The sequence below is a fragment of the Silurus meridionalis genome, chromosome 22 (assembly GCF_014805685.1).
Source record: "Silurus meridionalis isolate SWU-2019-XX chromosome 22, ASM1480568v1, whole genome shotgun sequence".
Classification (NCBI taxonomy): Eukaryota; Metazoa; Chordata; class Actinopteri; order Siluriformes; family Siluridae; genus Silurus; species Silurus meridionalis.
The window spans coordinates 15,837,640-16,076,339 of NC_060905.1; the positions used below are offsets into that span (position 1 = coordinate 15,837,640).

The window sequence follows — 238,700 nt, forward strand, 5'->3', positions numbered from 1 at the left end:
GAGTTTGAAGTTATCATCATCTACAGTGCATAATATCATCCAAAGATTCAGAGAATCTGGAACAATCTCTGTGCATAAGGGTCAAAGCCGGAAAAACATACTGGATGCCCGTGCTACTGTAATGGAAATCACAACATGGGCTCAGGAATACTTCCAGAAAACATTGTCGGTGAACACAATCCACTGTGCCGTTGCAGGCTAAAACTCTATAGGTCAAAAAAGAAGCCAAATTTAAACATGATCCAGAAGCGCAGGCATTTTCTCTTGGCCAAGGCTCATTTAAGATGGACTGTGGCAAAGTGGAAAACTGTTCTGTGGTCAGATGAATCAAAATTTGAAGTTCTTTTTTGAAATCTGGGATGCCGTCATCCGGACTAAAGAGGATAAGGACAATCCAAGTTGTTATCAGCGCTCAGTTTAGAAGCCTGCATCTCTGATGGTATGGGGTTGCATGAGTGCATGTGGCATGGGCAGCTTACACATCAGGAAAGGCACCATCAATGCTGAAAGGTATATTCAAGTTGTAGAACAACATATGCTCCCATCCAGACGTCGTCTCTTTCAAGGAAGACCTTGCATTTTCCAACATGACAATGCCAGACCACATACTGCATCAATTACAACATCATGGCTGCGTAGAAGAAGGATCCAGGTACTGAAATGGGCAGCCTGCAGTCCAGATCTTTCACTCATAGAAAACATTTGGCGCATCATAAAGAAGAAGATGCGACAAAGAAGACCTAAGACAGTTGAGCAACTAGAAGCCTGTATTAGACAAGAATGGGACAACATTCCTATTCCTAAACTTGAGCAGCTTGTCTCCTCAGTTCCCAGAAGATTGCAGACTGTTATAAAAAGAAGAGGGACGCCACAGTGTTAAACATGGCCTTGTCCCAACTTTTTTGAGATGTGTTGATGCCATGAAATTTAAAATCAACTTTTTTTATTTGATATGTCATTTATGTTGTATTCTGAATAAAATATTAAAATTTGAAACTTCCACATCATTGCATTCTGTTTTTATTCACAATTTGTTCAGTGTCCCAACTTCTTTGGAATCTCGTTTGTAGAATAAATCAAATTAATGATTTTTTTTTTTATTATATTGATTAAACTGAGTAATTAATTAAATTGCCACAAATCAGATTTTCTCCTTTTAAGATAAATTCTTGCTGGAGATTAGGGCTGCAACAACTAATCGATCAAATCGATAATAATCGATAATGAAATTAGTTGTCAACGAATGCCGTTATTGATTAGTTGGGCTGCTCAAATTACGGTTTAGCGTGATGGTAAGATAACACAGCCGCTTGGGAAAATGGTGTACACTACAGGGGGAGGGTACAGGGTCAACCGGCAGGAACAAGTGTGCGTCCCAAGTCATCCTAAGCATTGGAGTATATTCTATTAAACACAACAAAGGAAACTGTACCTGGAAGTTATGTAAAGTGGAGTTTGTGTGGGATGGAGGTACCACAGTGATGCACAAACACATGAAAATAAAACACACTGGTGTCACGGATGAAGGTGAAACATCAGCACGGTGAGCAGAAACTGTTTAATCCTCATCATGTAAAAATGGTGTAGTGTAATAGTGATATTGTGTACACCGTTTGTTTGATAACTTCAGGAAAATCGCACTGGATCTGTTCTGTCGTGACCCACGAACATCAGGTCACGCAATCAGCTCGGTCGTGACATGGTGATGGATTCAATTAAAACGGTGCGAATAAACACTAAATATAAAAGCAGCAAATAACAGCAGCAGTTAACAAACACATTTAAATTTGTGGTTTTCAGAGAATGTTTATGCATTTGTACACCAGTGCATATTTCTTTTTTCTTTCTTTTAAAGGCTGTTATCTTGCTGCATTTCTCTGTTCCATTCTCTTTTTATAACTCTTGTCTACATCAACAGTAATTTCTGTTTTAAAATGTGATTTACTGTGGCTTTACTACGTTCAAATGCTTGTTTTCAACGTTTGTATATTTAATTAATGCATATAGCAATATCAGTGTATTTTTCTTTGAACAAAAATTGTCAAAATGTTATTTTATAGAGATTTTTTAAGCATGGTTGTCAACTTGCAATGTGCAAAATACAATTGTTGATTTACACAAATTACACCTTGCATACTTAAATGCTGTTTAAAAGGAACCAAATTTAGCTGACAAAATATTCATTGTTCTCAACATGGAGAACTCTGAAAGAGAAGTTAGTCATGTGAACACAAAACTACACAGTTGTAGTCAGTGTTGGGCAACGTTAAAAGTAACGCATTACAATATTGAGTTACTCCCTAAAAAAGTAACTAATTACGTTACTTAGTTACTTTTTATGGAAAGTAATGCGTTATATTACTTTTGCGTTACTTGTATCTCTTTCACGCCTTACAGGTGTAACAGGTGTAATATAAATAATTGTCATTAAGAAATCAGTTATATTAGGGCAAAAGACATGTCTTAAACATTTAAAATGCTTAATAACTTCTTAGAGAACAATAAGATGATCGACTAAATTTTGACAAGGCTGAACACTTTACAGTCGCACTTCTGTACACTGCTTTTCAATCTGCCTTCGCCATCAGGAATGTAACTGTCGTTCGTGTATATAAGGGTAAGGATGTGGGCTGCACACCGGTGATGTGGAGGGAGAACATACCTGTCATCTCGTAAAACTTCGTGCAATTCCGTAAATATGACCTCGTCCTCGTCTACATCATTCTCTGCTTCATCATCAGCTTGAAACATTCTGAACGCTTTTACAAAGTTCGCGCTATTATTAGTGACCGCGGCAGTTTATATTCCCACAAAGAGCAAATGAGCTGTGAATTTGCTCTCTATCTCCGCTGTGATGCATCGTACATGTGTCTTCCACGGAGAACTTTTATTCTGAGCAGTCCATAGATCTGCAGTGGTGGAAAGGCGGCAAAAGTTTTCTATATTTCTGTCTCCATTTCCATATATTCAATATTATATACACACACACACACACACACACACACATCTGTAGTGCTGTGCTTTGCATGCAGATGTTTTTTTTTTTTTTTTTTTTAAGTGGTATTTTTTGCAGTTGACAAGAGCTTTTCACCAACACATAATCTACACTTAACCATTATTTCTTTCTCATTTTCCTCGACTATTTCAAAATAATACGAATACTTCCATCACAGTAATGTAATTCTCTGGTTTGCCAGCTCCGCTTCTGACCAGCTTCTGTTCCCACGGCTCGCACGTATGAGTGCGGGATTCTACGTGACTACGTTCATTTTAATTCAGTATTTATTTTTTAATGCAAAATAATTTAACTGAAAAGTAACTTTGTAACTAGTAACTAGTAACTTTGTTCTGTTTATACTCACTTCTGGGGTATAGTTTTTAGTTTGTATAGTTTCTACAGTCTTCTTGTACAGTACTGTATAATCAAGTATACAGAAGGTTTACTGGTCGGTGCTATATTGTTTTTTCTGTCTTGTCTTGTGTCGTTTGTCTGCACTGTCTGTCTGCACTGTTTGCACTAGGTTGCACTCGATGCACTTTATGTAGCTTGTGTTGTAGCTCTATGCTGTTTTGTTTGCTGTTGTTTAGTGTAGCACCAGGGTTCCGGAGGAACGTTGTCTCGTTTTTACTGTGTACTGTGTACCACTGTGTATAGTAAAAATGACAATACATTTTCTGGGGTTGAGCTCGTTAAACATTTTCTTGATCTCTCATCGTCTTCCAGGAAGGTTCTTCTGCTCTTGAAGCCCACCTACCACTTAAAACACCTCAAACAACTCGGTGGTAACGTACATGGTCAGAATAGCACCAGTTGCACAGCTCTGGTGTGTACAGGACGATATCTTTTGACTTATGAAGTTCAGTGCTCCCTCTGACTGTGGTGCAGCCTTGTGCTCTCATCTGCTGCCATGTTAGGAAAATTTAATGATAACACCTCGTACACATATATTGATCTAAATTTGATGTCTGCAAGCTTGTGCTCTCATCTGCGTGTTAGGAAAATTTTATGATAACACCTCGTACACATATATTGATCTAAATTTGATGTCTGCAAGCACAGTTATAACAACCAGCTTCGTTTTTCTGATTATTTCAGACATTCCGTGTAAATGTACATTTATAGCAAATAGTTTTAGTGAAATCCTGGGCTCCTATCAGAGGCATTGAGTGCTGAAAGTTATACAGACTTTAGTTGTAGCACAGCAAGAACGAGTAACAGCACTATACGTATTGATTCGCCGGAGACAACGTGCTCGTGAATAGGAACACATTATTCTGTTAGATGAGAACTGGAAATATAAAGAAGCCGCTGGAAAATTTACTCTGCCCAACCCATGACTATGGAACAATTCTTTCTGTAGCATACAATCACTGAGCCTGAATACTCAATTTATATTCCAAACCCATTCAGACTTGCAGGAATTTTTTTGTGAAAATTTTTCTTTAAAGCACCTACTCATTTTATATGTAAGACAAGTACAAGATTTCTCTTCCATTGCATCTGTATTCCAGAGGCTCCTTGTTAATGCACAACTCCAACCACCCGGATTTTGATGTGCTGCCATTTAAAGAGGAAAGGAGGGGGAAAACGGAAGCTTAAGCTCGGTGAAAATGAAATGTATTTTCAGGGTTTTTTTTTTTCTTTCTTCCAGCTGTGATTTAGAACCTACACTGTCTTAATTGTCATATCAGTTCTTCCTGCTTTCTTTGCAAGGGATGTTAAAATCAGCTTTTATGTGTGGAAATTTTTTTCAGAGCTTCATTTAATAGGTTTTCGCTTTCGAAATGTCAAACTTGTTTGTGAGGAGAGCCTATGACACACTGCAACTCGGTAACCAAAGCTCAGGAAATAAACTGGGAACCCCAGTGGTGTGAGGTGACAATGTTACGACATCCATACCTGTGTATATACAGTTTGGTGGTATCTTTCCTCTCTGGTTTATTCTGAAAGCTGATTGGGTAATAGTGACTAGAGGTAGACTGATCTCGACTGATCAGATTGGACCGTACTTGCCGATAACCGATTCATCAATGGATACTTTTTAAAACAGGTTCTCTATGCAACAAATTAAAAAAACCCATAACACTCCATGTAAAATAAAACTGAACTTTAGTACCAAAAGTAAAAATATAAAAATAACAGTACTGAATCATAAAAATGTGAGGAAAATAAAAGACGCATTCAAACTAACACAAAAAATAGCATTCCAAATAAATTAAAACGGTTACATCCAAAATAAATAGAAAGAAGACACCTCAACAAACCTGGTGTAAGTGATTTTCCTCTATATGATAACCCACCCAATGGCACAACGATGGAATCCACTGGCGTGGGTGAAGGTATGCTGCGTGGTAGTCTTTCTCACGCTGCTGTAAAAGATTACTAAAATGGATTGCAATTTGTTACATGAATCAAATTTTTTACCTTAAATCTGACTTCAATTTGTAATAAAAATTTAAATTCTTCTTCTTCTTTCGGCTGCTCCCATTAGGGGTCGCCACAGCGGATCATCCGTTTCCATACCACCCTGTCCTCTACATCTGCCTCTTTCACACCAACTACCTGCATGTCTTCCCTCACCACATCCATGAACCTCCTCCTTGGCCTTCCTCTTTTCCTCCTACCTGGTGGCTCCATCCTCAGCATTCTTCTACCAATATAATTCATATCCCTCCTCTGCACATGTCCAAACCATCTCAATCTCGCCTCCCTCACCTTGTCACCAAAACATCCTACATGCTGTCCCTCTAATAAACTTATTTCTAATCTTGTCCATCCTCGTCACTCCCAACGAAAACCTTAACATCTTCAGCTCTGCTACCGCCAGCTCCACCTCCTGTCTTCCACTCAATGCCACTGTCTCTAATCCATACAACATCGCAGGTCTCACCACAGTCCTATAAACTTTTCCTTTCATTCTTGCAGATACCCTACTATAACAAATCACTCCTGTCACTCTTCTCCACCCACTCCACCCTGCCTGCACTCTTTTCTTTACTTCTCTAACACACTCTCCATTACTTTGCACTGTTGACCCCAGGTACCTGAACTCCTCCACCTTCTCCACCTCTTCTCCCTGCAACCGCACCCCTCCACTGCACTCCCTCTCATTCACACACACGCACTCTGTCTTACTCCTACTGACTTTCATTCCCCTTCTCTCCAGCGCATATCTCCACCTCTCCAGGCTCATCTTAACCTGCTCACTACTCTCACCACAAATCACAATATCATCCGCAAACATCATAGTCCAGGGAGACTCCTGTCTGACCTCGTCCGTCAACCTGTCCATCACCACTGCAAACAGGAAAGGGCTCAGGGCCGATCCTTGATGTAGTCCAACCCTCACCCTGAACCAGTCTGTCGTTCCTACTGCACACTTCACTGCTGTCACACTGTCCTCAAACATGTCCTGCACCACCCTTACATACTTCTCTGACACACCAGACTTCCTCATACAATACCACAGCTCCTCTCTTGGCACCCTGTCATACGCTTTCTCTAAATCCACAAATACACAATGCAATTCCTTCTGTCCTTCTCTATAATTCTCCATCAACATCCTCAAAGCAAATAAGGCATCTGTGGTGCTCTTCCTCGGCATGAAACCATACTGTTGCTCACAGATGGTCACCTTCTCTCAGCCTGGCTTCCACTACTCTTTCCCATAACTTCATGGTGTGACTGATCAACTTAATTCCCCTGTAGTTACTGCAGGTCTGCACATCTCCCTTATGCTTAAAGATCGGTACCAGCACACTCCTCCTCCATTCCTCAGGCATCTTCTCACCTTCCAGAATCCTGTTAAACAATCTGGTTAAAAACTCCACTGCCATCTCTCCTAAACATCTCCATGGTTCTACAGGTATGTCATCTGGTCCAACCGTCTTTCCACTCTTCATCCTCTTAATCGCTGCTCTCACTTCCTCCTTACTAATCCTATCTACATCCTGCTTCACCAACTCCACATCATCCAACCTTCTCTCTCTGATTTTCCTCATTCATCAGCTGCTCAAAATACTCCCTCCACCTTCTCAACACACTCTCCTCACTAGTCAACACACTTCCATCTCCATCCTTTTTTGCTCTAACTTGCAGCACATCCTTCCCAGCTCGGTCCTCTGCCTGGCCAATCGGTACAAATCCTTTTCTCCTTCCTTAGTGTCCAACCTCTCATACAGCTCCTCATATGCCTTTTCCTTGGCTTTCGCCACATCCTTCTTCACCTGCTGCCGCATCTCCTTGTACTCCTGCCTACTTTTCTCATCACTCTGTCTATCCCACTTCTGTTTTGCCAACCTCTTTCTCCTTATGCTCTCCTGCACTTCCTCATTCCACCACCACATCTCCTTGTCTTCCTTTCTATTTCCAGATGTCACACCAAGTATTTTTCTAGCTGCCTCCCTCATCACTCCTGCAGTAGTTTCCCAATCACCCAACACCTCCTCACCACCACCGAGCCCCTGTCTGACCTCTTCCCTGAACCTCACACTACACTCTTCCTCCTTCAGTTTCCACCATCTTATTCTTCTTTTAATCCTCACTCCTCTTCTTCTTCGCCTCCAAAACCATCCTACAGACCACCATCCGATGCTGTCTAGCTACACTGTCCCCTGCTAACACCTTACAGTCTCCAATCTCCTTCAGGTTGCATCTCCTGCATAGAACATAGTCCACCTGTGTGCACCTTCCTCCACTCTTATACATCACCCTATGATCCTCCTTCTTCTTAAAATAAGTGTTCACCACTGCCTTTCCATCCTTTTAGCAAAATCTACCACCATCTGCCCTTCCACATTCCTCTCCATCCACCACTTCATCTAATTTACTCCAGAATCTTTCCTTCTCCTACATCTCACAGCCAACTTGTGGAGCATAGACACTGATGACATTAATCATCCCTTCAACTTCCAGCTTCACGTTCATCACCCTATCAGAAACTCTCTTCACCTCCACTACACTCTTACTGTACTCTTCTTTCAGAATCACCCCTACACCATTTCTCTTTCCATCCACACCATGATAGAACAGTTTGAACCCACCTCGAATGTTCCTGCTCTTACTCCCTTTCCACTTGGTCTCCTGAACACACAACATATCTACCTTTCCCCTCTCCATCATATCAGCTATCTCTCTCCCTTTACCCGTCATAGTAGCAACATTTAAAGTACCAACCCGAACCTCCAATCTCCTACACTGCTCCTTTCCCTGCTGTCTCTGTAGACGTTTTACTCCTCTCCTTCTCCTCCTTTGGCCAACAGTAGCCCAATTTCCACCGGTACCCTGTCGGCTAACGATACCTGTGGCCGTCGTTGTTAACCCGGGCCTCGACCGATCCGGTATGAAATTCTCATTTGTGATCCGCATATTTGATTTGGCACATGTTTTTACGCTGGATGCCCTTCCTAACACAACCCTCCCCATTTACCCGGGCTTGGGACTGGCACTAAGAGTGCACTGGATTGTGCCTCCCTAATGGCTGGGTTAATAAAAATTTTAATTAAATATATTTAATTAAAGCTGATCCCCTTATTGGTTGTATTTCTTCTTTCATTTTAATAGATTGTTCTAAGTGTGCCGTCTTTTCAAATAATCGTTCATTATGGACCTGGAGTCGTTTAGAGCCTTGTACTTGGCTAACGATACATGTTTAAAGACACAAACTTGTCAGTCTGAATCTTGGCCAGAGGATCTGTAAATTTCATATTCTTTAAGTAGTCATTCAGTGCTTGCTCTTGCATAAGGAATAGTTAAAATAAGTCACTTTGTCATAACTTGGTAAGTCAGTGATAGTCAGAAATCAGGAGGTCCCAGACATTGTGCTCTATGCTCCATCCATTAATGAGCCTTCTGTATGTACTACCCTAGTCATAGATTTACGGTAACACCAGACTACATCAACTAGATATAAATGATTTTAGAGTCAATCAATAATTTTACATTTATTTGCCAGGCAATAATTAATAAACAAATGTCAAATCTACCACAAATAATGAAGTTACACAACATGATCAGCATAAAACCAAATAGTTTAGCAATGCAGTTTACAAAAGAATTGTTAAAAAAAAGTCACTGTACCTGGCAATAGGGACACATAGAGACTGTGTGGGAAGTTCTGACTACAGAATCAAAGTAGGAGGTGGTGGTCAGGAGGTGACCTTAAAACCAGGAACCTGATAAAGATCTTCTCCGGGACAACTTTTACATCAAAAGGACAGAATTTAGCATTTTTATTTTTGGTCTGTTGTGACTGAGATCATATTTCCAAGACCTTTAAATTTATATAAAATATGTGAAGGTAAGTCACCTTTACATGACTCAAACATATCCGCAGGAGGGAAAAGGGGGGGCTCAAGGTTGGGTGAGAGGGCATCTGAACAAATGGCTTTCTCTCCTCAGATTAAAGAGATCCGGTATGAATTTTTGTTCCAGCAATCAACTATCGGTGCTGATGTATTGGCAAAACCACTAAATTGGTTGACCTCTGATAGTGATCATGTTCATTCAGCAGAATATATTTCCAGTGTCTGGATCCACAATAAACAGGTAAATATGTCCACAAAGTTGCATTGACAAACAGGACATGAGCTACTCCTTTTCTCGACAATAAATTATAATAGAAACTGATAAGCCTCCTGAGAACCCCTATCCTCTTCCTTTTATGAAACATTATTATTTTTTTGGCCAAATCTTTAATTTTTCTAAATTTTCCTGCTTGAACAATACACTGAAGTGCCACACAAATCTTTTGTAAAGTAAATGGAGGATTTTTTGTGTTTGTTAAAGTGTAAATAAAAACAGAATGCAATGATTTGCAAATGTCATAAACACATTCTATTCACAATAAAACAAAAACATCAAATGTTTAAACTGAAGATATATACAATTTTAAGGTAAAAAATTACCTTTGAATTTGATGGCTGCAGCAGGTTTCAAACATGTTGGGACAGGGCCATGTTTACCACTGTGTAGCATCAAGTCTTCTGTCCGTATACATCTGGGAACTGAGGAGACCAGTTTGCTGAAGGTTTGGGAAAATAATGTTGTCCCATATGTGTCTAATACAGGATGTTGTATTTTTCGTTTCATGATTGTTTTCAAGTGTTTTTAAATTCTGAAAGGTCTATTCTACTACGAATTCTTGCTGTTGTAATAGATGCGGTATGCAGTTAGCATTGTCTTGCTTAAATATTTAAGGCCTTCCCTGAAAAAGACGATTTTTGGATGGAAGCAATTGCTGTTCTAAAACCTCTATGTACTGTTCAGCATTGATGGAGCCTTTCCAAATGTGCAAGCTGCCTATTCCACAGGCACTAATGCACTCCCATACCATCAGAGATGCGGCTTTTTTTTTAAATTAGTCCTAATAACAGGATAGATAGACCCTCTCCTCTTTAGTCTGGAGTACGTGGTGCCCATGGTTTCCAAAAAAATATTTACAGTTTCATTCGTCTGACCACAGAAAAGTTTTCCATTTTGCCTCAGTACATTTTAAATGAGCTTTTTGGCCCAGAGACGATGGTGACATTTCTCAGTCATGTCTACGCATGCCTTCTTCTTGCATGACAAAGATTTAACTTGCATTTATGGATGACATGGCAAACTGTATTCACAGACAATGATTTCTGGAAGTGTTAATGAACCCATGCAGTGATTTTCATTACAGAATCATGACTGTTTCAAATGCAGTTCTGCCTGAGGGCCCAAAGATCACATGCATCCAATATTGATTTTCACCCTTTGTCCCTTGTGTGCAGAGATTTTTCCAGATTTTTTGAAACTTTTAATAATATTCTGTACTGTAAATTATGAGATTTAACTGTTTTGCAATTTGATGTCAAGGAACATTAATCTGAAATTGTTCTACAATTTGTAGACACAGTCTTTTAGACATTGACGAAGATTTGCCCATCTTTAATTCTGCCTCTCTAAGACACTCTTTATACCCAATCATCTTACTGACCTGTTTAGTTGGAAAATGTTTCTCTAACTGTTATATATTAATAACATCAACTTTTGCATTTTTTTTCCAGACTTTTGTTGCCAACTGTGTTGACGTATTGCAGGCTAAAAATTTTGAATGACCTTTTTTTTTTCCTTAAAATGGAACATTAACATTTGGTAAGTTTTGTTGTGAATAAAATATGGATAGAATTATCAATGTAAAATAAGATGGCCAGTGTATATTCAGCTCGGTCAACTCTAGACAAGTATGCTATTGTTAAAATTAATTTCCTGCTAAATCTGATTAAATCTGAATGGTGGCCATGTTTAAAAAAAAAAAAAAGAAAGGGAAAGAACTTGACAGAGCTGCTGCGACACAGATAGGATGAGTGCTGTGCCTCTGCAGTTTCCACCACCATGATGGGCATTTTGAAAGATGAGAGATATCTTCTGACAAGTAAGGGCATGTCTGTGGGGCAAATCAAATCCAACTCCAGAGAGTACACATAGTCTGCTATAGATAAAGCGTTCTCTGTTACAAAGATCTAAGAACAGATTTTGAGCACAGATGGTGGTCTGAACTGTATCTGCCTTTTTCATCTGAGCGATGTGTGCAAAGCTAAATCATGAGAACATGCACACAAATGAAGAGCATGCATGTATTTACTACTTCTTTCGGCTTCTTCCATTAGGGGTCGCCACAGCGGATCATCTGTCTCCATACCCCTCTGTCCTCTTCATCTGCCTCTTTCACACCAACTACCTGCATTTCTTCCCTGACCACATCTATAAACCTCCTCTTTGGACTTCCTCTTTTCCTCCTTCCTGGTGGCTCCATCCTTTGCATTCTCCTACCGATATACCCTATGCCCCTCCTCTGCACATGTCCAAACCATCTCAATCTCGCCTCCCTCGCCGTGTCTCCAAAACGTCCTACATGCGCTGTCCCTCTAATAAACTCATTTCTAATCCTGTCCATCGTCGTCACTCCCAACGAAAACCTCAACATCTTCAGCTCTGCTACCTCCAGCTCCACCTCCTGTCTTTTACTCAATGCCACTGTCTCTAATCCACACAACATCGCAGGTCTCACCACAGTCCTATAAACTTTCCCTTTCACTCTTGCAGATACTCTTCTATCACAAATCACTCCTGCCATCACTCTTCTCCACCCACTCCACCCTGCCTGCACTCTTTCCTTCACTTCTCTAACACACTCTCCATTATCTCTTTTGTGATCCGCATATTTGATTTGGCACTTGTATTTACACTGGATTCCCTTCCTAACGCAACCCTCCCCTTAAAATGCATTGCATGCAGGTATTTACAAAAAAAAAAAAAAAAAAATAGATCCAGTTTGTTAGGAGGAACAAAGTTTCTTTATTTGGTAATTGGTTCCTATACCTGCTTTGGAAAGAAGGAAATGTTGGTGTAGAAAATTTGAGTGTCATCCGTTATTTTCTGTTGAATATTAAGTTGACATTTCAGTCTGAGTTGGATATTACATAATCAAATTATTCTGCCCTGTTAAGTTTGCTTTTAGGCAAGCAACACACACACACACACACACACACACACACACACACACACACACAACAGAGGTGGCAAAAGTACACACATCCTATACTTAAGTAGAAGTACAGATACTCATGTTTTAAAATACTCGGGTAAAAGTTGAAGTACTGATTATAGTCTTGGCTCTGACATGTACTTAAGTAAAAAGTAGTTATTACTTCTACCTGTTTTAGCTGTTAACTGGACCTCACGATAGATAGATAGATAGATAGATAGATAGATAGATAGATAGATAGATAGATAGATAGATAGATAGATAGATAGATAGATAGATAGATGGATGGATGGATGGATGGATGGATGGATGGATGGATGGATGTGATAGCCTAGTGCAGGGGTGTCAAACTCAGAGTAATCATTTTTGGCCCGCGAGATCATATCAAGTGTGTATAGCGTACACCGCTAATACTACAAATCCCAGAATGCTTCGTTAGTGCACGGGCACGTCAGTCGAGACCGCTGAAAAACTCTGCATACTCAGCGCTGAATTTACCCGGAGATTTACCGACTTTGAATTCCAGAAATGCAGATTTGAACTGCTCAGTAATCCGTTTGTGGTTGACGTGGAAAGCGCACCAACCAACCTCCAAATGGAGCTGATTGAACTCCAGTGTAGAGACATGATCAAGTCAAAGTACGACTCTGTGTGTGCTGCACAGTTTTCATGTTTCCTCCCCGACACATTGCTCCAACTCCGTGCCCAAGCTGCTCAAATACTCTCTATGATCGGCAGCACATATCTGTGTGAGCAACTGTTCTCTTTAATGAAGATGAACAAAACACCATTTAGGAGTCTCACTGATAAACACCTTCACTCAATCCTGAGGATTTTCTTAGCTCAGAGCCTAAACCCAGACATGAAGCTCAGCTCAGAACCTAAACCCAGACATCATGCTCAGCTCAGAGCCTAAACCCAGACATGAAGCTCAGCTCAAAGCCTAAACCCAGACATGAAGCTCAGCTCAAAGCCTAAACCCAGACATGATGCTCAGCTCAGAGCCTAAACCCAGACATGATGCACAGCTCAGAGCCTAAACCCAGACATGATGCACAGCTCAGAGCCTAAACCCCACACATGATGCACTTGTATCTAAGAAGAGATGCAGGTATCTGACTTCAACCAATCAGAGTAAATCAGAGTGTAGAAACTGAGCTCGAATGAATGTTGTCTTTATGCACTTTTTCTACTCTAAGGCATGAACTGTTAATGGTTGTATGATTGCTTTTTTTATTATTATTTTGTTGTTGTTTTGTTGTTGCCCTGTGAAAAAAGTCATTAGAAAGTCTAGAAAGAGAGAGAGAGAGACAAAGTAAGAAATGAATACCACTGAAGTGTGTTTTATTTCAAATTTAATTTCTCATGTGTTTATAATATTAAACTTTGGTTGTTCCAGATTTAATGTTTATGCAAAACTAAAGTTTGTTTCCATATGAAAAGGTTCAACATTACAGATCTGGAGAGACGGAAAACATGCACAATTGCAGTCATTTTTTCAGTAAATATTGAGTTTGGTCCGCAACTTCGTCCCAGTTTTTAATTTTGGCCTACTGTGAATTTGAGTTTGACACCCCTGGCCTAGTGGGTTAATGTCAGTATCCCCACGAGGATGAGTTTGAGAGTTTGATTCCTGGTCGAACTGGTTTCTGTGTTGGTAAATAAAACTTCTGGACCTTGTCCGCTCTGAAAACATTTCAATTCTGTCCTTTCTGTGTTGGATTAATTTCTTGATTTCCTGGTCTTTAATGAAAGATAACTCCACCAAAAAAAAAGGCACTTCTGTGGTAGCTCAGTGGGTTAATTCTTGTGCCTGAACATGGTCCTTAATATAGTCCACGCTGGTGATAAGGTTTCAAAGCCAGTCCTACATGCCTTCTTTCTTACTGCGCAAAGTATAAACAAAGTATGAACCCTCCAAAAAGCCCACATGCTTTTCAGCAGTGGTCGCTCAGTGGTTTAAGCCTTGTCCCTCATCTAAACATGCTTCCCAGTCTGCTCTCTTCCATGGTTCAGTGGGTTCTGGCTGGTGCCTCGCTGAAGTCCTAGACTTAACACTCGACACACACTCATTACTCATCTCAGCCCATTCCACCATCATTATACTATACTATACTACACTGTTTACATGCTGTTTTTTGCACCTTTACTGTTTCTTATTACACTATACTGTTATCATACTATACTGTTTACATGCTGTATTTTGCACCTCTTGACTGCTGCTGTTTTTTTCACTACATTGTGTCTGTTTATATTCACTCCCAGGTAAAGTTTTTACAGTTCTCCTCATACAGTACTGTATACTCAAAGTATACAGTAGGTTTACTAGTTGGCGCTATCTCAGGTTTTGTGTCTTGTCTTGTGTTGTCTTGTGTTTTCTGTCTGCACTGTCTGTCTGTATTGTTTTTTGTCTGCACTGTTTGCACTAGGTTGCACTCGATGCACTTTATGTAGCTTGTTGTTGCAATAAAAGCCTCTTGACTTGACTTGACTTGATGGTGAGGATCAGGGTTTAAATCCTGCTTTCTGTCTGCTAGTTGCGATGTAGGGTATGTTCCTGCTTCCTAAATCTTTTTTTAGCATTATATTTTTTTGTTGATGGTTTAAAGGTAGATAGACCTGCTCTAAACAAACTTCCTGGCCTGTCTTCCCTGATGGTTCAGTGGGTTAAATCAGGTGTCTTGCTTTTGGTGGGGTTCAGGGTTCGAATCCTGCTTTCTGCCTGCCAGTCACGATCAGGATTCACTTCCTACATCTTTCTTTAGCGATATATTTTTGTTTTTTTAATGGGTTGAAAAGACCTGCTCTAAACAAGCTTCTTAGCCTGTCCTCACCAATGGTTCAACGGGTTAACGTTGGTATCTCGCTGGTGGTGGGGAGCATGGTTCGAATACTGCTTTCTTCCTGCTATTTACAATGTGGGTTCAACTTGTGCTACTTACATCTGTATTCGCTTCCTACATCTTTCTTTAGCATTAAATTCTTGTGTTGATGGTTTGAAAAGAAAGATAGACCTGCTCTAATCAAGCTTCCCATCCTGTTTTTTTCTGATGGCTTAGTGGGTTAAGGCTGGTACTTTGCTAATGTTGGTAGTCATCGCTAGTGGAGTTTGTGACTGTTAGATGTAGACCATTTTATTTACCACGGGAATTCACCACTGTTTACATTGTCGGAGTGTACATTCCTCCCAGTGCTAATGCTAAGGAGGCACTGTGTGAACCCTACGGCGCTATTAGCGACCCGCAGAATGCTCACCCCGACGGATTGTTTATTATCGCCAGAGATTTCAACCATGTGAATCTCAGGACTGTGCTTCCTAAACTCCATCAGCATGTGGACTTTGCAACAAGAGGAGCGACCACGCTGGATCTTGTTTAGACAAACATCCCCGGCGCGTATTTACCACTGCTCTGTTATGTTAATTCCAGCATACAGACCGCTCATCAGACGCGCTAAACCGGTTCTGAAACAGGTGAAAACCTGGCCAAAAGGAGCTACTTCTGCTCTTCAGGACTGTTTTGAGTGCACTGACTGGGACATGTTTAGAGAGGCTGCAACTCAAAATGCGCTAAACGACTTCTACGCCCGGTTTAAGGTACAGAACAACGTGAAGGCGAGGAAGACCACCCCTCCTCCCACTGACCAGGTGCTCTGTCTAACAACACATGAAGTGAGGAAAACTTTATGCAGAGTTAACCCACGGAAGTCTGCTGGACCAGACAACATTCCTCGCAGAGTGCTCAGGGAATGTAGAACAGCTAGCGGGTGTCTTTACTGACATCTTCAACATCTCCCTGAGCAGTAACGTTGTTCCTACGTGCTTCAAGACAACGACCATTGTTCCGTGCCGAAGAAATCTACTGTCTGATCTCCTGCCTCAATGACTATCGTCTCATCACGCTCACACCCATCGTGATGAAATGCTTCGAGAGGCTCGTCATGAAGCACATTAAGATCCAGCTTCCACCCTCCCTGGACCCCATGCAGTTTGCGAATCGTCCGAACCGTTCCACAGACGATGCCATCTCCACAACACTCCATCTGGCCCTCACCCACCTCTACAACAAGGACTCATATGTACGAATGCTGTTTATTGACTTCAGATTAGCATTCAACACAATCATTCCTCAGCACCTGATTGAGAAGTTAAGCCTACTGGGCCTGAACACCTCCCTCTGTAACTGGATCCTGGACTTCCTGATAGGGAGACCTCAGTCATTCCGGATCGGGAACAGCATCTCCAGCACCACCCCACTGAGCACTGGTGCCCCTCAGGGCTGTGTGCTCAGCCCACTGCTGTTCATTCTGTGTGTAGCAATGCACAGCTCCAACCACATTGTCAAGTTTGCCAATGGCACGACCGTGGTGGGTCTAATCAGCAAGAACGACGAGTCAGCCTACAGAGAGGAGGTGCAACGGTTAACATCCTGGTGTGGAGCAAACAACTTGACTCTAAACGTTGACAAAACCAAAGAGATGGTTGTGGACTTCAGGAAAACACAGAGCGAGCAATCTCCACTGATTATTGATGGATCCTCAGTGGAGATCATCAAGAGCACCAAATTCCAGACAACCTCACCTGGTTACTCAACACCAGCTCCATTACAAAGAAAGCCCAGCAGCGTCTCTACTTCCTGAGAAGGCTGAGGAAAGCCCATCTCCCTCCCCCCATCCTGACCATGTTCTACAGAGGGACCACTGAGAGCATCTTGAGCAGCTGCATCACTGCCTGGTTTGGGAACTGCACCGTTTTGGATTGCAAGACCCTACAGAGGAAAGTGAGGACAGCTGAGAAGATCATCTGAGTCTCTCTCCCCTCTATCATGGACATTTACACCACACGCTGCATCCGCAAAGCAGACAGCATTGTAGATGACCACACACACCCGTCACACACACTCTTTACTCTCCTGCCATCAGGAAAACGGTTCTGAAGCATTCGGGCCACCACATCAAGACTGTGCAACAGTTTCTTTCCTCAAGCCATCAGGCTTCTTAACACAGAACTGAAACGGAACTCGCACACACTTACTCACACACACACTCAATCAAATGTGTGTTACCGAACTGTACAACCTGGACTAAACACTCAACACACACTCATTACCCATCTCAATCCATTCCACCACCATTTATTTATTATTTATACTTGACCGTACCACTCTCTTACTGCTGTTTTTTGCACCTTTCAATTTATTATACTGTTTACATGCTGTTTTTGCACCTTTGACTGTATTATACTATACTGTTTACATGCTGTCTTTTGCACCTTTTGACCGCTGCTGTTTTTTGCACTACATTGTTCTGGTTATATTCACTCCCGGGTATAGCTTTTAGGTTTAGTGGTCGGCGCTATATTTGTTTTTTTTGTCTTGTCGTGTGTTGTCTTGTGTTGTCTTGTGTTGTCTGTCTGCACTGTCTGTCTGTACTGTTTTTTGTCTGCACTCAATGCACTTTATGTAGCTTTGTGTTGTAGCTCTATGTTGTTTTAGTGTAGCACCAGGGTTCCGGAGGAACGTTGTCTCGTTTTTACTGTGTACCGTGTAAAACTGTGTATAGTAGTAATTACAATAAAAGCCTTGTGACTTGACTTGACTTCATATTCTTGTTTTGATGGGTTAAAAAGAAAGATAGACCTGCTCTAAACAAACTTTCCAGCTTGTCCTTTCTGATGGTTCAGTGGGTTAATGCTGGTACCTCGCTAATGGCGTGATTCAGGGTTCGAATCCTGCTAGTCACGATATAGTTTTGCTTTCTACGTCTGTCTTTAGCATTATATTCTTGTGGCGATGGTTTAAAAGAAAAGATAGATGTGCTCTAAACAATCAGCACAGCTGGTCCTTCCCAATGGTTCAGTGGGTTAAGACTGGTATTTCGCTGTTGGTGGTGTTCAGGGTTCGAATCCTGCTTTCTGTGTTTCTGTCTTGTCTGAATTTCTTCTTTGAAGCCTGAAACAAACGATAAACCCCCAAAAAAAAGAAGGTGTGTTGTGGGACTTGATGGCTTTGTGATAAAAACCTTGCCTCTGAGCTCAGAGGTTGCTGGTTCGAATCTGGCTTGTCCCCACACTGGGTAAGCTGTGTGGAAAGTAGTGTCTGGTGAGCAATGAGGTAGTTGACTGTAAACAAAGGCTGTGAAGACCTGCTGCTTCACAGCCTCAGAAAAAATGAGAGTGATAGGTTTTTGGCAGAATTTTTCCCTATATATGCAAAACTAAGTCGATAATTTTTTGGACGTTTTCGCTTCATAACCCCCTGTTTTCAGCTTCTCAGATGCCGGGGGGCAGATGCCCGGATATTGCCCCCCTGCTCCAGGATACACCCTCCGAAACCGTCCACATCCAACCTTCCACGCAGCCATTTCTGACACCTTCCTCACTACAGCCACCAGAACCTTCCACACTCTTAACTTTGAGCCCTGGCCAGGGTTTGAACCGGCAACCTCTTAATCCAGAGGCAAAGCTCTTCCGATTGAGCCACAGGATCTCCTGCAAGAACCTGATTTTTAGGACCTTTTTTAAAACTTTTTAAACAATTTAATGGAAAGCTAAGCAGTAGGATTCAAACTGGGTGAGTCAGGTAGCAGCGACCACTTCACTAACCATTACACCAACACAGGAGATGCAAACAAGCCTTTGCTTATTGGACTCTTGGCTTTTCTATAGTTAGGAGACCACTGTTTTCTCTTAGATCATGATGGTAGAAGGTCAAAACTTCTCCTTCCTGTACATTCTCTCAGTAACCGGAAGTCTATGAGAAGTGACTCAGGTACAAAAACCACATCTCCAACACCTGCACCACTGATATACCATGATTTACCAGCAACCAATTTTAATGACCTTTCATTGTTCTGTTTTTAAAAACTTTTTATAATGTTCAATATGAAACTAGAGGTAAGAATCGAGCCAGGAAAGTCTTACATCAGAGACTAAGACATTAACCGCTACACCACCACCGGACAGGGAGCAACGGGTTTGCTTATTGGACTTTTGTCTTCAAGAGTCTAAAAAAGATAAGAGAGGTGCTTTTTCTTTTTTCTCCATTTAAGACGGTAGCATTTAGACAGCAATTAGATGTCCATTTAAGGCATTGGGCAGAGGCCCTTTTCCAGTGTAACCTACAACCAAACAAACGAGGGCTATGGGCCTGGCACGAGATTGCTACTGTTGGGATTGGAACTTGTGACCTTTTGTCCCAGAGACCAAAGCCTTAACTACCAAGCTACTACCACCACCCTACGAGAAATGTCTGAACTGTACAAGAACCACAAGTCCAACACCTGCACCACTGAAGTCATTCTTGTACCATGATAAAACCCAGTCAACCACAAGACTCTCTTGTCCACCCTCAGGAGCCTTGGTATCCGTGGAGCAGCATGGAAATGGTTTGCTTCCTACCTGGAAGGTCGCTCATACCAGGTAACATTGAGGGGGTCCACATCTGCTGGTCATCCCAGCACCATTTTACCTCAGGGACCTTGTCACACCTCGCACTGCACCACGCTGTCGGAGATCCTCCAGCACTGCTCAACTGGTACCACCTTCTCTCAGGATGAGTGGTAAGTATACTTCAAGGCTCTTCTCTCTTCTGGCACCGGGGTGGTTGAATGAACGTCCCCTAGATGTATGAACAGCGGAGCCTCTGGCTTTCTTCAAGCGACAGTTGTAGACCTACCTCTTCCTGAAACACTTAAACTAACACTTTCCATGTTTGCTTTGTTCATACTCAACAGAGTTGAGCTTTTTTCTACAATTGTTTTGGCTCAGTGGGTGTAGGTACGTACCTCCCTGATGGTGCCAACTGGAGTTCACTTTGTGGTCTGTTTTATTCCCCTGTCTATGTTTAGAGTAAAGCTTTGCTGGTATTAAAAGGGGTGGGGCTGCTGCCATCTATGATGGCTCAGTGGTTTACGGCTGTTCCTCTGTAAAAGAGTGGATCAGGGTTCAAGTCTTGGTCTCTTCGTTCAGCTATGATGGCCCAGTGGGTTAAGCCCAGAACCTCCATGATTGTATTATTCAGATTTTGAGGCCTAGTCTGGGTGTTTTTTTTTTTTTTTTTGCATTAGGTGCTTGCTTTGCTCAGAGGAAAGATAAACCAGTACAACAGGTGGGTTTGTACTCATTGTCTGTGATAGCCTAGTGGCTTAATGTCAGTATCCCCATGAGGATGAGTTTGAGAGTTCGATTCCTGTTCAAGCTGTTTTCTGTGTTGGTAAATTAAACTCCTGGACCAAATGAAAGTTAACCCTACCAAAAAAGCACTTCTGTGTTTTGTCTCTCTTGGCTCAGTGGGTTAATGCTTGTGCCTGAATATAGTTTACGCTGGTGATAAGGTTTTTAATCCAGTCCCACATGCCTTCTTTGTTACTGCGCTGTCATTAAACAAAGGAGGAGCCCTCCAAAAAGCACACATGCTTGTCAGCAGTGGTGGCTCAGTGAGTTAAGGCTTGTGCCAGGCTTCCCAACCGTTCCTTCCCGATGGTTCAGTGGGTTAACGCAGTTACCTCACTTTTGGTGGGGATCAGGGTTCAAATTGTGCTTTCTTCCTGCTAGTTATGATGTGGGTTCAATACGTGCTTCTTACATTTTTCTTTAGCGTTATATTCGTGTTTTGATGGGTTGAAAAGAAAGATACACCTGCTCTAAACACACTTTCCAGCCTGTCCTCCCCAATGGTTTAGTGGGTAAATGCTGGTGCCTCACTGATGGAGGAGATCAGGTTTCAAATCCTGCTTTCTCCATACTAGTCATGATGTGGGTTAACTTCTTACATCTATCTTTAGTGTTATATTCTTGTGTTGATGGGTTGAAAGTATAGATAGACCTGCTCTAAAGATGCTTGGCAGCCTGTCCCCCCCTGATGGTTCAGTGGAATAAGACTGGTTTTTCGCTGTTGGTGGGTTTCTCGGGTTTAAATCCTGCTTTCTGTGTTTATGTCTGTTCTGAATTGCTTGCTTTGCTGGTATGAAACCAAGGATAAACCCCACAAAAAAAACAAAGTTGAGCTGTTGAACTTGATGGCTTTGTAGTAAAAGCCTTGCCTCTGAGCTCAGAGGTTGCTGGTTCAAATCTGGCTTGTCCCCACACTGGGTAAGCTGTGTGGAACGTGGTGAGCAATGGGGTGGTTGATTGAACAAAGACTGTGAAGACCTGATGCTTTACAGCCTCAGAAAAAGTGAGGGTGATAAGTTTTTGGCAGATTTTTTCACTATATATGCAAAACTAAGTTGACACTTTTTTGAATGTTTTCATTTTATAACCCCCTGTTTTCACCTTCTCAAACACCAGGGGGAGAAAGATGCCCGGATATTGCCCCCCTGCTTCAGGATACGCTCTCCAAAACCGTCAACATGCAACATTCCACACAGCCATTTCTGACACCTTCCACACTCTTAACCTCGAGCCCTGGCCAGCGTTTGAACCAGCAACCTCTCAACCGAGAGGCAAAGTGCTTTCAATTGAGCCACAGGATCTCCTGCTAGAAGCATATTTTTAGGACCTTTTATAGTTCTTTATTCAAACTTTTTAAACAATTTAAAGGAAAGCTAAGAAGTAGGAATCAAACCAGGTGAGTTAGATATCAGAGACCACATTACTAAACACTACACTACCACAGGGTTGGCAAACAAGCCTTTGCTTATTGAACTCTTTTTTTTTTCCTCTAGTTAAGAGACCGCTGTTTTCTCTTAAATCATGATGGTAGAGGGTCAAAACTCCTCCTTCCTGTTCATTCTCTCAGTTACTCGAAGTCTATGAGAAGTGATTTAGGTACAAGAACCACATCTCCAACACCTGCACCACTGATATACCATGATTTGCCAGCAACCAATTTTAATGACCTTTCATTGTTCTGTTTTTAAAAACTTCTTAGATAGATAGATAGATAGATAGATAGATAGATAGATAGATAGATAGATAGATAGATAGTTAGTTAGTTAGTTAGTTAGTTAGTTAGTTAGTACTGGTACACAGCAACGAAATGCAGTTTGGCATCTACCAGAAGTGCAAAATGTAGCAGTCGTGCAAAAATGCAGATAAATATATGGCATATTTACAGCAAGTGATAAATATGTAAACATATGTAAAGTGAATAAATATAAAGTCAGTAAAAGTGCAGAGATGTGTGGACATCAATTTAGAGTACAGGAATGGTTCTGAGGCGATGGCATTAAAGAGTAATGTGCAGAAGTGAAGGTTAAAAAATTATGGCATTTAAGAATTAGCAGCTAAATAACCAGTTGACTATATATATATATATATATATATATATATATATATATATATATATATATATATGAAGCATATGTACAGTGAATAAATATAAGGCAGTAACAAAGTGCAAAGATGTGTGGACACCATTAAGAAGTACAGGAATGGTTCTTAAGGCTATGGCATTGAAGAGTAATTAGCAAGTCGAATAAACAGTCTACTCTATATATATATATATATATATATATATATATATATATATATATATATATATATATATATATATATATATATACACACAGGTTATATACACAAATGAATGAAATGTTGGGCAGAATGTAAAGTAATGATATAATGATACATAGATAAAAATAGTGCAGATGTAATGAGTAATAGAAAAGTATGTAATATGTACATGTATTGTACATATTACATACAGTGTTTTTGTTTTGTGTTTGTTTTGTAGTGATTAGCGGTGTAGTGTACAGTTCAGTAGTGTGATGGTGGATGGAAAAAAGCTGTCCCTGAACCTGCTGGTTCTGGTGCTCAAGTTCTTGTATCTCCTTCGTGAAGGAAGGAGGTTAAACAGTTTATGACTGGGATGTGAAGAGTCCTTGATAATGTTGTGAGCTCTGCGCAGACATCTGCTGTGGTGAAGGTGTTCAATGGCAGGTAGTTTGGTGCCAGTGATGCGTTGGGCGGTTTTGACCACCCTTTGCAGGGCTTTCCGTTCACTCACAGTAGAGCCTCCGTACCATACAGTGATGGAGTTGGTCATGATGCTCTCAATGATGCAGCGGTAGAAGCTCGTTAAAATCCCCGGGGACAGATGAATAAGTTGAAAAGAAGTGCTCATGATAATTGTAATTAATATCTATCGGTATTTTAGTAATGAATGCCATTCTATTAATAGATTGGTGTGCTAAGTGTAACTTTTCACATAAACTGTTGATTAAGCAAAGAATCTTGTGACAAAAATGATAATAGGAACATTATAGCCATAATAAACCATAGTGCTTTGGATACTTAAGTACATTTGAAGGCAAATACTTTTGTACTTTTACTCAAGTTTGAAGGGACACTTTTACTGTTACTGAAGTAATATTACTGAATGTATCGTTACTTTAAATCAAGTACATTGTTTGTGTATTTCGTCCATCACTGTTACATACTAGTATTAATGTATACAGAATATAGATTACTTTATGCACCAAAAAAGTTTCCACCTTTCCACCAGCCACCTTACCTCTCACAGTGATCCCTCTTCGGGAGAAGAGATCTTGTGTGTTTTCATTCAAAAAGCAGTGGTGGGCCATAAGGGTTAGCATAGAAGATCTTGCTCAGAATAGGGGATGGGGATGCAAACAATGAGAACAATGGTATGTTCAAACTCTATATGCAAATAATAGGGTACGCAAACGTAGTGCCAGAAGTACAATGTCCAAAGTTCAGGACTACACCACCTCATGTTTACGTATAAAGAGAGTCCCTCTCCTTTCTGCTTTTGGCAGGTGTTTCTATCCTCAGTGACTGTGCTGAAGCCAGGTAGCTTCACATTAGCATCCGGAAAGCTAGTGGTGAGCCACGTTTCGCAGAAGCACAACAAACTTCACTTTTTACTTTTTTGCCAGAGCAGCCAGTTCATCTGCCTTGTTTGGTAGTGAGTTCACATTTCCCACGATCATAGAAGGTACCAAAGGCTTATGTCACCACTTCTGCACTAGCAGTTATACCTTTAGCTTAGCGTCAGCTCTGCAGCCACAATACAGCTTCCTCACCTAGTCAGGTAAATAGAAACCATGCTGGCAAGGGACTTTTTCAGAGCAAGTAGGAGATTTCTGTGTAAATCCAAATCAATGGGATAGATGGTAATTAGATGCAACAAAAGCACAAAAAAGAATTTAATACACACACACACACTAAAGGTAGCAAGGCACACACACAGCTTGCTGGAAAAGCTGCCACTTGCTGTGGTGCCAAAAGCGAGAGTTTAATAGGTCAATGTCGATGCTTTGCTAGAGATGATATATGCGGGCGGTGCAGTTGTGGCTGCAGTGAAAGGAGACTTGTTGAATTGTGTTCATCGGGTTTCTTGCTTTAGTAATACCTTTCATTATCACTGTATAAGATACCGGTCTGTGATGCAGCACTCTGTTATACTGTGTTTATCTATAATATTAATGGTCTCTATACCTGTAGCATGATCATAATGATGGCATAGAGAGGTGGATTGATTCAAGGAGGACACCACTGAAGGCCTCGGTGGAAAATGAACAACCCACCACTGTTAAAAATCATGGTGACAAAACTATTGACACGCCTGAAGGATATTTGACCAACAAATGGTCACTCTTGTGAAATGATTTCACACTCACAAGCACAACTGTTACAAGTGTCATCCATCACTGGGGGAAAAACTGCAGAGCTTTGAACACAAAAGAGACAGATGATTGTTGACCTGCACAAAGCATGGCAATAGATGGCTTGATGTTGGGATGGTTCTGTTTTTATAATGTAAGACATTTTGACTTTTTTTTTGTAATGGTGCCGTTCAGAAGTGTTAAACAAAGCGAAGGCTGGATGTTCACACCAAGCTTGAGTACAATACATGCCATCCAAACTGTACCATCTGTCAATCAGTGCCATCTGTAATCAGATCAGATTAGTATGTCCGGCTGGATGGCAGAGAGGAGCAGCTGCTCCCCAATGTGCTGAGCTTCACATCTTTCAAAGCTGAACAAAGTCAGCATCGTAACTTCACTCACAGGGGAAGAGACTCAGGAGGACTGACGTACTTTTCGTTTTTTTATATTCTGGCTTACCTCCACTAAATCTGTCTACAGCTGTGAGGAATAATTGGTCTCAGATGTGTCCCGGCATTTCACTTTCAGCTAGGGCTGCATTACTGGCATCTGTCTTACCTGTCTCCGTCTTTCTTTCTTGTTAGTTTAGCGTGTTTCCTGCCCATCAATCAATCAGTGCAGTAATTTCCGTGCCGCTATTCTCTTCTCTTGCATTATTATATATTTTTTTTTATTTAGTGACATATGATTTAAAATGTAAAGTTCAATACTTCAAACTAAACACAAAGTAAAGTAAAATTATAGATTTAAAAAACATTTTAAAAGTAGAAGTACACAAAAAACTTCTCAATTACAGCAACTTGAGTAAGTGTAATTCGTTACTTTCTACCTCCACTGTTATTTATGCTGCCAGACCTGTACACCATGTACAGCGTTTTTTTTTACTTTTATATAACAAGAGAGATACGTAATCCTTATTTCTCTCTCCCTGTCATCCATCGACTCTTGATCTTTCTCTCTGTTGAGTTAAACATGCTCTTGAGGTACCAGTGACCCTGTCCTTTTCTTCTTTCTGGATCTCTCGATTTATCCCACTGACCTCTGGGTGGAGATCTTTTCAATTGGAGACAGCTGATTGGTTCCACATTAAACATCCTAAAGAACCATCAATAACTTCGTGGATGGATTTGGACTGTGATTACTTTCAACAGTGTACTCCAATGGCTCAGGATTTCAATTGGCATGAACAGTTGTGTTTTAATTACTCAATTATTTGTCAATTAAGGGGCCCATAAATGAACAGCACACCTCAACGATTGTAGAACAGTAATGAATGGACCTTCTGTAATGAGGTTGAGTTCCCTCTCTTCCCTCTCTCATACCATCTTAGGGAGTAGTTTTATATAGCACCTGGGACCCAGAGAAATGTGGTTAAATTTCACTGTATCCTGCACGAAATGTGTATAGTTGAAATGACAAAGCCACTTGAATTGGGAATTACTTTTTTTTAATTACTTAACTAAAATAAAAAGGGGTCCAAGGGGAATTTTTTTACAATTGTCCTTGAGTATGCAGTTGACTCATGAACAATTATTTGCCTTATCTTCTCATTACTCCAGTATTAGACTTGAAAATGTGGTATCTTTACGTATTTTGGTATTAGTTAAGATTTTTTTTTATTTTTTTACAGTATCCTAAACGAGCATTTCCTAGTATAATACATGCTGATTACATGTACAGTATCCAGCTTACAAACTAAAGCAAGGTTGCAGAAGGGAAGTGCACAAGTAATACTAGAGTTATAACAATAATAACACAAATACGCATTAAAAAAACTGTCCTGTGATTAAACCCTGTGGAATGATTTATAAACACAGAAAAGTGGTCAAGCTGCTTAGCACCAAAGCTAGAACGTTGGCAATTCTAATCAATATAATTGATATTATAATGACTATAGAACAACTTGCTGTGGGTTAAAAATATTGAGGCTGTAAAATAAAACCAAGGAACATGTAAAGAAAAAGCCATTTTTGACAGCGTTCTCTCATGTAATGAGAACATAGGACTAGAGGGCTAACTAAAGATTTTATGGCAGAGTAGAATGTTATTTTTGACATTTATTAGGTGAAGTATTCTAGCAATGATTGACATAAAAAAATTAATAAATACAAGGTGGCTGCTGCTGTAAAAAAAAGCCTCAAAAGCAGCTGGGGAAATTATATGTAGGAATGTTCTGCTTATATTTGGGAATATATGTGAAGCTGATTCTTTTGAGGGAAGATTTGAAATTCTAACAAGAGTGAATCACATCTTTTGGCAGCACAATTTGCACTAAAAGAAATGAATCAAAGCCATTATTATTATATAGTAATTGCAAAGAATCAGCTCTACAAAAACATTTGAAAATTCGAATCCATTCATCAGTTGATTAATGCTATGGTCCCGTTTCACTGAATGAAATCAGTCATGCTCACATTACCGCAAATTTGATGTTATGCAAACGAAGAGGTTTGCGCTGTCCCTCTAATAATCTTGTTATCACTCCCAACGAAAACCTCAACATCTTCAGCTCTGCTACCTCCAGCTCCACCTCCTGTCTTTTACTCAATGCCACTGTCTCTAATCCATACAACATCGCAAGTCTCCCCACAGTCCTATAAACTTTCCCTTTCACTCTTGCAGATACCCTTCTATCACAAATCCCTCCTGCTATCACTCTTCTCCACCCACTCCACTCTGCCTGCACTCTTCTCTTCACCTCACTTCTCTAACACACTCTCCATTACTTTGCACTGTTGACCTCAGGTACCTGAACTCCTCCACCTTCCCCAAATCTTCTCCCCGCAACTGCACCACTCCACTGCCCTCCCTCTCATTCATACACATGTACTCTGTCTTACTCCTACTGACTTTCATTCCCCTTCTCTCCAGCACGTACCTCCACCTCTCCAGGCTCTTCTCCACCTGCTCCATACTCTCACCACAAATAACAATATCATCCGCAAACATCATAGTCCATGGAGATTCCTGTCTGACCTCGTCCATCAACCTGTCCATCACCACAGGAAAGGGCTCAGAGCCGATCCTTGATGTAATCCAAACTCCACATTGAACCAGTCTATTGTTCCTACTACAGACTTCACTGCTGTTACACTTTCCTCATGTCCTGCACCACCCTCACATACTTCTGACACACCTGACTTCCTCATACAGCACCACAACTCCTCTCTTAGCACCTTGTCATACGCTTTCTCTAAATCCACACACACACAATGCAACTCCTTTTGATCTTTTCTACACTTTTCCATCAACATTCTCAAAGCAAATAATGCATCTGTGGTTCTCTTCCTTGGCATGAAACCATACTGTTGCTCAGAGATGGTCACCTCTTCTCTTAGCCTGGCTTCCACTACTCTTTCCCATAACTTCCTGGGGTGACTGATCAACTTTATTCCCTTGTAGTTACTGCAGGTCTGCACATCTCCCTTATTCTTAAAGATCGGTACCAGCACACTCCTTCTCCATTCCTCAGGCCTCTTCTCACCTTCCAAAATCCTGTTAAACAATCTTGTTAAAAACTCCACTGCATCTCTCCTAAACATCTCCATGTTTCTACAGGTATGTCATTGGTCCAATCGACTTTCCACTCTTCATCCTTTTAATCGCTGCTCTCACTTCCTCCTTACTAATCCTATCCACTTCCTGCTTCACCACCTCCACCTCATCCAAGCTTCTCTCTGTCATTTCTCTCATTCATTAGCTGCTCAAAATACTCCCTCCATCTTCTCAACACACTCTCCTCACTAGTCAACACACTTCCATCTCCATCCTTTATTGCTCTAAATTGCAGTACATCCTTCCCAGCTCGGTCTCTCTGTCTGGCCAATCGGTACAAATTCTTTTCTCCGTCCTTAGTTTCCAAATTCTCCTACAGTTTCCCATATGCCTTTTCTCTCTCCCTTTACCCGTCATAGTACCAACATTTAACGTACCAACCCTCCACTCTCCTACACTTCTCCTTAGAAATATCTGATAGTTCGCAAGAAGCCGCGAGTCTCTCGAAAGTCCGGAGTAACATTTCAAAACAGAGTTTGTACTAATAAATTACATCAAAATGATTGAAAAACTACTTTATTATTGTATTATTCATTTAAAGTTGTAAATAAAACATTTATGAGAAGTAATTCACAATTTTTGTTCAGTTTACAGTACATGTACAATTCCTCTTTAAAAAGGAACCATGAAAAGAAGAACATCAGGAGTCATAGAACGTAACTCCCGCGAGTATGGAGGCTGCACTGTACACACTAAAATAAAAAATGTGTGCAAGTTGTCAAACTAGATTTAAAGAAAGTCCAAATTTATTAATGTGAACTAAACTCGCTGTATGGGTCACTCATTAAAAAAATTGAGTAGTCTCAAAGTTATTCATTCATTTTTCATTTTGAGTAGTTAATCTCATGAGTCCTCTGGTCCGACTCGTTCGTTCTTTTCTCAAGTGACTCCTATATATGCTATGAAGGCAGAGGTGGGAAGTAACGAAGTACAAATACTTTGTTACTGTACTCAAGTAGATTTGTCTTGCATCAGTATTTTACTTTTTACAACTTTTTACTTTTACTCATTAAACCTTTGACACAAATATCTGTATTTTGTACAACTGACATTTTCAAACCAGGCTTGTTACTTTAGTTTTAATCTATTTGTTGACATGATCAATATTTTTTCTTCTCATTGCCGTTTTCAGCTCATCAACCTATTTCCTGTTATTGCGTGGCTTTTTCAATCTATCACTGGTGTATCATTTCCTGTCTCTCACACACCACAGACGTAGACTATGTCAGTTGAGATACCAATGAGCAGGCAGAAGGCAACAAGAAGTATTGGGGTAACTTAAACTACCACAAAAAAATAAGCTTTACAGTGTTTCCAGGGGCATAATAGGGGACAATGTGGGCATAATCCATCATTAATAAATATATATATATTTAAAAACTTTAGACTACAGCAGAAGTATCCAATTCTGGTCAGATTTTCAATCAAAAAGACCCCACACATGATACATTTACTAAAACTCATGATCTAATTAAACACATGTAAATAGAGCATGACTCCTATTGGAATGGAATAGTGTGTGTGTGTGTGTGTGTGTGTGTGTGTGTGTGTGTGTGTGTGTGTGTGTAGCCTTTTGTACTATTGTACGTCTTCTACTGTGCCAACATGAAATTGCTTTATTTCCTAATTACATCAAGTAATAAAGCCTAGCGTTCACAGAAGTCCAGGCAGTGAACAGTTTAAAAAATAAAAAAATTAATAAAAAATTAAAAAGGGTAATGGGTTCGATCCCAGCTGATAAAAAAAAAAAAAAAAAGCCTTCTGCTCCCACTGTGCCCTTGAGCGAGGTGGCTGGTGCAAAGCTAAAGTGTTAGAAAATCACAATTACATTTCGTTTCCCTCGAGTTGCATAAAAAGAAAGGCCTAAGTGTTATCGAACAGAAACACAATCAGGAGGCTGAATTGGAATTGATCTTTAATGTAAACAGCATGGCGTAGGGCTCTAAAATACATAAACACCCGAAAGAGATAAAAAAATATTTCAAGAGGATAAAACAGTGAGAGCATTTTATCATTTAACTTAAATTAACAATAATGATCAAATTTATCTTAAACTACAAACCAAAAAAATAAAAAAAGGGAAAAAAAAACAAACAAAAAAACGGACTACTTGGCCACACAAAAAATCACTAAAGTTTACACCATGTTATGAAAACAGAAACATAATATATTGCTTTGGAAAGTTACAGCAGTCTACCGTGAGTCTGGTGGGTATCAAGTAGAAGCGAGTGTTGGATTTGGATTTTCAGCTTACAGTCCCACAGGCTGGTTAGACCACTGAGGGAACAGACCCAGATCAGGGATAATACAAGACAAAATTAACAGTCTGTAGTTGGTGAAGCGATGATGATGATGATGATGAGGGACTTAAACATGGACTTGGACACTCGTGCCACTGCTTTTTCTGTGCTGTTAGCTGCTGCCTGTGCGAGTCAGACATCTGCTGTAAGAAGTGCTAAAAGCCAAAGTCCCCAGGCTCGGCACACACTTGGTTGTGGGGCTCTCGCCTCGAAAACAGGATGAAAACGCCCAGTAAAAACAGAAAGGGACAAGCACTGGGACCGAGCGGAACGAGTGTGAGCCAGAGCTAATCCAGGATCAGTGTGTGTGTGTGTGTGTGTGTGTGTGTGTGTGTGTACTACAAAGTTGAATTTTTTTTGAGGTGCAAGTTCTGGACCTGAGGATCCAACCCTATGGGACATAATGTCAGACACCCGAAGAGCAAACGGTGAGTTTGATGACCCGCTTGGAATTGAACAGGATTTGAAAGAAAAGAACGAAGCGAAAGTAAGAAAGAAAAATCGATCCTTTTTGTTAGACGTTTTTTCCACCCCCGAAAACGTTTTCCAGTCTGCACGTAATAAAAGAAAAAGAAAAAAAAAAGCAGAAAAAAAAAAAAAAGCACTTGGTTCAGTGGAGGGTTTTAGTTGCAGTCATAGACAAAGTCATAATTACTGGGTTCTTTTGGGATTGGGGGTGGGGCCTCTGGAATCTGGATATTCTCCAGATCCAGGAGGCGGAGCTTCATCTCCATGTTCAGAAGTGTGTCCAAGTCAGAGCGAGTGAATTCACTGGTCATCTCCTTGCCCAAAAGAGCGTTCAGTCCATCTGTCCACACACAGTACTGAAACACACACACACACACACACACACACACACACACACACACACACACACACACACACACACAATTACAAAGATTCCTTGCACAAATGAAGAATTTTCATGGTAGCAATAAGTCAGAAACCAGTGCCAGCTCGTTTGGAGACCCCTCGTCATTAGGTATTACGGAGCAGTGCGCAACAAACGTTCACTGTATGACCTTTTATAAGAACAGTGATAGACGTCATAACGTCCCGTGCTCATGCGATTACAACATGGGGTGGGATTTTTTGGGGGACTTCTTTATTTAAAGCTGAACCCGTTTCTTCGATGGGACACGATCACGACGTCCACACTGGTAATGACGCAGAGATTTATTTATATTATCTGTGTTTTACAGCGAGTGCTCTTTGCACCACTCCACTGCTCCGTTATAACTAATGACAAGTGGTTAGAAAACGAGCTGGTTCGGAACTGCAGACGCCCCAGGATCGCCAAGTGTTAGCTCAAAAATGTCCCGTTTCCCTACGCCACCCTGTGTACTAGAAACGATTGTAATTACTTGTACCTTGATAAAACACTGCATTTCACGAACGAACACTAAAATTGTGAACCTTTGAAACCCACAGTGTGTCAGTGCTTACCTCGTGCTTGTCAGGAGCAATGAAGTTTAAATACTCATCAGACTCATAGAGGATAGAAAAGGCCAACTCCAGCAGTTCCTATGAACAAGATAGAAACAGAGAAAAGAATCAGTATATATTTCAAAGCCGTTTTTTACCCTTCTCCTTTACGTATACCAGAGCAGATGGTTTATCCTGTGACTGTGCAAATATGTGTGTGTGCATCGACTTCTGCTGGGAACCAGTGAACAGCCAGCACACCGAGTGTTACGGGTGCTTTACGGTAACAAGATGCTCTTGACAGATTGCGCAAGACAAATGTTTTTTTTTTTTTTTTTCTTCTTCGGATCGCTGGCAGCTAGCACCACGCACATGTTTCTGAATACAAAATTACTCTCACGTCAGGCAAACCCGGCTTTATTAATTGCATGAGGTGAGAAGAGAATAGATTTTCGATATTTTTCGATTTCTCACAGATGCTGTTAAATGGCTTAAAAGTGAATATTAAGACGATAATAAGAAGAAAGTAAGCTGGAGGTGGCAAATGTGTGCAGGTAATGAGAAGCCTGAATATTAATAAATGAAAGAATTTATCAGTAAAAAAAAAAAAAGGTGTATTTTCTACTAGAAAATAAATATAAATACAGCTTTTGGACACTTTTTGTAACCTAATACTTCTATAACATTCACATGGCATTTCATTAGAATGAGTTTTTGTTTTCATTGGGGTTTTTTTTGGATTGTATTTGCTTGTTTTTGTAATTGATTTAAATGGAAGTGACTTTTTTACTTTTCCAGGAAGTGGAAGCTGACACCACTGTCGAGTCAGCAAAATGTTTTCATTGAGTAGCAGGGGACACAAATGAGGTACCTCCTGAACATCTGATGAAATACAGATCGATCGATCGATCGATCTATCTATGGTGGTTGTGATGTATGATAAATGCATTTGCAGCACGGTTCAACTGAATCTAGTGAGTCTGAAAGCAGACTAATGGGGAACTGGGATTAATCGCACCCAGATTTGAGTTGCAGCGAATGTGTCCAGTGTGAAACCCAACTCTCGTTTACATTTTCCATTATCTCCATGTTCTCCATGTAAAATGTCATACTATGGTGGGCATGTGTACAGTACGTGTAAATGAAAGAGAAAGCGAGTGATAGAGGAAGAGAGAGAGAGGGATTATTGCAATGATTTATATAAGTAAGATCTAGTAATCTAGTCTCTCAGTATTAAATCTCAAAAGCTGTAAAATGTTAAAATGCGTCATTTGTTAATAAAGTCAACATTGGCACTGTATGTGCAATAATTGTTACATGTGCAATAATTTGTATACAGTAAATATTGTAGTCTGAATTTTTCTGCTGTCTGGATCACTGCTGCTACACTGCCATTTCGTTCAGAATATTTCATTAAGGTTGGAAATTCATTGATTGTACTGCATCTTTACTTAATATTAGGGGTGAAATGGTACACCGAGTTCCCTCATAAACATTATACCTTTATATGTGTGTATGTGTTTCTATTTTCTTATTGATATTTTCACTTTAATCTTTACTTTGATCTTTTACTGTGAGCGACTGCAACCAAACGATTTCCCAATGGGATCAATAAAGTATTCCTATTCTCCTTGGCAAATCACTGTGGTATAAGTGAAATAAACTCCAGACTATAAATGAAAATGATGCACTTCGGGGGTTTAGTGGCGCTCGTGTATTCCTTGCAAAATCGTAACTCCCAGCTGCTTTTGTATGCAGTTTGACAGGACGTCTGTTCGAGGTGGTCTTTTTGTGGACAGAAATTGCCGCATTGCCCCGTCTAATTATTTAGAATGAGTGATGGCACCTGTGTGTGTTTGGATTCGATCTTGTAGTGCACCCTGAGCCTGAGGCAGCCCAATTAACATGAGTACACGGAGTGCTCTCCGTTTTGAAGCGCATAAATAACACCATTTATGAGGATTAAAGTTAGAAAAGCGAAAGTGCAGTTCTGGCATGCATGCGTTGTTCTCATTCATTTACAATAGGCCCCTTTAGCCTGGTCAGGGTCAGGATGGATACCTCCTGTCAACCATCATGCATACATCTATACATACAATCATACACACCCCAGGGGTCATTTACACGAGTCAGAGTGAATCAAATCAGGGATCCTGGAGCCAGCGAATGTTTGTGAAGCAAACAAGCAGCAACTAAATGATTCCCAGTGCGTCCATTGGCAGATCAATACAATATTTAAGATTCCTCCAACACACCCACACTCACCTTGTTCTGCTTCAGGGCTCCCTTCTCTTTCATGTGTGGACAGTCCTTACCGGTCACAACAGCTTTGATATCAGCCACGGGCACTGGAAATATAAAAAGGAGAAATGAGCCGAGATCGAGGGTCTGTTCTAGACTTCTGAAATAATCACTCGGCTCTACTTACGCTTCTCCTGTAGAGAATCGTGAGGTACCTCTCCCTGAGGACTCTCCTCCAGGTCTCCATAGTGGAGGACTTTATGATTAGGGGACAGTCGACAATACCAGAACTTATCTAGGGAGAAAAAAAAAAATAGAGAGAGAGAACCCATATTCACTACTGACCTTTCTGTATTCAACATTTTCCTTACCGATGGATTATTATATGAAATAAAACAGATGCTAGAAAAGAGATGAATACTGAACAAAAAAACTGAACACTGTGCCTTATTATGCTCTTGTGCCACGTTAATCTCTCTCTCTATCTCTGTGTATCAATCTTTCTCTCTGTTTCTCTCTTTTTCTCTAACACCCCTCTGTCAGTCTGTTTCTGTCGGTCTCTTAAATCTTATTGCTCTTCTCAGTCTATCTCTATCTCTCCCTCTCTCCCACATACACACACACTCTCTAATATCTCTCTCTAATATCCCTCTGTCTGTCTGTCTGTCTCATAATCCTTATTGCTCTTCTCTGTCTATCTCTCTGTCCATTTTTCGTTGTCTGTTTGCATCCCTCTCTCTTGGGCGCTGTGTACACACATCCTTCTCTCTCTTTATACTTGCAATCTCTCTCTCTCTCTCTCCCTCCCTACCTCCCTCCCTCCCTCCCCATCTTTACCTCACTCTGTCTTTCTTTCTTTGTGTCTCTACATTTTTGTATTTGACAATTGTTAGATCTTAATTTTTATACTTCCATGATATAAATAACGCTCTATGGAGACTGATTTGCTCAATGTTACAGAGACACGTTTTAAGTTTTTCATAATATCAGGATGATCGGTTTGGAATCAGAATAATATCAGTGCCATATTTTCCTATCACACAGAGATAGATAGATATAGATAGACAGACAGACAGACAGACAGAAGCCTTTAGTGGACATGTACATGTAAAGACGAGACTTCAGGATTATTGGCCTGCAGACTGAATAAACCTGTAAATGGCATGAAGGCTCTCCAGCTCCTGCCTGACTCTTCCTGCACTGGACAGAAAGCTTGCTCACACACAGGCTGATGGCTGGCACTTGATCTGGTGCCTCCATCCAAAGCCTAATTGCTGAGAATAGCATCCTGGCAACATCGCAAAAAGCGGAGAGCCTGGGATCTGCCGAGCCCTGTAGAATCGCGCTCGGTGTCACTTTGCAGCTCTCGCGTGGCACAAGCGTAGGGCAGGATTTAATACCAACAGCCTGCTCATTATGCTTGTTCTCTATAGAAATCTGCCGAACAAACATACCCTCCCGACCGAACTGTATTTATCTATAGACACAAAGCGAGCGGATGTGAGGAGCCATACGGGGGAAGCGCCAACCATCTGTGTGTCAGAAGAAATCGAGAGTGCTGATTAATTTTAAGGTGTAAACAAATAAAACCTTGGTTTGCAGTTCGACAGACTTCTGTTAGACACTCAAGGAAGTACAGAACGACGGCGGGAAAGAGAGCGAAAGTGATTTACATTTAAGAGCAGCTTGATGAATATTTGAGGGGCAGATGTGGTTTGAGTGAAGCTCTTCAAGTTGGCAGAGGGACCTTAAAGGATAAAAGAGAGATCGGGTGCGTGTGTGTGGGGGGGATTCAGAGGAAGAGGCTTCTTTTAGCATAGTCGGAGAAAAGACTTTTATTCAAAAGGCGCTTTATACTTGTCACATGTACATTACAGCACAGGGAAATTCTTCCCGGAGTTAGAGAATAGGATCAGCCATGATACAGGGCTGCTGGAGCACAGTTAATCAAGGGCCTTGATCAAGGGCCACAAACAATGGCAGCTTGGTGATCCAGGGGCTTGAACCCCTGACCTTCCAATCAGTAACCCAGAGCCTTCAGCAAACATCTATATGACATCCATATGCAGATGAAGATTGCAAAAAGGGGCAGCAACTTGAAAGGAACCAGACTCAAACTAAAAAAAAAAAAAATACAATAGGTTTGTGTGTATATAAACATACATACAATAGTATAAAGTTGTCTATTCGACATCAATTAAGGATATACACTTAATGAACAGACAGTGAAAATGTAATGATGTGTGGGTGCGCATGGCGTGAAATGACTCCGATAAAAGTCAACACAGGAAGCGTAAGCATTTCGCATCCAATTTACAGAAGCAAAAATGAAAGCAGGAGAGTTCACGTTCATCCGATGCGAAGTACACTATATAGCCAAAAGTGCAAAAAGCCTCCACTCTCTGGGAAGAGGTTCCACTAGATTTGGGAGCGTGCTTATGGAGATTTGTGGGGATTCATTCCACTACAAGGGGGTTAATAAAATCAGGTACTGATGTAGGTGAGGTGAGGAGGCCTGGGGTGCAGTCAGCATTCACATTCATCCCAATAGGGTTTAAAGCTCAGGGGCATTGTCATGCTGGAATAGGTTTGGCTCTCGCAGCTGAAATGGAGGGAAAATGTAATTCTTTGGCATCCAGAGACATACTATACAATTGGGTGCCTCCAAATTTGTGATCCAAGTTTACAGAAGAACCACATAAGGCAGGTGTACCAGTCCTTTCGTCCATATAAAGTATTTGGACAGGATCATCATCATGCCCAAATGAGTCTGATCAGCACCATTTACAGACTAAGCATCGATCTCAGCTTTTAGGTACTAAAATAACCACAAGTAATGATTTTCACACATATTTTTGGCATTTGCACCTACATAGTACCCCATTACCTATTACCCCATTAATAATATTCCTAAACTGTAAATAAATATTACTTAAAAGTAAAATGTATAAAAAGCTTAAGACAAAAAACACATCACGCTTTCTACTTTAATAAGATAATCTCTAAAAGCAATTATGGCACCACATTCTAATGCATATTTTATTTATAAAGCACGTTTTTAGAGGCCCTTAAAGTGAACTTCTAATAACATTTACACTTATTACACTCGCTTTTTTTTTTTAAGTGTCTGTACAGTAACTGTAACACGTCTTAACGAATTTTTGCTATTCTCAGTCAGAATACATATATACGCTTATAGGCATTTAAATAATTCATTTTAACCTGAGCCCATGGACAAGCAGCTACAGTGTACAGTACTATGGAACGTTCAGTTTGCACAGATGACCCAAAATGTACATAAAAGAACTAAGGAATAATGCGTTTTAATGGTCCATTGTGTAGAAACTTCAATCTACGCTTGCTCATACAGAAAACGTACCGTCTGTAAATTAATCTGCTGCGACATGAATATCACAACACTACGTTAGAATATAGAATATAGATTAACATGGCAGAGGTAGAGCTGCATCTGGAAAGATTTTCACCACAAATGTGTTAGAAATCAGAAGGCAAATTGAATATTTGCTGTCTGTCTGAACTAAAGAAGTGAAAGTGAACCACATTGGATTGAATTGCATCAATTTTTTCCCCCCATTGCATCGTATTGCATTGAATCAAATAGAAATCGGATCCTGCTGCATCGTAATGGGGGGAAATCGCGCCGCATTGGTACCGTAGCTGCTTCATATGTACCTTTAAATGTATCGTTAATGTTGGCTATGCATCAAGATGCGAATCGCATCGGCATCAGTTATGGAGACTGGTAAACATGAGGCGTATCTAACGCTTAATGATACTGATGTGGTACGCCGGATTATCCTAAGATTTATCAGAATTGTGCAGGGAGCAACGTTAAGTTGTTTGGGGAACGCGCTTCATTCGGATTAATGATCCTACCCTGCCAAACAACACCGAGCTGAACTAACCGTCCTATTTCTAACAGAATGAAATAAAATATAGCGCTGTTGCAGAGTTAGCCTGCAGCATTTACATGGCATAACGTATAAAAACCCACGCTGTTAGATGTGGTTCCCAGCCCCCGCGGAAACCAATTCATTTCCGAGTGAAGGTCAGAGAAAAATCAGATAGAAGAGAAAGGGCTGAAACGGGCAGGAAACAAGTAGGATTGTGTGAGATGGAGAGCACGAAAACAGAAACAAGGTGTCCCCTCTCACACTGATCTAATCATGTAGTGTGAAATGTGTTATCCAGGCGAACTGATAAAGCCTGCCCTTTGCACGAGCAGACAGGCCCGATCTCGTAAAAGCCGGTATTAACTCCTCTCCGATTCACACTGTAAAAGCCTTGACGCTACATCTGAAACGGAGACGGCGGTTAGCGTTTATTCTCTCGCGGCCAACTCGGACATCAGCAGTTCATTTATGGTGAATAGAAGCATTTATTTAGGGTTATGTCTTATTTTTATGCAATTGTTCTCCTGAACATTTCAGAAAAATTTTACGTGGCTCACAGAAAGTCATCTTAAAAAAAACGACACGCGTCAGTCAACATGGCCGACTTTAAAAAAATCATTATTAAGCTACAAACTTCTCACTAAATGATTCGATCTGACACTTGGCTTCCCTCAAATCCCAGCATGTTATGAGCAAAGATTTACCAAAGATACCGTTCAATCCTTGTGAGGTGTTTCCTCATCCGTAGTGTCCTCAGATTTATAAAACCATTCTAATTTATATAAATTTTTCACAGAAATATATTTTTTTTTCCCTCCCTAGAACTGTACCAGCTTCATGAGCCTCATGGTAATATCCTGTGTAATGCAATAGTGCTCTTCTGGGTGAATCTTCCCAAGATGGCACCTGGCTTGTTCACATTAAACAATTGATTGCAGTTCAGTTCTAATCTAAAGTGCATCTGTGAAAGGACCTGTGCATTCACACTGAACATTTTTCCAATTCAAATACGTTTTAGTTAAATATTCTAATAGAATTCAGAGATTTATGGAAAGTAAAGATGTTAAAAATTAACAAAGAAATAGACAAATAAACAAATAAATAAATAAGGATTGCAGAACTATGATGCTGAAAGGTCAAGTCCCTACTTGCACCCAGATCACACTGTACATAGTCTCTAAATTATTGGAACAATGAGGACACTAAATAATCCCCCCCTCTCTGCCGTGTTATACATGATCCTGAGGTACCACTGATCCTGTCCCTTTCTTCTTTCTGGATCTGCCTGATTCATCCTGATGCCCTACCTGTTCAATGAGAGACCACTCTGTGCAGGTGAGAAAGGTCCTTGAAGTTACTGAGCAACTCAAGAACCTTGAGAACTGATTTGGACTGTAATAAACATCAACAGTCTGCTACAATGGCTCAGGACCACAGTTTGCATGAGAAGTTCTTCATTTGATCACCTCAACATAGACGGAAGTGTAATGATTGGACATTCAATGATTGGACATTCCTTTTGCATCTGGTTCCTCTAAAGGTTTCTTCATCATCATCTCAGGGAGGTTTTTCTTCACTGCTGTCAAAACTCGCCGATTTATTAGGGACAAACTTATATTTACATTAAACTTCACACCAAATTAAAATTTTAGCATTTTAAAATGACTTTCTTTGCAAAGCTGCTTTGAGACATTGTATCCTATATATAGGATCAAGTACTTGTGACTAATTTGCCCAATATTTTCAGGACATTTCCTCTTTTTTTTCTGGATAACTACTACATTTCCAGGTCGTCTGAGTTTTAATAATTTAATACTAAGTGCATGTTTTTTCCTGTAATTGGCCGGTGGATTTCCCGTTAAACTCGTGGTCATTCGGAAGCTTGGTGGTCAGAAAGATTCCTTCAAAAGCAGGAGAATGAAATTAAGCAATTCCACTTTGCTAAATTAAGTTAAGCAATTCCGGCATTGCTGTAATCAATTCCTCAGCTTCTGGCCATTGACTGGTGGAGACTCGTGTGGAAAAATGTTTGCGACCTGATAATATGTACCTGTACAGCATATTACAAAGAGATTGCCTATGTGTGTATACGCGTGTGTGTGTGTGTGTGTGTGTGTGTGTGTAGAGCTTCACCCTGTCTCCTGCGGCTGCTGATCTTCCTGAAGCAGGTGCCTTCACACAAACGGTTGAGACGCTGCTGTTTGATCAGCTCCATGATTTCAGGCTGGATCTTCTCCCTCAGCTCCCTGAAAAGCACACACACACACACGTTACAATGAACAGTAGTGTATAACAAACAAGAAAACGGGCACACCCAAACACCATTATCTAACTATTTAAAAGCAATATTTAAAAACTCAGATCTAAAGGTGAGAGCTGTATAATGCGCACCTATTCATTTTCTGCATGCTCCCCCGACGGAGGTTTGAATTCTGCCTGGCATGCACAAAAGCAGCTATTCAACTCAATTATACTTGGTTTCAAGGGGAGTGGTTGTGAGTTTTAGAAAGTCGCTGATCTTTTTGATCTGCTTTTAAATCATACAGCTCGGTTAAAGCGAGTCCGGGTCGTGTAAAAAGAAAAAAACGGTTTCTCAAAAGTAAGGTCAAAAGAGGTTTTGCTGCATCTAAACATGTGATGAACACGTGCACGGTGATTAAAAATGAATCTTAATGAACGCACCTGGAAGCCTGGTGCACCTAAAAATATCATTTGCTTATATGAAATGTTCAAAATCGCCCGAAAGTGTCATTAGATTTCAGCAGAACATTTTTTTAAGCGTGTAAATGATGCGTAACGTCCTTGCGGGGGGCCGTGAGATACCGAGAAAATCTCTTTCAGTCTAATGAGATCTAGACTGCCCTACAACCATGTCATTTGTGTGGAAATGTCCTTTTAATGTGTGCGTACAATCTATAGAAGACCAGATCAGACAAAAAGAAGAATGACTAAATGACTCCTAAATAAAAAATATATAAATAAATAACTTTTTGCTCGTCTGTGTGATTCATGTAGTTCTATAATTCATTCCCTCCAGTTAAATTATACAGTACAGACCTAAAGTTTGGACACACCTTCTCATTCAAAGAGTTTTCTTTATTTTCATGACTATGAAAATTGTAGAGTCACACTGAAGGCATCAAGGGCTATTTGACCAAGAAGGAGAGTGATGGGGTGCTGCGCCAGATGACCTGGCCTCCACAGTCACCGGACCTGAACCCAATCGAGATGGTTTAGGGGTGAGCTGGACCGCAGAGTGAAGGCAAAAGGGCCAACAAGTGCCAAGCATGTCTCGGGGAACTCCTTCAAGACTGTTGGAAGACCATTTCAGGTGACTACCTCTTGAAGCTCATCAAGAGAATGCCAAGAGTGTGCAAAGCAGTAATCAAAGCAAAAGGTGGCTACTTTGAAGAACCTAGAATATGACATTTTTCAGTTGATTCACACTTTTTTGTTATGTATATAATTCCATATATAATTACACGTGTTAATTCATAGTTTTGATGCCTTCAGTGTGAATCTACAATTTTCATAGTCATGAAAATAAAGAAAACACTTTGAATGAGAAGGTGTCTCCAAACTTTTGGTCTGTACTGTATATTTATTATATGTATATAATAAATGTATATATGTATATAAGATTTGGTGCATTGGAACAAAAGTTAATGTCGTAAAGTCATTGACGATTTATTTCTATGTAATTATTAGTTCAGGTGCTATACTTTTATTATTTAAGTGAGCAATAATCTGTGATCAATATTTGATATGTAGATTGATTTCTCTGCGCTAAGGAGGCGTGTCCTGGGAGTCACATAGAACATATATTAACATGACAGAGGTGGAGCTGCATCTTCAGGTTTCGAGACAAACTTGGCCACTCAATCACCTTCACCCTCAGCTTCCTCAGCAAGGCAGTTGTCATCTCGGCGGTGTATTTGGGGTCGTTATTATGTTGGAAAACTGCCGTTCGGCAAAGTTTCTGAAGGGAGAGTTTCATGTTCTTCAGAATGTCACAGTACACGTGAGAATCCATGTTTCCATCAATAAACAACCAGCTCCTTAGTACCAGCAGCACTCATGCATCCCCAGAACATGATGCTACCACCACCATGCTTGAATGCAGGCAAGACACAATTTTCTTGGTACTCCTCACCAGGGCATCACCACACATGCTTGACACCAAGTGGACTCCAAACAAGTTTATCTTGGTCATATCAGACCACAGGACATGATTCCAATAATCTATGTTCTTGGACCATGCTATATATGTTTTTTTCCAATTTAACATTTTTATTAAAATAATAATTAGATGGTGTGTTTTCATATCCAGGCAACACAATCAATCCCAGAGATAATAGACATTTTTTTTTATAATTTTAACTGCAATCATTTTGGGTCACACACACACACACACACACACACACACACACACACAGGAACATGGATGCATCCCGTTTGTATGAAAATGCATTGCATTTTAGACAGTGCAAATAATTTTGTGGTGTGTGTGGCTGTGTTACTCACAGAATGGGCCGAGACTGAAATTCCTCCTGGTTCATTCTCTCTGACTGTCTGATCTTGAGGATCTCAGTGTAGCTCAGGTTCTGCAGGCGTGTCTTAAACTGGTCCAGAGAGTTAGGCTTGTTCGTCAAAGCACGAGTGATCTGTTCCCTCACCACCTGCATCACCTACAACACACAAACATGGATTTCTTCCATTATATTGACTCGGATAGGGAGACTTCATGCTTTAAAATTATTAAAAAATATTAGACAAGTTCAGTGACAAAGCCATTTTGTTCATTACAATTACTAAGAAAAATAGCTTTACATACTATGATAGTTTGTAAGTGAAGATGTATTAAAAAGCAATGGGGAGTCAATTTCTTAGACAATCGACACATAAAATGCAACGTCCATTCCAACGATAAAGGCAGTTCGGCTTAATTTGCATGAAGATCACATAAAATGGAACGTTCCAATGCACAAAAACGAGAGAAAGCTAAACTGCCCACACATAAGTCTTGTTAATATCACTTACTCAAGTCCTATTGTTCTTAGGAGAACGTTTGGTTTGATTTATGTTTAGCTATCAGTCATTTATAAACCGCCATCCGTAATATTAGTGCTCCGATTATCTAATAGAATATTAACCAATCCATCAGCACCGAATGAGCAAACACAAAGTGTGGCCTTTACTTTCAGGTTGTTAGTGCAACATTTGAATAAATCACACTGCAAAGTGAAGAGAGTGAGCCAGTGAACGCAGCATGCCCCCCCCCGGCTGAACAGATGTTTCTATACACTGCTTTTAAAGGCAGCCCTGGGATTTGAGGAGTTTTTGATAAATAATAAAAAAGAAAGCAGGATAAAAGTTTCATTCCAAATCCCTACACTGACCAGGTGCTGCACTTTGATAAAAGCTGAGTAATTATACCTCAATACCTCAATGTCCTTCAACACAGAAAGAAAGCACCACTCACACACTACAGTTGTGGTAGAAAGGTAGTGTGTGATTATGGAACAGGGAAATCTGCGAGAAGTGGCCCAATTGTAATAAAGAATGCTGATCAGTATGGGGTTGTATACAGTCATTTGTTAATTTTACAAGTTACAATACATCATTTATCAAAACAAATCCATTTACACTACCGTAATGTATAAACTATACGGTACATATGTATGTGGATCTTCAGTATGTATGTTCGTAAATGGAGGGCGGAGCGGAACGCACTTTGTTTCAGTGTCCGACGATGACGATAAGTAAGAGGGAGATAAGAGCTATAGTTATGCTTTGAGACACCAAAAGCATAGAAAAAAAAAATAAGTAAGGCATCTATCTCACAAGGCAGGAGATGCACACATAGCTGGCGGCATCCCGATCGCATGAAGATTAAATTTGTACAATTTTTCCTTATCGCTATCGTCATCGCAAAAATGAAAATGTCGGACCATCGTAACTCGGGGACTACCTAGAGTTGACTTCAAACTCAATGAAACGTATTTAATAGATCCTTGAAAATTATAAATTTTAAATTATAAAGACAGATGTGGCGGAGAGAATCCGGTAATTTTCCAAAATAAAACTGAAACCAGATAATAAATAAAACGGAAATAATGTAAGATATGTATTCTTTCTGTGCGGCCTGGTACCAGTTGATTAGTTGCATCAGAGCGGAGGGAAATGTATTCTTCGCATATCCTAGGGATGTTAAAATGCTGGGGTTAGAGCACAGGGTCAGCGATGATACAGCATCCATGAAGCAAAGAAGGTTAAGGGCCTTTCACAAGGGCCTAAAAGTAGCAGCATGGCAAAACTGTCTTAAACCCCCGACCTTGAGATCAGAAACCCAGAGCTGTAACCATTGGGTTTCCAGTTCCTCCCAAAACATTTTGCTTTGCATGTATGGATCTTTAGGAATCTGTAATTAAATGGCTTTTTGGATAAACCTACAGAAAAACATATTTTAGACATTTCTTACCTAATTCATCGGTCTTAAGACCTTTATTTATTTTTAAATAAAAAAAAAAATGCCTGTTCTTTCTACTTACACGTGCAATACAGATACAATGGGCAGGGATTTAAAAAAAAATGTGTATTCCTTTAAATGCATTTCCTCCACAGCCTGTGAAAAAGCAATGCTGGTTTCAGCAGCAGGCTTGTGTAGGAATGGAAGTGTGATTTCCTGTGGAGAGACAGAAAGGTGGAGGAGGACAGGACTGTTGTTGCTGGAAAGGTGGTATTTATGAATAAAAAATAAAAAAAAGCTTTTTAGGTGAGCCTTAGTATGTTTGCTTTACCAAGACTTCTGCTTGACTGTGTCTCTCCACAGAACACCTTTTCCCTTCTTCTTCAGCTCTTTCTTCACTCTGTCCATCCAGCACTGATAGGTGGGAAACACTTTCACCCACAGTGTGTCAGCGGCCAGATAATGCAGAGTGACATGAAGGGGGAGGAGAGGATGTATCTTCATTGGTGCGAGAGGGGAAAAAAAGGTGCTAGAGACGTCCATGCTAAAGACAAACGTCCACGCTAGAGACTAACGCTGTGTCTCTTTAATTCATTAAAACATTTATATTCATGTATCTGAAAAATGTGGTCATCATTCTTCTTTCCTTTGCATTTCCCAAACCAAAGCAGTATCACTTTATATCTCAGATGTAGATTTCCATGATATTTTCTATAACTCCTTGATTTTGCAAGCTTGCCAACAGATATGTAATGAGCTGAAAAGGGGAAATTATACCATGCTGTAACTCAACAAAATCAACCCACACCCATCATACTGTTGTATAAGCTAGAAAATGTGCAATCTTACTGAATATTAAAAGGTTGCCTGAAGAGAAAAATTAGAAAATTTCAATCCAGAAAACGTGGATTTTTCCCACATAATTGCTTTATGGCAAAATCAAACGAAGAACACAATTTTTCTCCTTTTTAACTAAATTTGTGCACACCGAGAGCCCATGTCCTTGCTTTTTACTCATGGGCAGTACAGGGACGTGATCATTTTCTACATGTTTCAGTGTGGATGAGCAACTTTTGGAAAACGATTGAAAACGGCGTTTTCAGATTTATCTGGATTAGTGTAGTTGTAGCCTCAGCTTAACAGTCTAAATTGACAGACTGATGCATTTAAACAACTTCTGCTGCAGAGACAAAATGAGCTCATCTCTGAACTATTGTTGTATTTTAATGATGCGTTACATAGCTGGGTAGCTTAGCAAATCTTTCGAAAGAATGATGTGCCAATTTCGATTTGCATACGCATTACGTAGCGCACGTTGCGCAGACGATGGTATTTTTATCTGGTAAAAATTGCAGACACAATTATTATACCAAATGTGCAATTTAAAAAAGAAGCCTGAATGACACACAGCTCTACACTAAAATAATTTTTTTCTTTAAGTTTTAAACACTCTTTCATTCTCTCACAAACCCTGTCAGGTGAACTCATGTTAGCATAAGTTAGCAAGTAATGTCACTTTGCTGGCTACCAGTAAACCTGTAAAGAATATGAGCATTACAAATGATCTTATTAACACCGTTTGTGGGTTAACTCATGCTAGCTAGCACGCTGTTGTAAACCATTAGCTCATGCCACCATTTGCTGTAAAGTTTATGACCAATTTTGGACATCTCGACTTCTCAGTAATGCTGTCAGGTTAGCTCATGGTTACAGGTTGCCATTTTACTACACACGCTTACATATTTTTCATAAATATCACAGATTTTCTTCCTCCTACTTGAAGATTATAACCGGATATAAAAATCTTTTTACGAATACTTTACAGAAAAATCAATTTTAAGCACTAAACATTTGTTTTACTGATGCGCCAAGTATCAAATCGAGCACCAAAATCTGCCACGATGCACACATCCCGCAATTAAAACCGTCCGTGTGGAAACATAGCATTCATTTGGTTTCCTGACGATTTTTGAGTATATTAAAAAGCATCTTAAAGACATGTCCACGCAGTTGATATCATTTCCACATTCACGTGTGAAATATTTTTTGCCGTGTAGCATCAGCAATCCAGTCAGTTTTTCAAGGCTTGTAAGATTAATCAGTCCTGTCTCTAATTATATCTACAGCTTTGCTCAGTTATCCATTATACATCCTAACAGTAAGGAAATCACATTTTCAAACAAAACTGACTTGATTCAAACTGAACTCTGTACATCAGCAGTCCATCAACACTGTTCTATTTTGTTTACTTTCACTCTGACTGCGACATCGACCTCAGCCTAACATTCAACCCAGCCGAGCCCACCATTCACAGGACGCGTGTCTAGAAACGCACAAAAGAATCAATCCAGTCACGATACGTTCTCGAGCTGGCATGATGTGAATCATGAATGCATCCTAATTTCCCATTCCTCGTTTCATTGAAAAAGTGTTCACCTGGTGCGAATCTAAAAACGCTATAGGACAACTGGGTGGAAACGGGAACGTTATCCGTTTCGCTATTGACATGGTAATTGCATTATTATTATCCTGGCTTGCATTGTTCTGCTTAATAACACTCCACCATCAAACCATGATGCACTATTGTGTTGCACAAACAGACGTGATTACTGCAAAAAAAAAAAAAAAAAAAACGACGAGCGATCAAGTGCCGACTACATTCGACAAGACTCGAAGTGAATCAGCAGATGCAGAGAAAACTGCCACACATGACAGGTCCTTACCGAGAACACACTTCAAAACATGTTATGGGAAACTGCAGCACAGTTGGGGTGGTGGTGCTGATCAGTAGTATAAAAGCATGTTCCTAAAAGCTAGAAAATAGTGCGAAACAGCATTTTATTCCTCTTGTACCAATTAAACAGGCCAGAAAGTGCAGTATTGATCATGTCAGAGCTTTTAGCAGTTTGTTCACATTTGGTGTCAGAATGTCTGTGAAAAAGCTAGCTTACCTTATTATTAATGGCTATAAACGAGCATTTCCTCCCCGGCCTCTATTATCTCAAGTTACAAAGTAGGGATGAAAATGACATGGTTCGGTACGTACATCGGTTATTTTTTAAGTCACGGTTCGCTTACATTTTTCAAAAAGCAAACATAAAATAATCATTTTTTTTTTTTTTATTATCATTTACATTTGTGAACAGTTTTAATTTTTTGTAAACAATTTTAAATAAAATGCATGCTCGTTTTAAACGACAAAAAAAAAATATATAAAATATACAAATTAAACAATATAATCCAAATGAATGCAATACACTATTTTATTGATTAAATTGAGTATACAGATGCTCCCCGCTTTACCAACCTTCGCGGATACGAACTTTCGATTTGTTCAGAGTCGAAAAATTCAAAACTGAGGAGAGCCGCCGCTAGCTGGTCGTCGACCGCAACGAGTTTTTTATTATACATTTTTTTAATTATTTATTAATACAAAATATTGTATACCGTATTTAAATTTGTTTTAGTATATTTTTGTTTATTTGATAGTATTTATAGCTCTTACATGATTAGGAGTTTTGCGTAGTCACTAACGAACACTAACAACTTACGAACGAATTTATGCTACATACGGTGGTTCGGGACGTAACTCAGCGTCTGTATATCCATATCGCTACAGCGTCAGTGACACCGCCGCTACTCGATTCGGAAACACTATTTGTACTGCGCATGTGAATAAACCCAGATTTTGTTCTGTTTATATGCAAAACCGATGCCTTTGCTATTGGAAACGTTTTTACGACAGTCGATTGAATCATAATATTAAAAAGTGTATTTTATTAGTGTGATTAATTGATTGATATGATTAATCATATTTATAGATTTTTCGTTTTGGCGAGTGCCTTATTTTCAAGCTCAAGTTCATTTCACAATGGACATTGTCTCAAAGCAGCTTTACAGAAGGTAGAATTTGAATATAAGTGAATGATGTGTGTTAATCCCTGATGAACAGCCTGGGGCAACTGTGACATCTCCAGAAAATCTCCCTTAGTTGGTATGAGAAAGAAACCGTGTGAGAAAACAGACTCAAAAAGGGAACCATCCTCATCTGGGTGATATCAAGAGTGTGATTATAAATCGGAGAGTGAAAACTACCATGAGCACCAGAGTGTGTGATTATGAGTAACTTCCTTTCTACAGTCTTATACAGTCAGTTGATGTTGTGGAACCAGGAGCTCCTGAGCAACTCATAAAATAGCTTAACATCTGAAATCATTATAGATCCAACACCAATTCCTCCATGCCAAAAAATGTTCAAAGTAGTCCAATGTCAAATCTCTGCTTATAGTGGGATCCAAAGGGTGCTGGTACATCTCTAGATGGTTCGATACAGCTTCAAAAATCAATTTGATCTCAATTTAAAAAGCATTTTATTTGTTATGGAAAATTCTACAAACTCTTAGAACAATCGGATTTAAGAATTTAACAGCATAGTTGTATTTCATTTGGATCTAAAGCATATATTGTATATTCTATTAAATAAATATATAAAGACTATAGTTGGGTTGAGGAAAAGCTGTTATGTGTGTGTGTGTGTGTGAGAGAGAGAGATGGCAGGCTATTAGTAGTGAAGGGAGCAGGTGAAGCAGAAAACACATCTGCAAACTCAGCGGGCTTCATTGCACACCCATGACCTCCTTAACTCTTCCCACAACTTCACAGACCAACAGTGAATTGTGCACATTTTTATATACGGCCGAAGACAACCATACGTTTTGCTGATGATTTATGAAGATCGCGGAAAACCTGGACGCCGGGACCCCTTTTCGTTCTTTGTCTGTCTCTTTATTCATAAAGATGAAGATAGATTTTCTAGAATCGTCTAGAATGGTAGACATCCGTCTAGAATGATTTGCCTTGAGGAATATGTGAAATCATACACAGACGTCCTGTGGAGGCAGAATATTACTGTGTCTGGTCAAATTTTGATCGCATACTGCACAGATATCACTTTTACCCTAACTATACTGCCGAAAATGTATGGACACCTGAATGCGAACCCTAACAGGGTGTCTTTGAATTTCATGTTAATTCGTTTTCGCTGTAATCCAAACCCTTTTCCAGGAGGACAATCGAATCTAGTAGAAAACCTTCCCAGATGCTGACTTTTTGAAGAAATTGTGTGTTTGAATTATGTGTTTGAGTTGTCTTATGTCCTGTGATATGTTTGTATGCTGCCACCAAATTGCCTTTGGGAAGCAAATAAAGATTAACTGAACTGAACTATAGTGGTAACAAAATGATCCTAATGGGAAGTGAGAAACCAGGGCAGGATTGTAGTCTATAGTTGGGGAAATTTAATTATTTCTTTATTTTGCTCTCTCACTATCAGAGACAAATCTTTACTTCCCACTCCTTTTGCAATTTAGTGAATTGGTTTTTCAACCAGGCAAAGGTGATATCAAAAGGTTTCAAGCCTAGTTTTGTAACATGCCAACAGATGGCAGCACAAGGCTGCACGCAGAGTCACAGGGAGCACCAACCTTCATAAGTAAGTGCGCCAAAATACATCGTCCTGTGTACATCGGGAGCTGTGCAACAGGTGCTGTTCTGACAAACGTCTGCGATTTCAGCATGGCGCGTGAAAAACTGGATGCTCCACGACGACGATGAACCCTGTTACCGATCTCTCCTCGTATGCGAGTTTCTCACCAGAAACAACACGGTCTAGCTTCCTCACCCACCCTTCTCGCCCTCTTACAGAGGATGAAGATCTGGCAAGGTGCTTGACACGCTTCGAAAAGAAGACTTCCAGGACATATTCCAGAAGTGTCAGGAACGCTGGGAGCTCTGTTTTGCTGTGCATGGGGACTATTATGAAGGTGATCGAATGCAAACATAGATAAATAAAGTATTTTCTTGTAAACAGAGCTGATTAACTTTGATTACTAGGTCACAATTAGCTGCCCCATTAAGGAGACCATCCCCTGAAGAACCCAACAGAGTGCACACTGTGCGATTTTGCCTATGATTTTGTAGTCAAATGTTGACGATCCTAAAAGTTTCCTATAATCCCAGACAAAAACCTGTAGTCTTTGACAGCTGTGTGAAATTCTGGCAGTGTCGGAAGACTTTTTCCTGCAGCGTGATTTCTCTTACGAAAACCGTCAAAACCAAGAAACGATAGCAGCGCCAAACCTTCAAACCACCTCAGGGAAAACGTCGAAACAAGTCGGCTGGACAGTACAGCAAGAACTTATTGAGTTATGGAAGAAAAAGTGTGTTTGTATGACGTAGGCATGTCATGAACAAAATTAGATTTCTGTTTTCTGTTAGCGAGAGAACGCCAGTCCGGATTGATCATGTCAAACTTTGGACAAGTTTTTGTTCTTGTGTTCGTCGGTTTTTAAACTGTATTTAAATTCGTACAGTGTGTGCCCGGCAATAGCTCAATTCATAATCTTTGTATCAGTAGCCACAAAATTTGACCCTCGGCTGCCTCAGGTGACAAAGCACATTTCATTTTTTGATACATTGCTGTGGAATATCGTGGTGGTCTCAAATACCAACATGAGCGAAGTAAAACAACGTGACAGAATGTTCTTTCTGACCAGGCTGCTTATAAATTTATCTTGGCCTTTCAGGAAAAGCTGCCAGGCGTTTCAGTAGCACAAAGTGCCCCAGCACTGTCGCACGCAAATGCGAATGTATGCAATGAGTCACTACCGCGTGGCACCTGAAGGCCTCAGCGTTGAGCTGAAGAAAAAAAAATATACATTTCCGACCTGGAGCTGAGTAATTCGACATTACTTATACCTCATGTAGCCAAAAGAGAAAAAGAAAATAAAAAAAAAATAAAAAAGCAAGCCGAGGCCACACATGCCTTTTGACTAAATATAGAAGCGTTATATCCATGGCCAAGGCTGTTTCAGTCGCTCATGGATTGAGGTCTGGCATGATGCTGGAGCTACAGCGTTATTATTGTGTGTGAGACACGCACACACACACACACACACACACACACACACACACACACACACACACACAAGGACAGAAACAACTTCACAAGCCTCATCATCACAGTGAGGAAAACACGCGCGTATAAATAGCCTGGCATAGAGAAGGGTTGTAAATAATAAGGAAGAAAGGATAAAGAAGCATGCAGGGAAGAAAGGGAAAAAAACATTTTGGAAGGAAAAAAGAAAATAAAAGAGGAAAAAACAAAAGAGCAAAACAGTAAGAATTAAATCACGAAAGGGGAAAAAGGCGAGAAGAAAAGGAAACAAGAAAGCAGAGGAGAAAGGAGAGAAGAAATGAGACAAGACGAGAGGATAAGAAAAAAAAGAAGAGAATGGAGAAGGGAAGAGAAGTGGAGAGGAGGGAGAACAGAGGAGAAAGGAAAAGGAGAAGAGAAGGAAGACCAGAGAAGGGAGAAAAAAGAGAAATGCAAAAAGAGAAGATGAGAAGAGAAACGAGAAGAAAAGTGCAATGGATAGAGAAGAGAACGGAGAAACGATGAAAAAGAAAATAATAATGTACAAGAAGAGATGAAACAAGAAAGGAGAGGAGAAGAGAAAGAAGAAAAGAAGAGGTGAGATGAGACAAGACGAGAATATAAGAGGAAAGAGAAGAGAACAGAAAATGGTGAAAAGAAAAGAGAATTAAAAAGACAAGAAGAAAGTGAAAGGAGAAAAAGGAGAAAATAGGAAAACGGAGAAGAGAAGAGAAGAGAAATGAGAGGAAAAAAAAATAGGAGGAGAGAGAAAAGAAGAGAAGAGCAATGAAAAGAAAAGAGAACGGAGAAAAGATGAAAAGTGACGAGAAACAGTAGGGACGAGAAGAGACAAGAAAGGAGAGAGGAGAATGGAGAAAAGAAGAGGCGAGATGAGATGAGACAAGACGAGAAGATACGAGGAAAGAGAAGAGAAGTGGAGAGGAGGAAGACATGGAAGGAGAAAAGAGACAAGGAAGGAGAGGAGAAAGGAAGGAGAGGAGAAAGGAAGGAGAAGAGAAGGAAGTAGAAGAGAAGCGAGACAGGAGAAAAGAACAGAAGACTAGATGAGACAAGAAGATAAGAAATGAGAAGGAAAAGGAGAAGAAAAGGAAAAGAAAAGAGAAGAGAGAAGAGGAGAAAAGAGACAAGACGAGATGAGACTACACAGAGCACTAGTGTAAGATACGCTGTATCTCAGTCCTGTAACATGATGTCCATATTGCATACATGTGATTTGCATGACTGCACTAATTACTGTCCCGGATAAACCCTGCATGCCACGGCAGCACGATCGAACACGTTCAGATGGTGACGGAGCAAAACTAGCGCTAGATTTAATCCACGCCTGGGCTTCTAATCTTTAAGAAACCCTGCTCAGCTTTTCTATTTACATTATCCACAGAAGCCAGTTATCTGAACCCTGAGACCGGTTGGATGCTGAGTGGAGCCGAAACAACAAGTAAATACAGTACAAGTCTCAATAACTCAACAACCTAATATTCGAAAACCAAAGACACATCCATGGTGCAACATCTCGGACCTGTTAATAATAAAAAGCAGACAGCTCAATCCAGAGTGAGCGGAGCGTCTGAGGGGGAAAAAAAAGAAAGAAACGACACGGGTACAAGTATTGAGTTCATTTGTGGCCCCAGCGTTGTGAGGATGAGAGGCTAGAGATCAGCGCGATCGTCTGCTCTGGATTGAGGGATATTTCATCACAAGATGAAAGCTGCCTCTAACCCGATTACTCTGGCAACCTCTTACAAAGCCTGCAGCCAACCTGTCCGCAAGCCACAGAGTCAGCCTGTCCCATCTGTCCACGTCGAGGAGATGACACGGACATGCTCCCCTTCTCAAGCCCTCTTTCCCTCTCCAGCAGACGTCTCTGATTGTCTCTGATCGCCTCTGATCAGCCCCGACTGCTGTGTATCGCCTCGGATGAGTTTCATACTCACATGTTGGCATCACCTCCATATTTGGGAGCCGGTTCCACGCTGGTGCAGCTCAAGAGCAATCGGGAAAACGTGGAGGCGAAACGGTGACTGGAAGAGAGTAGGCGTGATCCTGGTTGAAGCTCCGAGTCAGCCGGAGACGATGGCACAAACAAACCTGCTCGTCCGTCTCGCTAAACAGCGAGAGCATCACCCAGCAGCTTCGCTTAGGTCCATCCCAGCCTTGCAATCGGATTGGACAAGCGTGGAACGGATCAGACCAATAGCGAGGGAGTCACATGGGTTTCCTAGCGGTGGGGGGGATTAAGAGCACGGCTGCTAGCTTACACAGCGCTGCTACCTCACTAGTACAATCTGATGCGCCCAGGCGGCAGATTCTGCTCAGGTGCCGTAGATGCTTACGTCACTGATAGGATGGGAAAGAGAAAGAGAGAGAGAGAGAGAGAGAGAGAGAGAGGAGAAAAGAAGGGGGAACTGTAGGTGAGCAAACACTTCGTCTCCTGTGTCTCCTGCTCGCTTTCACACACAATAGGCATTCCATCTCATCCTAGAGGAGCTGGAGTAAGAGTAATTAGAATACGGTTGCTATGGAAACTGGCAAAATGTTGCCCGTCAGATTTTTTTTTGCCCTAGGAGCATCAGTCTGGCTTTCTCTTTCTCTCCTCAGCATCTTTCTCTTGCTCTCTCTCTCTCTCTCTTACACACGCACACACACACTCACCATTTACTCGATGTGACAGGCAAACCCATGGAGCGAGAGAGATGGACTGGGGGAGGGGTAACAGAGGGTGTGTATGATGTGCATACAAATACAAGATGTGTGTGCACCGAAGGGTTCATCAGACTGAGGGTGTGCGCTCATCCAGAAACACCTCACCATCCTCGTTTTGAGGAACGTCTGAGCGGCCCCTCGCTGCACCTCAACATAAAATGGAGGTCAGACAATAACCCGCTGGTAACAGCCTGAACAAAGAATAGCATCAAAGTATGTGTGTGTGTGCGTGTGTGTGTATATTTTATATATATATATATATATATATATATATATATATATATATATATATATATATATATATATATACACACACACACACACACACACACACACACACACACACACACACACACACACACACACACACACACATATATATATATATATATATATATATATAAAATAAATAAAAGTATATAAGGGTATATAAAAATGATACTATGCAATTCAATATGGTACAGATTGAATTGTTCACTTTTATTTCTTTGGGAAATCCAGACAGTCAGCAAATCATCACTTTACTTCCATCGATTTACTTTCGCACTACTAAGGCCTGCACTTACTAACAGAGCTTTTTAGTGCAGAAAAGTAAAAAAATTCAATAAAACCAGATGTTCTTTTCCTGTTGTGTCTGCAGGAAGACACAGCTCTACCTCTGCCATGTTAATCTGTACTCTATGTGAGTCTCAGGACGTGCCTCGTTCTCCGTAGTGTTGTGATACGTCATATTCACGTAGCAGCAGTGGTTTTAAGAGAACGAACGCGCTCGAGAAACTGTTTAGCGACGAGAAATCGATCTACATATCAAATATTGGTCACAAATTATTTTTCTAAATAAAAAATTAATAATAAATAATAAAATTATAGCACATCTACTAATAATTATATATAATGGAAATAAATAATTTTTTTACTAATGCAAATATGTTTCAAAATGATGCATCGTGATACAAATGCCAAATTGTATCCAATGCACTCTTTAAAAAAAACGATGCATCACATCGTTAACCTTTTTGCCGATCGTGATTTTATTATCAATTTATTCCAAATCAGTGTGTTACAGAGTGAATTATACCACCCTTATTACAGAGTACACATGTCTATATGAGGTCCCACAGTTAACAGTATATGTCAGAGCACAAACCAAGCCATGACATCCAAGGACTTGTCTGTAGACCTCCAAGACGGGATTGTATTGAGGCACAGATCTGGGAAAGGGTACAGAAAAACTTCTGCAGCATTGAAGATCACAATGAGCACAGTGGCCACCATCATCCATAAATGGAAGAAGTTTGGAAACACAAGGACGTTTTCTAGAGCAGAGCTGCCCGGCCGAACTGAGCAATCTGGTGGAAGGGCCTTCTTCAGGGAGTTGACCAAGAACCCGATGGTCACTCTGAAAGAGCTCCAGCATTTCTCTGTGGAAAAAGGAGAACCTTCGAGAAGAACAACCATCTCTGCAGCACTCCACCAAATGAGGTCTGTATGGTAGAGTGGCCAGACGGAATCCACTCCTGAGTAAAAAAGCACATGACAGCCCACCCGGAGTTTGCCAAAAGGCACCTGAAGGACTCTCAAACCATGAGAAGCAAAGATTGAACTCTTTATCTTGAATGCCAAACGTCATGCCTGGAGGACACCAGGCACCGCTCATCACCTGGCCAATACCATCCATACAATAAGTGAGTGAGTCAGTGGTTTCCGCAGCAGGAACTGGGAGACTGGTCAGGATCGTGGGAAAGATTTATGCAGCAGTGTACAGAGACATCCAGGAGGAAAACCTCCTCCAGAACGTTCTGGACCTCAGACCGGGCGACGGTTCATTTTTTTAACAGGACAACGACCCTAATCACACAGCCAAGATAACAAAGGAGTGGCTATGGGATGACTCTGTGAATGTCCTAGAGTGGCCCAGCCAGAGCCCAAACTTAATCCCAATTGAACATCTCTGGAAAGATCACTGAAAAGCACTGACACTCCCCATCAAACCTGATGGAGCTTTAGAGGTTCTGCAAAGAAGAATGGGAGAAACTACCCAAAAGATAGTTGTGCCAAGCTTGTAGCATCAAACTCAAACTGACTTGAGGCTGGAGTTGGTGCCAAAGTGCTTCAACAAACAATAACCACCCGTAATATCATAAACTGAGTAATGGTCCGATACTTACCTGACGCCTCAACCCTTTTATGCATTAGTGCTGGTAAAAATATAAGCAGGGACTATAATTATTGAGAAAAAGAATAGCAAGCTTTCTGATTAATTATCCCAATTTTCTGTTTTCCAGAAAGCAGAATATTTTCATGGTAAAGCTCCTAGGAAAGCCTGCATAAAGTTGTGACCCCGTACTGTGTATTGTCTAATGCAAATCAATGTTGATAAACCAATCCATGTCTCAACCCATTTTTCCTTCTCAGCGAGCAATTTTGGTGAGAAAACAACCCGGATGACCCCAACGCAATTAGCATTTGATCGCTAATTGGAATAAAACAGGACATGCCAGAGACACGGGAGTAGAAATCCCCTAGTCTAACCACAACCCCACATCTGCATTCCATACATAAACCGAGCAGTGAGACAGCATGTTCGACCTGGTGCCCTTCTTCTACCTCACCCTCTGAAGAAATGGCACTGAAAGCAATTTTTATTATGGAGCGTTTGCGAAATAGGAGCCATTAATTAAAATGTCCCCATGACACACTGAAATGGCTAATCTTGTATTCTACATGTGAGTGATAAAGCTATGTGGTTCGACCTGTGACCCCTTTTTTCCATCAACCTCCAGGAGACCGGTGAAGGAAGACGGGACTTTGTGTACAGTATTTCTGCTCATGTTCATTGAGATATGTTGGACTATAACTTTGTTGGATAAACAGCCTCTTAAAAATGTGTCTGGTGATCTTGAAAAGCCTTATGTCTTTCCAAACAGAATTTGTTCTGTTTAGAGCATACTTTGAAACCTCAACAATAAATTATGAACTCATCAAATTTTGCTGAAATGATGCTGAAGGAACGTGGAGGTCTTCTTTCCAGTTATTGTGCTGGGCTGCCGAATGTGATGGTAAAAAAAAAAAAAAAAAAATTTATGGATGTATAAAACAGTGCTAAGGTGCACATTTCTGACATCCTGAATGTCAGGCTTTGATACGAGGTACTATCTGAGGTACAAGTTTTTGAGTTTATTCAGTTATCCGTTATATATAGTGCACTTGTCATTTTTTTGTCTACGTTCGAGTTCCTTTTCAGTTAAATTTTTTATCTCTGTTGAAAATATCATTACGGTTCAACACTCCCCTACCCACATCTGCTGGGTATGGGCGAACACTGGTGGCCTCATACACCAGAAATTGCTCTAATCAATTTCAAAAACTTTGAGAACCCGCTAAGTTGAATAAAAATATTGCCCCTCTCTGAGACCGAGAGCTGCATCTAATCACAGTCAGCTCTGAATATCTAAAATGATCTACTTTCATTTTACTTGTCAATTGAATACCAATAGTTCTTCTACTTTGTCACATGATAATGTAATTTTATTTGTCATTTGACAATTTGAAAAATTGCTTCACTACTTTGTCTTTTTTCTGTTTGATCTTGGTTTCATTCTGGCATGTTGAGACTGTTGTGTTGATCTTGGTTGTAAACCTCATAACACCTCACAAATCAACTGCTTTTGGCTTTTCACACTCAACAGGTGTCTTGCTGTTCAGAACTAGTGCATCTTTGAGCCTATGTTCAATATGAGTAAAAGACTCAAGTAATGTTCAAATCAGATACTCTAAGACTTTTACTCAAGTCATATTGGAATTGGTGACTTAACTTTAAATTAAGTCTTGCAGTAAAATATCTATACTTTCGAGCAGGATTTTCAGGTACTTTTTACACCTCTGCGAGAACATAATCTCCACACAAACGTTCACTAATATCTTGTTGATTGTTAGCTTCATTTAAGACGTAACTTTATATTACTGTTATATCTGGCAACATTAGCTGAACAACTTCAACCAATTAAAATGTTCCACTTTTTTCAAATGTTTCCACTAGAAACAGCAGTACTTAGTCCATTCATACATTTGTTCAGTAATCCTTTGTATTACCCATTCGTCGCTAGACCATGTCTATGGAGATGTGGATTTTAATGAGTGCCAAAAATATAGAAAAGGCAGCATTTTTTTCATTGCTGCTAGCTGAAAGGTGGGAGCGGCTGCTGAATTAGCACTGATTCACAATTAGAGTGTCACCTTCAAGCCATGTTTGTTAATGAGTGCCGGTCTAACGTCCCCCCCCCAGTGTGACCGAGTAAAAAAAAAATTCCATACTGCATTCGTCAGGCTAATGTTTTTCGCCTACAGGAACTGCTTGCGTTTGACTGCAGGTTATTTCTCTACTGCTTTAGAAACGTCCACAAGCCAGCATTGTCTGATTATTCAGGAACCACTTTAGAAGATGAGTCCCGCAGAATCGAATTTATTATTAACAAACACCCAGAGTGCATGCTCACAAGCTACAGTTTAACCTAGAAGATAAAATCACAGAGAGGTGACCCAGAGCTTGAACACTTGCAATTGCAGGGACAAGTTTTGCAGAGCAATTATATATTTACGCAAATAACACTGAAGCATACATGCACACTTTCAGGCAAATGCTAGGCTCCTCTACACACAGAGCTAAATGGAATCCACGCATAATTACAAGCTTCAACTTACCAACGCTGCCGCAATATTAAATCTCTCGAAAATAATGGTGTGTATTAGTGTTATTATTGGTGTATTGGTGGATCGACAGACACACAATATGAGCTTGTTATCCATGCAGCCAGAGATCCCTATTCACAATGTTGTCCTTACCTTGTTAAAGTCTTCTGACGTGGCTCTCATCTCCTTCCAGGTTTTGTTAAGGAGCTGGATGCAGATACAAAAGAACTCCTCAAAAGCACGGTCATGAGTGAAGAACATGGGGTGGAAATCATGGCAGTTCTCACTGGCTGTGAAGGAAGTCGACAGACAAAATGTTAATTGTCAAAGTCAAACAGGTTGGATTAAAAGAAAATATGTTTAGTAGGCAAATATCACATCAGCAGACTGTAGTTCAATATCAAAAACCTAATTATACAAGTTTTATATGCCCAATCTTGACCACTCTTGACCGTTTGCTAAATCTCTCCGACTGGCACAGATCATTTTGACCAGTCCCCTCCACCAGCACAGATATTTTGAACAAATCACTTTTACTTGCAATAACTGTTTGACCAATCCCCTCCACTGGCACAGACTGGTTGACCTGATCTTTCCACTGACACACAGACATTTTAACCAGTCCTTCCACTGGCACAGACAGTTCAACCAGACCCATCCACTGGTGCAGACCGCTTTGACCAATCCCTTCCACTGGTGCAGACAGTTTGACTAATAACTTTTTTTCAGTTTGACTAATCCCCTCCACTTGCACAGACAGTCCCTTTTAAAGGCACATACCATTTGACCAATCCCTTCCTCTGGTGCAAACCGTTTGACCAGTCCCTTTCACTGTTGCAGACCGTTTGACCAATCCATTCCTCTGGCACAGACAATCTTCATTTCTGGGTCCCGTAAGATCCCAATCCCATGCAAGCCACATTTCTTGAGTATGATCCACCTGCACTTTTTGGTGTCTTCAGCAAGATAAAATCAGGCGCATGAAGAGGACTAAAATACCTCTCAACTTAAAAACCAACACTGTTCGTTATGTTGACATGTAATGTATGTGTGAGTGAGATTTCTACATTTATTGCCTCTACAACTGTCAAATTTTCATGCTACACATTTGATTTTAAAGTAAGTAGGTACTGCACCTTAGTGAAACATTCTATAACGTAAGGGGTTCACATGTTCAAGATCAACCCAGAGGATTTAGACACCTACACACTCCTGGCTATAAATGGCACTCTTTTGAGCACATTTTCTCAGAGGATTCCGTGCCAGTCTGCAGCGATTGCTCTAAACAAAAAAAATCCAGATGTGTCTTTTTTGTGCCTTCTGTAGTCTATCGATGCGAGTTACAAAAAGCAAGTACTCTTTCTTTCTCATTATTTAATAAACAATTATTAAACTCTTTACTGCATAGAGGAACTTGAATCGCTTGACCACAGAATTAATCCTTAGTCTTTAACATTATGCTACATCGGCATTCAGGGACAGGCATTAAGCTGGTTTAAATCCTACCTGTCCGATCGTTACCATTTCGTAGATTTGAATGGAGAGCTATCCAGGCTAATGCAAGTAAATTATGGCGTGCCGCAAGGTTCAGTTCTAGGACCCCTGCTCTTCACAATATACATGCTTCCGTTAGGAAATATTATTAGACGGCATGGAATTAGCTTCCATTGTTATGCTGATGATACTCAGCTATATATTTCATCTAAACCAGGCGATACAGCTCAATTAACCCGGATGACTGAGTGTGTTAAGGAACTAAGAGATTGGATGACCCATAACTTTCTACTTTTAAATTCTGATAAGACTGAGATTTTGCTCATCGCCCAAAACTGGTATACAGACGCTCCAGCATCTCAACCTGCATTTAGACGGATGTTCTGTAACCACTAGTTCAACGGTAAAAGACCTGGGTGTTATTTTAGACAGCGACTTGTCTTTCAAAAATCACATCAATCAGGTTACAAAACAGCCTTCTTTCACCTTAGAAATATTTCTAAGCTAAGAAATATGTTGTCTATATCCGATGCAGAGAAGCTCGTCCATGCGTTTATGACCTCCAGAATAGACTACTGTAATGCGTTACTAGGTGGATGTCCTGCTTCATTAATAAACAAGCTTCAGTTAGTCCAGAATGCAGCAGCCAGAGTTCTTACAAGGTCAAAAAAATATGATCACATAACCCCGATCTTATCGTCCCTACATTGGCTTCCTGTTAAGTTTCGAATAGACTACAAACTATTACTTCTCACTTATAAAGCACTAAATGGTTTGGCTCCGTGTATCTATCCAGTCTTTTAACATGCTACAATCCGCCACGCCCCTGAGATCTCAAAACTCTGGGCTTCTAGTAGTTCCTAGAATAGCAAAGTCCACTAAAGGTGGTAGAGCATTTTCACATTTAGCTCCTAAACTCTGGAATAGTCTTCCTGACGGTGTTCGGGGCTCAGACACACTCACCCAATTTAAGTGTAGATTAAAACGTATCTTTTAGCAAAGCCTACACATAACACACATCACATCATAACCTTGTGCTCCAGAACATCTGATCACATGCACATTATCAACTTGTGCTGTTAATATCATGAACAGCAGCTACGCTAATTCCTCTCCACTGCTTCTCTTTCTCTCCCCATCCCGAGGCATCCTGAGGTTGCTCCAGCTCCAGTCACCTCCCACCTCGTGATGATTACGGACCTTTAAAGAAGTAGATGCCGAACTCACAAACATCCTGAACCATCTAGAGACGTACCAGTGCCATTTGGATCCCGCTACATGTGTGGAGTTTTGACATTGGACCTCCTGGAGTGTTTAAAGGCTCTGGCATGGAGAAGCTGATGCTGGATCTGTGGTGATCACAAATGCTGAGCTTATAAAACTCGGAGCTACTAACCATATAGACTGTTTAAGACTGCAGAAAGAACATTACTTATAATCTTATACTCCAGTAATCATGTTAGTTCTCACTCCAGTGTTCTGTATTGTTGAAAGATTTATGATCAAACTCTTGATGTCACCCAGATGAGGATGGGTTCCCTTTGAGTCTGGTTCCTCTCAAGGTTTCTTCCTCATAACATCTAAGGGAGTTTTTCCTTGCCACAGTCGCCACGGCTTGCTCATCAGAGACAAATGCACACCATTCACCATCACTGTTGATTTGTGTAAAGCTGCTTTGAGACAATGTCTGTTGTGAAAAGCGCTATACAAATAAACTTGACTTGACTTGACTTGACTCTTTTAAAATTAAAAAATGGACCACCTGTGGGGAGAAAAAGGAGTTTTTTAAATAAAAGCTAGAAACCTAGTTATTGCGTTTATAAGCAATATTGTTGAATGTAAAAAAAAAAACACAATATCTGAAATCAGCTTCTGCAGAGAATGCACTAGTGTTTAGCACAGGATCAGACAACTGCAGGTATCTTGAATTCAAGGTCCTGTTCAGAAAGTGGACCTAGAGGCTCCTCAGCAGGCATGGGCTTCTCGCAGAGGAAGGTAATTGCATTGGCTGTGCAGAAATTGAAACTTCACAGGATAATGAATGATGCCTTCAGCATGACAAGGAGCTCTTATTCGAAAAGATGTGGCTGCTCTAGCCTTTAGCATGCAGTAATGGCTTTAATGTGCTTAAAAGCAGCCTTAACAAACTATTAATTTTACAGTATTTGAGATTGTCCAAAAAAAAAATCTATCAAGGAGATTCTATTTCTAAACGAAAAATTCAAGAGACTCTTGGGAAACGAGAACACTTGGCTCATTTACATTTATGGCATTTGACAGATGACCTCGTACCCATAATTGAGATTTACAGTTATCTCAATTATACAACTAAGGAATTGAGGGTTAAGGGTCTTGCTCAAGGGTCCAGCAGTGGCAGCGTAATAGTGGTGGGATTTGAAATCACAACCTTCTGATTAGAGGTCCAACATCTTAACCACTATGCTATGCTTTCCAGGATAAAAAATAGCTCCAGAAAAAAAGAATAACTATTTTCTTATGGCAGTGAATTCCAATTGTGTATAACTATGGGGAAGGTGTTAGATCAGTGGTTAAGGCTCTAGGTTACTGATCAGAAGGTCGGGGGTATAAGCTACGGTATCACCAAGTTGCCACTATTGTATAAAGCACCTTCACGTTCGTTCCTTTGTTCACATACCTGCAAATAGGAACACCTTCTCTTTCATGTAATTATCCAATCAGCCCATCAGGTGGCTCAGCAAAATGCATAAAGGCTTACAGACAAGTTTATGTAACAGGAAATTGAAAATGTTAAAAACCTCATTTAGTCTTTTTCCAGATGCTACTTTCTTTGTGTTCTCAGTGCAGAATGATTTAGTGTTGTTATAATGCCTCTATCTGGGGCAACTTCTCCCTGAAGAATAGTTGTACAGTTCAGAACGCTGAATATTTCATCATAACAACTCGCCCCGTTTCTCAATAAAACAAATAGCTCAGGATGCCTATAAATCAGACACGGCCTTAAACACACGGTACTGGTGACGAATCAAGCCGGGGTTACAAGTCTGTCAGGAAATACGATACATACAGTCTAAAGTGGAAGGCAAAACTCTGATGTAAATAAGGGACACCTTTTTGCTCAAAACCCATAAACCAGATTTCATCAGGCAAAGTATGACATTAATCTGGCAGCTCAGTAACCCGTTTGACCCACCATAAACCATCAAAAGCCTAGTGAATACCGTATCAGACACACTCCATCCATGAGAAACTGAAACCCCCACCCGAAAGCATTAGCCTAGACTAAAAATCTCCACAACCACACTCCAAAATCCTACAGACGTTATTATAAAGGCCAATGGGGACTAAATTTAAAATGAGATGATGAACATCATCATTTAGTCAGGTGTTCACAAACATTTGTAACCCAAATAGTCTTTTTCTTTGTGTGTCTAGGCAACAGATTACAAAAACGGTAATCGTTTATATCTATCTATATCTATCAATCGATAAAAAAAATGATCAGTCTATAATTTCTATGGTGGGTTAATCCAGCGCCAGCTGGATTCCACTTCATGAGGAGTTTTGACATTGGACCTCCTTGAGTGTTTAAAGGCTCTGGCATGGAGAAGCTGGTGTTGGATCTGTGATGATCTCAAATGTTATTGCTACATGCTATTTTATGAGTTGCTCAGTAGTTCCTGGTTTTATAACCACAAATGACTGTAAAAGACTGTAGAAAGAACATTACTCAATCACACATCCCAGTGCTCATGTTAGCTTTCACTCTCTGAGATTAGGAGCACTCTCTTAAAGGAAGACAGACAGACAGACAGACAGACAGACAGACAGACAGACAGACAGACAGACACGATTACTGTTTTAATAATTTGTTGCCTAGACAAAAAAAACCCAAAAAAAACCCCACTATTTGGACCATTTTTGTGGACACATGAGCATAAGATTTGTTCATCATCCCATTTTACATTTAGTTCCTTGCAGCTTATGTGGACATATTCGTTAGAACAGCACTAGTAAAGAACTGATGGCTACGTCTGAATGCAGTAGAAATGTACTAAAAAGCCTCATTAGGTGTGATGCAGTGAAAACAGTCTATTACCAGTAACCGCAAACATCGCTGCCAACTTCATGTAGATGACATACTTAAATATGCAGGCTCAGTTGGCACACAGTATAAAAAAGAAACAGATTTCACACAAGTCTAAGAAACTGTTCAATGCATATTATATGTTCATTTAGAAGAATCAAGCACATTCTGAAAAAACATCAATGACTTTTTTTACCATTTGGGTAAAACCAGAAATGAAACTGACAGGAAATATCACAGAGTCGGGTATAGCCTTGACTAAATCGCCTTAACTTTGAACAGGCCCCTATTAAGCAACTGAGCTTCAGCGTTTAGGCCTTTTAAGCTTTCTTCATTGTCAGAGCCCCTACAATGTGTGTTTTCGAGCTGAAATGCACCAATGCTGAAGCGGTGTTTTGAATTTGTGAAGGATGCCAGCTCTGGGTTCTGTGCCCTGAAGTCAGACTTAAACCAGAGCGAAGCAAAAGAAGACCCAAAAACAAGCAAAAAAACAATTCAAAAAAGGTTAATAAATTTGAGAGTAAACATCGATGCAAACTATTCAGAGTGACAAAACCAAGTAGGGAATGGACTAGACTAAGACGCATTGTGAGTCACCTTGAAAACAAGGGATGAGATGAAATGATAAACGTGTAGTGATGGATGCTATCCCGATCTGATGAGAGAAAAAATAAAATAAATAAATTAAAACACCAGACCTGTCAGTCATCCAAAGACAAGCCCGAAAAAGATTTTTTTCCCCTGCATCCATCAGGTGTCCAAGCTATGTCTAAGGTAGACAACTGTTTCTCTGGTGTCCATCAAATATTTATACAATGTCAAATTTACCAATACGTAAAAAAAAAATTGTTTCTTTTATCGCTGTGGTAAGAAACGTGTTTTTCAGGAGATTCCCATTAGAGCGAAACCCTGCCTCATTTGCATAATTGCATGTGCGATTTGAAGACAAAAGCAATTCGAAATACAACGTTGGTTTACGAAATCGTTGTCGGAGGTGCCAAAATTAATCTATTTGCATCGACTACACTTTTTACATATGAAAACCTGTAGTAAATTGGGAGCCTTTAGTGTTTTTTTTGTTCCTTTACCTTTTAGACTGCATTATGAACAATGGTCTTAACACAACATGCAATGAGCATCTACACAACATACAGTGAGAAACGTTGATAAATGTATTTTATCATTTTATCTTCAGGGACAGAGCACATAGACTCCAATCAGTCCATATGGTCCATCTCTTGTCCATCTGAGACATGCTCACACTTTTACCCAACACCTATTCTACATTGCACACTCCAGCTGGACCATACCATCTATTTAACCCAAAATGTTAAAAGCACTATAGAGTATCTTGTTCCATGTCTTTTCATTTTGTTTTCACATTACAGTTACAAAAAGTGGAAAAAATATAATATAATAATAATGTTTAAATAATATATATGTTATAGTATTTTATCAAAATAAAATAATTAATGCAAAACGCATTATTATATTGATTAAAGTGAGTAATCAGTTAAATTGGCACAAATCTACTTATGATCTACTTAACTGTTCTACCTTCATTCAGCAGACTTTAACAAATGTCTTTAGTCCTTCCATCCGTCATTCATTCATTTCATCAATATGTGAAATTGTCAGGATTTTCTCCTTTTAAGAGAAATTCTTGAAGCTGGACATAAAAAGCTAAAAAATCCCTTATGCTAGCGCTATGGATTCGTTTAGCATTTTCATGCATGCGCAAACAAATCTGCACTAACTCTAGTTTCTCTCTCTCTCTCTCTCTCTCTCTCTCTCTCTCTCTCCATCTATATATATATATATATATATATATATATATATATATATATATATATATATACACACACACACACACACACACATATACATACATACATACCTACACACACTATATTGCCAGAGGTTTGCAGACTCCTGGTGATAAGTATGGTATGTGTTTAATGAGCTTTAATGTAGGTGAGGTGAGAAGGCCTTTGAGATCAGAGCTCTAGAGGAGGCTACTGAAGATCTACCTGTCCAAACCATGTACAAGTGCACAGAGCTCACTCTGTGAAATTAAACCTGGTTTACGATTTACTGTCCTCTAAAAATAACAACATACAGACATTATTGTCTAAATAACTGCCAACTAAAGTGAGTACACCCTCAGTGAACATGTCGAAAGTGTCAATATCTTGTGTGAGCACCATTGTGATCTATCACTGCCTTAATCCTCCTGGGTATGGAATTCACCAGCACTGCACAGGTTGTTGCTGGAAACCTCTTCCACTCCTCTATAATGACATTACGAAGCTGTTGGATGTTGGACACATCACGCTTCTCCACCTTCCCCTTGAGGATCCCCACAGGTGCACACCTTCACCTTCCTCAGCAAGGCAGTTGTCATCTTGCCGTTGTGTTTGGGGTCATTATTATGTTGGAAAACTGCTGTTTGGCCCAGTGGGCAATAATGTCTGTATGTTGAGTTATTTTCAGAGGACAGTAAATCTGTATTGCTATACAAGCTGCACATTGACTACTCTAAAATATATCCAAGTTTCATTTCTACAGTATTGTTCCTTGATGAGATATAATAAAATGTTTGCTGAAATGTGAGGGGTGCACTCACTTTTGTGAGATACTGTATATTAGGGATGTGCATCTCCTTAACCTTCCTTGGACCACTTTAACTAGATATTGACATGGTTCCAGTAATTCTTGCTCTTAGACAGGTTGTTCTTCAGCAAACTGTTTGTAGATTTTCTCGTGAGACAGTTTAGAAGGACGATTTTAAAAAGTGTGGCATCATTTTTAACATATTTGCATCGCTAAAGACAGATTTATTTATATATAATTATTAGTAGACGCACTTTCCTTTTATTATTTATAAAGTGACCAATATCTTATGTAGATCGTTTTCTCCTCGCTAAACTGTGTGTTCTCTCAGTACCACTGCTGCCACGTGAATATGACGTAGATCAACCCTTTGGAGGCGAGGTGTGTCCTGAGAGTCACATAGAATACAGATTAACATGGCAGAGGTAGAGCCGTTTTTTTTTTTTGTTTGTTTGTTTGTTCGTTTGTTTTTGCAATACAAAGGCGTGTTTGTGAAAGGGGCCATGCGTTAGAAATCAATTAAGTAAATTGATGATTTGCTGTCAGTCTGATCCAAAGATGTGAACTATTTGCACCATACCAAATTGCATTGAATCGGATTGCGTTGGATCGAATTAGACTGAATTGTAATGGGGGAAATCGTATCCCATCGCATCGGTAGCTGCTTCATATGCATCTTTAATGTATCGCATCGTAGGCTGTGCATCGAGATGCGAATCGCAACGGACTCAGTTATGGAGATAAATATCCCTAATATATATATAAAATCGTATAATGTTTTGACACAAATACGTTAAAATGCATTATAGGAGTATAAATAAGCCTGAACTGTCTCCGCTCTACTTTAGCAGCTGAAGATGTGGACACACTTGTTATTGAGAACAGCACTAGAGAGAAGTAAGAACTGATGGCTAAGTGTGAAAGCAGTAGAGATTGACAATATATTAGTGAAATCCTCATTCAGCAGAAAAAGGAGCGATGCAGTGGCAAGAGACTACGGAGGCAGGAATATAAACTTAATACAAAAATATTCCTCTATACTTAACTAAACCTTGGGGAGCCCAGTGTCAAGAAATATCCTCACTACATCGTCTCACTTGCCATCTGGACAACAATTAAAGATGATGGAGCAGTGCTGTGGCTTGACTTCCTGCCTGAACACTATGTCCCTGAGGCATTTTCACACTCTTGCCCAGGCATGATGCCAAGCCGCAAAGCGTGCGATGTCTCACTGGGAGAAATCTCAGAAAGCCCCTTCCAGCGTCTTAGACAAGTAAGGTGACGATAACGGTTGTTGACATTAGTCTTCCTAATGCTGTCTGAACATGCTCAATGCCAGCAGGGACAAGACAGGTGGAAACGGAATCTGACCTCATTTCTCACATCCCAACAACAGATGAAACTTCTTAGTGCCCTTTCCAAAGTCGAAAAAGCCGACATCATCATAAATCAATAGGAAGATGCATTCGGTTCTCGTTCGTTTTCGGCTCCTTGATTAATATTACATATGCTTTTTAAATCTGAAGAGCAAAAAGTCATTGTGTGGTGCAGACCACTTTGGATTCCATTAAGGCGTTCGCTCAAGAAACACGGAGGACTATAAATCTTTCAAGGCGAAATGGGTCTCGGAGATGAGGTGAGGTGGGGACACCAGGACAGCTCGTAAATGATGCATATGCTCACGGGTTTCTGCCAAACTGAAGCCCTTATACCTTTACATGATCTAGATTGCATCGCTATATACTATATAATCAGTTCGTCTTTTTTTTTTTGTCTAGAAAAAACTTTCAAATCTGTTTTTAGGTCAGTTTAGTTGTTGATCGTAGGAAGAATATTTATTGTGAAAAGAGACCAAACATTTGTACTACTGCAATGAATTTAGAAACTTTGGATATCAATATAGTGTAAAAGGCAATGTTGGGCAGTCAGGGCTAGCAAGGCTTTCCCTGCTGGACTAAACTTGCAGAATCAGCGACTTACTTTAGTGCTGCAACAACTAAACTTTCTTTCAGCTTCTCCTATTAGGGGTCGCCACAGCGGATCATCCGTATTCATGATCTGCATGTTCGATTTGGCACATGTTTTTACGCTGGATGCCCTTCCTAACGCAACCCTCCCCACTTATCTGGGCTTGGGACAGCACTAAAAGTGCACTGGGTTGTGCAACCCTAATGACTGGGGTTGGCTCCCTGACCGGGAATCGAACCCGGGCCACAGCGGTGAGAGCGGCGCATCCTAACCACTAGACCACCAGGGAACCTTTAGTGCTGCACCAACTAATTATCGATAATAATGGATAATGTAATTCGTTAGGTGGATTAGATGGATTCTTTCGCGTTTTTTTGTCCAGCTTCAAGAATTTCTCATAAAAGGAGGAAATCCTGACAATTCAGCAGTTCTTTGTTTTAGTTTAAGAATTTAAGTAGAACAAATCTTTAGAAAATTAAATATTAGATGTAAAAACGCACACACACACACTTCCTTTTACCCAAATGGGGTCTAACAAATGTACTATTTAATTAAACCTTTTTATTTATACAACTTAATTTAATTTAAGCCGATTTAACCAATTACTCAATTGAATCAATATAATAAAAAAACATTGCATTAATTTTATTTATTCTATTTCATTTTCTATAAAATATAATGTTGTATATTATTCAACCAATCGGGCATTTTATTTCAATTGTTTTAAAAATGTTAACTGTTCAAATGTTTAAAATCATCACAAATGTCAATAATAAACTGCCTTAATAAAAAAAAAAAAAAAAAGCAATTTTATGTTTTGCATTTCTCTATGATATTGACATTTATAGCATTTGGCACATGCCCTTAACCGGAGCGATTTACTTTTTTTTAAATATTTTTTTTATATCATTCATACAAATAAGCAGCTTGGTGCGTCTAGGATTTGAACTCATGACCTTCAAATTCCGAATTCCCCCGTAGTATACAACTAACTGAGGAAGCAAAAAAACTGTTTATCATTTAGTAATCCATTCTCTTTAATATATTTTCAATTCATGTTTGAGAAAATAATAAATAATCTTTTGAGATGAACATTGTGGGTGAGCAGTATGGGAGTTTGTATTGAAGCTTTAAAAAAAATAAATAAATAAATAAAATTTAAAAAAAGGAACCCATCACTCTTTAATACGGAATTAGAACCAGCATCCTTTGGCATGATTTCAATTCGGTTCAGTGAAATACTGGTCAAATATGTCATGGCTGACCACCGCTAGCAATATCACTGTCTATGGTTTAGCTCAAAGATTAATGCCGAGATACATTCATAAAGCACAGGTGAAGCTAAGTACTATTCTGTCTCAGTGGAAGTACTGCACTGAATTGATAGCGATGTCCTTTTCCCTGCAGATATGTGAACATGCATAAAACAAATCAAAGTCCTGTGTTCTCATGGAGAGTAAAAATCAATGCAAAAGACCTCAAGAAAAATAATGCTTTTTCAGAAAAGTGTTTTTTTTTCTTCCCCCTTAATAGTGATCTTAAAATACCTGAAGCATTCAAGACAGGAGTGTGTGTAGGAACTACTTCATTAAATGTGACCCTGATTAATAACCCACCATATAATCTGGATTTAAGACCACAATGTGGACAAAACAGGCTACAAGGAGTGATTTCATGTATTTATCTCTATTTTATAATTTATGTTTAGGAAAAAAAAAAGTTGTGCATCACAATATTAAAACTGAGACGATAAAAAAAAAAGGGTTAAGGGATTGGGGACATTAATAAGGGCAAAGAACAAGAAAGCATACTATTAGAACAGAGGTCTCCAACCTCCAACATTCAAGATGGTGGCATGGACACACACACGCATTTTCTGAAGTCCTGCTGTATGTAAATTTGTGGTTCTTAAAGGGCAAAATGCACAATAAATTATAGTGTCATAGCTACAAACACTTTCTCCAGAATGTTCTTGAGACCCAGTAGCAACTCTCACAGCCCAGTACTGAATCATGACCCTGTGGTTACGGGCTTCTGTAGAATTGTGCCTTACACACACACACACACACACACACACACACACACACACACACACACACACACACACACACACACACACACACACCTTTCTAACCTAATTTAAAACATTTTCAGAAATATATATATACATATATTTAAATATTTATCTGCTCTTCCCAGTTTGCACAATTGCTACTATTTGGATTTGGGTCGATGCTAAACTGGATTTCATTTCTGTGTACTGGTAAAATGCAACGACAATAAGTTGCATCTATTAAGAGTATTGGCATCATATTCAGAAAGAGGACTGCTGTCTTCTCATACATGTACATTTCCGCATTTTTGTAAGCTGCAACATGCACAATGCTAATTGTCCTAATTTCTTGCTAAACAAATAAAGCGTAATTATTACGCGCTAATTTACTGTATAAGTTATAAATGGTCTGATTTATGCCTTTTGTGGCTTCTTTCCTTTTTTGTGGACTGGACAGCCCACTAGAGAAATATGAAATCTCTATATAACGTTTCAGGTTCATGCTCTCCAATTCATGTCTAACGTGTTTAACAGGCTGGAGAACAAAATGCAACAAAAGAATTGGAAAACCTGACTTTTTCAGCCATATGTGCTTCTTCCCCAACATGCTACCACAAAGTTAAAGGCACACAGCTTCACAGGATTTCTCTGGATGCAGTAGCATGACATTTTCCCTTCGTTTTTAACTAGAAGACCCGAACCCGTTCCAGCATGGCAATGTCCAATGCACAAATCCAGAAGATGGTAGATATGGCATACATGGTTTGAAAAGGAAGCTTTTCGGCTAAAGAGCTCTGATCTCAACCCTGTTGAACACCTTTGGGATTCATTGAAACTTTGACTGGACCCCAGGTCTCCTCACCGACATCAATACCTGACTTTAATAACACACTCCAAAATCTAAGGGAAGATCTTTCCAGAAGACTTGAAGGTTATTATGTGGGATTATGTTTTTAGAAAGATGCATACAAATATGGTCAGGTGTCCAGAAACTTTGGTAATAAAATACGCACAATACATTTCTACAGTCTAACCCCAGACATGGGAAATCATCTGAGACAGACTCGAGTGAAAAAGATCCCACACTTACGCAGTTCTCCTACTTTGAGGATCTCGCACAGCATTTTGGTGAGCTCGATACTGCTGCGGCCAAACGGACACTCGTGCTTATCTTCACGACTGCTGTTCTCTAGGACGATCTAAAGGATGAAAAAAGAAATATTAAATAAAAAAATTTATTATGATAAAAAGTGCTGCTAAATAAAAGTGCTGGTTCGATACAACTTAATTCCTTTTCTATTACATTTTTTCTTATGTGAAAATGAATAGATTTAGACATAATTGTTATAGTGACTCACATACAGGTTTATTACTAAACATGAATAAACTCTTAAGCCTGGTTTATGGTTGAACTTTCTATAAACAAGGGATCAGGGTGGTTTCTGCAATGGCACTGCTTTCAAAAGGTCAAAATCATTTTCAAATGCAGAATTCGAGGCAGTTTCCACAAAGCTGGACCATTACAATAAATCCTTATCTCCCTGTTATTCTAACTGCCAGTTAGTGCTAAAAAGGTGTGTGTGTGTGTGTGTGTGTGTGTGTGTGTGTGTGAGAGAGAGAGAGAGAGAGAGAGAGAGAGAGAGAGAGAGAGAGAAAGGAAAGATTTTTTTACCCTGATGTAGGAATCTTGGTGTTGTTTGGCAAAATACAGCATATTATCCAGAGCCAACATCCCTGGTGGAATCTGTGTGAAATCCACTGCCGGGTTCACATGATTCTATAAATTCAAAACACACACACACACACACACACACACACACACACACACACACACACACACACAGAGAGAATTAGAAACACACACTATTTTCACCGACAGATCAACTTATCGATGTTGATATATATATATATATATATATATATATATATATATATATATATATATATATATATATATATATATATATATATATATATATATGTACTTTACACAGGCTTTAACGAAAGACACGTTATACACGGTGTAACAGGTAAAATATGTTGAGCTTCCTTTAGGAGCATAGCGGTATTTTGGGAAAAGACCGGCACTGCATTTTTCCGCTATTACTGCGTGTGTTCAAGACGAGGATTATGTGTTTATTATTTTATGATGCTAATTTCTAAGTTTCTTTGACTAACCCGTAACGCTGTTGCCAAGAAAAATAAAAAAGCACGAGTTTTGGAAACCTGTCTGTGCTTATATGATTTCTGTTGCAACTGGAGTTAGCGAGCTCTCCCTTCACCCAGACTCAACGCGTTACAACGGCTTGTATCTAAACAGTAGCCTACCAAGAAAATCATTGTTCACTGTCTTCCTCCTTCCTTTCACAACTATTTCTCTCGAGAGTTTATCTTTTGGCATCGTCATGCGTTTAAAAAAAAACGTTTTTTCTCCCGATGCTGTGCAGCTCAGAACACAGGTGAGGTATATATATATATATATATATATATATATATATATATATATATATATATATATATATATACATAAAAATAACACATTCACATTCCACATTTAGTCCCAAGCTCTTGTAATTCTCTCCACTCTTCTGGGAAGATGTTCCACTAGATTTTGGAGTGTGCTTATAGATATTTGTTTTCATCAGCCACAAGTGTGTTAAAGGCAGGTACTGATGTAGGTGAGGAGACCTGGGTTGCAGTCAGTGTTCACATTCATCCCAAAGGTGTTCAGTAGGGATGAGATCAGAGCTCTACAGCAGACCACTCAAAATCTTCCTCTCCAAACCATGTAAACCAGATCTTCATAAAGCTCGCTTTGTGCACAGGGGTATTGAACATGGAAACCCATAACTGTTCCACCAAGTTCAAGTAAATGCAAATATATTTTTTTATATATAATAATATATTCGTCATCCAAAGACATCCTGTACAATTGAGTGCTTCCAGCTTTGTGGTAACAGTTTGGAGAAGAACCACATATAGCAGAAAGGTCAGGTGTCCTAATACTTTGAACGTTGAAACTTTGACGTTTCAGAGCAGCTCAATCATAAGGAATCAGGCAACAATTGATCAAAGAGAAAGAGAACATCTCACTGGCCTTAAGAGCATCAAAGGAGTTGGAAAGAGATATTAAAAGAAAAACACCATGTTGTGTTAGTTACGCTCTATAATAAAAAGAAAAAAAAATGAACAAAGAGAAAAAGAGAGTAGAATGCTGCAGCAAATGTCTATATTTAATACATGCCTACATTAAGCCTGTCCAGTTCCAGACACTTTAAATCTTTTACGGCGTCACAGGAGGAGAAAACACGAGCAGCGGCTACATTATGAACTATATATAAGGGATGGATATCGGCATGAAAGTTAACGATGCGATGCAGCGATAAAAAATAAATAATTGTGCATCAGATCCAAGTTGGCATTTGAATCGCGTTAAATTACAAATAACATATTTGGGTTTTTTAGAAAAGTATTTGTGTTTCTATATCATTATTAATAGATGCGCTTTATTTTTATTATATAGTTATACAGCCTGTTTCTCGAGGGTGTTCTTTCAGCACCGCTGCTACGTGAATATGACGTATCACAACGCTACGGAGAACGAGGCGTGTCCTGAGAGTCATGTAGAATACAGATTAACATGGCAGAGGTAGAGCTGTAACTTCCTGTAGACAGAACAGGAAAATAACATCTGGTTTTATTGAATTTTTTGAATTTTTTATTTATTTATTTTTTGAGTCAGAGGGCACTTAAGTAAATTGATGATTTGGTGTCTGAACAAGAGAAATAATTTAAGTTAATTCTGTAGCTGCTTCGTAGGTATGATTAATGTATCGCATCGCCGTTTATGCGTGGAGATGCGAATCGCATCGGCATCAGTTATGGAGATGCACATTGTTAATATCCACTATGACTTTGTTTTTCCTAAATTATGGAAAATGCGCTCACTACGTAGGGTATAAGAACAAACCAAGTCATATATTCAGAGCAAAAATTCTGTACTTCAAAGCTTGGAATAGAAACCATTCCCAATTTGGTTTTCCTTGCCTTCAAATATTCCACATATATAACAAGATGTGCATGTGTTTTTTACAGACAGCGTAGAGCCACAGAGCCACAGAGCAAACTCCTGGCTACATTCATGGCCATCTGCACCACCTGGATCTTGTGAAATCCAGAACATAGGGGAACATATGGCTCATTAGCACAGCAAGAACAAGCGAACAAGTCGAATGAGTCACCCTACCTACACTTCCATGGTGTTGTGTGTCTGTGTGTAGGATTTCTGATTAATCCTTAACAGTGGACCACACAGAGCTGCATGTGGGGTCTTTAACAAGCCACAGAAAATGAGAGCCTGTCGTTCATTCGCTATTTATTTACTCACCTGAAAGAATCTCTCTGAAGATATATTGAGGAGAGAGTGACGTGATCAGTAAAACAACAACAAAAAAAACATATGGCGTAATATACTATAATGACCAAAGTATAGGGACTTCGACAGCCACACGTGGTTTCTTATCAAACTCTTCTCTCCAACTTGAAGGCACACAATTGCATACGTTCTTCGTTCTATACGAATGAAATTTCCCCAAACTAGGAGACTCAAAACAGTTCCAGCATGACAGTGCACAAAGCCAGCTCCATAACCATATGCTTTACATTTACATTAATGGCATTTGGGAGACGCCCTTATCGAGAGCGACTTGCATTTATGTCATTTAATACAATTGAGCAGCTACGTGGTTAAAGACCTTGCTCAGAGGACCAGGAGGGACAGCTTGGTGGTTTGGGGTTCAAATTCAAGTCCAATGCTTTAAACACTAAACTGCCACCTTCACATGGGTTGGAGTTTAAGATCTGAGCTCTGACCTCAAACCTAATGAACACATTTGGGACCTGCCTTCAGAGCCCCTATGAATGAATGAGCACAAATCTCCACAAAATAAAGTGGAACCTCTTCCAGAGGAGGGGAGGGTATTATAAGAGCAAATAGAGACTAAATGTGGAATATTCAAAGTGTAATCATACACCGATCAGAAATAACATTATGACAACCTGCCTAATATTGTGTTGGTCCCCCTTTTGCTGCTGTTTTGACCTGTCGAGCATTAACAACTTTACTTCTTCAGCAATTTGAGCTACAGAAGCTCGTCTGTTGGATCGGACCACGAGGACCAGCCTTCGCTCCCCACGTGCATCAATGAGCCTCAGGCCGCACACGACCCTGTCGCCGGGAGCTGCAGTTTTGGAGCTCAGACCCAGTCGTCTAGACGTCACAATTTAGCCCTTGTTAAACTCGATCAAATCTTTATGCTCGCCCATTTTTCCTGCTTCTAATATCAACTTTGAGGACAAAATGTTCACTTGCTGCCTAATAAATATATCCACCCACTAACAGGTGCCATGATGAGGAAATAATCAGTGGCATTTACTTCACCACTCAATGTTATAACTGATCGGTGTATGTAATAATGCTGATAACGATGAAAAAATACTTACAATGAAGCCTAGTTTCTTGTAGTCTCTGGTGTACATGGACTTGCGCTTCTCGATGCTGCCGCTGTTGGACTCGCACTCGACGTCGAACGCGATCCGGCGCAGCTCGAAGATGATGTCTCTCTGAGCCTGAGTGTAAGACGGAAAGAACGAGGATTACGTCTTTACATACACCCTAATAATATGAGCAATCGGTAACATTTTTGGCATTTGGCAGACGCCCTTATCCAGAGCGGCTTACATTTATCTTACTTCCACAACTGAGCAGTTATGAGATTTAGGACCTTGCTCAGGAGCAGCTTGGCTGATTGGTTATGGACAGCTATCAGTTAAATGGCTGTGTAAAATAACAGATGGTATGATTTCAAAGTTTCAAACCTAAATTTCACCACGATGATCGCAATTAATTAAGTTATTGCCATAATTTGGTATCGGACTATTTTTGCATCCGGAGTATTAATCTCAAGAGGAGACACACGGACCTGGTCCTGAGGGTCCATCTTGGTCATCATGCGATCCTCCAAAAGGTTAAAGGTCAACACTTGCAGCATATAAAGCTGGTGGGCCATCTCATCGTTAATGGGCTTAGGGCTCCTGATTACATTCTGCAAGACAAATATGTGGAAAGTACAGAGAGTGTGAGAAAGAGAGGGAGATTTAAAAGACAAATAATAATACTACTAATAATAAAAATAATAATAACGGTACTCACTGTAAGGATAATGTTGCGCAACTGCTTCTGTGCCAGAATGTGAGCCATCTCCTGCACACACACACACACACACACACACACACACACACACACACACACACACAGGAATTACAGTTAAGATGCTGAATAAACAGCAAGATTGTAGAAAAGCATGTTATGGCTCACTCTGAATGCACTTACGGTAAGCGGACAATCAAGGATGCTGACAATGTTCGGATCATACTACCGTTACCAACGCAGCACAAATAAAGGGAATAAAAGTAACAGAGTGAGAAGAGAAGAAAAAGGCAGTTCCATTAGTAGTGCAGGAAGCAGAGAGAAGTGAGATAGGAAGGGTTAGTACTTCTGGCTTTCAAAACCAAAAGAAAGAAAACTGTAATAAACACACATGGGCGTATGACGAAGGCTGAAATAACGATCAGAATGACTGAATATTAGGTATATTATCAAATAGCATAATTATTTATTTGTTTTTTTTTTTTACTTTATTATTTAGACCAAAAAAGTTGCATCGCACTTCTTTCTTGATGACATTTTTTAAGTCGTTTCGATTTAAACTATTACAACAAGTCCATCGAGAAGATTTCTTTTTTGAGGTCCTAAAATGCTCCAAATGCATCAACTCTGCTTAATTTCATTTCACAATATTAATATTATATTTCTACTGATGCAACTCTGTTAGGGAAATGCAGAGAAATTACAAATTTGTAATAAAATAATATGATATAAATATATAGCTGCCATCGTTTTTTTTTTTTTTTTTTTTTTTTAAACATATTTGCATCAGTAAAAAACTTTTTATTTATTATATTTAGTAAATGCGGAATACCTTTATTATTTCAAAAGCGAGCAATAATTTGTGACCAATATCTGATTTGACAGAGGCGTGTCCTTAGAGTCACATAGAATACAGATTAACATGGCAGAGGCAGAGCTGCGTCTTCCTGGAGACACAATCGTACTGCGTCATAACGGGGTGAATTTTGCATTACAATATCATTCAGATTATTTTTTTCAGCAAGCAGGTCTTCAGCCGCACAATGACACAAAACACGAAATGAACACAACATTTTTGTAATGCAAAATGTAAAAGTATCGCAATTCCGTCACAGGTGTGGATAAAGTGTGTCAGATTTCAGACCCAAACTTTTTATGTCTATTTAAAAAAAACAAGCTTAGCACACCAAACATCGTCCACACACACACACAAACACATATGTACACAAAAAGCTTTATGAAATGTACAAAAGAAAGCCAATATAACCAGCCAATTGAACAATAATTTCCCCTCAGACGTTTGCACATCATATACTGAAGTCCCCTTAGTGCAATTTATTCGGTAAAAAAAAAAAAGGACATCGGGATAAAATATGAGTGTTTTGTTTGTACCTGTCTCTTGTCCTCGGGGGCTTTAAGGAAGAGAGCATTAATCACTGCGACAGTATAAGTCTGAATGTCCTGATCCGTCCTGAACACACGGAGAGAAAACACAATACCAACGGTCGCTGAAGCATCGAACACTCGGTCTTAATCAATTTTGGTATTGTAACTAATGAACCTCTGAAGCAGGACCAACAAGTTATGAATGGGGTCCCTGTGGGACAGCGGCCTTCCCGTACCCTTGTAGATGAGGCATGAGCTGACCGATAGTGATCTCCTGCGCCACCTTCTGGTACAGGTCCTGACTGTTGAGCACCATAGACTCCAGGATGGCCAGAGATCTCTGCAGGACTGCAGAGTCTGTAGCTGACTTACACACAAAACTTGCAATCTGCAACAGGAGGGCAAACGAAAAATGGTTCGATTTTGGGTTACAGATCACACAAGAAAAAGGAAGGTGTATACAGTCAGGTTACACCATAGGATTTTATTATTAGATTAAATCACAGCTGGACAGACAAGTGCAGATACATATGTAAATACATGTACAGCAAATAAACATATGTATAAACAATATATAATAAATGTATTTATTATTATATATATATTATATATATATATTATATATATATATATATTTTTTTTTTTTCTTTTCACTGATTCTACATAATGATTTGGATCTAAGCTTATCATCATCAATTAACTTCCCATTCATCTTCATTGGCTCAGCATGAACCACTGAAACCTCCTTAAGAAAATAAGGCTGACTCACTGCCTGACTTTGTGTTCGCACTCTTGAGTGTAGAGTTAAACTCCAGTGAACTCTGCGAACGTCTGTAAACGAACGGTTCCCATAGAAATGAATGTTCTCCAGAACACATTGGTCATGCTGAGTCAATGAATCATACCCACCTCATGTTAATTTAAATCATCGTAGGGATTTTCTGCAGATTTCTTCAGTGTTCGAAAAAGTACAGCGCAAATGTGTTCGGAAGCCTCATTTAGTCCATGAACTTTGCAGGAATAAACATTAACGAAGTGGCGAGGGTGTGGTTGAGTGGCCTGAAGCCAATCCGTTTTAATTTTGATAAATTCTGAGGTAAATTCTTCTAAATTTCTGAAATCGGAATTTTTTACTAAGCCCACCTTCTTGATAAAGGCCACAGAAAAGGTATCCCATGAGACGATGCCATGGTCCATGAGTTCCACGAAGGCCGTCAGAGTGTAAGACAGAATCTCTCCAAAGCTGCAGGAAAAAACAAGATAACAGCCACTACGTTCATGTCTACCTACTGAGCTGATCTGAAGCACAACGAAGCATCAGCCTCATAAGGGGAAATTTGCAGGTGTTTTTAGCCAGTGCCATACAAAGAAAGGAGCCACAGAAAGCGAAGAGACAGAGGAGAAGACGAAGCCAGCATGGCACTAAAGAACGTAACTACTCTACAACATCACAGAGCAGAAGGCAGGGGCGAGGAAGCAGCGTTTCAGCAGCGCGGCTGTACGGCGCGATCTCGTGCAACTGCATACAATTATTAGTCTGATGGGGAACGGTTAGAGCAGAGATCATCTGAAGGAAAGCTCTGAATGGATTTTAACACAATATAGAAAATATTCTGTGCCCAAGTTATAAATGGTATCAAGCAGAATGGACTCTGAATGGACTTGAGGGGGAAAAAATAAAAAAAATCTAAAAATCTCAATTGGCAAATCCTAATAATCACTGTAAAATAAATGTATGCTTATGTCTTAAGACATGTGCATGTGAGTGTGTGTGTGTGTGTGTGTGTGTGTGTGTGTGTGTGTGTGTATATATATATATATATATATATATATATATATATATATATATATATATATCCAAAAAAAAAAAAAAGGCTTTAGGCTGTTGCCAAAGCGGCATCAACTAAGCATTGAGTAAACGGCTAGAATGGTGATATATATATATATATATATGTTATATTTCAGGTTTTAATTATTATTATTATTATTATTTATTAGTAGTAGTATCAGAATCCAACATAGCAATATTGAAAAAAGTGAAGGGAGTCAATACTTTCTAAATGCACTGTGTGTGTGTGTGTGTGTGTGAGTGTGAACATGCACACACATACAGACATGGTATCTCGCAAAAGTGAGTGTTCTCAGGGGACAATACTACAGAAATGAAAGTTGAGTTCTTTTTAGAGAACAGAGGAAGTTGCACATTAACTACTCTTAACTATATCCAAGTTTCATTTCTCTAGAATTGTCCCTTGAGAAGATATACTAAAATGGTTGCCGCATTTTGAGGGGTGCACTCACATTTGTGAGAAACATATATATATATATATATATATATATATATATATATATATATATATATATATATATATACGTACACACACATATACATTATATATATAATATATATAATGTATTATAATACATTTTATGTATTATAATATATAATATATATAATCTAAGTTCTCCAACTTAGAAATCATGGAGGGGTCTGAAATTGTCATCGTAGGTGCATGTCCACTGTGAGAGACATAATCTAAAAAAATAAATCCATAAATCACAATATATGATTTTTAAACTATTTATTTGTATGATACAGCTGCAAATAAGTATTTGAACACCTGTCTATCAGCTAGAACTCTGACCCTCAAAGACCTGTTAGTCTGCCTTTAAAATGTCCACCTCCACTACATTTATTATCCTAAATTAGATGCACCCGTTTGAGGTCGTTAGCTGCATAAAAACACCTGTCCACCCCATACAATCAGTAAGAATCCAACTACTAACATGGCCAAGACCAAAGAGCTGTCCAAAGACACTAGAGACAAAATTGTACACCTCCACAAGGCTGGAAAGGGCTACGGGGAAATTGCCAAGCAGCTTGGTGAAAAAAGGTCCACTGTTGGAGCAATCATTAGAAAATGGAAGAAGCTAAACATGACTGTCAATCTCCCTCGGAGCTCAAATTCCGTGTTTCTCAGCGACAGGCCAGAAACCTGACTGATCTAGAGAAGATCTGTGTGGAGGAATGGGCCGTGTGGAGGAGTGGGCCAAAATCCCTCCTGCAGTGTGTGCAAACCTGGTGAAAAACTACAGGAAACGTTTGACCTCTGTAATTGCAAACAAAGGCTACTGTACTAAATATTAACATTGACTTTCTCAGGTGTTCAAATACTTATTTGCAGCTGTATCATACAAATAAATAGTTAAATATAAATAGTTGGATTTTTTTTTTTTAGATTATGTCTCTCACAGTGGACATGCACCTACGATGACAATTTCAGACCCCTCCATGATTTTTAAGTGGGAGAACTTGCAAAATAGGAGGGTGTTCAAATACTTATTTTCCTCACTGTATATATATATATATATATATATATATATATATATATATATATATATATATATATATATATATATATATATAAATAAATAAGAGATACCGTACACAAGGAACAGGAACTAACTTTTTCTGCGGCCATTCCATGACATTAACAGCAATTTAAAAAGATAAATAAATAATTTTCGGGGTGCGCTATATAGAAAAATACTCAACTTTGAGTTAATAGTAATAAAAAGCACCAGGACACATCATACGATCATCAATGGATGATTTCTTTCTGATAAGAGCACATTCTTGTTTTATTGCTTACATTTAAAAATTGTATGCTTTTTGCCTTTTAAAGCATTTTGTATGCATTTTATATTACAAAAAAAATTAAAATAAATGAAAAACACGGACACAATCTAATCTAATAAACTTTATATTACATGCAGTACGAGATCTAAAAAAAAAAAAAAGAACGCCATTCTTATGAGGGGGTGGAAATAAGATTCAATACCTAAATGTTAAAGGCAACTAATTTACAGCTACATGTAGCAGGTGAGAAAAGGAGTTAGTATCTATGGTTTTTAAAGCCCAATACCACATGCAAACAGAGGAAAAGATGTTGATTGGGTTATTTTTTTTTGGGGGTGGGGGAAAGATCATAAAGTCATTAAAGACAGCTTGCGGGTGAAGTGGGTGCTGTGATTTTTCCCCATCAGTTTGAGCCAGTTTCATGCAGATTGTGTAGGATTAGATGCTACGAGACGGGTTATCCAGCTCAAGGTTGGGGAAGGGCTTACCAAGGCTTCATCATCTTCTGAAGTTTCTGATAGCGCCTAAAAAAGATTTAAAAACTTTGACGTCAGGGAGACAGTAAAATGAACAAAAACATTATGGTCTGATCTACAGGGCTCCTTCTGATACTAGTCGGAAATCAGAGCCAGCTCTATGAGAGAGCGCACATACATTTTCATACATTATAGAAAAACAAAATTGAGAATTGTTGGAACATCACACAAGTTGTGGGAAATAAAATCCTAAAATAAAAAAATAAGACATAGATCCTATAAGCATGCAAAGCTGAGCACTTGAGAAAGCAGAGCACTGCTCACCACAGTCTCATCAGCACTCGTTTTGAATCGTAACACAATGGAAAAAACGAATAAAGAAAATTGAAAGAAAAAAAAAATAGAAATCTACGTAGGCGTGTGCAAAATAAATGAGAAATTAGCATTAAGAAAAATTGCATTGCAGGATCGGAGCTGTAACACTGGATAAATATTCCAATAACCATAATAATGTGCATAATTCTTTTCCAATTGTATATATTAGGGGTGTAACTGAAAATATAAATCGGCATCAATTCAAACATTCATCTGAAATACAAATACGAGGCAGCCATCGTTTTGTTTTATTAAAAGCCATGGTTTACATGGTATCTGGCTCTGATTAGATATATGAGGTATCAAAAAGCTTCCAGACTAGTTTCGTAGCACGCCAACAGATGGCAGCACAAGGCTGCACGCGTGGTCACAGGGAGCACCGAACTTCATAAGTCAGTGTGCTTAAAAACGTTATCCTGTGTGCACGTCTCATAAAAGAAAAATCCATGAATTTTCAGTTTACTGTACAGTATTTGACCAAATACACTGTTTAAAATGTTATTGCTAACTTTCCCAAACATTCGGTCACCGCTGCGGATTCCCGCCAATTTTAAGATACTCCGCAACTTGCTGTTAGTCCGGGAACCCGCAAATTTAAGTAGCGATTTCCGAACTGCAGATTATCAAGGGTTGACTGTACACATTTGGAGCAGATATACATAGTGTAGAATTAGCATTTACACCCCTAGTATATAAATTAAATCCAATTGTTGTTAAATTTTTTGTATAAGACAGATTGTATGATGTTCTGTTCTGTCAAGCAGATCATGTGGCAGCACAATTGGCCCACTGCCTTGCACTGTTCTCTCAGTCATTTTCATACAACCAGAGAGCCACTAGAGGGCGACGTCCTATTGCTCAACCAGCCTCTCTCTCTCTCTCTCACACACACACACACACACACACACACACACACACACACACACACACACACACACACACACCCATGATGTCATCAAGCCGATAGAGGAGCCCGGTTTCTGTGCCCTCGAGAGCGCAGTCATGCCTCGGCCTCCGGAATAATTACAGCATGGTCAGTGCGCAGCAGGAATCTGTGGCAGGAATGTTCGCTCTTGGCCAAAGCGTGAACATACAGTATATGTGCGAGGTCCTTGTGGTGCCTTCTGGTATGAACGGACTGCACAGAAACCCACACAGAGACTCTCTGAGGAAACGAGATGTTGACACAGAGCTGCTTTATGTACGGTGCGGCCATAGAAACCAGTTCACAGTGGTTTTGGAAGGACTTTGAGTAAAGGGGAAAAAACGAAAAATTGTGAGGTTTAAAACAGTGGGGTAAAATAAATCCATGTCCCTATATGGAGCTTTTTTCTCTTGTGTGGAACAAAACAAAAAAAAAAAAACAACAATCTGCTCACCCAACTCTTAAAATTAGAGCTCATAAACAAGCTGCCTTAGGTAAACATTTCTCCATCTCCACAGCAGCATCAAATTAGAAAACTATCTGCCTGGAAAAACTGAGCAGAGAAAGACAACATTTATTTTGCTTTCCTGCTCTTCACTGCTTGATGGGGGGAGGAATAATTAGGAGAGAACGTGTAAGTGAAAACAAAAGCATGATATACCACCCCCACAGAGGCCACGATGAGTGGCTCCATGCTGTCCTGAGGCTGACCACCCTGGATGAGATTGAGCCGGGACTGGCGGACAATAATTAACATTCATATCCATTCAGACACGAGAGAGCGCTTTATAAAGAAGCAGGAGTGCGTCAGTACTGAAAAGCATCAACATACAGTCTCGCCTCGCCCTAGGTCTCTCTCTCTCTCTCTCTATAAAACTGACATCCCCTCATGGCTGAAAAGATTCAGTATCTGAATATTAAATATTCATTTACTGTTTTGTATTTTATACAGATACTGGAAGCTTCGCATCCTAAATATTAACATTCAGCAGAAATCATATCATCGTACATTTTTACATTTTCTTTACTATACACAAAATACACATTCATTTACTCATTTACGCCAGTTGGCAGATGCCCTTGTTCAGAGACTCTTTGAAGATGAGGGTTAAGGGCCTTGCTTAGGGGCCCAGCAGTGGCAGCTTGGTGGTGCTGGGATTTGAACTTGTGGCCTTGTGACCTAAAGCTTCAAAAGGCTATAACGCTTAGTATAAAGGAGTATTCAAAGCATGCACTAATGACTAGAGAGGTCTAAAGGGGTCTAAAGGACCTGTAGTGGTAATGTATTATGTGTTAGCGGCCGGAGCCCCTTTAAGAAGGTAGCGGATGGAGGTAAGACATGTGACCGAGGCATCATGACATACATCAAGAGTGAGTCATAGACAGATGTGGCGAAGAAAATCCGGTAATTTTTTAAAATATAACATCATTCAGAATCAGATAATAAATAAAACGGAAATAATGTAAGTTATGTATTCTTTCTGTGCAGCCCGGTACCAATTGACCCACGGACCGGTGTGCGGCCCAGGGGTTGGGGACCACTGGTGTAGGGCACTATATTTACATTTATATTTGCCTTCACATTTACGCCATTTGCCAGACGCCCTTATCAGGAGCAACTTACAATTGTCTAATGCATACAACTGAGCAGTTAAGGGTTAATGGACTGGCTTAGGAACCATGCTTAAGGCCTGCTTTGTATAGAGCGGTAGAATTTAAATGCACAACCTTTTGTTCAGGAGTTTGTTCATCTTAACCACTGAGCTACCACATACTATACTATAATGCGCTCATGAATGGCATTTAAAATCCAGCCATATCTCCTTGTACTACTTTTAGCTGCTCCCATTAAGCGTCGCCACAGCGGGCGACAGGCTTGGGACCGGCACTAAGAGTGCACTGGAGTGCAGACCCTTTCGATTTGGCTGCACAAAGAATGCAAATGTCATCTTCTTGTGTTTTTGGGTGACAGAATAATCATCAAAAAGACTCAGCGCACACGTCACATCAGATAAGGTTAAAGAAACTACTTCCTTTTGTTGATATGGTTTGGTTACTCGGCATGCTTGACAGACATATCTTCATGGACGAGTGCTCACCAACTAAAACTTAACCCCAGCAAAACAGAACTGCTGGTCATCCCAGGTGATTCATCTCCAGGTCAAGAGCTCCAAATAACACTTCATGACTCTCTGCTCTCCCCTTCAGCCACTGCTCTTAACCTTGGGGTAATTATGGACAATGAACTGTCCTTCTTCCCACATGTCGCTAATGTGGCTCGTTCCTGTCGATTTCTTCTCTACAACATCCAAAGGATTTGACCATTTCTCTCCACGCAGGCTGCCCAGGTGCTTGTTCAGTCTCGTCATTTCAAGGCTTGACTACTGCAACTCTCTGCTGGCAGGTCTACCTCTAAACCCTATTCGTCCACTGTTAATGATCCAAAACGAAGCTCCACGACGTGTTAAATCTGACTTCAAGGCTCTTCTCTGTTCTGGCACCGAGGTGGTGGAATGAACCTCCCCTAGATGTCCGTACAGCAAAGTCCCTGACTATCTTCAAGCGACAATTGAAGACCTACCTCTTCCTGAAATACTTAAATTAGCACTTTCCAGGTTTGCTTTCTAGAATTCAAGAGTTATATTTATATTAAGTTTGTAATCTGGCGTACCAGTAAAGATTTATTCATTGCTAGAGACTCAAAGCACTTTTGTACGTTGCTCTGGGTAAGGGCGTCTGCTAAATGCCGCAAATTTAATGTAAATGTATAAAGATTTTTCATGCATGCGAGCAGATCAGAAATTGGGAAACAAGTAAAGTGATTGCTCATCTAACGCTAACTTTATTAGTGTATAAGTTAGCTAACTGCTAGATAATTACCAGAGATTGAACATAAAGGAAACTGTTACCTCTCTCTTTCTCCACTTGTACTTATGGCAACTGTAGAGGAGAGTTAACAGTGTAAAGGCAGTTGTTATGTGTCAGGTGTGTATTCGGGTATTTACATTTGCTAAGGGAGTAGCCAATCAAAAGGCTAGCTCGCCAGTTAGATAGTAAGCTAGGTGGACATTAGCTTCTCACTCTCATACAATTAGCTCTTGTTGCCTACTGTAAAAGTTTACTTTTTAAAATTAAGTTTGTGGTCCTGGGCAGTCAGATAAAATCGGACTTTATAGCATTAGTGAAGCGGACAGAAATCTTTCTGCCTCCACCTAAGCTCCGCCCAGAAAATAGTCACAATGTAATGTTTACTAAGAGAAAAAGGGTATATGGCACAGTTTCAGATTTAGCTAAAGAAGTCTCCAATAAGTGTCTTGTATTACCACTGTATAGTTAAACCAGGCCAAATCCCAGACTTCAATCTACTATAAATGATCATTACAGAGGGTGGAATTCATTCCCTGCAGAACAAAAAGACAATCAGTACCAGAAGAACTGGAACTATCGGCAAAAAATTTTTAAAAAATCCATACTGATAGTTTTTTCAGGTTGCTGAAGTGACTGAGAAGGTCCGCTGTCTTTACAAGAGCGGCCTCTAGGGGTAAATTACTGACACCACGTGCTGTTTAGTTTTACGCGCGAGGCTGCACAAAGAGCGCTGTATTATATTCGTTATTTATAATGTATTTATTATATAATTATATGTATTTATATAATGAATACATTCGCATTTATTTCATTAACACCGTTTCATAAAAAAAGTTTTTTTATACAGTAACAAAGTTCAGTACTATTTTACATGGAGTGTTTTTTTTTTTTTTTAATCCAGTATTTATTTTAAAAGCTATCGGTTGATTAATCGGTTATTGGCAAGTACGATCCAATGTAGCTCTCCGTATCGGTCGAAATCTATCTATCCTCCTCTATAGGATAGAACCCAATTTTTATTTAGCCTTTCATGTAGCATTCAGATAAGGTTTTTTAATTACAATAAGCGTATGCATTGACTGCCCTACAATCCGAGGGCTATAATTTTCATTCCTTTCTGCGTTTGGTTCCTCCTGCGCTCTCTCGTTCTTGTTCCCCGATTTAAAATTCCTCTTCATCATGGCAGGTGATCTTGCAGCCAGGTTACTGCAGGTTCCCCATGAGGAATCAGACAGACGAAGCCTGCAAAGTTCCACCTCAGAGACCGTCTAGACACGCTTGAATTGGGACAAACCACTAGGCCAAACCACACTGTGCCGTGAAACTGCAGACACACTTCTTAACACACACACACACACACACACACACGTGCACTACTGCAAAAAGTACAAAGGAGCCCGAAATAGCAGAATATGTCCTCTCTATTGTGAACTTACTTCTGCTCTTAAGACCTCGAAACCTGTTTATTTAAAATGTTTTTTTCAGATAGCCACTGCCACTCAGTAGTCGCAGATTCTAAAGCGCTACTCGTTCATAAAATAACAGTACAAGTCAGTGGGCCTTGCAGTGTGACTCAGCTTCGGTCCTGCTGCGTGGGCACAGTGGGGAAAAAAAACAAACAAAAAAAACCCCGAACGTTAAGAATAGCGAGTTTAGAGGGAAAGGTTGACTTACTCTGTGCCGCTCTCTACCATCTGGGTGAGCAGCGAGATGCCGTCCAGGTTGATGAACTCCTGGGCGAAGGTAATGTCTCGGGACGAGTTGGCCAAGTCCTTCAGAGCGTCCAGTTTGATATCCAGGCTGCCGGTTTGGATGCGCTCATGCAGCTGCTGTGCCATCTGGGCCTGGGAGCCACGCCAACAGGGCGCGCACATGCACGCACGTGTTACACACGCATACACCATTGATTTATTGCTACTCTCCAGACTAGTACGACCGGAGAGAAAAATAAACCAGCATACAGACTATACAGAGATAATTAGGGGTGTGAATAGGAGCATCATCTTTATATAAAGCGGCTTTTCCTTTTACAGAAGCTGAACGCTATTTAGTGATAGCTGGCTGACATACAAGGTGGTTTCAAAAAGCTTCGAGACTAGTTTTGTAACACGCCAACAGATGGCAGCACAAGGCTGCACGCACAGTCACAGGGAGCACCGACCTTTATAAGTCAGTGTGACAGAAGACGTCCGGTGTACATCGGGGGGCTGTGCAACTGGTGCTGTTCTGACCGCGCGTGTTACCACGTCTGTGATTTAATCATGGACAGCAAACGTGAAATTCTGCGTTAAACTGTGCATATTTACGTTTACGTCGATGTGCTAACCAGTCGTTCGAAGGTCTTTTTAGCGGCACAGTGCAACTTTGTGCATGGGGATTTCGTCCCTAGGGGCCAGAACATCAAGAGCGAGTTCTATCGGCAGGTTTTAAGGCACCCGAAAGAGGATATTCGGCGAAAGCGACCAGATCTGTGGCGCGCTAGTCTCGAAATGTTTCGATAGCACCTTGTACATAAACTTAAATGCGTTCGCGCTCGGGGCTATACAACAAACGCTCAATTATCATTTCATTCGCATTGATACCTATTCGCATTTTTTGTCATGATCCAATGGCAGCTATCCCAAAGGAAAAACTAACTAATTGTTACAATTTTAGCTCTCTGTAACGGACCACCGTTTTCTAAACAAAGATTTGCTGGCACACATGCACATGGAGACTTCATGCCGAACTGCCTGCTTTATATATTTCACTTTTGCTCTACTAACCCTAAACCTGAGATGACGCCATGTGAGTTCACTAATGTTGGACAGTAACATTTTGTCCACCGGTTCACCACTGTTCCTGGAACACCCCACTAGAGCTGCAGTTTTGAAGATGCTCCGACCCAGTCATCTAGCCATCGCAATTTGGCCTTTGTCAAAGTCAATCAAATCCTTACGCTCGCCCATTTTTCCTGCTTCTAACACGTCAACTTTGAGGAAAAATTTTCACTTGCTGCCTACTTTTACCCACCCACTAACAGGTGCCATAATGAAGAGATAATCAGTGTTATTCACTTCACCGTTTAATGTTATTATGTCATAATGTTATGTCTGATCGGGGTAGGACCAACATACGGCAAATAAAGGAAACACATCTCTCATAGAAGACACTAAGAGTATGCAAATCATACTGAGCCTAAGACAATTTGTTCTTCCTTTGAACACCATTCATTTGATTACATTAAAAGCTATACAAAAAAAAAATCTATCTTAGCCTCAGACCAAGAATCCTGTACTTTATACCCCTTTGCTGACCGGTTATGTGTTTTCATTAGGGATGCAACGGTTCACTTCGGTGCAGTACTTTCGGTACGGTACCAAATGTAATTCTTGTTTTACATGCCAAATATAGTTCTGAATGAGTTCCCTGTCAAACTTGAGTATTAAGTGGCAGACTGAAAGTTTGTTTAGTCCAGTTTAAATGCAGGTACAAGTAGAACAGTTAAATTTAACATATCTTTTTTATACACATTTATGTACACATCTGTATTACCCAAATGCAAACAATTTAATTTTTCCATTTAATCTATTTGATTTGTGCCCATTATATCTTTTATTTAATTTTAACAATAAAAAAACAAGTGTATTGCATTAATTTGCATTAAATCTCCCAAAATGGAAAAACGTCAGTAATTTATACTTCAAATTCAATTTTAATATATTATTATTATTTTTTTTTTTATATGTACACTGTTCACAAATGTATTTCTTTCCCCAAACTGCACCGAATTTTGACTTAAAAACGAAGGTATGTACCAAACCGTGAATTTTGTGTACCGTTACACCCCTAGTTTTCACTCGTCTCCTTCAGTCAGCATCTCTATGAAATCTCTGCTTTCCCTGTTATGAGCAGGAGTACACCCTCCTCAGAGCTTTCACCACTCAGCTGCTGGTAAAGCAACTGAGGAACAACATCTGCAGCCGACCCCTGATTCTAGCTGACGCTTCAGGAAGCTTGAGCGCTCCAACCCATCAGCCACCACGTGCTGGGGATTAGTAGAGCAAAGCAGGAGCAGGGATAAAGACGAGTCTCTCGGGTTGTGAGTACCCTCCTGAACCGCTAAGCAAAAAAATATATAATAAAAAAAAAAAATCCTTATCTGCTACTCACAGGAGATGTTGTAAGGCGCAGGATGGAACCATTTTTTATGTTGTTGCGATTCTGTGAAAGAAAAAAAAAAGAAAATTTTTATGAGCACGCGCATAAAATAAATAAATAAATAAATAAATGCTAAATTGTTCAGGATTTTGAGTTCTTGTGGCACCTTTTCAGTGATGTAGAAATTGGTGGAGTCGGCGTTCTGCAGGGCGTAGGTCTCGTGGTTCGGCAGCTGCCACCTGGAGACGGAAAATGCGAAGTAGTGATGCGGTCGCACTTCGATTTCAAAATATGTATTGTATCAAAACAACAGCCGAGGTAAAGCAGAAGCTAATAAAAAACGGTTAATCCCTTACCCGTCACAGACTTCTTTGATGATTGCAGACAGAGGCTTTTTCTGTGGATTAAAATAATAAAAAAAATAAATAAAAAAAAAACAGAAGTAGAATATGTAAAAGGTGAACGTACATTTGCATAATAAGGACATTGACACATAAGAACAAAGACAATACCGAGAAGCGGATTATAACCTGAGGCTCAACTGTGTCCTTGTTTTTCACTTTTTTGATATCAATATTTATACTGATCCAAGTATCAAATTACTATTGATCCAGTGTTCCATTAAGCATTCATCAATCACAATTTATTAATTTATTAATTTAGTTTTATTAACATTTTCATGGTTTACACTGGGGCCATAAAATCACCTTGGTGTGTTAATGTAACAGTGGTATTCATTTCATATATAGAATTACACAAAAGAGGAAATAAATGGTCGTATGTGTAATTGATACGCCAATGCATCTTCCCCTTTGAATTTTCTGACCGCAGTGTTATTCTTAACTTCCTGCCTTTGCACCTCATCTTCTCTATTGCACTGATTGTACATGGGAGAGGTAGATTTCTAATAAGCTCTGATGACCTGCTTTCTCTTTAAAAAACATAATAGAACGCTTTTATGCTTAAATCCTTAATCTAAATCCTTATTTTCTATGTATATTTCTACATTATTTTCTATGTACACTTAATTATTTTTTTTATTTTTCACCAAGTTTGGTTGATTTTCTGATTTTCCATGTAGTTATATTAAAGTGGAGATACAGTAGGTCATATATGACTCCAGGAAAAAAACTTTCACTTGAGTAAAAGTACAAAAGTACTTAAGTAACCAAACTACTATGTTTTATTATGTCTACAAAGATCATTTCGTTTTTGTTACAAGACTCTTTGCTTAAACAACTCTCAGCACAGCAAGCTATTAATAGAACGATATTAATGAGTCAAACACTGATTGATTTCTATTACAATAATCAGAAGCCTAAAACCGTCTTTTCAACAACTTAAAATAAATAAATAAATAAATAAAAAAAAACGTGCAAACGTGTGTTGTGGCGAGTTCGAGTCGAGTCATTTATTCCTCTCAATAATTAGCTGTAATTTGTTGTAATTGCTGTTGATCTCATGCTGCATTGCATGTTGGTACACCAATCAAGACAATTCAAAACGGAGCATGCTTTACACTGATTGGTGGCTCGCTGCGTGATTGATTAAAGTTTTTAAAAAGATATTTGACTTTGAAATGTAGTGAAGTAAAAGTCCCCCCAAATGGAAATACTTCAGTAAGGTACAGATGCGTGAAAAAGCTACTTAAGTACAGTAACGAATTACATTTACTTCCTTCCTGCCCTGTACAGAAACAAAAAAAGAGGCGAAAACACACACTGGAAAAATATCTTTATCAGGTGTATCGTTTTATTACTAATGTTGTTGAATAGAATTTGTTGCTTGAACCCCTTTTGCATCGATAGTAAATACAAAAAAAACAAGAAAATGTACACAATGTAAAAATAAACCTGTTTTATCAGACGAAATCGACCCATCAGCAGTTAACGACCAGTCACATAAAAACACTTCACATAATTCAGACAATATTATTGGGAATATTTTTTCGTCCTCTTGCACTAACCTGGTCTATTTCCATAAGTTTTGGGATGATCCCTGTGCACTCGATGGCCACTTTCAGGATGTCCGGAGGGGGCGGCATTGCTGCGGTGTCGGGCGTTCAAAGCCTCTCACAGATGCCTGGCTCTAGCTCTCATTCACACCTGTTTTGAGAGAGAGAGAGAGAGAGAGAGAGAGAGAGAGAGAGAGAGAGAGAGAAAGGAAAACACAAAAAAAGTGTCAAAAAAAGAACGTCAGGTTGTGAGTACGTGGAGGACAAATTCAGTTAACCGTGGTATCCAGGCTCACGTGTGCATCATGGCCGACCACGTACAACGAGGAGCAAGTTTTGTTATTTGGGAAGTGTTTTTCGAAAAGAAAGATCTCTCTTTATATACGAGCCTACATTATTACATAATGCCCTGCCCTTATCCAGATGTCGTATTAAATCATTCAGCTCTCCATCCGGTCATCTTTTTCCCCCCATGTGTGTGAACCTGTTTACACTCTCAAATCCCTTGTTTTGTAACGTGTTGTGACAAAAACAAGAGGCTTTCCAGTCAGCGTAGTATGCATCGAAGCGGTCTATTCGAATCCATCAAGCATGACTCATCCCATAATAATCTCCAGACATTTCAGAGGGCCGGTTGCCAGGGTTGCTGTTGCATCACCAGTCGCGTTCATCGTTCCGGGGAGGATTTCTGGGTAGTGTGTAAACTGCTTCTCGGTGGAAGTGGGCAGATTAACAGAGCTCCTCCGAGTAGCTAGAACGTATCGAACACTCTATGCGATTTAAAACGCTCGCCTCATGCTCATCTCTGCTCCGAGCTCTTCGCTTTCCCTCTGGACAGCATCAGTTGAGCCTTTTTCCCCCTCCCTCATGCCTTGCCTCTGTGTGATCTATACGACTGTAGGATCAGAATAACATTAACCTTCCTCGAGGATCTGGACCTTCTTCATGCAGATCTACAAAGCTCTTGGGTGCAGTCTGGAATAAATGAGCTGTGTGTGTGTGTGTGTGTGTGTGATAGTATAACATTAGGTAAAGTAAGGAAATTATACTGTCTGCCTACTTATACAATGATCTAATGCTGGGGTTAGACTCGATTGTATATTCTTGTATTTATTCCATATCATCTTTAAACAGGATCAGAAGACGTTCCTGTATGTTTCTGCAAGCGCAGTTGAACCGAAAATATGACATTTGTGAAAATTCTGATTCAAATTTCCATACTTAAAGAAGTTCTTGTCACATTTATGTATAAGAAATCGCATTAAAGTGAATCTTAATCATACGCGTCGAGTCATAAGTTATTACAGACCAGAGCTTTACTTTTCAAGAGATATATAACCTATTATATAAGCATTATTACTATCACAATGCCATTTTTTCATGATTTCAATAGCAATTAATATATAACATTCAGGTTATATTGAATGTACCATTCTGTTGGTTGGTGGGTGAATCTAACAAATAATTCAGCTATGTTAATAACTAAGGGAAAGTTTCGTTTGAAAGCCAACCTTTATCATCAAAGATAGATATGATATGAGTAAAACAGATATAAAAATTACATTAGCAAAATATGTCTCTGGCATTGTTCAGAGGGTCTTTATAAATGTGTTGGGGTGGGCCGTATTTGGCCTACGGGCCGTAGTTTGCGTGTCCCAGTTATAGATACTTGTTTACTTTTTAAATATAAAGATAATACAAAGTGGGACTAAAAGAAGGACAAAAAAATCAGGACAAAAGAAATACCGCCCTCAAAAGGAGGAAGAGGTGAGGTTGGAATTCCCCATGTACAACTGGTAGGAACAAAAAAAAAAACATTCCCCACAAACTGAAATTTCAAGTCTCGAATAGTAGACCTAAACAAACTCCTCTCAACTACAAGCTCCTTCCCTGTTTACAGAGTCACGTCAAATCAAAACGACCGCCCCGTGAACAGTGTGTCGATTTTGAATCCATTTAAAGCAGTATTGGCTTTAGATCAATAAATATACAGGCACTTGGAATGTGCATCTCGATAACTGAGGCCGATGCGATTCGCATATCGATGCATAGCAAACAAAACGATACATTAAAGAAACATGTAAAGCAGCTACCGATGCGATTCACCCCCATTACGATGCAGTGCGATCCGATTACAAATTGATTCAACACAATGGAAAAAATATGATGTTATACAATTCAATATGGTACAAATAGTCCGATTTTAGTTCTTTGGTTCAGACTGACAACAAATTATCAAATTACTTAAGCACCTTCTGACTTTTAGGGCATAGCCCCTTTTACAAAACACAACTTTGTAGTGCAAAAAAAATTAATAATTAAATCAATTTTAAAAAGTTATTTTCCTGTTGTGTCTGCAGGAAGATGCAGCTCTACCTCTGCCATGTTAATCCATACTCTATGTGACTCTCAGGACACGCCTTGGTCTCCGAATTGTTGCGATTTGTCATATCCACGTAGTGGCAGTGCTGCTGAGGGAATGGTTTTAGCGAGGAGAAATCAATCTACATGGAAAATATTGTTCACTTTCTAAATAATAAGTATAGCGCATGTACTAATAATTATATATTTAAAAAATCTTTTTTAAATCGATGCATCACGGTGTTTACTTCTTTGCCGATGCACCGTTCGAATCAGTGAAAGAAGGCACATTACTATGCTAACTGCGGTTTTGAGAAGGTGTCATTACTTAGCTGACATAGCATTAGCTGACTAGCTTGTTATCACTGCTGCATACAATTATCTACTTGAGAGTTTGCTGTTGCTGTTGGTACTATACTGCAATTTAAGCACAACACAACTAATAACCATGCAGGTCAACAACTGTGGTAGATTTTGATGAGCTTTTAACAACGGACACACTTTATGGAGGCATCCGGTTTTCCTCCACTTCGCATAATCATTACAACTTGTAAAGTTACCACAATGACAAAATATGAGTTTACATTTATGGCATTTGCTGGACGACCCCTATCCAGAGCTACTAACAATTATTCATACATCTGAGCAGTTTAGGGTTAAGGGCCTTGCTTAAGGGCTTTGCTTTAGTGGCAGCTTAGTGGTTATGGGATTTGGACTCATGACCTTCTTATCAGAAGTCCAACATCTTAACCACAGGGCTACCCCTTCCCCAAGTGTAGCATGCTTTATAAGGTCTTTTGGCAGCCCTAATAGTCATTGGAAAACTTTTGGAAATTTGCCTGGCATACATGCTTCAATCAAAGACTTTGTCTTATAGACAGTTCACTTGCAGAATTTGCCCAGCTGCCACGTGGCAAGCTTACACACCATAGCCCTGCAATTACGTCACATTGTTTGTAGAAGCCAGCTGCATGTCATCACTGTATAAAGTACACAAAGACCAGCAGTGTGTGGTTCAGGGGTCGTTTATTTGACACTTCCAGTAGCAGACACACTGCAGAGCTGAGCTGCATTATTAAAAGGTTTAGCAGGTTTTCAGCTTCCGAACGAGATCGTTCATTTGCGTTCAGCTTAGTTTCTTGACCGTGGCTAAATGCAAACCAGCCTCTGCGAACGCACTTAGAAAATCAATCTGTTGTAGGTTTCTACATTCAACCATGGAACCCGTCTGGAGCCTACATGGAAACTTTAATAAAAAAAAAAAATTTAAATTAAATAATCTATTATTGTGTTTATCTAAATTGTATACATTGTGGGAGATTTAATGAGCTTCAAGCTAAAAGAGCTGATCATTTAGATCAGGGGTCACCAACATGGTGGGCACCAGGTTGCCTGCAAGGACCACAGGAGTCGCCCATGGGCCTTTTCTAAAATTAGCTCACGCATCAATTTTTTTTTTTGTTGCTATTCTTATTCAAATCACACATGCATTGGTTTTTCATTTGAAAATGACAATATTAAAATATAGATGACTAGATATAGATGAATATCATTAATCATTTATAATAACTTAATCAAAGGTAAATTGAGCAAATTTGTTATTTCGACTTGTGTGTATCAAACTGGTAGCCCTTCACATTAATCAGTACCCAAGAAGTAGCTCTCAGTTTCAAAAAGGTTGGTGACCCCTGATCTAGATCATGTTGTAAAGGTTTTGGAGGAAAGATGTCAAAAAAAAACAAAACCTTTCGTTTTTCCCCCTTAAAACTGACTTTGTACCAAAGAGGCAAAATGCTTAGCATGATAATGCTAGTGCTAGACACATTTCTGAAGCGAGAATGGCAGACAGTTTCTCTCTATTTTTTCACTTTATTCTTTCTTAGACATTGTATTTCAAGGTGCCTTAGTATTGGGTCTTTTAAGGTTTTTATTTCAATTTTTATTCTTTATGACTGTTACCTGTTCATTCCATACTTAAGGGCTACTGCTTAGAAGCTGTATGAGATTCATACTTTATAATGGAGTTCTACATGCAACCACAAGGTTTCTTCCTGATGGAGTAGTACTACTGCATAGGTTTTCCATAAAGATCCTGACCAAAGAATCAATTAGGTTGCTAGATAGTATCATTTTTCTATGGTGTTACAGCGTTTCTTTGCAAAATACTGCATTGGGCAGGAATATGGGATATTTTACTTCAGCAAAAAACACCATTTCATGACGAATGTCGAGGGTTTGGCACCAAAAGAAGCAGAGATGCATTTTGTTTGTGGCCCACCATCAAGAGAAGGAGATCTGAAACCCAGTCGTTTATTGATTGCCCTTCTCTGGACGCTGACTCGGTGAAATAGAATGTCTGAGTCTCTCCAAACAGACGACGAGTAAACCTCTTAAGCTGTTTGGAGAGGGTTTGAGGAGTGTGTGTGTTTGTCTGTTTGTATGGATTGTGGGAGACTTGAGCTTTAAGCTAAAAGAGCTGATCATCTCTATCATGATCGTTGTAAATGGGTTGAAAGAAAGATGTCAGAAAACACATCCCTTCTGGTTCCCCCCAAAAACTGACTGTGTACCGATGAGGCAAAGTGCATAGCATGTTAATGTTAGTACTAGACACATTTCTGAAGCGAGAATGGCTAACAGGCAGACTGTTTCTCTCAATTTTTTTCTCAATTACTATATTTTTTTTCCTCAGACAATGTAACTGAATTCCAAGGTGCCTTAGTATTGGTTTGATAGGGTTTTTCCTCCAAAGAAACCAAACACGTAATTTATACCAAATTTATACCAAATAGGTAATTTATCTATTCTAGGAAAATCTGTAGATAACACATGGACTGCTAGCATGGTGAAGGATGTGGTCAATGACCACACGACACTGTCTGAGGCAAAAAGATTTTCAGCAAGTGTAATCGGTGGTGTAAAAACCCCTGTATGGAAATCTTCCACTAAACTTTTTTTTAAACAAATAAGAAATTGCGTACATGCTGTACAACTAAGCTTTTATGTGAACAGGAAAAGACTTTTCTCGCATTCAAACATTCACCATAGACAGATGCCGAAGTAATCGACATGCCACTATTTATATCTGTACCTTGATATCTGTACGCTCCAATCAATCATATCTCTATACCAATGAAAAGCCAAAGTAAGCATTCTCTTTCTCAGTCTAGCTTTTTTTTTATTTATTTAATACTCTACAGTTGATATAAGCCTTACAGCAATGTCCCCAGAAACACTGGAAAATGTTGAACCAATACCCCAAGGGTGTTTGAACTTTGTCAGTACATTCTTACAACAGTTCCTCAACCTCAGCTGCATCACTAGAGTTCATATATGGTCTCAAATACAGGCAATGTGCTTGTGGCAGCCGATTACAGCAACTCTGGTCTCAAGAGGCAAGAGAAATATTTTAGTAGTGCTTTACTGTAGGGTTCGACACACAACCTAAATGGTTTCTTCCTGATGGAGCAGTACATAGGGTTTCCCCTAGAGATACAAACCTAAGAACCAATTAGGATGTTAGATGGTATCAATTTTCAATGGTGTTACAGCTTTTTTTTATTTTTTTGAAAACTAAGGGTTTTAAAGTATTATTCTCTCAGTGCTGCTGTAATATGTGAATTTTCCTCTGGGATGAAAAAGTAAGGACTATCCTTGCCCCATGCCCTTCACAAGTTTGCCTTCTTAAACAAGAAACACATCTGAACCGTGACTCAAATGCACACGCCCCATGTGTAAACACTGTTTTTTCTAAATGGTATCCACGAAAACCAAATAAACACTCGTTCTACAAATGAAAATGCATTTACAATTCAGGGAATATCATTCAGATATACATACAAACAGAAAGCTGTCTTGATATGCAGTACTGGGCTTTGGATTATTTGGTACCAAACCACGTAGAAACAGTATAAACATTTTAATGTTCATTTTATTTCTAATTTCATTGAAATTCACGGTGTGTGGATTCGCGTTTTTTTTCTCCGCATTGATAAATGAAGCTCGCACTGATTCTGTGCGATGGTGAGCAGAGTTACAGTTTTATATGTAATAGTTCAATTAATAAATTGTATAATAGTAATACAACATGCACGTTTCCCCAGGTCTGTAAGAACAAAACACATGCGTGAAAATGGCCCGTGGTGCAACAAAAAATAAAGGGGCCGCTGCTTCGTTCCTCGACATGAATTCCGGGTTCGAGCAGCTCAAGAAAAGGTGAAAGATAAAAATGGCTTAAATATATGCATTTATTGTGTTTTTGTAAAATTGTAAAATTGTTTACCTCCTCAGTATTTAGTACCTTAAACACAATATGCTCATAGTGGATATTCCATTCACATATCCTTACATTCCTGATGATTTTGTATGCGATAATTAAGCAATATCGCACAAGCAATGCTGTTCCACTAAATACTAATAATACTGCTGATATTCATATAAAAATATATATTCTAATTATATAAATAATAATATTAATATTAACGATCTGCTACAATGGCTTCGGACCACTGTTAGCATGAACAGTTCTGCATTTAATCAGCTATTAGACACTAAATCTCAACAATGATGGAAACTGTAATAAATTGGTTATTTGTAATACAATTGTAATAAAATGGATATTTGGACATTTAGAATCCGGTTCCTCTCAAAGTTCCTTGCTCATACGGTCTCATGGAGTTTATCAATGCCACAGTCGCCACTGACTCAATCATCAGCGATAAACCTATAGGTAATAAATGTATAAATTCCAATTTTGTAAGATTTCTCTCTCTTAAGCTGCTTTGGGACAATGTGCATTTAAAAGCGGTCTACAAATTAAGCTGTATTGTATTGATTGTTTTTTGGAGTGAATTGATTTTATTGTATTGGATTGTATAGTAAATAATTGAATTGTATAGTACCAAATTAAACTGTATTGAAATTGTTTTATGAAATTAATATTATAGTAGTGAATTGATTTTATAGTATTGGATTGTATAGTGCTGAATTGAATTGCATAGAATTTATTTAATTTTATGGAATGTTTTATTGTAGTGAATTGATTTTATTGTTGTAAGTGAATTTTATTGTATTGAATTGCAATGTATTGCTTTGCATTGCATTAAATTGATTGGTATTGTATAGATTTGAATTGAATTGTATTGAAGTGATTCAAATCAAATCGAACTAAACTGAATATTAGCACAAATGCGATTTAGCCACTGGTGTGCTGATAAACACAACAGCTAGGTTGTGCGTGCCCGTGTGTGTGTGTGTGTAAATGCTTTTAGATAACAGTTGTAATAAGAAATTATATTCCGTATTACATTTCAGACACAATGTGGTAAAATCTATTAACTTCTGCTCGGTAAACAGAAAGAATTCCCCCAAAACGTCACAGATAGACAGTTGCTGATTGCCATGCAGTTCACAAACATCCTGTAATAAGTGTAGCAACAGTTACCTTGTAGCAAATTATTGCTAAATTAAAATATCTAATAAATACAAGCCCAAACTGTATGAAGAAATCTAAATCTAATCCTTCGCACTGTGTACATTTGATCTACAAACTATATATTCGCCACGAGACTGGTGGTTTATCCTTTACAGTTTGTCGCGTACACGTTTTCCCTGTGCTGACGCACACGAAACCACATGAGAGCTTGTGTTACGGTGATGCAGAGCTAAATAAGTATGACTGTCGCTCAGAAAAAGAGAGCGATGTATTCGATATCTTGCAGCTTGATCGTCTCGTGAAAACTTGGAAACTCTGCCTTTTTTTTCCCGGAAAGGATGGAAGGAAGGCTGGTGAATGGTAAAGCGAAGAGATTTGATTTCTTCAGGAAGCAAGAAAGGATTTGATGGTGATGTTTCAGTTCAGTAATTCAGGCAGGCAGTACATGCGATCCGTCTCCCCAGGGAGAGGTGAGGACACCGTGCTGGCAGATTAGACACAGTAAAGCAGTTCCACGGCGCTGACATTTCCGCAGAGATTTAAAAAAAAAATATATGATCGATGCATTATGGGGACTTTTATGACCGAGCTTAGCGAAGGAATCCTAGCGTCTTGTAAAGACGACATGAAATATGCTCGTCAGAAGTTCTTTCAGAAGCTGAAAGTGATCAGGGCTTGATGGGTATCCATTTCTCTGCTTGAAGAAGAAGAAGAAAAAAAGGGGTTGGTTTTCCTGCATGGATTTCACAGGAGCCTTCAGGCGATGCATTCAACACCTCCACAAAGGGCCCGGGTGTGCGGTGAGAACACGGTGAGCGCTGCTACAAAAGACCAGGGCCTTTATCTCAGTTTGGGGAACAAAAGCCCAGGATATAGCCACTGGCTTTATCCTACTCAACCCAGCTCTTATTTCCCTTTCCCGCACCTGCAACGTCGAGCCGTGAAACACACATCTGATATGCTGTTGTCTTGATTAACGTAGGCGCTAGCGCATGTTTCGGTTCGGAGTGCAGGTTTTCAAGGTTAAAGGAAAAGCCTTTTCCTGCATTTCAATTCCTCCTGTGACCAAAACAAACCAACACAAAATGCCCATGGCGGATGAAGCGATCCAAAGCAGTAGAAAGCAGGGTCAAGGTGGGGAGAAGAAAAAAAACATTAGGAGGGTAGGCAATAGTGTGAAATTGGAGAAAACTATAAGTAAATATAAAAATGTTATTAGTGTGAGTAAGTGCCTTAATAAAAACTAAAACTTTTTTTTTTTTTTTAAAGATGAAATGTTCGTAATGACGTTACCTAATAAAATGACATTTTAGTGCCACGTTTGAATTTTTTTTTTAAAAAGACAAGAAAAAAAAAAAATACAGTCAAAATTACTAGAATAAAGTCGTAGCAATTCGAGATTAAATAATAAATATTTTGAAAATAAAAAATAAAAATCACAATTGCGAGAAACTGTTTGCTGTTTTGCGTAAAAAGGATGTGGAGGATTTGGTTAAATCCTATTTTCGGTTAGGAATAAGGAAATTCTTTGTCTTGTGGCGCATCAGCGAGGAGTTATAATTAGTAAAAGAACACTGCAGCGTTTCTGTAGGAAACTTTATTCAGAAGAAGAAAAAAAAAAAAAAAAAAAAAAATCAGACATTGAGGAAACTGCCTCTTTTGTGCCATCTGAACTAGTGGTCAAAGAAAAGGTTTTGTACAGCTACGCCATTATTCTCGTAATATTTTTACATTTTTCTCAATTCGTGTATCTCGTAATATTAGATTTTTAAGGTGGCGTCAGAAACATAAATACTCAGTAATATTTCATTCATTCTCAATGCATTTATTTGTACGATTGTGTAGTATTGTGATGATTCCAACACCACGAAACCTTACAACCTAGCTAGAACTGCCATCTTTAATGTCACCCCATGTGTAATTTCTAGTAAATATATGAGGTGCTACACGTCAGTGGTTTTGCCTTTAGCTTTAGAGTTTCTCACTAACATGACAAGCTTTTTTACAATCTCTCTCAGAAAGTGAGAAAAATGCTGAGGCGATAAAGGAATGCCTGTTTATAGCTGCTATAATGCAAGTGCCAGGAATTCGCGAGTGTGTTACATTTAACCGCGGGTAACGAACGATAAGAAATACGACGTGCTGTTCAACAATGAACTGTGTGTCTAAGGAACAATGCAACACTACTAAAAATGCAGCTCTGGGAACAGAATGAACTTTAGGCCGATAAAAGTTACTACTTTGTGGCTGTTTATATCACAGAGGGGTCCCTAAATTTTTTTTTTGTGAGAACCACAATAATTAATGTGTGTGTGGGGTGGGGTGGGGTGGGTCGTTCTCTAAAAGAAAATCACATTGGCTGGAGTGATTACCAGTATTATTAGAGAGATTTGATTATGACTTTAAATGTGTTTACTCTGCCTCCTAATGCTAATGTAGTTTATTATTTTATTCTGCACTGTACAGACAAACTGTGATAGAAGAGTATCTGTGAGAGTGAAAGGGAAAGTTTATAGGACTGTGGTGAGACCTGCGATGTTGTATGGTTTAGAGACAGTGGCATTGAGTAAAAGACAGGAGGTGGAGCTGGAGGTAGCAGAGCTGAAGATGTTGAGGTTTTCGTTGGGAGTGACGACGATGGACAGGATTAAAAAACGAGTTTATTAGAGGGACAGCGCATGTAGGACGTTTTGGAGACAAGGTGAGGGAGGCGAGATTGAGATGGTTTGGACATGTGCAGAGGAGGGACATGGGGTATATCAGTAGGAGAATGCTGAGAATGGAGCCACCAGGAAGGAGGAAAAGAGGAAGACCAAGGAGGAGGTTAATGGATGTGGTGAGGGAAGACATGCAGGTAGTTGGGGTTAGAGAGGCAGATGTATAGGACAAGGGGGGTGTGGAGACGGATGATCCGCTGTGGCGACCCCTAATGGGGTACTGTACAGCCTAGATACAGCCTATTGAAAGAGTATTATTACTATCATAATGATAATTTTTCATATGCATTGCTATTGAAATCAAAACTTTTACTTATGCATATAGTTGCTGGGTGAATCTAACAAATAATTCGGCTCTGTCAATAACTAAGGGACATTTTTGTTTTCTTTATCAACAAATACAGATATGAGTGAAACCTATATTTCAAATTCATATTTGAAAATATGTCTCTTGCATTGTTCAGAGTGCCTTTTCAAATGTGGGGGCCGCAATCGGGCAAAGTTTGGGGAACTCCTGATACAATGGCACAGCAGGCTGCATTTGATCATGTTAAGTTTACCCACTTCCTTACGGAGCTGGTGTGTGTTGGTAACAAAGTAATAGCCATGTGTTTTTTTTATAGCCAGTGCAGAACTTAGCTTATCCATTTACACATCTAATGAGCAGGAGGACGAAAAGCCAGAACCTATTTTTTTGTACAGTCATCGACGGATAAACGGGCGGTTAGATGAGCAGAAGTGCGGGGCCTCGGCAGGCATCTTTTGTTTCACGACACGCTCAAGCTAGGTCATGTAATAACCAGGATATCCTGTCAGATGACTCCAGCGAGGCTCTCGGTCTCATACCAGAACAGCATTTTATTTTTCAGACTATGGAAACTCTTATCTCCACATTGGTGCTACACCTTAAATCTTCCTTTTAACCTATCCAGTGGATATTGGCCTAAATTTCACAATAAACCAAATTGGATGGATTCAGGTGCACTGATTTGGTGTGTACAGATCTAGGAGATCCACTAGAGTGTTCAGAATGTGATAGGAAATCATCTCTGTTAAACTAGTCAAAATTTAAAAAATCGACGCGTGTTACTCGAAATTCAGGCTTTCAAAAAGACAAAATATCAGATTAAATAAAAAAGAACTGATTTCTCAAACTAGTAAAATTAAACGGATGCTTGTTACTTGAAATTGAGGCTTTCAAAAGGAAAAAAATATACTAAGAAAAAAAGAACTGGTGATTAAAAATACACTAAGAAATATTAGTATAATATTTAATATACATTAAATGAGTTGCAAAAACAAAAAAACAAAAAAAGATTATAATATAAATCCAGCGTGATGTAGTTGCAGCTAAGGTCAGGTCAACTCGTGAACAGCAGGATATAAAGGACACGATGGACCCAAGAGTTTCTAATCTCCCTGAGGCAACACCCTGAAGCCCCCTGGAAGCTCTGCTGCAAGTCAAAGACAAACTCACCCGGAAACCGTCGCGCCAGGCTGCTCGCTTCTCCTTCTTTAAACCGATTAGTGCCAGGAAGTGCAGAGCTTCTGCTTAGATAGACATCAACAACAAAGGCAGCAAGAGCTACTGCAGCCGAACTGCAAACAGCTTCCCACCTAATAAAAAAAACTGAACTTTTCTGGCTCGCCTTTGCACGCATAAAAAGAAAGAAAAGCAGAGGTGAACAGAAGGAGGAAGTAGGCGTTCTTCAGAGGAAGAGGAAACGGGCTGGTGGCACTCGAACAACAAAGCGCTAAAATTCGAAGTGAAGACGGAAGTGAATCGGTGGAAAGGAAACGCTCGATGCACCAACTGAAAAACTCCTGTCAGTGCATTGAGACGGGAGAAAAAAAACACTACGATTGCCATTATTTCTAGGAATCAAATTCGGTTTCTACTACAGGCCCGATTCATTGACGTTTAAAACCGATCCCCAAGTCGTGATTTAAAATCTACTACAACTTTTTCCAAAGATAGAAAAAGAGAATTTCATAGATGACATGCAACCTCATATATACACAACTGTATTTTAATGGCATGGTAAAAAAAAATTATAATAATAAATAAATAAATTATATAAATACAGTAATCCCCCGTTTATCGCGGTGGTTACGTTCCAAAACCGCCCACGATAAACAGACGCCACCCCAGAAATGAAATTTTATGTATACAGTACTGTATTAATGTTTTACTTCATTTTAGATTTAATAATTATATTTTCATTTATACATTTTATTATTTCAACATAAAACTCCATAAAAACAATTCCATATACGTTTTTTGGCCTATCATGCTCTCCGCGAGAGACCGGGAATATCAGCCAAACTAATTACTTATGTGGCAAATGTTTTACACTATCTAGATATATAGATATTCTTTGGATTTTGGTGCATCAGCACCGAGTTATAATAAGTAAACAGACACTGACAAACTTTTATTTTTTTAAATGTAAGGAAATGTATTATTATGCAGTCTGAAATGGCACCCAGTGGTCAACTGGATATGATTCCGATGGTCACATCTGCCTGATATTCGAAGTTAACATGTTTTTCAAGATATTATGAGGATGATAACCAAAGAAGCAGTTGGAAACCAGCGCATGGATAAGATTTAAAATAAAAAATAAATAAAAATCAACCAGAAATCTTCACCAAATAGCTCAGAATAGTTGAGACCGTGTAGGAGAACTGAAAGCATCACGCCCCAGAATATCACAAACACCAGTTACTGTGTGCTAATTAAAAACGAGGGCAATGCGTGAGCAGGGAAAGAGAGAAAAAATAATAATTCCCACCCTGAGCAAGAGCTGCTGATTACAGCATGCTAGCGTCTTTCATTTCCTACATCCTCTGCCTTATTCACGACCTTTAAAAGACTGAATGCTCTCCTTATTACTGAGGCAACAGAAGGAACTGCTCTCTGCTCTCGTCCTCACTCAGGAATGAGATAGGTGTGAAGAGTACGAGTTACAGCAATCACGGTGTACGTACATATCGACGCATTTGGCTCTACTGACAGTAGCTTTGCACCACTGAAAGACACATTGGAGGACGCATTTTTTAGGCACATGGAGCTGCTTCTTGACCTTTGGGATGAGCTAGGGACGTCGACGCGTGGCAACCAGTAGTGGACGAAGTACACAAACCATATACTTGAGGTTAAGTAGAGATACACTCGTTAAAATATGACTCCAGTAAAAGTGCTTCATTTAAACATTCAGGTCAGTAGAAGTATAAAGGTATTTGCCGAAATGTACTTAAGTATCCAACATACGGATTTACTATGACTATATTAAATGTATTATTTATAATTACTTAATTATATTTATCAATTCATAGATTCATATTGATTTCCTTTAGCACATTTTTATGATTCAGTACAGTTTTTAATGTATTTTTGTAATAAAGTTTAGTACTATTTTACATGGAGTATTAAGTTTGTAGGTTTATTTGTTTTTGTTTGATCCAGTCTCCATTTGAAAAACTATCAGTGGATTTCATTGGTTATTGGTGAGTACGATCCAACCTAGCTATCAGTAAAAATCAGTCGACCTCAATTCGATATCATCCAGAAATATATCTGATTCCACTTTTACACTAATGATCCACAGCTCAAATGACATTCGAGGCCTATTCAATATAAAATAACATCAATATAATGGGTCAAGTTCAGCTTTTCCAAACGTTTAACCAACAACAGTCCAAACTTTTACAAAGCAGAATGAAAAAACAGCATTGCAAACAACCAAATACACATTGCCATTACACTGACACCTGCCTAATATCGTGTTGGTCCCCCTTTTGCTGCTAAAACAGTCCTGACCTGTCGAGCATCAACAGCAGTAACTTTTTCAGCAATTTGAGCTACAGGAGCTCGTCTGTTGGATCGGACCACACGGACCAGCCTTTGCTCCCCACGTGCATCAATGAGCCTCGGCTGTAAATGACCCTGTCGCCGGTTCACCACTGTTCCTTCCTTGGAGCACTTTTAATAGATACTGAGCACTGCAGACAAGGAACATCCCAAAAGAGCTGCAGTTTTGGAGATGCTCTGACCCAGACGTCTAGACGCACAATTTGGACTTTATCAAACGCGCTCAAATCCTTACGCTCTCCCATTTTTCCTGCTTCTAACACGTCATCTTTGAGAAGAAAATGTTCACTTGCTGCCTAATAAATATATCCACCCACTAACAGGTGCCATGATGAGGAGATAATCAGTGTTATTCACTTCACCATTCATTATAACATTATGTCATAATGTTATGCCTGGTCTGTGTATAAGCCAATAAGCCAAGTTTAGTCATCACTAACTGTGTAAAACAAAGCAATTCGAATAGCGTTTTCCGTTCTGGATTTCATGAACAGAAAACTATTGATTGCTTTCAGTTATAAAAACAATAATAATACTCCCAAAGTAGAAGAAAGTCGAAGAAAGTTCTACAGAGGGTGGATCATCCAAGGCTGAGACGGTTTGCTGTACCAAACATTACCTACTTTGTGAATTCGAGCTTCACAGAACACCTAAACCTGCAAAAGCTTTTTAGAATTCAGGGCAGATTCAGTGAGATGTTTACAGTAACGTTCCCAGTGACTGGCTGAACCTATAAATGATTAATTATTCATGAAAAATGTGTTAGGGCTGAAACTTTGTTTTGGTCCAAATTCTTAGGGAGAAACGTGCCTCAAGTGAGCAATGTGGTGAATGAAAGGTCAGACAGATGTGTGTGATGCTGAAAAACAAGTTTTTTTTTCCCCAAAAACAGAACAAAAAAACAAAACAAATCCAGTTAAAATGCGACCTTCGCGTCATTGCCTTTCTAAAAAACACCCCAGCAGCCGAGTATTGAACAAGTCTGCAGTAAAGGTGTGAATGATTCACACACAGCAGGGGTCATTCTGAGCCATTACTGCTGTGAGGCAGCCTCTGAAGAAAACATTCTGTGGCAAATAACCCCCCCCCTCCCAATATATAACCCAATATATTAAAGATTCTCGATTAGCATTTTACACCAAAGGGTTGAATTGTGGTCTCATCTTTTTCTCGAAATCTTACCACGTAATAAGTAATTGTCTAAGAAGGGATGACAAAAGTCGAAACACTTAACATCTGCGATCCATTTATCCTCTCTAATCTACATCAAATCCTCCAAAACGGTCATCTTGCGTAACGGTGCTGCAGTAGCTGCACTGGCCTTGCTTTATCAGCTTAAACTGGGGGGGAATCAACCTACAGCCTTTAAAATGAAAACCCGTAGTGTTCTCAATAGCACGGTGCCTTAGTGTAATATTATCCTAGCTCAGGAAGGGAGGAGAGAGAGCAGAAATAGCAGCAGAACTGCAGTTTCTCTTCTCAGGATATCGCGGGCACAGTCGATGAAGTGACTTCCAACAGAAAAATGCAGACTTTCTGCAGCAATAGGCTTATATATATATATATATATATATATATATATATATATATATATATATATATATATATATATATATATATATATATATATATATAGAGAGAGAGAGAGAGAGAGAGAGAGAGAGAGAGAGAGAGAGAGAGAGAGAGAGAGACAGACAATATTTCAACTGTTTTCAAGCAGCTGTAGCCAACAATGATTATGATTAGCAGTTGATAAACAGCTAGGTTGGACTCTACTTGCCTAATCAACTAATAGTTTTTAAAATAGATACTGGATTTAAAAAAAAAAAAAAACAACTTGGGTAAAGAAAAGGCATGCATTCAAACTGAAACAGGAAAAGTAACACTCGAAATAAATAAAAAGTCACATCCAAAATGAGTAAGAAAGACAATTCATATAAACAGCACTAGAGGCTGCTCTCGTACTGTATAACGCAACCCGGAAAAACTATTGGTATGGATTTTTTTAATGCTATGTATCAAGCCCTTGAAAGAAAGGTAAGAATGAAAAGGTGCTTTAATACACAGTGAAAATCTTTCTTCAAATATCCCAGTGATGTTAGCAAGCTGGGTCAGAGCACAGGGTCAGCTATGATACAGCACCCCTAGGGGACAGAGGATTAAGAACCCTGCTCAAGGGCCCTAAAAGTGGCTTGGTGATACTGACCTTCCGATCAGTAACCCAGAGCCTTACCCTAGTGCTACCAAAAGTGGTAGTAGTTAAAGTCTCAATAGCATGAGAATGTTGAATAAATGTCAATGATCAACGGTGAGAAAGATCGCTCATTAAAACCAGCAAGTAGGCATCCTCACACCCAGATACATAAACAACATTCATTCGTTTGCTCAGGATTTTGTCAAAGGTTTTGGCACTGACCATTTTGATTCCCAAATGACATCACATATACTGTATAGTGTCCCAAAATTGGTGCAGAGCTTCATTTAGTCGGCTGCATCCCACAATAATGCTGCATACTGCAAAAAATCCTGCTTGTAATACTTTGCTAATATGACAAAAAGTCCAATTAGGATAAAACACTATCAGAATCGCTGACTTACATTTTAATATATAATGACCACGACAATGTATAACATTTCTCCCTGTATTCTCATTATTACATAGCGTTTCTCTCAGGTGCGCTGCTACAAGGAGTGTCTGTTAACGTTGTGGTTTCTATCCAATCAGATTTCAGTGTGGTGCTTGCAGATTTCAGTGCATGTTGCCTGAAGGCTGTTGCTTTAAACAATCATATTTCGAGCTGGCGATACTGAGGCCATCTAGCAGGGGTACAGTAACGTCTGTATTTTCATGTCCTTCTATTGGATGGTTGGATGGCTCGCAAGTTGCACAAGCTCAAATATATTCGTGTGGATTTGATAGCTGTTTATTTATTTCTTTTTTCCCCGACAGTGGCTGACAGGATAAGAAATTGACTTAGTCATACTCACAAGGCGATTTTTTTACAAGATGGATTTTTCAAGAGCAGGAAATCGTGAGGAAGGGGTCGACCCAAACGGTTCAAAACATGAACCGCTTGTAACTTTTGCATTTTCTTTCCTATAGAATTTGCACAATACCACAATTTTAAATGTCAAATTGGGTTTCTTGCTTTAGTAATGCCATTTATTCTCACTGGATGAAATTATCGTCTGTGATGCAGCACATTTCTGTATAATATTGATGGTTTCTAGAGCCGTGGCATCATAATGATGGTATTGAGAGGTGGATCAATTCAGGGCAAAAGGTACGGCCTGCTACTTATTATAAATATTGTGACAGTCATATGGTCACTGTACTACTTTAACATACAATTACGTTTTCTCAATTGTTTTGCTATTTGAGTGTTTTTCCTTACACAGATATAACTATTATCACCCTTTACCATTTATTTCAATACAAACTCTGGAGCAGGACAGGCAGCGATGATAAGTTAGTCATGGCTGGCCCTCATTCACGAATGATGGCTTGGTGGTCAGGGATCTGTTACGATCAAAGACTAAACAACCCGAAGTGTCAGAAGTGCTAAAGCTCCTTCCACTGTGAATATATAACCTCTCGGTGTGTGACCTTCTGCTACCGGGCTCAGGCGCTCGGTAGGCAACAGCTAAACAGGCCGAGCCCCATACACACCCGCTACATGCAGGAGTGAGATCAGAGGGCTCAAAGCCAGCAAGCGTTGGCCAAGGCCTGCAATAGAAATCTAGCATTTTGGAAACTCGTCGTATTTGCAAGTGCATTACAAGAGCATGCGTTACTCTCCACTAGATCTGTGTTTGTTAATGCGAAACAGTATACAGGTTTCTGTTTGCTTCAAGAACTTCTCTTAAAAGGAGAAAATCCTGACAATCTTGCATATCGAGGGAGTGAATGAATGAAGAATGGAAGGAATGAAGACATTTGTTAAAGTCTGCTGATAAGTAAAAGAGTTAGGTAGATCATATCTTTAGAAAATAAATATTAAATGTAACACACACACACACCTGTATTACCCAAAATATTTTCATTTATCTAATTTCATTTAATGAATAGGATAAAAAAAGTGTATTGCATTAATTTGATTTATTCCATATATATATATATATATATATATATATATATATATATATATATATATATATATATATATATATATATAAAAATGAACAGTGACTTTAAAAACAGAGGTAAAAAAGGTATAAAAAACATTTATAGTCTGAATTACTGTAGCAAACCCTCTAACCGGGGTTAAATAGAGATTCACTGTGTTTTTAAATCAATCTCTGTCAGATCACAGTGGTCTTTTCCACTTAATTATGTTTATCTAACAGGGGAAAGGGATGGGAGGAAAGAAAGGCGAGAGATTTCCTCTATATCCCCGTAAGACCAGCATGAGTCTTGGCTTACTGAGACGGGTAATTGACATAGCTGAGGACTTACGCCTGAGGCTGGACTGGTTCACAGCTGAACAACAGCTCTGAGTCAGGAATGTGAGCTTCGATGTTAATGGTCCAACCAGCAAAGTCTAGGAGTTGTTGTTTTTTTTTTTTTAATAACACTCTCCACCAGCAGAGCCCTCCAAGGCCAACGGATGCGAACCTCTCATTTGTCATGAGTCTCTGAAGGTTTATCTTTCTCCAGAAATAAAGCCAAATAAGAATAACATCAGCAATTTCTTGACATTTGGAATGGAATGGACAAGCCAGGAACCGAATGGAGATCCATAACGTGAAGGTTTTGCTGACCACGGTTAGATTCTGTGATGTGGTACGAACCAAATCAAAGCTGACCCGACCGCTGGAGCCATTTGTCCTCGACCTCTGACCAAAGAGGAACCTTCCTCCGTCTTTATTGTCCTACTCTGAACAGACTGATAGTGGTGGAGGAGGGAGAAGTAAAAGATCTCCAGAGAACGAGAAAAGCTTTGTTCAGCAGCTCTGTAAGCAAAAGCACTGGAATATCGAAACGGCAATGAGCGCACAATGCGAAGGCACTACTGCACTAAGCACTACTTTGCACAATGTGGGCTGGAGTGGGCAGTTTTGGGTATATTTAAAAAAAAAAAAAAAACCACACACACACAAAACCACACACAACCTAAACAGCTCTTTTAGAAATATTCAGCGTACAAAAAAAGCACCAAGTGACCTGAATATGCAGGTTATGAAATATACCCGAGACTGAAAATAAACTGTTTATTAGGTAACCAGGATATTAGAAAATCTCGCACGCTGGTAAAACTCATCATCACGACAAAGGTAGCATCTACTACGTGATCGGCGGGAGCACAAAGAGCCGGCCGGAGTGTACATCGGGATTCACAGTGGGAGATCGCTAAGCCGACGCCTTTCTTTTCTATTGCTCTTGGCATCCTGCCAACGTATGGCAAACCATGCAAGACTTTTATTCACTTTTTTTTTTTTTTTTTTTTAACATATATTGTTTGAACAAAAATGAAACATAAAAGACCTCCAGTTTGGCTTAGTTCTTGTAAAGGCACGAAGGGGGGGGAGGAAGTAGAAGAGCACACTTCCCCAAATGTAAAAATAGGTCATGTCTAGGCTTTTTATTCAAAAAGTCCTTTGAAACGGTGATTGACGAGGAATACAGGAGTTCGACCATGAAATTAAACACACACACACACACACACACACACACACACACACACACACACACACACACACAAGAAATGACAAAGTATGTACCCCTTGTGCAACAAGAAATGAGTTTTATACCAAATTCATTAACTTGCGAAATCAGATTACAAGAGACAAGTTGGCATTTCTATCATGATGCAGCGTTTTTTTTTCAGTAAAAAACTAATATATAAATATATATATATATTACACACACACACACACACACACACACACACACACACACACACACACACACACACACACACACACACACACAGTCGACCCCCGATTATTCGCGGCTCGGAAAAATGTGCGGGTTCTCGTTTGGAACCGGACTAACAGCGAGTTGTGGATTATCTTAAAATTGCGGAATCCGCAGAGGTGACCGAATGTTCAGGAAAGTTAGGAATAACATTTTAAATTATGTTTTCACTTAGAAATTTTATTATAGTTTTTGTATTAAAGTGACAATGTCTAGATGAATTCACTAAGGTGCCATAGGGGCTGCGCCCAGATTTCTGGGATTTTCGGAACTCGCGGGGGTCTTAGAACGTAACCCCCACAAGTGAGTGTCCTTCAAAACTGATAGTATGATTTACCATTATGGGACAAAAATGTATTTATAGTGATGAAATAAACAATGACTAAATGGTTAAGCAGTTACAGATGACTATTGTTAAAATGTATTCACAATAGCCACGTAACTAGAAATCTGTCAGCAAGATGTTTTATGTAAATGGAACTTCCTACAGTTGAGTTTAATATCGCTTTTACTATCACCAACTAAAGACTTTGTGGGCATAACTATGTGTTTTGTGAAAAAAATTAAAATACAATATACATGCCTCAATTTTAAATTAAATAAGACGGCTAAGTACTTTCTGGACGAAGCGCTTGGAAATGTTGGAAGACCAAAATATCACACACACACACACACGCACACGCACACAGATATATACATATGCACACATACACATTACTTATCACTTCCTCTTTTCTGTAGTCGTTTTAAGTTTGAAATGAACTCAAAGCTTATTGGTAATCATCAGGTCATGTTGCTAAACATAGTATGTGCCATGCTGGATGTCAGTATTCAAAAAGTGGTGCTGAGATTTGGCCTCGCCTGATGTTTGGCAACTGTTTCATCAAATTTATTTACTGCATATCAAAAATCCATGAAACAGTGTTTGTTCAGATGGATCTCATGGTGCCCACAGATCTAAATCTCCAACCTGATCACGAAGGTCAAGGATCCGAATTTTATGACAGACAAAAAAAAAGAAAAGAAAGTCGTAAATTAAATGAATGAATACATTTTGACGTTATCAAAGAAGCTGGAATCTTGTTTCTACATTGTTGAGTTGTGGAGATTTAATTGCAAACGTAGGCTTAAATCAACACAAGCCAAAAATGACCCCAAACATGCTGCTGAATTTCATAAAAAAAAAAACGTGTATGCAGTGTTCTATAAAGGTGTCTAACCAGCTTTAATGCTTGGCCCCAAAAATGTATTTACCACTGCTGACGTTTATGTGATTTACTTTTAAATCTTTTTGCACAACATTTTTATCTTGAGCTAAAATCTTTTGAAATGCATTGAGTCAAGTTAAAGACTAACCTTCATTCACAAAACTGGTGCATGTTCACAGATCCAAATTGATCATGGTGGCTGTAAATGAATGCCTAAAATCAACCAAAAAATGTCCTCAATCAAAAAACTAAAAAACCAAAAAGGGTACAAAGTGTACTATAAGGTTCCTAATCAGCTTTAGCGGTTGGCCCCCCAACAATACATCCACCACTGCTCAAGTTTTTGTAATTAACTTTTTATCTTTTTAAATAAAATTCGATCCTGAGCTAAAAATAATTTCAAATGCATTGAGTCAAGCTCAAGTCTAAACTTGATTCATGAAACTGTCGCATCTTCAGGATTGGGAGAAATTTATGCACTCGATCCCACATTTACATTTGTCATTTTACAGTTGCCCTTTTTGCGAGATTGACTTATATCTTCTATTCAATTGTGGGTTAAGGGCCTTGCTCAAGGGCCCAGCAGTGGCAGCTTGGCAGTCTCGAGATTTGAGCTCACCTTTAATCAAATGTCCAACACTTTAACCATTGAGCGAGCTGTCACTTTTTCCTGGCAGTAAACACTACTGCCTTCCTCATTAATAATAAAGCCGCTAGGATCATTTTGACCGGTCACTAAAAAGCAACAAGCAAACAAAACCACAAGGTGCTACGTAACATTACAATTATTCACCCGCAAGCTGAACACGTTTCCGCCTCCTAATGAACAAATTCATCTTCCTTAACACTCTAAAATGCGTCTACAATCCTGACCATTCTGGTACGAGGTAAGCCGAGGTGAGCCGAGGCGAGTCCCTGCCTCGTTGTGGTTTCCAGCAGCGCTCGGACTTACGCACAGACCGAGCTATTCACGGGCAGTCTAGAAAACAAGCACTCCAGTGTTAGGTGGCGCAACATACCACCCGCAATACATCACATGGGTAAAAGATTAATGACTGATGTCACTTGGCGAGCTGATTTCCCAGGCCTGAGAACTTTCACACGACGCTTCTGTGCCTCCGTGCTGGAAGATGAGTTAATCTGTCCGTTCTCTACGATGTGATCCTATCGCGACTTGAAAATGTGGTACGACACGGCCTAGCCTACACGGGATTCTTAAAGAATGATGAGTATAGCGTAGTATACTGTAATTTGTTACAGGAAACAAATTAGGGGAAATACTTTAGCCAAACAGAGAAATTTACACTACTGTATTGTATAAACTGTACAATATTGATGTATGCGGCGGCGAGCGCATTGACGAGCGCCGGTTCTCGAGCGGAGGGCGGAGCTTAAGCTGTGAAGTTAAGTTCATCTTTATTTATTTCCTGAAGGCAATTTAGTTGCAGCATACAATCACATCAAATAAGACATCTCAATATACACAACACAAAGCACACAATTTCATCCTAAGACATATTTACCTTAAAAATTACCTCAAATCAAAGCCAGCTCCATGAAGTAATGCTTGGGTTGGAAGTATGTGGAAGATCTTGGCTGGCCTGCTATAGAGCTCCGACCTCAACCTTATTGAACACCTTTGGGATGAATGTGAACACTGACTGCGCCACAGGCCTCCTCACCTACATCAGTACCTGACTTTACTAACACACTTGTGGCTGAATGAGTACAAATCTCCAAAATCCAGTAGAACATCTTCCCAGAAGAGTGGAGGTTATTATAAGAAAAAGTGGTAGATTAACTGGTTATGGCATTAGACTTTGGAGCAGAAGGTCATGAGATCAAATCCGAGCTCCATACCAGTTGTTCAGTTGTAATTCTAAGTCCCCTTGGATGAGCCATAAATGTAAATAAAATGTGGACTGAATGGGATGTTCAAAAAGGAGCACATACCAATCTTACGGTCAGGTGTCCACAAACTTTTTCCATATATAGTCTTTATTCCGATTCACGTACAAAGCCTAAAAAAAGAAAAACAAGACAAATCAGATCACGAGTTCTCTAGCCCTAGATCCGTATTGATTTTTCTAGATACATGTTTATTTCACAGCATACATTATGAATAGAATTTTCCTGACATGACCTCTTGCAGCTTTCAAAACATATTATTCTCATTTGTTGTGAAAAACACCATGCCTAATGCATTTCCATTACCTTCCATCAACATGATTCAAGCATTAAAAAAAAAAATCACGAATTAATATGGACTTCCGCCTAAAACACAAAGTCGCTGAACAAAACGAGATGCTCCAATACATCGCTTCGCAAACAGATGCCTCCTGTTAATGTGATGAACGACCAGAAACCTTTCACCCCAGGCTTTTACGTCATGCATTGTATTTCTTTCTTTCTTTTTTTCCTCATGATCACAATTTTCTTTTTTTACGACATAACCAAAGTTGTTGATTGGCACTTGATGAGAAAATGAGCTTTGCTATTATCTCGACATTTTCTCCCGATCTCGGCGTTAAAAAAACCCACGACGTAATTGTATCGTGAGAAAATCTCACGCCTTGTGATTGTTTCTGGTGTGTATCAAGTAGTATGTGTCGCCGTCCGAAACTTCCATCCAAGTTACTCATTTTCTGCAGTAAATATGGACTTAGTTTTAAAAGCAAGAGACATTGAGAGAGAGAGAGAGAGAGAGAGAGAGAGAGAGAGAGAGAGAGAGGTCCCAGAGGAGAACCTGACAAAAATGAAGCTATTGTTAAATTTCTGGATTAACATGACTTTCGCTATTTGTGTTTTATGGTTATTTAAATGGTGACACCAATAACATGTTACATTGCAACTCGGAAAGAAACAATTCACAAAGGAACAATGTTCGTCATTTCGAGATCGGGAAAAAATAAAATTGCGATGATGAGAAAACAACAATTAATGTTGAGATCGCAGGTCGTGATAATGAGAAAACCAAAAAATAAAAATATATTATAATGCATGGCCTCTCAGGACTTCTGGATGAAGGAGCCGTAGACAGACTTTGGTTAATATTTGAAAATTGTAAAAAAAAAAAAGTTTTATTTAAATTCATTCTTGGTTTTGAATGGTTTTTTTTGTTGTTTTTTTTTTAGTGTGCGCCCTCTATAGGCCATGGGGGGGAAGTTGTAAAGTTGTGGCAAGGCTAGGCCAAGTTTATTTGATCGTTTATTTTCTTTTAATTCGTTTTGTTTCTAAACAAACATCACCATTTTACTTTTTCCGGTTATCTCTTCTCGTGTTTCTTCGACGCGTTTATTAAATCGCCGGTGTCCGAAGTGGTGTCCGAAGTGGAGAAGTACGAGAAGAAATAGAGTTTTACCACTACAAGACTGTTAGAATAAAGAAATCATGAGAAATAAAGACTTTTTTTTTTTTATGTAAAAAGAATTACGTGGAAGAATTACGTAATATTTTCCATGCAGAATTTTCTTTATGTTTCTAAACCATCCTGACATTCCCTTCCTGCAATTATGACACGGAGCAGATAATGACGCCATACAGTTCGACTTCAGACCGCTTCACAAATCGATTTTTTTTATTACATCAAACCGGACAATTTGGCACAATCGCGTGCTGAAAGAGCAACAGAGAGACTCGAGTTTCAGCCCCTTTATAAAAGGCAAGGTCAGCACTTGCGCTAATCAGAGCAGCGCGTCGCAGAAAATCCCCGACGGCTTTCACTAGCCCAGATTGAGACCTGGAAAAGTTGTGCGATTGATGTATTGCTATTTTTATACGTCCTACTTCAGGAAAAAATGGTTCAGTACAGACGGGGACGATGGGGCACGCAATGTCTTCATAAAAGCTACGATCCAATTTCCAGTCGAAATTAAAAAGCTACTGTTCAGTCTGACACACACAGAGAGACACACACACACACACAACACAGACACTGCAGTGTCACACACTTACACAGTGACACACACACAAAGACACACACCATTAATGACAGACACAAAGGAAGAGAGACATACACCCCTAATAACACACCATTAATGACAGGCGCACAAACAGACACCTAGAAATACACACACACGCCCCTAGAGCCCTCTCTATCTCTCTCCCTCCCAGTTTATCTGTCCCTCTGTTGGTGTCTCTCTCCCTCAATCTCTCTCTCTCGCTCTCCCTCAATCTCTCTCTCTCTCTCTCTCTCTCTCTCTCTCTGTAGGTCTCTGTCTCACTCATCTTTCCCTGTCTGTCTATCTGACTGTCTATCTATCCATCTATCTCCTTCCCCCTAACTCCCTATCAATCACTCTCTCCCTCTATCTGCTGGTCTCTCTTACTCTCGCCTATATATCTCTCTTTCTCTCTCTTTATCCATCAGAGAGAAAGAAACAACTCTATCTATCTCTTTCTCCTCTCCGTCTCACCCGTCTCTTACACACACACACACACACACACACACTCTCTCTTTCTCTCATTGGCCGCACTTTTGAAACGATTCACTTTGTGACTGGCACTGGGAGGGGAAACAAAGACGACACTGTGATTTAAGCACCCCCACCACCCACTCTCTCTCACACACACACACACACACACACACACACACACACACACACAGCTGTCCTTTACCCCTCCTTCACTCTCACAGTGTTTAATACACACCCTAAACCCTGAGTCCTAGAGGTCCAGAGCTGAACACTGACCGGACAGAAGGACAAATCTTCGCCACCAGTCCGAGCAGCGAGGGAACGCCCTTAAACCCCACCCACAAGGCCACACACACACACAACTTTTCCTCAACCTCGCCCATTCACTCAGACTTTATGTCTTTATGCTGGTTAAATTTGAGAGGCGGCCTTCTTTTACAGCACAATCTTTGATGTGACTGCGGCAGGTCTATTTTGAGCCGGGAGCCGAGGCATGCTGACCCACGGCTGTATTCCTTTCTGCCCTTTCATGCCTTAATTGTGGTTTGCAGGGTTGTTTTTTTTGTTGTTTTTTTTGCAACTGCAATGCAGGAAAAACAAGTCTACAAAACATCACACCGAAAACAGGCTCTTAAAAGAAAGACTTTGATTTTTTTTTAGCAAGCTGCCATTACCCGATTATAGAATACGAAATAACAGCCAATAATAAACTGTATATTGCTCACGACCAACAACAACAACAACAACAACAGCAGCAGCACCACTCGAAAGTCACTCAGAGAGAATCTGCAATAAATACAGCAATTATTGCATCGAGTGGGTGTTAAAAGCAGGAAAGGAACGTGACGCGATGCAGCCTTCGACAGGAAGTCGCTCACCTGACACTGTTTTTAGACATTTCCTCTAAATGCTGAGTTCGGATGTGCGAGTGTGTGTGCGTGTGAAAGAGAGATGAAAAAGAAAGAAAACCATGCACGTCACATGTACTTCATAGCACAGAGAAAGGAAGCTGGGGTCAAAGTGCAGGATCAGCCATCTTACGGTGCCCCTAGAGGTTTAAGGGCCTTGCTCAAGGGACCAAGAGTGGCAGATTGGCAATAGCAGGGACTGAACCCCCAACCTTCAGATCAGTAAGCCAGAGCTTTACTTACATTTACAGACTTAGAGAGCACAGGGCTTCCCCCACTCCAGGGGGGAACAAAAGTGAGTACACACTCTCAGTGATAACAGCTGTCCGCCGTGTAACCAGGCAAAGCCACACGTCCTATTCACCATGTTCATGTTTTTGTCTGCTTGTCAGGACCATAGCAATGTGTGTATCTTGTATTAGATCAGTGGTACTTCTAGTACAATTCTCTCACACCGACCACTGGATCTTCAACATGCACCTAATGGTAAAGACTCTCTGACGATTTGAGAATTAGAATTGTTGCTCTCCACAAAGATGCTGAGGCTGTAAGGAGATCAGTAAAACCCTGAAATTGAGTTACAGTACAGTGGTCAGGGTCATACAGAGGTTTTTCCAAGACAGGTTCCACTCAGAACAGACCTCAAAAGGGTCCATCAAACAAGCTGAGTCCTCGTGTTGTGGATTAGGTGCAGAAACTGCTTCAAAACAAAGCATTGCTTTAAAGGTTAGTAAAGAAGCTGAAGGTCTGCTTGTCAGTGCTCAGACCAGACCATATGCCACACACTGCAACAAGTCGGTTTGCAGTTTGGTTTTTCAGAAGGATCCTCTTCTGAAGCTGCTCACAAGAAAACCCACAAACAGTTTACTGAAGAACAACCTACCCAAGAGCATGACTTTTTGGAAACATGTTCTGTGGTATGATGAGACTAAGATAAACCTGTTTGGCTCAGATGGTGTCCAGCATGTGTGGCGACACCCTGGTGAGCAGGACCAAGAAAATTGTGTCTTGCCTACAATCAACCATGGTGGTGGTAGCATCATGACCTGGGGCTTCATGAGTGCTGCTGGTACTGAGGAGCTGCGGTTCATTGAGGAAAACATGAATTCCAACAATCTAAAGAACATGATTCCCTCCCTTCAGAAACTTGGCTGAACAGCAGTTTTCCAACGACCCCAAACACAATGCAGAGATGACACCTGCCTTACTAAGGAAGCTGAAGGTGAAAGTAATGGAGTGACCAAGTATATCTCCAGACCTGAAACCTATTGAGCACCTGTGGGGATCCTCAAGCAGAAGGTGTAGAAGTGCCATGTGTCTAACATCCAGCAGCTCATTGACAGTAAATCAGCACTGCACGTTGACTACTCTAAAATATACCCAAGTTTCATTTCTACACACAGTCATTCATTCACTCTCACACATTCAAATTTTATTAAAACTATTAGCATTAAAATTTTTTATTACATTTTCTCTTACATTTACTCTCTCTGGTCTGATTTAAAGTGACGACAAATCTGGTTCAAAAATCAGTTGACCAAAGCCAAATGTTATAAGATGACTGGATGGAGAAGTATGTGTTTATTCTCTAGTGCCAGTTCGAAACACAAGTTGCATCTGTTCCGAATGTGTTTTAGCGCAAAAACAAATCGTAATCACTTCAAATTGATGGGTCTCATTTGGAGCAGTTTCATTCAGCAAAGCCTTTCCAGATATGGATCTCACATATCATACTATCATATTCAGAAAGTTATTACTTTGTCATCATCATCTTTAAACGCATAGTATGAGCATGATTCACTTCAAATAATGACGGAATATCCAAGAACGCTTAGGTCTCTTTTAACCATTCTTGGAGATTTTAACAAAGCGAATCTGGACGAGCTCACGGAGACTGTAACTTCATACATCAGTTTCTGTACGGATATGTGCATCCCCACCAGGTTATTATTATCATTCAGTAATGATAAACTATGGTTTACTGGGAAACTCAAACAGCTTAGTCATGCCAAAGAGGATGCTTACAGAAGTGGGGATCAAATCTTGTATAACAAGGCCAGGAACAAACTAACAAAAGAGATCAGATTTCCTAAATAAAACCTACTCTGAAAAGCTGGAAAAACAGTTTCCAGCCAATTTCCAGTTTCCAGTGTCAGTATGGACTGGTCTGAGGAACATCACCAAGCGCAAGACACCACCCCCACAGTCTGTGGAGAATCAACAACTGGCTGAAGACCTGATGTGTTTTACTGCCAGTTTGAAAAGCCCAGTCTACCACCCACCACCCCCTCTGATCTGCACTTCACACATTCACCTACCCTCTTACAACACCCCTTTCCTGCCTCCCTCTCCATTCAACCGGCGCTTAAGGTATGTGTAGAGGATGTGAGGAGAGTCTTCCAAAGACAGACGACTAGGAAAGCTTCAGGCTGCCTACCTGAAGGACATCACTGGACCTCTGCTTGATCCCATTCAGTTTGCCTACAGAGCAAACAGGTCTGCGGATGATGCAGTCAGCATTGGACTGCAATATATTCTGCAACATCGTGATAGACCTGGGACCTACGCAAGGATCTTGTTTGTAGACTTCAGTTCGGCTTTTAATACCATCAATCCTGACCCAGATTTCCGTGCCCACCCCAATCTGTCTGTGGATCACCAGCTTCCTGACAGACAGCAGACAGTGAGGTTTGGTAAACTCATATCCAGGGTTCTCACTATCAGCACTGGTGCTCCCCAGGGTTGGGTTCTCTCCCCATTGCTCTTCTCCCTGTACACAAATGACTGCACCTCCTAAAACCTCTCTGTCAAGCTCCTGAAGTTTGTGGACGACACTTCAGTCAGCAGCCTCATCCAGGAAGGAGACGAGTCTGATTACAGACAGGAGGTTAGCGAGAGCTGTCTGGTGCAATCACAACAACCTGGAGATCAACACACTCAAAACAGTGGAGATGATCGTGGACTTTAAGAGAAATCCCCCAGCACTCCCCAATCACCATCATGAACAGCACTTTAACAACAGTGGAGTCATTGAAGTTTCTGGGGTCCACCATCTCTCAGGACCGGAAGTGGGACAATACCATTTACTCCATTGCTAAAAAAAATGCCCAGCAGAGGTTGTACTTCATCACCAACTGAGGAAATTCAACCTGCCACAGGAGCTGCTGAAACAGTTCTGCTCGGCCATCATTGAGTCTGTCCTGTGTACATCCATAACTGTCTGGTTTGGTTCAGCATCCAAATCAGATATTAAGAGGCTACAGTGGACGGTCAGGACTGCTGAGAGGATTATAGGTGCCCCACTGCCCAATCTCCAAGATCTTTACTCCTCCAGAGTGAGGAAAAGGGCTGAGAAAATCACTTTGGACTCCACACACCGAGTCCACTCTCTCTTCGAACTGTCACTTGACTCCATGATTGGGCAAAACGTGTTCTTAGGAAGGATTAAATTCGATTATTTTTTGGAGGTTAAATTACTGCACAATGCTGCTCGGGTTTGTGCATTGAGAGGGGAAATTGGGTGATGGACCGTACACTTGACAGATGCCTTGTCTGGGGAAAAAAAAAAAGATGGACACAGCAATAATTGGTTCCAACAGAGCCCAGCGAAAGAAGTAGAAGAAGAAGCAAAGAAGAAAGCCACCCGGTATGCATCCCGACTGGAGCGTTATGCCACGTTAAGCACGTCTCAAACGGAAGAGTGGCATTCCAGCAGCTCGCATATGTACGAAAGAAAAAAAAAATATTATACAGATTCGCAATCTGTTACACCAAGCAGTAATTTGTCTCCGATTCCAGGCGTCATCGAGCGAATGGGACTGGCGGCAGACACACACACACACCTTATAGGTTTCAGTGCTGTCAGAGCGACACTGCAGCTCATGCAGGACTTGTTAGAAAGCAGCAGTGTTTCAGCGTCGAGAGGCTCAGGAGAGTTTCTGTCGAAACGAGGAAAGATTTGCGGTGCATCGGTTTCTTTTAACACAGTAAATAGGGGTGTAACGGTACACAATTTACGGTTCGGTACGTAAAAATATTTTTCAAAAAATGCAGTACACTTTTAAAATACATTGATTAAATTAAATAAAAGGAAAAATTCAATTAAATATTCCTTAAATATTTTTCTTTATAAAAATTGTGCAACACTTATTCTTGTATACACACAAATACATATTCCAGCACAATTGGAAGCTTCAGTCAACAAAACAAATTCCTTAGCAATAAAGCTTTTTCCAAATCTGATGATAATAATAATAATAATAATAATAACAACATCAATAATAAGAACAATAATAATATTTAATTTAAAGAACACTTTTAAAAGTTACATCTCAAAACACTTTCTAAGCAAAAAAATAGGAAATAAAAAAATATTTTAAATAATAATATAATAACAAAGGTAAATAAAAAACATCACCGATACATCACAAAAATAAATAAAAAAATAAATAAAATAATAATAAAAAATAAAATAAAAATCGCTGATACTCTGAAAAAGTATGTTTTAAAAGCAGCTTTAAAAACAAAAGATTCGGCCTGTCTAATTTCAATGAAGTGAGAATTCCACAGTTTTTGGTGCATGGGAGGAAAAAGTTTGATCACCCATAGATGGAGAGGAGGAACAACTATAAGACCAGAATCGGAGGAGTGAAGTTTACGCCTTGGAGTTTAGACAGTTAAAAGTTGTGAAAGTAATAAGGTGCCATATTATGTAGGGCCTTAAATTTCAGCATAAGATTTTTTTCAAATCAATCAATCTGGAATTCGACAGGGAGCCAATGCAACGACCTGGAGATATAAGCTCACCAGACCTGGTCTTCGTCAGAATTCTAGCTCACTCACTCACACACTCATTCATTCACTCATACACAAGCTCACAGATGCTCTTCATTGCCTAGAATCACTCTTGACTAACAGGAGTTGGTAACTTGGTGGTTAAGGCATTGGGCTTTAGATACAAAAGTTTGTGAGTTCAAATCCCAGGAAACCAAACTGCCACTGCTGGGCCCCTTGAGCCAGGCCCTTAACCCTGCTCAGTTGTACGAATGAGATCAAATTACATCGCTCTGGATAAGGGCATCTACCAAACAATGCAAATGTTCAATTGATTTCATTTTATTTGTAGAGCGCGTTTAACAACAGATATTGTGGGAAGTTGTGTCTCAGTAGTTGGACTTCTGTTCGGAAGGTCACCAGTTCAAATCCCAGCACCACCAAATTGCTAGTAGAAGGCCCTTAAGCATGGCCCTTACCCCTTAACTGCTCTGGATTGAGGGTCTGCCAAATGCCATAAAATCTCAAAGCAGCTTTTTACAGATAAAGCAGCTATAAAAGCACGTATACGTTTGGTTCCTTATGATTGTAAGTTTGTCCCTAAGAGCGAACCAGCAGTGACTGTGACGAGGAAAAACTCCCAGAGAGAGCATCAGGAAGAAACCCTGAGAAGAACTAGACTCAAAAAGGAACCCTTCCTCATCTGGGTGTGGCACTGAATGACTATTCAATGTAAATGTAGTAGAGAGGAAATCAAGTATGCCAATCCTTGCAAATAGGTATTGGACTCCCAGCTACAAATGCAGGTCTAACATTGTTCTTTCGTTCACTCAATAACCCAGTGCTTAACTTTTCATCCAGACTGTGGTATCCATTACAGGATACTATTGTGCATCCATTACACGTCCCAAGTTGGTCAATTTCAACAGTTATATATATTTTTCTATTAATTCAACAAGACATTACATCTAATCAATGTATAGGTCAAATGTATCCATTTATAGCTACATTACTTCGAAGACATTTTTTAGATGGTTTCACAATGTAGTGATTTCCAAATGGCTTGCGCATCCTGATGTTCGCTAATTGGGCAGAAAAGATTTGCGGGAACATAATGGGATGCATCCCGTTGGCACCAGAATGGTCCATACTTTAAAATCAATCAAGCAATTTTTGGTTTTTTTTACACAAAGCAATTTCCTATTCTTCCAAGTATACACAATATGGACAAACCTAATGACATGAAGGCTATCTTTTTGAACATCCCATTCCGCATTTAGTCCTCCTTTCCTGTTATAATAACCGCCACTCTTCTGGAAAGATGTTCCACTAGATTTGAGTTTTGCGGCGATTCATTCACAGAAGGCTGTTAGCAAAGTCAGTTACTAATGCAGGTGAGGTGAGAAGGCCTGGCGTGCAATCAGTATCCCAGTTCACAGTATGTATAGTTGGGTTTAAAGATTTATAGCAGAAGATCCTCCACTCAAAAGTCATATGAAGCATCTTCATAGAGCTGGATTTGTACACAGGGGCATTGCCATGCTGGAACACGTTTGGTGGTTCAAATGAAGGAAAAATTTGTGTCATTGAGGTTTATAAAATGGACCTTAAAAATATGTATTAAAGCAATTTTAACAATCTCAGTGAGATTTCTGCTGCAGTCTGAGGTAATAAAAATTATATACATCTGTGATCATATAAAAGTACACACAGACCAGCTGTTTATGCAAACCAAAATGCATTTACGCCTAATATAAAATGTAAATCAGCGCATTAATTGCCCTTGAAATGGGTTAAATACATTCAGGTATATTCATCATTCGAAAGAACAACATGCCAAAGAAAACGCTAATAGCTTCTTAAGTGTGTGAAGAAACGATTGAGAGATTGCCTCATTGATCTTATGTATGGTACTTGCACTTGCCATTACATCCCTGGGCACTTTCTGACCATCAAGGGACTGCCGGCTGATGCGTTTGAAAATCACTGCAATGTGAAATCAACTGAAACCAAATCAAACCAAATCTCTGGTAAGGAAATGAAGTAGGTGTGAAAACAGCATGACATCTGCTTTATTTAGCTCATTTGAACTCAAACCTGGGGCTGTTCGTTTGTGAAGGTGTGAACGCACCATTTGGCCTCATTCTGCTTACAAAAAGCAAGTGGCAAGAGGTAAGAAAAAAAACCCACCCTGGAGATGTGAGGAAGAAGAAACCAAGAAGTGGAATTAGAAACCATTACTATACACTTTTAGAACGATTTATGAAGTTGAACTGTTCTGAGAAAGTTTCACGATCTGGAAAGATGAGCATCTACAGAGTCAAGAACTGTGGATATACAATAATTCAACAAAAAAAATATTTTACACCGTAGTACACAATAAAGGAGAAAGTTTGTAGACACCTGACCTGAATTATATTCTATATATAATTATATTCCATATATTACCACTTGCTGCTATAATGAACTCCGATTTTCTGGGAAGATGTTTAAATAGATTTTTTGCTCATTCAGCTACAAGGGTGTAAGTGAAGTCAGGTACTGATGAAGGGGAAGAGGCTTGGGTTGCAGTCAACATTCACATGCATCTCAAAGGTGTTCAGTAGGGTTGGAGGTGTACAGCAGATCATCTTTCAATCCAGCCCATGTAAAGCAAATCTTAATGGAACTGGGTTTGTTCACAAGGGCAAGAACATGCTAGAACAGGTTTGGGTCTCCTAGTTGAAGTAAAGGTCAAATTTCATGTGAGTGATTCCGAATTTCTGGGAACAGTTCAGGGAAGAACCGTCATATGGCTGGAAATATCTCAAGACCATTTGTCAATATAATGTATATCGGAATTAGAACAGTCCACAGCTTTTCTCTGTATGTCATCGACGCAAGAACAGAGTTCAACTTCATCAAGTTCGGCGGCAACAACGCAGGATGTGGCCTCTAATTACGTGTCTACAATTTCAGTTTGAATGCAGAAACATCAGCTTCTGCAGGGCTCGGTATTTCTCTCTTTACATTTACGGCACTTGGTAGATGCACTAATCCAGAGCAATTTACATTTATCTTATTCCAGGGGTGGCAGTTTGGTGCAGCTGGGATTTGAACTCATGACCTTCAGTTCCAAAGTCCAATGCCTTCACCATTAAGTCACTATCTCCCCCACTAAGCTACCACCAGGGCCGTTTCTAGCCTTTTCGGCACCCTAGGCAAGATTCTTACTGATCTATCACAATGCTCCACCCCACACCATACAAATCATTTGCAACCTTCCCAAAAAACAGTTAAACACATTTAATAATAATTGCAAAGTTGCTAGAATTCAAGAATGTAAGCATATACTGTGTATTAAACCTCATCAGAAAAACAAAGCAGAAAAACGCTTAGTGGGGGCCCCCCCGGCTGGTTGCGCCCTAAGTGACCACCTATTTTGCTTATGCCTAGAAATGGTACTGGCTACCACTTCCCCCAACTCTAACATAACATACATAAAAGCAGGTAAATATGCCCCAGGGAGGGTCTCTGTTTGCAGTGATCCCCAGTTTGATATGTTTCTCGTCTCGTGCTTAACACAATCAAATTGATAACTGCTGTTCTGTGGTTCTCGTTTCAGCTATCAAACTAAACCAATTGGTTAAATCGAAGATTCTTCTCGGATGAGGGACATGCGAAGGAATGAACATAATTACACAATCCACGTTGACAGTTTGTCCACTATAATAAAAAAGATCTGCTGTCTGCTTCGAGATCTGCTGCAACAACTCTTGCGTGTTTGTGTCTCATCGTAAACGGGTCGTTTCCCCTCCCACCCGAGTGTCGATCCGGTGTACCGGTCGGACCTGACATTCGTGTTTATTCGCTTTCGGCAGTCAAACTCAAGGTCAGGGCGGAAACACGGAACTCGGCGTACTGTAACAGATACCGCACTTGTGTCCACGCAGAAGATCTCAGGTGAAAACAAAACCAATAAACATCTCCATGACTTTGCAAAAGTAGACAAGCCCAAAAATAAACAAACGTTTTAGCATAATGGAGTGTAATAAGAACTTGGCTCAAATGATTAATCAGTTTTGTTGATTTATCTTCACGACAGTTGATTGCTGGAACTATCGGGTTACTGGCAAAAAAAAATCCCTACCAATAGTTTTTCCGGTTTTTGGTCCGCTGACATTATGACAGCGGCCTCTAGAGAAGAATCACTGATGCCATGTGCTGTTTGTTTTTACAAGTGAGGCGGAAAGTGCTACATTATTTTTTTTTTTTATATGAATCATTTATTTGTTATATAAATTATTTATTTCATTTAGCACATTTTCATGCATTTTAGAATGCTTTTTTTTCCATAATAAAGTTCAGGACTATTTTGCATGAAGTGGTGTTTTTTTTTTAATATTTAAAACCATCAGTTGATTAATCGGTTTTCGACAAGTGCGGTCCAATCTAGCTAATCTAGCAAATCTATCGGTAAAATTGGTTGACCTCTACTAAAAATAAACAAGCAGAGGTCAGCAGCGTGACGGCTGAGAACAAAAGAAAGAAAGGAAATCAAGACCTGCTAGAACGTTCTGCCAAAAGCGCAAGTCTTTTTAACATTTTCCGAAAAACTTTCGCTTCCTCCTTACCTTTATAAGTTCTGGAGACATGACCTGCATTACCAAAAGGGGAAAAAGAGGCGCTCTAGAGCACAAAAACTCACCTACACTTTTACTCTATCAGCACTGGTCCATTCGAAACAAGGTCCTATGCCATTCGTCACACTCCTCCTGCTCTAGACAGGATACCGGTGAATTAGTGCCACTTCGCCTGATAAATCCGACGCACCTGCCAGGTCCTGGCACGTACCCAGTAAATCTCGACTTCAGAGAAAGTCTCGGGAAAAACAAGTTCGAGACCCTGCGCTTTAATACCACACGGTCCACGGGGTGCTCTCAGGATCGCAGCAGGATTTATGCAGATCTGCTTTATAGCAGTTCATTAGCGTCATAACAGACACTTACACGCTCAGGCTAATGGCAGTGGAGGAGCTGGAGAGGTGGCACTGAGGAGGCGAAAGAGAAAGAGAAAAAGAGAGAGGGAGGCTCACTACAGGGACACAGCCTGATTACATCGAGCATGCTAGGCCATGAGCCACCACATATGCTGACTATCAAAGAGGAAAACTTTTACAGAAAGCCCGTAGGCGATCCAAGCAAGCACAGCTGGATGGCCTCTGCGGCGAGTGAACGAGGCCTGCAAGAGGTCCAAGTAGCAACGAATCCAAAGAAGCAAAGCTATGGTATGTAATGCACCATATAGAAACCAGTCAGACCTGAAATGTTTATTACTCTCAGGGATTCAGTGACAAAGAACACAATTCATCCACAAAGCATCGCTCGAACAAAACAAAAAGAAAAAAAAAAAAAAAAAAAAAACGCTTAAATATCTGAGAATGTTTCGATCAGACAAATCAAAACATTTTAGACATTTTTCTTTTTTGTAATTTAAGTTTTTATTGCAAAGCGACACAAAACATCTGTTTATGGCATTCTTTACTTTTACAAGATTTCAGACTTAAATATACTCGCCTACTTCTCTTATCTTCTATTCATGCCAGGGGTGGGCAGTTTTTTTCCAAAAGGGCCACATGATATAAATTGGAATGGTTTTAGAGGGCCCGAAAATATATATAATACATTTAATATATACTAATTGCTTATAATATACTTAAGTTAGTTCCAATATATGATATCCCACTATAAGAAACAGTAAATTAAACATTACAGTGAGAAAATGTGAAAGATAGGATTATATCAATACAGTGGTCACCCGAAACTGGGGGTTACGTTCCAAGACCCTGCGAGTTCGAAAAGATTTTTTTTTTACCCATTTACTCTTATTTGGGTCTCCATCAGTCCCTATTAAAATGTTTTGATAGAAATGTTGTCGGATCTAAAGATATCTGAAGAAATCCTTAGAATCTAGATTGAATCGTTTCCTTTTTTTTTTAAGAAAATTGTAATCTAATAATTGTCCTTTATCTAGGATTGAAGAGTAGGCAGTGATCCCTTGTTGAGCCCATATTCTAAATCGCGAAAACTAAAGTACAGTAATCCCCCAACTTTACCGCAGTTCGAATTTATAGTGAAATTGCATTTGCCACATAACTAATTAGTTTGGCTGATTTTCCCGGTCTCTCACAGAGAGCACGATAGACCAAAAAACATATAGGGAATTGTTTTTATTGAGTTTTATGTTAAAATAAAGACATTTATTAATAAAAAATATACTTATTACATTTAAAATGAAGTAAAACGTTAATACAGTACAGTACTGTATACATAAAATAGCATTTCTGTGGTGGCCTCCGTTTATCGCGGTTTTGGAACGTAACCACCGCGATAAACAGGGGATTACTGTATTTGATTTAAAATCAGTGTCATACGCACCCCATTTCAATACATTCACAGAGTCCTTTAGGTTTTATTTGCTAATAATCTTGTACCAATTTTCGAAGGTTACCCTAATCCATTGATTTTCCGGTTTTATTTTTGAATACATTTTCGTCTACAATAATCGCTTGAATAGGAATCTCGTCAACCCAACCGATCTCGATGTCCTTCCATCTTGTTTGATATCCTGAATTGCACCAACCGGCTATGAATCTCAACTGTGCTGCCCATAAGTAATTTTTGCAAACATGGAAGAAAACACCCCTCCTTTTCCTTTACTCAGCTGCAGGGGGTTTATATTTTACCCTTGACCCTTTTTGGACAAGGTAGCTAGAGCCCATGTTTAAAAAACAGCAAAAGGTTCCATCTTGGGACGTCTAATTACATTTTTTTATTGATTGGGCCATGATTCAGAATTTCTAACATTTTTCATATCCTTGTATGTATTTTCCATATTCCTAAGTATTTCATATATTTAAGATCCCATTTAAGCAATTATCCATTTCAATTTATTTTTTTTGGGAAGAAGTTTATTTATTTATTTTCTTTTTTCTTTTTTTTCCTTTCAGTTTTGCCTGATCCACTGCCCCGGTGGTTCAATGAACAATGCAAAGAGGAGAGGAGCTCCCCTCTAGTGCCCCCCTCTCCAGTGGAAAGGTGTTTGATAGATTACTGTTTATTCAAATTATCTCAATTAATAATTACTTTAATACATTTCTTATGGAAATTGCAATTTGTGGGAGTACTCCAAAAATTTTTTAATAAATAGTCAAAAGTCTTCTCGGCATCAAGGCTTAGGAGGACGGCTTGTGAGATACAATCTTGGATATGATCTAGACAATATAGAGAGTCTGTCTAACATTGTCTTGCGTCCGTCTACCCCCACCCCCCCGAATGAAACCAGATTGATCAGAGCAGGATCCGGCGTGATCAATTCAAGCCTTTTAGCTAGGATTAAGACAAACAGCTTATAGTCCGCATTCAAGACAGAGATCTGTCTATAAAGCTGTGTGCTTCTGTTTATTTAATCACAGAAATAACGGCTTCTCGCCACGAGGGTGGCAAATCTCCGCCGTGTAAAACAAATAAACTCAGGCAATAATACGGGGATAAGTTGTCTGAATACCTTATACCAATCGGATGAAAATCCATCTGGTCCTGGTGATTTCTTATTTTTAAGCCTGGATATTGCTCGTCAGTTATATCTGCAGTTAAATAAGCATTTTCAGGTTTTACGAACAATAAGGAATTTGAATACTCTCTGAATATCTTCTGATTCTGAAATATCTGTTTCGATACAGGGTCTTGAATCATCTGCGTCGTTGCTTGCGTAACTTTCTGGCCAATATCTTAATTGCTTTGCCTCCAGACTCGTAATATTTTTCTTTATGAAAATTTTTTTTCTTCAAAATGTCCTGTGTATGGAATTTCCTGAGACAAATCTTTAGTAGAATCTTTCCTATTTTCCAATCCTAATTTATTTAAGCATTTGTTTAAGTTTTTCAAGGCTTTATTTCTTTAATTTAGACGTTATAGCCATTACTTTACCCCTAATAACCACTTTACGTGGTTATAGAATAGTGGGCGGGACTAATCCATCATTCTGTTTCACATATTGAACTATTTCTACTATAAGTCACTCCCTAATCGCTCTATTATCCAGGATGAACGAGATTATTTTCCAGAGAGTGTTTTTCCGTTTACTCTCTAGATTTAGAAAAAGCGATAACGCGTGATCAGAAATAGATTAATCTGACGTTGCAATTTTTTAACTCTGAATTTGTCTTTTCGCAAACGAAAAAAAAAAAAAAAAGGAATCCATTCTTGAATAGAATGTATGTGGGTTTAAATAATATGCATAGTCCTGGATGGAAGTTTTTCCATACATCAATCTAATTTCTTTCAACATTGTATTTATCCGTTTCCTTAATATGCTCGCTAGTTAAGCGGAAGGATCCGAAGAATCTAATTTGGAGTCTAATAAAACATTAAAATCCCCCTGCCAATAAAAAAAAAAATGCCTCGCGATTCAGATGCTATTAGGTCTCTCAAAGTCTCAAGAACATTTACTTCCTGGAGGGGCATAGACATTAAGAATAGTGATTAAAGTGCCCCTTAACTGTACCTCTTATATTTCAGCAAGGTGCTCATATGCAATTTTGATTAAACCTGCAACTCTTCTCCTATTTCCAGATCCAAACGAAGCAGAGAAAACGTATTTAAAAACCCATCTGATTCCAGTGAGTTGGGAAGTTGGAATCTTGCTTCTTTTGACAAGATTAAGTAAACCGTTTGTGTTATATGAGGCTATCTTTATAGAACTACTCATTTTCTTTTACTCCACGTATTACCGTGTCTTTTTAAACCTTTATTTTCGAACTAGTATAGCGGTCGTCGATTAGCGTCCCCTTTCCGAATTAGCAGGGAACGTGAACTTAACAAGTGACGAAGAACAACCAGAATTTTAAATCAAAGAAAAATAAAGACTTCCAGGTAAGACATCACTGCATTGAGTGCCCATGTCGTCGTAGAGATAGTTCGTCTTTTCCTTCTGAACAACTGGCACTTATCTATATTTTATATATACACATATACACACACACAGTATAAGTGTACACATCACGCAGTTTTTAAATGAAGGTTTTTATTATTGAGGGAAAACAAAATCCAAAACTACATTGCCCTGTGTGAAAAAGTGTTTGCCCCCTGTTAAAACTGTGGTTTATCACACCGGAGTTTAATTTCTCTAGCCACACCCAGGCCTGATTACTGCCACACCTGTTCCCAATCTCTTAAATAGTACTTGCCTGACAAATGAAGTACAGCAAAAGATCCTCAAAAGCTAGACATCATGCTGAGATCCAAAGCAATTCAGAAACAAATGGGAAAGTAAGTCATTGAGATCTATTAGTGTGGAATATTATTATTATTATTATTATTATTATATATATATATATATATATATATATATATATATATATATATATATATATATATATATATATATATATATATATATATATAAAATCTGGAAAACACAAATGTCACTGCATCGAACGTAATGCTGAGGAGAAAACAAATCCAAAAATATGTATTTATTGAAATGTGTTTCACAGCAGATGCTCATCTGATAAACTTCCATCACCACATTGGCTTCTAAACCTGTTTTCTTGAATGTCATTTAAACAAGAAAATGAGAAGAGGACGATGAAAGTGCCTAAGAGAAGAGCATCAGAGTACCTTCATCAACATCAATTTAAGCCCCATAAAAAGGACATTTCTTTCCACTCACTGATCGTCGGTTTGTAAACTTCTAAATGCGTGAAGTTTGTTGATGCCGTGTTCCCTCTGCGCCTTTTTAGCCTCTTGATATTTCCTCTTTTTCAACGGCACGTCAGGGGTCATGATCAAATCCTGTTCCCTTTCCATTCAATCGCCTTCCTCTCCCAGGCTATTTTGATAACCGTCTCTTTTGTCCTGCAGTTGAGAAACTTGCCAATTATCGAGCGTGGATTGGCCATGGTTGATGGATTAGCCGCGAGTGCTCTGTGGGCCCGTTCAATCTGGAGGTCCACCGGTGGGGTTCAGATCTAAAGTCGATTTAAGGAAATCTTCCAGGAAAGAAATCAAGTCCGGAGAGTTTTGCTCAGCTCTTTCTGGTACGCCGATGTTTGACCATCTGGCTCAACCCTCCTGGTCATGTAGCCTGGCTTCAATTTGTTCTGTTAGCCGTAGCATCTCTTCCAGCACTTCTTCCGTGTTTTAAATTGGGTTCTCCGCTTCGTCTATTCTATTTTCAATCTCTTTGATTCTTTTATTAGATTTGTACAGTTCTTCATTTATATCCTGAAGTTGTTTGTGGCTGGCTTGTGGAAGGTCCCTAATCTCGTTGAGAATCTTCGCCAGGCAAATTTGCTCTTTCCAGTGTTTCCCGTCGCCGCCCGCGCCAATTTGTTTAAGTACATTTAGGTTGTCTTTTGTAGTGTTTTTTTTTTCTTGGTTTTTCCCTCTATAGTCGCCCCTTCCATAACTCCGTCAACACTTAAAAATTTTCAAATTCCAGATCTGGGGTACCGCAAATTGTCGGAGCTGATGGATTACGCTGCCATCGTTGAAAGAAAAACGTAGCCCGGAAGTCTTTTAAGACAATATTTCAGAATGCATTAGTCCAAAACAGTAGTGGTGCAATGGATCACAAAACTCGCGTTTCGGATCACGTTGCGGTTTTTGAGTCACGTATTGGATGATTTTTCGGATCAGCCAAAAAAAAAAAAAAAAAAAGAAGGAGACTGATATAATTTGCTTTCTATTCATTACAAGAAAAGTCACAGCAGGGAAACGTTCCCACACATACGATTTGAATGACGCGGGAGGCTTTTCGAGTTCTCCTCCGTTAGCCGTTGTTGTTGATCGACACGCCAACACGTTCACGTGAACGCGTGACTGCTCTGTGCAGTTACGTAGTTAAAAAGCAATATCGGCAGATCGGTATTCTGCGATCGTTAAAAACTTTCCAGGGTTTTGGTCCGTGCTGAACTGCGAGCCATGATCCGTAGATCAACTGCGACCCGTTGCACCCCTACTAAATAGTGTACAGCTCTCAAACTTGACCCAATGACAATGCACAGAGGAAGAAGCTACAAACTCTACAAACTTTTCCATACCCAGAAGACATAAAAAAAAAACCCCAAAAAAAAACATTGACGTTAACTTTATCCAGAGCGAATTACCATTTCGTCTTTACAAAAGCGCAATCGAGGGTTAAATGTCTTGCTAAAAGGCCCAGCGACGACATCTTGTCACGCCGAGATTTGAACTCACAACCTTCTAATTCAATGTTAATTCACTGAGATATTTTTTCACATTCAAACCTTTCTACAAGAATTGTCAGCTTTGGCTTTATCACAACTACCAAAACAGCCAAACAGTCTTGCCACCTCAAAGCTCTAGGGTCCCCAGTTATCTGGGATTTCCTGTTTCCTAAAAGGTAAACGACTGACTCCAAACTGTTCCTATCCATGTATCCAAAACGTATTCCCACCTTACTTTAAACCTTCTACAAGTCCAACAAAGATGAACTTTCCCTGAAGATGAACATCATCGCTAATAAGTTATATGATAAGAACATGATTGTAGCCACATTTTCTTTCTTTAATACATAAAAACTCTTACAGATACAAAAATGTTGGGACACATGTCTTTTCCAGCCATATGTGGTTCTTTCCCCAAACTATTACCACTAAAAGCAGAGGCACACAACTGTATAGGACATCTCAGGGTTGGAGTGGAAGATCTCCTGCTATAAAGCTCTAAAACCCTATTGAACATCTTTGGGTTGAATTGGGATAACCTTTATCTCAGGCCTCCTCACCTCACCTCCACCAGTACCTGACTTTACTAACGCCATTGTGGCTGAAGGTGTCTCCACAAATATCCAAATAATCTGACTAAAAAATCTAGAGGAACATCTTCCCAGGTGAATGGAGGTTATTTGAACAGGAAATAGAGACTAAATGTTGAATGAGATGTTAGAAAAAAAAAAATCTTGTGGTCAGGGGTCAACTGACTTTCGTCCATGTAGCACTATGTCTGGAACATCTCAGGAAAAACAATATAGAACGTGCAACGCTCTAAAGCATAGGTCTTCAACCAGGGGTCTAACTGGACGACTTGATGTTTATGATGCGTAAATCCTTTTGAAAGATTTAAAAAATAGACGACAATACAGACAATGCTGCATGTACAACAACAACATAGTTCTAATTTTCTTAACATAATGTAACTAATGTAATATGATTAGTTTCGCTAAATATCAGTGGCTATAATTGACACATTTTGTATCAGGGAGGTCTCTTCCCCATGTCTTTATAGCCTAAGATGTCCCTGACCCGAAAAACGTTGAAGACCCCTGCTCTAAAGCGAAGTCTTTTATTAGGAATTCTTCCGGAGACCTCCGCTCTAATTCGGATTCTGATTCCAGATCAGTTTTTGAAAGGCTAACTGGGAAAACACCCCCTTTGTTCGAGTTTGCTTCATGCATTGATATAAAGCAGGGGTCACCAAATCGGGGACCACATGAGTCACCCGCGGGCCTTTTCTAAAAATAGCTCACCGTAGTGCCCCTTACCAGTGAGCTGCATCCAATCTTTTTTGTTGCTATTCTTTTTTAAATCACACTTGCATTGGTGTGAATTTGAAAATGGCAATATTAAAATATAGATGAGTAGATATAGATGAATAGCATTAATTATTAATTATAACATAATTAAAGATAAATTGAGCAAATGTGTTATTTCAGAAGTGTGTATCAAACTGGTTGCCCTTCACATTAATCGGTACCCAAGAAGTAGCTCTCGGTTTCAAAAGCTTGGCGACCCCACGCACCTTGTTTGCACGCAACGCGCAGTTCGGTTTGTTTGTCGTTCGCCGATAAGCATTGTGAAGGTTGGAACGAAATGTGCTAGAGTTCCAGAAGACGCTCCTCCTCCTTTGCTCGTGACGCGGTGACACCGACACCTCCATTTGCACCTGTCTTCTCTCAGTAATTAATCGAGAGGCGGTAATTACATGCATGGCAACTCTCATCTCGACTGAAAAAGCGAATTAATCTGAGCCTGAAAACTATGGATAGAGGAGGAGGAGGAGGAGGAAGAGGGAAAAAAAAAAGGTGTTGATGTACCTGCTGGTACCAGAAAGCCGAAAAGCACTTGTTTGTGGAGGTATTATTTTAATTATTTATTTATTTTGCACACGTCAGCGAGGAATCTATCAGCAGGGGAACTATTTACAAAGGTAACAACTTTTACCTGAAGCGAGTAGGGGGGTGGTTGTGGTGGAGGGGGTGGGGGGTGTTAGAAAGAGGGAATTGAGAGAAGAAGGAAAAAAAACAGACACTGCTGTTAAATGACAGCGGAAAGTGCTAGACGGAGGAGGGAAGCGTATGCGGCGGGGGGGGGTTTATATCCATGTGGCACGTGCCATAAATCCAGATGTTCGACTCTCATTTGAGCCTACAAATTCTATAAAGCCCGAATCTCAGCAGTGCGACTTGAGCAAGGTCAGAGTGTGATCGAACTACGGACAGGAACGTACAAAGGATCAGGTGTTGAATAATCTACATAACCGCTATATTTTTTTTTTCTTCATTTCGTTGCATTTTCCATCGCCAGTTTCACCCCCAAATTGGAATGCCCGTCCCAGCTCGTCTCCAGCACACCCAGCTACTGTATAATCACCTCGGTGTGTAATAACACATGCAGGCCTCAAATAAGCAGCCAGGCCCGGCACACTATAACCACACGAGCACGTGAGCTTCTGCTATTATTAACCTCGAGACTATGCCTGACTTTACAGCGGTTTAATTAGCAATGGGGGGGTATATGGTTGTCAGGTATGACTATGATCTCGCTCTGATAGTCATGGGGGTGGTGTTTGCACACTCATGCCCCCGAGAGTGAGTCAACTAATTTGGAATGACCGAAGTCTACCGTCACTGTGGAAAAACAGCAGAAGAAAACAAGCGTTATCGAGGCATTTTTGGTCATTTTCGCAAATTACGTGAATAAACACACAAAAACAGGAGGGGGCTGCTGTTATAGACAAATAATCAATAACAAGGAAAACTGATGCTTTTCCAATAACAATCCTATTTATACCTCAGCAATCCTAGAACATCATTCTGTATTAACTATAGAAAGCAGAACATCATGACCACCCACCTAATACTGTGTTGGTCCCCCTTTTGTTGCCAAAACAGTCCTGACCCTTCAATCATTAACAGCATGAACTTCTTCAGCAGTTTGAGCTACAGGAGCTCGTCTGTTAGCTCGGACCACACGGATCAGCCTTCGCTCCCCACATGCATCACCACTGTTTGGAGCACTTTCGATAGATACTGACCACTGCAGACTGGGAACATCCCACAAGAGCTACACTCTGACCCAGTCGTCTAGACGTCACAATTTGTCAAACTCCTCAAATCCTTACCCTCGCCCATTTTTCCCGCTTCCAACACGTTAACTTTGAGGAGAAAATGTTCACTTGCTGCCCAATAAATCCCACCCACTAACAGGTGCCATTATGAGATAATCAGTGTTGTTCACTGGTCATAATGTTACGCCTGATGTGTGTATCCAGTCCTTGATATTGCTGATATACGGTGGCCTCTAATAATATCGCAACCTTGTTTGCAAAGCGCCCATTGACTCTTAGTCTCTGTTGAGTTAAACATGCTCCCGTCTCTCTTCTCTACGAATGCACTCTGGATGAAATACTTTCTAATTGGAGACTCTGTGAAGCTGAGGATGGTCCCCCCATCAACATCAACAGCCTAAAAATCCATGAAGTTCCCGAGCAAGAACTACGAGGAGGGACTTGGACTGTAATTATTTAACAGTCTGCTACAATGGTTCAGGAGGACGATACAATGAACGGTTCTGCATTTAAGCGTCCGTCACTGAACAGTACGCCTCAACAATGATGCAACTGTAACGAACGGACGTTCTGCGATAAGGATGGGTTCCCTTTTGAGTCTGGTTCCTCTAAAGGTTTCTTCCTTATACCGTCTCAGGGTGTTTTCAGGAATAAGGCATTAATCTTCTAAATGCCCAATTTATAACCTCTTTATCTCGGTTAAGCTGCTTTGGGACAATGTTCATGGTTAAAAGCGTTCTATAACTGAATGGAATATTCCCCACCCAATGTGATGAATAAGGGAATTTGGCCTGCGTGTTACCTTATATTTATACCCCTGTGAAACCTGACATCGTGGTTGAACTATTTCTTTTTCCTACTCACCCAAACATACTAATATATTTACTTCATAAAGGATTTTATACACAATTAATAAATATAATTTCAAAGAAATCTTTACTCGGGTTTCCCTGGTAAATAACTGCATGGATTTATTATGCTGGTTATCAGAATCAGGTTTATTAACCAAGGAATTTGTTTCCAACTGTTGTTGACTCTCAAAAGTTTATCTGGTATCGAAAACTCATCAATGACCATCGACCAATCAGATTTGAGATTCTAATAGAAATATATCCATTGAAAAATTTTAAAACTCGACGTTATTCACAATTTGGCTCTACGATTGGGCAGCGTAATCCTCATCCGACTTTATAATATTTTTGCTGCATAAACCGTCTGACAGCTCGAACTCTAGCAGCAGAACTCCGTCCCTGAGCAGTGTGGACTTTTGTCCATCTCTTTAAAAAAAAGTATTCGTACACATTTCTCATAAACACGCTATTCGGTACAGTCTAAATCTAGGCCGGGATGTTTTTATACATGACCTACTAAAACACGTGAAACTGCAGCGAAGAGTGTCGAGTTTGACCCGGAGCACGGTGCATGTGCCATAGAGACACCCAGACTAGTGACCTGTGGTCAGAGATGCCATTTAGAAGAGGGAGAAAAGGTGAAATAAAGTCAGATTTCTACTTCTTTTTGTTTTATTTGTGAGCTGCAAAAAAAACTCTGCAAGCCTGACTATCAGTACTTCAGCATTAATTGTATTGTTTCTATTTTTATCACATTGTAAGAGTCACTAAACTTGAAAACATATATATACACACTATATACACACACACACACACACACACACACACACACACACACACACACACACACACACACACACACATTACCTAGTCGTGTTTTCTGTTTAATAATTATTTTATCTAAATATGATGAAATCATAATTGATGAGAACCAGAGCATCATTCATTGCAATATTATACATTATGGTGGAACACAATATTTACTTTGTTGTGTTGTAGCTGTTGTAGGTTGTGTTGTAGCTCTATGTTGTTCTTTAGTGTAGCACCAGGGTTCTGGAGGAACGTTGTCTCGTTTTTACTGTGTTCTGTGTACCAAAGTAGAAATGACATTAAAAGCCACTTGACTTTTGACTTTTGACTTCTGGCCCTCAATCAAGTTTGATTTTTGGCTTTTCATAGAAAGAAAGTTTGGGCTTCTCTGGTGTTTTTAGAACAATATTGTTGCCGACTGAGTAAATTGCTCATGGCAGACAATTCAACATAATCCTAGATTAAGGCTTTAATCTCTGATTTATTAAACTAGGTTTAAGAAGTCCCCTGAGGTACCAATCTAGACAATCCTAATTAATCCCAGATTAAGATTTTCATCTAAATTTTGTTTAACAGCATTTAAGCATTGTTTCAACACACAAATCTCGACTTCAAACTTAGATTTTACCAATCATGAAGTGATTTCATGAGTCAACTCAAATAACAATTCCAATTAATCCCAGGAATAGGTTTTAATCTCAGTTTTGTTAAACAAGGTTTAAAATGTTTTCCAAGGTGCAAATCTCGACGAGATGCTCAATGGGTTTTGAGACAAACTTCACGTTTGGCTTAAATAAACAAAAAACGTTTAAAAAAAAAAAACGATATTCACAAATCACCGAGGGATTTTATACATCAATTCAGGCGATCTGAGTTAATTGCACATTAAGGCTTTAATCCTGAATTTGTTAAACCCAGGTTATAAGAGGTTCCACAATCGCACAAATTTTAGATTTTACCAATCATGAAGTGATTTCATGCGTCAAATCAAAACAATTCCAATTAATCCCAGATTAAGATTTTCATCCAAGTTTTGTTTAAAAAGTTTTCCAGGGCACAAAATCTCAATTTCAAACTCAGATTAACAAAATCACTGAGTGATTTCATGCTTCAAGACAATATGAATAAATCCCAGATTAGGGTTTTAATCATGGATTTGCTCAACAAGGTGTAAAGTTCCAAAAGGCATAAATCTTTACTTCAAACTCAAATGAACAAAAACCGCAAAGCAATTTCACGCATCATCCCACACAATCTGAATTAATTCCAGATTAAGAGTTTAAGATCAGATTTGTTAAACAAGGTGTAAAGTAACAAGGTGTTCATGCTTCAAGACAATATGAATAAATCCCAGATTAAGGCTTTAATCATGGATTTGCTCAGCAAGGTGAATGAAGGTAAACACAAATCTCGACTTCAAACTCAGATTAAATAAATCAAGTGATTTAATGCATCGACTCAAAAAATCCAGATTAAGTTTTTTAACACGGATTTGTTCAACCCGAATGAACCCCTACATGAGGTGCAAATCTAGAAAAAGAATTAGTCAGAATTAGGATGCAAAAAATAAAAATAAAAAAATAAAAAATTAATTAATTAAAATTAAAAAGCCTAATTCCGATTAAAGGCTGCATTTAGATTCATTGTTGCAAACCGAAAAATAAAAGTAAATTAAAAAAAACTTTGATCATCAGATTTAAAAGCAGGACAAAAAGAAAAAGAAGTGATGGAGCTGTGGAATTGAGGACTTGGATCAACTTGGACCGGCTGCGCGACTCCTGGCTGCGCGCCTCCCGGCCGCCCTGTCCGCGCATCCAGGCGAACATCAGCGCGAAGCCGCGGGGCCACAGCCAAGGAGGAGGTTCGCTTCGTCCTGGTGTTTTCCCCGCATCCCAAACATCACCACAAACATCACCATCACCCCCCGCGACCGTCAACCCCACTCACCCGTAACCGCGAATGGAGTCCGTTTTCTCGGCCGGAGGAACTGCCGCGGAGTTTGCGGAACCGTGCGGTCCCGGAGCTGTAGCGTCTCGACGCGCTCCTCCTGCGCTCCTTCTCCTGCGTCTCTCCTCCACACGGCGCAGCGCCGATCGCTTTCACTTCCTCCTTTCTCCTCCGCGCGCTGATTGGTGCCTTGGCGGCCAATCGGACCGCACGAAGCGCTCGAATGGGCGGTGCGAACGAGCCGCTCTCTCTGGGTAGTGCGTACTAGAATACTACAGAGACAAGTACGCAAAACGAGTACGACTCCTATTGTACAGTACACTGCTTAGTGCGCAAGTATGGACCTAATCCAGTTCTTTCATTCATTCAAGCCAAACGTGAAGCATGTCTCAAAACCCATGGAGCATCTTTTCATTTATTCATGGCCATACCAATATACAGAGTTGGAAAGACTAATAAAACATTTTACTCAAGTTAAAGTATTGTTATTTCAGTGAAATGTTACTTAAGTACAAGTTACCGGTGTAAAAATCTACTGCAGTAAAAGTACAAACTAAAGTGGATTAACAAAAAACAAACAACAACAACAACAAAAACGCTATATATGAGATAAAGTTTCCAGGGCACAATTCCACCACCCCTGCATTATTTATATTTATTCATTTGTATTATTATTAATGAATTATATATTTATATGGAAATTTATATCTATATTTAAATACATTATTTTATTGACCTTTTTTTTACTCAGTACAGGATATGGTTTAAAATGTAGTTAAGTACAATACTTCAAACTAAATAAGTAAATGTGCAATTACAAATAAAAAAAATACTTAAGAATATAGAAGTACACAAAAAAACTACTCAATGTCATTTGAAGGAGACAGAAATCTGCTATATGATCATTTCAGGGTTCTGTATAAATATACATTTTTATTTGTATGACACTTTTAACAATGAACATTGTCTCAAAGCAGCTTGTAGAAAAAAATGTATGAGGTTATAATTGTACATTTGTTGAGCAAACCAGTGGTGAAGGCAAGGAAAAACTCTCTGAGATGGCATGAGGAAGAAACCTAGAGAGGAATCAGACTATGAAAATAACAAGTTCTATCTATCTATCTATCTATCTATCTATCTATCTGTCTGTCTGTCTGTCTGTCTGTCTGTCTGTCTGTCTGTCTGTCTGTCTGTCTGTCTGTCTGTCTGTCTGTCTGTCTGTCTGTCTGTCATAATGTTCAGTACGGCCATTCAGGGCATTGTTCATATGCGATTGAAATTCCCTCTGAAAAATTTCAATCTTAACACAATTCTGAATTGAACTTAGTGCTGTTCCTTTTTAGACCCAAGTGTCTAATCACAGATTTTCTGCATGCTTAGACAATATTTTCTTGATGGTGGGATGCATGATTTATCCGGCGGATTTCTTTACATATTCCAGATGATGCAATGAAGGAATGTGGTTTCGCGGCTGCGACTGAGGAACATTATGAAGGTTCTTCTATGATACTGATGTCTTCACTGAGATAAAAGAGTTTACACACACACACACACACACACACACACACACACACACACACACACACAGTCCTAATGCTGTTATTTTATCTAATGCCTTAGAGTTACCATGGAAAAAGAGAGGTGGCAAAAGAGGCCCGTGGTGTGAGCATGTACACACACACATACATACATACACACACCCCCTCAAACTTGCTTGAGGTCAGCGAATTTTACCAACCCAACAAATTATTCTAAATGCAAATAAAATCTGTCCCAAGGCAACCATTAATAGCCATCTCATCAGATTTCAGGACTACTGGTTTTCTTCGCTTTTCTCTTTTTGCTGTCCGTTCATGCATATTAAAATAGATGTTAAAATTCATATAACCATACTGAGTATTGTGTAAAATTCAATTCATTTAATGATGTTTTCCTGATAATTCAATTTTTTTTATTCTAATCGGTCAGAATGTATTTACTAATTTTTTTGTGATGGTAACTCAGACAGCTGCAAAGCAAATCACCAGCTAATATTAATTCCAATATCATATATATATAATATATACAACAATAAACCGCATTTCCTCAGTACCAGGAGCACTCATGCAGCCCCAGACCATGATGCTACCACCACCATGGTTGACTGTAAGAAAAACAAAATTTTCTTGTTGCTCCTCACCAGGGCGTCGCCACGCATTTTGGACACCGTCTAAACCAAACGTGTTTATCTTAATCTCATCAGACCACAGGACATGGTTCCAGTAATTCATGCTTTTGGACAGGTTGTTCTTCAGCAAACTGTTTGCAGGTTTTCTTGTGAGCAGCTTCAGAAGAGAATCCTTCTGGGACGATGGTCATGCAAACCGACTTGTTGCAGTGTGACTGACAAGTGGACCTTCTGCTTCCGCAACCTCTAAAGCAAAGCTGCAGCATTCATGCGTCTGTTTTTTATAGCCAGTTTCTGCACCTGATGCACAGCACGAGGACTCAACTTCTTTGATGTGAGGTCTGTATCTGAGTGGAACCCGCCTTGGAAAACCTCTATATGACCCTGATTACTGTACTGTAACTCAGTTTCAGGGTTTTACTGATCTTCTTATTGCCTCAGCATCTTTGCGGAGAGCAACAATTCTAATTCTCACGTCCTCAGAGAGTCTTTACCATGAGGTGCATGTTGAACATCTAGTGGTCAGTGTGAGAGAATGGGACTCAAAGCACCACATTATAACTGCTCTAATATAAGATACACAAACTTCTATGGTCCTGACAAGCAGACAAAAACATGAAGATGAAGAATGGGACGTTTGGCTTTGCCTGGTTACACCATGTACAACTGCACATTGACAACTATAATATATATCCAAGTTTTATTTCTACAGTATTGTCCCTTGGGAAGATACAATAAAACGGCACAGTTAGTCAATGCCTCGCCTTTAAGCGCAGTGTTCTCACTACATACCGGAAATACGATTTGTAGTGCGTTGAAAAACTCACATTTTGGTTTGCAAATGCACAAAATCACTACCACTTCCTGTGCTTTTACGCGATTCTTCAGCGTTTTATGTCCAGCTTCAAAAAATTTATCTTAAAAGGGGAAAATCCTGACAATTCCACATACCGAGGCAGTGAATAAATAAAGGATGGACACGTTTGTTAAAGTATGCTGAAATAAGTAGAACCGTAGATCTGTATTACCCAAATGGGGTCGTCATTTTATTTATTCAATATAATTTGTGCCAATTTTATCGACTACTCAATTTAATCAATATAATAAAAAGTGTATTGCATTAATTTGATTTATTGTTTATTCGTATACATTTCATTTATAAATATTATTTAAAGAAGCAGGCATTATTTTTAAATTGTTTCAAAAAATTAGTTTCATAGTAACAGCTCGTCCTGAGTATGTTGATATAACAAGGGTCACTGTGCGATTTTGTGAAGAATTTTCCAGTGTCTGTAACATGCAGAGAAAAAACTGAAACAAAGATAAAGAAAAAAAAAGAATAATACTAAAAACCTAAGATAAAGGGGGGAAACTTTTTTTTCTGAGACATACAGCCCATCCTGGACAATGGTGGCTCAGAGGTTGAGGTTGTGGATTATTGCTCAGTAGTTCATAAATTCAATCCCTTGCATCTCCAAGCTGACCCTGTCAGGCTCTTGAGCATAGCTGTAAATCAGTGATGACCCTATGCTTTAAAGATAGCTTCCTGATAAGCTGCGAAGGAAAGAATTTTCACCGCATTCGCTTTTCTCATAACGGGCCGTGTTTACGACATGATTAAGGGACAAACACTGAGCTCAATGTACCTGAGAACAAGTACAAAATAGATGTAAAACACAGAAAATGCATTTGATAACCGTGTATTCACAGATATACAATTCATAACATTACAGTGAAGTTTTTTATTATTACTACTGCAAGGTTTTGGTCATTAAACACTTCCAGGATCCATGAGGATTCGATTCCAAACAAAATCCCAACTCGGTCACAGAGGAAAAAAAGCGATAAATAGATTACAACAGGGAGCGATATCTTTTTACACCACACCCATGCAGCTCTGACATTACATCATCTTCAGGCTCGGAGTGTCCGCGGGCCTGCGGCATAAACGTGACAGCGGTCTGATACGAGACAGAGCCGACAGAGCCGACAGAGACGTCAAAGGAGCGAACTGTTTCTGATGACAGGGGAATTGAAATGCATGCATGCATTATTAAGCGGAGCCAGCAGGGTGGGAGGAAGAGCAGTGGTGGGGGGGGTAGGGGGGGTAGAGGGGGTAGGGGTCGGAAATTAGCAGAGCTCAACGGTTTAGCAAAAGGTCTCTACAGCCACCCCGGTCATCTCGCAGCAGCCTCCTGTCAGTCTGAGCTATCACTACTGTTTGACTGTTTGTGCTTCTTAGTTTTCTTGTGTGTCGCCTTCTTTTTCTTTTTCTTCTTCTTCTTCTCCTTCTTCTTCTTCTTTTTGTGGGTGTGGCGAGAGGAAGAGGAGGAGGAAGAGCTGGAGTCTGAGTCAGATGTTGTATCTTGTAGGAGTTGCCTCAGCTGCTCGATCCTGTGGTGAGCAAGAGGCACAGGATCAATACAATTGGATTGTTCATTAAAATATCAATCTATCTATATTAGTGGTGCCCAACCCCCGGGCTGCGGACCGGCACCGGGTTGTGGGGCAATTGGTACAGGGTCGCACTGAAAGAAGACATAACCTCTGCTCTATATGTTATATATACCATATATATCTGACGCAGTATACAGTGAAATGAGACGTTTCTCCAGAACCCTGGTGCTACAAAAAACCATCACAAAGCCACGAAAAAGCGCCGACCAGGAAAACTACTGTAGAAACAAGAGCAGCATTGTTTGTGTATATACTGTGTGTATATTATAGTATACCCCTTACATTTCAGCAACAATTGTAGTATATCTTCTCAAGGGACAATACTACAGAAACTCTCAAGGGACAATAATCTTCCACAACGATGCTGAGGCAATAAGACGATCAGTAAAACCCTGAAACTGAGTTACAGTACAGTGTTCAGGGTCATACAGAGGTTTTCCGAGACGGGTTCCATTCGGAACATGTCTCGCAAGGGTCCATCAAAGAAGTTGATTCCTTGTGCTGTGTGTCAGGTGCAGAAACTGGCTTCCAAAAACAGATGCATGAGTGCTGCAGCATTGCTTTAGAGGTTACAGAAGCAGAGCAATGGTGATTACACAAAATATTGACACTTTGGACACAGTTTTGACATGTTCACTAAGGGTGTACTCACTTTTGCTGCCAGTTTTATAGACAATAATGGCTGTATGTGGAGTTCTTTTCAGAGAACAGAAAATAGAATAGAATAGAATAGAATAGAATAGAATAGAATAGAATAGAATAGCCTTTATTTGTCACAAATGCATTACAGCACAGTGAAATTCGTTCTTGGCATATCCCAGCTTGCTTGGAATCTGGGGTCAAGGTGCAGGGTCAGCCATGATACGGTACCCATGGAACACAGAGGGTTAAGAGCCTTGCTCAAGAGCCCAAATGTGGCAACTTGGCGATACAGGGGCTTGAATCCCCAACCTTCCGATCAGTAACTCAGCACCTTAACCACTGGAGCCACGACTCCCCAAGTCTGTACTGATATACAAGCTGCACATTGACTACTCTAAAATATATCCAAGTTTCATGTCTATAGAATTGTCCCTCAATGAGATATAAAAATGGTTGCTGAAATGCGAGGGGTGTACTCATATTTGTGATATACTGCATATAAACACATACATACTATATCTCCACTATATTGCCAAAAGTGGTCTGGTCAGAAGTATGATATGTGCTTTTTGAGCATTGCATTCAACATTTTGTCTCAACTTGCTCTTATAATTCTCTCCACTCTTCTGGGAAGATGTTCCACTAGATTTTGGAATGTGCTTATGGACACTTGTGTTCATCAGCCACAAGAGTGTTAGTAAAGACAGGTACTGATGTGAGGAGGTGAGGAGACCTGGGGTGCAGTCAGTGTTCACAATCATCCCAAAGGTTCAGGAGGAATGAGATCAGAGCTCACTTTGTGCACAGGGGCATTGCCATGTTGGAACTGGTCTGGGTTTAGTGAACGCAAAATTTTATTTTACCGCATCCAAAGACGTCCCATACAAGTGAGTGCCTCCAGCTTTGTGGTAACAGTTTGTTAGCATCATATTTTCACATTGCAGCGTGGAATTGCATTGTGTTGAATCGAATCGAAATCGTATCGAACTGCATTGTAATGGGGTGAATGGTATCGGTATAGCTGCTACATATGTATATTTCATTCGTATTGTTGGCTATGCATCGAAACGCGAATCGTATATATATGTACAGTGGAACCCACTAATCTCGACCTCGGTTAACTCGCCAACCCTATTAAGTCGACGTTTTTGAAGTGGAACCGCCAAATTCTCGCTTTGTCTTAGCATTTTTTAATCAGTTATGTCGATTCTTTTATGTCGGCGAACCCTAATATCTCGAGCACAAGGGGGGCAAATTTGCCACTTAACGTCGGTTATCTCGATCTGCATGACCAATCGCCGGCTTTTGCCACGTCACCATCTCACTACCGTATTTTCGCGTATATAAGACGCGTCTTATAGTAAGTTTTACATACCCCTCACCCAGGGTGCGTCTTATATACGCGAAAATACAGTAGTAAGACGGCACTGTGCAGCCGCAGAAAAACTTGCGGAAGTGGCGGAGAAATCAAGCCTTACAGATGCTACAGGTGTAGGAGACTTTTCAGAGCTGTGTGTCAGAGTGAAATGATTAGGGAATTTAATTTTGACACTGGTTAGCTTTTTGTAAAAACAAACTACACCCCGTGCGTTTTTTGTGATTTTGTGAGCGATCTTTGTGTTTGCAATGTTGGAGAATATAATAAAGGTTTGTTTTGAGAATCGACGGTGGTTTGTATTGTATACTGGTAAATCTCTGCTGTTAGTTGGTGCACTTATGCCTTTTGGTGTAAACAAACATGTATGTACATTTTTAAAGCATGCCTTCATCAAACAAATCGCGGCAACGCTGTTGTGTAAAAAAAAACCTCCAAAAACACGTGCATGTACATTCTCATTTAATAACGCACATCATGTACATAAAGAAATTTCAAGCACGTTAATATATTGCCATATTGATTTTCGTTTATCTCGATCATCGGTTATCTCGACGCTTTTTGGCGTCCCCTAGGCCGGCGACATAACCGAGATCCACTGTATATATAAAATTACAAATCATTATATTTTAACATTTGTTAAAATCACACTTCGATGCTGATCACATCACAACCATACTTTTTTTTTTTTCACTAAACCAAATCTGCACTGTTCTGAGTTTTATTTCATGGCCAGCCTACACTGCAGGGCAAAATAACTTTTTCCAGCCAGTCCCAAAAGTCCCAACTTTGTCGGTCTGTTTCGGTGAATTTTTCTGCTAGACTCCTGTATCCCTAGAAACCGCAAAGCAGCAACCCCCTGTCTCTTTTCTCTATTGATTTTTTTTCCTCCTGCAGCTCAGACGGTTGCATCAGTCCCGAAGCCGGATCTGTATTTCAACTCCGGCTTTTAATAATCCATGCTTTGTTTTCCGACACGCGGCTGCAAACCATCAATGAAACGAGTCGACTCTTGAACTGAAACTTTTCAAAACGGAAGAGAGAATAATGTTTCAGAATGTTCTGACCGCAACATTCTCCCCCAATCTAAAATATATATATATATATACACATACATACACAGTATATATATGTATGTATGAAGTTTCTACAACCAGCTGTTGTTCCAGAAAGACAGCACAGTAACTTTCCTTTATTGCTTAGATAAAGTTTTGTGTACCAGCGTTTGGCGGCTAAACTGATTCCATGGTGTATGCTTCATTTCTCCCCCTAGCCGAGAATAATTACTCCCTTTGTAGCAGAAACAATGTCATCACATACATCATGATAATTACAGTGAGCAATGCGGTTGCATAATCGCTGTGAATAGGATTATTAAAACATGCTGTCATGTTCTTTACATCAGGACAGGCTTCAATCTTTTTTTTTTTCTTTTATATTCCTACTGATCGACTTTGATACGAGTACAATGAAAATCCTACGTAGCGAGATGAAGCATCAAAACAACCTTTCCAACCCCTCCTGATAGACGTTTTCCCGATTTATTGGGGTCTTTTGGAAGCCTTTTAAATTAATCCCTTGGGAAAATTGCATACTTAATGATAATTACAGTGAGCTGAACAATTACACAAGTGACGAGAACAGACTTATTAATAAGAAATAAATGTGTATATATGTGTATCAAACCAAAAATGCATATTTACCAAGGTGTTGTGTTTGCAATTGTATGATATGCATGACAGCAGAGTGGTTTTGTGAATTTTTGAAAGGAACGGTCCAACAATAACGCATTTTTTCACGCCCGCCTTCGTTCATATTTGACAAGGGCGCCAATATTTATGAAACGCACTGTAGGTAGCACCCCACTGCTGTTCAGTTTTATTAAAACAAGTTACTCCCTGTTATTGCTTACATCAGCTGATATACAGTGGCCTTTAAAAAAATAATGGCACCCATCTATGCCTTTATAGAAACTTCCCATTTTGCGACGTTCAACAACTAAGGGAAAATGGTATATGTGTTGCTTCATATTTATACTTCAATAATTTACAATATTGATGGAAATATACTTCCAATATATTTTACTCGTATGAATTCATACGGGTGCCAATATTTTTGAGGGCACTGTAGGTTCTCCTGTAACACTCCATTGCTGTACAGTCTCATTGATGGTGCATTAATAAAGAAAAATTCCTTTTTTTCTCCTTCACCTTGTTTTATACTGTATGTAAAGAAAAGCGTATTCTCACAGACTCACTGCTACGTGAATATATTGGAAAATTTCGCTACTTGATAAAACGCATCATTAATCGCTGCTCGATTCGAACACTGAGGTATGAACCAACAGCGGTTTCATGCCGGCGAATATGAGCATGCCGTCGTGAGAACGACTTTTTTGACTTAGATCATTTAGGGGAAGGAGAAAAAAAAAAGGATTAAAGCCACACATCAAGACTGAAAGAAAGAAAAAAAGAAAGATTAATCGGCAACGATAGTCGCTCTGCAAAAATCTATACCAATAGTTTTTCCGGGTTGCATTATACAGTACAAGAGCAGCCTCTAGAGACTGATCACAGACACTGCATGCTGTTTGGTACGCTGCCTTGTTTTTTTATTCATTCCGAGAGTCTGTTTTTATTTATTTGTTTCAGTTTGAATGCATGTCTTCTTTTCCTCAGTATTTATTAATATAATTGCTATAGTCATATTTGTTTCATTTAGCATATTTTCATGATTCAGTACAGGTTTCTTTTTTGTACATGGAGTGTTATGTTTGTTTTTTGTCCAGAATTCATAAAAAGAATTTGTTTAATTAATCGGTTATTTGCAAGTACAATCCAACCCAACTATCGCAATTGGTAAAATCCACTATCGACAAACTCTGATAGATACTAATGATTATTTTCTCTCCCCCTCTTGATGACACCGAGGTTTGTTGTACTCACTGACTCCTTTTCTGTTCGGATGTCCTCTGTCACGCAATTTAATCTCTTGACGCGGTGCCAAAAATCGCATCGCAAACATAATTACATTGCACGACCTTTCAGAGTTAAATGTCAACGATGCCACTAGTCACCTCGGTCTGACGAAATACTAAATGCCCACATGCAGTCGCCGTCCTGCTCGCATGCTTTTATAATGCCAGAACTTCAAATGATATGGAATAAAGGACACGCTGGACTCTAATCCCACTGTTCCCTTCATGAAGCTTTAATCATCTGTAGGGTTTCTCTCTCTCTCTCTCTCTCTCTCTCTCTCTCTCTCTCTCTCTCTCTCTCTCTGTTTGCTGCTGGATAATGTGATCGCATTATATATAAACATTCTTCTGAAAGGCTGCAGAATTTGACAGAAAAGCTCTTCGATGAACAACTGCATTCTATCACAACTATAGGCTTCATGGAAGATTAGTCATATAAAAAAAGCTGTTTAGAGACTCAGCACAAGTAGGGTTTTCTGGTCAAAGTAAAAAAAAAATAATAATAATTAATAATAATTTGACCTTGACACAAAGCCAAAACCCAACATTACTCATCACAGTGAGAACACCAACCCCACAAGGAAAGCATGGTGGTGGTAGCATCAAGTCGCTATTGATCAGGGGACTGAGAAACTAGCCAGGGTTGCAGGTAAGGAGCTAAAAGATGGACGACCAGGACAAACTCTATCGCAGTGTGCAAAAAGTCTTGAGATTGGATTGGAAATTCACCTTCCACCAGGACAAAAGACCAAAGTGTGATGCCAAAAGCTACACTAGAGTCATTCACAAAGAAGAACTTGGTGTTAGAATGTCAGTCAGAGTTACCATCTTCACAAATATAATAATTATTAATGAATTATGGAAAATCATACCATGCGATCCTGTTTCACCTTCTCTAATAACCAATGTGGGCATTTTCATGGAAAAAAAATGATGCTGCTCAGCAATCAGCAATCTAATCATCGATCCATTATTTTTAATGTTACCTGGACTTTAATTTTACTTCCTGCCCTTGGACTTTATTACAGGACAAAATATGACCAGGATAATTATGTGTATGTAATATGATGCATCTGAGAAGTCACATTACTGCTATAGTTATGGGCAACACCACAATGTCAAAGCTGAAAAACTTTTGGGGGAAGAAAACCTACCTTGTCTCCTTTTCGTTGCGCTTGTTTTCCCTAATGATGTCATACATCGGGTCTTCGTGTGCCTGCAAGCAAATGACTAATAAAGATGTCAACAGCTCAGGAAATGCAGAGGTGTATAACCTTCGGGGTTTGTTTCAAAATTATATTTTGAAAGAAAATCTCCGGCGCATATACAGGACAATTTACAGGACCGCGGACAGCGGTAGGTAACACATCCTTGTGCATTAAATGCTATTCATGCCTCTGATCCACTCACCACTCTGAACTGCTCCAGTTTCTGATTTCCTTTGATGAAGAAAGGACATTCTTTGTCCCCGGTCCTGTGGCCGTAACGCTTGCATCTCCAACCTGAAACACACAGAGGACACATTGGGTTGTGAATCCTGTCTTATTCAATTTAACTCCCACATAAATGACTTGCGAGCTGCAACGCTACAATTCGTTCATGTTGGGAAAAACATTCTGACTACTCTGATTAAGGCAGGAGTTTAAAATATCATAATGTCCTCAATGGGGAATGAATGAGAAAGTCTGGGCAGAGCTGCAGGGCAAAAGTGACACCAGCTGGCCTGAAAGAGTCAGTAAAGACAAAAAAAAAGAAAAAAAAAAAAGGATGAATTAATATATAATAATTCTGTTGATCAGAACAGTTACAATATGTCACATAGTCATTATCTTAAAATAAATGTCTTTAATAAGTCCAAGTTCACAGGTAGCAGCTTACATTTTTCCTATTTAGTGAAATATCTTATATATATATATATATATATATATATATATATATATATATATATATATATATATATATATATATATATATATAAAATTTCTTCAGATTTTTTTTTTTTTTTTTTTTAAATATATATATATATATTTTTTTTATTTAATGCCTGACTCCTCATAGCATTTGATGCTTATATATCCCACACTCAAGGAAACAATTAAAGCTTAAGACTTTTTTGGATTACCTGACTTTCATTTCTTAATGAAATGATGGACTGCATTTTCCCTTTTTACTTCATTGACTATTTTTTGCCATAAAATGGATGTGTACAGAATTTGTAGTAGCACTAATAGGGCTACTGACTCTGTTCTCTCCCTTTCCGCTGCACAAAAAAATGATGGTCTAAAAGACATTAAGAAAATAAGAAATGTCACAAACACACTCGCCTTTTAATGTACAATGTTATAAAAATTAAAATTATAAAAATTAATTAAAGCCACTGAAAGAGGCATAACATTATGTAATAACATTATGAGTGCTGAACTGAACTGAAAGTTACAAACACACAAAACTGTGTGACTGATCTGTACAACCAGGACTCGAACACACACTCGTACTCACTTCACACATTTATGTCTTCAGTACCACTCACATTACAATAAACTGTTTACATGCCGTTTTTGCACATCTTTTTTTGGATTGCTGCTGTTGCAACAATTTGTTTACATTTTTTGTTACTTACAATGTTCACTTTACGTCTTTTACACACCGCAGTGTGCAATACACAACAGGTTTACTGGCGGCGCCATAATAACATCACGGAGCTGCTGGATGTTAGACACATGGCGCTTCTCCACCTTCCGCTTGAGGATCCCCACAGGTGCTTTGACATGTTTACTAAGGGTGTACTCTCTTTTGTTGCCAGTTATTTAGACAATAATGGCTGTATGTTGAGTTATTTTGAAAGGACAGTAAATCTGTACTGCTATACAAACTACACATGGACTTCTCTAAAATATATCCAAGTTTCATTTCTATAGTATTGTCGTATAGTATAATATATATATATATATATATATATATATATATATATATATATATATATATATATATATATATATATATGAAATCTGCAATTAATCGGGAGCCAAACTTTTTATCATAAACATATCCTGCATTGCAAAAATGTCTTGGATATCTACATCCAGCTGTGATTCCACTAACCAGCACAAACCTCAGCACATGTACATCTGGAACATGTAGTTCGGCTTCATTTTGCATCTGCACACATTTACTGAACAACATGCCCATAATGGTTCTGCGGTCTCTCAGTGTCCAAATGTGCGGCCATACCCTAAATACACAATGTGCACTTCCCTGTTCATAGGGAATAGGGATGTTATCTTATTGGACAGAATACGAGTGATCACTCACATTGCATGACTTTCACCTCCTTGCCCAGAGGCATCCACAGGCCTTTAGTGGGTGCGTGAGCCAGGAAATCCCTGGCGTCCTCATTCCCGGGGTCATCAGGTATACAGTCCTCGGGTTTCTCGTCATCTTCCTGAGCAGCAAAATCAGATGTTACTCTAAACGCTATCTTTTTTTTATAATCATCATGAGTGGTCTATATATGCGTGTATAGGATTTTTTTTTTTTGCAAACCTTTATAAGTCCCGGGGGAGGTTTCTCATAGCTGAAAATAAAAAGAAAGAACCGAAAAAGAGAGTATTTATTACTTTGCGATAAACCTTGAGTTCTTTTAGTCTTTCGGTCTGTTTAATTCCCCTGCATACTACTTGAAAACACATACTATATAGTAAAGAAATACCCACAACTACGGCCTGGGGGTCAAAATAGACAGACAGACAGACAGACAGACGGACAGACGGACAGACAGAGATAGATCCTTATTGCCATTACATAGTACAAGTACACAGCAACAAAACACAGTTAGCATTTACCAAATGATAGACAGACAAATAGATAGATCGAAAGACAGACCGATTAATATACCAATAGATAAATAGACACACAGATAAACAATAGGGTTTTTTATTTTTTTATTTAATTAATTTTTTTCTTAACAGTTTACATTTTTAAAACAATTTTTAATAAAATGCCTGCTTGGTTAAATAATATATACAATAATATTTTCTAATATTGTCTAAAAAAAATAAATAAAAATTAATAAATAAAATTAAGGCAGCACACTTTTTTAATTATATTGATTAAATTGAGCAATCAATAAAATTCACACAAATTGATTAACATTTATTAAAAACATTTTTACATTTGTTTACAAAATACTTTGTACATATGTTTACCCCATTTGGGTAATACAGGTGTGTGTGTGTGTGTGTGTGTGTGTGTGTGTGTGTGTGTGTGTGTGTGTGTGTTTTACATTCAATATTTAATTTACTAAAAGATATCTACTTAACTGTTCTACTTATTTCAGCATACTGTGTAAAAAAAAAAAAAAAGTGTTCATTCCATCCTTCATTCATTCTCTCGGTGTTGTCAGGATTTTCCCCTTTTAAGAGACATTCTTTAAGTTGGACACAAAATGCTAAAGAATCCGTAGCGCTAGCGTTAGCCGCAAGCAGCTACTTGGTTAGCGACTAACTTTAGCGCTATGGATTCTTTAGCGTTTTCATGCGAACAGAACAAACCGTATTTCTGGTACGGGGCGAGTATAACAGTGACACTGCGCTAACTCTAGTTTCTCGTTCTAACTCTAGTTTTTGGCAGTAAAAAGATCGGAGCAGTTCCCTTAACTAGAACCTTGAACAGCATTAGTTAAGTAGATTTACGGTTCCTCCGTGGAGATCGTCAAGAACACCAGCTCCGTAACATAAAAAGCCCAACAGCATCTATTCTTGAGAAAGCTGAGGAAGGGCCCAGCTCCTACCACACGTCCTCATAATGTTCTACAGAAGGACCATCGAGAGTATACTGAGGAGCTGCCGGGTTTGGAAATTGCAAACCAAAGCGGAATGTGAGGACGGCTAAGAAGATCATCAGGTCTCTATTCTTCATCATGGACATTTACACCACATGCTGCATCCGCAAAAGCATTGTGCCTGATCTCACACACACACACACACACACACACACACACCTACTTCACTCTCTGGTCGTCTGGGAAAAGACATTCGAGTCCAAATGTCCGGACAGTGTTATAGGGGTGTTAGAAAATATTGATACATGCTGATTATTGCGATATTTTGTTTATGCTGTTTCTCAAAAACGCAATATTGATATTAAAAAAATAATAAATTAATGCCATTATTATTTTGAGTTTCTCTCCAGATCTTTAGATTGATAGCAGTCTTCTACAATATCTACCTGTTTCCTCCTGTTTTCTTAATGACAGATTTCCTAAAATTATTTTCTATTCCAAAAATATGAAATATTCCAATATATCGCCTTGATTACAGTATCACAGCGTATCGTGAAACATTGTATCGCAACCCCTGTATAATGGCACGTATCACATCAGACTCTTGCCGATACACAGCACCACCCTGTAACAGTTTCTTTCCCTAAGCCATTCGACTACTAAATTCTAAAGAACTGACCTGTAAACACACACACACACACACACACACACACACACTGCTGCTAAAACAACTGTGTTTGTTTGTACAAGGACAATTAATTTGCCCAAAAACAAATCTTTTATACTAGTTGGTGCTGCGGTGTCCCTGTGTCTACTGTCTCACTTTTGCGTTGTCCCGGAGTCTACTGTCTCGCTTATTCAGTGTCCCTGAGTCTATTGTCTCGCTTCTGCAGTGTCTCTGTCTACTGTCTCGCTTCTGCAGTGTCTCTGCGTCTACTGTCTCGCTTCTGCAGTGTCCCTGTGTCTACTGTCTCGCTTTTGCATTGTCCCGGAGTTTACTGTCTTGCTTCTGCAGTGTTTTTGAGTCTACTGTCTCGCTTCTGCAGGGTCCCTGTGTCTACTGTCTCGCTTTTGCATTGTCCCGGAGTTTACTGTCTCGCTTCTGCAGTGTCACTGCGTCTACTGTCTCGCTTCTGCAGTGTCCCTGAGTCTACTGTCTCACTTCTGCAGTGTTCCTGAATCTACTGTCTCGCTTCTGCATAGTCTGCGTCTACTGTCTCGCTTCTGCAGTGTTCCAGAGTCTACTGTCTCGCTTCTGCATTGTCCCCAAATCTACTGTCTCGTTTTTGCAGTGTCTCTGCATCTACTGTCTCACTGCTGCTGTAGCCCTGTGTCTACTGTCTCACTGTCTTGTTACTGCCGTGTGTGTATTTTCTCGCTGTCTCAGTGCCACGGTGTCCCTGTCTCTACTGTTGCATGTTGTCTTTTGCACCAAATGTCCCACACATGCACTTTATGTCGTTTCTCAGGTAATTCAGTGTTACTTTTTGTTCATTTATGTTGTTCTCTGGAGGACATTGGTCCTGTGGGACAGTTGGTTTTGGTGTTATTGATTATGGAATGACAATAAAAACCTACTTGACTTCACTTAAATGCTCAGGACTTACAATGTCTCCACGTGTTTGATTTTCTGGACCTCCTGGCTGAGTTTCACTGTGTGGCTGCGGTACTGGTACTTCTCTTTCTCCTTCTCCTTTTTACAGTCTTTCAGCCTCTTTTTGTCATGTCTGTCCTCTCGCTCTTCTCTTCGTCTCTTTTTATCCGACATGGTGCTTCCTTTAATGCACTGTTTCACACAGGCTCGGTACTGCACAGCAAACCTATGGATCTTCTTCGACTTCCGGGTGAACCGTGATTCACAATAAGAGTCCCGGCCCGTTCCTCTAGCGGTTCTCCGGGGAAATTACAGGAGATAAAGCATGATCTGGAAGCTGGCTCTTCAATCTGATCTGTCCACCAAGACCCGTGTGGGTACACACTCCCATCTCATCAAAAATAGCTGGAGGTGAATATGAACTGAATCGGGTGCGAGTTCTGCTTATCAGGAAGGAAAGTCTGCAGCAGAAACTCTCTGGATGGGACTAAAAAGTCCTGATCTAATGAACCTGCTCACCTGATCACGTGACATACTCATGGTCTAATTGTGTATTCGTAATTTGCGTCTCAAAAAGTGTGACACAAAGACAGAAGTTTACAGAGAGCAGAATAGAGCAGAATACAACAGAATAGAACATAATAGAGCAGAATAGAATAGAACAGAATAGAATAGAGCAGAATAGAACAGAACAGAATAGAATAGAGCAGAAAAGAATAGAACAGAATAGAATAGAAGAGAAGAGAAGAGAATAGAACAGAATAGAGCAGAATAGAATAGAATAGAAGAGAATAGAACAGAATAGAGCAGAATAGAATAGAGCAGAATAGAACAGAATAGAGCAGAACAGGATAGAACAATAGAATAGAATAGAATAGAATAGAATAGAATAGAGCAGAATAGAATAGAATAGAACAGAACAGAATAGAGCAGAATATAATAGAGCAGAATAGAACAGAATAGAGCAGAACAGGATAGAACAATAGAATAAAATAGAATAGAATAGAGCAGAATAGAGCAGAATAGAATAGAACAGAATAGAGCAGAATATAATAGAGCAGAATAGAACAGAATAGAGCAGAACAGGATAGAACAATAGAATAGAATAGAATAGAACAGAATAGAATAGAAGAGAATAGAAGAGAAGAGAGAATAGAACAGAATAGAAGAGAAGAGAATAGAACAGAATAGAGCAGAATAGAATAGAGCAGAATAGAATAGAAGAAGAGAATAGAACAGAATAGAGCAGAATAGAATAGAGCAGAATAGAACAGAATAGAGCAGAACAGGATAGAACAATAGAATAGAATAAAATAGAATAGAATAGAATAGAATAGAATAGAATAGAGCAGAATAGAATAGAACAGAACAGAATAGAGCAGAATATAATAGAGCAGAATAGAACAGAATAGAGCAGAACAGGATAGAACAATAGAATAGAATAGAATAGAATAGAATAGAGCAGAATAGAATAGAATAGAACAGAATAGAGCAGAATATAATAGAGCAGAATAGAACAGAATAGAGCAGAACAGGATAGAACAATAGAATAAAATAGAATAGAACAGAATAGAATAGAAGAGAATAGAAGAGAATAGAGCAGAATAGAATAGAAGAGAAGAGAATAGAACAGAATAGAGCAGAATAGAATAGAGCAGAATAGAATAGAAGAGAAGAGAATAGAATAGAGCAGAATATAATAGAGCAGAAAAGAACAGAATAGAGCAGAACAGGATAGAACAATAGAATAGAATAGAAAAGAATAGAACAGAATAAAGCAGAATAGAATAGAATAGAGCAGAATAGAATAGAATAGAGCAGAACAGGATAGAACAATAGAATAGAATAGAATAGAACAGAATCCAGTTTGTTAAAGAACAAAATCGATTAGACTTTAAGCACTGTAGAATATTTCTATTAGAACAGCACAGAATAGAAATGTTCTATTTATTTTATTCCATTTTACTTCTGTTTAAAATCCAGAATATATATATATATATATATATATATATATATATATATATATATATATATATATATATATATATATATATATATATATATATATATATATTTAGAATAGAATAAAGTTTCCAAATATAATCAATATGCAGAACGGAACTCTGTTCACTTCCTTTCTATTCTATTCAATAATAGAATAGAATTGTTTGGTGTAGAATATAGTTTTATTAAAATTAGAATAGAATAAAATCCAGTATGTCACAGAACAAACTAGACCAGCCTATAAGCAGTGTATATTTATTAATAGAAGAGAATAGAATTTCAAAACCAAATAGAATAAACTCATCAATGTAGAATATTTTCTTTCTATTTTATTCTCTGTGTAAAATGTTTTTTCAGAATTGAATATAAAACGAATAGAACAGAATTTACCTCTTGCAGAAAGGGTCTGATGGGACCACCAGCAGCATTGATTAGTTTTACAAACTACTGAATCAAAAACAGAGAAAATGCCGGATTGGTTTGTGAGTTGCTGAGAAACAGACGGTGAGGAAACAGTTATAAGGCACTTTTAGTTCTTGGAAATATGCCAATTATGACAAAAGCAGTTTATCATGTTACAGGAAAGTCCTGAAGATTCCCAATTTGGTGAACAGCACTGAAACTGGAGACTCATTCCATTAACATGAACAAAAATCTTTTTTTGTACAACTTTTTTTTAAATTCAATATAGATTATGTACAAATCCAGACTTGAGGATTATGTGCAATGTTATCAGCACTATTGAAGTACTGCTGAATGAATCAAGACTTTTGAGGAAAAACCTTTATTTTATAAACCACACGCTTAATGTTCTGTGCTATAAAACCTTAGGGTTATTGTAGGAAAGTCCCAGAACGCACAAATTCATGCAACTGATTTTATTGAAAATAAATTATGCTTGCATACATGTTGCATTTATTTGGTCTTGGGAATACATATAGTTTGGGGAAAACAACAGTCTATTGAATGTAAACCTTTATTATACCAGAAATAGCCTTTAAATAGTAATCGCAACTGCACAAAAAATAATCCTGATACAAAAAAGTGGCTACTCAAAAACAATGTGTAAACACCAAAATACATCTATATATCCACACACACACATATACACACACGCACACACACACACACACACACAGCATATCTATATACACTGTACAGACAAAAGTTTGTAGACACTCGATCTTTCACTCATCCTACTCCACATTTAATTCCCATTTGAGTCATTTGAGTCAACTGGATTTCTATCTGGTTGGATCAAAAGGTTCTAATTATTCATCTGAGCAGCTTCTGAGGGAAAGTGAAGTTTCCACAAATTCGTATGCTCCAGGGTTGCTCCCTTTATTAAAAGGACAAGGAGGGAAGTGAGAGTGGGGGCGGAGTTATAATGATTTCAGGTTGAAACTGAAAAGGTTTTCAGACTAGTTTTGTAACACGCCAACAGGTGGCAGCACAAGGCTGCACGCACATTCACAGGGAGCACCGAGCTTCATAAGTCAGTGTGCCAATAGACATCGTCCTGTGTAAATTGGGAGCTGTACAACGTGCTATTCTGACCTCATGCCGTGCGCATGAGGTCAGAATAGCACGTTCTACACCTCCTCGGTGACCCAACAGTTACCGAGCTCTCCTCACACGCGAGTTTCTCGCAGGAAACAACGTGATCTCGCTTCCTACTCGCCAGACATGGTTCCTGCGGACCAGGCCCTCTTCCTGAAAATGAAGATCCGGCTCAAAGATCGCCGTTTTGACACTGTCGCGGAGATGCGGCGCGAATCGCTTCGAAAAAAAGGTGGAAGGTCCTGCCATCTTCTCTCAGACTAAAGAAGCTGCTTGAAATAGTGATTAGATCAAACCAGGTCGAGATCAAGTTGACATGACTCAACACCAAAACACTTATCATCATGCTGGAAAAGGTTTGGGTCTCCTAAATTTCATGCTACTGAACCAAAGACCTTCTACACAATTGTGTGCCTTTAAGTTTGTGGTAACATTTTGAGGGAAAAACCACATATGGTTGAAAAATCAAGTGCCCCAATACTTTTGTCCATACAGTGCATCTATAAATTATCTCATTTCAATAACACAACATAAGCAGCGCTGTTTATTTCCCAGTGTTTGCTGATTTCAACCTCTTGAGAGACCCAGAGAGGCAACATTTCACTTCTTGCTGAATTAGGCGAACGAACACCAAGAAAGTTAAATGTGAACCGTGTGCAGGTTTGAGAGAGAAAAACATAAGAACATTAACATGTAACATTTCCATCTGGACTGCGGCACTGAAAACGCAGTCTCTCTCTTCTAGTCCTCAGCATGACATCAGGACAGGAAAGGAATTCACGGAAGGTCAAAAGAACCTCAAGTTCATCAACCAGGCTTTCGTGAGTCATCCACCAGGTGTCACTCTAGTGTACACTAAAGAGACCACCACCACCACCACCACCACCTGCCAACTATCTAAAGTGGGCCAGACCTGGTTCTTCCATGGTTTCTGCATTCCTGTGGACCACAAGGTTCTTACAGAGAGGTCAGGAAGTCTTTCAAACCCCCTTTCTTACTCTTCTGGCTGCTGTCAAGCATTAAAAGCTTCTTAAGACGTGAGAAAGCCGTTTTTTTCCCGCTGCCTGACTTCGAAGCACTGGTGCAATCAGAAGGTCTTCCCCTATGGAGGAGAGAAAAAAAAAAAGGTTATGGTATGCGGTTCACCCAGAGGTTGTACTCTGTACACATAGAGATCTGCTCATATTCTCTCTAATCTTATTATCTTGCATTCTTATGCATGTTTTTCTATCAGTGGATTCGAGTCGAGTGCATAAGTTCGTGCACCCTTGAAAAAAAGGAATAAAAAGTAACTATGGAGATATTTTCAGGGTTTTTTTTAAATGTCAAAAAAAGTTCATGTTTTCAAACATGTCTAATAAATGAAAGCTATATTTATGCTCTTTCATAGCCTCCGACTAGCTTTTCAGTACATTTTGAATTATTTCAACATTTTTATTCTTTTAGATTTTTATTCCCACTCATACAGAATGTATAAGAATTGCAAACTAACGCACCTACATATTTTTATTATCTATATAAAAATATCCTGATATGGAAGTTAACACAAGATGTAAATGAAGACCCTTGTTTTGGGTCCCAATTCCCAATTTGGTCATTAAATCCGAAACACTTTGCACTTTCCTCTTCTGAGACACGGTGCCACCAGTTAACCCCAGTTTCACCTCACTTTCAATGCATTTGAAGGAAAACGTGTATCTACTAAAGGCACTAACAATTGATTGCTGGAACTATCAGCAAAAATCCATACCGATAGTTTTTCAGGGTTGTGTTCATTGCTGGAGCAGCTGAAAAGGTCTGCTGACAGTGTGAGAGGCGGATCACTGACCCTACGTGCTAATTTATGAATTATATTATATTTATTCATTAACATATTGATATTTAATTTTATTTGCACATTTTTATGAATCAGGTTTTTTTTTTGTAATAAAGTTCAGTACTATTTTACATGAAGTGTTTTTTTTATCCAGAATCCAAAAAAAAAAAAAGCCAATTTTGCAAACTTGGATCCATGTGTAGATATAAAATTGCTCCTGAACCCTCAGAGACAGAAAGGCACTCGATGTACCGTCCCCATCATACCATCCCCGATAACGATCAAGCTATAAAACAATCATAAACACATCATGCGCTCGCTCATAAACAGATACCTCTAGCCTGCAGACAAAGTTAAGCGGTTAAAACACAATCCTATAAAAACTAAAAATACAACAAACTCTTAACTTGATCTTATCCAATACAGAGCTTTCAACCACCAACATCTCAACCACTGAGCTTCCACCTCCCTTAGACTTGTGCTTTCATTTTCTGACCATGGCTTCAATGGCAATTTCAGACTAGATAACCTTTTTTTTTTCCCCCAAATAAAACAGGCCTGTGAAGTTACTTACACTGGTGTTCTGCTTGGTGTTTTGTCGTGGACGTTGGGCTTAGGGGTCACTTTGTTCGCAGATTGAGGAGTCCTGCATTTTGACATGCTCACTGGGGTATGTTTTGGTAAAGCCCCCAGGAAATCCCGGTTCATCCCAATTTGCCTGGACGTTCGATTACAAGTATGGCAAGTGGCCATCTAGGAGACAAAATAAATAAATGAATTATTTAATAAAAAAAAAAAAATAATAATAATAATAATAATTATTAAAATAAATATATAATACAACAAATAAATCTAGCAAAGAAGCAACAAATCAAATAATTCATAAGTGATAAATTCATCATCAAATTCACTTGCTTAATTTTCTCAAACATTGCACTTTATTTAATTAAATGAATTATATATATATATATATATATATATATATATATATATATATATATATATATATATATATATATATATATAAACACACACACACACACACACACACACACACACACACACACACACACACACACACACACACACACACACACACACACACACAAAACGCAGGCATAACAACTGTGCTGATTCTGTACTGCTCTATGGTCAGAACAAAAATAAGAAAACAGGAAAGGGAGAAGGTGGGAGTTTATGGCGTGCCGTGCAGTGAATCATGTGTGGAGTGACGGCTGTGCTGGAATGGTTGATTATTATTGTGCGAGTCATTACAGTCGGGTACAACGCATGCGTCATGCCAAGCCTCCTGCGTAAACAACCGTGAACTGTGCAGGAGATGACTGAACTGCTGGAAAAAATTAAAATAAAGTGGCGTGCGCTGTCAAAATGCAATGCTTATAAAATATTGTTGGAAATTTTTTTTTTTTTTTTTTTTATAAAATCCTGGGAATCAATAGAAAAAATAAATAAATCACATTATATTTTTAATCTTTATAAAAAAATTAACTGAACAAAAAGGAGAGAATTGGATTTTATTAAATTTATTTGTAAAAAATAGTTAAATAGTGAATAATAGTGAAACTACTGAAATTTAGACTGGTAAAAAAAAAGCGTGACAAAGAAAAAAAAAAAAGGCAGCAAAAAAAATTCTTACTGAAATCTTGAAACTTAAATCCCAATTAGCAAAAAAAAAATAAAACACATCAGAAAGCAAAACTTTTCTTATTTATTCCTACTTAAAACAAAGCTTAGACTCTTGTGTTGAAATATAAAGAAGACTTTAAAAGGCAGAAAAAGAATAGATTTCCATACAGTGTGATAAAAGAATGCCCTGAAATGCATTCATCTGAACGGAAGAACCTCTAACATATCACAAATAAAGACATGACTGCATGAATAACGCAATAATAATGCACTAAATCAAATCAAATATCCACCAAAAACCCTTTTTCTCTGCATGCTTAAATCGCACATTAAATTGGGCTCATTTAACAACGTACAACATGAGGTTTTTCAAAGGTCAACAGCAAAGGGGAGCTTCAGACGCTGTTCTAACACACCTTTTAGAAATGCGTAGCGGATTAATAACAAAGCAAACAAGTCTCGATAGACATAACAGCCCGGTATTACTTACCCACTCGCTTCTACAGGGACAGAAAACCTGTTTTGTGAAACATGTACAAAAAAAAAATCCATATCCAATCCAATAGCAGTTTCCATCTCTGGCAGAGTAAAAGCTGTGTGGTGCAGAAGTTTGAACTCACCGACACAAAGTTAGCCATGTTTGCTGATGGGAACAGGTGCTGGAGCAGAACAGTGATACGGGATGTCTGCGAGTTTTACGACACGCTGCACGTACCGTTATTATAAAGTACAGATGGCGCACACACACACACACACACACACACACACACACTTCAGCCAATCACCCTGTCCGAGGCGGGGACAGTTCAGGAATGATAAAGGCACAACATAAAAAAGAGGCAAGCTGTAAAATGAACAGGCGGCTGTACGCTGTAAAACTCAGGCGTCCAATGCATTTGAGACGCCATACATTTGGATGCCAATGTTTGAGGCGGGAACAGTTCAGGCGTGACAAAAGTCTGATCGATGGAAAAAATTAAACAAAAAAAATCAAGCTGTAAAATTGAGGAGTCCAAATACATTTGGCTAATACCTCTTGGACAGGTTGTTCTTCAGCAAACTGTTTGCAGGTTTTCTTGTGAGCAGCTTGAAAAGCGGCTCCTTCTAGGAATATGGTCATGCAAACTGACTTGTTGCAGTGTGTGCCGTATGGTATGAGCACTGACAAGTGGACCTTCTGCCTCTGCAACCTCTAAATCAATGCTGCAGCACTCATGCGCCTGTTTTGAAGCAGTTTCTGCACCTGACGCACAGCACGAGGTCTCAACTTCTTTGATGGACCCTTGTGAGGTCTGTTCTGAGTGGAACCCGTCTCGGAAAACCTCTGTATGACCCTGAACACTGTACTGTAACTCAGTTTCAGGGTGTTACTGATCTTCATATTGCCTCATCATCTTTGTGGAGAGCAACAATTCTAATTCTTAAATTCTCAAAGAGTCTTTACCATGAGGTGCATGTTGAACATCCAGTGGTCAGTATGAGAGAATTGGACTCAAAGCACCAAATTATAACTGCTCTAATACAAGATACACACATTTCTAAGGTCCTAAAAAGCAGACAAAAACATGAACATGATGAAAAGGATGTGTGGCTTTGCCTGGTTACATGACTCGATATATTATTCATTGTACTATAAGTGGTTTGATCGAGTGCTTTAAAAATTCCATCTGCACTTAATAACCATCAAGCACATTACCAGGAGAAACCAGTCATACAAAGCTACACCCAAATCCATGTGTAGATATAAAACTGCTCCCAAACCTCAGCTTCTAACTAAAATATGTCAGAGACAGAAAGGCACTCGATGTACCGTCCCCATCATACCATCCCCGATAACGATCACGCTATAAAACGATCATAAACACATCATGCGCTCGCTCATAAACAGATACCTCTAGCCTGCAGACAAAGTTAAGCGGTTAAAACACAATCCTATAAAAACTAAAAATACAACAAACAACTTGATCTTATCCAATACAGAGCTTTCAACCACCAACATCTCAACCACTGAGCTTCCACCTCCCTTAGACTTGTGCTTTCATTATCTGGAGAGAGAAAAAATACTACATACAATGGCATACAATAGACAGCGGTATTAACAGAAGTCAAGATATGGAGGAAATGATTGCGATTCGCCATTTTATTCCATGTATTAGTCTTATCCAAAGTATTATGGCTTACTTACTGCAAATAAAATGCTGCTATACAAACCAAGCAATTAAAAAAAACAAAAGCCCATTCATATAAGCCTGTGCCAAACAGAACTTCCTCCAGACCTGCTGTTCAAGAAAATAAATCAACACCTCATCACCAATCAGATTCCAGAAATACTCAAGCTTTTTGTTTTGGCACTGCCTATGTTCTTTGAAATTATTCTTCGAATATCTGGAGCTGGAGTCAGAGCGCAAAGTCAGTCATGATACAGTGCTTCTGGAGGACAGAGGTTTAAGGGGCAGCTGGGTAATACTGGGGCTTGAACCCCGGACCTTCCGATCAGTGACCCGGAGCATTAACCACTAAGCGACCACATTCAGGCAGTGCTGGAAGAATGCTGGAAACCTTCGAGGACGATCCCAGTGGCAGCTTTTTTTTTTTTTAATAACAAATATAGAATAAAATAAATGATCATCAAGTGCTATTAAACACGAACAAGCCTGGAATGTGGGCCACTGTCGTCAGGATACGTGGAGAAGAATCGCTGACGGCTCTAATGAGACTCATGGAATCAATCAACAGCACCTGCTTGAGCTCAGAGAGCATCTGTGAACACTGCAGTGAGACCCCCTGTATTTAGCTTAGTGTTGGGCAGATTACAAAGTCAGGCCTGAAACATGAGCCCTGCATTACAGATTTCTTCACACAGACTTCTTTCAACGTGATGACAAACTGGGAAGCAACTTCTGTGCGGAAAAACAAAACCAAAAAAAAAAAAACCCAAAGTAAAGCTTTCACAGACTTGCACTCCATTAATAATGGAAGGTGTCGGCTTCCGTTCGGTCCGAGCCAGGAGCATAGGGTTTTCAACACACTTCCTGAACCACGTTCCCCCACACACACACACACACACAAAAACAAGCACACACTAAAAATCAATCCAGTAGATGAACCTATTAATAGGCCCGGGTACTAAAATACCCTCTCTCGTCTGCCTCAAGCTGGGTTTCGCTGGCTGGCGTGACCTTGGTGCTATGGTTTCAGCTGGAAAGAGGCAAACTCGCGCCCGTGCCTAAGCCAATAACGAAACCCGACTGCTCTCTACACCGATCGATCCCTCTTGTCCTAACATGGGCAAAACAGTGCGGTCCCCCCCCCGCCTTTTCATGGAAGAAAAAAAAACCCTGCATGTAACCCATATCAGGACCTGCAAGCAGACTGAAAAGAAAACACAGCCCCATCCATCCTATAAATCAGCTCTAACCTCTCAAGGGCGAGTTAAAACCATAATTATTATCCCATTATCCAGATTTGACTATTTTGAGTGCAGTTCTACACTAAGCACTGGTTTGGGGTAACGCCGGCCAATCAGAACACAGCTTAATTTCTATTATAAGTGGCTTTAGAAAGCTATTAAAATTATAAGTGTGTGTGTGGACTTTAATGTTTAATGCCGCATGACAAACCAGAATACGGTTGAAAAAATGACTAGCTTGTAAAAATAATGTTAAATTTATAACTGTGGAATCGGGGAGTGTGCTGGATTAATTGTCCGCATGCTTTCGACTTAAACCCAAATGTGCTGTTTAAATTGTAGATCCTTCATTGGAATTATATAAGAAATCAAAACACAGCACAGCTTTTCATTTCTCCCTCTTTAAGTCAATACAAATGACAAAAATTTGCAATAAAAAACTAGAAGTAATGAATTAATTATTCAATTAATTCATATAAAAAAAAAAAAATACATATACAGATGCAGAGCATCCACTATACACCAATCAGGCATGACATTATGACCACTGACTGGTGAAGTGAATGATTGATTATTTCTTCATCATGGCACCTGTAAGTGGGTTGATTTATTTATAAGGCACCAAGTGAACAATTTGTCCAAAAAGTTGATGTGTTCAAAGCAGAAAAAATGGGCGAGCGTAAGAATTTGTTTGACAAATTGTGACGTCTAGACGTCTGGGTCAGAGCATCTTCAAAACCGCAGCTCCTGTGGGCTGTTCCTGTCTGCAGTGGTCAGAATCTATCAAAACTGGTCCAATGAAGAAACAGTGGTGAACCACTAGATTTTGGGGTGTTCAGACAGAGGAGGCCTGTGCTGAGGTGTTCCAATTCATCCCAAAGATGTTCTACAGTGTTTATAGCTCTATGGCAGGCCACTGAATATCTTCTACACACACGTGTAAAGCATATCTGCATGGATTTTGCTTTGTGCACAGGGGCATCTGGAACAGATTTGCATCTCCTAGTTCCAAGCGAGGGGAAATTACCATGCTATCACATTTATTCTATAGAATTCGGGGTTTCCAAATTTGTGGTCACAATTTGAAGGAAGCACCACATATGGCTGGAAAAGTCAGGTTTCAAAATACTTTTGTCCATTGTCCAGATAAACGAGCGCTAAGAAAGCATTAGTGCATCTGTAGAAAATGTTCAATGTTGGTACTTTACTTTACTGTCTACAAGTACAAATATCATGAAAGTTGAATCATGAAATGAATAAGTAGCACAAGGAAAAGTAGGAAATCCAGATGTTACAAAAAAACTGCAACGGATATAACCATCTCTACACTTTGCCCGCTGATATACTATACTCGAACAAGGACAATGGAAAATGATTGCGTAAATAAGTTCCTGTCCCACGTGAGCAGTGGAATTTAAAATGAATACAATAAAGTAAAGAAAATACATGGATTTTGCAAGGCAGAACGGAGAGATCTGCTTGCTCATGCGTTTGTTATTTGTTATGTTTATAACACACACACACACACACACACACACACACACACACACACACACACACACACACAAAACCATGAGCAGCATCCAAACACTCCAGCTAAACTTTCCCCAGGCACCAGAGTGTCTCAGCGTAATCACAGAGCTATGCAGCACCTCTTGCTCGTGTACCTCCTTCACTTCTACATCACTGAGTCATTTTTACCACTTCTTCTGTTTACACAATAAATCTTTTTTTTTCATTGCAATATGTATATCTAGACTAGAAATCGTTATAGCTACAATATGGAAAAATAATATGGATATGGGTTCAATAAATGCAATACAATGTAAGTCAGTAAGTACATGCCTGGTCAAAAAAGGGGCAAAATAACAACCCTATTGAATGCCTTCGAGATGAACGTGAACACCGACAGCACCACAGGCCTCTTCACTTCACCGGCTGAATGAAGCTCACACAAATCTCCATTAGCACACTCCAAAATCGAGTACATTCTGCCAGAAGATGGAACGGGATCTTCAAAAATTACATATCAATCTTAGAAATCAGGTGTCCAAATACTTTTGCCCATATATTGTATCATGCTGTATTTAGAGCTACACAATGCAAACACTTGTTTTGTTTTTGCTTGCAGTATTAAACAGAAAATGGACACAATAATTGACACATTGTCATACCCTAATTTAAGCCGAAATGTCACAATATGCCAATAGAATTGTCTTGACTATAAATCATTGGTCAGGAAAGGTATAGGGATGGTAAGATTTACCAATTCGCATCGGTGCATCGGCTTAAAGATGATAAAGAAAAGCGTGAAAAGAATGAAAGTTGCCATGCATTATTTTTTACACATTTGCATCAGTAAAAATCTATTTATATATAATTAATAATAGATGCACGATACTTTTATTATTTCCAAAGTGACGCTAAACCGTTTCTCGAGCGCGTGCTGTTATGTGAAAACGACGTATCGCAACACTACGGAGAATAGAGAATTAACATGGCAGAGGTGGAACTGCATCTTCCTGGAGACACAACAGGAAAAGAACATCTGGTTTTATTTTATCAAATCGAAAACAGATCCCACCGAATCGTAACAGGGGTGAATCGCGCCGCATCAGTAGCTGCTTCATATGTATCTTTAATGCATTTTTGGCTGATGAAGATGCACCTGCCTAGAACATATAGATATAGGAAGTAGAGGATATCTATTCTCATCGATTAATTGAAACGTTAAGTCATTGTTGTTCCTTAAAATGTTGTGACTCCAGTCACGTGTTGAATCTTACTTCATTTTACCCCATCAGTATTATAAATTTGTGTATAAAACTAGACTTTAGAAGTGAATATTCCTTTGTCTAGCTTTTCCCCCCAAACAGCAAAAAGAGCAAATGGGACACAGGAGAGTCTCAAGAGTGCATCTGTTTTTTTGCCAGGGAGCGTACCTGGGGTCAACAGTGCAAAGTAATGGAGAGTGTGTTAGAGAAGTGAAGAAAAGAGTTCAGGCAGGGTGGAGTGGGTGGAGAAGAGTGATAGCAGGAGTGATTTGTGATAGAAGAGTATCTGCAAGAGTGAAAGGGAAAGTTTACAGGACTGTGGTGAGACCTGCGATGTTGTATGGTTTAGAGACAGTGACATTGAGTAAAAGACAGGAGGTGGAGCTGGAGGTAGCAGAGCTGAAGATGTTGAGATTTTCATGACAGGATTAGAAATGAGTTTATTAGAGGGACAGTGCATGTAGGATGTTTTGGAGACAAGGTGAGGAAGGCGAGATTGAGATGGTTTGGACATGTGCAGAGGAGGGACATGGGGTATATCAGTAGGAGAATGCTGAGGATGGAGCCACCAGGAAGGAGGAAAAGGTTTATGGATGTGGTGAGGGAAGACATGCAGGTAGTTGGTTGAAAAGAGGCAGATGAAGAGGACAGAGTTGTATGAAGACAGATGATCCGCTGTGGCGCCCCCTAATGGGAGCAGCCGAAAGAAGAAGTGTGCTTTTACAAAGCAACTACATGCTTTGTGTACTTTGTCCATCACTGGTACTTCCCTTGCTCTGAAAAAAGAAATAGTATGCCACAGTTTTTCTCCTCCCTCAAACCAACCCCTTTCCTCTACCTGATTGTTCTCCATCCTGTTGGCATGAATGTGAGTCGGACTGTCTACAAAATATGTACAGCCTTGTGATTACAGTTTAAAAAAAAAACAACAAAAAAAAACGATCGTTTTAGATGTCCATGGATCCTCACCAGAACGCTGGATGCTCTTCTGAACCTCTGAAGAAGCTTGAATTCCTGTGATCCAAGCCTCTTGCGGGCCTGCTCCCTTCTGAGCAGTTTCCGGATCTGGGCCGAGGGTCTGCGCTTGGGCCGTAATCGTACGCGGTACTCTCCGGGCCTCCGCCACTGAAAACAGAACGGGCACAGCACCGAGTCTGGCAGCACAGGACCTGAAACAAATAATATTTCGCAGTTAGTACTAACTAGAATCACAAGACGTGGAAAATTCAACGTCAGCTGTATTAAGAAATACTGTTGCACACAATGTAGGGGTTCAAATCAATTTCAGATTTTTTTTATTGTTCTTTTGGTTTTTTCTTTTCTCGCTATCTGCTTTGATTTTGTTTCTAATGTTGAATCTGTGCGGTCCTTTAAGAAAACTGCACTGAAATTACAATAACTTAAAATGCTTTTCAATATACACTATAAGGACAAAGGTATAGGGACACCTGACTATTTCCACCCGTATGTGGTTCTTCCTCAAACTGTTCCTGTAATGTTGGAGGCAGACAATTGTTCAAAATGTCTCTGGACGAGGAGATCCAAACCTGTTCCATCATGACTGTGCACAACCCTGTGCACAAGAGGAAAATATGCGTTACATGGGTTGAAAGAGGAAGATCTTGAATGACCTGCTTTGGATCTATAAACCCTGTAGAACACCTTTGGGATAAATTGGAACACTAATTAGACCCCTCTTCACCTCACCTACATCAGTACCTTCACTTAACACCCTTGTGGCTGAATGAATCTCCACAAATCTCCACAAAAACACTCCAAAATCTAGTGAAACATCTTTCTAGGAGAGTGAACGGAATTATTCTCACAGCAAAGAGAATGTAAATGTACAACACACGAATCTTATGGTCTGGTGTCCACAAACTTTGTCCATTTAGTGTATTAATTAGAGCTACACAATGCAAACACTAAAAAATGTTGTTTTGTTTACTTTTATAACTTTGCTTGCATTCTTTTATTAGGAAATGGACATTTAAAAACATTTCCATACCATCATATCACCATTGCTTTTTTATTGAATTTGGGTTGTTTATGCTATTTAGGTACCTATAAATATTTTTTTTAAATATATAGTGTGAACATCTAGAGTCTAGAATCAGTGTATGGTGTGCTGTCAATTCATTTTAGCCAGGGAAGATTTTAAGAGCACCAGGGGTTAATAAAAAATAGCTATTCGATTGACCCTTGGTGACCTTAAAATCTTCCACTGATGCTTTAAGGTCACGGAAACCCATCAAGCCGACTGAATGCAAATCCAATCTAATGAATAATGATCCAAAACACTTACTATTAATCTGCTGCTTCTGCCTGAAATGGGGAAAAGACAAGACAAGGTGTTATGTCAAAGTGCTCCACATGCGGCATATTTGTGAATAAAATTAAACACTGTGAATTACAACAATAATCATCAATAAGTGCAACCTGCACAAAATCTCTATACCATCTGTTAATATACACTGTAGACCCTTTGTACGTACGTATATATTCTTAGCATTTTTCTTTATATTTATTTGTGTACATATATTTACATATTTATCTTGCTAGTATTCAGAGATGACAAAAGCAAACACATCCATCACTCAAGTAGAAGTGCAGATACTCATGTTTTAAAAGACTCGGGTAAAAGTTTAAATACTGATTACACTTTTCATTCGAGTTAAAGTAAAAAAGTTTGGGCTCTGACATGTACTTAAGTAAAAAGTAGTCGTTACTACTACATGTTTTAGTGTCATGCTGGTAACTAGACCTCACATCATATTAATATATTAATAGAAAAGAACTAAACATTTGTTTATTTAATAAATGTATCCAAGCTGAAGATCCACCATATAAAACACAAGCAGAGAAAATACGATGATGATCAGGTGATCAGGAATGTCTCTGTTCTCAGTCATGTTCTCATCACTGACTCCCTCTGTCTCATCCACGTTAACCACAGACTTCTTACTGCCTCCTGCCTGCTCAGTGTGTACAACTAGTCTATGTCTGTGGTGTGAGAGAGACAGGAAATTATACACCAGTGGTAGATTGGAAAAGCCACGCAATGACAGGAAATCGGTTGATGGGCTGAAAACGGCACGAAATGAGAAGAAAAAATATTGATCAGGTCACCAAATAGATTAAAACTAAAGGAACGAGTCTGTTTTTAAAAATGTAAGAAGTAGAAAATACAGATAAATGTGTAAAAAATGTAATGAGTAAAAGTAAAAAGTTAAAGAAAAATAAATAGTGGAGTAAAATACTTATACCAGAAAGATCTACTTAAGTACAGTAACAAAGCATTTGTATTTTATTTCTTCCCACCTCTGATACTATTTGCATTTCTGGTAGATTCTAAACTGCAATTCATTGCTGTGTTCCTGTACTATTTAATGACAAAGGTGTATCTTTATCAGTCTTATTTATTAATGTATTTCTCGATGTATCTCTTTATCTATCTGTTTTTCTGTCTGTCTGTCTGTCTGTCTGTCTGTCTGTCTGTCTGTCTGTCTGTCTGTCTGCCTGCTTGTTTTTCGTCTGTCAGTCTATCTGTTTTTCTGTCAGTCTATCTGTTTGTTTTTCTGTCTGTCTTTTTGGTTTTCTGTCTGTCTGTCTGTTTGTCTGTTGTTCTGTCTGTCTGTCTGTCTGTCTGTTGTTCTGTCTGTCTGTCCGACTGTTTGTTTTTCTGTCCATCTGTCTGTCTGTTGTTGTTTTTTTGTCTGTCTATCTATCCATCTATCTAAAATTACCTTCCCAAAATAATAGGCTCACTCGTTTCTACGTGCGTGTGTGTGTGTGTGTGTGTGAGACTGTGGTGACACGTACTTCAACTAAGTTTGCAAATCTCTTTCTATAATTAATCAAAGCAGTGCTAAATGTGGACGCAAAAACCGAGCAGAAAACCAAACTGAGATGGGATTAATTCAAATTTAAAATCAATTCATGGTTATGTCTTTTATGGTTATGTCGTATTCATGGTTTTAAATTCACTCAGGTTGTTTGTTGAAATTCTAATTCGAATGTCTGCAGCAGCAGAGCGACTATTCCTTCATCTGCAAGTTTTCTTTCCTTAATTGCTGAGGCACTGCTTCTGGACAAATAGAATATCTAAAACAAAATAAAAAAAAAATAAAAACATTATAATAATAATCAATCAAAATCGGTTAAACGTCTAATTAACGACGCTAGTGTGCCAAAAGCATGACAGCAGTTGCATGACAGCAGGCACCACATTCACTCTGTGGTCGCATACACCATTTTGTATTTAATAGAGATAAAAGACAAATCTTTACAAGGACAAGGCACCACCGGCGTGGAATCGTGGTTTTACAACTTTGTTTTAGCAGCTGGCTCCATCTTAAAAACAGGCCATGGCTGTTTTTAGACGCAGGACACGGTCATAAAAGCCTAGTCGAATTAAAATTCCTTTCCTGCACCTCCTTATAAGTGCACAATCCGGCCTGGACGAGATGCTATCAAACAAAGCACTCAGGATGAAGAGTACACACTTTCGCTCTCTCAAAACACACCTGATATAATCTAGGAGAAAGCTTCGTCCTGCTCACTCGAGCTTCAGAAATGTCTGAACTAAAGGCACTAAACTTATAATAAAATTATTATATTAACTTTATTATTATTAACATTTATGAACAGTTTACACGTTTTTAGTATATTGATTACATTTAATAATCAATTGCCACAAAATTAAGTTGATTAAATAAAATGAAATATTGAAAAAATTGAATACAAAAGTTTACAATTGTTAGACCCAGTTTGGGTAATACAGAGGTACTACTGATGCAGCATTCGATATGAAGTCCCCAGCATGTCTCTTATTTTGATCATTTACAAACACAATCCCTTATTTTTACTCTCCAGATGTTAGGATGTGTAAATTGTGAGATTGGAACTTGGGAGATTACTGGGTAAGGCTTTGGATCTGAAGGTCATGAGTTCAAATCCCAGCCACACAAAGCTGCCACTCCTGGGCCCTGAGCAAGGCCCTTAATGTCATAGCTGCTCTGTTGTATGAATGAGATCAAAAGTTAGTCGCTCTGAATGAGAGGGTCTTCCAAATGCCATAACTGTAAATGTTAAGACATTGGAAGGTCATAAGTTTAAATCCGAGCACCACCAAGCTGCCACTTCTGGGCCCCTTGAACTGCTCAGGTGTAAGTCGCTCTGGATAAGGGTATCTAACAAATGAACTTCAGCGTCCACTGTGAACCTCTTCACCATCTCGCGTGCCTCCACAACAGCCTGGTACAAGTCCAAACCAACGCCACTCGGCTCGTGTGACAGGACCACATAGTGCATTTAATATGCGCAGAAAACTGAGCGCTCAGAGCACGCCCGGCATTGTCACAGGACACGCGGTGGCATTTCACATGAGGCATGAGGTCTATACTCGTTTCCCTGACCCGCAGGCTCAAGTTCATTATCTTCAGGTTATTATAGACCATTTCTTTTAATAGAAAATCATTTTACTTTTCATGAAACCCTTGAACCTTAGATGACAAAGAAATCGAAAGAAAAATGTCCACACTGCTGCGTAACGATCAAGCTATAAATATGGAAAGCTTACTATTCAATAGGGTTTAAAAGAGTTTTATAATTTAATCGCTGCTATTAAATTGGTCTATTACAAAAAAAAAGTAAAAAAGAGCGAACAGTTTGTATTATAGCGCTAAGTTGGATCGTACTTGCTGATAACCGATTAATCAACTGATTTTTAAAACAGATACTGGATAAAAAACAAAAAGTACTGAAATGTATTTAAAAAATACTAAATAAAAATAAATTAAAGATTTTTTTAAGCTTTACTGTAAGATTCCATTTGCAACATTAACTGTAAATAATTTAATACATTTTGTTAATTAAGTACATTTTAATTTTTTCTGTTACCTTTAGTTAATGCACTGTGAACTAAGATGAATGAGATGCAGAATGTAGCATCAGTGATTTGCCTCTAGAGGCCGCTCTCGTTCTGTATAATCACAGAAAAACCCTGTCAGTTGCTCCAGAAACTGACGCAACCTGGAAAAACTATCGGTATGGATTTTTTGCAGATTGTTCCAGCAACCAATTATCGGTGCAGAATAATCAGCAAAACCGATGAATTAGTTCACCTATAATAGACATAGGCATAGGACAAGAACCCTATAGAGACGTGGTAGCTCAGTGGTTAAAGTTTTTGGAACGTCATAAGTTTAAAAGAGTCCAGTGCCACCAATGGTAGTTTTGTGTATTTGGGATGTAAATTGCTGCAGATTTTGTATTGGGGGTGATGAATAAGATGAGGACTGATCAGAAGGTCAGGGGTCCCAGTACCCAGGCCCTTAACCCTCAGTTGCTCATCTGTATAACTAAGATAATTGGAAAAGAGCGTCTGTTAAATGCCTTAAATGTAAATGTGTCAGATTTGAGTTGCAGTTGTGTCAGATTTGAGTTGCAGTTGTTGCAGGCATCATTTTTATGATGCCTGGCAACCCTAAACACCAGCACTCATTATTTAATATTCAATTAATTGCCGCGAAATGGCGTTATTTAGTGGGTACTTTAAACCTCATCTTTGTTTCCAGTCCGCCCCTAATAATGGATGTACCCGTGAGTGTCAGTGATGGCTGGCTCTGCCATCTAACGCCAGTGTTATCCCATCACAGCAGTAAAAAACACCATAATACCACAGAAACACTTCATGATCGGGAGATAACAAACAATGAAAGAGTTACTCACATGAGAAACCGCGCCTGCTCGGGACACGTGTCCTTATAATACAAAGAGGCGTTCATTAAAAACACTTGGGTTTTACTGAGGACCGCTTTCTCCATCGTGCTGCGGGAAAAGTACAGTCAGCTCCAATATGTGGCTTTAACACGTAAGAAAAAAAATCTAGAAAATAAAAAAGACAGCTGTGGAATCAGGATCGGTAATCTCTGCTTTCTAACATCAGGCTAGAAGAGGGATGGAAAAATGTTTTACTTCCGGTTCAATTTCCGTACAAATGTGTCAAAATAAAAGTAATAAATTATAAAAAAAACCTATAAAAATCATTATAAAAAACTATGAGAATGCATACACTTTGAGTTAAACAACGTGTCCAGTCTCTCTCTCTCTCTCTCTCTCTCTCTCTCTATCCAATGGTCTATTTGTAAACTGCACACTTGTAAATAACATCTGTACATTCATTTGAACAATATTTTTACTTATTATTTATGCATTATTTAATTGTCTGGTTTACTATTCTGTTACATTATATCTGTCCTTTTTCCTGCACTGGAAGCTCCTGACACCAAGTGTCCTTTCTTGTGTGTGTAAGCATAATAAAGCTATTCCTGATTCTGATTCTGATTATTATATATACTGTATATGCAGATGGCGAGAGCGATACAACAAAATTGTAAAAATATTAACAATTTCACGCAACAGGCACAGGCAGCAGAGTATGATTGTACGATACATTGGATACAGCTGGTATGAGCGTATCTCTCGCCCTGTGAGATGCCCCACTGTTGCTAGCGGTCGACAGAGTAAAGTTGTCTCAGTGTGTATTTTTTTCTGTTTCAAACAGTTTCAAACAGCAATTTTAGTGATGAAAGCGTCTTAAAAGTGCCAAGTATGTCTCCTGCTGGTAGTGAAAAAAGAAGAGGAAAGCTATAGGTTTAGAGCAGAAAATTTAAATCATAAATCAGCATGAAGCAGGAAAGACTGTCACAGTCATAGCACCATCTTCGACTTACAATATTTTAAACTTAGGATAGGGTCATCGTAATGTATCTCCATCGTAAGTAGAGGACTACCTGTCTGCAGTCCATACCTTTTTATCAATTGAAAACTTTTGGTGTTTTATGAAACAAAAAGTACAACAAAGAAGACCCAGGACTGTTGAGCAGCTAGAATCCTCTATCTGACACAAATGGGACAACATTCCTCTCCCAGAAATCCAGCAGCTGGTCTCCTTAATTCCCAGATGTATATGGACTGTTGTTAAAAGAAGAGGGGGTGCAATAGAGTTTGCAGATGACACGACCGTGGTGGGTCTAATCAGCAAGAACGACGAGTCAGCATACAGAGAGGAGGTGCAACGGCTAACAGCCTGGTGTGGAGCCAACAACCTGTCTCTGAACGTGGACAAAACCAAAGAGATGGTTGTTGACTTCAGAAGAGCACAGAGTGACCATTCTCCACTGATCATCGATGGATCTTCAGTGGAGATCGTCAAGAGCACCAAATTCCTTGGTGTTCATCTGGCGGATAACCTCACCTGGTCACTTAACACCAGCTCCATCACCAAGAAAGCCCAGCAGCGTCTCTACTTCCTGAGAAGGCTGAGGAAAGCCCATCTCCTCCCCATCCTGACCATGTTCTATAGAGGGACCATCGAGAGCATCGTGAGCAGCTGCATCACTGCCTGGTTTGGGAATTGCACCGTCTCGGATCGCAAGACCCTACAGAGGATAGTGAGGACAGCTGAGAAGATCATCGAGTCTCTCTCCCTCTATCATGGACATTTACACCACACACTGCATCCGCAAAGCAAACAGCATTGTGGACGACCACACACACCCATCACACATACTTCACCCTCCTACCATCAGGAAAACGGTTCCGAAGCATTCGGGCCGTCACAACAAGACTGTGTAACAGTTTTTTCCCGCAAGCCGTCAGGCTCCTGAACAAACATCTGGACTGAACACACACACACACACTTACACACAACTGAGGGACTGATCTGCACAACCGGACTCAACACACATACACTTCACACACCCTGGTTTCAGCACCATTCACACCTCTCATTATAGCATAATGTTTACATGCCGTTTGTTGCTGATCTCCGGGACTTGCTCTATTTGCACATTATTCTGTGAATCCATTGGTCACTGTTCACTTTATCTTGATTGCTGCTACCATATTTTTTTACACTATTATAGGATTGCAAAATTCTGTTTACATTTGTTTACATTTCTGCTACTGTGCACCTTATCCTGTCACGACAAGTTTTACTGGCGGAGCTACTGCTGCTTTTATTTTTATATTTTGTGTATTTTGTATTGTTCTGCACTGTCTTGTGTTGTCTTTTGCACTGTCTTGTGTTGTCTTTGCACTGTTTGCACCAGTTGCACACATGCACTTTATGTGGTGAGGATCTTAGTTCCTGGCCCTTTGTTCTTCTGTACTGTGACTGTTGTTTTTATGTTGTTTTATGTAGCACCTGGGTTCAGGAGAAACGTTGTCTCATTTCACTGTATACTGCATCAGCTATATATGGTTGAAATGACAATAAAAGCTTCTTGACTTGACTTGACTTGAAATTTGGCCCTGTCCAAAAATCGTCCAAAATTATCTTATTTTATTCCTTAAAATGTCACAATTTTTCAATGTTAACATTTGATTTGTTTCCTATGTTTTAATGTGAATATAATATAGGTTTATAAGATTCATATACATATGTACATATATGAATGTTTTTATTATATGGTATGTACAGAATAAATATGATTGGACTATACAGTACTGCAATGATGACATAAGTTATGGATGGTGCAAAGATGCATAGTGGATGACGCAGTGCAATATAGACATAAATCTTTAGTCCGTTTGTCTGAGGCACCTGTAGCGTAGGCCTGCTGCGTCTGTGAATAGTCCATGATTAGGGTGAGAGGTATCTTTGATAATGCCCCTCGCCCTTTGCAGACAGCGTTTCTTGTAAATGTCCTCCAAGGTGGGTTGCTGAGTGCCGATGATGGCTTTATGGTCTGAAGCAGTGAAGCTGCCGTACCACACTGAGTTGCAGTTAGATGCTCTGAATGGTACAGTGATAGAATTTCTCCACTATCATCTAGCACAGATGGGACTTTTTAAGTCTCCTCAGAGAATTCTGGTGCTGTTGGGCCTTTCTGATAATGAGAGAAGGGTTTAGGTGAGATCCTCATAGATGTGTACTCCAAGGAGCTTGAAGCTTGGTACACGCACAACAGCAGCTCTGTTGATGTGAATGGGAGCATGAGTGTGATTGCTGACGACTCTAAAATCCACAATGACCTCTTTTGTCTTCTTGGTGTTGAGTTCCAGGTTTTTGTCCACACAACATTCTACTAGGTGCTGGATCTCCTCCCTGTAAGTCGTCTCATGATTATTGTACCTCTGATCAGGCCTACCACTGTGGTGTCAACTTTATAAGAGAGTATAAGAGAAGGGACAATATGCATCCCTGAGGAACTCCACTGCTGAGGGTGAGACTGGAGGAGGTGACGGTGTTCAGTTGAACAGACTGTGGTCTGTTCGTAAGGAAGTCCAGGGTCCAGTTACAGAGATGTGTGCTGATGCTGAGCTGCTTCAACAAGACTAGCATAGAAGGGTTAACTGTATTTAAAGCTGAGCTTAGTTTTTTCCAGGTGAGACAGGGCAGAATGAAGCACAATGAAAATGACATCTTCAGTTGACCTATTTGGGTAGTAGGCAAATTGGTATGGGTCCAGAGTGAGTGGTAGATGGGCTTTAAGGTGGGTGAGAACCAGTCTTTTAAAGCACTTTGAGATGATAGGGGTGAGTGCGACAGAACAAAAATTCTGTTGCAGCGGAGTGCATAGTGCTAGTAGTAGTAATAGTAGGAGTAGTAATGGTAGTAGTATTTGTAGTAATAGTAGTAATGAACTAGTTTGAATAAAGGGAACAGCTTTCTCCTGGCTCAGGTTTTATTTTACTGATCGTTATCAGTGTGTTGATGTAAATAGTGGGTTCTCCACAAGTTCTGAGCTTAGGTTTGGTGTTCCGCAAGGATCTGTCTTAGGCCCACTGCTTTTATCTTTATATATGCGGCCTTTGGGTAAAATTATACATAAACCTGATATTAGCATATATTGCTATGCTGATGAAACACAGTTGTATATTTTGGCAAAACCAGATGAGAGAGTTTACTAACAATGATAAAGAGTGTGTAAAGGACATTAGACAGTCAATGCTTGATAGAATCGCCTTCTTTCACCTCAAAAATGATTGATACTATTTGAAATATGATGTCATTACAGGATGTGGAAAAACTAGTTCATGCATTCTTTACATCTACATTAGACTACTGTAATGCTTTACTGTCTGGGTGTTGGAGTAAGTGCATAAATAAACTCAGTTAGTCCGGAATGCAGCAGCAAAAGTCCTTACTAGATCTAGAAAATATGAGCACATCACCCCTGTTTTAATCAGTCTACACTGCTCCCAATTACATCTCGCATTGATTATAAAATTACTACTATTACTTTTACTAGCATTTAACAGTCTCATGCCGCAGTGTCTGAGTGAACTTCTGTACCATTATGATCACCCATGCCTAATTAGATCAAAAGGTGCAGGCTATTTGTTGTACCTCAAATAATGAAGACAGCAGCAGGGGGCAGATCTTTCTTTTACAAACTCCCACAGTTATATAACAGCCTTCCAATCATAGTGCGGGATTCAGACAGTCTTAGCGTCGAGGCTGTGAACATTTATTTAGTCAAGATTTAATCGGTAGTTTTTTTATAGACAAAATAGCAGATCTGGAGGGATCATGGATAACGAGTGTTTGGTCAACTGGGATATTTGCATATTGGGATATTTCCCCTCACTTTAATGCGTCCACTCAGGTTTGTTGATAGTGGTGTGGTGGGCCATCTCTTATCCCAGAAATCCCTCATGTCTGTGTTACCTTCTGGCTCTACCTTTTAGTTATGCTGCCATAGCGAGTCTTGCCAGGGTCCCCAAATGCACAGTGTCTTTAAGTTTTATACAACAATAACAATACTTTTTCTTCTTCTTCTTCCTTTGGCTGCTCCCATTAGGGGTTGCCACAGCGGATTATCCCTCACCATACTACTTTGTCCTCTACATCTGCCTCTTTCAAACCAACTACCTGCATGTCTTTCCTCACCACATCCATAAACCTCCTCCTTTGCCTTATTCTTTTCCTCCTGCCTGGCAGCTCCATTCTCAGCATTCTTTTACCAATATACCCCATGTCCCTTCTCTGCAAGCCCAAACCATCTCAATCGGGCCTCTCTCGCTTTGTCCCCAAAACGTCCTACATGGGCTGTCCCTCTAATAAACTAGTTTCTAATCCTGTCCATCGTCGTCACTCCCAAAGAAAAACTCTGCATCTTCAACTCTGCCACCTCCTGCTCCACCTCCTGTTTTTAAGTCAATGCCACTGTCTCTAAACCATACAACATCGCAGGTCTCACCACAGTCCCATAAACTTTCCCTATCACGCTTGCAGATACCCTTCTATCACAAATCACTCCTGCTATCACTCTTTTCCATCCACTCCACCCTGCCTGCACTCTTTTCTTCACTTCTCTAACACACTCTTTATTACTTTGCACTGTTGACCCCAGGTACCTGAACTCCTCCACCTTCTCCACCTCTTCTCCCTGCAACCACACCACTCCACTGCCCTCCCTCTCATTCACACACATGTACTCTGTCTTACTCCTACTGACTTTCATTCCCCTTCTCTCCAGCACGTACCTCCACCTCTCTAGGCTCTTCTCAACCTGCTCCCTACTCTCACCACAAATTACAATATCATCCGCAAACATCATAGTCCATGGAGACTCCTGTCTGACCTTGTCCATCAACCTGTCCATCATCACTGCAAACAGGAAAGGGCTCAGACCCAATCCTTGATGCAGTCCAACCTCCACCTTAAACCAGTCTGTCGTTTCTACTGCACACTTCACTGTTGTCACACTGTCCTCACATACTTCTCTGCCACACATGACTTCATGACCTCATACAATACCACAACTCCTCTCTCGGCACCCTGTCATATTCTTTCTCTAAATCCACAAACACACAATGCAACTTCTTCTGACTTTCTCTATACTTCTCTATCAACATTTCCAAAATCGAATAATGCGTTTGCCGTGCTCTTTCATGGCATGAAACCATACTGTTACTTACAGATGGTCACCTCTTCACTCAGCCTGGCTTCCACTATTCTTTCCCATAACTTCACAGTGTGACTGATCAACTTTATTCCCCTGTAGTTACTGCAGGTCTGCACATCTCCCTCATTCTTAAAAAACGGTACCAGCACACTTCTTCTCCATTCCTCAGGCATTCTCTCACCTTCCAGAATTTTGTTGAACAATCTGGTTAATCTCCACTGCCATCTCTCCATACTTCTACTGGTATGTCATCTGGTCTAACCGACTTCACTACACTCTTACTGTGCTCTTCCTTCAGAATCACCCCTACACCATTTCTCTTTTCATCAGCACCATGATAGACCAGTTTAAGCCCACCTCCCATGTTCCTGGCCTTACTCCCTTTTCACTTGGTCTCCTGAACACACAACATATCTACCTTTCTCCTCTCCATCATATCAGCTACCTCTCTCACATTACAAGTCATAGTACCAACATTTAAAGTACCAACCCGAACCTCCACTCTCCTACACTTCTCCTTTCCCTGCTGTCTCTGTAGACGTCTTCCTCCTCTCCTTCTCCTCCTTTGGCCAACAGTAGCCCAATTTCCACCGGTACCCTGTTGGCTAACAATACCTGTGGCGGTCGTGGGTAACCCGGGCCTCGAACGATCCGGTATGAAATTCTCGTTTGTGATCCGCTGTTTGTGAACCATCCCCATTTAACCCAGCTAGGGACCGGCCCTAAGAGTGCACTGGCTTGTGCAACCCTAATGGCTGGTGTAACAATAAGAATATATACTAACCCATATTTTTCTTTTTGAGACCCCTTTTCTCTCGCTCTCTTTGCCTCCCTCCCTCTCTCTCTCTCTCTCTCTCTCTCTCTCTCTCTCTCTCTCTCTCTCTCTCTCTCTCTCTCTCTCTCTCTCTCTCTCTCTCTCTCTCTCTCTCTCTCTCAGGCCTGCCTCTGGATTGGGCTCTATTCAATTGGAGGCCACTCTGTGCAGCTGGGAATGGTTTCACATAAACGGCCTGGGGAGCCATGAAATTAAGAAGTAACAGAAGCTTTGAGGGTGGATTTGGACTGTACTTTATGTCAAAAGCAATGACTCAGGACTACAGTTTGTTTCTGATCATTATCACTGTACCCCGCAACATCGTTTCAGCTGTAATAAATGGGCATTCGGTGCCACCCAAATGAGGATGGGCTCCCTCTTGAGTCTGGTTCCTCTCAAGGTTTCTTCTTTATGCCATCCCAGGGAGTTTTTCCCTTGCCACATTTTCCACCGGCTCACTCATCAGGGACAAACTTACACTTATAAATTATTTTTATTCATTCTTTTTGACACTTAACATGTGTAAAGCTGCTTTGAGACAGTGTCCATTGTTAAATGCACTATACAAGTAAAAATGTATTGAATTGAATAGTAACAATAAAAGTAGTATTAGTAATTGTGTATTAGCATTAGTTATAGCAATAGCAATCGTAGTGATAGTATTAATACTAATAGCAGTGTTAGTAATTGTTATAGTAATAGCAGTAGTAATCATAATAGTAATCATATAGGATGGACAGGATTAGAAATGAGTTTATTAGAGGGACAGTGTATGTGGACGTTTTGGAGGTGAGATTGAGATGGTTTGGACATGTGCAGAGGAGGGACATGGGGTATATCAGTAGAAGAATGCTGAGGATGGAGCCACCAGGAAGGAGGAAAAGAGGAAGACCAAGGAGGAGGTTTATAAATGTGGTGAGGGAAGACATGCTGGTTGGGGTGAAAGAGGCAGATGAAGAGGACAGGGGGTATGGAGACAAATGATCCGCTGTGGCGAAAACTAATGGGAGAAGCCGAAAGAAGAAGAAGAAGAATAGTGATTGTAATAGTGATAATTATAGGAGTAATATTTTAATAGCATTTGTATTATACATTTGTGCATTCATATTAAATATGTTCTAACTATTTACTTGTTTGTTTTCTCTGGATTCACTGGTTTCCATTCACTTCCCCAAAACAAGATTGTGCCTCTTACCCTTACGCATATTGCCGCCTCGTGTACTCCATGCTTAAAGCTCCATACTCTTAATAAACTGATGAATTGCCTTCCATGCAGCGTAGCTACTGAGATAGACCGACTACACTACCCATAGAGTGTATAAGGCGCATCAGTACATGCGCGCCTCGCAGACCCAGTTACTACATGAACCTTGTGATGTAATGCTGCAGCAGGCTGTATCCCAATACACCGGTGATTTGAGGGCATGCCAAGGTCAAGAGCCCACTCGCTCTATTTTTTCCGGATGAGAAATTGCAGGTAGCAGGACGCAGCGCGACGAGTTGGAGAGGTTGAGGCGGGGATTTCAATCCGCACACTAAAGTGGAGTGAAGGTTAAAGTTTGAAGCGCCCAGGGACAATGAAGATTGATTGCTTAGAGAATTGTGTTTTGTCCTGCAATTATAGGGGTGGTGAGGCTGGAAATAACTTTCTATTCGGTTAATATCGTCAGAGAACACAGCCTAGATCTCTCTCTCTCTCTCTCTCTCTCTCTCTCTCTTTCTGCGCACTCGCGCGCTCTGCCATCTCTTACACGCCTGGAGAACGCACGGACCTCTCCAGCGCGCCGAGGTGTGTGTGTGTGTGTGTGTGTGTGTGTGAAACTGGATCTTTAAAGCCTCGGCTCGGTGGTGCCAACACACACACACACACACACACACACACACACACACACACACACACACACACACACACACAAATCCACTGCGCCCTCGTTAAGGACTGAACGCGGTAGGAAGCAGGCGGCGTGTATAAAAACCGAGACGTGACTGAGCAGGTCATGAAACAGACCCGGGGTGTGTTAAAGCATCAGAGCTGTTGAAGGTCGGGATGAAGTAGGAAGAGGTGTTTCTACTGCCATGAGAAGACAATGAGCAACTCAAGAGAAGGAGAGGAGAAAAGAGAAGAGAAGAGAAGAGAAGAGAAGAGAAGAGAAGAGAAGAGAAGAGAAGAGAAGCAACTCAAACTTCAGGTAAATGCAGAGCACCAAATTGAAACATCTGGATTACATCTAGTAATCCTCATTTCTAATCCTCATTTCTAATTCATGTTGCAATTTGATTCTTCTTCTTGATCTTCTTGTTGTTGTTTTTTTGCTTCTCCATCTACAACTTCTTATTGTTCTTCTTCTTCATCATCTTCTTCTATTTCTTATTATTATTATTAATAATAACACATTCTATATATATCACTCTACTTTCAACACAGCAGGCTTTCAAACTTTTTTGCTTCCTTTTTATATGTAAAATATCTCAGTTCTATTGACTTTACTGCAGATCGATTTCTTTCACGTTATTTCGGAGTGTACAATAACATTTTTCTCATCTACTGGATGGTTTTGGTTTCTGCACCAACCAAAACACACCAGGTCCATGTTATAGTTTATTAGCATTTATACAAGAGTTGTTTTGTAAGTCTGAGGTCTCAGTATAATATAAGATTGAATCTACTGTAAAATTTTATATTATAATACCTTTGATTGCTGTAGGCTGGGATTTTCTATCTATCTATCTATCTATCTATCTATCTATCTATCTATCTATCTATCTATCTATCTATCTATCTATCTATCTATCTATCTATCTATCTATCTATCTATCTATACACACATATAAGAAAACCATTTTGTGGACCACTGATTAAATTTAATTGGCTTTGAGAGTATTTTTTACATAAGTATCACACAATGCATATTTCAAGTAAAAAATACATACTAAATATTTTAGTTTTTTGTTTTTTTTTGTTTTTGTTTACCACTGATCGTTCCTCACCCCAACCACAATAAAAAGTATGATCAAGTGTCTGGTTTTGAGAGTAAGTATTGTCTAGTGTCTAGTTTTGAGATATTTAATTTGATTTGAACAAACTATTTACTGTCATTATTCTTCATCTTTCAACTCATTGGAATTAGGAGCATGTTGCAAATTGAAATGAAATGAAACCACATATTTTGCCTTCCCTCTTCTTTTCTCCTTTACTTAGCTTTCCTATAATAAAGTGGATAAATCGAACGTATTAAAAATGTTCCTTAAAGGTTCAGTGTAAAACCGAAGAAGCAGGCTTTCCAATGAGGGACGTCCCAAGAAGAACACCTCTAGACATCTAGAACTATTAAGCGAATCATTAACAATCTGAAGGTCACCCGAGGAACATTAAGACATGCAGCGAAAGTGCATCTTTTTAATAGGACGGCTATGAATTGACATTTTCTCAAATTTCCTGTAGCGCCTTTTTACCCACACATGGCTGCAGTTCAAAATTCCGCATTGTCGAGTTTGTATGTAAGTGTCATTGTGTTGGCAGCGCATGCCACGCCTTATCCAAAAACAATATTTCTCCACCAGGACTTGATTGGAACCATCTAGCAAGCATTCGAAACACATTTGAAAGGTGCACCACTCGGGTGGGATGAGTTACAGCGATGCGATGTAGACAGCTGAGGAGTGCGGCAGGTTTGTAAAGCAGAATGAGGAAAGGGCAGATTTATATCTAGTGCACTTGATTTTCCTCGGTGTATAACGAAAGGTGAGAAGGTCTTATCTGCAATGCTGGGCAGCCCTCTACTCTCAGAACAATATCTAAACCGTGTTGAAAAAATCTTTGAAGTGTAGCTGATCTGAGAACTCAGAAGACTTTCTGAGAAAAAGAAGTGTTAAGTGAATTGGAAATACTGTCTCCTTTTTCTTTCCGTAGTTTAACTCCTTTTCAGAAGTTCAATGCTCTAAAACTCATGCACCTATCCCCATAGACTGTCTATTAGAGCCACACGATAACATGATGGCATGACATAAATGAGGCTTCTCTGAAATGATGATAATAAAGGTACACTTGTGTAGCAATGAGCCAAAATAGCTTTGAAAAACAGCTAATATCTCATGAATATACAGTATAAAAAATTCTGTTAATGGAAAAAAAAATGCTCCAACATGGCATTGGTCCTGCCAGAACTACACATTCTGTGTGCATTTCATGCAGATTGAAAGCCAGGAAGAGTTTAGGACCCAAAGATTTAATACTCTAATGAGCTCGCCATTAGCTTACATCAGCTCTGTGAGCATCTTTATGAAATGATGTGCGATTCATGCTGATCATACTGAAAATCAGGAAAGTTATTCGGATGCTGAGTACTCAGATTTTCCCTCGGAATGAAGTGCACAGAGCTCCTACGCGTTTTCTTGATTTCTGGCACTAAATATGCGGATTGGCCACTGCTGGTACAGAGGAAGGATGCTGTCTGGGCTGAGGATTGTGTATAGCGGGGTAACAGTAGGCTAATGGAACAGTGCGAGGCATTGTTCTGAGGGCAGGCAGAGCTATGGCTCTATTGGTGGTGGGTCTGGAGTACAAAGAGGACACAGTACAAAGCAGCCTCATTCCGACCTCGACATCGCAGCCCACGTGTTCTGCCTCAGCTTTAAGGTGGGAAATGCTTTCGGAAGTGTTTCTTTGTAGCTACTCGTGTTGGCCTTGATGCCTCTTGTGCCAGTTCAGCACATACAGTAGCCCATTGTTAAAATCAGACAGCCAAGGAGAGAGATATACTGAGTCCCTTTTATGTGTCCACCATCGTCCCGATCTTCTAACATCTACTTATTACCTTGCATCAATACTGTAATTACGAGTCTCATTAATTGCAAGGCACCGTGCGAGCTCGAGCTCATTTATCCATCCCGCTGTCAAGCTGATAATAAAAAGCTTTTGAAAACGAATAAGATAAATGCATTAATGGGTGGCGTAACTTTCTTTTCAACCCAACTGAAGGTGAGCTGAAATACGACTTTCATTATACGCGTTTAAAATATACGCAATTTGAATCCATTCGCCTTTCATATTGGTTAAAACTAAAAACGTCTGGCTATTGCGGTTCACTTTTTCACTATTTTTTTTCACTTAGATACATAATCACGTCTTTCACATTCTCCTTTCTGGCCCGCAATGTCAAAGCTGTGCAGAACAGCACATCCATATCCACGCTCTCTAATTTCCCCGCTATCTGATCGAGCCCAGGCCGGATTTCGCCGTTTTTGTCGGCACACAAGTTTTTTTCCCCCTATCGACTCCTCTTACTGTTCACCCCGATGTCCTTGGGCTGCCTGGTGTCACATAGTTCTCGCTCTCAACCGCCTTTGGAAGTCGCTTGAACTCATTAACACTCAGGGCACAACGAGGTCTCAGCAATTATGGCTTTCAGAACAAGAAGCAGGTTATATGTATTATAGACTAGCATATAAAGACTTAGTATTGTTTATAAAGAGATAAAGATGATCAGCTACTTTTGAGTAAAAATAATCAGCTTAAACAAGATCTTCTTGAAGTCATTTGAATCTTTGAAACGTTAGTCACGCAATCTTCTTTTGGAATTTAAATTCCTGAGGTAAAAATGGAAGAAAAAAAAATAAATCAGGCGCTAAGAGCGACCGATTTCTCAGGCATAAAGCTCTCAAGAGATTTTTTGTCTTTTTGCAAGAAGGTGACTTCAAATGTCATTAACCTCACTTTCAGGTAATTTAGGCCATGATGGTGGGGGTTTTTTCCCTTCTGGAGTGGGAAAGGAGCTGCCCGTGTCAGACTTAAAGTGAAATATAAGGGCTATTTTAAGTGTGTTTGATGAATGTGGAGTCCAAGGCTTGTCTGTTTTTTTCTTCTTTCTTTCCCTCTCTCTTAGGGAGCATGGAAGCTGAAGGTGACCTGTGGCTGGGCCAGGGGCTGCAACACAGGACATGGGAGCTGCCTCTCACTCCTGCTCGTGTCTTGTGTTGCAGCCAGTGGAACTGCTGCGCTGTGCACATCAGAAGGACGTCCTCCTCAGAGCAAGCTTCAGCTGTCTTTTTTGTTGCATAGTGTGTGCAGAAATATCGCACAATCCTGAATAAACATTCATAAACATTTTGCTGGGTGACAGTAAATCCGTGACAAGGTCAACAATATCGCACCTGGATCTGTGCGTGTATGTGATTTTGTGTGTGATTTTGTTTGTGCGTGTGTTTAAAGTCTGCTTCTGCATTAACGGTGCATAATCTTCTTCAAGGTTAGGGGTTGAATAACACAGATGGAGAAACACAAGACTGCATTTTCTGTATGTTGCTGCTCTTCCTATTCATAGGCTGAGGAAACGGACACAAGGTCAGAGTCATCATTTAAACTTGTGGGAGAAAAAAACCACCAAGAAAAACAAAGCAGAGTTTCACTCTGAATTTAGCCAATAGTTAATTAAAAAGAAGGAATTTAAGTCATAGCTTTGAAAGCTCTCTCACTGGGTTCTGAATACATCACAATAAATTTCGTATAGAGGGAGGTGGTAGCTTAGTGGTTAAGGCATTGGAATTTGGATCGAAGGTCATGAGTTCAAATCCCAGCCACACTAAGCTGCCACTCCTGGGGCCCCTGAGCAAGGCCCTTAACCCCATAGCTGCTCAGTTGTATGATTGAGATCAAATGTATGTCAATAGATAAGGGCGTCTTCAAAATGCTATTAAATGTCAATGGAACTAGCAAATTGTTTTTCAACTAATGCCAAAATTGAAATATGGATATTGTATTGATACAGAAGATGAGGCCCTATTTACATTTAAACACAGTTACGTGAAGGATGTGAACAAATGTACTGACATCTGTTCCGTAACAATTCATTAAGCTCTTGATCAGTCATTTACCATTGCATTCTTTCATGTGTCCCTAAAAAAATCTTTTTTATGATCAGCGATCGTGAAAAAGACCTCTCTGTGCTCGTCAAGGTCATTCAAAGATTCAAAAGCCTGCTCATTCAGCATTTCCTTGGGGGATAACGAAAGGTGAATAAGAGTGCGATTTATTAGAGAGATTTAACAGGGAGACTGGAAGGTTGTTAGTTCAAATCCCAGCTACTCTAAACTACCACATTTGTGTCTTTAAGCAAGACCATTAACCTTCATCTGCTCAAGCGTACCGCTTCAGATAAAAAAGCATCTGCCAAATGAGACAATGTAAATGGTCCGTGGTGTTCAGGCAAATCCAGCAGCTGCACTTATACCTATACAGCACAGTAATTATAAAGTCACGTAACTGTGATTTGGGGGTCAGCGTGACTTTGAACTTGGGTTTGACGACATTGTGGCTGAGGTCCAGTGCAAGCACCGAGGCATAGCAGGGGAAGGACGCAGACAGATGTAGTTTCATCCGTTCCCCTGCAAGCCAAGCTGGAGTGGCAGCCAGAGTTTGATAAGGTGCACATCACCATCTGTTCTTCTCTGTGGGCTACGGGAAAGAAATAAAAATAAATGCAAAATGATTGAAGATCCAGTCTGAAGATTTTACACATTATACTCACTGACTGCAAACTGGACAAGGTGTACAATGAAATAAAGAGACTGCAGAAAAGCAATATGCAACATCCAGAGATTGAATTTCAGAGGCTTGACACAATGTGTGGACCTGCACTACTGTACTATTTTGACTCACATTTTCAGGTGTAAAGAGGACCGTACTTGAGTAAAATTATAAATACTTTACTCCAAATCATAATGTCTTAATGTTAAAGATCATAGATTCCAATATGACTTCAGTAAAAGTCTTCAGTATCTGATTTAAACAGTACGGTGGAACCTCGATACTCGCAACCTTGACACTCACTTCTCATTTGGAACCGGACTGAGAGTAACTCGCGAAAAATCTGATAGTTGACGAGAAGTCGCCCGTGGCTCGAAAGTCCGGAGTAAAATTTCTAAACAGAGTTTGTACTAATAAATTACATACAAATGTTCGAAAAACGATTTTATTATTGTATTATTCATTTAAAGTAGTAAATAAAACATTTATGACAAGAAATTCACAATTTTTGTTGAGTGTACAGTACATGTACAATTCCCCTTGAAGAAGGAACCATCAAAAAGTGAGTCAAAACCTCGCCATTTTTTGTTACTCGTGAGGGGTCATGGAACGTAACCCCCGCGAATATCGGGGCTGCACTGTATTAAGAGTTTGACTCACAGTGAACGTAGGCTCAAAGATGCACTAGTCTTCTACACGTGAGTTTGCATAACGAAAACAGTTTCGTAGTTTTATTTCCTAAAATACAAATCAAATTGTACACATCAAATTCATTAACATTACAAGAGCAACACAAAAGCCTCTTAAAAATAACAATGAATCAAAGATCAAAGAAGTCAGTCAAAAAAAGACAAAGTAGTAAAGCAATTTTTTCAAAAAGGGATCTTCAATTAATCAATAAAATTACAGTATCATGTCACACAGAAGAAGAACCACAAGTATTCAATGGACAAATATAGTAAATAAAGTAAAAGCCAAATATTCAGAGCTGACTGTGGTTTGATGCAGCTGTTAGTCTTAGAGATTGGCAATATTTTTATTCAACTTTTTAAAAAAAAGGTGGTTCTTAAAGTTTTTGAAATTTATTTAAGCTCTTTTTGGACTAAAAATGAGCCAGTGGCTCTAAAAAAAGGGGGAACAGATGTTAAGGGGGAGGTAAGAAAGTGTTAATAGCATATTAAACAGAGGTGCAAAATGTAATTGGTAACGATGATCGTAAATTCAAATATAGTGGCGTAAAAAGTACATACTGTATATTGAATATTAAATGTATTTGAGTAGAGAGTCAAAGTTGCCTATATCTTTGATACTTAGTACAGTAACATAAGTCCATTTATTGAAATACTTACACCACTGGATGTAGCACCATCTCACTTTAAACGAATAAATGTGTAAACGATCTGTCCAGACCAGAGGTGTAACACCATATCAAATATCCTTATCTGTTAAATATGTCCCAATCAATTGCATCTGTATCTGCATTCAGATATAAAGAATAAGTGGGTGTGGTCTAATTCTGGGCTTAAGATTTTTTCTTCTTCTTCTTATAAATATTATTATTATTATTATTATTATTATTATTATTATTATTATTATTATTATTATTATTATTTCTTCTTCTTTTATTTCACACACCTCTACATTTGCACGCTTGCTCATGACCACAAGCGTCATATCTGACTGGATTTGCAATTATACATTGGTTATTAAAGATAAAAATAGCTCTACAAACATATAGAAATGAAATAGAAAAGACAAAAGGATGTAGTTTAATGGATAAATTGAGACATGATGATTAGGATTAACCAAAACATATGCAGTATATTTATACTGCATATTGTATGGACAAAAGTCATTTGTGGACACATGACCATTAGATTCGTATGTGCCTCTAAAAAAACCCATTCCACATTTGCTGTTATAATAACCCCACTCTTCTGGGAAGATGTTCCACTAGATTTTGGAGTGTGCTTGTGGAGATTCATTCAGCCACAATGGTGTTAGTGAAGTCAGGTAATGATGGAGGTAAGTTGAGGACATTCCTATTCATCCAATAAGTGTTCAATAGGGTTGAGTTCTGAGCTGAGTGCTGAGCTGAGCTGGCTATGTGCCTATGAGCATTTTCATGCTGGAAAACATTTGGATCTCTTAGTTCAAAAGAAGGGAGAAGTTCATGCTGCCACATGAGATATCTGACTTTATATCTGACCACTTCCTGCATGAAAATCTCTTGGTTGCAAACAGCAGAATCTCAGTGCAATATTCTTTTATAGCAATCTTATTTTTTAATCAACAAAACAAAGGAAAAAGAAATAGTGAACCTTTTTTCATATCTCCATTTGCATTTATTTAAACATCACTTATGCATTTTCTTTTCAGCTGTATTCTGCAAAAAATAAAGCAAGAATCTCTGTCATTGTGAGCTCATGATTGTGTCTTGTGAGTTACAAAACCGTATTTTGTCTATCCAAGATATATATAAGATGTACACTTTTTAAGGAAATCTTATAATAAGTGATATGAATGATTTGCCAGCTCAATAAGCAATTCTACTGCCATTATATCACAGGAGTCCTTTCACAATTCACCAAATACGTCAGAATGTTTATCTGGGCAGGTTGTTTCATGCTTAATCTGAAGATGACGCAGACATGAAACAAAAAGAACACAAAACATTTCCTTGCCCGTGTCCTCAAGATTGATGCGTGAGATTCGTGAAGAACCAGCAGCCATGAAAACCCCTCAGTAAGCACCCACACTGAAGGATTCGGTTGCGGCAACTATTTATAAATGTGCTGGGGAGACGAAGAACAATTCCTCCAGTGTTATCAGGAGAAAACAGCCAGAGACTCAAAGAAGCAAAGGAGTGAAGTCTCTTTCTTTCTTACACAGGAGCCTGAGCACAGAGTGCTGCAGGAGAATGGTAATGCTTTAATGTTGCTTAAATCCACAGATTTCTTTGCATAAAGTATGATATTTCAGAAAATGTAGATTAGAAGAGCTTTACTGTCTCTCTCTCTCTCTCTCTCTCTCTCTCTCTCTCTCTCTCTCTCTCTCTCTATATATATATATATATATATATATATATATATATATATATATATATATATATATATATATATATATATATAACACAAATATAAACAAAATGTGTATGTACAAGTGTGCTATATAGAATAAGATGTAGGGATGTGCTAAGATGTATGTAGTATCAAATATAAATAGTATTGTACATATTTTTATTGCACAAGAGCATTTTAATGTTCATGAAAGTGTAATTATAGATAGTATCAAATAAAATGGTGTATCCCAGATGAGGATGGGTTCCCTCTTGAGTCTGGTTCCTCTCAAGGTTTCTTCCTTATGCCATCTCGGGGAGTTTTTCCTTGCCACAGTTGTCACCGGCTCGCTCATCAGGGACAAACTTACACTTATAAAGAACATCTTATACATTTTTATCCCCACATTATCTGTGTAAAGCTGCTTTGAGACAATGTTCATTGTTAAAAGTACTATACAAATAAAATTAATTAAATTGAACTGAATTGTATCATTACATATATAATGCATTATAATATTTATTTTTTTTTGTTTTCACAATTTAATTTTTTCTTATAATCTTGACATAACAGATGTTTTTTCTCGTCATTACGACTTATTTTGTATACAACCCATTTTCTCACGTCGTAAATGTATCGCCAGGGAATCTCGCACCTTCTGTGTATATCATGTAGTACGTGTTGGCATCTGAAATCTCTATCAAAGTTTCTATATTCACGTGGACTTTATCTCTAGTTCGAGTGAGTCCCTGATCAAAACAAAAACGAATGCTTCCTCTAGAAAATGATTTTATGCGAAGAAAAAAAGATTAAGTACTGATCACGATGTAACAGTTTTTTTTTTATTTCAAGCTCACAAGAAAATAAAGTTATGATAATAAGACAACAACTTTTGTTATGTCGAGAAATCTATGTGGCGATCACGAAAAATCAAGAAAGAAAGGACTTCTGTAATAAATAGCTATTAATATTGGAAAAGATCCAAAAAAAATGGACTGGGGAGCAGTCAGAGTTCCAGGTTATCCCGAAGGTGTTTAATGGGATTAAGGTCAGATCTCTTTAATAAAACCCATGTAAAGCATATCTCTATGGATCTGACTTTGTGAAGGGAAAATCTAATGCTGTCAGGGACACGATGCAAGGCTAAATTATACTGTCAGGAATGAGTGGTGACTGGAAGGACCCAAATGCAGGATGCAAGCAGAGTAAAAAAAAAAAAACAGTCTTTAGTGAAATACATGTGGGGGGGGGGAAACACACCACTAAGCAGACAGGACGGGTTGGGTGCCAGCGGAGGACACAGTGGGACTTGATGCAGACCGCCACTGGGTAGAATGCCTTGGAGGTTGGAGAAGACCAGATGAATCGTGGGGCAAGCCTCCTAGTGGCTGCCCCCAGGGGCAGGTCTCTGGTTGCCGTGACCTCCCTCTGTGGGGCCTGAGACGGAGCGACACCCTCTGCGGAGGTCTAAGGCTGAGCAACGTGCTCTGCAAAAAAAAAGGACGTCAGCGAAACCCAGTGGCCAGAAGAACACCTTGGAGAAACCCAGGGGCAGAGCGACGTAGTCAACAAGGCTTGGGCATGCAATGGTGACCTCAACGGGACTCTGGAGCAGAGCAGTGCTCTCTCTGCTGCACTCTGCGAGGCTCGTGAATGAAGCACCATTTTTGTCGGTGCTCGGAAGCAAAGAAACTACCTTGTCAGGGTTTAGGAGCAAAGTGGCTTCCTTGTTGAGGCTCAGGATCAGTGAAAAGACCTTGTCAGGGCTTGGGAGCGGAGAAACAACTTTTTTGATGCTCGGGATCGGCTCGGTATCTGTGTAGGGGCTTAGAAGCGGAGCGACATCCTCAGCTGGGCTTGGGAGTGGAGCGACATTCTCAGCATGACAGGCAGTCTGGGAAACACTCTCTGATAGGCCATGCAATGTGCTTGGCCAAGCGGAGAGACTGGGGGCCATGCTTGGCAGGGAAGACAGGCAGAGCGGGTTGGGTGACTTCCCCTGTGTGGATGCCTTGAGCATGAGCCATAACCCCAGCAGGGCCCTGGAGCTGGAATTGGCATGCCATAAATACTCCGTTGTCTGCTGGGGGCTAAGCTTCAAAATATCGATCTTCTTGGGTGTCTCCTTGAATTGCTAGTTTATGGTGGGGTAAGTCCAAAGCTTTGGTGCATCCGCGGGGTCATTTTTGGGCCAGATTATTCTGTCAGGGACACAATGCAAGGCCAGATTATCTCACCGACTTTGTGGGCCCCCAAAATTATTCTTGACACCCTGCCTGCTCTGGTTCCTGTTCCTTACTCCTGTTCTTGATCCTGATCATGACCACTGTTCTGCTCTGCTTCCCTAGTTTCTGGTTTGAACTCTGGACTGTTTTTGGTTTGTGTTTTTGCTCTTCTTTATTTTACTCAGTTTGCCGTTCCTGATAGTTGGACTGTTTTTTGTCTCACTCTCTGAAAGTATAATCCAGCCCTGTCCCTGTCCCTGTCCAGGTTTCTTACAAATGTTGTTGCATTCAAAGACATTGTATACAATTGTGTGCCTCCAACTTAGTGGTAACTAACCACATATGGCTGGAAAAGTCAGGTGTCCTAATACTTTTTTTATATAGTGTACGTATTGTATATTATTTTCAAGCACATTTTTTTAAAAACAATGCCACATGGAGAGCAACTTTTGCCAACCTAAAAAACTTTTTTTTTTTGATGATTCTTTAGACAAATGCATTTTATTATGTCATTATATATGAAACAATCAATTTCTGCTAAAATGGTCCTTTCAAGTAATGAAGTGATAAATTCTTGTCTTTTTACATGATTATTATATAATTATTATTTGATCATAACATGATCAATAGTTCTGTAATGCAAAAACACCTTAGTATTTACTATAAAATGCAACTGGAGGCATTTTTGATAATTTTAGCTGTTGTTAAATGAATTTCGTATTGTTACCTGATGAATGTATTCAGGCTGAACATCCACCATATAGAAGACAAGCCTGCATCTGTAGTGTGTAAGAGCCAGGAAATGATACACCAGTGGATTAAAAAAGACGCACAATGAAAGAAATGGTTTGATGGGTTGAAAAATAGTGCGCAATTAGAAGAAAAAATATTGATCATGTCTTCAAATAGATTAAAACTAAATCGATCCTGTTTGGAAAATATGAGAAGTAGAAAGTACAGATATTTGTGTAAAAAATGTAATAAATAAAAGTAAAAAGTTGTCAAAAAAAAATAGTGAAGTAAAGTACCAGAATTCTGATACCTGAATAATCTACTTTAGTACAGTAATGAAGTGTTTGTACTTTGTTTCTTCCCGTCTCTGATCCCAGCCAAGTGCCAAGAGCAGATTTTTTCCTTTACCACAACTAAATGGAATTTAATTTCCTCATACCTATCGGTCTTATCAACCAACATTGTCCTTTCTGTTTCCTTAATACGATTTCTTCTTTTATTTAGCTTTAAGATGCAGATAAAAGCCTCGGATTGTTGCTTAGTCATTACACACAGTTGTGAAATATGCCATATGCTATGATAGAGTCATGTTTGTAAGTGGTGGGGGGAAAAGAAAACGCAGGAAGAATGCAAGGCACTGATTATGAATATTACCTGGGAAATAATTCACTTATCCCAATTCTCTTCTTGATAATTAAATGATTATATACAGCAGTGCAGATCAGATTTAGTATGTGTTACCTTTATTTCTACACAGATTTAATGGTTTATTATTCCACTACTAACTGTCATGCAAAAGAGGATGGATTCTGTTTGCACTCAAGATTTCATTATGTCATCTCAGGGGTTTTGTTTTTCATTTATCAATGGCCAAGTCATGCCAAATTGATCATAATAATAATAATAATAATAATAATAATAATAATAATAATAATAATTATAATAAATATTATTATTATGATCCTCATACTCGAAAATGAAAGGGTGTACAGGGCTATTTCCAAAATAACTGAATATTAACTCAGTGGTTAAGCTGCTGGACTTCTGCACAGAAGGTTGTACATTTGAATCCCACCACTAAGATGCTGCCACTGCTTGGCCCTTGAAAAAAAAAAGAACGGTGCTGTAAACATGTCACGTACTTTACAGCAGTGGTCCCCAACCCCCGGGCCACGGAACAGCACCGGGTTGTGGGTCAATTGGTACCGGGCCGCACAGAAAGAATACATAACTTTCATTATTTCCGTTTCATTTATTATCTGATTCTGAACAATGTTTTATTTTGGAAAATTCCCGGATTCTCTCCACCACATCTGTCTATGACTCACTCTTGATGCATGTCATGATGCCTCGGTCACATGTGTTACCTCCATCCACTACCTTATTAAAAGGGCTCCGGCCGCTAACACATAGTATCGTCGTATCATTTTATTTTGTTGTATTTATCCACCACACCTTAAAGGCCGGTCCGTGAAAATATTGTCTGACATTAAACCGGTCCGAGGTGCACAAAAAGGTTGTGGCCCGCTGCTTTACAACACAGTAAAATCCTTTATTTGCATATCCTAGTGATGTTAGGAGCTGGGGTCAGAGGGCAGGGAAGGCCTGAAGCAATGACGGTTTAAGGGCCTTGCTCAGGGGTCCCAATAATGGCAGCTTGGCCTTAACACTTTTGAACCTTTCCGATTAACAACACCAAACCTTAATCGCTGAGTTACCGTGTCCTCCTTGAGCATATATATTTTTTTCAAATACGTTTGAACATTTTTTAAGTGTTTGGAACATAAATAAAGAATTATGTAGAGCCAAAAAAATGACTGTATTTGTTTTTGTTATTACATATACAAAGGCCATGTGACCTCCTAAGAATAAATGAATAAAATACATCAATGAATGTGTGTGTGTGTGTGTGTGTGTGTGTGTGTGTGTGTGTGTGTGTGTGTGTGTGGTTTCACGTAAAGATATTATAATCCAATGTTTGAATAGGATTCAGAGCAGCATTTCATTAATACGTACTAATTATTTACTGGATTATTACCACTAGGTGACAGCAAACTCTTAATCTTCTGACCAAATTTATCCTCAATGGTCTGTGGGCTTAGTTTGTTTGAAGCAGAGAAATTTCTACATATACTTTTATTTAAAAGTAAAAGCCTTGAAACACCACAAAATCACAATAGATCATGATTCGGTCAAAACGAGTATAGTAGAATCATTTATATCAATTCTAAATATTCCACATATATCTATTATCAAGCAAAAACCTCATAAGAGCTTTATTACGGATCTAATAATTAATATTTTTTTCTTTTTCTTTTTTTAAACAAAGAAAACATAAGAACTAACACAAAGGCTACAGAAGCCGGTCCGGTTTGTACACCAAAAAAAGGCAGTAATGTAAGACATGTGCCCTAAACACCTGGCTTTTAAAGGTTGCTGGAGATCTTATCATGGAAATAGAACTCTAGGGCTTGCAACAAGAATCCTGGAGGAGAAAAAGAGACGTCAGTCGGATTGAGTGAGGAGAAGAAAGAGAGGCAAAGATCAGCAAACTTGGGGAAATGCCAAGTGTCACAGGTGTCTGGCAAAGTCTGTGTTTGAATATTGCCACGCCCCTTAGACACCAGACGTAATCCGGCATTAGCAGGACGTGTGTGGAAGGGCCGGTTTCTCCATTGGTAAACAGAGTGAGTGGAGAATAAAGGAAACCTGTCAGTCCATGTACAATACAATAGACTTTATTTTCACGCCTTCCATTTTCCAAACGGTATAAAATCTGTAACTGTTGTTTATTAAAGACAGTGAAAAATAAAATTGTGATTTGTTTTTATTTTGTTTCCTCTTTGAGTGGACCGTCACTGCAAATTCAGTCAAAAAGTTCTTCTGACTGATCCCTTTTATTATATGAAAGATTGTTTATAGCTTGATGGGATCTTCTCCAAGGTGAATCCTCCTCAAACCACAGGGCACAAGGGCTCACTGAAAAAAAAAAAGATGTAAATCATTTGCTATTACCTTCAGAGTCACTAGATTCCAACCCAACCGGGAGATTTTCGAGCAAACTATTAGACAAACACATTAATCAACTGATTGAATCTGAAATATTAATATAAATGTTCATTAATCGAGTATGGTTCCATAGACTTGTAGAAACTATGCAAAGCTCACAGTGGCCAAACCATGCTTGGGAATGGACTAAGAATCAGTTATATAAATGGATATAATTTACAGTTAATTAATTAATTATAATTATAAAATAGTGATTACAGCTAGAATGTCTCACTTTTCCTCGGGTATCATTCAAATACACATTAATATATTATGTATGTTATCTATTTTATTTTGGAATCAAGTCTGTAAATTATGTTTTATTTGAATAAGAATTTCATTTCCAATTTCAAACAGGATGACGTGTAAACGGGTCATTCTTGCTTTTCCCAAGCAAACAAAAAGGACAAATGTCAAGTTGTTAATGTTGCCACACAGCAAACTTTCATGTATAAGTGGCTTTGTGATTATAGTCAAGAATTCTGAAAATTCCATTGCCCATAGGCGTAGGTGTTTCTGTAGGTGTGTTTCTGAGGGTGACAGAAGTTAAATCACATCACTATAGAAGGTTAAAACCTTCAATTCTTACTAGTGTCTATCTATCTATCTATCTATCTATCTATCTATCTATCTATCTATCTATCTATCTATCTATCTATCTATCTATCTATCTATCTATCTATCTGTCTGTCTGTCTGTCTGTCTGTCTGTCTGTCTGTCTGTCTGTCTGTCTATACTATATGAACAAAATTATTGGTGCAAGTATTACTGAAGGCTCACAATTGTATATGATGTCTTTGGGTGCAGTAAAATACAATTAAGCATTTACTTAAAACCCAAACCTGTTCCAACATGGCAAAGCCCCGTTACACAAAGCCAGCTCGATGAAGATCTGCTTTACATGCATTTGGAGAGGAAGATTTTGAGTGGTCTGCTGTAGAGCTCTGATCTCATCCCTACTGAACACCTTTGAGATGAATGTGAAAACTGACTGCACCCCAGGTCTCTTCACCTACATCAGTACCTGACTTTACCAACAGTGGAACTAGTGGAACATCTTCCCAGAAGAGTGGAGGGAATTATAAGAGCAAATTGGGAATAAATGTGGAATACGATTCTCAAAAAGAACATACCATACTTATGACCAGTTGTCTACAAACTTTTGGGAATATATTCTATCTATCTATCTATCTATCTATCTATCTATCTATCTATCTATCTATCTATCTATCTATCTATCTATCTATCTATCTATATTAGAAATTTCCCCACTTTGGGACGAATAAAGGTTTATCTTATCTATCTATCTATCTATCTATCTATCTATCTATCTATCTATCTATCTATCTGTCTGTCTGTCTGTCTGTCTGTCTGTCTGTCTGTCTGTCTGTCTGTCTGTCTGTCTGTGTGTGTGTGTGTGTGTCTGTCTGTCGGTCTGTGTGTGTGTGTGTGTCTGTCTGTCTGTCGGTCGGTCTGTGTGTGTGTGTGTGTCTGTCTGTCTGTCGGTCGGTCTGTGTGTGTGTGTGTGTGTATAATCAGGCTCAGAAAGACTGTTTTTGTACTTAAACACGTGCATGCCCACCCCACGTGGCTTTGCCCCAGGGCAGATCAGAAAGGGGGAAATCCTGCACCGCTGCATATTTATGGAGCAGCTGCTTTCTATCCGGTTCGTATCGCATTCTTCTTCCAGAGATCGTTATTTGCACCGATATCGTTGTCTTTCTCTTTCTTTTTTTTCTTCTCCTTTTCATTCGTCTCTTTCAGTTTCCAGGCCGAACGACGCGGAACCCGTTCTGCATGTTAACGAGGACTAAGTGTTCACGTGACCGCGGCAGCGCGTCGTCACCCGCGTGTCAAACCCTGAAGGGGCTGAAGGGCTGCGTGCTGGAGGTGGGTGGGTGGACGGAGTGTGTGTGTGTGTGTGTGTGTAAGGTAACTTTTTGTTGTTGTCGTTAGATCCCGTTCCGGGATCCTGTACGGGAGCGAGACAAGCGATCGCGTCCGGACGTGTCAGTAGTCTCGGAGTGTCCTGAACTTCATCACTGATCTGACCACGCTTTGTATCTCCTGCTGAGAATGGAGCTCTGGATGACGATCTACTGATTAATAACAGACCATTACCCCGCAGAGAACCCTGTATTAAACATCTAGCGTGCTTAAAAATCCGGATTTTTGTGTTCCTCAACTTGTTCATGTAGAGATCCTGCAGAAACTCGGAATGCCAAGAACCGGTAGGACTTTTTTTTTCCGATTTACGAACCGATTCATCATAATTCATGTTACACACTTCTTCTTACTGCTGCATGTGGTGTCTGTAAGCTCCTGGTGTATGAGCTCGTGAGCCGGATAAGGAAACAGTTTTGAGAACTTTAAACAGGAAATGGGAAAGTTTGCTAGCATAGCTCCTATCTTTATCTTCTACCAAAGAGCTGCAGCATAAAGCTCATGTAGTTCTCCTTATTGTCCCCCATATATCTTCTACACGTCTTCTAACATTTACACCAACCAATTCTATCTATTGTTCAGCTTCTTCATTGAGTTTCTACCATCAGTCATTCTCAATACATCACAAAATTTCACAGGTATATAATATATTTAGAAATAGAAAGATATTTAATACAAACGTCTTCATCCAGGACTGGAAATAAATGAGTTTGAAGGCAGATTTATCATTTACACTCAACCATCAGAAGAAGTTTGTGGAAGATCTTAAACGGCCTGCTATCATTATTATTTATTAGAAATAGAAAGACATTTCATTCCAACTTGTATGTCCAGGATTGAAAACAAATAAACCCATAGATGTTTGCATTTACGCTCAACCATCCCAATGTCTTTCCAGAGTTTGTGGAAGATCTTTAGTGGTCTGCTATAGAGCTCTGATCTCTACCTTCAAGACATGTCATATGTGGTTCTTGTATACGGTGTAAGTGTTTACGGCGTCCGTTAGTATGAATGTTACATTCCCTTGAACAACCCAAATCTGATCCAGCATGCCAGTGCCCCTGGTGCACAAAGCCATCTTCATGAAGATATGTTTTACATGGGTTGGAAGTGTGTGGAAGAGCTTGAATGGCCTGCAGTAGGGCTCTGACCTTGAGCACCTCACCTCCATCTTGTTTTTTTTTTTTTTTAATCCTTCCTTCAATTCTATTCACACCAGTCATTTTTTCAACTGTTCATCTTCTACCTGGATTTTTTCCCCATCAGTCATATTCAATACATCAAAAACCTCACTGAGATATAATTAATTAGAAATAAACAGACATTTGTAAACTAGTCAATCAGCTTCTGCCTTGAGTTTAATACGTCAAAAACATGCTGTGTTTCATTTATTTCATGTCACCTTATTCGAGCATGATAGAAATGTGAAAGTACACTGTTATTACATACATGACATAGACAAAGTATTGGGCCACCTGCCTCTTCCAGCCATATGTCGTTCTTTCCCTGACTGTTACCCCAAAGTGTATACAATACGTCTTCAGAGATGTATGAAATTTTTCCTTCATTTAACTAGAAGAACAAAACCTGCTCCATGAAGATATGTTTTACATCTGTGGAAGATTCTTAAATAACCTGCTATAGAGCTCTGATTTCCCCTTCAAGACATTTGGGATGAATTGAAATGTTGATTGCCCCCCAGGCCTCCTCGCCTCACCCAACATCAGTGCTTGACTTGTTTTTTTTTAATCCTTCCTATACTTCTTCTAACATTTACACCATGTTGTCAACTGTTCAGCGTCTGCCTTGAGTTTATGCCCATCACTCATAGTCATACTAATGCTGGATCCAGGGATGTATTGATTGTATAATGAATTTCTTTATAACTTAAACAAGTGACTACAACATCCATCCGTCCGTCCGACCGTCCGTCCATCAATCTATCCATCCATCTATCCATCCATCCATCCATCCATCCATCCATTCATCCATCTATCCATCAATCAATTTATCCTGGTCAGAGTTGCAGTGAATTCTAAGCCTATCCCTGGAATACTGTTTGTAAACGGGGGGCAGAGGTGAAAGGAAACCCAGTCAGATCGTGTAAAACGTGTACACTGAGCTCAGTCATAGTGAGTTGTATGTGAGACGTATTGACTGTTTGTTTGAGTCTGGGGACGTCTTACGTCCTGTCTTACGTCCTGTAAGAGGCTTTCAGATGCATTTGTGTCAGTCTAGCTTTTGTTTGTCCAGGAAATAGTGATCAGTCATCACTGTGGGTGAATTTCTCAGAATAAGTATTCGAATTTTACAGTAGAGTACTGATTAGCTCATTCAAGAAATAAGATCTGAACCATTCAGTTATACAGTATATAAAGAATCTGGGTTATAAGAAAAAGGTCAATGACTAATAATTTTTCTATAACAGGATGTTGCTTATTATTTCTCTCGTACCACAGCGATTTGCCGACGTTAATGAACCCCACGTTAGTTTTGATCGTTTATACAGTAGTTACTTTGAATGCTGTGACCACAAGACCGACCACAAGATTTCTGTTATCACTTACGTTATAGCAATCCTGATCTTTCAAGACTCTCTTGGACTTAATAAACTGCACACGTTGCATAAGAAACCAGAAAACGCAAAGTCCTCTGCCCTGAAGACTCACTCATGGTGGAAAACTCCCTGATTACTGCAAACGCTATCCGCGATTGTTAAATAAACATCGAATTACAGGGAACCTTTATTGGATCAATGATTATGTTTGTATTTGTATTTGTTAAATAACCACAATTTCCATGCTTTTTTTTGCTTGGAACATCCTTGTAAATGAGCTATTACTAGAGAAGTGCTGCTGTATTCGAACAAGCGCATTAATGCAAAGGTGATTTGATTTACAGCTGGGACTAGAGTCAAGTCAAGTTTATTTCTATAGCGTTTTTCACAACATAAATTGTCTCAAAGCAGCTTTTCAGAATTTAACAGTCATGGTGAATGATGTGTATTTATCCCTGATGAGCAGCCATGGCGACTGTGGCAAGGAAAAACTCCCTTAGATGTTATGAGAAAGAAACCTTTTCATTTACACTAAACCATCCTGGTGTCCTGTTAAACTAAAGAATGGGGCCACCTAACTTTTCCAGCCATATGTGGTTCTTTTCCAAACTGTTACCACAAACGTCGAAGCACACAATTGTAGACGATGTATTTGGATGTGGTGGCATGAAATTGTCCCTTGAACTAAGAGACCCAAAACTGTTCCAGCATGACAATGCCCATGTGCACAAACCCAGTTTAAAGAAGATATTGTTTACATGGGTTAGAAAGGAAGAAACTTGAGTGGCCTTCAGGGGCCTGAATGTGAACGCTTGCTGCACCCCAGGCCTCTTTACCTCACCTACATCAGTACCTGACTTTACTAACACCCTTGTGGCTGAATGCAATCTCAACAAATCTCCACAAACACACTCCAAATATCTAGTGGAACATCTTCCCAGAAGAGTGGGGGTTATACAGCAATATAATAAAGTTATATGAGGGAAGTGGATTGCTGTGCTCATGTGACCTAGTTCTTCCAGGAAACTGCAAAAAAACACACGCTTTTATTACACCGGTGAACTTGAATTTGCTTAAAAGCGATTTGACAGTTAGTCTTTGCCGTTTTGTGGCTATGTATAGTATAGATTAACATTAACAAAACAAGTACCACCCATTTCCTTTTCATGATATCCGGTTTCAAATCTGGTTTGTGAGTTGCAAATGAGAGTAGCAATATTGTATGTCAAGTCAAGGTTATTTCTATAGCGCTTTTCACAACAGACATTGTCTCAAAGCAGCTTTACAGAATTTAACAGTTAAGGTGAACGATGTGTATTTATCCCTGATGAGCAGCCATGGGACTTTGGCAAGGAAAAAACTCCCTTAGACGGTTTGAGAAAGAAACCTTGAGAGGAACCAGACTCAAAAGGGGAACCCATCCTCATTTGGGTGACATCAAGAGTGGGATTATAAATCTTAAAACAATATAGAACTAAAATGAGCACTGAAATGTAAGATTATGAGTAATGTCCTTTCTACAGTCTTATACGGTCTTTTGAGTTTATGGAACCAGGAGCTACTGATCAACTCATAGAATAGCTCAACATTTGCGATTATCACAGATCTAACACCAGCTTCTCCATGCCAGAGCCTTTAAACACTCATAGAGGTCCAGTGTCCAAACTCCACATGAAGTGGGATCCAAACATCTCTATATGGTTCCGGATGTTTGCAGGATCGGCATCTGCTTCTTTAAAGGTCCACAATCTTCATGAGGTGGGACGTGATTGGGGCTGGCGCAACCTTAGGAGGGTAGAGAAAGAGAAGCAGTGAAGAGGAATGTTCATGATATTAACAAGCACAAGTTGATAATGTGCATGTTATCAGCTGTTCTCGAGCACAAGGTTATGATATGTGATGTATGTTATGTGTAGGACTCGCTGAAAAGATACGTCTTTAATCTGCACTTAAACTGGGAGAGTGTGTCTGAGCCCCAAACACTGTCAGGAAGACTATTCCAAAGTTTAGGAGCTAAATGTGAGCATGTTCTACCACCTTTAGTGGAATTCTAGAAGTACAGAGTTTTGAGATTTCAGGGAGCGTGACAGATTGTAGCGTGTTAGAAAACTGGAAAGATACATGGGAGCCAAACCATTTAGTGTTTTATAAGTAAGTAGCAGTAGTTCGTAGTCGATTCGAAACTGAACAGGTAGCCAGTGTAGGGATGATAAGATTGGGGTTGTATGGTGATAATTTCCCGACCTTGTGCGAGCTCTGGCTGCATTTTGGACTGTAGCTTGTTTATTAATGATGCAGGACAACCACCTAGTAATGCATAGTCCAGTCTGGAGGTCATGAACGCATGGAAGAGCTTCTCTGCATCAGATATAGACGACATGTTTCTTAGCTTAGCAATATTTCTAAGGTGGAAGGTTGTTTCTGTAATATGGTTGATATGATATTCAAAAGACAAGTTGCTGTCTAAAATAACTCCCAGGTCTTTTACTGTTGAACTAGTATTTACAGAACATCCTTCTAAATGCAGGTTGAAATGCTGGAGCTTATGTTTACTGTTTTTTAGGCAGATGAGCAAAATCTCCGTCTTATCGGAATTTACTAATCGATAGTCATCCAGTCTTTTAATTCTTTGACACACTCAGTTATCCGAGCCAATCGAGCTGTATCATCTGTTTTCGATGAGACATATAGTTGGGTATCATCAGTATAACAGTGGAAGCTAATCCCATGCTTTCTAATAATATTTCCCAAGGGAAGCATGTATATTGTGGAAAGCAGGGGTCCTAGATCTGAACCTTGTGGCACCCCATAATGTACTTGCATTAACCTGGATAGCTCCCCATTTAAGTCTACAAAATGATAACGATCAGACAGGTAGGATTTAAACCAGCTTAATGCCTGTCCCTGAATGCCGATGTAATTTTGTAAGCGATCTAGGAGAAGATCATGATCTATAGTGTCGAATGCAGCAGTAAGATCTAGCAAAACTAACAGAGAGATGTAGCCTTTGTCTGAAGCTAAATACAGGTTATTAGTGATATTAACTAGAACAGTTTCTGTGCTATGATGGGCCCTAAAACCTGACTGAAACTCTTCAAAGATATTGTTCTCTTGTAAGTAGGAACAAAACTGGGCAGCGACAATCTTTTCTAAAATCTTAGACATAAATGGGAGATTTGAAATGGGTCTGTAATTTGATAGTGTGTTTGGATCCAAATTAGGTTTCTTAATGAGGCTTAATAACTGCTAACTTGATGTGTATAAAGCATATTATTTATTCGGTTCATTTCCAGTTGTACAGGGGCGTTAAGTGAATTTTATCTTGTAGGAATTCCAAAAGGATAAAACAGCACTTTTTGACTAACACAGGACTATGATAGACAAAGATTCTTTTTATTTGTCACATGTTCATTACAGCACAGTGAAATTTTTTCTTCGCATATCCCTGGGGTTAGAGCACAGGGTCAGCCATGATACAGCAACCCTGGAGTAGAGAGGACTAAGGGCCTTGCTCAAAGGCCTCAAGAGTGGCCGCTTACACTCTGTTTTGAACTTGCTTTGATTGGCGCTTTGTGGTATCTACTTACATTACTTACATTTTTGAGAAGAATTTTTAGGCCTTAAAAAGTCTTAAATTCGCTGTTCTTAAATAATTTTAAATAGGTCTTAATTTTGCGATGTCCATGTATCATTGAAATGCTCCAGCAGCACTTTAGAATGTTCTTCTTTGTAGTTTCCGTGGTGATGCAGTTCTTTCTTTTGCTAGTTCAAATATAATTCGCTGTAATAACGACTACAAACGAGATCAACATGCAGAAGCCAATCAGCTTTCTCTTATTGGAGCGAATCTCTCTTTGATTGTAACACAGACGTAAAAAAGATTCTATTTTTCAGCTATAGGGAAGAGCAAGTTTAGCGACATATGGCTTGGAAAAAATTTATTTATGGTTTTAAAAGGGTCTTAAAATGCTATAAATTTGACTTGAAGGTGAAACCTGCAGAACCCCTGCATAAACTGAGTTGATCAAACAAGAATCTTGTGAAAAATGCAAATAGAAACATTATAGCCATAATAATTCATAGCACTTTGGATACTTAAGTACATTTGAAAGCAAATACTTTTGTAATTTTATTCAAGTGAAAGTTAAAAACTTTTTCTGAGGTAAAATTTTACAGAGTGTTATCTCTACTTTAACTCGAGTACATGGTTTGTGTTCTTCATTCACCAATATCTTTTAGTGGTATACAGTATACAGCCAAACTGAGCTAGCGTATTGGACTTGTCAGCAAGTAAGACACAATCTGTCTGATTAGACTTGGCTTCGTCCAGTAAAGAATAAAGCACAGCACTGAAGATTAGAACCCTGAATTCTGCTCTTTCTGAGGGAAAAAATCTTCAGGGCTACAGGCTGGAATTCCCATGTCAAATGTGTTTCTGGGTCATTTTATTCAGCATGAAGAACCTTTATTATAGCTCACTTTACAACAGACAAGCAACACAATGATGACCCTATTAGCGATCTGTCAATCTAAAAGTGGTGAGACTTGAGTGTTTTTTTCTTTGCTTGTGCCGTCTATCATTTTTCCCACAGACACAACATCCACCTTTAAAGAAATAGTCACTTAATTGATGCAAACATATTTCGTCCAGATTGCCATCTTAAGTTGCCTCATTTCTTCAGCTTTTCACTTTTTTTTACTTCATGAATGCCTCAGAAGTCAGTGTATTGCATCAGCTTGTGATTTAGCAGATGCGGTTTAAGAGTAGAGCAGGCAAAGATTAAAGGATGGGCGCCTGCCAGTTCTGCTGTTCGTTCAAATCCACATCTCTTCCTGCTGAAAAATTAATGCCTGACAATTAAGCGATTACACGGACGGCCTCTGACGGTGGCCATGCATTTGGTTCTGATACAACGCCATTACCAGTTCTGCCAGGTGTCACAGTCACAGCTTGCTGATTGCAAGGTCTATTTAGCAGCGGTCAGAATAGTTCCCTATGTATCTCATTATGGTGGACATGACTTGGCTAACATGTGTGCGGCCTAATCATCGAAGCATCGTTAAATCTTCGCTCAGACAAGCTGCTCATACCTTGAATGTCAGGGAAACGTAGATTCTGAAAAATCTGACTTCACTTGCTTGTGGTTTAAGATCGAATTTGCTTTCGGTTTACCGACTCCATCCAATCCTAACTCAGTGACTCAGTTTGACCAGAGCTTTCTAATGTAAAGAATTTGATGCCAGATTGAAAAACAATATTTATGTAAGGAAACTTAGTAGTAGTTATCAAAGCTTAGGGCTGAGTATCGAGAAGCGTTTGGTGATTCGATACATATCACAATACAGGGGTTGCGATTCTCTATGTGGCGATACTGTAAGCAAGACAATATATTGGGATATTTCTTATTTTAGGAGTAGGATGTAATTTTAGGAAATCTGTCATTAAGAACACACTCATATGCAAACCTAAGCAAAAATAATAATTTAACCAGAACACAGTGGATCTACATTTGCATTAATTACATCTAAAATGACACTGCTAACCCGAGCCTCTTAAACCTAACCATACCATGAAACCTATGCCAGTCTTACCCGTATCACACCTCAATGGCAATACTTGAACACAACTAGTAACATTGTAACTAACATTCTAATTTATTGAAATAATTATTTTAAACATTTGCACGTCGTTAAAGACATGATGAAGATGATTGTATTATATTATTAGTATTAGCATTAGGCTAGTAGTAGAAGCATGCTCTGAGCGCTTTACATCCCTAATTGTTACAAATGCGAGCCATTGCAAGTATAAGTATATTTGGTCAGTGCATTTGGTTTGTCTTGATGTTTTGCAGTTTTGTTGTTTATATAATAATGTTTATTATCCATGTCTCTGTCGACACTGTTTCAGTGCGGAGGGTGCTTTGATTATAAGCGGTGAGTGCCACCGGTGACCAGGAGGATGAGGGTGCGCTGGTCAAGGAAGGTGGCTTTTCTGGCCAAGACTGGCTTCTTCGTCTCCATTCTGTGGCTCTTCTACCTCTTCGTTTTCCGCTCTTCTAACACTGCGCCGGCCGAAGACAGAAGCGAGCACAATATCCAGGCCCGGAATGCATTTACACGGGAGGAAGAGGATCCCGAGACACTAAAGCGGCCCATTTATTCGAAGCCTCCTCCTGATCCGAGGGCATACGGAGAGTGGGGCAAAGCCACCCGACTGAACCTTAACTCTGAGGAGAAGAAGCAAGAGCAGGACAGCATCGAGCGCTATGCCATCAACATCTACGTCAGCGACAAGATATCCCTCCATCGCCATATCGAGGATAACAGGATGCATGAGTGAGTTCACCCTTTCCTACTTTAAATTATAGTGTAATGAAAAGCAGTGGATTATGGATCAAATAATTTATGGCGTTCATGATGTTTAAGGACAGTAATCACGGAGAGGACGGTTATTTATGACAGATCACTGAAGCTATCAGTTCAACATAATCTCAAATCAAGAACAAAAATCCGCCAATTTAAACCGTTCGTGTGGAAACAGCAGAAGTTTTGTTTGGTGTCCTGTTAATTTATGTAATTTGAAAACACCATAATTAATCAAAACATTTACTAGATATTTAGTTTTCATGCTCTATGTTGAGTTTGGTTTCATTAATAATAAACATACATTTGAATAAAGCATCCATTTTTGTCCGTGTTGATTAGAGTATTAAAAAAAAATGTAAAAAATGTGCGAGTAGGTCGCGATTAATGATTAGTTAACGTCAAAAAAAAAAACGGCGACTTAATAGGGTTGGCGAGTTAACCGAGGTCGAGATAAGTGGGTTTGACTGTATATATATATATATATATATATATATATATATATATATATATATATATATATATATATATATATATATACACACACTTCCTTAACTTGACTGGCTCTCCTGTTCACCAAGCTATCTCCAATTGTGATCCAACACACTTTTTTTGTACGTGTGCTTTGCCAGATTCCCTGCCGAGACATTTTTTGTCAGCATGCAGTTTTATATTCTGTCGTGTTTCATCTCTCTAATGAAATCCAGACTACAAAATTCCCATCCAGCCCCCAACCCCATGCATTCCTTGCCCATTAGTACAATCCAGCCATACTTGGTGTTTAGTCTCTGTGCTAATGAGTCTGACTTTATAGGTTAATACATACATTATAAAACATACATTGTAGAGAAAAGGGAGGTAAAAGTGAATTTCTGCCTCCTCTTGTGTTTAGATTGTGTTTCGAACAGCTTTTGAGCTTGCCTGTTGGTTCTTGTGCTGAAGTGCTGAAACAAGTATCACTTCTTGTTTCCGTCAGTTATCGCTCCGTTGCCCCCAGTCATTCTTTATTATTTAGACCATTGACTTTATTGTTTTTTTTAAATTTTTTATATCAGTTGTCGTGATAAGTGATCCTACTTGACATTCAAGGCTAGCGTTCTGGATGGCGACCAATAGCAGTTAAAAAAACACAATCTGTCACCTTCGATTTAGTCAAGAATACTGCCGTCTCGTTCTTTTAACCGTTTCTCTCACTCCAGTTCTCACACATTGGCTTCTGTTCCCCAGACTCTTGTGAAAACAGCTCTGGCATGTCTACCCAATGTGCTAAGAGCTTATTCGCTTTATGCACCACTATTCATTCTTTTTACAGAATTGGTTGCACTGAGTTCTTTTATTTCATTTTAAATATCACCAGGTTAGAGAAATCCTCATTTTTATTTAGATATAGCTTATAGTTTTGCGATATTAGGAATCATTGAATACTGACTAATGGTTGTTATTTTTATTAACATAGTTTATTATTATTACCGTTTGTGAACATCAACAGTTCAACCTTGACACTACTACACTTTCTATTATAATTATTAAATGAGATAATCGATTAGATTGGCACAAATTAAATTGGTTAAATAAAATTAAACAAATAAAAAAGTTATTAAATATTTTACATTTGATAGACCCTATTTGGATAATAGAGGTGTAGATAAGAGAGAGTGTGTGTGTGTGTGTGTGTGTGTGTGTGTGTGTGTGTGTGTAACTGTTCTACTTATTTTAGAAGACTTTAAAAAATATCTTCATTCCTTCCATCCTTCATTCATTCACCCTCGATATGCAGAATTGCCGGAATTTTCTCCTTTCAAAAGAAACACTGTGACACTGCGCTAACTGTAGTTTCTTTTTTTATACCCCTGGCATTATTATGTATGTTTTTATAATAATTTTATTTTTATTTCTATAAAAAAAAAATATTATAAAAACATACATAACAGTGCTGTATTAATAATAAAAAAAATACAGTCACACTCAAAACATCAAAGTATGAGGTTTATTATTATAGCGCTTTTAACAATGGAAATTGTCTCGAAGCAGCTTTACAGAAATTAAGAATTATAGAACTGAATTTACTTACCGTAATTTCCGGATAATAAACAAATGAACTTTACACAGGCTTTAATGAAAGACACTAAATGCAATATGTTGCGCTTCTATTAGGATCATAGCGTTTTTTGGACATGCGATTTTGGGAATCGCACTTCATTCTTCCGCTATTACTGCATGTGTGTGTGTGTGTGAGACTGAGGAATATGTCCTTATTATTTTCTGATGCTGATTTCTAAGTTTCTTTGACTAACCCATAATGCTGTTGCCAAGAAAAATAAAAAAACACGAGTTTTGGAAACCTGTCTGTGCTTATATGATTTCTGTTGTAACTGGAGTTAGCGAGCTCTCCCTTTACCCTGACTCAACGCGCTACAACGGCTTGTATCTAAACAGTAGCCTACCAAGAAAGTCATTGTTCACTGTCTTCCTCCTTCCTTTCACAACTACAGTGGTACCTTGACCCACGAGTGCATTAATGTACGACTTTTTTGCTGTGTTACACGAGCAAAAAATTTAGGTACGAGATCGAGACGCGGCTGCTAGATGGCGAAGTGAAGCCAGAAAGCGAAGATCACAGATCACAAAGCAAAATCACAAAGCAAAAAATCACAAAGCAAAAAATTCGTACATTAATGCACTCGTAGGTCAAGGTACCACTGTAGTTGTGAAAGGAAGGAGGAAGACAGTGAACGATAGCTTTAAATGTCCAATGATAGAGAAACAGCATGAGTAGCATGTTATTTTAAGTCTTGAGTTTGTATGCAGTCTTACGAGGTTGTTCTGTTCTCAAAATCCAAGGCCAAGCTCAAAATCTCTGGATGACTCTGGATGGGGAGGGAGAGAGAAGCAGTGGAGAAGATTCAGCATGGCAGCTTTTTATAATATTAACAAGCACAAGATGATAATGTGCATTTTATCAGATGTACACAAGCACAAGGTTATGATGTGTTATTCTTTACAATATGCATTAAAGATCAACGCTTGTATCTTGACAGGTGTAGAAGCAAGACATACGACATCCGTCACTTTCCAACCACATCTGTGATCATCGCCTTCTATAACGAGGCCTGGTCAACCCTCCTGAGAACCATCCATAGTGTCCTGGAGACCACCCCAGCTGTCCTGCTGAAAGAAGTCATTCTGGTTGATGACTTGAGCGATCGAGGTAAGATGGAAAGATTGCATTTGTGGAGGAGAGAGAGAGAGAGAGAGAGAGAGAGAGAGAGAGAGAGAAAGAGACAGACTCTGGTCACAGTCTAGGGATTAGTTCATTTTGGTTTGGATTCGGTTTTGCCATTTCAGACATTACACAACTTCCTGTTACTTAAATCTAGACTGTCTTGCTTATTCCACTAAGCTTTACTGTCATACTGCCATAGATACAAATGCCAACTTGCATCCTATGCACACTTTTTTAAATCGATGCATCACATCACTTTTATGTCTATATATATATATATATATATATATATATATATATATATATATATATATATATACAGGGAGTGCAGAATTATTAGGCAAGTTGTATTTTTGAGGATTAATTTTATTTGAGGATTTAATTTGAACAACAACCATGTTCTCAATGAACACAAAAAACTCATTCATATCAAAGCTGAATATTTTTGGAAGTAGTTTTAGTTTTAGCTATTTTAGGGGATATCTGTGTGTGCAGGTGACTATTACTGTGCATAATTATTAGGCAACAACAAAAACAAATTCATACCCATTTCAATTATTTATTTTACCAGTGAAACCAATATAACATCTCAACATTCACAAATATACATTTCTGACATTCAAAACCAAACAAAACAAATCAGTGACCAATATAGCCACCTTTCTTTGCAAGGACACTCAAAAGCCTGCCATCCATGGATTCTGTCAGTGTTTTGATCTGTTCACCATCAACATTGCGTGCAGCAGCAACCACAACCTCCCAGACACTGTTCAGAGAGGTGTACTGTTTTCCTCCTTGTAAATCGCACATTTGATGATGGACCACAGGTTCTCAATGGGGTTCAGATCAGGTGAACAAGGAGGCCATATCATTAGATTTTCTTCTTTTATACCCTTTCTTGCCAGCCACGCTGTGGAGTACTTGGGCGTGTGTGATGGAGCATTGTCCTGCATGAAAATCATGTTTTTCTTGAAGGATGCAGACTTCTTCCTGTACCACTGCTTGAAGAAGGTGTCTTCCAGAAACTGGCAGTAGGACTGGGAGTTCAGCTTGACTCCATCCTCAACCCGAAAAGGCCCCACAAGCTCATCTTTGATGATACCAGCCCAAACCAGTACTCCACCTCCACCTTGCTGGCGTCTGAGTCGGACTGGAGCTCTCTGCCCTTTACCAATCCAGCCACGGGCCCATCCATCTGGCCCATCAAGACTCACTCTCATTTCATCAGTCCATAAAACCTTAGAAAAATCAGTCTTGAGATATTTCTTGGCCCAGTCTTGACGTTTCAGCTTGTGTGTCTTGTTCAGTGGTGGTCGACTTTCTGCCTTTCTTACCTTGGCCATGTCTCTGAGTATTGCACACCTTGTGCTTTTGGGCACCCAGTGATGTTGCAGCTCTGAAATATGGCCAAACTGGTGGCAAGTGGCATCTTGGCAGCTGCACGCTTGACTTTTCTCAGTTCACGGGCAGTTATTTTGCGCCTTGGTTTTTCCACACGCTTCTTGCGACCCTGTCGACTATTTTGAATGAAACGCTTGATTGTTCGATGATCACGCTCAGAAGCTTGGCTATTTTAAGACTGCTGCATCCTCTGCAATATATCTCACTATTTTTGACTTTTCTGAGCCTGTCAAGTCCTTCTTTTGACCCATTTTGCCAAAGGAAAGGAAGTTGCCTAATAATTATGCACACCTGATATAGGGTGTTGATGTCATTAGACCACACCCCTTCTCATTACAGAGATGCACATCACCTAATATGCTTAATTGGTAGTAGGCTTTCCAGCCTATACAGCTTGGAGTAAGACAACATGCATAACGAGGATGATGTGGTCAAAATACTCATTTGCCTAATAATTCTGCACTCCCTGTATATATATATATATATATATATATATATATATATACAGTGGAACCCGGTTATGTCGATGTCCTAGGGGGTTGCCAAAAAGCATCGAGGTAACCGATGTTCGAGATAAACGAAAATCAAAATGGCGGCAATATATTAACGTGCTTGAAATTTCTTTATGTACATGATGTGCGTTAATAAATGAGAATGTGCATGCACGTGCTTTTGAAGGGTTTTTTACACAACAGCGTTGCCGTGATTTGTTTGATGAAGGCATGCTATAAAAATACATACAGTACATGTTTATCTGTCAGGAATCCACCTGCCACGCCCGCTTCGGCGCCCCCTATGACGTGTCAGGTGCTTTCTCGGCCGCTTTCTCTGAAGCTCTCGGCTTCAATCGCGCACATACGGTGCTCGTTTATCATCATCACCAGCTCCTATTTAAACTTCCACACTCTCACCGTCTGTTATTGTTGGTATATGTTGGTTCACGGCGGTCGTTGTTATCGCTCATGCGTATCCCGGTACGTGCCTTCCCACCGGCACTCTCTCAACTCTCTCATCGCGGATTCCCCCCCCCGATCCTGCCGGTGTTCATTCTATGCTTTTGTATATATATATATATATATATATATATATATATATATATATATATATATATATATATATATATAAATATTGTACATCCCTCATATTTCCGCAGTATAATCGTTATACTATATATCTATAAGACAATAGAATATAAATGAAACTTGGATATATTTTAGAGTAGTCAATGTGCAGATTGTAAAACAGTACAGATTTATTGTCCTCTGAAAATAACTCTACAGCAATTATTGTCAAAACAGCTGGCAACAAAAGTCAGTGCACCCTAAGTGATGACAGCTGTACGTTGTGTAAGCAGGCAAAGCCACACATCCTATACATCATGTTCATGTTTTTGTCTGCTTGACAGGACCATAGAAATTTGTGTATCTTGTATTAGAGCAGTTAAGATTTGGTACTTTGAGTCCAATGAGTCCTTGTGCTGTGCGTCAGGTGCAGAAACTGCCTATAAAAAACAGACGCATGAATGCTGCAGCATTGCTTTAGAGGTTGCAGAAGCAGAAGGTCCGCTTGTCAGTGCTCAGACCGTACGGTGCAGCAAGTCGGTTTGCATGGCTGTCGTCCCAGAAGGAGCCTCTTCTGAAGCTGCTTACAAGAAATCCCACGAACACTTTGCTAAAGAACAACCTTTCCAAAAGCAGATAAAAGATAAACTTGTTTGGCTCTGACGGTGTCTAGCATGTGTGGTGATGCCCTGGTGAGGAGTACCAAGAAAATTGTGTCTTGCCTACAGTCAAGCATGGTGGTGGTAGCATCATGGTCTGGGGCTGCATGAGTGCTTCTGGTATTGGGGAGCTGCGGTTCATTGAAGAAAACATGGATTTCAACAGGTACTGTGACATTCTGAAGCAGAACATGATGCCCTCTCTTCAGAAACTAGGCCAAACGGCAGTTTTCCAACATAATAATGACCCCAGATGACAACTGCCTTGCTGAGGAAGCTGAAGGTGAAGCTGATGAAGTGGTGTATGTCTCCAGACCTAAACCCTATTGTGCACCTGTGGAGATTCTCAAGCAGAAGGTGGAGAAGCGTCATGTGTGTAACATCCAGCAGCTTCATGATGTCATTATGGAGGAGTGGAAGAGATCCTAGAAACAACCTGTGCAGCTCTGGTGAATTCCATACCCAGGAGTAGTCAACAATAACAATGGTGCTCACACAAAATACTGACACTTTGAACACAGTTTTGACATCTTCACTTAGGGTGTACTCACTTTTGTTGCCAGTTATTGCGACAATAATGGCTGTATGTTGAGTTATTTTGAGAGGACAGTAAATCTGTAGTGCTATACAAACTACACATTGACTGTAAAATATATCCAATTTTTTTTTCTATAGTATTGTACCTTGAAGAGATATAATAAAATAGTTGATGAAATATGAGGGGTGCACTCATTTTAATAAGATGCTGTGTTTATATATAATATACACAACTAAAGAAATTGACAGGATGTTCCAAGCCCTCTAGAGGTACTGATGCTTTTCTTAAGAAAACAAACCAGGACAATTTGCAACACTTCCCTGTTCACATTACCATAATGGGTTTTGTTTAGCATTAGCCAAAAGATTTTGTTTGAATGTAGAATTTACCTTCACATGGTAAATTGTATGTTTAACTCCTGAGATCGAGTCAAGCGTCGTTTCCGGGTAGAGATAGAGATGATTCTCCATTAGTAAAAAGTGGGCGCTCCATTACAAATGCTAGCCTGCAGTCAGGAATGAAGTCATATATTTTTTAACCATGGAGCAGGGAACAGACATAGTGAATCAGCATCCACAGTGGCATGTTAATTGCCCTGTAGCGGTGGAAAATATTTGCTGGACTTAGACTAGAATTAGAAGATTAAAAGAATGTTGTTTTTCAAGTGAATCATGTACAGTCTGACTAAAAAGTAAAAAAAAGGTCTGTTTTTTAATTCCAGTTGCTTTAAAGTTGCGGGTTGCAAGATGCCTGAATTTCACCACAATGCTTTTGCATGCTAATTTCATGGAAACGTTTGCAAATAAATGATTTTTCCAGTGAAAACATAATTTATAACATAAAAAAGGTTTGCAAATTCAGAATTTAGATTTGGTCAACCTAAACATAAAAAATTGAAATAACAATTGTGGCGTATAAAAAGAATGAAACACATTTGTGCTTATAAAAGCTCAGATATTCATTCATTTGTAAGGCCTCAATTGTGTCATGACAGAGTAAACCACATATACCTTTCCCATGAGACACTGAAGCCTACTTGGCTGCTTCTGGATGCATTCCCCAGACCACAGTTCCACCTCACCACCGCCTAAAGCCTACCTGTGCACATTTACTCAAAAGCAAACAATGATCCTTTATACCCTTTGCTTTATAATCGATTCTCTAGTTTAACCTGTTCGGTTTACTGGTGTTTGCCTTTGTTCTGCCTAACCGCCTGACCATTTCCTGTTTGACATTGAATCGGCTTTTCATATTGTATTTGTTTGACTGTTTTCATTAAAACCGGACTTGCAACTGCAACCGCATTCATCTTGGCTTTCATTAAATGACCAACTGACTGATTAGGTCTTAAATTGCCATGAGGAATAACCATTCAATTCTGTGAACAATGAACTCTTGTACAAACACTCAACTACAGTACCATGTACTCCTCTAAGTAGCTGGCTAAAGATTTAAAAGCCTAAAAAATAGAGAAAAGTCGTTTAAATAGATAAAATAACATCCCAGCTCACAGTTTTTACTGTCTGAAATGTCACTAAAATAGCAGTTAAAAGAAACCCTGAAAGTCAAGCTAAGTTCTGAATGATTAAGAAAGCATATATAAATGTCATTATACTAGATAGGCACCAATAGGACACTAGGCACAGCAAGGTATGTTTTTAGCTGATGCGGATGTGGTGGTGCACTGTTATGAACATGGAAACCTTATCAACAATCTAATTACAGATGTGAAGGTCTGGAGCAAGCAAAATGACATAAGCCAGAGAAGGAGTTTTTTGTAAACACTTAATATAAAGGTAAATCTTTGCCAATGGGTTTTACTGTAGAAAGAAAATCAGCAGCAGCATTTGATGCTTTTAAATCAGCTGAAAGATGGATGGATTTTGCTTTAGCATCAAATTCTTGAAGCAAATGCAATAGACAGTTAAGAAACTGAAGCTGTAAATCAGGGGTCCCCTAACTATGGCACACGGCCCTCTGAAAAATGTCATTTGTTTTATATAATTGTTTTAATCATATGATATCTATAATTGACCATAAATGTTGGCTTTCAAGCCAATATTTCCTTTTTATAGTGGTTAGTTGATTGCTGTAACCATCAGCTATCAGCAAAAATCCACACCTATAGTTTTTCCGGCTTCTGGTCCGATGTCATTACGAGAGCGGCCTCTAGAGGTGAATCACTTACACTGTGTGCTGTTTGTTTTTAAACGTAGCATGCGTGTGTCAGGCTGACGAACAGGACGCGGAAGCGGAAGCAAGTCAATCATAGTCGATTTATTTCAAACAAAACAGTTCAACAAGCAAAACACTCACTGCTGCCGAGGCGAGAAAACAAACAAAGAATGTCCGCTCGAGACGAGCAATCCAAACCAAAACCTGGAGTCCGAAACGAAAGTAAACGGCAGCGGCTAAGAGTAATCCATGGGGAAAACGGAACCAGCGGGGAATGCTGGCGGTCGAGCAGCCACGGGTATCACCAGCATGACAATACAAGAACCGACAGCCTGTGACTCGAGAACGTGAGTCTATATAGTCTGAATCCTAACGAGTCACAGCTGTCGGTGATCGGGCAGGCACGGGATAATGAGGCACCGTGAGAGCTACTGAGGGGGGCGTGGCAGGGTGCATCTCTGACAGCGGCCGAGGAAGGCGTGGCAGGGTGCATCTCTGACAGCTACTGAGGGGGGCGTGGCAGGGGAATCCCTGACAGCGTGCTGCACAGAGAGCGCTTTGTTCTTTATTTGTAATTCATTCATTATGTGCAATTATTTTCAATATAATACAATTAATGATATTTATTAATAAATATTAATGGATTTATTGCCTCTAGCACATTTTCATGATTCACCACTGTATTTTTTTTATTTTATTTCTTTTCAGTATTAAAGTTCATACTACTTAAAATGGAGTTTTGTGTGTATATATATATATATATATATATATATATATATATATATATATATATATATATATATATATATATATATAAAATAGTAATTAATATGAAAAAAATCATTATGGTAGTAATCATGCTCTTTTAAATAGGATATATATCTCTATATTTGTATGCGTATACTTTACAAAGGTAGTGGATCGAGATCAGCTTGAAAAAACACACAGCAATTCTTCAAGGATTAAGTATTTATGCTCGCTAATCAATGCCAAGGCTGTTAACACAGAGTGTACTGTACTGCTGATAGAACCTCTGGTTACGGGATAAAACACTGATCGAGAGATGCTCACTTTCTGATGTTGGAAATTGCAGGCTATCTAAAAGCCCAGCTAGAGGAGTACATTAGCAGCCTGAAGCGCGTGCGCCTCATCCGCACTAATAAAAGAGAGGGACTGGTCCGAGCTCGGCTCATCGGCGCCACCTATGCCACAGGAGATGTTCTCACCTTCTTGGACTGCCACTGTGAATGTGTTCCTGGCTGGATCGAGCCTCTGCTTGAAAGGTACGCTTAATCAGACGAGCTCACAAAGAATCACTAATGTGTTTAAACAAGAAAATAAAATATTGTACAGCTAACAGAGCTATTTTACTGGAGTGGTTTAGTGTTTTAGTGACTTTTTTGTCAGGAATTCTGTGGCATTTTGATTAGCTTTTAAATGTCAATTGTTTCAAAAAACAATTGTTTTTGTCCAAATCGAGTTCATTATCGAAAATAGGAGTCATTAATGATAATAATTTGGAATAATATTTCACCATCGTGACACGTTCTCTCAGTGCTTGATGTATTTATTCATGTCACATACTGTATGTTCTGCTTATTGATAGTAAATAAAAGCAAAATTTAATTAGCTGAAACTGCTATTAGATATTAAAAATAAAATATTCGATTTTTTAAAGAAATGTTATTTTTGGACAAGATCTCTTAACAGTCATCTAATACACATGGTTACGGCTGGCGAGTTACGATTGTTCGACTTCGAAATATTCAGATTTTTACGATGATGATTGACATATGACAAAATAAATAAAATAAATAAATAAATATTTGAAGTTTAGCAACAGGCAAATGTAGCAACCACCACTTGTCCATAAGCCCACTGTGACAATTTCTGTACATTACATTACATTTACATAATACATAATTTACAAAACAAGAGGAATTTTTATATATATATATATATATATATATATATATATATATATATATATATATATATATAAACATTTTTTTTTTTTTAATTTACCTTTATTTATTAATTTTTTTTATAATTTTTTTTTTTTCAGTACAGTATGGTACAGAAAATTGCTCTTGTTTTGCTAAATTATGTACTGTCATTTGTAAAATGATCAACAATTTACATAATATAATAATTATCAACAAATTACATAATAATCTAATAATCTTTAATTACTTAATGACCTTCTTTAGGACTCCTGGTTGACTCTCGACATTTTTTTTTAAGTTACGATTATCTCCATCGTAAGTTGGGACCTGTATAGGGCTTAGAGGATGCATCACCACTTCATGCTGTAATGCACATGTAAAAAGCCCCTTTACCTTTCCAAGTCTGTGGTTTGACTTCTTCTTTCTACTGCACTGAGGAAAAGGAATGGCAGTGTTTTTTAATGTTGTGGAAAAAGTGTTCGATATTAAGTCTTCTTCTTATAGCATGCTTTTACATTTGTTCTTTTCAGGATTGCAGAGAAGCAGGACACTGTGGTATGTCCAGTGATCGACACCATTGACTGGAACACGTTCGAGTTTTACATGCAGACCGATGAGCCCATGGTGGGTGGCTTTGACTGGCGGCTTACATTCCAGTGGCACAGCGTGCCTGAGGTGGACCGCAGACGTCGCAAATCCCGAATAGATCTCATTAGGTCAGTGTTCACTCTGAAAAGAACACCAGGCTCTTGTAGACAGAACATTCTAAAAGAGTTACCTCATTTAACACACTTTACAGATGTTGTTTTAATGATGTGTGATTTGACATTATCGAGTATATCGCAGAACTCAAACAAAACACACCTCCAGAGTGCACGCATACAACACGTTATGATGTTCAGTAGGTTAGACTGCGCATGCTCATTTAGAGTGCGGCCTTTTGATTCAGTCTGCATTCGGAATGATCCCAAAACTCAACATATGGAGGCAAAAATGTGTACATTTACTGTGTATATAGTTAATCAATATCAATATCGAAAAGTGGCGTTTTTCTCCAAAAATTAGCATGATTACAAATGTGATATTGATTTTTTTTAACTCAGCTCAACAACAACAAGTTGATATTAAGAAATTAATGATTTAGACACCAAATTGCCTTTCTTTTGCTTTGTTTCGACAACCAAAATCATTCCAAACAAAGCCACAGCGCTGTTTCGCATCTCTGAGCAACATAATGGTGTTTTGTTCCTGAAAGACTTAACCATTTAAATGATTCGGTTCAATCACCACAGGGAAATCTCAAGTATTTTCTAATAATAAAAAAAAAAAATCTACTCAAATATCAATATTACACTTTTTGTATTTAAAATTTGAAAGCATTATGTATGCATTTATAACTACAGGTCAAAGCATTACATGTCAGATGCAGCTCCTGTTTCTTTTAATGAAAGATGAATTTTGTTGATACTGATTTCATTTGCTTGGTAACAGCCAATATATCTTATTATTTGAATATTCTGATGGATTAAATTTAAGAATTTGACTCAAAAAATTTTAATAAAAAAAAAAAAAGCCAATAAACAGAAAAAATCCACAATAACACACTATCTAATTATCGCTATTGATAAAAAATAAGAAATCAAGATATTGTTTGTGACTATCACACACCCATAGTGTGCTGCTCAATTCCTTGTTTGCGTTGAGCAGAAACTGATGAAGCCAGAAGTTCTCAGGCCTGGTTCTGGAAAACTTCCTGTCCAGCTCAGTTTTTCTTGCAATTACTTTAAGGTTCTTTAATTAGCTGATTAGTTGAATTTGGACCAGGAAAGACGTTGAAGGACAGGGGGTACTTCGTTACCAGGCCTTGGAAAGTAAACTAATCCTACATAAGGAGCAGAGTTTGTTCTCCACTGCTATAAAGAAAAAAATGAATAGCCTTGACATGAAAGTCTATGGATGTTCTAACGGATATCTTTAATATGCTCCCAATTCACAGATCTCCCACCATGGCCGGGGGCTTGTTTGCTGTAAGCAAGGCGTACTTCGAATATCTGGGCACTTATGATACAGGCATGGAGGTGTGGGGAGGAGAGAATCTGGAACTTTCCTTCAGGGTATGATCTTTTTAGGTCTTCTCTCATCTACATTTGCATGCTTTTATATCGAGGACAGTCTTGTTCTCGGACCATTCACAACTGATTGCACTCGGCATATTGTATTTCTTCTGGCGCGTAGGTAAAAATTAAGATTGATGGCACGTATTGTGCATGCGCTTAATGTTTTATACACGCGGAAACACAATACAACGGTGTGTCTTCAAGGGCCGGCGAAGGAAGCGTTTTTTATTCGATGGGCTGTAAGAGTGGAATGGTATTAACGTGGAAGTCCTGGAGCATTCTATTACACACTCAGAAGGCAGATGATCTCTGTGATCTCTAACTAACAAACTAAAAACCTGTACCAGAAATGCTACAGGATTGTATTTTGATGCAAATTTTACTTCGGCTAGACAACGTCTGCTTAGTTTACCTAAGTAACAATAAGTTCATATACAGGCAATTATTATAATGTAAATAAAAATGTAAAAATCAAGAAGCGTTTAATAAATACCGTATTTTTCAGACTATAAGCAGCTACTTTTTTCCCATGTTTTGAACGGCTTAAACAACAAAGCGGTTAATTTCTGAATTTTTCCTGGGTTTTTCCTGGTTTCACAAACTTCAAGCCAAAAAACTGAGCAACATAACATTAGACCAATGAAATTTTCAAACGGAAACGAAAAAAACGCACCTCACCTGTGTTCTGAGCTGCACGGCATCGGGAGAAAAAACGCACGACGATGCCAAAAGATAAACTCTCGAGAGAAATAGTTGTGAAAGGAAGAAGGAAGACAGTGAACAATGACTTTCTTGGTAGGCTACTGTTTAGATACAAGCCGTTGTAACGCGTTGAGTCTGGGTGAAGGGAGAGCTCGCTAACTCCAGTTGCAACAGAAATCATATAAGCACAGACAGGTTTCCAAAACTCGTGTTTTTTTTTTTTTTCTTGGCAACAGCGTTACGGGTTAGTCAAAGAAACTTAGAAATGAGCATCAGAAAATAATAAGGACATAATCCTCGTCTTGAACACACGCAGTAATACCGGGAAAATTCAGTGCCAGGCTATTCCCAAAATACCGCTATGGTCCTAAAGGAAGCGCAACATATTTCACCCGTTACGCCGTATCTTTCGTTAAAGCCTGTGCAAAGTTCATTAGTGTAGTCTTATAGACTACACTAATGTGCGGCTTATAGACAAGTGCGGCTTATTTATGTTCAAAATAAAAATATTTGTAAAATTCAGTGGGTGCGGCTTATATATGGGCGCGCTTTATAGTCCGGAAATTACGGTACTCACACAGGCAATTAAAACGATTCAATCTTTTTTGCGTGATGTTCTGTACATCGTGGATTTAAAATGTTTTAAGGAATCGTTTTACGATTTTCTGATCGGACTATGGAAATCCTTATAGTCGGGGACACCCCTAAATACACCGTGTCCTCATTAATTCAAAGACCACATTTTAGATGCTTTTTCAGATGCTTCATCGCTGCTAATGATCATATGGTGGTTCACTGTGTGCAAACTTTTGACACGATTGTAATTTTAGGCTGCATAAACCTACAGTTTGGTCTAAAAAGAAATCAGCCTCAAATAAGTGTAATATTACTGTGACATTTGGGGTTGCTGTTGCACTTGGTTTAACAAAAGAATCCATTTTTAGACATTCACAACAATGTTATAATGAATTCTTCTCAGTAGAAAAGAAATAAAAATGGTTATGGTGGTTTAGGGGATGCTGGCACATTTATACCAGAAGGCCCTATTAAAGATTTTGATTCTTTCTGTTACGTGTAATGTTATTCCCAGGTTTGGCAGTGTGGAGGCTCGTTAGAGATTCACCCCTGTTCTCATGTGGGTCACGTCTTCCCCAAGAAGGCACCATACGCCAGACCAAAGTTCCTCCAGAACACAGTGCGGGCTGCTGAAGTCTGGATGGACTCTTACAAGGAGCTTTTCTATAACCGCAACCCTCCTGCTCGTAAGGTGTGTCATTCTTTGTGTGTGTCAAAGAATTCATTGCTCCACGTATGCAGGTGTGGCTGAAAGGGTTATGCATCCTGTTCAATTACATGATTTACTATACGAAATGCTAATTATTTGACTTTTGTAACCGTCTTGGGTGTGAACTCAGTTGGTCTTATCTTGCGTTGGCCACCAACACACACACACACACACACACACACACACACACACACACACACACACACACACACACACACACACACACACACACACACACACGTTCACATATCCTGAATGACCTGTATTGTTAAGGACACGCTATTACACAGGAATTATGAAAAAAGCAAATGAAATTCTAAAGTAAAATACAAAATATGTTCATTTTTTTTCATGTTACTTACATCACATTTAAACCACCTTTGATTTTTTCCCGTGCTTTATGTAACTCTGTAAACGCTCCCGCTCTCATAGGAAACATACGGGGACATTTCTGACAGGATTCTCTTACGGGAACGGCTGAAGTGCAGGAGCTTTGACTGGTATCTAAAGAACATTTACCCAGACCTGCACGTACCTGAAGACAGACCGGATTGGCATGGAGCTGTAAGTAGATTTTAGGTGGAGGCACAGGAGATACTTTGAGGGGCCAAAACTTAAGTATTTATGCTTTAAATTATGTAAATCATCAGCACACCAAATTAAACTTTTGCTATGTTTTCACGTGGGCGGCTTTAAATTGCCGAATGTGTGCATCATACAAAATATACAAGAGAAAATAAGACGGGTCTTTTAAAATTAATAATTATTTTGTTTACTTTTTAGAAAAAATTTAAATTTATATTGCAGAAATTGCGCAAGAATATCTGTGAAAACTAAACCCATTTGGTGCATTTAAATTCCGTATTACATCGAAATGCAAATACAAATATATAAATAAATAAAAATCATAGATAAAAATATAAAAATCGCTTTAAAATGTTTTTTAACAAGGTAAACGCACTGTAATGTGTTTTCTTTGTTATTTTATGAAATGATCCCAGACTTTGAAAACATGCTGTTGTGTTCTATGGCCTGAATCTTTCCTCTATGGCATTTCCTCTAATTACTGTGCCTTCATTAGCCTTTCTTTTATTCTTTCCTCTACCCGATTTTCCTCTACAGTTGCGTAATGGTGGGATTCCCTCAGAGTGTCTGGACTACAACTCTCCAGATCACAATCCCACAGGGGCTCATTTGTCTCTGTTCGGCTGCCACGGACAAGGCGGGAATCAGGTAATTGGTATCTCTATCCTTTTACTCTGAAACACCACACACAATTGACACTAAAGGATCGCAACGAACCTTTGAGCGATTCGTACGATCTGAGTCCAGGTCCAAACAGTGTACAGATCCATGCACAGTTAGATGTCATAAAACCAAAATCAAGAGTCATGTGCAGTATTGTATTATATCACATCTACTCAGGATTGAGCATGTAGTCCGATTGGATTGTCTTAACAAAGTGAATTGGTCTTTTGAATGTATATTTAATGACTGCTGTGTGTCTGGAGTGATATCACTGATTATTCATTAATGCTGTGCATCAGGTGTCTGGAAAAAAGAAAAGAAAACAAAAAGCACTATGTCTGAGTGGAAATCAATGTTTTCATTGCAAGTGGAACCTTAGCTACATGTCCAAGATGGCTTAGCATAAAAGATGAATGAGGTTTATGGGTCAAATTGTTTCAGTAAGTATGTTCGTGTGAGTGATTGAAATGAGTTCCTGCCATGATGTCCCTGTTATCGGATTCAGTATTTAGACTTGGACTTACACTTAGATATACTTTATTGATCCCGTGAAGAAAATTATTGCTTTACAGCTGCAGTAGGTTACACAAACAATATTATGGGAAAAGAAAAAAAAAAGGCAGAATGTCATTAAATAATTAGGACTTAAATAAATAAATGCAATATTGCAGATGATGCAACAGAAAAAAAAACCAGAGTGCAAACTTACAATTCAAAAAGAAGGAAAAGAAGAAGAAATAAAATATTTTTGCAAATTGTCGACCAATAGTGGATTGTACCCATACCAAAAGTTGAATCATACTTGCCAATAACCAATTAATCATTCAATGATTTCTAAAATGGATACTAGATAAAAAAAAACCCAAATGTAACACTCCATGTAAAATAGTACTGCCCTTTTTTTTTTAAACAGTACCGAATGAAAGTGGGCTAAATGAAATCAATATTAATATATTCAATATAGTAATAGAAAACGAAAAGTAACACTACAAATAATAAAAAACTGTTAGATATAAATTGAATACAAAAGACACTTCAGGTAAACATCACGTGGTGTCAGTGCTTTGCCGCTAGAGGCTGCTCTCGCACTGTATAACGCGACCCGGAAAAACTGTCGGTAAGGATTTTTGTAGAAAGTTCCAGCAATCAACCATCGGTATATAGAGAGTAGTGTACCTTAATCTGCAGATGCATTCTGGATTAAAATGTGTGCTCTTTGTGCTTTTATTAAACCTGATCAGGAAGAGTTGGATGGCATGTCTTTTGAGTATGAAACTGGGCAAACTGTACAGGACTGTATTGCTCATGGACTTGTGTGTGCGCTAATTTATGGCAATGGCAAATACAAAACTGTATGTTTTAGCTTTCCAGCCACACCTTTGTCCTTGAATGCTATCTATGAGAACGTGCCTGCTTTTTTGCTAATTATTAACCTCGACTCTGTTTCTGTCCATTCAAAGAAGAGGAAAAGGAAGGAGATACAGGCGACGTGGCTTAGCTTGTATTCACTTATTGATATGATTTTTAGCTTAAAAAATCAAAAGCATATAGAAAGGCCTTTGTTTCTGCTCACTTTGCTTCTTAATGTCTGTAATCACATATTTAAAATACATAAATGTGGTGGATTTCCAGGTCATAGGCTGAAGTATGGAGGATTGAGGAATCAAGGAAGTATCAGTAAAAGTTTTGGGATGTAGCCAATTTGTTATTATAATGAGCTGTTATTTATTTAGTAGTTTATTGATAGTAGCTTTGTAGGCAAGACTATTCTGAGGTATTCAACAATAATATTCGTGCCTCTGTCTCTTTTTTAAAAGTATTTTGAGTACACCTCGTATAAGGAGATCCGCTTTAACTCAGTAACGGAGCTGTGCGCTGAGTACCTGGACGGCCAGAACAACATCGGAATGAAGCACTGTCCGCGGGATGGAGAGCCGATTCCTCCTACAATCGTCTGGGAGTTCAAAGATGTGAGTGCCTCCCTTTGAAACCACAATACCCACAAGAAAGCTTTCTATACCGCCGCTGAACTATTCTTTCTTTTCAGAATGGAGCAATCTATCACCCGCTGTCCGACAAGTGCATCACTTCGTACCGTACAGCAGAGGGGCGGACTGACGTCCACATGCAAAAATGCTCCAGTGAAGACATGAACCAACGATGGAAGTTCGAATGAATTTGATTTCTAGACCAAGGAGCTTGTTCCGGCAGGATAGTTTTTCCTTTGCACTGGGAGTCGGGTTTGGAAAGCAGAGAAATACAGCGGCTCAGAACGATAGTTGCTCACTTACAGAAACGTGGAAGGCCTACGACTTGTCCATGAGGAGACTAGGCTCTGTTCTGTGCCTTTGAAAGCCAAAGGTGATCAGGTCTTTTTATTTTTAATGTGTTTTTTTCTTTTATCTCCCGATGCAATACTGTACACAATTCTCTCCAGTAGAAAAACGAGGAAGGAAATATAGCTGTGTTGGAACACTACTCGTTTTTACACGATTGCACTAAGTATTGATACGTCAGAACTTTTTTATTGATAGAAGTAGGATTTATGAAGACGAGTATTTCAGGGAGTGACAAGACCACATTTTTCTTGCTCTCCAGTCATACCATTGTTTTTGCCTGTGTTTGGACCTGTACACAGGCCTGCTGACGTGTTTACGTTACGTCGCCGGCTTATTTTCTTGGAATCTCCACAAACGTGTTCTGCACCAACACATTGTGCCTTATTGCTGTCATCTCATCTTTTTTTTTTTTTTTTAAGTCGAGCTTCGGTTTAAAGGCTGATCGTTGGGGCATAAACCAGAAAATACCAATTTATGTGCCTTAATCAGACAAAAAAAGCAAATAATTTTAACATCACACTCATGTGCTCTGGATTTTATTCCATATATGATGTCAGAGAGGGAAATAACCTGAATGAATTTTTTTTTTTTATGGTGATGGAAATATAAGAAATGATCTCAAAATGCCTTTGAAGGTAATTTAAACATTTAAAATGTCCTCAGAACCATACACGTGTCTTATTTTTGTGCTATGGGTAGAATGTAACTAGTCACACATAACAACTTAAATGTTCGACAAAGCAAAACATTCAAGTGCTGTGACTCAAGTCTTCCAGATGTAAAAAAAAAAAGAGTTATGTTCGATGCAAAATTGCCAGAGGAGCTCAGTTACAGGCCGAGGCTCAGTCATTCGTCTAATGTGAGATTGCATGGACGTTAGAGTACACTGTGGCCTTAAAAACTGTACATCATGAACTTGTTTTTGTTTGTTTGCAATTTTAATCAGTCATGTCTGGGGATTAAATCTGTTTTTCCTGCTTATAGATGTTGAATATTTCAACATGGTATAAAGGGACATTTATGTTATGGTTTTAATGAATATTTAAAAACTACTGATTAAGCACACATTGTGGTGATTACCATCTTTCATGTCATTTTGATCATTGTACTGATTAAATTTTTTTTTCCTTTTTTTTTTTTTTTTGAGTTAATGGAAGGCTCCATAAAAACAAAACAAAAAAGTCGTGTGTCTCGCTTCTTTCTGCACGCCGTTGCAGTGCCATCCTGTGGTAAACCTGATTCATAACTGCCATGTCATTCATATTGCCTATTGATTATTTGTACTTTGTATCTGAATAGATGCTTTTCAAAGACTTCACATTAGATGTGCAGCGTAGCATAGTTTATTGCAGGGAACAGCCTTTGTTAATTTGACAATAAGGGCACAACAACATGTGGCACTCAGATCACTGGTAGTGGTGTTCTAGTCACGTTTCATAAATTATGGATTTCTATTTGAGGTAAACATTTTGTGCATTTTGTCCCACACTTGATGTTAGCTTTAAAGGAGATCTAGTTTCCATATATTGATGAAGATAAATCAATCACAACCTTCTTTGTGAACTCGAGGATGTAACAGATTTGGCCTATGACCAGCAAGAGGTGTGTGTGTGTGTGTGTGTGTGTGTGTGTGTGTATGTATATATATATATATATATATATATATATATATATATATATATATATATATATATATATATATATATATATAAAAGAAGAAATGTAAAACATAAAATTGCTTGTCATTTTTTTCTTAAAGTTTTTTATTATTATAAACATTTGTGAACATCAACAGTTCCCTTGTTTAAGGCTATTTTAATAAAAAAGAAAATATGAAAGTAAAAATAATGCAATACTCTTTTTTATTATATTGATTAAATTGAATAATCAAGTAAATTGGCACAAATTAATTTGATTAAATACAATTAAATTAATGGTATTTTTTTTTTTTAAGTATAAATGTATGTGTTTTAAATTCAATATTTAAAATATATATTCTAATGAACTGTTCTACGTATTTCAGCAGACTTTAACGAATGTGTTCATTCCTTCCATCCTTCATTCATTCACCCTCGATATGCAGAATTGTCAGGATTGACAAGAATTCACCAAATGACATTATGCTGCCAGTGAGTGTGTCATGGATCATGTTTCATAGAGCATGATTGATATGCCTTATGCTTAGATAACATCATGGACCATATGGATCACACGAATATTCCTGGTTTGATGACTTAAGTTTAAGAATGATTATGGGCCACACACACATACACACACATAAACACACACACATACACATGATCTGTAGTTCTGTACTGGTGCTTCGGGTTTCCTCTCGATGTTGTAAGTTGTAATATTTACTAATTAGTTTTGTTCTTCCGTGTCATTTGGACTTGGACAGTGTGTGCTTAGATTATCTACCCAAACAATGATAAAGTCAATTATCCATCTTACCACCTCTATGACAATATTTCACATACGGTTTGTTGTAAAAGAACAGGATGTAACCATAAAATTCAAAGGCGCATTGTGCTTCCTCATTTCAACATTAAGGGTGAATCAAATTCAGCATATTTTGAGGTTTAACCCTTTTGCTCAGCCACATGAAAAAACACACGGATTTCAATAACCAAAGTCATCAATAATGCAAACTTGTGAAGAATGGCAACAACAGTTTCACATGCATGGCCATACTGATGTTTTATTACTCATTACGCAATTGTAATAACTCAGGTGGGCTAAGATTATTAAGACCCTCCCTATATAGATATATTTTGATGAGTGTATTAATGAATTAAAAGACCGGATGACTTATAACTTTCTATTATTAAATTCTGACAAGATGGAGATTTTGCTCTTCGGCCCAAAAACCAATAAACAGAAGCTTCAGCATTTAACCTGCATTTAGAAGGATGTTCTGTAACTACTAGTTCAACAGTAAAAGACCTGGGCGTTATTTTATACAGCAACTTCTCTTTTGAATATCATATCAACCATATTACAATACTGGACTTCTTCCACCTTAGAAATATTTCTAAGCTACTATGTTGTCTATTGTAATGCATTACTAGGTGGTTGTCCTGCATCATTAATAAACAAGCTACAGTCCAGAATGCAGCAGATAAAATCGAAAAAAATATTTCCACCATATAACCCAAATCTTATCATCTCTACACTGCCTATCTGTTAAGTTTCGATTCGACTACTAACTACTGCTACTTACTTATAAAACACTAAATGGTTTGGCTCCCATGTATCTTTCCAGTCTTCTAACATGCTTCCATCCATCCTGCTCCTTGAGATCTCAAAACTCTGGACTTCTAGTAGTTCCTAGAATAGCAAAGTCCACTAAAGGTGGTAGAACATGCTCACATTTAGCTCCTAAACTCTGGAATAGTCTTCCTGACAGTGTTTGGGGCTCAGACACACTCTCCCAGTTTAAGTGCAGATTAAAGACGTATCTTTTTAGTGAGTCCCACACATAACATACATCACATATCATAACCTTGTGCTCCAGTACATCTGATCACATCACATTATCAACTTGTGCTTGTTAATATTAAAAACATCAGCTACGCTAATTCCTCTTCACTGCTTCTCTTATTCTACCCATTCAGAGGCATCCTGAGGTTGCACCAGCTCCTGTTGTGTCCCACCTCATGAAGATTGTGGACCTTCAAAGCAGTAGATGCTGAGCCCATAAAGTTTGGACATTGGACCTTTTTGAACTTTTAAAGGCTCTATGGAGAAGCTGGTGTTGGATCTGTGATGATCTCAGATGTTGAGCTATTTTATGAGTTGCTCAGTAGCTCCTGGTTCTATAACATCAGCTGACTGTAGAAGACTGTAGAAAGAACATTAATCCTAATCACACACACTCATAGTAGTTTTTTACTCTCTGGTGTTTTGTGTTGTTTTTAAGATTTATAATCACACTCTTGATGTCACCCAAATGAGGATGGGTTCCCCTTTTGAGTCTGGTTCCTCTTAAGGTTTCTTCCTCATTCATCTAAGGGAGTTTTTACAATCATTATTGTAAATGTTTTAAAGTAATTATGGTGTTTTAATTACGTAAATCATCAGGACACTGAACTTTTGCTATGTTTCCACACGGACGGATTTAATTGCCGGATGTGTGCATCATGGCCGATTTTGGTGCTTGATTTGAGACTTGGTTTACTGTTTGAGTAAAGCATATGTTTAGTGATTGAAAATGATTTTTCTGTTTAGGTTTTTTTTATATATATATATATATTTGAGTAAACAAAGGACATTTTGAATAAATATGTGTTGCAAGGTTTTAATTTTGCCTTGTACATTTATTTATTTATAAATTTTTAATAAAATTTGTGCCATTAAACCATCCATCATTCAAATATTAAATACTTTTTTCTAATATTTTAGGCGACAATCTACAAATTTGCAATTACTACAATATTTTCATGTAAAATTTATTGTAGAAACCTTTTTTTCGTGGTTCATACGGAATCGTATGTACATGATCGAGGTTCTTTTAGATTTGAAATGTTTTAAAAATGCAATTACAAGAATGGTGGCCTGTGGGGCAGCGGCCACCCCTGGCCACCCTTTAGCTCCACCCCTGGCCACCCTCTAGCTCCACCCCTGGCCACTTTCTCGCTCCACCCCTGGCCACCCTCTAGCTCCACCCCTGGTCAACCATAAAATGAGATGCACTGGTGCATATGTGTATATAAATATAGTGGGTAATAAATATGATCACTAGACTAGACTAGCAGTGATGGTGTGAAATCTCTGTGTGTGTGTGTGTGTGTGTGTGTGTGTGTGTGTGTGTGTGAGAGAGATATAGTAAAGGCATGAATGGAAGACGGGATGGAGACCTGAGTCAGAACTGTTCTTCAGGATGATGAATGTAAACGAAAGACTCAGTCGTGACCTTGGAAGTGATGATGAAGATGATGAGGGTGAAACATTTTGGCCAGATACTTTTTTTGGCCACGGTTTAGCTGTACCACGTGACCCGGCCTCACGTCACAGCCGGATGATTCGGCTTGTTTTGGCAAAACTTTTTTCCCTAGAAAGAGTCGAGACCTGGTATTTCACGAAGTTGTCTTGACGCAAACGAGGAAACAAAAGCGTGCAGTCGTTTCACACGCACACGTGACATGTCGCATCGACAGGAAGCAGTTTACGAATGCGGCCGATTCAACAAACATAGGAAAAGATTTGCATATGAGAGTTTGACTTGCTACAACGTTGAATGAAAAACTCTCTCATCATCTTCCTCATTCCGGGCTTTGGTTGACATTAAAACGACGGTGAACTTTTTTTTTCTTCTTTTCATTTTGGACCACAGTCTTCATGGAAGTCCAGTAGTTCCTGTGTGTTTGGTCTCAAGAAGGAGGAAGTTGGAGGAACTTCAGAAGGCGTAAACTGCATGGAGCTCGGATTATATACTTTTACACTGGAACTCTCAAGATGACTATGATTAATTTTTTTATGTTTTTCTTCAAGTAATTTTTTTAATCCGTGAACTGTTTCAGCACAAATTTCCATTCATTGACTTTATTTGCGTATGGAAATAAACTTCACATGGATTAACTCCTCAAAGCGTTTACATGCTATTTAATTCAGATTCAATTAATCCTTCAGGTTTATTCTAATCAACATTAATTAAACACAATGGCACTATGCCGACGCAGGACTCGCTCCAAGCTTCTCCAGCTTCTCGCGTTCTTCATTTGCGCTTCACTCCTCGGATACTTCATCCTGCACCGAAACCCCGATGTGAGCCACGAGAATCGGCGAGGACTTTCACCAGACCTAATCCCAGAGGAGGACTACGAGTTCCTGCGCAGACCCGTGTACGAGAAGCCGGCGCTGGATGTGCGTGCGCTGGGCGAGCTGGGCCAAGCCGTCCGCCTGGACCTGAGCGGCGAGGAGAAGCGCAAAGAAGAAGAAAGTCTGCAGAAGCACCAGATCAACATTTACGTCAGCGACAGGATCTCTCTCCACCGCAGATTGCCTGAGAAGTGGAATCCACTGTGCGTAAGAGATTAATGCAGAACAATTCCCCCCCAACACCAAAATCCACATAACTAACATGAACCTGTCAAATGAGAACATCCATCCCAAGTGTCTGTTCCACACCTATACACATTGCATAGAATATTTACTTTCATTTCACAAGAGGTCATTAGAGTTCATTTTCACCTTTTATTAGATTGCCAGGAAATCAAACTTCATATATATGTATTTCTAATATATAGACTGGAGTGATCTCGTGTGTCTTGTAAAGTTCAGTTCACGTTTATTTATTTACAATTTTTTTTATGCTTAACACCATGATGCTGGAAGATCCAGTTGAACTTCCTGGCTGATGTTTTGAAGTCTTGCTTTGGTTTGCCTAATGATCATCTGCCGTCCTCGGTTTTCTGAAAAGCACCAGTTCCCCAACTTTTTTTTCCCCCTGCGAAACCATCTAAACAATTGCAACACTACTCTGCCACTCCCATGCTTCAGTTGGAGATAATGATCTTTAGATTAAAATGCCACGTCCTATTTTCTGAC

The 238,700-nt window shown here is 39.2% G+C and overlaps 5 protein-coding genes and 1 long non-coding RNA gene across 14 annotated transcripts in view; 2 read left to right on the top strand and 4 right to left on the bottom strand.

The window, feature by feature from the left end:
• Nucleotides 1-30,538: 30,538 nt before the first annotated feature.
• On the bottom strand, nucleotides 30,539-143,214 carry elmo1 (engulfment and cell motility 1 (ced-12 homolog, C. elegans)). Of its 7 annotated transcripts, XM_046834452.1 has the most exons (24): nucleotides 143,069-143,214; nucleotides 116,967-117,034; nucleotides 93,515-93,653; nucleotides 91,905-91,945; nucleotides 91,715-91,787; nucleotides 91,561-91,611; nucleotides 89,083-89,252; nucleotides 83,253-83,288; nucleotides 80,268-80,367; nucleotides 79,361-79,512; nucleotides 79,131-79,209; nucleotides 77,922-77,963; nucleotides 77,742-77,792; nucleotides 77,512-77,634; nucleotides 77,033-77,158; nucleotides 73,203-73,307; nucleotides 72,621-72,729; nucleotides 59,490-59,626; nucleotides 43,045-43,208; nucleotides 40,654-40,766; nucleotides 34,794-34,901; nucleotides 34,631-34,713; nucleotides 32,387-32,464; nucleotides 30,539-31,764 (listed from the first exon to the last, which is right to left on the bottom strand). In XM_046834452.1, exons 3-24 carry the CDS (start codon nucleotides 93,590-93,592, stop codon nucleotides 31,564-31,566), a joined length of 2,220 nt encoding a protein of 739 aa, XP_046690408.1. In that variant the 5' UTR covers nucleotides 93,593-93,653; nucleotides 116,967-117,034; nucleotides 143,069-143,214; the 3' UTR covers nucleotides 30,539-31,563. The 7 variants fall into 7 exon arrangements, with proteins under 7 accessions (XP_046690408.1, XP_046690411.1, XP_046690412.1 ...); XM_046834455.1 differs by lacking the exon at nucleotides 83,253-83,288; XM_046834456.1 differs by lacking the exon at nucleotides 77,922-77,963 and having other exon boundaries at nucleotides 143,069-143,213.
• A 3,705-nt stretch (nucleotides 143,215-146,919) lies between these two features.
• On the bottom strand, nucleotides 146,920-159,328 carry rp9 (RP9 pre-mRNA splicing factor). The gene is made up of 6 exons (XM_046835524.1): nucleotides 159,074-159,328; nucleotides 156,230-156,260; nucleotides 155,999-156,128; nucleotides 154,097-154,188; nucleotides 153,841-153,902; nucleotides 146,920-147,629 (listed from the first exon to the last, which is right to left on the bottom strand). Exons 1-6 carry the CDS (start codon nucleotides 159,232-159,234, stop codon nucleotides 147,434-147,436), a joined length of 672 nt encoding a protein of 223 aa, XP_046691480.1. The 5' UTR covers nucleotides 159,235-159,328; the 3' UTR covers nucleotides 146,920-147,433.
• Nucleotides 159,329-161,927: 2,599 nt separating this feature from the next.
• Nucleotides 161,928-179,232, bottom strand: c22h18orf21 (chromosome 22 C18orf21 homolog). Its single transcript, XM_046834964.1, has 5 exons — nucleotides 179,003-179,232; nucleotides 174,576-174,595; nucleotides 173,240-173,439; nucleotides 165,015-165,193; nucleotides 161,928-163,726 (listed from the first exon to the last, which is right to left on the bottom strand). The coding sequence occupies exons 1-5, from the start codon at nucleotides 179,095-179,097 to the stop codon at nucleotides 163,582-163,584; spliced, it is 639 nt and encodes a 212-aa protein (XP_046690920.1). The 5' UTR covers nucleotides 179,098-179,232; the 3' UTR covers nucleotides 161,928-163,581.
• A 23,141-nt stretch (nucleotides 179,233-202,373) lies between these two features.
• On the bottom strand, nucleotides 202,374-204,298 carry LOC124376111. Its single transcript, XR_006923776.1, has 2 exons — nucleotides 204,173-204,298; nucleotides 202,374-202,521 (listed from the first exon to the last, which is right to left on the bottom strand). It is a non-coding gene; the product is annotated as an uncharacterized LOC124376111 (long non-coding RNA).
• On the top strand, nucleotides 204,111-233,130 carry poc1bl (POC1 centriolar protein homolog B (Chlamydomonas), like). 3 transcript variants are annotated; one of them, XM_046835036.1, is made up of 13 exons: nucleotides 204,111-204,256; nucleotides 204,355-204,480; nucleotides 204,547-204,821; nucleotides 213,003-213,430; nucleotides 216,496-216,665; nucleotides 223,608-223,797; nucleotides 224,991-225,176; nucleotides 226,457-226,574; nucleotides 228,370-228,546; nucleotides 228,997-229,128; nucleotides 229,687-229,797; nucleotides 231,630-231,782; nucleotides 231,860-233,130. In XM_046835036.1, exons 4-13 carry the CDS (start codon nucleotides 213,054-213,056, stop codon nucleotides 231,986-231,988), a joined length of 1,743 nt encoding a protein of 580 aa, XP_046690992.1. In that variant the 5' UTR covers nucleotides 204,111-204,256; nucleotides 204,355-204,480; nucleotides 204,547-204,821; nucleotides 213,003-213,053; the 3' UTR covers nucleotides 231,989-233,130. The 3 variants fall into 3 exon arrangements, with proteins under 3 accessions (XP_046690992.1, XP_046690991.1, XP_046690993.1); XM_046835035.1 differs by lacking the exon at nucleotides 204,111-204,256 and having other exon boundaries at nucleotides 204,257-204,480; XM_046835037.1 differs by lacking the exons at nucleotides 204,111-204,256; nucleotides 204,547-204,821 and having other exon boundaries at nucleotides 204,257-204,480.
• Nucleotides 233,131-236,926: 3,796 nt separating this feature from the next.
• galnt12 (UDP-N-acetyl-alpha-D-galactosamine:polypeptide N-acetylgalactosaminyltransferase 12) overlaps nucleotides 236,927-238,700 on the top strand; it is a 21,880-nt gene continuing 20,106 nt past the window's right edge. Inside the window, exon 1 of the mRNA XM_046835223.1 lies at nucleotides 236,927-238,174. Coding sequence (XP_046691179.1) covers nucleotides 237,813-238,174 — 362 coding nt within the window. The 5' untranslated portion in view covers nucleotides 236,927-237,812. The remainder of the gene's footprint in view (nucleotides 238,175-238,700) is intronic.

Coding starts and splice junctions, on each gene's coding strand:
- elmo1 (XM_046834452.1), bottom strand. CDS start 93,592: ATGCCGCCCCCTCCGGACATCCTGAAAGTGGCCATCGAGTGCACAGGG. Junction 77,159..77,511: donor AGATGGACCCTCAGGACCAG/GTCCGTGTGTCT, acceptor TCTTACACTCAG/GCTCAGAGAGACATCATCTT. Junction 40,767..43,044: donor TTTCAGTCTCGGCCCATTCT/GTGAGTAACACA, acceptor TGTGCTTTTCAG/GGAGCTGAGGGAGAAGATCC.
- rp9 (XM_046835524.1), bottom strand. CDS start 159,234: ATGTCGGATAAAAAGAGACGAAGAGAAGAGCGAGAGGACAGACATGAC. Junction 156,129..156,229: donor CTCCCCCGGGACTTATAAAG/GTTTGCAAAAAA, acceptor TTTGCTGCTCAG/GAAGATGACGAGAAACCCGA. Junction 147,630..153,840: donor CGCAACGAAAAGGAGACAAG/GTAGGTTTTCTT, acceptor TGCTCACCACAG/GATCGAGCAGCTGAGGCAAC.
- c22h18orf21 (XM_046834964.1), bottom strand. CDS start 179,097: ATGGAGAAAGCGGTCCTCAGTAAAACCCAAGTGTTTTTAATGAACGCC. Junction 174,596..179,002: donor GAGCAGGCGCGGTTTCTCAT/GTGAGTAACTCT, acceptor TCCCCATTTCAG/GCAGAAGCAGCAGATTAATA. Junction 165,194..173,239: donor GAAGAGCATCCAGCGTTCTG/GTGAGGATCCAT, acceptor TTTGTCTCCTAG/ATGGCCACTTGCCATACTTG.
- poc1bl (XM_046835036.1), top strand. CDS start 213,054: ATGAGGGTGCGCTGGTCAAGGAAGGTGGCTTTTCTGGCCAAGACTGGC. Junction 216,666..223,607: donor TGATGACTTGAGCGATCGAG/GTAAGATGGAAA, acceptor TGGAAATTGCAG/GCTATCTAAAAGCCCAGCTA. Junction 226,575..228,369: donor ATCTGGAACTTTCCTTCAGG/GTATGATCTTTT, acceptor TGTTATTCCCAG/GTTTGGCAGTGTGGAGGCTC.